The sequence below is a fragment of the Pleurodeles waltl genome, chromosome 7 (genome assembly GCF_031143425.1).
Source record: "Pleurodeles waltl isolate 20211129_DDA chromosome 7, aPleWal1.hap1.20221129, whole genome shotgun sequence".
NCBI lineage: Eukaryota > Metazoa > Chordata > Amphibia > Caudata > Salamandridae > Pleurodeles > Pleurodeles waltl.
In genome coordinates, this window is record NC_090446.1 from 333,845,208 (window position 1) to 334,133,565 (window position 288,358).

Consider the following 288,358-nt stretch of genomic DNA (forward strand, 5'->3'; position numbering starts at 1 on the left):
GGCAGGGAACTGTGGTTTACTTGGGCCACCTTGTAGGTGGAGGCCAAGTTCAGCCACTCCAACCCAAGATCCAGACTATTCTGGACTGGGTAGCTCCAAAAACCCAGACTCAAGTCAGGGCATTCCTTGGCTTGACTGGGTATTACAGGAGGTTTGTGAAGGGATATGGATCCATTGTGACAGCCCTCACTGAACTCACCTCCAAGAAAGTGAACTGGACTGTGGAATGCCAACAGGCCTTTGACACCCTGAAACAAGCAATGTGCTCAGCACCAGTTCTAAAAGCTCCAGATTATTCTAAGCAGTTCATTGTGCAGACTGATGCCTCTGAACATGGGATAGGGGCAGTTTTGTCCCAAACAAATGATGATGGCCTTGACCAGCCTGTTGCTTTCATTAGCAGGAGGTTACTCCCCAGGGAGCAGCGTTGGAGTGCCATTGAGAGGGAGGCCTTTGCTGTGGTTTGGTCCCTGAAGAAGCTGAGACCATACCTCTTTGGGACTCACTTCCTAGTTCAAACTGACCACAGACCTCTCAAATGGCTGATGCAAATGAAAGGTGAAAATCCTAAACTGTTGAGGTGGTCCATCTCCCTACAGGGAATGGACTTTATAGTGGAACACAGACCTGGGACTGCCCATGCCAATGCAGATGGCCTTTCCAGGTTCTTCCACTTAGAAAATGAAGACTCTCTTGGGAAAGGTTAGTCTCATCCTCTTTCGTTTGGGGGGGGGTTGTGTAAGGAAATGCCTCCTTGGCATGGTTGCCCCCTGACTTTTTGCCTTTGCTGATGCTATGTTTACAATTGAAAGTGTGCTGAGGCCTGCTAACCAGGCCCCAGCACCAGTGTTCTTTCCCTAACCTGTACTTTTGTATCCACAATTGGCAGACCCTGGCATCCAGATAAGTCCCTTGTAACTGGTACTTCTAGTACCAAGGGCCCTGATGCCAAGGAAGGTCTCTAAGGGCTGCAGCATGTCTTATGCCACCCTGGAGACCTCTCACTCAGCACAGACACACTGCTTGCCAGCTTGTGGGTGCTAGTGAGAACAAAACGAGTAAGTCGACATGGCACTCCCCTCAGGGTGCCATGCCAGCCTCTCACTGCCTATGCAGTATAGGTAAGACACCCCTCTAGCAGGCCTTACAGCCCTAAGGCAGGGTGCACTATACCATAGGTGAGGGTACCAGTGCATGAGCATGGTACCCCTACAGTGTCTAAACAAAACCTTAGACATTGTAAGTGCAGGGTAGCCATAAGAGTATATGGTCTGGGAGTCTGTCAAACACGAACTCCACAGCACCATAATGGCTACACTGAAAACTGGGAAGTTTGGTATCAAACTTCTCAGCACAATAAATGCACACTGATGCCAGTGTACATTTTATTGTAAAATACACCACAGAGGGCACCTTAGAGGTGCCCCCTGAAACCTATCCGACTATCTGTGTAGGCTGACTGGTTCCAGCAGCCTGCCACACTAGAGACATGTTGCTGGCCCCATGGGGAGAGTGCCTTTGTCACTCTGAGGCCAGTAACAAAGCCTGCACTGGGTGGAGATGCTAACACCTCCCCCAGACAGGAGCTGTAACACCTGGCGGTGAGCCTCAAAGGCTCACCCCTTTGTCACAGCCCAGCAGGGCACTCCAGCTTAGTGGAGTTGCCCGCCCCCTCCGGCCACGGCCCCCACTTTTGGCGGCAAGGCTGGAGGGAACAAAGAAAGCAACAAGGAGTCGTCACTGGCCAGTCAGGACAGCCCCTAAGGTGTCCTGAGCTGAAGTGACTCTAACTTTTAGAAATCCTCCATCTTGCAGATGGAGGATTCCCCCAATAGGGTTAGGATTGTGACCCCCTCCCCTTGGGAGGAGGCACAAAGAGGGTGTACCCACCCTCAGGGCTAGTAGCCATTGGCTACTAACCCCCCAGACCTAAACACGCCCTTAAATTTAGTATTTAAGGGCTACCCTGAACCCTAGAAAATTAGATTCCTGCAACTACAAGAAGGACTGCCTAGCTGAAAACCCCTGCAGAGGAAGACCAGAAGACGACAACTGCCTTGGCTCCAGAAACTCACCGGCCTGTCTCCTGCCTTCCAAAGATCCTGCTCCAGCGACGCCTTCCAAAGGGACCAGCGACCTCGACATCCTCTGAGGACTGCCCCTGCTTCGAAAAGACAAGAAACTCCCGAGGACAGCGGACCTGCTCCAAGAAAGGCTGCAACTTTGTTTCCAGCAGCTTTGAAAGAACCCTGCAAGCTCCCCGCAAGAAGCGTGAGACTTGCAACACTGCACCCGGCGACCCCGACTCGGCTGGTGGAGATCCAACACCTCAGGAGGGACCCCAGGACTACTCTAAGACTGTGAGTACAAAAACCTGTCCCCCCTGAGCCCCCACAGCGCCGCCTGCAGAGGGAATCCCGAGGCTTCCCCTGACCGCGACTCTTTGAATCCTAAGTCCCGACACCTGGGAGAGACCCTGCACCCGCAGCCCCCAGGACCTGAAGGACCGGACTTTCACTGGAGGAGTGACCCCCAGGAGTCCCTCTCCCTTGACCAAGTGGAGGTTTCCCCGAGGAACCCCCCCCTTGCCTGCCTGCAGCGCTGAAGAGATCCCTAGATCTCCCATTGACTTCCATTACAAACCCGACGCTTGTTTCTACACTGCACCCGGCCGCCCCCGCGCTGCTGAGGGTGAAATTTCTGTGTGGGCTTGTGTCCCCCCCGGTGCCCTACAAAACCCCCCTGGTCTGCCCTCCGAAGACGCGGGTACTTACCTGCAAGCAGACCGGAACCGGGGCACCCCCTTCTCTCCATTCTAGCCTATGTGTTTTGGGCACCACTTTGAACTCTGCACCTGACCGGCCCTGAGCTGCTGGTGTGGTGACTTTGGGGTTGCTCTGAACCCCCAACGGTGGGCTACCTTGGACCAAGAACTGAACCCTGTAAGTGTCTTACTTACCTGGTAAAACTAACAAAAACTTACCTCCCCCAGGAACTGTGAAAATTGCACTGTGTCCACTTTTAAAACAGCTATTTGTGAATAACTTGAAAAGTATACATGCAATTTTGATGATTTAAAGTTCCTAAAGTACTTACCTGCAATACCTTTCGAATGAGATATTACATGTAGAATTTGAACCTGTGGTTCTTAAAATAAACTAAGAAAAGATATTTTTCTATATAAAAACCTATTGGCTGGATTTGTCTCTGAGTGTGTGTACCTCATTTATTGTCTATGTGTATGTACAACAAATGCTTAACACTACTCCTTGGATAAGCCTACTGCTCGACCACACTACCACAAAATAGAGCATTAGTATTATCTATTTTTACCACTATTTTACCTCTAAGGGGAACCCTTGGACTCTGTGCATGCTATTCCTTACTTTGAAATAGCACATACAGAGCCAACTTCCTACAGTGTCGGTATAATCAGACACACTAGCAGTGTACTGGACTTGTCAGTTTCCGTGTGTGTCCTCTGTGCGTAAGCTGCATAGTCAATAATTTGCATATGCTCAAGGAGCTCAGCGGAAGTAATTCTTGCTTCTTGTAACTGAGCCGTATGCACTTTATCCTCAGCTGTGGACGCTCCAGGGGACCTAAGCTATTCTCAATGCTGATAAAGTCTTCTTACCATTTTTACTGGCCCTCACAACAGTATTGATGGATGCTCCTCTTATCACAACCTTGAATGCCTCCCATTCCACCAGGAGTGATGAGGCTGTATCAGTGTTTCTGGAAAAGTATGTATCGATGGTAGTGGCCAAGGTATCCCCAAACACTATGGCCCTCATTATGACCTAGGTGGTAAATGATGCCTACCGCCACGGGGACAGCCTCTAAAAGACCGTCGCCGTGGCTACCTACCGTCCACCATATCATGATCGTAGCCGGAATTTCGCCAGCCTTCTGGCCATGGTGGCGGATGGAGGTAAGGTGGTGCTGCTGCCAGCAGCAGCGCAACGGCAGTAGAACACCGCCGACCGTATTATGACACATAATACGGCCTGGTGGTGCTCCTCTGGTGGATTCTGCTACTGGCAGCAGCCCGCGTCCCATCTCCTGCCAGAGGACCACCTGCAAGCAGGTAAGTCGGGTTCTCCGACCGGGGAGGGCGTGGGGGTGTTGTGTGTGTGTGACTGTTTTGTGGGGGTATGCATGCAGGTGTGAGACATGTGGAATGCGTGTGTGCAGGCATGGGTGTGAGTGTGCGTATATGTTGTGTGGTGTGAATGCGTGTGTGCTTGTATGTATGTGAGTGTGTTTTGCTGTGTGTGTATGATTGTATGCATGCATAGGTGAATGTATGTATGCATGTGTACATCAGTGCGTGTAGGTGTGTGTATGTCAGGGGTCGGGAGGGGAAAGGGGGGGGTGAGGGAAGACTCTGGGGAGGGGGGGCGGGGGAGACCCCTATGAGTGCCAGGGAAGGGATTCCCTGGCACTGATAGTGCCTACCGCCATGGTTTTCATGGCCGTAAGCATGCCACAAAAACCATGGCGGTAGGCGGGGTCATAATCCCAATGTCATATTTTGGGGAAAGGTACCGCCAGCCTGTTGGCAGTACCTTTCTCCAAAATAACTCCATCCGCCAGGGTCATAATGAGGGCCTATGTCCTCTAGGAGTTGTGGATGCATACGCAAAGTGGAAAGGGGGGCTGGGACTAGGCCCCAGGATCTAGTGAGTTCAAGAGGATTATGTTGGCTAGCATGTTATCCAAATAAGTTGCATGAGTGACATGGGTTTAGAGGGATGTAGTGCACAATGTCCTATCATGACATGGGCGTGGAGGGATGTAGTGCAGAATGTCCTATCAAGGCTTGCATGTAGTTTATGTGGGAGTGAATAAAAGTAGTATTCACGCATACCCACGTTTCTACTATACCAAACATAGGACAGTGACCACCCTTGATCCAATGTTGTGAAGCCTTGGCTTGTCAGACAGAACATGCACAGGGGAGGGTCAGAGCGATCCAAGTTAATATCTAAGACAGCATTAAAATACTCCTCCCCCCACCCCCAATTATCCAGGGGAATTGTGCACAGTTGGTAAGAAAAGTGGATAAATGTACCAGAAATATATTCTGTTCTGGATTATGGACACACACACTACCAAGCACCGCTGGCCTTCCATTTAGTGTTATGTTGACAAAAACATAGCGACCCTCAAGATTCCAGTCTTTATGGGGCCATTAATTCCAGAATGCAAATAAAAATGTTGCTCTGGAGCTGTTACTCACACATGGAGCTGAGACAATTTGGGAGCACTGGAAACCTTTTAGTTAACTAAATGATCCTTACAAATTAAAGTGTTATATAATTTTGTGAGGTTGGTTAATCAGTAATTTCTTTCTTCCCTATCCCCAGTATTGGCAAATAGGCATCTCTGAAGGGGCACCCCAAACTTTTTGTCTTTTACCTCCCACTTTTTGATGAATTCGTTTTTGTTGGTCGCAGGACTCAGAGCACTTTACCACTGCTGACCAGTGCTAAAGTACATGTGCTTCTCCCCTAAACATGGTAACATTGGTGCCTATACAATTGGAATATTTCATTTACTTGTAAGTCCCTTGTAAAGTGGCATACCATATACCCAGAAGCTGTAAATTAAATGCTACTAGTGTGCCTGCAGCACTGCTTGTGCCACCCACACAAGTAGCCCTTTAAACACGTCTTGCGCCTGCCACTGAAGAGCCTGTGTGTACAGTTTTACTGCCACTTCAAACTGGCATTTAAAACCTTTTGCCAAGCCTTAAACTCCCATTTTATTACACATAAGTCACATCTAAGATAGGCCCTAGGTAGCCCAGACAGCAGGGTACTGTGTAAATAAAACGTAGGGCATGTACTTTTAGGTTTTGCATATCCTAGTAGTGAAAAACACCTACATTTGTTTTTCACTATGGCGAGGCCTACTCCTCTCATAGGTTAACATTGGGAATTCCTTATTATACTTTTATGCCGCAATTCCTGGTTGAAAAGGAGCAGCAATATCATATTTCATGTCAATGGAATGATAATGATACATCGTTTTTCCTGGTAAAGTTGGATTTAACCTATTTTAGAAATCCAACTTTCAGAAAGTGGGCATTTCTCTGTTCTCACTGCTCTGTGTGTCTGCAGGCTTCCTGCAATACATGTATGAGGTGGGTGACAGCTACACTTTGTGAATTCCATTTAGACATCCACATACACAGGAAGGGTAGGTGCGTCTGAGTGCTCGTCAGCATTCTGATGGCTCTTCCTGGGCATGACGGGTGGGAGGGGCTGACACACCCGACTAGGAAGTGCCTGTCCCCAAACAAAGGGGAATTACTCCGTACTGATAGTCTGGAGCCAGGGCTGAGGAAGAAAGGATACTTGTGCACTTCAAAGACCCTTCTTTGAAGTCACCCCCATTTCAAAGACATATTTGGGGATAAGTAATGGGTCTCTGACCCCACCAAATCAGACACTTCTGGACCTACAACTGGACTCTGTCAGAAGATCTGCTTTGCTGCACCAAGGACTGTTACTCTGCTGGACTGTTGACTTGGAGCAACTGTTTTTTTGCTGTACTTACTTCCCCTGACTAGAGGGGATGGTCTTTACTTGGATCTGGTGCATGCCTCAGCCAACTAGAGACCCCATTTCTAACACCAAGTGTTGAAACATTTTGAGAAAAGCAAATGTCTACAGGCAGCTTATTAAGGCCTTTCACCAGGAAACACTCAAGTTATGTGCTGTGTGAACATTTGAACTGACAGTCTACCTTCAAGAGCAACATTTACAACATAAAGCAATTTCAACACATTTGAATGGTGGGTAATGATTCCTGTAACAACTATAAGTTGTTGGTGTCCTAGTGTCAGTGCCCCTGTGCCATTTTTTGGTTCACCAGCCTCAGTTCTTTATCATAAGTGAGGGTTTCCCTGTGTCAATGTACTAGCCTTGATGTCACACATGCTGTTTTTGTTTGATTTACACTTCTTACACAATTATTACCCCCTAAGGTCCATTTTCAAACACTAATGGAATGAGGGTGATGAATGTATTAGGAAAGGTAATTTACAACAAGTTATAAAATAACATTTTTGTTAGACAGAATGGCTCACTTCAACAAAGGGAGATTTGACATGAGAAGCATGCATCTAACTAATACATACATTACCGCAAATCACACAGCATTATAATTATGCCACACATCATGCTAGATTTTATGGCTGACCATTCAGAAATAATGTCATTGATCTTTTGAAAATTTAAGGTATTGTTTAAAGTTTGTTTAACAAAGCAGAACTACTGAATGTTTTCTGAGGTTAAGAAAGTGTTAAATGAGTTACACGTTTGTTTTGTAATCAGTTTTTGGGCTGCTGCCAGTTGTATTTAAGGGGTTCCAAGCATTATTATGGGGATGCACAGCCTTACCAAGACCACCATCCCCGTAGCTACAGCCCTGCTCATTTGACTGATGGAACTATGGTGAGACTCCTCAGATGACACTGGTGGAGGCAGAGGAGATGGTTTCCATGAGATGGTGGTGGTGGAAGTGGTGGAGTTGGTGGGAGAGGTGGAATATATGGAAGAAGACTTGGGACCATGTCCCTGTGCTTCTTCAGTTCCGGCTCCAAAGTAGCATCTGAGTTAAGCCTTCTCTAGCAAGGAACTGTCTCTGAGGGCTTCTGAGGAGGTGGTTTCACTTAGGTCTTCCCAGTGACAGGGTGAATATAGAGAACACAGAGAATACACTTACTCATGGAGTCACTACAGTATTGGTGATTCGATTCCTCAAATCTCGCTCCCAGAAAAACTTTCGGCGTTGACTGGATCTTTGATATCAATGTTTTTGGTGTGAACAGAATCTTCAGTACCAGCTTTGTCACCTTTGGCATTGACTTTGGGTGTGGGCAGGAGTGCTTAACACCTTTGGATCTGGAGAGACTCAACAACTAGCGGTAGTTGCTGCCCTTCAGGGGAGCTTTGGTGGACTTCAAAGACTTCCCTTGGTGCCAACCAGAGCCCAAAGGTGGAGGCCGCAGTCTTATATCCATGGTCAGAGCTTGATGCCAGAGCCTTGTGGGTACTGTGTTTTACCTCAGCACCAGATAATTTTTTGCAACCCTGGCTTATTCGTGTGACTGCCTGGAGACAAGTGGAGTACTTACAACTTTGGGCATCTTCTTGGTTCAAGGGCCAGAGATCCTCAGCCACAGTTCAACTTCCTTCTCTTCTTCGTGCTCTTGCTCACTCAAGAATACCATCTCTGAGCTAGGTGTCAGCTGGGCTGCTGGGATTCTGGATGACAGCCATCATTATCTTCATTGGCGCTCAAGTTATGTTCTTCTCTGAAGATGTCTGGAGGATGCTTGTTGGTGCATCTTGCAGTCTACCAATTACCTCTCTCTATGGTACCTTAGGATTATCTTCGAGTGGAAGGCAGGGAAGGACTCACAGGAGGTGTCGAGGGAGAGACATAGACTACTGATATTGTGGTGATCTGGCCATGGATACTTCAAGTTGCATCAGTGGCAATGTCACAAGGGTGTCGGTTCTATCGCCCACTTATGGTCTGCATTCTCAAAGAAGGACACATAATCCATGAAAGACACAGGAACAGTCCTGCATTCCAGGGCACCAGGCAATAGTCTATGTCTGGGGAACCCTGGGAGTCCACAAAGCCTCCTCAGTGGGGCCGCGACTGCTTAGAAAATTAAATCATATTAACAGATTAGGTCCTCATCTTTCAGTAATGACTTAATAGAGGGTCCCTGGATTCCAATAATGATTCAGTGGGGTCTCTGGGTTCCAGTAATGATAATGATAAAGTGGGGTTCACATAAGTGAAAAGGGTTGGAACCCCTGGTGTAAGGTCATCTGAAGATGTCCTAAGAAGTAGTGCAACTGAAAGCCATCATAAAACAGGCTGTTCTTCTAAAATCTTGGTGTTGAAATTGAGCCATCTGAGCCAGGAAAAACCTGTAAGCAGCACAACAACCCCATAGCGTCTCAATCAAAGATGGAGTCAGTGGCTGTGCGTGTTGTGGACCAAAGAAGGTGTCACAGCATCCCTCGCAACTCGAAAGACTTTTCCAAAAAAACAAAAAACAAAACTCTCACGCCTCCTGTCAACTTCCCGTCCATTTGGTTCTAGTCCCACAGGATGCTGTGCCTTCTCCTTTCTCCCATCTTTTGACATCCCTCCCTGTGAGGTTAAAAGACAATATTGACACTATCCTAAAGATGTAGTCATGTCAAGACACACAAAATCAAGAATATCCTTTGAAAAGTACTTAACAGACCAGACGATGGAAATCCCAGGAAGCAGTCAAACTTCTCACCTTTACAGCTAACTGGACGAAAAAATGAAAGGAAAACATTACACAAGGATAAAAACCCAAACAACTCAGGTTCCCTCCGCTGGCCTAATATAATTGGAAGCCAACCCGAATCTTACTGATTTTGAAAGGTTGGCTGTAGGGGACACCTTTATACCTGTTTATAACAAAAGTCTCAAAAACACCTGGTCATACTCAGAAAACACAGCAATTATCCATACAGAACCAGGTTCAGTTATCAAACAAAAATGCTATTGTATTCCGGAGATGAGAAGAAAAGATATTGAGGAAGAAGTTGAGAAGATATTAAAAGTTATCGAGCCCTCCTCCAACAACTAGAGTTCGCTTATTGTCATGGTACCTGCAGGAAAGTACCCTCTTTTTGGCATAGTCTTGCCTGCTGTCAGTGTGTTTTAAATGTTTTCACTGGGATCCTGCTGCACAGGACCCCAGTGATTGTGCTCTCTCCCCCTAAATTTGGTTGCTTATGACTTTGCACACCTCACAATTAGCATACTGGTGCCTCCATGTAAGTCCCTAATATATGGTACTTGGGCCATTGGGACACCAGGGGTTCCCCATGGGCTGCAGCAAGTATTGCACCAGCCATGGGAACCCATGCAAAATGTGTCTGCTTGCCTGCCATTGCAGCCTGTGAGAAAAGGTGCATGCACTCTTTCACTACAGGTCACTGCACCAGGTCACTGCACCAGGTCACCGTAACTCACCATTATGGTAGGCCCTCCTAGCCCGGAGGGCAGGGTGCAGGTACCTGTGTGTGAGGGCACCCCCCTTCATGAGCAGAGGTGCACCTACAAACTCCAGCTCCATTACACTGAACTTGTTTAAGTGTGGGGAAGCCATTTTACCTTTGTAATGGAGACAGATGGACACTATCTGTGTCCAGTTAAACAATGGTAACTCCGAACCAGGATATGTTTGGTATCAAATATGTCGGAATCGTACCCCAATACTGTTCCCAGTATTGGTTGTAAAATTCCATGCACCCTGGGGGCTCCTTAGAGGACCCCCATTATTTCTCCTACTAGTCTTCTGGGGGTTTTCTGTGCAGCCTGGGCTGCTGCAACCCCTGAGACAGGTTTCTGCCCTCCTCCTGCTTGCCCAGCTCAGGCAAAGGAAGGCAGAACATAGGATTTCCTGTGGAAGAGGGGGTAACACCCTCTCCCTTGGAAATAGGTGTTACATGGCTTTGAATGGTTTGCCTCCCCAAGTCACGATATGCTTTGAAGGGCACATTTGGTGCCCTCCTTGGATACACTGGTTTGCACCAGTCCAGGGATCCCCGGTTCCTGGTCTGGTGCGAAACTGGACAATGGAAAGGGGAGTGGCCACTCCTCTGTCCATCACCACCTCAGGGGTGGTGTGCAGAGCTCCTCCAGGTGGCCACTTGATTCTGCCATCTTGAACCCAAGGTGGGCAGAGGCCCCTGGGAGCATCTGAGGGGCCAGGTCAGGCAGACGACATCACAGTCCCCTCCTAATAGGTGGTCATCCTGCTAGGAGACCAATTCCCCTTTCTGGGGTATTTAGGGTCTCCCTCTTGGGTGGGTCCTCAGATTCAACATGCAAGATTTTAGCAGGACTCCTCTGCATCGTTTACTTTATCTTCTGGCCACCGGGCCTACAACGGGATCCTCCAGGAAGTGACAATCTGCAACTCCAGCAACGACTCTGCTCTGCAACATTGTTTCTCCAGCTCCTTCCAGCAATTGCAACATTTCCCTGGATGTGCATCTTCTGAGGGTTATAAGTCTTCAGCCTGCACAAGAAGCTAGAAGAAATCTCCCTTGGAGTGAAGGAGTCACTCCCCTGCATCCGTAGGCACCAACTGCAATGATGACAGGCTGAGTGGTTCTTCTCTCTTCTGGAGCTGCATGGATCCTGCATCACAGGTGGTGGTCTGGAGTGGTCCTGTTGGTCCTCTCAACCAGTTGTCCAACTTGGGGGATGGTAAGCTCTTGCTTCTCCTTCCAGGACAGTACCCCTGTACACTGTGACGCTTGCAGCTACCAAGGCTTGTTTGTTCCTCCTCCAAGGGATCTCCAGGCTTGTGTAGCCCCGGCCCCAACACTTCTTCTTGCAAAGCACAGTCTCCTGCTTGCTGCTCCAGCGATGTGGGATTACTCTTCACGTGTGCTGCGTGGGCCTCACAGCGACTGCTGTGCCTGCTGCCCCTGGGTCGCCTTTGGGGTTGCCTCCTCTTTTGTGACTCTCCCAGCTGCTGAGGGTCACCTTAGACTCCCCCCTTGGGTCGAGTCCCCTTGACCTTGCTGGTCCTGTTCAGCCTTGCAAAACCTTCTTCTCGACTCTTGCATTTGCCAAGGCTTGGGGGGGGGGGTTTCAGCATCACTGACCGACTGCATCATGACCGCCAACGTGGGACAATACTTGCATCACTTCTGGAACTTCTCTTATGCTCTTATGCTCCTGTGCTGCACTGCTGACCTTCTTCGTCCTTCATCCACAGAATGGTGGGTAGTGGCTCCTGCCACAATCGGACACTCCATCTCGAACTGGACTTGGCCCCCTCCTTTGCAGGTCCTCTTCTGCCAGGATCCACCTTTGGTTCCTTTCAGCCTTGTCTGGGTATTGCAACGTCCTTTTCCAAAGTGCTCCTGTTGCTTTTTGGGGAAAACCAGGAACATGCCTCTGTTCTCCTGGCCGCTTGGGGTCACACTGGTACTCACCTCTTGGGGTTCCTAGCTCCCCTCTACTGATTCCACTTACTTGGGGAAGGATTGCATTTCACTTTCCATTTACTTAGTATATGGTTTGGTCGCCCCCAGGGCCTTCACTATTTACTATTGTCTTTACGGTTTGCTATTGCTTCTATTCTAATCACTGATTGCTAATGTGAACATAATAGTGTGTTTTCTTACCTTCCTGGAGAATTGCCTTTTGTGAGACTTATCATCCTTGCCATGGTCTCCCTTAACATTTTGCCTCTGTTTTCCAGGTTGTTGATGTGTGCTGGCGTCTGATTTTGCTGTTTTTGTTACTCTGGGCACTTTACCACTGCTAACCAGTACTAAAGTGCAAGTGCTCCTTTACAAAATGTGTATGTGATTGGCTTATCCATGATTGGCATATATGATTTACTAGTAGGTCCCTAGTACAGTGCACTAGAGGTGCCCAGGGCCTGTAAATCAAATGCTATTTGTGGGCCTGCAGTTGTGCCACCTACATAAGTAGCTCTGTAATCATGTCTCAGACCTGCCACTGCAGTGTCTGTGTGTGCAGTTTTAACTGTAAATTCGACTTGGCAAGTGTACCCACTTGCCCGGCCTAAACCTTTCCTTTTCTTACATGTCAGACACCCCTAAGGTGGGCTCTAGGTAGCCCCAAGGGCAGGGTGCAGTGTATGGTTAAGGTAGGACACATAGTAATGTGTTTTATATGTCCTAACAGTGAAATATTGCTAAATTTGTTTTTCACTCTTGCAAGGCCTGTCTCTCTCATAGGTTAGCATGCGGGCTACCTTTAAATCTGGTTAGAGTGTAGATTCCCTTTGGCAGAGGAAGGACATGTGGAGTTTGGGGTCTCTGAGCTCACAATTTAGAAATACATCTTTTAGTAAAGTTGATTATAAGATAGTGTATTTGAAAATGCCACTTTTAGAAAGTGAGCATTTTCTTGCTCATACCATTTCTGTGACTCTGCCTGTTTGTGGATTCCATGTCTGGGTCAGTTTGACAGTTGGGCTGGTTGCTCCTCACACTAGACAGTGACACAAAGGGAGCTGGGGTGTAGCCTGCATAGCCTGATGAGCTATCTGTGATAGGAGGGAGGGGATGAGTGGTCACTCACACCTGAAAGTGCTGTGCCTGCCTCACACAATGTAGTCTCCAACCCCCTGGTGAGTGTCTGCGGCCTGGCCTGGGCAAGGCAGGATTTCAGATTCAAAAGAGACTTTACTTTGAAGTAGGCCTACTTCAAAGGAGAAATTGGGTATAAGAAGGGCACCCAAAACCACAGACTTTAGAACACTTCTGGAAATCAAGAGGAACCTCGGCCTGGAGAAGAGCTAAAGAGCTGAGGAAGAAGAGCTGCCCTGCCTGTGACTGTGCTTTGTGGAGCTATCTTGCAGTTGCTGCTTCTGCCAGAGTAAGAGGGCAAAGACTGGACTTTGTGTGCATTTGATCTTAAGAAGGACTCTCCAAGGGCTTGATTTAGAGCTTACCTCCTGTTGTTTGAAGTCTCAGGGACAGCAAATACTTCTCTCTGCCAGCACCTGGAGTCTCTGGAGAGACTCCTACTCTGTCCTCAGTTCTTGGGACCCTGAAAGGAGAAGCTGGCAGCCTAAGAGGAGGAAATCTACGTACAGAGCGCTGTGCGGGGATAACATTGACGCAACTCCGATCTGCGGCTGAAGAAACAACGCACCGCCAGCTCCGTGGCTGAAAATCGACGCTCGCTGGAAACACGACCAAAGAATCGATGCACAGAGCTGGAGAAACGACGTGCAGCATCGCTGACAGAGGCTGGGAGATTGCAACCAGGGCTGCGTGGTTTTCGGATCATCGTGAGGCTGGCTTTCCGACGCAAGTACCGCTGGGTGTGTAAAAACAATGCAAGGCCTGCCCGGACCTGAGAGTGCTGACCGGATCGACGCATCGCTCTCCTGCAGAGAGAAGAAACGGCGCCCGACCCGTCGAAAGGAGAAACGACGCAAGGTCTTGCTTGTGAGGGAATCGACGCATCGCAAGCCCTTTTTGATGCACACTCGCCCATGCAGGGTTATTTCTGATGCACCCAAGGTACATTTTCACGCTAACAGTGTTAGTGTGAGTTTTTAAACTACAGAAAGACTCTTTTTGCTTTTTAACTGATAACTTGATTTGTGAATTGTGGATTTTTGTCGTTGTGTTCTTGTTTTGTTTAGATAAATATTTCCTATTTTTTAAACTGGTGTTGTGTCATTTTGCAGTGTTTTCATTAAGTTACTGTGTGTGTTGGTACAAATACTTTACACCTAGCACTCTGATGTTAAGCCTACTGCTCTGCCAAGCTACCAAGGGGGTAAGCAGGGGTTAGCTGAGGGTGATTCTCTTTTACCCTGACTAGAGTGAGGGTCCTTGCTTGAACAGGGGGTAACCTGACTGTCGACCAAAGATCCCATATCTAACATTGGTGATCAGTGGTTGGGATTTGGACCTGCATTTGTACTTGACATACAGTAATTAAGTGTACACTACGGTTTTGAGTGCAGACCACTACGTGACCACATACTACTTGTTTAGTGATCTTTGATTTTTCTCTTTTTGCTTTCATTTTTCCCTACATCCTTTTTTGTGGTAATCTTTGATTGACTTCTGAACTTCATTTGGGAACTTTTCTGCTTTGTGGTACTTTGCACTTTTGTTGACTTTTCATCATGTCCCAAATTTGCAGATGCGTCAGTTGGAGCTGCTTTTGAACTGGAGAAATTGGATAGCTATACCAAGGGTCAGCTAAAGCAGTTCTCTAAAAGTTTTGACTGTCCAATTAAGAGCTCATCCAAGAAGGAGGAGCTGCAAAAGGCGCTAAGGGCCTGGGTGACAGCCAAGAGCATTGAAGTGCACACAGAGGATGAGGAGGAGGAAGGGCAGTCCTTACACAATGGTATTGTGGGTGGGCCTGTTATGTCCAGGGAGAGGGTCTCCAGGGAAGGTAGCAATGTCTCATTTAAGGGTCTGACACCTGAAGAATTACAGGACAGACAGGCAGAGAAGGAGCACCAGAGGGAGTTTGAAAAAATGAGGATGGCCCTAGAAGAGAAAAAGATTTTGTTGGCTCATGAACGTAGCTTGAGAGAGCTGGATCAGAGGAGCCATTCTAGTAGGGATGGTGGCAGCCACATCACAGTACAGACTGAAAGTAGGGTGCACATTCCTAAAGATCTTGTGAAAGATTACAAGAGGGAGGATGACATATACTTGTGGTTCAAGGGGTACGAGTCTGCTCTTCACATGAATCTGGTCCCTGAAGCTCATTGGGGGGCGGGTCTGTGGAAGCACTTTGAGGAAGAGGGGAGGGATACACTGACAGCCTTAAAGGATGCACAGAATCTCACCTACTCTAACATGAAGGATACCTTGCTTACAAGGTATGGTCTTACCCCTGAGCAGTATAAGGATAGGTTTAGTTCCTACAAGAAGAACGAATCCCAAACATGGTTGGAATGTGTTGATTTTTATTGCAGGTCACTGGATGGTTGGGTGAAGGGCAGTAAGGTAACTATGTATGAGGGGATTTACAATCTGATTGCTTGGGAGCACTTGAACAGTTTATGTTTTCCAGAGCTGTGCCAGCACCTGATTGACAGCAAGCTGACTTACCCCAGGAAGCTTGCGCAGGAAGCGGACCGCTGGGAGAGCACCGGGGTCCAGAAGAAGTATGGGAGAGACCACTCCAAGGGTGGGCAGGGTCCCTCTCAGAAGAAAGTGGGGGTAAGGGTAAACAGGAGGAGTTCTCTAAAGGGCCCCAAACGGATTCCCAGGGTAAGGATTCCCAACCCGCCGAGTGAAAAGAAACCACGGTTGTCCAAAGGGAAGCCAGTGGCAGGTGGTCCCCTACGTAAGTGCTATGCATGTGACCAGGTGGGTCATGTGAGGGGGGGACCCCAAATGCCCCAAAAGTACACCGGCACCCACTGATGCGCCGTCCCAGGGTTTGGCCAGTGTAGCGCTTGCGGAGGAGTTGGTTTCAGGTGGGTGGGAACCAGCTGAGATGACCCTTCTCTCACTAAGGGACAGTGAGATGGTCCAGAGAACCCTAGTTCCTGAAAACACTAAGAAGTACAGGCAGTGGGTGACCATTAATCGACAGAGGATGGAGGCTCTGAGAGACACAGGAGCCAGCGTGACTACAGTGAGGAGTCAGCTGGTGTCTGAAGAGCAGATTGATCCCCGGGTACTTCACCAAGTAGTTGCAGTGGACAACTCAGAGCGCCTGTGCAGAGTGGCGCAGGTTCCCTTTGAATGGGGGGGGGTAATCAGGTTCCTTGAAGGTAGCTGTGAGTCCAACCATGCCTGTTGATTGTTTGCTAGGCAATGACCTGGAGGATTCGGCGTGAAAGGAGTTGGAACACTGGTCTCACTTGGAGATGTTGGGTCTGCCTGGGTGGGTATGCGTATCCACCAAGTCAATGGCAGCCCATCAGGGTAATCAAGATCTCCTGGAGCCTGAAACAGTGGCCCAGGGGACCGCCAAGAAGAGGAAGGGCAGGGAGCACGGGAAACTGGCCCCAGAAGTTCCCATGGTCCGGGAGGAGGCGGAGCCTGAGGGTGACGCCCTGGAGCCTACAGGGGAACAGGTGACTGAACTGGGGGAGGTCCCTGAACTGTCGCAGTGGCAGCAGGAAGAGGGGCCCACCAGGGAAGCACTCTGTGCAGCACAGAAGACATGCCCTACTTTGGAGGGTTTGTGGCAGCCGGTTGCAGACCAGGCAGCTGGCAAGGAGCCAGGATCACAGCTCATCTATTGGGAGGATGACCTCCTGTATAGGGAGCCTAAGGTTCCTGAGCCTTGGTCAGCCCGTGTGCTGGTGGTACCCCAGTGCTTCAGGGACTTCCTACTGGGGTTGGCTCATGTTGTGCCTTTAGCTGGACATTTGGGGCAGGACAAGACTTTTGAGAGACTTGTCACCCACTTTTACTGGCCCCTAATGTGCAGGCACTCAGACGCACATTGCAGGTCTTGTCAGACTTGCCAGGCAAGTGGCAAGAGTGGGAGAAAATGTAAGGCTCCCCTCCAACCTTTTCCTGTTGTCAGAACTCCCTTTGAGAGGGTAGGCATTGACATTGTGGGGCCTCTGGATCCCAAGACAGCCATGGGCAACAGGTTTATCCTGGTCTTGGTGGACCATGCCACCCGGTACCCAGAAGCCATTCCTTTGAGATCAATCACTTCCCCTGTGGTGGGTCGTGCTTTGATGGGTGGTTTTACCCATATGGGGTTCCCCAAGCAAGTGGTATCTGATAGGGGTGCCAGCTTCATATATACGTATATGAAGTCTCTGTGGAAGGAGTGTGGGATAACCTACAAGTTCACCACCCCTTACCACCCCCAAAGTAGTGGTCTGGTTGAGAGATTCAACTGCACCTTAAAAGGCATGATCATGGGCCTGTCAGAGCCCTTGAGGCGGAAGTGGGACATCCTCTTGCCATGCCTTCAGTTCGCCTACCGAGAGGTGCCTCAGAAGGGACTTGGGTTTCGTCCCTTTGAGCTGATTTATGGCCACCCTGTGAGGGGACCTTTGAGTCTGGTGAAGGAGGCTTTGGAAGAAGCTCCTAGTAACCCCCCCCCACCCCCAGGATGTATTCAGTTACATGCTGGCTTTGAGAAACCAGACTGCCCGCTTCAGGAGTCTCGCTCAAGAGAACCTAGAAGCAAGCCAGGAGGATATGAAACAGTGGTATGACCAGAATGCCACTCTGGTCGAGTTTCAACGTGGACAAAAAGTGCACTCCAGGATAAGTGGACTGGGCCATTTGAGGTGGTGGAGCGCAAGAGTGTAGTCACCTACCTGGTGGACTTGCGGTCTCCAAGAAACCCTTTAAGGGTCCTGCATGTCAACCGCTCAAACCTCACTTTGAGTGGACTGAACTGTCCATGCTCCTTGCGACAGATGATGGGGTAGAGGAGGAGAGTGAGCCTCTTCCTGACTCTCTCTCTGCAGGAGAAAAAGATGGGTCACTGGAGGGAGTGATCCTCTCCCCCTCCCTGACTGAGGAGCAGCAAGGTGACTGTCGCCACGTGTTGGGACAGTTTCCCTCACTGTTTTCCCTGATCCCAGGAGTCACACACTTGTGCACACATGATGTGGGCACTGGGGACAGTACACCCATTAAACAGAAGGTTTACAGGGTGACTGACAGGGTCAGGGCATGCATTAAGGATGAGGTATCCAAAATGCTTGCCCTGGGGGTTAAGGAGCATTCCAGCAGTCCTTGGGCCAGCCCAGTGGTATTGGTCCCAAAGGCCATTGCACCTGGTGCCAAGCCAGAACTCAGGTTCTATGTGGACTACTGGGGACTCAGTGCAGTCATCAAGCCTGACGCACACCCCATCCCCCGAGTTGATGAGCTCATTGACCGTTTGGGAGCTGCCAAGTACCTCAGTACGTTTGATTTAAAGTCTGGGTACTGGCAGATTGCCTTAACTGAGGGGGCCAAATGGAGGTCAGCATTCTGTACCCCAGATGGACACTTTCAATTTAAAGTGATGCCATTTGGGATGAAGAATGCCCCTGCCACCTTTCAGAGGTTGGTCAACCAGGTATTGGCAGGACTGGATGAGTTCAGTGCCACCTACCTGGATGACACTGCTGTGTTTAGTTCCACATGAGAGGAACGCCTGCAACACCTCTGGAGAGTGTTAGAGGCCCTGCAGAAGACAGGCCTCACTATTAAGGCAAGCACGTGCTAAATAGGGCAGGTTTCTGTGGTGTACTTAGGACACCAGGTGGGGAGTGGCCAGGTGGCACCCCTACAGCCTAAGATTGACACAATTCTGGCTTGGGAGCCCCCCAAGACCCAGACTAAAGAGCCTTTTTAGGTCTCACAGGATACTACATGAGGTTTGTTAAGGGGTATGGTACCATTGTTACCCCCTTAACTGAGTTGACTTCTAAGAAGCAACCCAGGAAAGTGATCTGGACAGAGGCTTGCAAGAACGCTTTTGATGCCCTGAAGGCTGCCATGTGTACAGCACCTGTGCTGAAGGCACCTGACTACTCCAAGGAGTTTGTTGTGCAAACCGACGCCTCAGAGCCTTGTATTGGAGCAGTACTCTCACAGCTTAATGAAGAGAGCCTATACGAACCCGTAGCCTTCATTAGCAGGAGGTTACTACCCAGGTAACGTAGGTGGAGTGCCATAGAACGTGAATCGTTTGCTGTGGTCTGGGCACTGAAGAAGCTAAGGCCCTACTTGTTTGGGGCTGGCTTCTGAGTTAAGACCGACCACAGGCCCCTCAGATGGTTAATGCAGATGAGGGGTGAGAATCCAAAACTGTTGAGATGGTCCATTTCCCTACAGGGGATGGACTTTACGGTGGAACACCGTCCTGGTAGAGAACACGCCAATGCTGATGGTCTGTCCAGGTTCTTCCGCCTTAGTGATGAGAACTGACTGTGCTTTGTGAAGCTATCCTGCAGTTGCTGCTTCTGCCAGAGTAAGAGGGCAAAGACTGGACTTTGTGTGCCTTCCATCTTAAGAAGAACTCTCCAAGAGCTTGATTTAGAGCTTGCCTCCTGTTGTTTGAAGTATCAGGGACTGCAAAGACTTCTCTCTGCCAGCACCTGGAGTCTCCGGAGAGACTCCTACTCTGCCCTGTGGTGCCCATCCAGTTCCTGGGACCCTGAAAGGAGAAGCTGGCAGCCTAAGAGGAGGAAATCCATGCACAGAGCGCCGTGCGGGGAAAAGATTGACGCAACTCCTATCTGCGGCTGAAGTAACAACGTGCTGCCGGCTCCATAGCTGAAAATCGACGCTCACCGGAAATGCGACTGAAGAATCGACGCAAGGAACTGGAGAAATGAGGCGCAGCATCGCTGACGGAGGCTGGGAGATCGCAACCCGCGCTGTGTGGTTTTCGGATCATCGTGACGCTGGATTTCCGACGCAAGTACCGCTGGGTGTGTAAAAACAACACAAGGCCTGCCCGGACCTGAGAGTGCTGACCAGATCGACACATCACTCTCCTGTGGAGAGAAGAAACGAGCGCCTGACCCGACGAAAGGAGAAACAACGCAAGATCTCGCTTGTGAGCGAAATCGACGCATCGCAAGCCCTTTTTGGTGCACACTCGCCCGTGCGGGGTTATTTTTGACGCACCCAAGGTACATTTTCATGCTAACAGTGTTAGTGTGAGATTTTAAACTACATAAAGAATCTTTTTGCTTTTTAATTGATAACTTGACTTGTGTATTGTGGATTTTTGTCGTTTTGGTCTTGTTTTGTTTAGATAAATATTTCCTATTTTTCTAAACTGGTATTGTGTCATTTTGTAATGTTTTCCTTAAGTTACAGCGTGTGATGGTACTAATACTTTACACCTAGCACTCTGAAATTAAGCCTACTGCTCTGCCAACCTACCAAGGGGGTAAGCAGGGGATAACTGAGGGTGATTCTCTTTTACCCTGACTAGAGCGAGGGTCCTTACTTGAACAGGGGGTAACTTGACTGTCAACCAAAGACCCCATTTCTAACACCTTTTCAGTATTTTAGTATTTGTGTTACTATTGTAAGGTACCTTTATTTTTGTAACACAGTGTGGTTCTTTCATGTGGGTAAGTGCTGTGTGACTATAGTAGTACTGCATAAGCTTTGCATGTCTCCTAGATAAGTCCTGGCTGCTCCTCCACAGATACGATACCTCCAGGGAGCCCTAGCTTCCCAGACACTGCTTACACTTCTTAATAGGGGATACCAGGACTTGGTATAAGGCAATAATACCATAGGTGCGTCCCACACACCAGGCCAGCTTCCTACAGTACCAAAGATGGAACGATCAATACATTTTTTAATAAAGTCTATCAAATCTCAAAATTTGACTTGATGCTTCTCTCGTCCCAAGATCTGATGAACTTATTGATAAGTTAGGGGAAGCTAAATCACTACCCTCAATTTGAGAAAGGGCTAGTGGCAAATTCTCTTTAGTGAGCCTGATAAAGAAACAACAGCTTTCTCCACTCAATAAGAGTTATATCAGTTCACAGGCATACCCTTTTGTTTGCATAGAGCCTCTGTGACGTTTCAACAATTAAGGAATCAACTGTAAACCTCAAGAATATAACTCAGCATATTTTTATGATGTTTTTATTTACAAAAAGACTTGGCAGGAACACCTAAAACATCTCCAAGCAATTTTTGTGGAAATGAAAGATGCAGGGCTCAACATTAAACCAGAACAGATACTCAGTCATCCCTAGATAATGCAAGATAATTTCCTCCAAAGATCAATAATGATCATTTACAAATTTAACAGTATTTAGACGATATTGTCATTCCTGACCACACATATGTAAGGCTGCAAAGGGTCGTAAATGAACTACAGATAAACAGGGATATCTTTGCTCATCAAACTGGAAAGTGACACTTGTCCCGCCCCGAAATGACATCACATATATTACCAGGAATTCCAGTCCCCCTGAGAGCCCACCCCAAAATTGAAGTAGGTGTAGGTGACTCACGTGGATTGTGACATCATGTGCTCACGTGGTAGTCATGTGCCAGGGTCCTACCACGTGGTCAGGGTTATGCATCAAGCCTCAGCAAATCAGAGCCACCAAGGAGAGCAGGTGTCCATGATGTGTTGTAGAGGAGTACACCCTTTTGAACCGTTGAATGCAAATAAGGAGCCTCCTAAGCGGCCTATGCCAAATCCGGAGCCCCTGCCTGAAATAGATGGCAAGTCATTATGAAGAGATATAGCTCCCTCACCAAAAAGTTGATCTCCTCGGGTGGGGGGCCTGAACACTATCAATAGATATTATCGTACCCTAACACCGGCAGTATTGGATGAGAACATGCAGCAGGACGCCCCTAAAGATGGTGGTCCCAACCTTACGGGATTTCGAGAGGACCTCTGCCATTGGCTTGAAAAGCTCAGCCTCAAAGATTTACCTCAGCTGATATCCCCAATTAAGGCTGACAGCAGCGACACCTCGAGCGGTGAATTAAATGCTGGAATCATCTTCATCGACACGTGAGATGATAAAGAATCTATGGAACGTCCAAACTCTCTGGTCTATGAAGATATGGGGTTTCGGGAGAAACCTGCTCTGAGGCTGTCGTCGTACAGACACCGAATGTAAACTCCGATGCCACTTGCACCAATGGAATTATTCGACTCTCAAGATTTCATAGCAGATGCTGAGTCCAACAAAATTGACGAGATATGTAAAGAAAACAACACTATAGACACTTAACGTATATACAACAATATTTTACTTTTAACTAATAGTTTGTCTTTATTTTTGTTTGAACCGTAGAAAGCCACCGCAAAAAGAGCTTGATATTCTTGTCACAATATTTTGTCAGAGCAATATTTTTAACTCCTTTTGTCCAAACACCTCGCTTGTGGCCATTGCCATTTAAGCAGGTGCCATTAAGAAATGATAATGCCCATAGTGTATCATTGATTTACCTCTCAAAGGCATTTGTTCTGAACTTGGTGAACATGCTGGAACTTTAAAATGGCAATACATGATGTACAATACCAATGCAAGACGGCTAACCGCTATTATGTTTTTAGTTTTGCTATTGCAAGCATTTGCCTGTCATGTTTAGGTGGAAGCATGGTTTCCTTTTCCTAATTGTATTCTTTTAATTTATCTTGTACACATATTTACCACCTGGAATTCTTTACTGACATGACCAGTATTTTCATATTCTGGCTGGAATAAAAATCAGGAAAATCACCTAAGGTAATTTGTTATGCCCTTATCAGTACATTCTTTAAAAAGTAATCATAAGATGAAATCACTTTAGCTGTATTCTACAGCTGCCTTACAGGGAGTGCAGAATTATTAGGCAAATGAGTATTTTGACCACATCATCCTCTTTATGCATGTTGTCTTACTCCTAGCTGTATAGGCTTGAAAGCCTACTACCAATTAAGCATATTAGGTGATGTGCATCTCTGTAATGAGAAGGGGTGTGGTCTAATGACATCAACACCCTATATCAGGTGTGCATAATTATTAGGCAACTTCCTTTCCTTTGGCAAAATGGGTCAAAAGAAGGACTTGACAGGCTCAGAAAAGTCAAAAATAGTGAGATATCTTGCAGAGGGATGCAGCACTCTTAAAATTGCAAAGCTTCTGAAGCGTGATCATTGAACAATCAAGCGTTTCATTCAAAATAGTCAACAGGGTCGCAAGAAGCATGTGGAAAAACCAAGGCGCACAATAACTGCCCATGAACTGAGAAAAGTCAAGCGTGCAGCTGCCACGATGCCACTTGCCACCAGTTTGGCCATATTTCAGAGCTGCAACATCACTGGAGTGCCCAAAAGCACAAGGTGTGCAATACTCAGAGACATGGCCAAGGTAAGAAAGGCTGAAAGACGACCACCACTGAACAAGACACACAAGCTGAAACGTCAAGACTGGGCCAAGAAATATCTCAAGACTGATTTTTCTAAGGTTTTATGGACTGATGAAATGAGAGTGAGTCTTGATGGGCCAGATGGATGGGCCCGTGGCTGGATTGGTAAAGGGCAGAGAGCTCCAGTCCGACTCAGACGCCAGCAAGGTGGAGGTGGAGTACTGGTTTGGGCTGGTATCATCAAAGATGAGCTTGTGGGGCCTTTTCGGGTTGAGGATGGAGTCAAGCTCAACTCCCAGTCCTACTGCCAGTTCCTGGAAGACACCTTCTTCAAGCAGTGGTACAGGAAGAAGTCTGCATCCTTCAAGAAAAACATGATTTTCATGCAGGACAATGCTCCATCACACGCGTCCAAGTACTCCACAGCGTGGCTGGCAAGAAAGGGTATAAAAGAAGGAAATCTAATGACATGGCCTCCTTGTTCACCTGATCTGAACCCCATTGAGAACCTGTGGGCCATCATCAAATGTGAGATTTACAAGGAGGGAAAACAGTACACCTCTCTGAACAGTGTCTGGGAGGCTGTGGTTGCTGCTGCATGCAATGTTGATGGTGAACAGATCAAAACACTGACAGAATCCATGGATGGCAGGCTTTTGACTGTCCTTGCAAAGAAAGGTGGCTATATTGGTCACTGATTTGTTTTTGTTTTGTTTTTGAATGTTAGAAATGTATATTTGTGAATGTTGAGATGTTATATTGGTTTCACTGGTAATAATAAATAATTGAAATGGGTATATATTTTTTTTTGTTAAGTTGCCTAATAATTATGCACAGTAATAGTCACCTGCACACACAGATATCCCCCTAACATAGCTAAAACTAAAAACAAACTAGAAACTACTTCCAAAAATATTCAGCTTTGATATTAATGAGCTTTGTGGGTTCATTGAGAACATGGTTGTTGTTCAATAATAAAATTAATCCTCAAAAATACAACTTGCCTAATAATTCTGCACTCCCTGTAATGATCTTGCCAATTAAAATAAAAAAAGACAGAAAAGGCATGTTAAGAATGATTACGGACAATTTTGTACAAAGTTCTATTCAAGTTCCTTGGCAGAATTTTAAAACATGAATAATTGGCCAGACTTCTTCACTGAGGAAGGCGACAAATCTACAGTTATATATATTGTTGAGCCTGTGTATATGTGTGTTTTATTGTGGTTGTGCAAGTGCGTGAATTAAGAACAAGTCAGAGGGTGGATAAATGGATACACGAGTTAAAAGATCTTTGACGGTGCATGTATGATAACTTCTGATTGCTTGACTGAAGAGGCAGCTTCATTTATAATTTTGGAATCTGTTTGTTTTGAATTGTAGTGTTTAACATGCAAGAAATCAAGCTTACACTAACTTAAGTCAATTTTTTGCTTTCTTCCATTTCCAATAGACATCATAACCTCACATGATCACTGTTGTTGTTATTCCCTGCTTCCGTAAAGGATTAGGAGCTTACAGTGACAAGACTGTGATTTTCTCTGTCACATTGAACGCAGTGTACCTACTCAAGAACAATTTGTCTCAGAACAAATCATATACTATGTAACGTCAGGTCAAATGAATAGAAGCCTGTAATGCTTGAGTCAAATGTGGTAGAATTGGGAGAGAATCTTAAAAGTATTCTGTAGTAAATTATGTCTTCTTGCTTGTTCCCCACTGGTTGCATACCCTGTGAACCATGCACTTGTGTAGTGAATGTATGAAATCCTTTGTCTAAGGTCCCATAAAAGGATGCAATTTATGTGTTGTAGTATTCACCTTTTCCCTTTCATAGAAGGCAAATCTATGCCTGATTTTTAACAGAACTTTATAACATGTGAGTATCAATGGAGATTTATGTGCATACAAACGATAAATGAGAAGTGAGGACTAAGCAGTGCATGTTGGGACCTGTAGTTTGGAACATTGCGGTGAAATGCAGTGGAGGGATTTTGAATTCAACTATTATGTGGCATTAGTTCTTAGACTTGCGTGTTCGGCAGTTACTGTGTTCTTGACTACGTTTTTCAACTTTTGAAGATGACAGTATGTGAATATTTTGAGCTAAAGACGTGTACGGCATAGAATTATAGAGAGGTACTTCAGTCAGATTTATCAAATGGTTAAAATTATCTGTTAAGGTGAGGTGTACTGAAAGGCGCTACCGGTCATACCAGGATAGGGATGTAACATTTCTGTTGAATGAATGTATTAACTCCTCGGGAGACTGGGACGTAATGGTTACTTCCTGGGCAGCGCAGCTCAGGTGCCCAGGATGTAATTGTTACATCCTGCACTCGGCCCTCGGGGAAATGGTAGCGCTCCCCCAGAGGGCCTCCCTCCCACCCCCCAGGAAAGGGCTGGAAGGGGAATCGCTTCCCCTTCCGTCACGCCCCCCGCCCTCATCTAATGACGTCAGCGCGGAAGTGAGTTTCTCCTCTGGCGGGGGGGAGAATACGGAGAAAGGGGCATCAGGGGAAAGGAAAGGGTTTTCCTTTCCCTCGATGTCTCTTTTAGGATTCCTGCTGCTCGATCGCACAAGAATGCCCACTAGGCACCAGGGATTTTGTTTGTGTGTGTGTTTTTTGTGTGTGGGGGTGGCCCCTTGGGCAACCGTCGCTCCCCTAAGGGGGCATAATGATTTACAAAGTTTCACATCGGCTCATTATATTTAAGCCGATCTGCCCCCGGGGGGGTAGAAGCCACAATGACGGCAGGGACGTTTTGCGATTTGTTTTTTTTTGTATGGGGAGACAGCCCCTTGGGCAAGGATCGCTTCCCCAGAGGGGAAAAAACACTGTTGGGCAGATCTGCCTATTGTTTTTAGGCCCATCAAAATCCACTAGGCACCAGGGATTTTTTTTGTGTGTGCGTTCGCGTTTTTTGTGGGGGGGGGACCTTGGGCAAGAGCCACTCCCCTAAGGGGGCATGATGTTTTACGCTGTTTCTGCCCCTCTTGGGGGCAGATCTGCTCATTATTTTCAAACTGATCTGCCCCCAGGGTGTGTAGAAGCCACAATGACGCCAGGGATGTTTTGCGATTGTTTTTTGTTTGTGGTGGGCCGTCCCCTTAGGCAAGGGTCGCCCCCCTAAGGGGGAAAAACACTTTTGGGCAGTTCTTCCCTCCTTGGGGACAGATCGTCCTGTTTGTTTTAGGCCCATCGGCCCCGAAGGGGGGCAGAATCCATTAGGCACCAGGGATTTTGTTTGTGTGTGTGTTTTTTTTTAGTACCAGGGATCTTGTGGGTGTGTGTGTGGGTGGGGGTGGCCCCTTGGGCAAGTGATTCAGCCCAGTACTGGTAGCCATTTCTGCCGCTTGGGGGCAGATCGGGCTAGTTTCTTTAGGCCCATCTGCCCCGTAGGGGCTAGAGACCACTAGACACCAGGGAAAACGTCTAAATGTTTGGTGGCGGGGTGTTTGCTAACTGGCGAAGTATCTGCATTTTTTATTAGAACAGTTTATTTCTCCTTTTTGTTCTAGTTCAAAGCTTTTGCTTCATTTTCTGTGGCTCGTTGTGGTTTTGGCAGTGGTTGACCTGCGGTTTGCATAGTTGCATGTTTTAGGTAAGTATATACATTTACTCCAAAGGAGTATTGTTGCCATGCATTAATGACATATTTATAGGTGGTGTACTAAATGCAGGACTGTGTGTGAAATCGTCCTTAGATTTGTGCAAAATGATATCTGTGTTATCTTATGTCTAATTTGCTTTTCTTTTTTCTTTTTAGTGGGATATCATTGGTGATTGTTGTGTCTTTGTAGAGTAGTTGCTGGCGAGTCTAGCTTTTTCCAGCAAGTGAGTGGTATAGTTTTTGAACACATAACTCATTGTGATAAAGCAACACTTTGTTTATTACTTATTTTAAGACAGTGCTGGTTGTTGTTGGTGCATTTGTCAAGTTAGTTTTCTAAGAAAGAACCATGGCTAGCCGCAGGGTGACCGCTCAGCAAGTTGTTAGTATGCTTTTTGAGTTGTATTCTGATTATGAGACTGACTCTGCATCTGAGGCAGAGGAGGAAGAGATAGATGCCCAAGAGGAGTCTTCTGATGAGAAAGCCACTCTCAGTGCAGATGAAGGGCCTGTTTAAGAGGAGGACACTGATGTGCCAATGGTGCAGCAGCCAGCGGCTGAAAGGCTTCCCATTGGAAGACCTGAACTCTTGGTTGCCCCAAACATGGAGCAGCCACAGTTGCCTGCCATTACTGGTCTTCTAGGGTGTAGAGTAAATACGGAAAACCTTTTGCCTGTCAATTTCTCCGAGTTGTTTATGGACAATGTATTTTTGGAAGAGATTGCTAAGCAGACTATTTTTTTGTGAAGCAGTATTTGAGGGACAACGCTGCTAGACTTAGGCCTCGGTTTAGAGCTACCCAGTGGATTGTCACAAATCTGGAAGAGATGAAAACGTTCTTGGGTTTGACTTTTATGATGGGGTTGATAAGAACGCCGTCACTGGCTTCTTATTGGTCTACTAGACCCTTGATGGCAAGGGCTATATTTCCTGCAACCATGACTCATAATCGGTATTTGCTTCTTCTTTGGATGCTGCATTTTGTTTACAATGCTTTAGCCTTGCCAAAAGATCAGCAAGATTGTGATCGTCTTTTTAAGATTAGGCCTGCCCTTGATCATTTTGTAGATCGGTTTTCAGAGGTCTATGTTCCAGGCAAAGAAATAAGTGTGGACGGGTCTTTGGTCCTGTTCAAGGTTTGCTTGGTTCTTAGGCAGTACATTCCAGTATGGAATTAAATTGTATATGCTGTCTGAAAGTAGTACAGTATATGTTTATAATTTATGGGTCTACTCTGGTAGGGATTCCAGTATTGACACCCTTGGTTGTCCGCCCACTTTTGCAGTTTGTGAGAAAATTGTGTGGGAACTTGGTAGACGACTGTTTAACAAAGGTCACAATTTGTATTTAGATAACTTCTACACTGGAGTTTAGTTGTTCAAGGAATTGTTCAGAGTGGACACTGTTGCTTGTGGCACAATCCGCTCTAACTGGAAAGGTTATCCAAGGAAGCCTGTCTATAAAAAACTTGAGAAGGGACAGAGCAGTGCCTTGCTGAAGTGCGCAAACCTGTGTGCATTTTAGACTACAATAAGCACATGGGTGGTGTTCACAGAGTAGATCAGAGGTTGGAACCCTAAGCTGCTGTTCGTAAGTCTTACATTTGGTATAAAAAGTTGCCGATTCATTTGTCTAATCTAGCAACTTTTAATGCTTTTTATTGTGCTTAAAGATTGTTCTCCTGAGTCAAGGATGAAATTTACCAATTTTCAGGGGTCAGTAATAGAGAGCCTTGTTGTGGTGGATCATGCAAGAGTTCCTAGAGTAGCAGTTGAAGAGGACGTGGTTAGATTGAAAGATCGCCACTTTCCTTATCAGATTACTCCCACTTCCAAAAGAAGACTTTCCTGCTAAGAAATGTAGAGTCTGTGTCCAGAGGTATCTGGAGGGAGAGCCGGATGTACCGCCTGGACTGTCCTCCAAAGCCTGGGCTGTGTGTAGCTGGCTGTTTCAGGAGTTACCACACACAGATGAATTACTGGGAACTACTGTGAGCTTAAACTGACGTTTTTATATTTTTATATGTTCAGTTTCACTGTTGGCTTTACTGTCATGTATTCAGTTAGAGCTTTTGTGTTTGTAGTTTTGTACTTGTTTATAATTAGCGGTTTCTTTGTTGTTTAAAAACAAAAAAAGTGATGGCGTTGTGCATGGAGTGGTGCTTGGCTGGTGGTGTGTGTGGAGTGGCGCTTTGCTGGCGGTGTGCGTGGAGTGAGTTTGGCTGGCTGTGTGCGTGGAGTGGCACTAGGGTAGCGGTGTGCATGGAATGGCGCTTGGCTGGCGGTGTGCATGGAGTGGCGCGTGGCTGGCGGTGGGCATGGAGTGGCGCTTGGCTGGCGGTGTGCGCGGGGTGGCGCTTGGCTGGCAGTGTGCGTGGGGTGGAACATGGCTGGCGGTGTGCCTGGAGTGGCGCTTGGCTGGCGGTGTTTGTGGAGTGGCGCTTGGCTGGAGGTGCCAGCCAACTGCCAATCCACACACTCCCATCAGCCCGTGTGATTGCTGTATCAGGCATGTGGGCGTATGAAAGTGATGGACCCTTGAATTGAGCTGTGTGTTGATGGGAGTGTTAAAAGTGCTGCGCCCGTGGCGTCAATAGTCTTGTGCATGTCTTGTATGAAAGGTGTGTGAATGGACTGTAAAGCGGAAATGTGCTGTGTCCACATTGTATTTTGGGGCATTTCCTCTTCGTGGGCACTAGGCCTACCCACACAAGTGAGGTCCCTTTTTTTATTGGGAGACTTGGGGAAATGCTGGGTAGAAGGAAATCTGTGGCTCCTCTTAGGTTCCAGAACTTTCCATCACCAAAATGTGAGAAAAAGGTGTTTTTGTTGCAAACTTTTGGGGTTTGCAAAGGATTCTGGGTAACAGAACCAGATGAGAGCCCCACAAGTCACCCCATTCTGAATTTCCCTAGGTGTCTAGTTTTTAGAAATATTCAGGTTTGGTAGGTATTCCTATGTGCCGGCTGAGCTAGAGGCCAAAATCCACAGCTAAGCACTTTGTAAAAAACGACTCAGTTTTCTCTAGGGAAATGTGCTGTGTCCATGTTGTGTTTTGGGGCATTTCCTGTGGCGGGCACTAGGCCTACCCACACAAGTGTGGTACCATTTTTATCGGGAGACTTGGGGGGACGCTCGTTGGAAGGAAATTTGTGGCTCCTCTTAGATTTCAGAACTTTCTGTCACTGAAATGTGAGGAAAATGTGTTTTTTGGCACATTTTGAGATTTTGCAAAGGATTCTGGATAACAGAACCTGGTGAAAGCCCCACAAGTCACCCCATTCTGAATTCCCCTAGGTGTCTAGTTTTTAGAAATGTCCAGGTCTGGTAGGTTTTCCAAGGTGCCGGCGGAGCTAGAGGCCAAAATCCACAGCTAGGCACTTTGCAAAAAACAGCTCAGTTTTCTCCGGGATAATGTGATGTGTCCATGTTGCGTTTCCTGTCGCAGGCATTAGGTCTACCCACACAAGTGAGGTACCATTTTTACTGGGGAACTGGGGGAACACAGAATAGAAGAACAAGTGTTATTGCCCCTTTTCTCTTTCTGCATTTTTTCCTTTCAAATGTAAGACAGTGCGTAAAAAAGAAGTCTGTTTGAGAAATGCCCTTCAATTCACGTTAGTATGGGGACCCTGGAATTCAGGGATATGCAAATACCCACTGCTTCTCAACACCTTATCTAGTGCCAATTTTGCAAATACAAAGGTTTCCTTGATATCTATGTTTGACTCTTTATATTTTACCAAATAATTCAGATTTTCCTAGCTTTGGTGAAGGAAAGTCTAGATTTTAGCAGCCAAGAAAAAAACGAGAACTCCATATCCCATGAACCATTGAAAGAAAGTGTCATATATGAAATCACAAAGGAACGACCAATAGAAAGATTGCGAGCAACAAGCCCTCTTTTCTTCCGAGAGCATGTCACGCGGAATGGAACAATGGAATAATAACCAACACAATAGAAACCACCAGTGTAAAAAAGTATTTCACAAAGTCCAGAACTGAAGGAGAAACCAAGTTCAGCTGTTCCAGATGACGACAGGAGGGCAGAGGACGGCATCCATGTAGAGGTAAAGATGCAGAGGCGTCTTGAGGAAAGAGCTTGGTGGTGGAACGGACTTACTTATGATGAATTACGTGGTGCAGGGGAAACCGGCACTGAAATAGAAAAAAGGGAGGGTTATGAAGAAGCGGTGGAATAATACTCACCTCTGTGTCTTTAATAAAATCTAGACTTTCCTTCACTAAAGTTAGGAATATTACAAGACTGGAGGCTCCTATTATGCTTGTTTAAAGCAGAATCAGCAACATTTAAAATTGGTTTACAATAAAAAGTTCTAAAAGTGGAAACATTACACCAGTCTGCCGATCTAAGAATGTCCTCCAAACAAGCACCCGCCCAGAAGGCCGTAGAAGCCAAAGCACCCCTGGCGGAATGTGCTCCAAAAGAACTGGTGTCAATCCCCGTGAGGGCCATAACCCACTTAACCCAACGAGCAAGGGTAGGAGAAGAAACAGGTTTAAAAGGTTTCAAAAAGGAAATCAACAACTGGGGAGAGGAGGACGTTCCTAAATCCGCAGTTTTTGCCATATAAACTTTCAAACAGTTTCCAACACAGAGGTTAGGATGTGAAGGAAAGTACGGATAATGAACAATGGACAGATTTGTTTTCGTTCTTCTACAAATTCTGAAAAACACACCAGTAGGAGAGAACTGCACTGAGGATACATCTAAAGCCTTAACATCAGATACACGTTTCAATGAAACTAAACATAGCAATGTTGTCAACTTTGCTGAAAGGCATTTAAGAGAAAGAAATTCATTATCTTGCAAATAATTAAACAAATTCAAAATTAAATCAACATCCCACAAATGATTATATTTAGAAACAGAAGGATTAGAAAATCTTACTCCCTTCAGAAGACGACATACCAAAGGATGTTCACCAACAGGTTTTCCATTCACTTGAATATGCTCGGCAGAAATAGCAGACCTATCAGTATTTACTGTTCTGTATGCCTTACCTTGGGAAGCCAGAGAAGCTAAAAACTTAATGACTAAAGTTACATCGGCTGAAAAGGGATTTGAGTTCCTGTCCAAACACCAGCTACACCAGACCAGCCAGGCGGATTTATAAGCTTTTGTTGTTCCCGGAGCCCAAGAGTGGCAGATGTACTGGGCAGCTTCTTCCGAAATTCCAGGGGTTCTCAAGGCTATCCCGAAATTTTCCATGATACTAAAGTTAGTGTATGATCGAGAATCATGTAGTGAGGACGATCCTCCGGGTTGAGAAGAAGAATGGGAAAAGTTGGAATTAAAGCTCGAAAATAGATTGACAACCCAGAACCCAAGGGAACCAAGGCTGAGTTTGCCAAAAGGGAAGCAGGGAAGCTCATTGACGAAGAACCTGGGCTAAGACCCTGGCTACCATCATGAAAGGAGGAAAAGCATAGTTGAGATGAAGAGACCAATCTTGGAGAAAAACGTCTGTTGCAAGAGCTTGAGGATCTGGTCTCCAGCTGTAAAACTTGGGAAGGTGAGAATTCAGTTGAGAGGCAAATAGATCCACTGTCATGACACTGAATTTCAAAGAAAGGTTGTTAAATATTGAAGGGTGAAGACGCCAGTCGCTGGAGTCCTTTAGATGTCGGGAGCACCAATCCTCTATGGTGTTCAATTTGCCTGGAAATATTATGCTCTGACCGACAGTTTCCAAAGAAGTCAAAACTACCAAAAACGTTTGGCTAAATCCGCTAGGGGTTTTGATTCCGTTCCTCCAAGATGACTGATTTATTTTACAGCGGAAATATTGTCCATCTTTAGAAGAATAGAACAGCTCACCTTGGGCCAGATGTAGCAACAAAGCAAATTGCGACTTGCAATTTGCGAGTCCCTGCGACTCGCAAATTGCAAGTCGCAATTTGCCATGCAGAAAGGTGTCTTAGACACCTTCTGCAACTCGCTATTGGGTCGCAATGACCCACCTCATGAATATTCATGAGGTGGGTCGCAAATTGCGGCCCCATAGCGAGTATAGGCACTCGCAAACATGGAGGCCTGCTGTAGTCAGCAGACCTCCATGTTCGTGACTGCTTTCAATAAAGCAGTTTTTTTTTTTTTTAAGTGTAGCCCGTTTTCCTTAAAGGAACCTTAAAAAAAAAAACGAAACCTTTAGTTTCGGGTTTTTTTCAGGGCAGGCAGTGGTCCCTTGGACCACTACCTGCCCTGAAAAAAATGTTTTGGGTCCATTCACAAACTGGAAGGGGTCCCGTGGGGACCCCTTCCAATTTGCGAGTGGGTTACCATCCACTTGAAGTGGATGGTAACTGCGATACCCTTTGCGACCGCATATGCGGTCGCAAATGGTATTGCATTCCATTCCGAATCGCAAATAGGAAGGGACACCCCTTCCTATTTGCGATTCTGAAATGCATATTGCGAGTCGGTACCGACTCGCAATATGCATTTCTGCATAGCAAAGAGGCATTTGCACCTCGCAAACTGCGATTTTCGCCGTTTGCGACGTGCAAATACTTTGCTACATCTGGCCCCTTGTCCCTTATGAAAGTCTGAAGTGCAAATGAGCCTGCAAGCATCTCTAAACAATTGATGTGAGACTCCTTCTCTGACCATATGCCCCCAGTCGAGATGTTGCCACATCTTGCGCCCCAACCTGCCCGACTTGCATCAGACTCTAGCTGGATTATGTCCAAATAAAGAAGACTTTTGCGAAGATGTTGAATCTTCAACCTCTGAAGGGCTATGTAATGTAATGGACCTGGAAATATGGCCTGGATAGAATAGGCCAGGAGACCAACGATTCTTGCACGGGAACGAAGCGAAAGAACGGAAAGATTGAGGACTTGCCTTTCATGTTTTATTCGATTCACTTTTTGCTGAGGGAGAAACAAAGACATCATTTTGGTATCTATAAGAAACCCCAGAAATTCTATTTGAGCTGAGGGAACAAGAGAAGACTTCTCCATATTGACTAGACAGCCTAGGGAATGCAAAAGATGAAGACAAATGTGCAAACTACACAATAGGGTATCCTTGTTCTGGGCCATAATGAGAAAATCGTCTAGCTAAATGATCAATCTTAATTCCTTGAGCTCTTAGATGAGCCACTACCGGTTTCATTACCTTTGTGAAGCGCCAAGGTGTGTAAGCGAGCCCGAATGGAAGAGCTGTAAATTGGAAGATTGAACCTTCCCATTTAAATTATAGGAATCTTCTGTAGAAAGGATGGACAGGAATAACGAAATAAGTGACCTGGAGATCTGAGCAAACAAACCAATCGCCTTCCAGCAGAATGTCTTTGAGATGGAGAATGGTTTCCATTTTGAAATGATTGTAAACTGAATAACTGTTGAACATTTTCAGATTGATCCCTGGACGAAACTTTTTGTTTTTCTTTTGCACAAGAAAAATGGTACTGAGAAAACCCGATGGATGAAAACGTGTTTTCTCTATCACATGCTTCGAAATCAAAGAAAAAATCCCCAGGTTGATTAAGCGGGCTTGTTCTTGGGAAAACCTCAAAGGGGGTGGAGGATGAGTTTGAAGAGGAATCCGATAATGGTCTATGCAATACCCCTGAACGGTTTGAAGGACTTATGGATCTGCAGTAATTTGGTACCAACTTGGGAGAAAATGCGTCAAACGCCCTCCCACAGGAGATTGTCTGAATCCTGGACATCATCCACACCATCAAACTCCATATCATCATCCATGTCCCTCAACTGAGTAATGTTAAATTGCAAGGGACCCTTTTCCACCATATTAACTTCCATACGGGGGGAAGGACCAGAAAGTTGGGAAGCACCTTCAGTGCCAGAAATAGATTTACCCTTAGAAAGGGTATGCTTCTTACCTTTATTTAAATCAGAAACATTAGAATTTTGGGAAGCCAATTTTTTAAAAGAAATTTCCACTTTTTTTGACACCCATAGCAAGGAAGCTGAAACAGCTTGTTGGACAGAATCCTGAATAAAAGTGTTCAGATTAGCACGAAAACCCTGAATATCCTCATCATTAATTGCCTCAGAGTCGTCCTTAGATATTCTTACAAATATTTAAAATAATCAAAAGGGCCGGAAAGCTCACAAATAAAAATCCCCAAAAATCAGCTTAATTATAATAAATCAACAAAAGGAAATACATAAATAATTAAAACTACACTAAAATCCAGACCCTAAGAAAGGGTTACAAATATAGGGTGGGCAAGGGGAGTGTACAAATCGCTCAGGCACTCCCAAATCACCAAAGAGGCTGAAACTGGGTGGGACCCCCCAGGCTGACTCCGCCCAGAGGAAGGACCAGATGAAAAAATGGGGAAAATGATCAAAGACGCGCTGCTGATAAGCGGCGTCAAAAACAAAGGCTCCAGGCGGTAAGCGGCAGGTGAGTGAGGTGCGTCACCTCAAACGATGAGGGAAAAGAGAGACAAACGTTCAGGAAGAACGTTCGCCTCCAGAAATGGCAGAAGAAGTGAAACGCTTGTGTGTCCAATGGACAACACGCTTTATATTAAAAGTTTTCACCAAACAAATAACCAAACGTCAACACACATACAACAACATAATTAATATAGAAATAAACGCATGTAAAATATATAACTTATCTTGACTGTGAGCAGCAAGAAAAGAGGGCTTGTTGCTCGCAGTTAAGACAGTTATGCATTCGATCTTTCTATTGGTCGTTCCTTTGTGACTTCATATATGACACTTTCTTTCAATGGTTCATAGGATATGTAGTTCTCGTTTTTTTCTTGGCTGCTATTGAAATTAAAGCAAGAAAAGGAAGCATAATAGGAGCGTCCGGTCTTGTAATAAAATGTACTGTATACCCAGTACACATTGAAAAACCATTGCAAGATGCACTTCATTTATTGGCTCTGGGTGCCTAGGGTTCTTGATGAACCTACAAGCCCAATATATCCCTTCAACAAGAAGAGTCCAGCAAACTTAACAGTATATTACGTTTGAAAATCTGACACAGCAGGTAAAAGTTACAGAGTAAAAAGTGGAGAGAAATGGCTGTTTTTTTCACCTCAATTTCAATATTTTTTCATTTTAGCTGGTATTTTCTGAAGGGAAACCTTGTATGATCTACACAAATACCCCCTTGCTGAATTCAGAATTTTGCCTACTTTTCAGAAATGTTTAGCTGTTGGGGATTCAGCATTAGTTTCACACCCATTTCTGTCACTAACTGGAAGGAGGCTAAAAGCACAAAAATTTGTAAAAATGGGGTATGTCCAAGGTAAATGCCAAAATTGTGTTTAAAAATGTGCTTTTGTGATTCAGATTTGCCTGTTCCTGAAAGCTGGGAAGATGGTGATTTTAGCACTGAAAACCAGTTGTTGGTGCCATTTTCAGGGAAGAAACCAGAAGCCTTCTTCTGCAGCCCTATAGTCCCATTTTTTTTTTTAAATTAACTTTTTGCTGTATCTTGGCTAATTTCTTGGTCTCCTCCAGAGGAACCCCCTAACTCTGGGTAACTCTAGTATCCCTAGGATGTTGGAAAAGGATGCAAATTTGACATGGGTAGCTTATGTGAACAAAACGTTATGAGGGCCTAAGCACAAACTGCCCCAAATATCCAAAAACAAGGCCTAGCACCTGAGGGGGAAAAGGCCTGGCAGCGAGGGGTTAAACAAGCTCAGTGGTTGTTCATTCCTCGGTGAACATGAGTACAGAAGACTCCCTCAGGTTGAGAGTCTACTACTGTATGAAGTGGATAGTATTTTCTGCATAGAAACAAATCACTGTTTAGAAGAAACAGAGAAGAGTTAAAAGTGAGAAAGGTGGGAAGAGTTCAGGATAAACCGACAGCAGTCCGGTGCATGTGGTATAGGGTACTGCACAGGGACTGGCTGACGAATGTTGAAGCCATGTAGTGATTGGCCACCAATTTGTGAACTCTGTAGAGTGGAGAGGTATGAGATTGGGACAAGGTGTACTTGAGAATATTGTCAGAATGGAAGCCCCTTTTAGAAAACTGAAAAAGATCCAAACAAGGAAGAGAAATATCAGTCTAAAGCAGTGGTCTTCAAACGTTTTAATGCCCCACCCCCCCTCCAGTTGAAAAATAAAAATCATTGGGCCCCCCTCAGAATTTTTCACAAATATTTTATAAAGATGGCAACGTTTAAATACGTTTACATGTATTTAAACATTGCAGTTGAGTACTGTTACCTTTTTTAAAAGGGCAATAACGTGTTTCTGCTTAAAACAAAACACTGTTATCTGTGTAATGCTTCTTTTGGCCACAGTATGGTGTCCGCCATGGGATCACTAGAGGTACCCCTAGGGGGGCCCACCCCCCCAGTTTGAAGACCCCTGTTCTAAAGACACATTAGCTGGGGAAATGGCAGGAAAGAGAGTGTTACACACATGCATGTGGCTAAGCCAAAGACACTATTACACAGCAAAGGATGAAGACTTATGGTTTTATTAAGTGGTACTTTCCACCATCCCAGAATAGAAAGCTTGAAAAGGAGAATGTACAATTTACAATCACAGCCTATATCCTGAATCTTTCGGAAGAGGTTGCAAACAAAAACAAGAGAAAGAATTTTGCATTAGAGGCCCACAATAAGACTTATTTGTGGATTAGCAAGCAGGACCAAGAGAGGTAGAAGAGATGGTTGGAGGTCATGGTTGAGAGGATAGGAGCTTACCTGTTGTTAGAGAGCAAGGGCACAGAGAGGAAAAGCCTATTGATAAAAAACCTAGACATGAGACAGAAGTAGAGTGATACGGAGGATACCTACAGAGACAAACTCCTCAGGATAAGACTACCCCCATATGATGCAGCACTGTCACCGGGTACTACAGCTCAGAGAGTTGCTGTGAAAGGAGCAGCCACTGAGACCCCTCCGGAAGCTAGCACACCTCCGAGCTACACTACAACTTCTGTCTCGCTCCCAGTCCAGATCTTGACACTTGTGATGGGTAAGTCAAATCATCGGATAACCCAAGTATCCCCCTATTACAACAATCACTAGCATGCTACAGAGTTATACAGTGTTTCTCGGAAGTCAGTGATATATCTGGTATATCAGATTAAAGCCCTCTGCACAGTGAAGCTTTAGGGACTCCTGTAGCAGTAGGTGTCATGACTATTTTGGCTCCACAAACTACCCTCCTCCCCCACAAAGAACAGACCTCTCAGAGACTCAATGATGCTCAAGTTTGAAAAGATAGTAAGGAGCAACGCAAGATTGTATTTCTTAGGAGATAATAAGAATAACTTTCTTTAGGTATGTAAAGAGGCTGCAATGGTGGGACAAGAGACGTATGTAAGAATGGGAAATGCGGCAGATGAATGTGGATTTGATTTGACGCAAAGAAAAAAATTACAAAGAATGTCAGGATGAGGATGGGTGACAAGGAATTGAGGTTGTTAAAACTGAAGGGACTGAAGTTGCGCATCAGGGAACTGATTGAGAGTATTAGGCAGTGGAGTGACTTAGGAGAAATTTAGGTAATTGTGATCTGACAAAGAAAAATCAAACGTGAACGGAAGAAAAACTCTGCAGGGATTGATGAGGGAGAAGTCACTGACGGAGTAGTAAAGGAATACTTGTTTAGGGAGATACAGGCAGGAGCACATGTACATGTCCCCTGGTGTTGGCTACATGTTTTCCATTTCACAAATTCTCTTACCAGATTGAGGGATAATCATGACAAGTGGTACACTCTGATACACCATATAGCGACTATTTCAAAGGTCTTGTGGGAGGATTTGGACGTGCTTTTCGAAGTAGTGGCCGCAAGGGATTAGTGGGCAGAATGCAAGAGAGTCATGAATCAGTCAAAACAAGAACTTCCTAGAGTAGCAAATGTAACTGCACTATCACCATTGGTCAAAACTATATATGACGCATTGTTCACCCTAAGACTAAGGTTTTATAAAAGGAAATAAATTGGCCCAAAATATTTGGAACATCCCAAAAGCCCAAAGAATCCATATTGGCATACTTTGAGAGAATAATGTAGGTGTACAAGGAGCATAGTGGTCTGAATTATCCACTTGGAGATAGCATGGGAACGTTTATTTCCTCCTTTGTGTAATGACTTCGACTCAAAATTAGCAATCAGATCACACAAGGTGTCCTCTGCTGGCAAAGCAAGCCCATTGATAATTTTTTCAGTATTCAAAATATTTCAGCAAAGTGCTAGATGCCACATGAAGAGGGATGAAGGATAAATTTAAGGTAGCCCAAATCCATTTAGCACAGGATGGAGATGGAAAACGGTTGAAAATGCCTAGTTCGGGGCTAGACCTTGAGCCCATTGTACAATTAAACATACAGGGAGTCTCCTAAGAAGTATACCCAGAACCAAAATAAGAGCTTTAAAGAACGTTGTCTCTTGTCACATTTGTAACACGGTCATCCACTGGCAGCGGGAATGTGATATAATCCTGATTGACCGATGACTGATGCCTAACCCTCTAATTTCTTGATAAAGGGAGACCTTTACCGGTACCCAGACCCCTGTATTTCAACCCAAAAAATCCCAAAACCAGATTTACCACAGAATCGCCTTGTGCTTCTACAGAAGCAAGGAGGGAATCTCCATTTACTACCTAACAACCGATTTCAGTACAGCCCATTTATACCGCAGATTGCCCCGATTCTCATAATGTTTGGAAGCTTTCTAGAACTTAAACAGGCCCAATGTTGGTGCCTGGTGGGCGGGGCAGAGTGCATATTTTGCACTGCCCTAGAGGTGGATCAGAGTGGCTCATATATGGATGGAGAGTTTAATGGTCATCCTGTATGCTTTCTGATAGATTCAGAAGCCACTTGTTCAACTTTCAGAATGGATGGCGTCCCAAACCTACCCCTCTCAGGAAAAGAAGTCCAAGTGGCTGGTATCACAAACCATCAGCATATGAACCAGGTTACAGGGCCAGTGCCAGGGAAAAGTGGAGACATCAAATAGCATCACCAGTTTGTTACAGGTGATTCGTAAATTTGTTGGGGAGGGACCTACTCTGTAAACTTAATTGTGTTATATATTGTACACAAGACAGAGTAGGGCTGGAAACTCAAGCAGTGGAAGCTGAGTTCAGATTTTAGGCACCGGAGTTTGTAGTCAGATTATAAAAGAGGACTGAAATTCAGATCTAAAAGAATACGGTAGAGAAGATCTGTGGGACTTCACAGGAAAGGAGATTGGGTTGATTAAGTGTCGAGTGCGTCGCATCCATGCCTTGGCCATGGTGCGGTCCCTTTAAGAGTGTGAAGCGCATAGCCTTTAAGGCTGCGTGCTGCACTAGGAGCAACTGCTCATCCTTCCCGAAGTTCCCTGCCTGTGGATTACTCACCTGTTTCCGACGTCCAGCTGCTGCTTGACGGTCCTTTTCTTCGTTGTCCTGCATGCTTTGTTTCCACGTCCTGCTGCTGTCTGGTTTCTTCCGTGTGCCGTCCTCCTACTGTGTGAGTGTCAGGTTTGTGCAGGTCATGTTGGTTCAGCTCTTTATTTTCCTCGCCTCCTCCTAAAGACATCAAAAGAAAAATGTTTAAAGCAGCAAAAACTGTTCTAAGCGGTAAAGAGCTTTTCACTTTTGAACAATTGCCAGTACTTATATATATGGGTTTCTTGACACTGCTGGGTGTTACGTTTTTTCTTACTTCTGCCACCTAAGAATCAGCAAAATTAAACAAAAAAGGGAAAAAGTCAGTATTTACAAAAACTGTTGACTATTTTGGGGTTCTATGGTTCATCAAACTGATAGGTATTGGAATTATGCTAAATGAACCAGGTGTATTATGCTTCATGACAGGAGTCTTTTAAGTGTGCATTACTTATTTTAAGATTCTTCTATGGAGTCTAAAAGAGGTATGTAAGAGGTATGTAAAATGTACACCAAATGATATATGTTTAATGAGCATGCATTTCAAGGTTTCATGCAAGGAACATTATTGGCATGCATTATTTATGTTATGGAGTTTTCGAATGAGATGTTTTTTGTTTAAGCATCATTAGGATTCCTAGGAAGCAGTGTTCCTTTTTCCTCCAGGTTCTGAACGTGTTTATGCATGTGTTATTAAGCAACATTAATTCTTAGTAGTATTCACTTTGTGCATGACTGCTATCAGATGAATTGACATTGTAAAGGTTTTCTTATAGACTCGTTAAACAGATCATAAATACTACATCACATCTTTCAAGAAAGGGAGAAGGGATATTAGGTAAATTAGATGCATTTGTGTTATAGTACTCTACATGCTACAGGACTACACTATACTAAATATTTGTTGTTACTTTGTAGAAGCTGAGAAATGGCAAGACAGCACATAAGGAGCAAATGGCAGTCTGTTGTCCATCAGTTTCGTCCCTTCAACCCGGTAAGCCAGGCAGATCCTTACTTTCTGGTCTGCTTGACCTGCAGAGAAGCTGGGAACCTTCTTTGTGCCCATTTCACTCATTTAACTGGTAAGGGCCTGACATTAAGGCTGCTAAACTCCTAAAGTTAACCTATTGATCCAACAAAGTATTTCCTCAAACAAGTCGTTACCAATTGACCACAGAAGCCAGTGCCGGAATAACGCCATCCTCGAAAGTATGCTTAAACAGGGCATTTTAAAGGAGTTCATTAGGAGGCCATATAACTTTCTGATTATGCCCTGGCAAAAAGCAAATAAGTGGAAGATAATTTAGGATTTAAGAAAAGTAAACCATGCTATTCCCTGATACCGAATCCTGCAGTAATCCTATTCAAAAGAAGCAGTGTGGTTGATGGTCACTGAATTATGTCGGGCATTCTTTTCTGTTCCCTTTCACGAAACAAGACAGTTTCTCCTTGGCTTTAGATTCCAAAAAAAACTTGTGTGGTGTTGTGCTCCTCAGGGTATACAGAGGGCACATCAGATTTCAATCAGATACTCCAGAAGAATTTAGAGACCTTGCAGATAACATGCTATTTGACCCCAATCAAATACAATGATGATAAAAGAAGCTTGTGGGAAAGACACCATCACCATACTCAACCATCTTGCTAAAAACAGGCATAAGGCTTAACCTGAAAACTTGAGTATTGTCAGAAAGAAGTTAAGTATCTGGGACATCAAATTGAGAAGGGAGTCAGAAGAGTGCCCCACAAGTGCATCAAGACCATTCTTATAACAAAGTTTCTGACCACACAGGCAGAAGTACAAGTGTTTTTGGAAATGGTTGGCTATGCTGCCAGCAGATCCCAAATGTTTCATTTGTGGTGAAGCATTTACTGAGGCACACTGATGTCAATGACTGGGTACCACGGGATGACAAGAGCATGTAAGCCTTTCAGGAGCTCAAACATTTACTTTGCAGTGCACCCACTCTTGGAATGCCAGACTACACCAAGGAGTTCATTCTCTTTTGCCTTGAGCGCGACAGGTGTGCTTTGTCTGTGTTGACTCAGATCCATAACGAGGCCAAACGACCAGTGGCCGACTTCTCGGCAATCTTTGATCCAGTAGCCATAGCATTATCTGGTTGTCTCAAAGCAGTTGCAGTGGTAAACCTCAGCATTCAGCAAACAGAAGGAATCAAGATAGGCACCCACCCATTGTGATGGTGCCTCATTCCATTCAAATTCTTCTGACTCACACTCGCACATAGAATTTGACTAACGGCCACCTTACCTGCTATATGAGAAGTATTTTGGCTGCAGAGATTGTTTCTTGAAGAAGGCATTTCTTTATTGCCCACTCCGATTGAAGATGAGGAAAGTGAATTTGATCATGACTGTAAAACTGATACTGAGTTGCGCACAAAGCCAAGACAGATGCAGCATATGCTGTATGGGCCCTAAGTGGGGTCATGGAGGCATCCTGCCTGTGCCATGTAACCTCTGCACAAAGTACCCTTAACAGATCCCGTTGCACCTTAGAAGGCTCACACATTACCATTTATACTGATAGCCAATATGGATTTGCTAGTGTGTATTTCTTTCTGCAACTGTGGTCGCATAGAGTATTTCTGATTTCTGTTGGGACTCCTATTAAGAATGGGTTATATATCTTGTAGATATTGGATGCCCTTCACTTGGCAAAAGAAATTGCTGTGGTAAAGTGGGCTGCATACAAGAAAGGTGATGACTTTGTCACTAGAGGCAACCACTATGTGGATGAGATTGCTAGAAATTGTGCTCTTGAGTTCAGCACCTTCCACATAGATGAGCCATGAAGTACTGAGGGAGAATCAGTTTCAAACACGCTATTAAACACTGCAAAAACTTTCAATGAGCTGAGGCAATTGCCGCATACAGCTCCAGAAATCGAAAAGGCCAGACAGGAAAGAATGGGTTTCAGGTAGAATGCTAGTGACATTTGGGTATCAGTTGAGGGAAAAACCCTACACTGGATTCAGTGTTGTCGGCTATGGTGAGAAACATGCATGGACCAACAAATGTGGGACAAGACGGAATGGTGATGACGTTTAAACTGTACTGGCTTTATCCACACATTTGTGCAATGGCAAAAAAACTGTGCCAGCAGTGTGTGATTTGCCAACAGGAAAATGTGGGCAAGAAGGTTTTAATGATCGTGAGTTACATAGGGAAGTCTGATGGTCTCTTCAACCGTCTCTAGATTGACTTCATGGAACTGGCCCAATGTAATCTGTTAAGGTATATCTTAAGTTATCGTATGCCTCTTCTCTTATAGGTTGGAGGCATATCCCACCACGAGATGTGACATGCTGACAGTTGCCAAACTACTATTGTGGATGTTGACCCAGCGTTTTGGGATGCCAATTCATCTTGAATGAGATCAAGAAAATCACTTTCAAAACGAAGTGATGCAGTTGTTATGTACAAAATTAGGAATTGATCAAGATACAGACCAGAAACTTCAGGCATAGTTGAAAGACTAAATGGGAAGATTAATGCAAAATTGGCCAAAACTTGTGCATCAGCATCTCTCTAATTGACCAATGCACTTCCCCTGGCACTGATGAGTATTTAAAACTCTTTGTGCAAGCAAAGGAAGACTAACTGCTCATGCGGTGTTGATGGTGAGAGCCACGAGAATTCTCTCTCTTCGAGCTGCTGCTCTAGTGAATATCACAGGTGATCTGGATCTCATTCTAACACTCATAAGGTAACTCCCCATACTCCAGTTGAACCAGAAACTCCATGTCATGACCTAAGCCCTGGCGACTGGGTTCACATGAAGAAGCATGTTCACAAGTCTTGCTTGGATGAACGTTGTAGAGGCCTGCACAAAGTGATCTTAGTTACAAACATGGCTTTGAAGTGTGCTGGATTTATAGACTGGATACCTGTTTCTCATACCAAGAGGGGAAATGAGCAGAGTCCTCTAAGGTGTGATGTTCCTGAGGCATCTGAAGAGAAAAACCAGTCTGAGAATTCTTAGTTTTCCACAACCGAACATCAGCAGCAACATGGGCAAGGCGAAGGCACTGTAACTGCAAAAGTTCGTTGTAACTGCCACTCCAGACTCTGGACTAAAGCTGTGCATTTGCAAAGACAGTGAGAACTCATAAAGAATTAACTCAAATCTGCCTGGGACAACTGAATCTGAATCAGAGAGAGGCGTTGACAGAGAAGGTTCAATTTTTCAAAATGAATCAGCTTCATCTGAGCCAGAAAACACACGTTCATATGAGAATCGGGAAATGACAGTAGAAGGTTGTCCAAAAATTGGGACTAATGAAAGAGACTGTTGAAAACTAATAGTAACCCAGAGACAATAAGATATTAGTGAGTTAGAGAAGCAGGAAGATCTAGAACTATAAGATACCGGAGATGAGTGTCTAAAATTGACAGTCCCTTAACTAACCAAACTGGAAGAGAAGGGTGCCACGGAAGGAATAGGCTCCCAATTTGGGTTTAGTGGGAAGAAATTTGCGAGTTAGGCACATGGTTAGGGACAGTAGGTGGATAAATACTAAAATTGCTTTTGACTCGTCCCTTGGTCATACTAATCAGCAATGACTGTGTGCTTTTCTTTTTGAAACTTTGCAAAGGAATTTCATCACACAATTGATTAATGTTTGGGATCAAGAAGCTGTTAGAAACGAGAGGGAGAAAGAGAGTCAATGTAAAAGTTGAAGAGATGCAGAGTGAAATGTATGATGCTATGAAGGAACTGGAAGGATCCAACAAAAAGAATTCTAAAATCATGACAACTGTACTGTAATAAATACGTAGACATGACAACTTAGAAACTATCAGAAGGGGGGTGGTGGGATCTGTTTTTTCTTGAATTCAAGTATTAAATGCACAAGAAATCAAGCTTATGCTAACTTAAGTTAATTTTGTGCATTCTTCCATTTTGGATGAGACACCGTCACCTATCATGAAATCAGTGTTGTTATTTTGTGCTGCAATAAAGAATTAGGAGCTTACTCTACAAAATCTCAGACTTTCCCAGTCACTCTGAATGCAATTTACCTACTCAAATACAATTTCAAAGTCTCAGAACAAATTATATACCAAGTCATGTCACCTAAATAGACTATAGGAATGCTTGAGTCTAATGTATTAAAATTGTGAGAGAATCTTCAAATGTTTTCTGTAGTAAATTGTTGCTTCTTGCTTGTTCCCCACTGGGGCATACCCTATGAACCATACATTTGTGTAGTGAATGTATGAAATCCTTTGCCTAAAAGTCCTACAATTGGATGTGATTTCTATTTATTGGGACGCTCACCCTCTCCTTTTCTTAGAAGGCGGATCTATCCTGGATTTTCAGCAGAACTTTATTAAGTTCTTCCATACTTTAAGACTTATATGCCTATATGCTAAATTGATGGCTCAGCTTATGTATTTCTGTACATATGTTCATTATACATGCCAATATTTTAGACAATGAATGTGGGATATTTTGAAAATACAGTCAGGGAAATGTATTTTCCCTATTTACTTATTTTGAAGCAGAGGCAATTTCAGGTGGGAGATAGCCAAAATAAAGCCATTTTCAGCTTCAAAAATAGAAAATCTCCCACATGAACAGAACACAAAATGTTCTAGCATTGCAACAATAATTTTAGATTATTTTAAGAACACAGAGGTGGGGATTACGCTTCTCAATCTATACTACTCATTAACAGTGGCCAATAAGAAAACAGTAAAAACAGTAAACACACTAAAACCATGTGGCTTTGAACCACATCTCTATATATTTACCCACCTATGGTAGTTCAGTATTGCATACAAAATAGATAGGCACCATCCTGACCTCCTCTTTCTTTGCAAAAGCAGTCCATCACACCAGTCCTCAAAAAGCAGGTGAAACATACAACCGGAACCCCCAGAATGGCTTCAAGTCCAACCAAACCAGAACAGAGAACAAACTCCAGCTTTCAAACTCAGGTCTCAGAAGACCCAGGAAGCTTCACATCTGTTTAGAATCCATTCCTGAAATGAAAGAAATAATGAATCCTATCTCAGCCGTTACAAACGTATCAAGATGGGGCAATATACAACGTAACAATCAGTACAATAACAGCATCAATCTATTCCAACAGTTGGAAATTGTTGTAGTCTATGTCAGGACTGCAGGACTGCAGGACTGCAGGTTTGATTATACAAACATGGACAATTTGTTTAAAATGAAACATTTTGAACATGGAATATTTCGACCAATCAGCCGCATGAAGGATATCCTCCAACCTAGAATCCAAAGTAAAAGCTTTGGAAGCCATGGCTCCCGTAGTGAAATGTGACGACACAGGGTGAAAAGGTTTATGAATCGCAAGAAGGAGAGGTCCTAGGGGATTTATGACTAGCCATACGCTCTTCATATCCTTTAAACACTTCATGACACATGGTTTATCATTGCGTGGAAATGCAGGATAATCAACACATGCATTTTGTTCTTTTGGAAATTATACAAAAACACCCATAGGTGAATACAACCTACCTGCAAGATCCAAAGCTCTCACATCAGATAACTCTGCAACATGATATTAAGCACAGTAACATGGTCAATTTCGCTGACAGTTGTTTCAAGGATAACAAATAATTTTCAGGCTAGGCATTCAAGAAAGATAATACCACATTCACGTCCCACAATTGGGAGTAATGTGGTTTGGGTGGGTTGGCCACACTAACACCTTTTCATAACTTACACAGCAACGGGACAGCGCCAACAGACTTAATATCTATCCACTCATGTCTAGCTGAAATAGCCGACCTGAAATTGTTTACCAACCTGTAACACAATCCAGATTCGGCGCACTCTGATAGAAAATTCAAAATGTCCTTTAGTTCGGATTCCACAGGATCCACCTCCCCTTGAAGGCACCAACACACCCATTTCCTCCATGCCAAAGAGTATCGTTTTCGGGTGGGTGGTGTCCGACTTTGGTGTATAAATGCGGCAGCTGATGATGAAATGCCTTCCGTTTGGTAGTGCCTCCCTATATTTTCCACAGCATAAGGGTCAATTGTCCCTGCAATAGCAGAGGGTGAGGGAAGCCCACTGGATCCAGGAGGAGAGGAAAGCCTGGAAGAAGAATTGGAAGAGCTATGGATAACTCCAGAAGGGAAGGAAACCATGGTTGACTCTTCCACACAGTAGTGATCAGAACCAATGGCACAGATTTACGCTTGGTCTGTGCCGCCACCCTCTGGATCATGGCGAAAGGGAGGAAAAGCGAAGTTTGTCTGACCCGACCAATCCTGAAGAAAAGCATCCATTGCTAGAGCCATTGAGTCTGGTCTCCAACTGTAAAATCTCAGAAGTTGGTAACTGAGCCTAGATGCAAAAATAGAATGTATGTCGGAACGACGCCTGCCGGAACAACGAATGCCTGAACAACGAGGTCGGAACAATGACCTTGTTGTTACCACTAATGCCTTTACCACGAATGCCTTAACAACGATTTTTCATTGTAAAGGCATTCCTGGTAAAGGCATTAGTGATAGGCATCCATTGTTCCTGCATGTGTCCCCCCCTGGCCCCCCACCCCCACCCCTAAAAATTACCACAACCCCCCCACCCCCCCTAAAACCACCCCCACCCCGTACCCTTGCCCCTAAAACTACCCCAACCCCCCACCTCCTCCCTAAAATTACCGCGACCCCCACCCTACCCCCAAAACCTAAAACTACCCCAACCCCCAGCCCATCCCTGAAACCTAAAGTACCCCAACCCACACCCCTAAAACTACCCCGAGCCCCCCACCCTGGCCCTAAACCTAAACCCCCAAACCCACACCCTGCCCCTAAAATTATCCGACCCCCCAACCCACCCCTAAAACTGACCCCCACCCTACCCCCAAAACCTGATACAACCCAACCCCCACCCCATCCCTGAAACCTAAAGTACCCCAACCCCCACCCCTAAAACTACTCCGAGCCCCCCACCCTGCCCCTAAACCTAAACCCGCCCAACCCCCCACCCCGCCCCTAAAATTACCCAACCCACCCCTAAAACCTAAAACCCCAACCCCCCACCCCCGCCCCTAAAACTGAAACTACCCCGACCCCCACCCCTGCCCCTGAAACTACTCCGAGCCCCCCACCCTGCCCCTAAACCTAAATCCCCCCTGCCCCTAAAACTACTTCGAGCCCCCACCCTGCCCCTAAACCTAAATCCACCCCAACCCCCACCGAGCCCATAAAAATTACCCGAACCCCCAACCACCCCTAAAACCTAAAACCTAAACCCTCCACCCCCACCCCCTAAAACTGTAAATACCCCGCCCTCCACCCCGCATCTAAAACTAAAACCCCAACCGCCAACCCCCGCCCCCCACCCCTAAAACAGAAAATACCCCGACCCCCCACCCCCGGCCCTAAAAATAAAACCCCGACCCCTCACCACCACCCGCCCCAAAAACTGAAAATACCCCGACCCCCAACTCCCGCCCCTAAAACTAAAACCCTGACCCCCGCCCCTAAAACTGAAAATACCCCGACCCCCACCCCGCCCCTAAAACTAAAACCTGACCCCCCACCCCACCCCTAAAACTGAAAATACCCCAACCCCCGCTAATAAAACTAAAACCCCGACCCCCCACCACCGCCCCTAAAACAGAAAATACCCCGACCCCCCACCCCCGGCCCTAAAACTAAAACCCCGACCCCGCCCCTAAAACAGAAAATACCCCGACCCCCCACCCCGGCCCTAAACCGAAAACCCCGACCCCCCCCCACCGTTGCCCCCACCCCTAAAACAGAAAATACCCCGACCCCCCCACCCCGCCCCTAAAACTAAAACCCCGACCCCCCACCCCCGCCCCACTTACCTGAGTCGCCGCCTCGTCGCGTCGTCCTCCTCAGCCGACTCCCTTGTTTGTGCCTTAACCACGCATGTGCGTTGTTCAGCACATGCTTGGTTAAGGCACAAAACAACAAAGTTGTGGTTAAGGAAAGCGTTGTTCCGCTTTCGTTAACCAGGACTTCGTTGTTCTGGAGTCGGCCTTAAGGGCGTTTCCCGCAAAAATATCCAGGTGACAAGTGCCTGGAAAAGGTATGATCTTCTGGAAGACAGGTAACCTTCCAATGGCTGGAATCTATCAGTTACAGAGAATTCCAGTCTGCCACCAGATTGTTCTTCCCCGGAAGAAATTCCGCCACCACCATGATCTTCTGCGAGAGGCAAAAGTGCCAGAGCTCTCTGGCAACGTTTGCCAACCGGTATGACTTGGTCCCTCCCAGGCGGTGGATGTAATGAACCGCGGACACATTGTCCATCTTCAGCAGGATGCAACGGTTGCTCTTGATGGGTGAGAGCGACTTGCTGGCAAAGGAGCCTGCCAACAGTTCCAGAAAGTTTACATGGAGATATAATTATTCGGATGACCACCGACCTCCTGTCCGGAACCCTCCACATCTCGCTCCCCAGCCCCAATGGCTAGCATCGGATTCTATTATCACTTCTGGAGTGGCTCCGAAGATGGCCCTGCCCTTTCAGGCTTCCATGTGCAGGAGCCACCAGTGAAGTTCCTCATGGGTTTCGACTAATAAGGGACTCAGATGATTGTAACAGAGGCCCCGTTGCAGATGGTGAATCTTCACTCTCTGTAGATGTCTGTAGTGGAACGGTCCCAGAAATACAGCCTGAATCGAGGAAGCAGGTAACCCCACAATCCGGGCCAGGGATCTCAAAGAAACCATCTTTTTAGACAATATTATCTTCAACTCTCGCTTTATTGTCTTCATTTTCTGTGATGGCAACAGTAGTTAGGCCTTGATGGAGTCCATCTGAAACCCCAAGATTTCCAGTTGCTGGGAACAGGTCATGGAGGATTTCTCATGATTGTTCACAAATCCCAGCTCTTGCAAAATAGAAACTGTCCAAGACAGATGGGATAGAAGTAGATAGTTGGTCTGGTCCCAATAGGATCATATTGTCTAAGTATATGATCATGCGAACTTCCCTCCTGCGTAGGTGTTTTATGACAGGTTTTAGAAGATGAGTGAACATCCAAGGGGCTGATGATCGGCCAAACGGGAGTGCCAGGTATTTGTACCAATTGTCCCTCCAACTGAATTGCAGATATTTCCTGTGAGAGGGAGAAATGGGAACGGAGAGATGAGTCCTTGAAATTGAGACATACATCCAGTCTCTCTCTTGCAGGAGGTCCCTCAGAAGATGGATACCTTCCATCTTGAAGTGGTGGGTTACCACAAAGGGATTTAAATTTCTGAGTTTGAGGTCCAACCGTTGACTGCCCCCTTTCTTCTAAACCAGAAATACATTTCTGCAAAAGCCTTGTGGGTGTTGGGAAGCGAGGGCAATAGCCCATTTTTCTAATGGCCCTTGAATTTTGCAATTGATAAAAGTAATGTCTTGTTTGGAAAAATGGATGGGATTTGGAAAACTTGGCTGAAAGGGTGAAGTTGACGACCCTATGGAATAACTCTGTACAGTGATTAACACCCATGCATCTGAGGAAATTCTGACCCAATTGTGAACAAAATGTCATAAAAGTTCCCCCAACGGGAGAGAAGGAACAGAAAGCTTTATTACCTGCAGGGTTGTTGTCAATGGCTCTATAACCCCTGTTGGAGCCTCTGCAGCTGCGTCCACATGCACTTCTTGCTCTGGTGGGGTAGAAGCTCGATTGTTCTGGATCTTGGGAGTATGCTCAGCGCCTTGGGTAGGAGGACCTTATTGGTAATGATGGCTGGTCGGCCGTCCTCGAAAGCGACCGGCCCTTCCAAAAATGGGGTTGAACGTTCTTTTGAGAGATGATTGTGAAGGTGCTTATGAATTTTACGATGTCTTTTGAAAAAGACGCCATCCAGGTTTTCTCTTCCAAAGGTTTATTTTCAGTAAGTAAGACTGTACCAACCCTGGCAGCTCCAGCAGCAACTGACACTGCTGTCACTGCTCACAATCTTTCCACTCCCTGCATTCTGTCCTGTTGCTTAGACACCGTTATATGTCCAACATTCCACCAAAACATTCCACCACATAACCCAACATATCTCCCTCCTTTAACAAAATAAACTTAATAACAAATAAGATACAATAACTATATACACTAAATATGATTTCCCAAAACAAAATGTCCCGCATGGACATAAATGTCAAAACTTCAGCAATAATATATGTGTTGCCTACACTGCCTATGCAATGTAGTCCCTCAAATAATCTGGTCTCTTGACCATTCTTTTTTTCTTTTCCTCCAACACCGTTTTCCTCCCCTCTTCACCCTGGTCGCCATGCTCGCATGCAACATTCTTCCACTTTCTCATTTCCATCTCATTACATTTCACCACATTACCCACATTCCATTTTCTTCCATCATCCACAACCACACTATATTTACTCACTTTCGTTATGCGCTTGGGTACGGACCACCTGGACAAGCCTTTTTTCGACTCCTCCCAGTTATTTGTTCTTACCCAATCACCAACCGCCAGATTTCGTTCCGCGACACCACCCATTTCTCCGCCATCATACCTCCCTTGCCCTTCAGCAACACAAATCCTCAATCTCCTCTCATTCACTCTCTTTCTACCAGCCTTCCCCATCCACCCTGGCACGGCCTTAGTACACGGTTTCCTCCCTTTCAATAACTTAAACGGATTTTCCATGGTAAGAGAATGCGGAGTGGTGCGGTAGTTCCATAACATATCCTTGATTTCCTTCTTCCAACTCAACCCATTTTGCACAGCCAACTGAATGTTCTCTCCCAACACCCTGTTAAATCTTTCCACTAGTCCATTTTCCCTGGGATGTGCAACAGCAGTTTTGATATGCTTAACCCCACAGTTCTCCGAATAGTTCTTAAATTCATTAGACGTAAATTGCGGACCATTATCAGTCACCAGCCCCTCGGGATAACCTTCTCACCTCCACACCTCTTCACAAAATTCAATTACCACGCCAGACTTGATCTCACGCACTAAACTGACCTCTGGCCATTTAGAATAGTAATCCATCATCACAATGGCATAGGTTTTACCACATCCATCCAATTCAAATGGACTGCACACATCCATGCCCACCTTCTGCCATGGCTCACGCGGAAACGGTATAGGGACCACAGGAGTGCTCTTTCCAAAGTGTGTTTTATCGCTGCACGCACAACACACGCTGTTAGAAATGGGGTCTTTGGTTGACAGTCTGGTTACCCCCTGTTCAAGCAAGGACCCTCACTCTAGTTAGGATAAAAGAGAATCACCCTCAGCTAACCCCTGCTTACCCCCTTGGTAGCTTGGCAGAGCAGTAGGCTTAACCTCAGAGTGCTGGGCGTAAAGTATTTGTACCAACACACACAGTAACTTAATGAAAACACTACAAAATGACACAACACCAGTTTAGAAAAATAGGAAATATTTATCTAGACAAAACAAGACCAGAACGACAAAAATCCAACATACACAAGTCAAGTTATGATTTTTTAAAGGTTTAAAATAAAAAGAGTCTTTAGGTAGTTGTAACACCACACTAGCGCTGCTAGCGTGAAAATGTACCTGGTTTGCGTCAAAAATAACCCCGCACGGGCGGTGGGCGTAGAAAGTAACCCTGCACGGCTGTGTGCGTCGAAAACAACTCGGCACGGCGGTGCGCGTTGAAAAAGCCAGCCACACGACGATCCGAAAAGTCCCGCGGCGCAGGGTGCGATCTCTCAGCCTCCGTCAGCGATGCTGCGCGTCGTTTCTCCTGCTTTTTCTCGGTTTTTCGGTCGCGTTTCCTGCGGCGTCGTTTCTCAGCTGCGGAACCGGCGTCGCGTCGTTTTCTCAGCCGCGATCGGATTCGCGTCGATCTTTTCTCCGCACGGTGCTCGGTGCGTGTATTTTTGTCCTTAGGCTGCCAGCCTCTCCTTTCAGGGTCCCAGGAACTGGAAGGGCACCACAGAGCAGAGTAGGGGTCTCTCCAGAGACTCCAGGTGCTGGCAGGAAGAAGTCTTTGCTATCCCTGAGACTTCAACAACAGGAGGCAAGCTCTACATCAAGCCCTTGGAGATTTCTTCTTCAAGATGGAAGGCACACAAAGTCCAGTCTTTGCCCTCTTACTCTGGCAGAAGCAGCACTGCAGGAAAGCTCCACAAAGCACAGTCACAGGCAGGGCAGCACTTCCTCCTCAGCTAACAGCTCTTCTCCAGGCAGAGGTTCCTCTTGATTCCAGAAGTGTTTCTAAAGTTTGTAAGTTTGGGTGCCCTTCTTATACCCATTTTAGTCTTTGAAGTCACCTTTCTTCAAAGGGGACTCACACCTTCTTGTGAAATCCTGCCTTGCCCAGGCAAGGCCTCAGACACACACCAGGGGGTTGGAGACAGCATTGTCAGAGGCAGGCACAGTCCTTTCAGATGAGAGTGACCACTCCACCCCTCCCTCCTAGCAGAGATGGCTAATCAGGAAATGCAGATTACACCCCAGCTCCCTTTGTGTCACTGTCTGGTGTGAGGTGAAAAACAACCCAACTGTCAAACTGACCCAGACAGGGAATCCACAAACAAGGCAGAGTCACAGAATGGTTTAAGCAAGAAAATGCTCACTTTCTAAAAGTGGCATTTCCAAACGCACAATCTCAAAATCAACTTTACTAAAAGATGTATTTTTAAATTGTGAGTTCAGGGATCTCAAACTCCACATGTCCATCTACTCTCTAGGGGAATCTACACTTTAATCATATTTAAAGGTAGCCCCCATATTATCCTATGAGAGAGAGACAGACCTTGCAACAGTGAAAACGAAATTGGCAGTATTTCACTGTCAGGACATATAAACCACATTACTATATGTCCTACCTTATCCATACACTGCACCCTGCCCTTGGGGCTACCTAGGGCCTACCTTAGGGGTGCCTTACATGTAAGGAAAGGGAAGGTTTAGGCCTGGCAAGTGGGTACACTTGCCAAGTCGAATTTACAGTGTAAAAATACACATACAGACACTGCAGGGGCAGGTCTGAGACATGATTACAGAGCTACTTATGTGGGTGGCACAACCAGTGCTGCAGGCCCACTAGTAGCATTTGATTTACAGGCCCTGGCACCTCTAGTGCACATTACTAGGGACTTACTAGTAATTCAAATATGCCAATCATGGATGAACCACTTACATACAATTTAAACAGGAGAGCATATGCACTTTAGCACTGGTTAGCAGTGGTAAAGTGCTCAGAGTTGAAAAGCCAACAGCAACATGTCAGAAAAAAATAGGAGGCAGGAGGCGAAAAAGACTGGGGATGACCCTGCATAAGCAAAAGTCCAACACGACCCCCTACCAGCCTAAAGCCAGGGGAGAACAATCAATACCTTGATGTACTTCCCTGATTGGGGCGATAGAACAGGGACCCAGGCCCACAACAGCAGGGGCATGTTCCAGTTCTACGCCTTCCTGACTCCAGTTGGATCCCTCTGTCCATACTCTCAGGGCCCACTAAGCTAACCCATGGGGAACCCTTCTCCACATCTACAGACACCATCTGTGCAACACCTAACTTTACTTTGCTCACAGATGTATTGCAATGGGCAGATAGTACCACCAGGGCCAACACAGTGGTGTTGCCCACTCCACCCCCGGGGTGTGACTCTCGTCCTCCCCCCCCCAGGGGCAACTCTGTCCACCAGGACAGCAAGCCACAGTGGCCCCAGACAACTGTCAGGGATGAGAGCCCGACCTCAGGCCTCTCTAACCACTGTGACTGTGGAGAGTGGGGGGTGGTAGCCCCAGGTGCCTGGCACCCTTTGACCACTCTCTCTTCCACCAGGTCAGGGATGACAACCTGACCCTGGTCCTCCCCTCTGGGGCTCTGTAACCTCCCTGCAGAAGCGGCACCCCCAGAGTCAAAAATTGTCAGGGGGCTTGTAGAAGCAGTCCTGCACAATTCTTCCACCAGTGCAGGGAGGTTAACCTGTAACTGATCCTCCAACCTGGGGTCTGTACCTTCAGGTTGGACCAGGGCCAGGGGTGAGGCTTCCCTCCCCCTGCCCTCTCTTCTGGGGTCCTGAACCACCCAACTAGGAGCGGCCCCCCCAGAAGACAACATGGTAGGGGCACTGTTAGCAGTAGCCCCTTCCTCCAGGTCAGGGGGGACACCCTTAACCTGGCCTCCCAATCCAGGGTCTGTACCCACAGACTGGATCACTGCCTGGCAAACCAGGACTTCCTGGGGGGCATACCTACCCCCTACCAGGTCAGAGTTTACCCTCTGAACCTGGTCATCCAACCCAGGGTCACCACCCTGCGGTTGAACCACTGCCTGGCACACCAGGACTTCCTTGGGAGCACACTTACCCCCCATCAGGTCCGAGTTTACCCTCTGAACCTGATCATTCAACCCAGAGTCACCACCCTGCGGTTGAACCATTGCCTGGCACACCAGGACTTCCAGGGGGGCACACTTACCCCCCTCAAGGGACACACTGTCCCGAAGGGCCACACAAGAGTCTGGCTGGCGCAGGTCTCCTGACCTCTGCCCATCTGACAGAGTCTGGATTCCCCCCAACCCAGAAATGGTCTCACCAAGGTCATTCATGGGGGGCTCTGCTCTCAGAGCTGACCCCTGACCCTCCAGGTTCTCCACTGGGGTCCGCAACCCCCTCTCAGCCCTCTGTCTGGACTTCTGCACCCCCTCACTAGGAGTGGTACTGCCAGACACCAGAACTGGTGGGACGCTGGCTACAGCCGCCCCCCCAAGTTCTCCTGACACTGTGGGGTCTCCCTCAACAGATGGCCCTATGGTACAGGCTAGGCTCCCCTCCTGGTGTTCCCGCAGGGAACCCTCCAGGACCTGGGACCGGATCTCGGGCACCTTGGGCCTCAACCCATCCCCATTCCCTCTCCTCTGAGACTGGACATGGGGTCCCTCACTCATCCCACTACACTGGGACCTACCTGGGACACTACAATCCTTCCCTACCTCACCTGGTTGGGAACTACCTAGACCACTCCTCTCAGGAGCACCCCCAAATGCCTCTTCAGACTCTCTGGTACTCACCCAGAAGTCTGCCTCCATTGTAAGCTCCCTGGGGTCAGAGAACTCACACTCCACCTGGTGTTGGCATAGCTCTGGAAAATAAGGACTAGACATATGCTCTCCAGCAATTACATCACTCAGCCCCTCACATGAATTAACCAAAGTACCCTTCACCCAACCATCCAGTGACTCTGCTTTGAAAAAGCACCCCACATCACCCTCCTGAGACTGGTGAGACAGTACCTGACTGTCCCTGACACTCAACCCACACTCTTCTGAGATGTTTTCACACTCCATAACCAGGACTTCTACCTGGGGGGAACCCCTCTCCCTGTCACTCTCACCTAGAGTCAGTAGAGTGTCCCTCCCACCAGTAGGAATATGACTCCCCATGCCAGTTCCCCAATCCACCTCAGGGACCCTGTGCATCACTGGAGCTACCTCATACCCCTGAACCTCCTGGCGTGTGTTAACTCCCTCCTTCAAGTAGGGCACCACCTCTCTGGGCGTGTGCACTTCTGCAGCGTCACTGGATATACAATTGTTGCTGCCACCATTCCAGCTGGACTCAGCCCTCATGACTTCCAGCTCTTTCAATTTAAGCTCGTAAGCATAAATCATTTTTTTAATCTCTAAGTTCCTCCTCCTTTCTTCCAACTCCCAATCGAGCTTTTTCAGCTCCCATTGGTACTCCCTCTCTGCCTGTCTGTCCTGTAACTCTTCAGGAGTCAGACCCTTGGGTGACACCCTGCCACCCCTCCTGGGGACCCTCCCCCCAGGCGTAACAGGTTCCTCCACTACACCACTGTGTATCCTCTGCACTTCCCCCCCCATATTCTCCTCCTCTGTGTGCCTTCCAGCCTTCTTGATTGTCACCCAGGCCCTCTGTGCCTGTTGCAGCTCCCCCTCCCTGGTGGAGCTCTCAGTGGGACAGTCAAGATCTTTAAGGAACTGTTTCAATTGAGCAACTGAGTACTCCTTCAGTTTCTCCACTTCAAACACAGCTCCAGCTGTTGCATCTCCAGATTGAGACATGATGGTCACAAGTGCAAAGTTCCAAAAGGCAGAAAAAAATAATTTCCCAATGAAGTAAAAAGAATCAGTCAAGGGATCAGCAAAATCATGGAAGTAGAATAAAAAGAGTCCTTAAGAGAAAAATCAAAAGATCACCAAACAAGTAGTATGTGGTCACGTAGTGGTCTGAGATCAAAACAGTAGTGTACACTCAATCACTGTATGTCAAGTACAAATACAAGTCCAAATCCCGACCGCTGGTCACCAATGTTAGAAATGGGGTCTTTGGTTGACAGTCTGGTTACCCCCTGTTCAAGCAAGGACCCTCACTCTAGTTAGGATAAAAGAGAATCACCCTCAGCTAACCCCTGCTTACCCCCTTGGTAGCTTGGCAGAGCAGTAGGCTTAACCTCAGAGTGCTGGGCGTAAAGTATTTGTACCAACACACACAGTAACTTAATGAAAACACTACAAAATGACACAACACCAGTTTAGAAAAATAGGAAATATTTATCTAGACAAAACAAGACCAGAACGACAAAAATCCAACATACACAAGTCAAGTTATGATTTTTTAAAGGTTTAAAATAAAAAGAGTCTTTAGGTAGTTGTAACACCACACTAGCGCTGCTAGCGTGAAAATGTACCTGGTTTGCGTCAAAAATAACCCCGCACGGGCGGTGGGCGTCGAAAGTAACCCTGCACGGCTGTGTGCGTCGAAAACAACTCGGCACGGCGGTGCGCGTTGAAAAAGCCAGCCACACGACGATCCGAAAGTCCCGCGGCGCAGGGTGCGATCTCTCAGCCTCCGTCAGCGATGCTGCGCGTCGTTTCTCCTGCTCCGGGCGTCGGTTTTTCGGTCGCGTTTCCTGCGGCGTCGTTTCTCAGCTGCGGAACCGGCGTTGCGTCGTTTTCTCAGCCGCGATCGGATTCGCGTCGATCTTTTCTCCGCACGGTGCTCGGTGCGTGTATTTTTGTCCTTAGGCTGCCAGCCTCTCCTTTCAGGGTCCCAGGAACTGGAAGGGCACCACAGAGCAGAGTAGGGGTCTCTCCAGAGACTCCAGGTGCTGGCAGGAAGAAGTCTTTGCTATCCCTGAGACTTCAACAACAGGAGGCAAGCTCTACATCAAGCCCTTGGAGATTTCTTCTTCAAGATGGAAGGCACACAAAGTCCAGTCTTTGCCCTCTTACTCTGGCAGAAGCAGCACTGCAGGAAAGCTCCACAAAGCACAGTCACAGGCAGGGCAGCACTTCCTCCTCAGCTAACAGCTCTTCTCCAGGCAGAGGTTCCTCTTGATTCCAGAAGTGTTTCTAAAGTTTGTAAGTTTGGGTGCCCTTCTTATACCCATTTTAGTCTTTGAAGTCACCTTTCTTCAAAGGGGACTCACACCTTCTTGTGAAATCCTGCCTTGCCCAGGCAAGGCCTCAGACACACACCAGGGGGTTGGAGACAGCATTGTCAGAGGCAGGCACAGTCCTTTCAGATGAGAGTGACCACTCCACCCCTCCCTCCTAGCAGAGATGGCTAATCAGGAAATGCAGATTACACCCCAGCTCCCTTTGTGTCACTGTCTGGTGTGAGGTGAAAAACAACCCAACTGTCAAACTGACCCAGACAGGGAATCCACAAACAAGACAGAGTCACAGAATGGTTTAAGCAAGAAAATGCTCACTTTCTAAAAGTGGCATTTCCAAACGCACAATCTCAAAATCAACTTTACTAAAAGATGTATTTTTAAATTGTGAGTTCAGGGATCTCAAACTCCACATGTCCATCTACTCTCTAGGGGAATCTACACTTTAATCATATTTAAAGGTAGCCCCCATATTATCCTATGAGAGAGAGACAGACCTTGCAACAGTGAAAACGAAATTGGCAGTATTTCACTGTCAGGACATATAAACCACATTACTATATGTCCTACCTTATCCATACACTGCACCCTGCCCTTGGGGCTACCTAGGGCCTACCTTAGGGGTGCCTTACATGTAAGGAAAGGGAAGGTTTAGGCCTGGCAAGTGGGTACACTTGCCAAGTCGAATTTACAGTGTAAAAATACACATACAGACACTGCAGGGGCAGGTCTGAGACATGATTACAGAGCTACTTATGTGGGTGGCACAACCAGTGCTGCAGGCCCACTAGTAGCATTTGATTTACAGGCCCTGGCACCTCTAGTGCACATTACTAGGGACTTACTAGTAATTCAAATATGCCAATCATGGATGAACCACTTACATACAATTTAAACAGGAGAGCATATGCACTTTAGCACTGGTTAGCAGTGGTAAAGTGCTCAGAGTTGAAAAGCCAACAGCAACATGTCAGAAAAAAATAGGAGGCAGGAGGCGAAAAAGACTGGGGATGACCCTGCATAAGCAAAAGTCCAACACACGCAATTTCTAACAAATCTCTCAACATCACGATCCATGCCTGGCCAGCAAAAATCCTCTCTAGCTTTCCTCTTCATACCTGACATTCCACCATGACCCTCATGCAAAATCCCCAATACATTATTTCTCAAATTGTGCGGTACTATTACTCTGTCACCTCTTCTCAAAACACCATTATGTTCCGATAATTCTGACCACACATTCTTGAAATCTGACAACACAACTGACACATCTTCTCTTAACTCCCGCCAATGTTTGTTCAAATTATCCTTTAACAATTTCAATTGCACATCCTCTTCCATCTCTCTCTTCCATACACTGTCTTCTAGCGCTTTTGTTTCCATAGCTTGTATGTCCGCCACCAACCATTCTTCATCTTCCTCACCCACGAATCCTTCAATTGGTAATCTAGATAGACAGTCAGCATTCACATTTGCTATCCCCGGCACATATTCAATTACAAAATCATACTCTTGCAATCTGTAGAGCCATTTAGCTATTCGAGGAGACGCCCGATTTGCACCCTTTGTTGTAAAGATGTCCACCAAGGGTTTATGGTCGGTTCGTAATAAAAACCTTCTACCCCAAACATAATTCCTGAAATGTTGAACCCCCCCACCAACATGCAAGAGCTTCTTTTTCAATTGCAGAATATGTGCTTTCTGCACCTTTAAGCGTTCTTGATGCAAACGCAATCACATGCTCTCTCCCTTTACTCACTTACATCAATACTGCACCCAAGCCATACATCTGTGGAAATAATTGTACGATTTTTCGTTACAAATGGTTTCAATTCGACAGCCTCGATGATGTTGCACTTTAATGTATCAAATGCTTGTTGGCATTTCTCAGACCACTCAAACTTTTGGTTTTTCTTCATCAACACTCTTAAAGGTTGGGCAGTATCAGCAAAATTCTTTACAAATTTTGCATAATATTCAGCCAAGCCCAAAAATGATCTCAACTGATCTTTATCTACAGGGTTGGGTGCCTTTTCAATAGCTTCCATTAGTCCAACTCTAAACTTAATCCCATCACCAGACACTGTATGACCCAGGTATTCTACTGTACTGCACTCAAACTTGCACTTATTCAACTCAACCGTCAGGCCCACTTCCTCCAGGATCGAACATACCCTTCTTAACACATCGTTATGTTCCTCCACATTCTCTGCCCACACTAAAACATCATCTTGAAAGAATTTCACATTCTTAACCGCTCCCAATAAACTCTGCATCACCCTCTGGAACACTGCTGAAGCAGATGCCAACCCAAATGGCATTCTCACAAATCTAAATGCCCCTTCAGGTGTAATAAAAGAGGTGAGATGCCTTGACTCAGGATGCAGTACAATTTGATGATCCGCATTGGATAAATCCAATGTGGAAAACACCTTACCACCTTGAATGCTGGTCAACAACTCATTTATGTTGGGGATAGGATGTCTATCAACCCATATCTCCTTGTGCAATGACAATCGCTTCCTCCAAAGACGGATCCTTCATGCTTAAGAGTTTTTCTTGAATCTTTAAACTTTTAGTGCGGTTTATTAGCTAGTCCCTTATTATTTCTTTGTGCAAATCCCTAAACTTGCACGTATTCGCCTATGTTCGTAAAGCACTTACAAATTGGTCAATTGATTCACTGGGTGCTTGTGCTCTAGAGAAAAATTTGTGACGTTCTACCACAATACTCACTTTCTTACTAAAATGATTTTCCAGTGCTATCATGGCCCTGGTATATACATCATCCTCCTCTGTCTCCTCATCAGAGCCTTCCCCATTTACAGCAAAGTTGTCACATGGTAAATTCTTCAGTACTTTCCTGCCTTCCATTCCCAGATTATGTTTTAATAAAACTAATTTTCACTTAACAGTAAAAATAGCACCACCCAAAGCCTCCAAGTAGGTCTCGAAGGCTTCTTGCCAATCTTCCCACGGCATATTCGGTTCACCAGGTACAGCCAAGAACGTGGGAGGAGGCGCAATTGACTGCATTGTGTTAATAGCAATGGAATAAAACAAATTTATGACAGTGCAAACCGTGCAGTAACGGCTTCCCTGCACGAGCCGTTGTTTTGACAACGTTCGTCCCTTTTTATAAAGGCGGTTGCCCTTGTTTCAGTAATGCGGAGCGTCTCTACGTTGGTTGCCGTAGTTACAGCAACGTCATCCTCTGTCGCTTGTCCCCCGATGCGCGCGGTGGAGCAGCCCGCGCGGTGACAGCTTCTCTGCACGAGCCCCTCTGCGGTAGGAGGATTCGTAACGGTTGTTCCTCGTGGTAGGTTTGAATACGCCGGCGCGCGTCCCACGCCGTTCCCGAAATACTGTTGGAAAACTTATATTGTACAAATAGTTTGCACAGTTCTTATCTGTCTTAGCGTTCACTCATACAGAAAGTACCAAAACACCCTACGGACTTCACTACACGGTACCTCAGCCTGTAGGACTGGATCCTTAAGTACGCTCCTCCTTGTTTTCTGCTTTACATTTAAACGTTCAGCCCTTCCCAGACTCGTCCGGTTTTTCCTAGGTTCTTTTCCACGGTACACTCCACACTTCTTGGTTTCCAGTTCACAATTTCTTTTTGGCACGATGCGCCCCAAATCTGCTTCTTCCCAGCACGGTTGACACTCTGCCAAGGTTGGCTACCCTTGGTATCCCATCCTCGTCGCCACTGAAAAAGACGCCATCCAGGTTTTCTCTTCCAAAGGTTTATTTTCAGTAAGTAAGACTGTACCAACCCTGGCAGCTCCAGCAGCAACTGACACTGCTGTCACTGCTCACAATCTTTCCACTCCCTGCATTCCGTCCTGTTGCTTAGACACCGTTACATGTCCAACATTCCACCAAAACATTCCACCACATAACCCACCATCTTTCACAAAGCGGTCTCCAAATAATTGCCCTTTGGCAAGGGATCCTGCCTTAGCTGAGGCTAGATCCACTATTTGAGGGTCTATTCTTAACAAAACTGATTTTCAGCATTCGGAGCTAGTGAACAGGTTGCATTGCCCAAGAAGCAGTTGGCTCATTGGGTTCTTCTTGCTAGGACTTCCGGGTGATTAGGAGCCCCTGTTTCTTTGGCGTGAAGGGTTAATTCCAAAATATTTGCTAAAGGACCAGACATGTCAAGGAATGTATCTTGAAACTCCCAGAGGGCTCTGTCTATACCTTTTTTTGGATCCTTGTTATATTTTTTGAATAATGTCAACATGGTTGCATCAATTTCGGGTGTGACAGCCGTCTTATGAGGTAGATCCAGCTAACTGCACTTAGATTTTAATCAGGATCTTACTGCTTTCTCAAAGCTCTTTCTAATATGCAACTGCATATACTCTGCGACCGCTGGGGAGGGAGACCAGTCAGAAGACCTGGAGTGAAAGATCTCTTAGGGTTCAAAGGTAAACAGGGTAGGGATGGACAGGAGAGGGGAACGTTTGCGCTTCTCCTTCAGGGTTAAAATTCAGAAACCCAGAGTTAATTATTGCAGACCTAGCCTTCAATAGGCCTTGCGCATCGGTGGAAGTCAAAGCTGGTAACAGACAGAAAACTGAGAAAGTTCCAAAAATTGTCAGCTGACAAACTTCACAATATGCCCGTAAGAGAAAGGAAGAAAGAATGCTCACTGCCACTAAATATAAATGCCTGAATATTCTTCCCCAATTATTGCAGCTCGGGGAGAGGCGTGTCCAGCGTGTTATTCGGAGATCAGCTGAGCGTGAGACAGCATCTCGGCTGGCACTCCAAATCTCGGCTGGCACTCCAAGAGACCAGCGCGCGCAGCCAAATTGGGCTATGCTGCGTGGCTTCACTGCCAGGCGGGGCTGGCCATAATGTAGCTGCGCAGCGTGCGCTGAAAAATGGAGCAGGACAGGCAAGGACAGGAACAAGGAGAGAGTGGAGCAGAACCCCTGGCGATGAATAGTACAGCTTTACTGGGATTAAGGTATCGTGAATAATTGGCATCAATAAAACCTGACAGAAATGAGAATAATAAACACAAATGCAATCAGAAAGGAAAGTAGGTGCAACATGCATCTTACAAGGAAGCATAAAACACGTAACGAAGAGGTCGTGTAGTATGATCATCGCGAAGCGCCTCGTTGAAACCTGTGGATTAAATAGTAGTATCAAGCATAAATTTACAGTAGATTTACTATATACCAATACAAAATAGAGAAGCACTTATCTTGACTGCAGAGCAGGAAGGAAAGAGGAAGTCAAGATGATGCTTCTGTATGTTGTATGGTATACTGGACTGCCATTGGTGGGTTAATATAGAGGTGTGGTTCAAAGCCTCATGGTTTATAGTGTGTTTACTGTTTTTTTATTGGCTGCTGGTAATGAGTAGTAAAGACTGAGAAGCATAATCGGACCTTCCGGTGCTGACATAGAATCTATTGGCATGTATGATTCACAGAGTAAACTTTTAAAATGTATGACACTTCAGCCCTTGTCTGTCATTCTTACTCAGAATGTTTATAGCCTCATCCTAATGTGTGAGGTTTAATTAAGTAGAGAGATTTAATTAAGTAGAGAGGGCTCCAGGGAGCACGGATGTCTGCTAGGGACTACACCGTTGCGTCCAAGCAGTACCTCGAATTGCAAAAGTAAATGGTATTTGCGTGCTTACAGACCCACCTAGTTTGGCCATGGCAATGCTTGTCAAGATTGCAAGGTGTTCGTGACATGAAAGAAAACAAAATTAGGAGCCACTTTGGAGTCACGTAAAACGTTTGTTACAGTTTGGATGCAAAAATAAACTGGCATAAAAAGCAATGGAAATATACAGACGGATGTCCATCACTTTAAGTTCTTGGAGAAGCTGCCCTCTGCTCCGCTATCTAGTTTTGAAACAGCGGCCTTACAAACAGCGAAAAAAACAAAGTAGACAGCCTGCATGCCACACAAGCGAATTCTTTATCACCCCACCGTGCGCTTCCGTTCTCAATATATCTTTGGTATAAACGGCAGGCCTGAAATTCGTTTTATCAGAAATACTAAACTGTTAGGCTGGGACTCTTTCTTTGTTCATTGCTAGAGTAGTTCAAACTGTCATTCGTGTGTCGTGTTCTATAGTCTGTCTTCTCTATACACGTATCCAAGGCTGTTGCTAGGAAGCTGCGCCTGCGCGCTTGAGGCTGAAGAACTGGTTCTCTTATACGCCGCGGTCAGCCTCGTTGTCCCGCTGCAAGATGGCGGAAATGCCTGCTAATGTTTTCTCTTTCAAAGATGCCCAATGTGTGCCAGACGTGGCGCTGGAGCCAGATCCCGCTGTGCGGAGTCCGCGACCTGTACCGTTGGTGCTGGATAATGGCTCATTCCAGTCGCGGGCGGGCTGGGCCTGTTCAGCCGAGCCTCGCTTGATCTTCCGAGCCTTGGCTGCCCGCAGCCGTGGTGCCTCCCGCTGCCAGACCCTGATTGGCAACGACATGGCTAGCCTGGAGCCCTATCGGTGGCTGCTGCGAAGCCCGTTTGAGAGAAACTTGGCGCTCAACTTGGAGTTGCAGGAGCTGTTGCTGGACCACACGTTCCAGAAGCTAGGAGTATGCGGACAGGTGCGCATGTGTGGAGACATCTAGGATGAGTTCTCTTGTTTTGGGGAGAGGGGTATGGAATATAAGGCCTGGGACTGCAAAAAATTCAGGACAAAAATTCAGGACAAAGGGTCAAAGTTCAGGACAAAAATTCAACAACAAACGTCAATTTTACGCAAGAGAGTCCATGCCTCACTATGTTGTCAGTATATTTATTCACTCTTTTTTAACATAGCACTATTTATTCACTGTGGTCTTTTTGTGATTGTCTCCTGGTATGCTACATTCAGGTGTCACATTACGTCCTTGTTCAGTAGTAAATTAGTTCCCTTCAGTACTGCGGCAAGGCCATCCCCCCTAACCAAATCTACCCATTCTTTCTTGAAGAGAAAGTAACAGCAATTTTTTGATTGTTTCTGAGCATTTTAAAACCACTGGCAAACAGTTTGGGAAACATTAGGGTAATTAACTTTATGCTAGTTTAAACAAATTGAACAAAAAAATCTGGCTTACCCCAACCGCCCATGGACTTTCAACCTAAAAAAAAAATTAAAGAGGCAGGGCAGATGGTTTGGGTGACAGTCTCACACCTAATGTCAGGATGTGAGGTACCCACAACTTGTCTGTAGTCTCACATCACTAGAGTGTATGTCAGGGACTCTACAATTATCTTACATGAGTCTACTTTGCACTATATGACACTGCACCACTCTGCATTACTGCACTCTATGCCACTCTATTGTATGCCACTCTACTCTATGCTACTCTGCTCCAGGCTACTCTACCCCATGCCACTCTATGCCACTGCACTGCGCGCCAATGCACCCTAAACAACTGCACTGTACGCCACTGCCCTCTACTCTGCACCACTGTACCCTACGTCACTGCTCTCTGTGCCACTCAACTCCACTCTACATCACTGCAGTGACACTCTACTCTGCAACATTGCACTCTCCGCCACTGTACTGTACACCAATCTACTATGTACTACTGCATTCTACGCCACTGCACTCTATGCCATTGCACTCTATGCCACTCTACTCTGCATCACTCCACTCTACGCGACTGCACTCTACAGCACTATACTCTACTCTGCACTGCACCACTTTACACTACGCCACTGCACTCTGCTACATGGGTCTACTCTGCCCTCTATGCCACTGCACCACTCTACACTGCTGCACTCTCTGCCACTCTATTGTATGCCACTCTACTCCATTGCACTCTGTGCCACTCTATTCTGTCCCACGCCACTCATGCCACTGCACTCTAAACCACTGCACTCTACGCCAGTGCACTCTAAACAACTGCACTGTACCCTGCACCACTGGGCTCTACGCCACTGCTCCTATGCCGCTCTACTCCACTCCTCACCACTATGCCACTAACTTTTAGCCATGAACAGCAGCCACTCTGGTGTATACCATGGCTAGAACACATTGGCAAAGCCAATAAGTCTTGTATAGACTAGACCTACCGGTTTTGCCAAAGTTTGTTAGTTCTATGATGTACCGAGGCCCCTGAAAGAATTGTGAATATACAAGTCCTTATTTTAAACATGCATTTGACGCCTCGTCAGGGATAGTAAGCGCTATATAAATACAATCACATCATATATAGGCTGCTACAAAATGCGCAAATACATTTTGGTTAAATAAAAAAAGTGCTTCTCAAATACAGATTTGAATAATATAGAGTTTATACCTAGTACTAACATTTTTTATAACACTCCATTAAAACCACACACTCCAAAACTCACCTTGGAGCACCATTGCAGCACCTCTCTAAAAGAAAATATATTTGCCATTAGAAAGCTTCAAGTGACTCCTTTGGTTAAAGTGGAGGTGGGTTTTCATGTCCCTTTACATTTGCAGATTTACCAGTTGCCCACATTTGCATTTCTTTAGGGAAGGAGACCCCCTGGCAAGAAGGCCTTATCTGCCTGCCCCTCCCTCCCTCAGAGCACAGGAGACCCCCTGTCGTTCACTGCAGCTGGGGAAACTAATCTGCCTGTAGTTTCGCCCTGCCGGCCTTTGTCCTTTTGGTGAAAGGCTAAAATTACGGACAAATGCCGTCCGTTAAGCCTTTCATCACGGACAACAGACCGCAGGGCGAAATTACGGGCAGTCCGTGAAATTTACGGACGGGTGGTCACCCTAGGCTGCAATAACACGCTGGACCAAGTTTCTCATAGGTTGGCTTTCCGAGTCTCGGTTAAATGAGTTCTTTGTGCAGTGCGATCCATTTTTGAAGCACTGTATTATTGGATGAGTGGACTGAATTGCTTTAAAACTGACAGCCACCAAAAGTAGGAAGAGAATTGTTCTAGAATCCCTAGTCGCTGTGCACCCAGTTAAAGTTTAGATCTTTAAAACTGAATGATCTTCTCCTCTCTAATGTACCTTTCGTTACAAATCGGGACCCCCTCCTACTAAAGTGAATTCCAGTGCATCATCGTTGCTCCCTATTTTCCTCAAAGAAATAATTACACTAAATCAACTTCCATCCCATGGAGTATAAGGGCCCTTACCTTGTGCTTCAGTTGTAAATAAAAACGTGCCCCTACCCAAAACTCTTACGCTGCTGCGGCAATTAAATGTGCAAGCACAGAATATTGAGGCAGCGTAATCCTGAAGTAGTCTCGGACCTCTTTAATCCATTCACAGCCACTTCCTGTCCCTTCAGTTCACCCTTGCAGCATTCTGCTTTCTCCCTTTGTGACGCTTTTTCGTATTTCTCTTCCCCTGTCTTTTCCATTTGTGTCTTTTATTCGCTGTGAATGCTTGAGACAGAAAAATAGGTACCAGCCCTCAAAAATAAGTCCCGGCGCCCCGCACCGAATCAAATTGAAACACTACCTTTACCAAAGTAATTGGTCTGATTTAAATAACGTGTACCTAGATGTGCAACTATGTTTTGTGTGCATTATTGTCTTAACTGACATATTTGTTTCTGACTTTTAAAAGCTTACTTTTCATTAAAACGTTGTGTAACCATCACAACTGATATTCTCTGCTGTTTGGTGCTGTGAATAACTCTCCCTACTTGAGGGGGTAAAACTATTTCTCAACAAACATAAAGGCTAAAAGAGCATTAAATCTATATTCGAGATTGCGAGGCAGCTGCGTTCCTAGTCATCTCATGTATTTACCACCTTAAAGTAATTACCCTTCTGTGATGTAGCTGAGGTAATTCATAGAAGTATGGAAAGGCTCCCTTTGGCATAGTAGGTGAGGTAAAATTATGTACCTTCAGATTAAACGCCATTGATTCAAGTATTTCCTGACCTATTAGATTACTTGTTGCAGAGATAAGTGGTGCTTGTATGGTGAGACACTGAGGGTGTGTAGGGAGAACTGGACTGGACTGAGAGGCATGAGCATTTGCTTTTGTGTTTAAAGATGCTTGGAATGCTTTGATACTCTGGCAAGACCTAAGGTTACTACCATGGAGCTAATATGAAAAGATGATTTTGGAATTGCACGAGGTACTTCCAGATCATGTTGTTGAGACAAAAGGAGTCAGTGGGTAGGATCAGAGTGGGACCACATTGTGGAAGAAAGACCGTTGTTGGTCTTCCATGATGGATCCTGGGATTAGTTGTTAAGGTGGGAGAGGAGCTTGGGCAAGACCATGTATGTTGCATGGTGAAGAAGACATAAGGATCTTTTCCAATTTGTGTTGGAGGTTATCGGACCCCGTTAGGTTTGAACGCTGGGTTTCTAGAGAGGAGTTCATGTGAAGGAGACCTAAAGCTGATTCTGGGTGGATCATTGGAATGACAATCCAACTGCAGTGGACAAAATGAGATCCAGGTTTAGAATGGTGGGCGGTTTGTCAGGGAACAAATAGGTTCAGCGCGTACTTGGCAATGGCAGAGCAGCAGCTACTTCATAAATGTGGGAAAAAGAGCTATGGAGAGGAAGTTATATGAGAAAAAATCCCAGGTGCTCCCTTACCAAGTCTTCCAGAAGGCCAACAAAGAGATCCTGTCAAGCAAGATAAATAGGTCTATGGAACAGCGAGTCATAAGATTAAGCTGAGTATGATAAGCCAGTGCATACAATAACATTGTAAAATCCGAAATTCTAATTAGACACTGAAAAGGCGAGATGTCAAGTCGATGGCTGAATACGTTTATATTTAGTCAGGTAGGCGAGTGACCACCAGTTCCCACACTCTGACATAAGATGCATTCAATTGGTATGCAAATATGAGGCTTAAAAAGTTATTTTTTTTTTTTCCCCCCAAGGTTCAAAATAAAAATGTTTTTTTTCAGGGTTCAAATTATCATCTATGTCTGAAGAGTTCTTTTTGGAAGGCACCATCATTTCCTTCGGAGATGCCGATTACATTTAAATAGGCTCAAACTTTTTCTTCACTTATGGTGGTTGACAAGAATCTGATGCCTTCCAGCGGTCAGCACTTAACTGATTAACCCAGCTTGCCGGCCTTTATGTGCATCAACCCAACTTGCTGGCCTTTATGTGCATGGCATTTACCAATGCTGTTATGACATTACAGCCTCTTATAATGGCTTTGACTGTGCTGGGGAAAAAGCAGGAAAAAAGATTGCTTTATGTACATAGTGCCTATAGGATACAAAGATTTGAATGTGACAGACAGCATGATGATTAAGCATACTTTTCGGATGTAAAGTAGTCCCTCAAGCACTACAATGAAGACACTTCTTGACAGGCAGAATAAATCCTACAAAGAGCCAATAAAATGAGGCAAGAGAGAAATGTACCTTTTAGCCATTTAAAATAAACAGAGTAGCTTTGGCTTTGTCCAGAGGATGTCTTGCAGACAGGTGTGCTGTTACCCAGGGCCTAATGAAGGGCTTTTATTTTAGATAGATTTATTGAACCTTTTAATGTAACATAACCCAATTTAGTGTAGGTACAAATTAGAAACATGCTTTCAAGTTAACCTAAGATGATTCTGCAAAAGAATTTACTTGTTTGTAGGTACCTTGAGATTCGACCCATCCCGATACAATAGTCACATCTGAGCAGAAGAAAGCCCTATTATTAATAGGTCAGTTAAAGTATTGAATTTACAGGCCTCAAGTCGGCATTTCTGTTCATGCACTCAACAAAAGCCAACCTAACATGCATCACTATGTAGTCTCTGGAAGTCTTACCAGACCCAACTCAGTAATTATTAGCTGTGACATTTTCTTTGGTAATGTGCTCATGAACAAGTGTGAGGATTGCGACCACATCCTGAATGTTATTTTGTTTTGGAAGAAGGTATCTTTTACTCATATCTGTTGAGACAGTAAATTACGGAGGGTATTTGGCACTGTTGAAGTCTGCAAACATGTTAATACTTAATACTCTTGATATCCATCACCGCAAACACATCTTTGCCTTTTATAAAGTCTAGTATGTTTTCTTGTGGCATGCAGAGTGTAGGAAGTTGGCTCTGTATATACTATTTCAAAGTAAGAAATATTGTGCACAGAGCCCAAGGGTTCCCCTTAGAGGTAAATTAGTGGCATAAGTAGATAATTCTAATGCTCTATTTTGTGGTAGTGTGGTCGAGCAGTAGGCTTATCAGAGGGTAGTGTTAAGCATTTGTTGTACACACACGGGCAATAAATGAGGAACACACACTCAAAGACTTACTCCAGGCCAATAAGTTTTTATATTGAAAAATATATTTTCTTAGTTTATCTTAAGAACCACAGGTTCAAGATTTACGTTAAACACTTTAAATGTAAGGTACTTCACTTAGATACTTTAGGAACTTTGAATGAAAACAATATCATGTACAGTCTTTGTAAAAATGGCAATAACCTATTTTCAAAGTGGACACTGTGCAAAAATCAACAGTTCCTGGGGGAGGTAAGTAAAGGTTAGATTAGGAGGTAAGTAAAACACTTACAAGCCTCAGTCCTGGGTCATAGGCAGCCCACCGTTGGGGGTTCAAGGCAACATCAAAGTTACCACACCAGCAGCTCAGGGCCGGTCAGGTGCAGAGGTCAAAGAGGTGCCCAAAACACATAGGCGCCTATGGAGAACTGGGGTACTCCGGTTCCAGTCTGCCAGCAGGTAAGTACCTGCGTCCCTCGGGGGGCAGACCAGGAGGGTTTTGGAGAGCACTGGGGGGGACACAGTAGGCACACAAAGCACACCCTCAGCGGCACAGAGGTGGCCGGGTGCAGTGTGCAAAGCAGGCGTCTGGTTTTGTATAGGTTTCAATGGAGGGACTCGGGGGTCACTCGAGCGGTGCAGGCAGGCACAGGGGGGGCTTCTCGGGACAGCCACCACCTGGGCAAGGCAGAGGGTCACCTGGGGGTCACTCCTGCGTCGAGGTTCAGTTCCTTCAGGTCCTGGGGGCTGCAGGTGCAGTGTTGGTTCCAGGCGTCAGTTCCCTTGTTACAGGCAGTCGCAGTCAGGGGAAGCCTCTGGATTCTCTCTGCAGCCATTGCTGTGGAGGTCCAGGGGGGTCGTCTCTGGTTACTCACGGGCTTGCAGTCGCCGGGGAGTCTTACCTGAGGTGTTGGTTTTCTGCAGGTCGAGCCGGGGGCGTCGGGTGCAGAGTGTAGAGTCTCACGCTTCCGGCGGGAAACGTGAAGTCCTTGGAAGTTGCTTCTTTGTTGCAAAGAAGTTGCTGATTTTGAACAGGGCCGCTGTTCACTGGAGTTTCTTTGTCCTGTAGTCCAGGGCAGTCCTCTGACGCTTCAGAGGTCGCTGGTCCCTGTCGGATGCGTCGCTGGAGCAGGTCTTTGAAGTTGGAGACAGGCCGGTAGGGCTGGGCCAAAGCAGTTGTTGTCTTCCTCCTTCTCTGCAGGCTTGTAGGTCAGCAGTCCTTCTTCTTCTTTCTTTAGGTTGCAGGAATCTGATTTCCTGGGATCTGGGAAGCCCCTAAATACTGAATCTAGGGGTGTGTTTAGGTCTCTGAGGGCAGTAGCCAATGGCTACTGTCCTTGGGGGTGGCTACACCCTCTTTGTGCCTCCTCCCTGTGGGTAGGGGGCACATCCGTAATCCTATTGGGGGAATCCTCCAAACTCAAGAGGGAAGATTTCTCAAGGCAGGGGTCACCTCAGCTCAGGACACCTTAGGGGCTGTCTTGACTGGTGGGTGACTCCTCCTTGTTTTTCTAATTATCTCCTCCAGCCTTGCCGCCAAAAGTGGGGGCAGTGACCGGAGGGGCCGGCATCTCCACTAGCTGGGATGCCCTGGGGCGCTGTAACAAAAGGGGTGAGCCTTTGAGGCTCACCGCCAGGTGTTGCAGTTCCTGCAGGGGGAGGTGAGAAGCACCTCCACCCAGTACAGGCTTTGTTCCTGGCCACAGAGTGACCAAGGCACTCTCTCTATGTGGCCAGCAACATGCCTGGTGTGTGACAGGCTGGCAGAAAATGGTCAGCCTACACTAGAAGCCGGGTAGGTAGTCAGGGGGCATCTCTAAGATGCCCTTTGGGTGTATGTTACAATAAATTGCACACTGGCATCAATGTGCATTTATTGTGCAGAGAAGTTTGATACCAAACTTCCCAGTTTTCAGTTTAGCCGTTATGGTACTGTGGAGTCCGTGTTTGACAAACTCCCAAACCATATACTCTTATGGCAACCCTGCACTTACAATGTCTAAGGTTTTGCTTAGACACTGTAGGGGCATAGTTCTCATGCACATATGCCCACACCTGTGGTATATTGCACCCTGCCTTAGGGCTGTAAGGCCTGCTAGTGGGGTGACTTACGTATGCCACAGGCAGTGTGAGGTTGGCATGGCACTCTGAGGGGAGTACCATGTCGACTTAGTCATTTTCTCCCCACCAGCACACACAAACTGTGAGGCAGTGTGCATGTGCTGAGTGAGGGGTCCCTAGGGTGGCATAAGACATGCTGCAGCCCTTAGAGACCTTCCCTGGCATCAGGGCCCTTGGTACCAGTTACAAGGGACTTACCTGAGTGCCAGGGTTGTGCCAATTGTGGAGACAAAGGTACAGTTAAGGGAAAAAACACTGGTGCTGGGGCCTGGTTAGCAGGGTCCCAGCACACTTTCAAATCATAACTAACAACAGCAAAGTCAAAAAGTTAGTGGGTAACCATGCCAAGGAGGCATTTCCTTACACAGAGTTTATCAGACTCTCAAGAAAGGAATGTTGAAACTTAAATAATTTTTTCTGCTCCCAAGTACAAGTGGCTGTAGAGAACACTGCTAGAATGAGTTGGGTACCTTCGGGCACAAAACATCTCCTAAAGTACTGCAAATATATATTTTAAACACTGTGGGGGTCATTACAACCCTGGCGGAAGGCGGAGAACCGGCGGTAAGACCGCCAACAGACTGGCGGTCTTACTCTGTGGAATTATGACCATGGCGGTTACAGCCATGGTCATCCGCCGGTTCTCCGTTCCGCCCGCCGGGCTGGAGACCTTGGTCTCCAGCCCGGCGGCTGTCACTATACCGGCGACGGTATTTGGACCCGGCTTACCGTCGTGGATTTCCAGCGGTTTGAACCGCCATGAAATCCATGGCGGTAAGCACTATCAGTGCCAGGGAATTCCTTCCCTGGCACTGATAGGGGTCTCCCCCATCCCTCACCCCCACCCCGACTCCCTCCCCTACCCCCTGCCACCTCCCAAAGGTGGCAGGGACCCCCTCCCCACTGCGACCCCCAACATCACTTCACCCATACCCACACCACCTACATACTTACACGCACACACGCCGACATACATGCCTACATTCACACACAGTCATACACGCGCACCCACATTCAAACATACACGCACACATCCATACAGACATACCCACAGACATACACGCACTCATTCCCATACACACAACACCCCCGCAGGCATACACGCATTCACACACCCCCTCTACATACACACACGCACACCCCCATGCACACACCCAAACCCCCCCCCACCCCACCCCCCCTCCCCTCACGGACGATCGACTTACCTGGTCCGACGATCCTCCGGGAGGGGACGGGAGCCATGGGGGCAGCTCCGCTGACACCACAACGCCAACAGAACACCGCCACGGCGAATCACAGGACGTGATTCGCTGGGTGGTGTTCTGTTGGCGTGGCGGTGGAGGTGGAGCAACCTCCACTTCCCCGCCTCCCGCCAGTATGGCTGTTGGCGGCTCTCCGTCCGTAAAAGGACGGAGAGCTGCAAACGGTCATAATAGGCCGAGCGGCAAACCGCCACCAATGGCGGTCTTACGCACGACGGTCTTTAAAAAAGACCGCCGAGGTCAAAATGACCCCCTGTGTTTTATTGGCAGTTTTTGCTTTTATTTTGCGATTGTTCCCATTGTTTGGGAACTTCCCCATTCTTTGTTGTGTGATGGGAACTTTATAACTAATCTGACATCTTCCTCCTAAGTGTGTTAGGGTTTTCCTCATTGAGATGAATTTTCTTGAGGAGGACCTTGATCTTTATGATAGGTTTATTATAACCTACACCCCAAGGGGGCCATCTATTGTAGTGAAAAATGTATCATCTACTTTTGCCTGGTCTTGTTTCTTCTTCTTTTTGTTTAAAAAAATATATATATATTCTCTATGCGAATGAATCAATACATGATGAAAATGTACAGACTGAATAAAGTTTGCATGTAACAGTAAGGGCCTGATTACGACTTTGACGGACAGGATCCTCAATCACAAACGTGACAGATATCCCGCCTGCTGTTCTACAAATTCCATTGAATATAATGGAACTTGTAATACGGCGGACGGGATGTCTGCCACATTTGTGATGGAATATCCCATCCGCTAAGGTCGTAATTAGGCCCCGAATGTCCAAAATGCAGCATCTACAAAATTCTGATGAAACATATATAAGCATCTCAGACAGTCCTGATAACGATCTGTAACACAAAAGAGGCTGTCATTTCTCGGTGCCCGTAAGGCGTGAAGAACCAATGCAGTGTATAGCCACTCAGTAAAAGATGCAGAGGGCTGGAGGAGTTGGGATGCGAGAAGAGAGAGTTTAAATCAAGTGTTTGCCAATAAATAAATCTTCCTAGGTAATCCACTTTACAAGAAAAGGTGGAACACGTTTTGAACGTTAGATTACTATAAGCATCCCTGTCACTTTGGCATTGGACTCATTGTTAGTGAAACAAAATGAGGTGTTGTAAGGAAATGCCTCCTTGGCATGGTTGCCCCCTGACTTTTTGCCTTTGCTGATGCTATGTTTACAATTGAAAGTGTGCTGAGGCCTGCTAACCAGGCCCCAGCACCAGTGTTCTTTCCCTAACCTGTACTTTTGTATCCACAATTGGCAGACCCTGGCATCCAGATAAGTCCCTTGTAACTGGTACTTCTAGTACCAAGGGCCCTGATGCCAAGGAAGGTCTCTAAGGGATGCAGCATGTCTTATGCCACCCTGGAGACCTCTCACTCAGCACAGACACACCGCTTGCCAGCTTGTGTGTGCTAGTGAGGACAAAACGAGTAAGTCGACATGGCACTCCCCTCAGGGTGCCATGCCAGCCTCTCACTGCCTATGCAGTATAGGTAAGACACCCCTCTAGCAGGCCTTACAGCCCTAAGGCAGGGTGCACTATACCATAGGTGAGGGTACCAGTGCATGAGCATGGTACCCCTACAGTGTCTAAACAAAACCTTAGACATTGTAAGTGCAGGGTAGCCATAAGAGTATATGGTCTGGGAGTCTGTCAAACACGAACTCCACAGCACCATAATGGCTACACTGAAAACTGGGAAGTTTGGTATCAAACTTCTCAGCACAATAAATGCACACTGATGCCAGTGTACATTTTATTGTAAAATACACCACAGAGGGCACCTTAGAGGTGCCCCCTGAAACTTAACCGACTATCTGTGTAGGCTGACTAGTTCTAGCAGCCTGCCACAAACCGAGACATGTTGCTGGCCCCATGGGGAGAGTGCCTTTGTCACTCTGAGGCCAGTAACAAAGCCTGCACTGGGTGGAGATGCTAACACCTCTCCCAGGCAGGAATTGTCACACCTGGCGGTGAGCCTCAAAGGCTCACCTCCTTTGTGCCAACCCAGCAGGACACTCCAGCTAGTGGAGTTGCCCGCCCCCTCCGGCCAGGCACCACTTTTGGCGGCAAGGCCGGAGAAAATAATGAGAATAACAAGGAGGAGTCACTGGCCAGTCAGGACAGCCCCTAAGGTGTCCTGAGCTGAGGTGACTCTAACTTTTAGAAATCCTCCATCTTGCAGATGGAGGATTCCCCCAATAGGGTTAGGATTGTGACCCCCTCCCCTTGGGAGGAGGCACAAGGAGGGTGTACCCACCCTCAGGGCTAGTAGCCATTGGCTACTAACCCCCCAGACCTAAACACGCCCTTAAATTTAGTATTTAAGGGCTACCCTGAACCCTAGAAAATTAGATTCCTGCAACTACAAGAAGAAGGACTGCCTAGCTGAAACCCCTGCAGCGGAAGACCAGAAGACGACAACTGCCTTGGCTCCAGAAACTCACCGGCCTGTCTCCTGCCTTCCAAAGATCCTGCTCCAGCGACGCCTTCCAAAGGGACCAGCGACCTCGACATCCTCTGAGGACTGCCCCTGCTTCGAAAAGACAAGAAACTCCAGAGGACAGCGGACCTGCTCCAAGAAAAGCTGCAACTTTGTTTCCAGCAGCTTTAAAGAACCCTGCAAGCTCCCCGCAAGAAGCGTGAGACTTGCAACACTGCACCCGGCGACCCCGACTCGACTGGTGGAGATCCGACACCTCAGGAGGGACCCCAGGACTACTCTGATACTGTGAGTACCAAAACCTGTCCCCCCTGAGCCCCCACAGCGCCGCCTGCAGAGGGAATCCCGAGGCTTCCCCTGACCGCGACTCTTTGAACCTAAAGTCCCGACGCCTGGGAGAGACCCTGCACCCGCAGCCCCCAGGACCTGAAGGACCGGACTTTCACTGGAGAAGTGACCTCCAGGAGTCCCTCTCCCTTGCCCAAGTGGAGGTTTCCCCGAGGAATCCCCCCCTTGCCTGCCTGCAGCGCTGAAGAGATCCCGAGATCTCTCATAGACTAACATTGAAAACCCGACGCTTGTTTCTACACTGCACCCGGCCGCCCCCGCGCTGCTGAGGGTGAAATTTCTGTGTGGACTTGTGTCCCCCCCGGTGCCCTACAAAACCCCCCTGGTCTGCCCTCCGAAGACGCGGGTACTCACCTGCAAGCAGACCGGAACCGGGGCACCCCCCTTCTCTCCATTCTAGCCTATGTGTTTTGGGCACCACTTTGAACTCTGCACCTGACCGGCCCTGAGCTGCTGGTGTGGTGACTTTGGGGTTGCTCTGAACCCCCAACGGTGGGCTACCTTGGACCAAGAACTGAACCCTGTAAGTGTCTTACTTACCTGGTGAAACTAACAAAAACTTACCTCCCCCAGGAACTGTGAAAATTGCACTAAGTGTCCACTTTTAAAACAGCTATTTGTCAATAACTTGAAAAGTATACATGCAATTTTGATGATTTGAAGTTCCTAAAGTACTTACCTGCAATACCTTTCGAATGAGCTATTACATGTAGAATTTGAACCTGTGGTTCTTAAAATAAACTAAGAAAAGATATTTTTCTATACAAAAACCTATTGGCTGGATTTGTCTCTGAGTGTGTGTACCTCATTTATTGTCTATGTGTATGTACAACAAATGCTTAACACTACTCCTTGGATAAGCCTACTGCTCGACCACACTACCACAAAATAGAGCATTAGTATTATCTATTTTTACCGCTATTTTACCTCTAAGGGGAACCCTTGGACTCTGTGCATGCTATTCCTTACTTTGAAATAGCACATACAGAGACAACTTCCTACATTGGTGGATCAGCGGTGGGGTACAAGACTTTGCATTTGCTGGACTACTCAGCCAATACCTGATCACACGACAAATTCCAAAATTGTCATTAGAAATTGATTTTTGCAATTTGAAAAGTTTTCTAAATTCTTAAAAGACCTGCTAGGGCCTTGTGTTAGATCCTGTTTAGCATTTCTTTTAGAGTTTAAAAGTTTGTTAAAAGTTTGAATTAGATTCTAGAATCAGTTTTAGTTTCTTAAAAAGTATTCCAACTTTTAGAAGCATAATGTCTAGCACAGATGTGAATGTGGTGGAACTCGACACCACACCTTACCTCCATCTACAGATGAGAGAGCTAAGGTCACTCTGTAAACTAAAGAAAATAACAATGGGCCCCAAACCTACCAAAATACAGCTCCAGGAGCTTTTGGCAGAGTTTGAAAAGGCCAACCCCTCTGAGGGTGGCAACTCAGAGGAAGAGGATAGTGACTTGGAGGACAATTCCCCCCTACCAGTCCTATCTAGGGAGAACAGGGTCCCTCAAACCCTGACTCCAAAAATAATAGTCAGAGATGCTGGTTCCCTCACAGGAGAGACCAACACCTCTGAAATCACTGAGGATAACCCCAGTGAAGAGGACATCCAGTTAGCCAGGATGGCCAAAAGATTGGCTTTGGAAAGACAGATCCTAGCCATAGAGAGGGAAAGACAAGAGATGGGCCTAGGACCCATCAATGGTGGCAGCAACTTAAATAGGGTCAGAGATTCTCCTGACATGTTGAAAATCCCTAAAGGGATTGTAACTAAATATGAAGATGGTGATGACATCACCAAATGGTTCACAGCTTTTGAGAGGGCTTGTGTAACCAGAAAAGTGAACAGATCTCACTGGGGTGCTCTCCTTTGGGAAATGTTCACAGGAAAGTGTAGGGATAGACTCCTCACACTCTCTGGACAAGATGCAGAATCTTATGACCTCATGAAGGGTACCCTGATTGAGGGCTTTGGATTCTCCACTGAGGAGTACAGGATTAGGTTCAGGGGGGCTCAAAAATCCTCGAGCCAGACCTGGGTTGACTTTGTTGACTACTCAGTGAAAACACTAGATGGTTGGATTCAAGGCAGTGGTGTAAGTAATTATGATGGGCTGTACAATTTATTTGTGAAAGAACACCTGTTAAGTAATTGTTTCAATGATAAACTGCATCAGCATCTGGTAGACCTAGGACCAATTTCTCCCCAAGAATTGGGAAAGAAGGCGGACCATTGGGTCAAGACAAGGGTGTCCAAGACTTCATCAGGGGGTGACCAAAAGAAAGGGGTCACAAAGACTCCCCAGCAGAAGGGTGATGAGACAACCAAAACTAAAAATAGTAAAGAGTCTTCTACAGGCCCCCAAAAACCTGCACAGGAGGGTGGGCCCAGAGCCTCTTCACAAAACAATGGGTACAAGGGTAAAAACTTTGATCCCAAAAAGGCCTGGTGTCATAGCTGTAAACAGCATGGACACCAAACTGGAGACAAGGCCTGTCCCAAGAAAGGTTCCACTCCAAACTCCCATCCAGGTAACACTGGTATGGCTAGTCTCCAAGTGGGATCAACAGTGTGCCCAGAGCAAATCAGGGTCCACACTGAAGCTACTCTAGTTTCTGAGGGTGGGGTGGATTTAGCCACACTAGCTGTCTGGCCGCCTAACATGCAAAAATACAGACAGCAACTCTTAATTAATGGGACTAGAATAGAGGGCCTGAGGGATACAGGTGCCAGTGTCACCATGGTGACAGAGAAACTGGTTTCCCCTGGCCAATACCTGACTGGAAAAACTTACACAGTCACCAACGCTGACAATCAGAGAAAAGTACATCCCATGGCAATGGTTACTTTAGAATGGGGAGGGGTCAATGGCCTGAAACAGGTGGTGGTCTCCTCAAATATCCCAGTGGACTGTCTGCTTGGAAATGACCTGGAGTCCTCAGCATGGGCTGAGGTAGAGCTAAAAACCCATGCAGCAATGCTGGGTATCCCTGAACTGGTGTGTGTGAAAACAAGAGCACAATGCAAGGCACAGGGTGAAAAAGTAGAGCTGGAGTCTGGAAAAATGGCCCAGCCTACCAAGAGAACAGGAAAGTCAGTTGGGAAACCAACTGCAACACAGCAAAAGAAAGGGAACCTCTCTTCTCAGGAAGAAGTTCTGCCCTCTGAGGGAACTGAGCCTTTGGAGCTTGAACCTTATCAGGTTGAGCTCTTAGGCCCAGGGGGACCCTCAAGGGAAGAGCTGTGTAAGGGACAAGAAACCTGTCCCTCTCTTGAAGGCCTTAGGCAGCAAGCTGCTGAAGAGTCCAAAGGCAAGAAGAATGGAACACATAGGGTCTATTGGGAAGATGGGCTCCTGTACACTGAGGCCAGAGACCCCAAACCTGGTGCCACTAGGAGAGTGGTAGTGCCTCAGCTGTTCAGAGAGTTCATCCTAACATTGGCCCATGACATTCCCCTTGCTGGACATTTGGGACAAACCAAGACGTGGGAGAGGTTAGTCAACCACTTCTACTGGCCCAATATGTCCAACATGGTTAAGGAGTTTTGCCTCTCCTGCCCCACCTGTCAAGCCAGTGGTAAGACAGGTGGGCATCCAAAGGCCCCCCTCATTCCACTTCCAGTGGTGGGGGTGCCCTTTGAAAGAGTGGGTGTGGACATAGTTGGTCCACTGGAACCTCCCACAGCCTCAGGAAATATGTATATCCTGGTAGTAGTGGATCATGCTACCAGGTATCCTGAAGCTATTCCCCTTAGGTCGACTACTGCCCCTGCAGTAGCCAAGGCCCTCATTGGTATCTTTACCAGAGTGGGTTTCCCTAAGGAGGTGGTGTCTGACAGAGGTACCAACTTCATGTCAGCATACCTAAAGCACATGTGGAATGAGTGTGGAGTGACTTATAAATTCACTACACCTTACCATCCACAAACTAATGGCTTAGTTGAGAGATTCAACAAGACATTAAAGGGCATGATCATGGGGCTCCCAGAAAAACTCAAAAGGAGATGGGATGTCCTCCTGCCATGTCTGCTTTTCGCTTACAGGGAGGTACCACAGAAGGGAGTAGGGTTCTCACCCTTTGAACTTCTGTTTGGTCATCCTGTAAGGGGACCACTTGCCCTTGTTAAAGAAGGCTGGGAGAGACCTCTCCATGAGCCTAAACAGGACATAGTGGACTATGTACTTGGCCTTCGCTCTAGAATGGCAGAGTACATGGAAAAGGCAACCAAAAACCTTGAGGCCAGCCAACAGCTCCAGAAGTTTTGGTATGACCAAAAGGCTGCACTGGTTGAGTTCCAACCAGGGCAGAAGGTCTGGGTTCTGGAGCCTGTGGCTCCCAGGGCACTCCAGGACAAATGGAGTGGCCCTTACCCAGTACTAGAGAGGAAGAGTCAGGTCACCTACTTGGTGGACCTGGGCACAAGCAGGAGCCCCAAAAGGGTGATCCATGTAAACCGCCTTAAGCTCTTCCACGACAGGGCTGATGTCAATCTGTTGATGGTAACAGATGAGGATCAGGAGGCAGAGAGTGAACCTCTCCCTGATCTTCTGTCATCAGACCCAAAAGATGGTACAGTAGATGGAGTGATCTACTCAGACACCCTCTCTGGCCAACAGCAAGCTGATTGTAGGAGAGTCCTACAACAGTTTCTTGAACTCTTCTCCTTAACCCCTGGTCAGACACACCTGTGTACCCATGATGTGGACACAGGAGACAGCATGCCTGTCAAGAACAAAATCTTTAGACAATCTGACCATGTTAAAGAAAGCATCAAGGTGGAAGTCCACAAGATGCTGGAATTGGGAGTCATTGAGCGCTCTGACAGCCCCTGGGCTAGCCCAGTGGTCTTAGTCCCCAAACCTCACACCAAAGATGGAAAGAAAGAGATGAGGTTTTGTGTGGACTACAGAGGGCTCAATTCTGTCACCAAGACAGATGCCCATCCAATTCCAAGAGCTGATGAGCTCATTGATAAATTAGGTGCTGCCAAATTTCTAAGTACCTTTGACTTGACAGCAGGGTACTGGCAAATAAAAATGGCACCTGGAGCAAAAGAAAAGACAGCATTCTCCACACCTGATGGGCATTATCAGTTTACTGTTATGCCCTTTGGTTTAAAGAATGCCCCTGCCACCTTCCAAAGGTTGGTGAATCAAGTCCTTGCTGGCTTGGAGTCCTTTAGCACAGCTTATCTTGATGATATTGCTGTCTTTAGCTCCACCTGGCAGGATCACCTGGTCCACCTGAGGAAGGTTTTGAAGGCTCTGCAATCTGCAGGCCTCTCTATCAAGGCATCCAAATGCCAGATAGGGCAGGGAACTGTGGTTTACTTGGGACACCTTGTAGGTGGAGGCCAAGTTCAGCCACTCCAACCCAAGATCCAGACTATTCTGGACTGGGTAGCTCCAAAAACCCAGACTCAAGTCAGGGCATTCCTTGGCTTGACTGGGTATTACAGGAGGTTTGTGAAGGGATATGGATCCATTGTGACAGCCCTCACTGAACTCACCTCCAAGAAAATGCCCAAGAAAGTAAACTGGACTGTGGACTGCCAACAGGCCTTTGACACCCTGAAACAGGCAATGTGCTCAGCACCAGTTCTCAAAGCTCCAGATTATTCTAAGCAGTTCATTGTGCAGACTGATGCCTCTGAACATGGGATAGGGGCAGTTTTGTCCCAAACAAATGATGATGGCCTTGACCAGCCTGTTGCTTTCATTAGCAGGAGGTTACTCCCCAGGGAGCAGCGTTGGAGTGCCATTGAGAGGGAGGCCTTTGCTGTGGTTTGGTCCCTGAAGAAGCTGAGACCATACCTCTTTGGGACTCACTTCCTAGTTCAAACCGACCACAGACCTCTCAAATGGCTGATGCAAATGAAAGGTGAAAATCCTAAACTGTTGAGGTGGTCCATCTCCCTACAGGGAATGGACTTTATAGTGGAACACAGACCTGGGACTGCCCATGCCAATGCAGATGGCCTTTCCAGGTTCTTCCACTTAGAAAATGAAGACTCTCTTGGGAAAGGTTAGTCTCATCCTCTTTCGTTTGGGGGGGGGTTGTGTAAGGAAATGCCTCCTTGGCATGGTTGCCCCCTGACTTTTTGCCTTTGCTGATGCTATGTTTACAATTGAAAGTGTGCTGAGGCCTGCTAACCAGGCCCCAGCACCAGTGTTCTTTCCCTAACCTGTACTTTTGTATCCACAATTGGCAGACCCTGGCATCCAGATAAGTCCCTTGTAACTGGTACTTCTAGTACCAAGGGCCCTGATGCCAAGGAAGGTCTCTAAGGGATGCAGCATGTCTTATGCCACCCTGGAGACCTCTCACTCAGCACAGACACACCGCTTGCCAGCTTGTGTGTGCTAGTGAGGACAAAACGAGTAAGTCGACATGGCACTCCCCTCAGGGTGCCATGCCAGCCTCTCACTGCCTATGCAGTATAGGTAAGACACCCCTCTAGCAGGCCTTACAGCCCTAAGGCAGGGTGCACTATACCATAGGTGAGGGTACCAGTGCATGAGCATGGTACCCCTACAGTGTCTAAACAAAACCTTAGACATTGTAAGTGCAGGGTAGCCATAAGAGTATATGGTCTGGGAGTCTGTCAAACACGAACTCCACAGCACCATAATGGCTACACTGAAAACTGGGAAGTTTGGTATCAAACTTCTCAGCACAATAAATGCACACTGATGCCAGTGTACATTTTATTGTAAAATACACCACAGAGGGCACCTTAGAGGTGCCCCCTGAAACTTAACCGACTATCTGTGTAGGCTGACTAGTTCTAGCAGCCTGCCACAAACCGAGACATGTTGCTGGCCCCATGGGGAGAGTGCCTTTGTCACTCTGAGGCCAGTAACAAAGCCTGCACTGGGTGGAGATGCTAACACCTCTCCCAGGCAGGAATTGTCACACCTGGCGGTGAGCCTCAAAGGCTCACCTCCTTTGTGCCAACCCAGCAGGACACTCCAGCTAGTGGAGTTGCCCGCCCCCTCCGGCCAGGCCCCACTTTTGGCGGCAAGGCCGGAGAAAATAATGAGAATAACAAGGAGGAGTCACTGGCCAGTCAGGACAGCCCCTAAGGTGTCCTGAGCTGAGGTGACTCTAACTTTTAGAAATCCTCCATCTTGCAGATGGAGGATTCCCCCAATAGGGTTAGGATTGTGACCCCCTCCCCTTGGGAGGAGGCACAAGGAGGGTGTACCCACCCTCAGGGCTAGTAGCCATTGGCTACTAACCCCCCAGACCTAAACACGCCCTTAAATTTAGTATTTAAGGGCTACCCTGAACCCTAGAAAATTAGATTCCTGCAACTACAAGAAGAAGGACTGCCTAGCTGAAACCCCTGCAGCGGAAGACCAGAAGACGACAACTGCCTTGGCTCCAGAAACTCACCGGCCTGTCTCCTGCCTTCCAAAGATCCTGCTCCAGCGACGCCTTCCAAAGGGACCAGCGACCTCGACATCCTCTGAGGACTGCCCCTGCTTCGAAAAGACAAGAAACTCCCGAGGACAGCGGACCTGCTCCAAGAAAAGCTGCAACTTTGTTTCCAGCAGCTTTAAAGAACCCTGCAAGCTCCCCGCAAGAAGCGTGAGACTTGCAACACTGCACCCGGCGACCCCGACTCGACTGGTGGAGATCCGACACCTCAGGAGGGACCCCAGGACTACTCTGATACTGTGAGTACCAAAACCTGTCCCCCCTGAGCCCCCACAGCGCCGCCTGCAGAGGGAATCCCGAGGCTTCCCCTGACCGCGACTCTTTGAACCTAAAGTCCCGACGCCTGGGAGAGACCCTGCACCCGCAGCCCCCAGGACCTGAAGGACCGGACTTTCACTGGAGAAGTGACCTCCAGGAGTCCCTCTCCCTTGCCCAAGTGGAGGTTTCCCCGAGGAATCCCCCCCTTGCCTGCCTGCAGCGCTGAAGAGATCCCGAGATCTCTCATAGACTAACATTGAAAACCCGACGCTTGTTTCTACACTGCACCCGGCCGCCCCCGCGCTGCTGAGGGTGAAATTTCTGTGTGGACTTGTGTCCCCCCCGGTGCCCTACAAAACCCCCCTGGTCTGCCCTCCGAAGACGCGGGTACTCACCTGCAAGCAGACCGGAACCGGGGCACCCCCCTTCTCTCCATTCTAGCCTATGTGTTTTGGGCACCACTTTGAACTCTGCACCTGACCGGCCCTGAGCTGCTGGTGTGGTGACTTTGGGGTTGCTCTGAACCCCCAACGGTGGGCTACCTTGGACCAAGAACTGAACCCTGTAAGTGTCTTACTTACCTGGTGAAACTAACAAAAACTTACCTCCCCCAGGAACTGTGAAAATTGCACTAAGTGTCCACTTTTAAAACAGCTATTTGTCAATAACTTGAAAAGTATACATGCAATTTTGATGATTTGAAGTTCCTAAAGTACTTACCTGCAATACCTTTCGAATGAGCTATTACATGTAGAATTTGAACCTGTGGTTCTTAAAATAAACTAAGAAAAGATATTTTTCTATACAAAAACCTATTGGCTGGATTTGTCTCTGAGTGTGTGTACCTCATTTATTGTCTATGTGTATGTACAACAAATGCTTAACACTACTCCTTGGATAAGCCTACTGCTCGACCACACTACCACAAAATAGAGCATTAGTATTATCTATTTTTACCGCTATTTTACCTCTAAGGGGAACCCTTGGACTCTGTGCATGCTATTCCTTACTTTGAAATAGCACATACAGAGACAACTTCCTACAGGTGTCAAAAAGGATAAGAAAAGTTATGACAGAAATATGAAAGCAATTTAAATAATGCCTCATAACCAGGTGGGTGAAATGTTAGACATTAGTGCCGTACATTTGGTTAAGAGATGTGGAGCAATCAGTAGTTGACTTCTGTGGGTAACCTAATCAATGTAATGGTGCAGAACAGTCTAGGGATCCTATGCTCTATCAAGCATCAGGACTTAGCCATGTAGTTTATAATGGTGCATTCATGAACCGCATTCATGAACTGCAAGGCAGAAGAGTCCAGCCATTCACTTGCATTGAGAAAGTGGGTGATGTCACTGTTGTAGGATGCATAGTTGTTTATTTCAATAGAGTGCTGGGGCCATCTAGTCTTAGCCAGGGGTCAGCATGTTATCGGAGTCTAGGACTCATGCTGTAGTGACCTAGTTGAGAACAGACCAAAGTATTCAGGGTGATCTGCATCCACATCAAAGATCCCCCTTGCTTTATTGTGGGTTGTCCAGTTTGGGGGGAGGAGGAGGGGTTAGTGCTAACTTTGAGGTATTTTGAAATAAGTGTAGGTGAAATCTTGCCTTGCTTAGGTCTTTGTCATTGGAAGTTAGCACTGTTGACCCGTCTTCACCTCTGTATCCTAGGCCAAGAATGAATTGTCATTGGATCCTAGTTTACATGCACACGTTAGCAGAGTATACTGACTGATCGTAATGTTATATATTCTGGGAACTGCTTCCTTGGAAGCAGTCCAGTGTGTTATATTTGGTAGTATGGCGAAAGTGTGAATGCACCATGGCTGATCTGGCTCGTTAGGTACTGTGTCTGTTAACAGTTTTTCCAGTCTTGGGATGGGGGTAATTTGAATTCAGTGTTGAAGTCATTAAATATCTTTATAGTATTGTCGCAGTTCAGATCACCCAGTGTAGAAACACCACAGATTATTAATTTCTGCCTGGTGAGGGTACAGCCCCACAGCAACAGACTTAAAATGTTCCAAATTTAGGCCCTGCTTTGCGTAGAATTATTCATCTTTTTTGGGGGAGCAAAGACCATGCTGACAGCAGTGTGTTGACCATTGGCGGCCTGATCTGATTGCACTGGAGTCATCCACAGTAAAAGCCTGTCAGCTGCCGGGTGGTGCCTCTCAACTCAATAAGGGCCCATCCCTGTAAGGTTTAGAACTCTTGTTGTGTGAGGTGATGTGCCAATTACAATAAAAAATATCTGGTATGTTAAGGCCTCCTGATGTAGAGATTCCATTAATTTTCGGTGGTTTAAGTCAACATTTTCTGCCTGCCCGCACAAAGTTCTTTATGTGACTGTTAGTGGTTATTAACATTGAGATGAGCCCCTGTGCTAATAGTATTCCTTTTATGTAGGGACATACTACCATTGTATGACTAGTATCCTGCCCCAGCAGGATAGTGTGTAGTCCAGACCATCAGTTGAAGTCTTAGTCGGTCTTGATCATTTAGGGACTGCACGCTGCCAGATACCATATTTATTAAGTCTCTGTTATTTCCATTGTAGTCAGGTTAGGGTGTAATTCACTCTGCTTTGAATAAGGTAGTAAGCTAGTACTTTTTTCATTCAAGGTTAGGGTGTAATTCACTCTGCTTTGAATAAGGTAGTAAGCTAGTACTTTTTTCATTCCAAAGTTTTTCTTCAGTCTATAAGCGATATAATTACAGATCAAGTGTTTGATTTAATCTGCAAGCTTGGCCTCATGATTTAAGCTTGGTTATATACAAACCCGAGCCTCTCATTGTACAGTTTCATAGTATTACCGTATCCACTTTCCTGAAGGTCTGCAAGGAGGATACCAAGACCTTAATGACATCCATGTAGTCACTAACTTGAGATCTCAGGGAAGCCTTATCCTCGGGCAGCTTATACCCAAAGACAGTCATCCTCCACCTCTTGGCACTGGAAGGACATGACCCAGGTGTAGACTGATACAAATTGGCAAGTGACAGTCCACAAGCCAATGTTGAACAATCAGACTGATACTGCAGCACTGAATGTGAGATGAGGAAATAATCTGTACAGAAACCCATGTCGTGGACACAGGACATAAAACTTATGTGGCTTTACCTCTGGCGTAACAAATTTCAAGGGTCAACTACTCCCTGGGCACTCGTCATGTTATGAAGTGCTACTCTATCGATGCCCTTATGACTATTGGTGGGCCAGTTTCTGTTCAGAACATGGTAAGGTACCTCATTCCAGTCAACTCCAATAGTTATCCTTGTGTATTTGAGTTGTGCGAGTATTTTAAAGATGGCAGTGAGGACAGTGGTCTTCGAGGAGCAAGGAGGATATTCAGCCCACTGCAGGATCCACATTGAGAGTGCGTAACTTGGTGTCTGGATTGAGGAAGCAAGATGGCGATTGTGTAGGACGCCCGGTGTGAGCCTCTCTCCCTCAGCTTGATCGGTTAAGCCTAAAACAAATTTTGATGGATGCAGTCTGGATCGGTGATGGAGGAAGGGTTTAGAAAGGTTAAAATGGTTTGAGGAATGGGCACACTGGTCTTTTGGAAGTGCACTCCCCTGCGCAGAACTTACTAATTGCCTTACAGAACAGTCTTTGACACTGGGGAACAGAGACTGAGGAGTGCTATAGAGGTTTTCTCCGGTTTCCATTTGGCATGTCCCGCTGCAGCTACCGCAGATGTTTTTAGCATCTTTAGAATAGAGTTTGGTCGGTGTTGGATCTTAAGGCTTGGGATGCCGCCAAAGGGCTCGAAGGGTCTGAATGCTGCCAAGTCGGTACTCAAAAAGAACACAGGGCGGACGAGCGCGTTGACTGTTGCCCCTCGTGTAAGAATGGTGCATTGGAGTACCGCAGCAAAGAAGGTCTGAGCCAGAGTGTGTCGGAATGGTGATATGGCTGTGAATCAGGTGAGTGGGAATGCTCCTCTCAACTCCACACCACCTCCAGTCTCAACACCCAGCAAACTATTATAGACTTTTTCCCACCTACAACATACGTTCTACATCCGTTGAGCGCATACTTGTTTGGGGGGGGGGGGTTGGGTTGAATATAAAGTTTGTGCATTGGACAGTGATGGTCTGAAGAACAGGCAGATTGACTCAATAGATACGAATAGCCCAGAGTATAGGAAAGAAGACACTTTCAAAGGCCCTTCTGACTCGCCTAGGGAGTGCCATCAGTCTCTCCCCCCCAACCCCCCCAAGTGGTCTTAGAGGAAACTTTTGTGACTAAAGCGGTAGCAGACCAGCAACTAGTGGGTGAGGTAGAAGACTTGCGGAATAAGGAGGGCAAAGTTGATCTGAATTTGGGTGCACCAAAGGCCGGATATCCAGGCGGGTGTTCCAATTTTAGAAGGGCCACCTCCTATTTAGAAAGTACAAAGTCAGCATAATCAATATACATCTGCGAGACCGCAAGTTGCTGCCAGGCTCTGTATCAACAAAGAATCGGCATTTGATCAGAACTCTCCCTTGCAGATAGAATTGTTTTTCTCTCTGACAGACTGTTCAGATTCCGCTGGGGTGAGTGTGTGTGTGTGTGTGTGTGTGTGGGGGGGGGGGGGGGAGGGGGGTAGAGCGATATTGACAGCACCTTCAGATGGTACCGGTGGGTCAGTTAGTTTCCATCTAGACTCTAGTAATAGATGGACCCAGCACTATAAAACAAAAGAAATATGGTGGTAGGAAGATGGCAGGTGCATTATTTAAGATTCTTGGCAAGTCCCAGGAGGGATCCTCTGTGGTCAGAGTTTTGCGATGGGATTATTTTACCACAACACAAGGGTACCCTGAAGAAGTGTTGCAATCTGGCACTTCAGCTCGGTATGGGGGATTGCAGTACTCTACTGATGGAGTTGAACTACCCTTATTTACAGTTTGATTCAACAATTGCGGGATGAGGTGTGCAGTGAAAGTCGAAGGGTCCGCATGGACAATGAAATACTTCAGGGTGCTATTAGACAGGTTAGTAAGTCTTGTGTGGAGATGGGCTCTCGGATTTCTGAAGTGGAGGGCTGTACAGTCAATTTGGAACACAAACTAGTGTCGCTGCAAAATCAATCCGATCAACACCAGTCTCAGATGTTGGATGTAGTGTGGAAGATGGAGGATTTGGAGAATCGGCAACGCAGGAATAACTTAAGGTTTTTAGGTTTGGCAGAAGGTATTGTGGGTAACAATTATAGAAGCGTCATGGTGTTTTTTTTTTTAAAGGGGCTCTACCAGAATTACTTATGTGGAATTGGGAAATCGGAGTGGAGTGAGCCCACTTGTTTCCTTTAAGGCAGAGGCAATCACAAAGTAATCAAACGAAGAAGCCTAGGACCTTTATTGGTCTACTTTGGGAACTACTTACGGCATCAAGCACTTTTTGAGCGCACACACCCTGATGCCAAGAGGTCACACAAAGGCCAAGCCTTCTTTGTCCACCCCGACCTCTGTCACACTACAGTAAAAAGAGATTAGCGCCTTAGACAGCTGATTAAACCTTTTCAGGACTTGGGTGGTGAGGCCCGCTTGTTAAATCTAGCCTGTCTAAAAGTAAATATGAAAGGCTTCACTCAGACATTTGTATCTGAGATTAAAGCTTCAGAATATCTGAAGGAGATATCTTCTAGGACTAGGAAAAATGGGTAGTTATACCTCAGACAAAGGTGCTGGCTTGCTCTTAGCGGGGGTGGTATTGTGATCACGGTATAAAGTATGGTTTGATACACAGAAGTATCGTACGCTGTGGGACAGCATGGTTAAGTGCTGATTGGCTTAGACATTTTGAGGGGGGTAATCACAGGAGGTGAATTTGTGGTTGAGTGGCTAGGTGAGAAAACTTGGGGGAAAACAGATTACAACTGACAAAGTGAACATTAGATTTTTTAGCTATCTGGATTTTCGACAGACTTTTGAGTTGTGCTTTGGCGGTTAGTGGTGGGGGAAAAGGAGTACTCCCTCTATTTGTGAGGGTGGGAAATGGACTATGGTGTTAAGCGGGTTGCTTGTAGTTGTGGCTACGGTCGTGTTAATAGTTCCTTAAGGTGAGAGCATGGGAGTGATGTCTTCTGGATGGCCATTGTACAGGTCCTGGGTGGTCTGACTGCCTCCAGTAGTTTGCTGTGGTGAGGAGGAGAAGTTCAGGGTGGGGTTGCCTGATGGTGGGGTTAGTGGAAATGAGAGCAGTGGGCTGTAAAGGGGTAGTCCGTACGGCTGGCTGTGGGATTTGGGTTAGGGCCAGAGTTGGAGTTGGGGATTATGGGGGGGATGGGTGGTGGGGCAGCTGGGAGCAGTACAAAGATGGAAAGTTTGTTAATCTAGCTGAATTAAGTCTAAGGACCAATACTTATATAAGTGCAGTAGTCGAATTTTCAAAGGTCCTTGTTGGACAGAATAGTGCAGATCGTGGTTGGTTTCAGTTTTGGTTCTGCGGGGATGGGTAAGATAAGATAATATAGGCGGCCTAAATGATTGTAATAAACGGAGCAGGTGGCTATAGATTTAAAGACATTGCATTCTAATATCCATTGATTGCAGGAGACACACATAGAGTCCGCTATATCTGTTAGAATATTTAGGGTACAAACTGATCAGGAACACAACTCAGGTGGTTCATACTTAGGGGTGTGGAGGGGAGCCCTTTTGGCTCGTTGAAATGAATACACATTTAGACATACCCAGGAGGATAAGGTTGGCAGACGGGTGATCACTGAATAATATTACAGGAATGGTCGTTTTACCCTCGAAACTGTTTGTGGGTCAGTGGCAGCTTATCCTACAGTTATAGATTGGCTTAATAATGAATTGACACGTTTGCCCACACCTAATATGTGTTGCGTTGATTTTTATTTTAATGGGACTGTGGGATGGTTTGAGAAAGGGGTACGGGCATAGAAAGAGAGAGCTAAGAGTTTTCCAGTGTTTGGTTCACTTAATGGAGAACCACTGGTTGTATGATGTCTGGAGAGAGTTAAAAGCTCTTGATCCAAGTTATACTTGTTTCTCCGCCCCCAACAGAATTAATTCGGCTTAAGTATATGTTCATGTCTGCCACCTTGATGCAGGGAGTGAATATCGAAAAATTCCCTAGGATAATATCCGTTCACAATTCTTTAGTGTTGGAAGTTGACGGAAAAGGTCTTAAATCTAAAGAAGTAAAGTGGACTTTTGACAGGCCACTCCTGATCATGAGGATTATATACAGCATATGAGGCAATGGATAACAGCTTTTTTTAGACCGTAACCAAGGGAGTATGGTAGAGGTGGTGGTCTGGGATGCCTTTAAGGTTGACATATGTGGAGAGACCCTGAGCTTCAGTTGGAGTTTACAAAAAAATGAAAAAGCTTGTCAGAAGGATTTTTCTATGGCTCTTAAGGTGGCAAAAACTCATTTAAAAGTCGCAGTAACATGTGGGGATGATTTAGGAGAAGTTCAAAATAGGATAGCTTCAGCAAGAGCGGCAATAATAGATATTTTCAACAGGACTGCGGCTGCAAAATTTATGGTCCGGAGAAGGGAGAGATATGAATATAGTGATATGGTAGGCCATCAGCTACCGGTTCGGGCAGACAGAAATCCGTACATACCAAAGTGTGGGTGGTTTATGATAGTGCTGGTCATTTGGTTATCGATCAGGATCATGTCCGCAAAGTGTTTAGAGCCTTTTGTCAGCAGCTATACACATAGGAAAGTAGGGTTGTTTCCTTTGAAAATTATGTACAACAATATCTAAATTCACTTCCTCTGTGGACTTTAAGTGGTGAGGACCAAGTGCGGATTGAGGCCACTACAAGTATGAATGAGGTGAAAACCGTAACTAAAGAATGCGGTCAGGAAAGGCAGTGGGTGGGGACAGCATCCAGCTGGAATTCTACAAGACCTTCCTCCATTATATTAAAAATGATTCATTGTTATTGTTCCATCACGTCCAGAAGGGCTTTCCATGTACGCCTTCATGGACAGCTGCCAGAGTCATTATTTTCCCAAAAAAGGGTAAGCCTTTGGAGGACCCATGGTTATATCGCCCTATAACACTTATTGATAGAGATGCTAAGATCTACTCAAAATTTTAGCCGCTAGATTGAAATCAGTAATTGCCAAGTTGGGAAAAGCACTGCCGATCCTGCCCGTAGAGTTATTGCACTATTAGATGCCTCAAAGGATTCTGGGTCCCCAGTGGGTCAGGTTCTGCCTGTTGCAGACCAAATATTCGGGTGTTTTGAGATTATCTATGGATAGTACTGGGTCTTTGTGGAATTGGGCAGGGATTTATAAAAGCTGTAAAGTCCTTGTATTATAAGCTGACTGCCACGGTGTATGCGCAGGGGCAAAGGGGGCAGTCACAGGAAATTGTAATACAATGGGGCACACAACAAGGGTGCCCCTAAACTCCATTATTATTCTTTGCATTATATATGAATCCACTCATTCTGAATTTGGAATTAACGCCCGCGATTACCCCCATATCTTTTCAAGGATGGGATACGAAAGTGCTTGCATAGGCAGATGATGTGACCATAGTGACATCGAACCTGGAGAGGGCACTGCCACATCTCGAAATAAAAGCAGAGGAATTCAGAAGTTTGACAGGATGTTTTCTTAACCATAGTAAGACCCAAATTATTACTACCTGCAATGTAAAGTTTCATGATATTCGGGTGGTAGAGACAGTGGTGTATTTGGAGGGTTCTATAACCTAGGAACTGGACCCCTTGGTGGAGTATAATTTATCTCCTGTTATCTCGAGAGTGGAAGTGGCTCTGTGTAGAATGGATAATATTATAGGTTGAAATATTGATTTTACCAAAAGTATTGTATCTTTTTAGAGCCACCCCCCTGGAATTTTATGTCATATGGTTTAAAATGCTGAACAATATGTTCTACCGATTTCGTTTGGGCATATTCAAAAGCCAGAAGAGCTCTTAAATTCTTGGTGTTGCCCGGAGAGAAAGGTGGTTGGGCGTTACCTGATTTTAAGTTTATATTATTGGGCAGCCACGCTTCAATATATGCAACCACTTTGTAATGATTAGTGATTGCAGACGGAAGTCATAGCAGTTCGGTGTCCATCTGTTTATGAAGTTTTACTGGGGCAAGAAGCCAGGAGTATTTTCTAGAGGCAAGTAGAACCTAGTTATTTTTAAAAGGTTTTGGTTTAAGACTGTTCATGGTGCTTATCAGGTTTGGATGGCGGTTTGTAAAAAGGTTGGTCTAGGTCACTATTTTCCTTATACTCTCATGCATAATAACCCATAACTCCCTGAGTTATTTAGGGGATGACCAATGTCAGAATGGGTATCCCTTGTGGCTACACGACTCGATGATTACTACACACAGGATCATATTTTGTCTTTTGAAGAGCTGCAGTTAAATTTGAAATACCATGTCAAGACTACGTTTCTGCTAATCAGAAACTTTTGAAGTCGGAAAGGTGGTGGCCCTCTGGGATTTAAAAAGATTGAATTGGTTGACAAACTGGTGGGCGGGGATGTATGTGTCCAGTCAGCCAGTTGTATCCCGCATCGAACGCCCTGTCCACGGATGATTTGGAAAAATGCTTTGACCAATGGCTTAAAATGGTGGGGCCCCATGCCAATGTGTTTTTTTAATCTTCAGCTGGCACGGTCTATATTGGTTTCGGCAAACGTGCAAGCGCAGCATTTTAACACTATATTTGACTTCCACTATACCCGGGGAAAATTGTAAGATGGGGAGGGCCACCAGGACATGTCCCCGGTATGATTTGTATAGCTACTGATATTATTCATATGTTCAGTAAATGTCCTGAGTTGGAGACAGTTCAGGTCGGGATTGAGAAGTTTATCTTTTAGGAATTGAAATGACTATCACCCCTCAACTCAAATTTTAGGTGTGCATAATGAAGTTATTGCAATTGCTGTCGCACGTCTTTGTATTACGTCTCTGTGGCCAGAGAGTTGGCCTCCAACCTTTCACCTTTGGCTCTCCCAGCTCATCTCGTGTTAGAATTCGAAAATGCCTTTATATGAAAAGAGAGATAAAAAATCCACGTGGAAGGGAAAGATGATTTGGGCTCATCTTTGGGAAGGGTGTAGAAGCTTATCAGAATAAGGGTGGGCGCAGGGTTTGCAATGTGATGAATATGGCAAAAGGTTGTGCCAGTGACGGGTTGACGAGGAGATAAGGAAAAGGGACGGATGACCACTCAGCTTTGATTTCAGTATCAGTTAAGATCAATGCCTAATTAAGGAAGGGTTTTCTGTTGGGTCTTATTTGTGGTTTCGTTTTGCATTGTTAACTTAGAGTTTTCTGAAGTGTGTTGGGCTTGGAATGGGTTTGGAGTGGAAATTGTTTCTTTTTTTTATGTTTGCTGCTTCTGCTTATAAAGTGCAAAACTTTCAATAAAAATACATTTTAAAACAATATTGCAAATCTTGCCAAATACAAATATCTTTAGGGCGTCACTCCAGGTCTTCAAGATCGTATTTGGCAATGATTTACAGAAGAGACTAGTAACCTCAGACCTTTCGAGGATGAGTAGAAGTTCAAAGTGGGGCTTTTGTTTGGTTGTACTGTTGCTCACCTCCTTCTCCACCTAATCCTTTTTCAGTTACTAATATTCAGCTTCCGTAGGTGGGTCTCCTTAAACAATGCTGTGTCTGGGACTTGGAGGCTAAGGCAGGTAACACCTTTATTCTTCTAATGTACTTTGACTTGCTATTTATTTCTGATGGATACAACTACCTGTGGATTCCTCACCTAAAGAATTTTCACCACGCGCCAGCTTTCAATGGAAATTTTCTTCTAGCTCTGCACGTCGACGATGACATCACAATTGCCCGACTCCCACGCAACGCCATATGATGTCATCCAGGCAATAAGAGGTCCTCGTCGACGTGCAGACGTCAGTTCCCTTTTTTCCCGTGCCTTTGAGTTACGTTTTATTTCTTCGAGGCTACCAGGGAGCTACAGTTTCACTTAGGTGTAACAACGTCGCAGCCAAGGAAGTCTGGTTTTAAACCCTTTAGGGAGTGCGGAGGTCGGATGTCGGATCTCGGTCATGGACCCACACGAAAATTGCTTGTGGTGTCTCAGTTCTGACCACGAAGTTGAAGCGTGTAGTTCATGTCAACACATGAATCCAGAGGCCCTGAAGGAGCGGGAGGCCAAGTTGTTCCTGGCAAGGTCCAAGAAGAAGGAGAAACATCATCACCGGGAATCTTCTTCTCAGTCCTCGAGATCTCATCGGCCTCATCGAGACTCTCGGCGCCGGCATGGATCACGGTGCCGGTCGAGCAAGGACTGCTCACGTTCGAGTTCGCCATCGGCTCGACCGACTTGGGAGGTCAGCTCAACTGTTACTCCTCCGCCTCCGACGACTCCAGCTTCACCGGCATCTCCACTGTCGGTCTTTGAGGATGATCCGCATCAGGAGCCAGGGGCTTCTCCGGCGCAGATGGAGATGTCTGAGCCGACGCCGGCTGCGCCTCAAGCACTGGCTCCACAAAGTTATCCGGCGTTCCCGGCGCCGGGCATGGACCCGGCTGCATTCCTCAACATCTTCGCCACCATGGCGCCGGGAGGTGTGCATGCGGGGCCACCAGGTCCATTGGCCTTCGACATGGGTGTTCCGGCTTCTTATAGACCGACGCCCTTTCTTCCTTCAGGAAGTGCTGGTTCGGCGCAGGTACCTATGGTGTCACCTAGAAGACCAGTGACACCGACGATGTCCACCGCCCCGGCGCCGATGAGTTCGCCACAGCTCCAATCGACCTTAAAGAAGCCTATGGCGCCGGTGGATCCGGCGTCGGATGACTCCGAGGATCGAACCGTCTGAGGTCTTCGGCGTCGGCTGACGCCTTATCGACACCGGCTATCGAATCCAGGCTCCGCTCAAGAAGGTTAACTCTGAGGCGGCTAGAGGAGCAGGATTATGAGAAGCAGCTCTTGGAGGAGGGAGAGATTGTGGAGGTGTCAGGGGACCTGCAGGGATTGGACAGGGCGAGTGGTTTAGACACTTTCCCGGAGTGGGACTTAGCTTCTCCGGGGGAGTATACAGAGGAGGCAAACTCTTTTCATGCCGTGGTGCGGAAGGCAGCGGACTTTTTGGACCTTTCTCTTCCAGCTGCGGATGTCGAGACCAACATCCTTACTGAGGTGTTACATACATCATCAGCTGTGGCGGAGCCGCTTCTTCCATTCAATGATGCGCTTATGGACCCTGTTAGGGAGGTGTGGAAGAAGCCTGTGACTTCAACTGCCGTGAACAGGTCGGTGTCAAGAAGGTATCGAGTGGCTCCGGGTGATCCGGCGTTTTTATCCAAGCACCCGACTCCGGAGAGTTTGGTTGTGCAGGCTTCATGTTCCTCTCGCTCTGCTCTGGGATCTTTTCCAGAGTTCCCGCAGACAGGGAGTCTAAGAGAATGGACCAGTCGGCTAAGAAGGCGTTCTCTTCATGTAGCATGGCTCTGAAATCTACGAATGCTACTTGTATTTTAGGACAATATATTTTTGCTCTTATGGACGAGGCCAAGGGGCATTCTGGATTGTCTCAAGAGGTGCATAACCTTTTGTCGGATGCTCAGGCAGGTGATTCAGTCTGGACTAGACACCTCGGACTCGGTGGCCAGGGCTATGGGCACGTCCATAGCAACAAGACGGCATCCTTGGCTACGATCGGCAGGGTTCTCTCCTGATGTACAGACGACACTGCATGACCTGCCATTTGATGGGGACAAACTATTTGGAGCAAAAGCCGACTCTGCCTTGGAGCGGTTTAAGGAGAGTAGGGCCACGGCAAGATCTTTGGGACTGCAAGCACCCACTTCCTCTTCTTAAGATCATTTAGGAGGTTTAGGGGGTTTGGGCGTGGCTCTTCCTTTCGAGGCAGGCTCCAGGCAGTGGGACAGCAATCTTCAGGAGCTCTCCCTTATAGATCTTTCAGGGGCAGGGGTAGGGTTTGCACTAGAGGGGCCGCCCAGCAGCACTCTGCCTCTTCCTCCGGAGGGGTGCAGCAGGGAAAGCATCCTTAGTTCTCCATCACTCCCTGTTCACACATCTCCTGTAGGGGGGAGACTGTCTCACTTTCTTTACATGTGAGAGTCAATAACAACGGACTCTTGGGTCACTGACATTGTGGGGAAAGGTTATACTCTTCCCTTTCTGGAGTTTCCGCCTCCCATCCCTCCCCGCCCATCCTTCTGTTCGGAAGACCATCTTCTGTTACTACAACAGGAAGTGTTAACCCTTTTGTCGAAAGGCGCAGTGGAATTGATTCTAGAGCAGGAGAGGGGTCAGGGCTGTTATTCGAGATACTTCCTGATCCCCAAAACGGATGGTCGGTTGAGGCCAATCCTGGACCTGAGGATTTTGAATTGGTTCCTCAAGCAGGAAAAGTTCAAGATGCTGACCCTGTCACAGGATCTTTTGGCATTGAACGAAGGAGATTGGATGGTGTCTGTCGACTTGCAGGATGCTTACTTCCATATCCCGATCCGCAAGTCGCACAGGAAGTATCTACGGTTTGTGGTAGGGTCGCAACCCTATCAATTTGCGGTCCTTCCGTTTGGTCTTACTTCGGCACCTCGAGTCTTCACAAAGGTGATGGCGGTGGTTGCAGCAGAGCTCAGAAGGGGGATAGTGGTATTTCCTTATCTGGATGATTGGTTGATCAAAGCCAAGTCTCCGGAGCTCTTGCGGCATCACTTGCAGTCGACAACTCAGTTGTTGTTCGATCTGGGCTTTTCGGTGAACGTGCCCAAATCTCACCTACAGCCCTCTCAGTGCCTCCTGTTCATAGGGGCAGTACTGGACACAACATTGAATTGGGCCTTTCCTCCGCCGCAGCGGATTCAGGGCATTCAGGCGTTGATTCCAATGTTTCAGAATGGAGCGGTTGTTCCAGTCCTCAAGGTCCTTCGTCTGCTCGGTCTGTTCGCTTCTTGCATTCTGCTGGTCACTCATGCACGCTGGCACATGAGGGCTCCTCAGTGGTTCGTCCGCAGACAGTGGTTTCAACACAAAGGAGATCTTGAAGAATCGATAAGGATCTCCAGAGACGCTGCAGTGGATCTTCGATGGTGGGCTGCGGTCGGCAACCTTTCTCAAGGAAGGCCGTTCTCGGTGCCTCCTCCAGTGGCCACAGTTATAACGGATGCCTCCACTCTAGGGTGGGGAGCTCATCTGGTGGACCTGGAGGTCAAAGGTCGTTGGTCTCCAATGGAACAGAGGTTTCACATCAATCTGTTGGAACTGCGGGTGATACGTCTGGCTTTCAAGGCCTTCCTCCTTTCCCTTCGTGGTCAGTCGGTTCAGGTCCTGACGGACAACACTACCGCGATGTGGTATATAAACAAGCAAGGAGGAGTGGGGTCGTACCTTCTCTGCAGAGAAGCTCTTCGGCTCTGGTCCTGGGTTCAGGACCATCGGATTTGCTTGGTAGCAAACCATTTGGCCAGAGTTCTGAACATGCGTGCGGACAATCTAAGTCGGCGCATCTCAACCGATCAAGAGTGGCGTCTTCATCCAGATCAGGTCCTTTACATCTTCCAGAGGTGGTGATATCCACAGATAGATCTGTTTGCCACTCGGGAGAACACGCACTGCCTTTCATTCTGCAGCCTCCAGTATCCGATGCAAGGAGCTTTAGGGGGCGCGTTTCAGATGTCCTGGAAGGGTCAGTTGCTTTACGCTTTTCCTCCCATACCCTTAATTCCTCGGGTTCTGAGGAAGATCCACCAAGACCGGGCCCAAGTCATCTTAATAGCCCCGGATTGGCCAAGAAGGGTGTGGTATTCAGATCTTCACCAACTCTCTCTGTGCCCTCCGCTCCATCTCCCTTTCAGAGCAGACCTCCTCTCGCAGTCGCAGGGGCAGGTTTTACACCCCCACCTCCAGAGCCTGCACCTTCATGCCTGGAGATTGAACGGGGCAATCTGAGTTCCTTTTCTCTCCCGCCTGAGGTGGTGGAAGTTATATTATCGGCCAAGCGACACTCCACCAAATCAATCTATGCAAGCAGGTGGGCTAGATTTGTGAGTTGGTGTGGAGAGAACCAAATTGATCCCTTGAGGGCCCACTTATCTGACATCCTGTTGTTTGCTTTATCCTTTGGGACAGAGGGGTTGTGCAGTTGCCACTGTTAAGGGTTATTTATCCGCGCTGTCGGCTTCTGTGCCTTCCAGACCAACCCTCTTTGTTTAAGTCGCCTATTGTGTTGAGGTTCATTAAGGGTCTCACTAATAAGTTTCCGCCCACTCCGTTTGTTATGCCACAGTGGGATCTTAATTTAGTATTGACCTTTTTTATGGGTTCACCGTTTCAACCAATGCACTCTTGTCCATTGAGGCTTTTGGTTTTGAAGACTGTTTTTCTGGTGGCTATAACATCAGCTAGAAGAGTGAGTGAGCTCCAGGCTCTTAGTGTAGAACCCCCATATACTTCCTTTTACAGGGACAAAGTGGTGTTAAGGACCAAGGCGTCTTTCCTTCCGAAGATTGTTACACCCTTTCATTTGGGACAGTCCATTACTCTCTCTTCCTTCTATCCTCCACCTCATCCATCCAAGGAGGAAGAGAGGCTTCACCAGCTTGATCCAAGAAGAGCGCTGAGCTTCGTCGACAGGACGAGGGAGTTCAGGCAAGACGATCAATCTTCATCAGTTACGCGGGGAAGAGGGGAGGCAAAGCTGTCCACAAGAGAACGCTTTCCAGGTGGGTCATTCTTAGCATCAAGTTATGTTATACTTTAGCAAAGAAAGAACCTCCTGTGGGACTCTGAGCCCATTCCACCAGGGCTAAGGCTGCTTCATCGGCCTTGGTTAGAGGTGTTCCTGTGGTTGACATCTGCAAAGCGGCAACTTGGGCATCCCTCCACACTTTTGCCAAGCATTATTGTTTGGGATGGCCATTTTGCACGCTCAGTGCTGCAGGATTTCTTGGTTTGACCATTCAGGCACCCACCACCGGAGGCGGTACTGCTTTGGGACTCTATTCTTTAGGTAAGGAATCCACAGGAAGTTGTATCCATCAGAAGAACAAGTTACTTACCTTCGGTAACGCCTTTTCTGGTGGATACACTAGCTACCTGTGGATTCCTCACGGTCCCACCCGCCTCCCCGTTGCCTGACTGGTCTTACCACGAATTCCTTGGGTGAGTGCCCGTATAGTGTACCTATGTATTTACTGGTGCAATGTTTTTTATATATGTGTATATAGTTGTGTCTATATATATATTTTAAAAAAAGAAAAAAAAAAGAAAACATGTGTATATGTGTATATATTAATGCACAGTTTTCGTATTGTTTAATTCTATTGCTTATGTTTCATATTAGTGAAATAAATGTTGGTGTATAAGTCTGATTGATGTGCTCATATCACATCTGTAATGTCAATGTTCTCTTGTTCGCCTCAAAGGCACGTAAAAAATGGTGATAACTGACGTCTGCGCGTCGACGAGGACCTCTTATTGCCTGGATGACATCATACGGCGTTGCGTGGGAGTCGGGCAATTGTGACGTCGACGTGCAGAGCTAGAAGAAAATTTCCATCTAAAGCTGGCGTGTGGGGAAAATTCTTTAGGTGAGGAATCCCCAGATAGCTAGTGTATCCACCAGAAAAGGCATTACCGAAGGTAAGTAACTTGTTCATTTGGGACAAAAAAGCAAGAGGTTTCCAGGGGTACATCTCAGCCCTGATCTGTAAAGCTCCCCTTGTATATTATAAAGATGTCTCAACCATAATTTATGGTGCCACCCAAATGGATGTTAAACAGTGACTAAAGATGAAGAAAGGGGGCGGTCAAAGTGGGATGATGTTATTGGGGGGGGGGTATGTGTGGCAGGGAGATGATCAAGGGTCATGTCTAATGAGCGATGGCAATAAAGGATTTACTACATAATATTGGCCTCCAGGTCTTGAAATAAAAGATATACAAACCTCAAAGCTTTGAACAGGTGAAACTAGCCACCATGGGCCACCACCTCATGCTCCAGTATCAGCAGTAAGGGATTAGTGGATGTTCCTTATACATAGAACAGGAATCAGAAAACAGATATTATATAACGTTACATGGGTAGGTAGACAATCCCTATTTTACAGAAGGTGAGGTGCCCATGGTAGATGCTTAAGTGACTTCCGTTGTTTCTCCGGGTTGTTTGCTAATGTGAACTCTGTTCTTGTCATCAGTGGTCTTGAGGATAGAGTAGCAGGCTGTTATGTTTCCAGGCTGCTGAGATGACCTGAGGAGCTTGTGTGTGGCGGAGGAAGAAGGTATGATTTGCCAAGGAGGACCATTCCTTCTTGGGGCAGATCTGATGAGTTCTACAAAATTCCAGATTGGGTATGGTTGGTTGTTTGATAAAGTCCAAAAGGAAGGGTGATAAGAATGTAGCGAGCAGGGCTCAAAAAAATCCACTGACCACTCCCACCAGTCTTATCTGATCAGGTCGAGCTATTTTTGGTGAGTTGACACCAAATAGGTGTTCTGTTCAGTTGAAATGTGGAAGGGCAATAAAAGATGTCTTTAAATCTTGTTCTTATGTCACATTTGCTCTGTGTTCACTGATAGAGGTCAAAAGTCGTTTTTCTCAAAGTTGATTTTCCTTCTGACTGCAAAGTTCCAGGACTTTGTAAGGTGAACTGAGTGATCTGCTGCTCAGAATGTAAAATAAAAGGATATAGGGTGTTGTGATGTTTTTCCTAACACACAACATTTAAATGACTAAGTCATCTGTGCCAAAATTTCAAAATATATTTCAGTAGTTGTGAAAGCCCTTTTTTATATTTCTGTGTGATGGAAAAATATTTTAATAGGATGAAAACAAATCAGAATACTTTACATGTTTATGTGCAAATGATATGTTTTCTGAAACCCAATTTTCACATATTGTTAATGCCCTATATAGTTTTATCAGTAAAGCTGCAAGTTAGTGGAGAGGTTTTTGGACATTTCTTGGAAAGTTACTGTGTAGATGACAATATGTTACCACATCATGGTTTAGTGATATATTTATTAAAATTGAGTGTTTAAACAAACAGAGAAACACTCCTGCCCTGATGGCAATGTTGTCAGTAAACTAAAAGAAGTCCTAGGTTATGTGGGCTAGACCTCATGGGTATGTGGGCTAGATTCTTGTGATGCATGCAGCAAACTCTAGTCTACTTAATCAAACTAAAGAGTTTTTTTTGTACTGCAGAAATGCTGAGCTCACATATTTGAAGGTGCAATCATGTGAGAATTAAGAAAAAAGCACACTCTGTAAACTATTAGCCTAGGATCACACAATTTGAGACCCCTTTACGGGTCAAGTACATTACAGTTAGGTCGAGTAGATTAATTAAGTTACTCGACCTGCAGGTCTTGTAACATTTTAATGATTTTTTTTTAACCCTGAGCAAGTAAGCAACCTTAGTGTCCTTCGAAATGCCCCTAAAGTAGAAAATGTTCCTGCGACTTGTCTTCCATGTCCAAAAATGTTCTTTGGCAGTTGCTAGAGTTCCTGTCCAAGTTTCAGCCTATTGATCAGGTGTTCTATTTGGTCCTTTAACACTGTCACCCTCCTGTCTGTTAGGCGTCTTTTTAGTTTGCTAGGTCCAGTCTGCTGTGATTTGACATCTGCAGCAGTGGATATGATATCCTCCTGCATTGGGGACATCATGAGTCATATTGTGTTGAGTCCTTTCATGAAGGTGTCTGGCATGATTTCTGCTGTCCTATCTTCAAGCTTGTTTTCCCCACTACCATCGCTGAGAACTGGAGCTCACTTGTGGCTTTAGGTTGTGACATAAGTTGGGGCACTGTAGGGGGTTGGACACTCTGCGTGGCTCCCATAAGCTCTGTCAAGTACTGTAAGACAGCAGGCCAGTAGAGCAGTTGACATGTGATTGGTGCCTCCTGTATGAATGCATCAGACTGCAACTGTCAACGGGGAAGGTAGGTCTGTATTCAATATGTTTATAAACTGGGTCGGCTTGGCGCAGGTGTCAGTGGGCATATCATCCTTGTTGGGAAGACAAGGATGGACTCTTAAGTCCTAACCTCGCTCATTCATGATAATAGACAGGGTTGCAGTAAGAGGAGGGACGATGGCCATGCAAAAGATCACTAGATAGTGAGAGTGCTAAGCTCTTTTGTCCCTGTGGTTGAAGCAGATTGTTTGGGACTTTTACAAGTAGACTTCATGCACAGGAAATGGCATTGAAAGGAAAACCTTGTGTTGACAGGTCAGCTCCCCTGAGAGAGTTTATCAGTGTTTAACTTTACAGTATTTCTGGTGCTAATGCAGTTTTTAGATGGCATCTGACCCATTAAGTCGAAAATGTGATAGCGGGTACCAGTGTTGCTGTTCTGTTCCTAATCTTATGAAACTTATTCCCAATTTGGGCTGCTCCAGACTGGGCCTCACACAACAGTGCCTTCTCACACCACCACATTCATTGTGGTGCTGCAAGGTGAGCAGGCCCCTCCCTACCACCCCAACCAGGATACAGTACTGGAAGTGGGCGAGTCTACAGTTATAGGTTGTAGAAGAGCACACCATATCTAAAGACCTCCATGCATATATTATGAGAGACACTTTCTTTAGTAAGGTCCAGTGGATCAGGCAGTTTCATGATTGTCACCTTCTTATGCCTTTGCAATCGGAGGCAATGCAAACCCGTTTTCCATGTTTACAGATGACCAGGGAGTCGCATTCAGGGGGTCTTTAAAAGGGTGCACTGTGGTCTTCTCTGAGCCATAGGCAAGTCATTACCATTTCAAGCACAGAATAGCTGCTGATTTCCATAGTAATTTGGCAGAACAGCAGGAGCTCTAGCAAATGCTGGTGAATGTGGGCTGAGCCAAGCCACTCTATGCCTTTCCAGTCCTGTATCTTTAACAGTCACTCTGCATCAGTGTACTAAAGACCAGAGTAGTAGGTTTTGACCCTCAGAAGAGCACTGATTCCATCACCAAAACCAAAGCACACCCAAGAACGTCTTTGGACTTAGGAAAACTTACCACACAGTTGGAGGAGCACTGTGGACACCTTCTGTCTCGCAGCACCCAGACTTCTGCTCACTATTGAAACGCTGACATGAGGCCTGCTGAACTGCAGCTCTAAGTGAGAGCTGGTAAGACTTGTTTCCAGTCCATCAAGCCTCTGGGAGAACTTCTGATTAAAAGCGCCAGGACACTCTGAACTAAGAAGCCATTGCAGAACTACCAAGGCTTGTGCTTCCTAGCGGGGCTTACATGAATGATCGGCTCATGTGAATGTTGAATGTCTACAGTTCTTATATAGGGTATGAGTACTTGGGGATTGTTCTCAGACAACGCTAGAATGCCGGCCTTACAGATATGTGTATTTGCTGTGTGCAGTATTTTACTTCCTGTTCGTATATATAAATACTGCTTTTTTTAGGTCAAAGCCTACCAGCACAGCTATCTGGTTTGCTAACAACATCTTGGGGACATTCAGAAAGCTTCCATGGGAATGCATTCCACCATTGCTTACTGTTGGTTTTATGGTTTATAACTCACACATGTTATGGTTTTCTGTTTGCTAGCTTTTATTGTCTTAGGCTGTCCAGCTTGGATTTGTCCCTCCAAGAGGCAAAGCCTTTTCATACTACATCTCCTTGAGTTCCTCCATAGGAGCTCATTTCTATAAACAGGCATATAAATCTTGTTTTTATCTTGTCACATTTACTGTGCATTCAAAAACAGAGGTCAAATGTCTGTTTCTGAGAGAGCTTGGAGTTTAACTGTCTTTCTCTGATGTCAAAGTGAGAGTATCTGACAATTTTGCTGGATACTAAGGGTAGGAAGGGGTGTTTTTTTTCTAGCACATGACAACCTTTAAATGAACTGTGCAAACATTTCTGAATATATCAGAATTAGAAAAGCAGAAATGAAGCATAATTTTTGTTAAGTGTGTTAGACGCAAATACTTTATTATGATCAAATCAGTACTCTTTGTGATGCCATTTCCACACTTTGTGTGCTGTATAGTTTTATTAGTAACATTGCATTTCTGATGGATACAACTACCTGTGGATTCCTCACCTAATGAATACTCCCATGGCGCCAGCATTCGACGGAAATCTTCTTACTAGTCTCTGCACGTCGACGAGGACGTCACTCTAGCCCACGCGACGCCGCCTGACGTCATACAGGCAATAAGAGGCCCTCGACGACGTGCCGACGTCAGTTCCCTTTTTTCCGTGCATTCAAAACGGTTATCTTCGAGGGAGCAACTGTTACTTTTGTGGTTACAGTGTATTTTTGCTGCGTAGTCTTTCGCTGTGGTAATAATGTCGCAGAGAAAGTCTGGATTCAAGCCTTGTCGTGAGTGTGGAGGCAAGATGTCGGTGACGGATCCTCATTCCGATTGCCTTTGGTGTTTGAGCTCCGACCACGACGTCTCGACTTGTGATTCATGCCAGCACATGAATCCAAAGGCCCTCAAGGAACGTGAGGCGAAGCTGTTTATGGCGAAATCGAAGGAGAAGCATCACAAGAAGTCTTCTTCACCAAGACATCGGCGTCATCGAGACTCCCGGCGCCGTAGAGAATCTCGGTGTCATTCGAAGGAGACTCGTTCCAGGTCTTCGGATCGGCGCCGAAGGACATGGGAGATCAGTCCCACGGTTACGCCGCATCCTTCGACGCCGTTGCCCTCTCCGACGTCTCCAACTTCACCTGGACAGGCGTCGGTGATTGAGGTATTGGAGCCTCAGGTGTTTTCTCCGGCGTTGCAGACGTCGAGGCCGGCGTCGGGGTCGCCTCCGAGACAGGCACCCCAGTATCCGGCTTTTCCCACCCCTGGAGCCGATAGTTCCGCATTCTTGAATGCGATGTATGCCATCTTCCAACAGATGGCTCCAGGGGGTGCTCCGGCTGGGCCTTTGGCCTTTTCATTGGGTGATCCTGCGCCTCTTCGGCCGGCACCCTTTATGCCCTTTCTCCCTTTTGGGAACGTGGGCTCGGCGCCAGTGTCGGCGCCGGTGGCCGCTCCAGTGGCTTCAGAGGGATTGGCCCCGGGGATTTCCATCCCGTCGACGTCGGGATTTCGGCCTGTGACTCCGGTGGGTCCATCTGCTTCGACTGCTCTTTCGTCGGCGCCAAAGTTACCTGTGGCGCCGGACGCGGCGTCGGTGGCTTCTGAAGATCGGCGCCGATCTTCGACTTCGGCGGAGGCATTGTCGACTCCACGTATTGAACAACGGCTTCATTCGAGGAGACGTGCTCTCCGTGTATTAGAGGAGCAGGAGTACCAACGAGCCCTGGAGGAAGGAGAGCTAGAGGACTCGGGTGATGGGCTGCGTGGTCTGGAGTCGGCCAGTGGGCTGGACACTTCCCCTGAGTGGGATCTTTCGTCCCCGGGAGAATATACTGAGGAGGCTGCTTCCTTTCACGCAGTGGTACGGAAGGCAGCTAGTTTTTTGGACCTGCCTTTGCCGGTGGTGGAGGCTAAACAAAACCTTCTAACCGAGGTGCTACATCCGGCCTCAGCTGCGGCGGAGCCTCTTTTGCCATTTAATGACGCTCTGCTGGATCCGGTGTTAGAGGTGTGGAAGAGGCCGGCATCTTCCCCAGCAGTTCACAGAGCCGTGGCCAGGAGGTATCGGGCGGCTCCGACTGACCCTGGTTTTCTGTCTAAGCACCCTACGCCGGAGAGCTTGGTGGTGCAGGCCTCCTGTTCATCCAAGTCAGCGCCTGGTTCTTTCCCGACGGTGCCTGGGGACAGAGATTCAAAGAAACTAGAGGCGCAGTCCAAGAAGATTTTTTCGTCCTGCAGTCTGGCGTTGAAGGCCACCAACGCAACCTGTATCCTGGGGAGGTATATTCATGCTCTGATGGATGACATTTCCTCATCATTTACAGAGCTTCCCCAGGGTCTTTTGGATGTTGTTTCAAATGCCCAGGCTGCTGCGACCCAGATTATCCAGACGGGACTGGATACGACCGACTCGGTAGCCAGAGCAATGGGCACAACTGTGGTGGCAAGGAGGCAGGCCTGGCTCCGTAACTCGGGCTTTTCTGCGGATGTACAGTCCACATTGTTGGATCTCCCGTTTGATGGGGACAAACTGTTTGGAGCCAAGGCTGATTCGGCCTTGGAACGTTTTAAGGAGAGCAGGGCCACGGCTAAGTCGTTAGGGCTCCAAGCTCCTTCTTCCACGGCCTCTTCCAGATTTTTCAGGAGGTTTCGTGGATTTGGGCGTGGCTCTTCCTCCTCTTCCTTTCGGGGAAGATATCAGCAACCTGCCTCTTCCCATCCCTATAGATCTTTTAGAGGGAGAGGTAGGGTCCGCACCAGAGGAGCCTCTCAGCAGCACTCTGCCTCTTCCTCATCCTCTGGCGGGGTGCAGCAGGGGAAGCAGCCTTAGGCTTCCACCATTTCCCACTCACTCCTCTCCTGTAGGGGGAAGATTACAGCATTTTCTCACCAAATGGAAGACTGTTACAACGGACACTTGGGTTCTCAGTATTGTGGGAAAAGGCTACACCCTTCCCTTTCGGGAGTTCCCGCCCCTCATCCCGCCCCGCCCTTCTTATTGTTCAGAAGAACACCTCCTGTTGCTAGAACAGGAGGTACAAGCCCTCCTTTCAAAGGGCGCAGTGGAGTTGGTCCCAGAGCAGGAAAGGGGTCGAGGATGTTACTCAAGGTATTTCCTGATTCCCAAGAAGGATGGTCGTTTGAGACCAATCCTGGACCTGAGGATCTTGAATTGGTTCCTCAAGCAGGAAAAGTTCAAGATGCTGACCCTAGCACAGGTGCTTTTGGCGTTGAACAAGGAAGACTGGATGGTGTCTGTCGACTTGCAGGATGCTTACTTTCATATCCCGATACTCAAGTCACACAGGAAGTATCTCCGGTTTGTGGTGGGATCGCAGCACTATCAGTTTGCGGTCCTTCCGTTTGGTCTTACTTCAGCACCTCGAGTCTTCACGAAGGTGATGTCGGTGGTTGCGGCAGAACTCAGAAGGAAGGGGATAGCAGTATTCCCTTACTTGGACGACTGGTTGATCAAAGCCAAGTCCCCGGAGCTTGTGTCGCATCATCTGCAGTCAACAACCCAGTTGTTGTTCGACCTGGGTTTTTCGGTGAACGAGCCCAAATCTCACCTAGAGCCCTCTCAGCGCCTCCTGTTCATAGGGGCAGTACTGGATACAACATTGGGTCGGGCCTTTCCTCCGCCTCAGCGGATTCAAGATATTCAGGATTTGGTTCCAATGTTTCGAAATGGAGCGGTAGTTCCAGTCCTCAAGGTCCTTCGTCTGCTCGGTCTGTTTGCCTCCTGCATTCTGTTGGTCACGCATGCTCGCTGGCACATGAGGGCTCTTCAGTGGTGCCTCCGAAGGCAGTGGTCTCAACACAAAGGGGATCTAGAGAGTACTGTCAAGATCTCCAGAGATGCTGCTGTGGATTTGAAGTGGTGGATTGCAAGCAACAATCTTTCACAAGGAAAGCCGTTCCAGCAGTCGCCACCAGTGGCCACAGTCATAACGGATGCTTCCACTCTAGGGTGGGGAGCTCATCTGGGGGATCTGGAGATCAAAGGTCTTTGGTCTCCAGAGGAACAGATGTTTCACATCAATCTGTTAGAGTTACGGTCTGTACGTCTGGCTCTCAAGGCCTTCCTCCCTTCCCTTCGTGGTCAGTCGGTACAGGTCCTAACGGACAATACTACCACGATGTGGTACATAAACAAGCAGGGAGGAGTGGGGTCGTACCTTCTCTGCAGAGAAGCTCTTCGACTGTGGTCCTGGGCAAAGGACCATCAGATTTGCTTGATAGCAAACCACCTGGCCGGAGTCTTGAACGTGCGTGCGGACAGTCTCAGTCGCCAATTCTCGGCAGACCACGAGTGGCGTCTCCATCCAGATCAAGTCCGTTTAATCTTCCAGAGGTGGGGGTTTCCTCGGGTAGATCTGTTTGCCACTCGAGAGAACGCGCATTGTCCGTTATTCTGCAGCCTCCAGTATCCGATGCAGGGAGCGTTGGGGAACACGTTTCAAATAACCTGGTGCGGCCAGTTGCTTTACGCGTTTCCTCCCATACCCTTGATTCCTCGAGTATTGAGGAAGATTCGCCAGGACCGGGCTCTAGTCATCCTAATAGCTCCGGATTGGCCAAGGAGGGTATGGTACTCCGACCTTCTCCAACTCTCAATGTGCCCTCCGCTCCGTCTCCCTTTCAGGGCAGACCTCCTCTCGCAGTCGCAGGGGCAGGTTCTACACCCCAACCTCCAGAGTCTGCACCTACATGCCTGGAGATTGAACGGGGCAACCTGAGTTCCTTCTCTCTCCCGCCTGAGGTAGTGGATGTTATATTAGCGGCCAGGCGACACTCCACTAAATCTATCTACGCTAATAGATGGTCTAAATTTGTTGCGTGGTGTGGAGAGAGGCAGATTGATCCTTTGCATGCTCATCTATCGGACGTTTTGTCTTTTGCTCTGTCTCTAGCGCAGAAAGGTTGTGCAGTGGCTACCATTAAAGGTTATTTATCGGCCTTGTCAGCCTTCATATGTCTTCCAGACCAACCATCTTTATTTAAATCCCCTATTGTTATCAGATTCTTGAAAGGTCTTCTAAATAAATATCCTCCAAAGCCATTCGTTATGCCGCAATGGGATTTGTCCTTGGTCCTGACTTTCCTTATGGGGTCCCCTTTTGAACCTATGCATTCTTGCCCCTTAAGGTATTTGGTTTTAAAAACAGTCTTCCTGATAGCTATAACATCAGCAAGGAGAGTGAGTGAGTTGCAGGCCTTATCAGTAAAGCCCCCTTATACAACTTTTTATGGGGATAAGGTGGGGTTGAGGACCAAGGCTGCTTTCCTCCCGAAGGTTGTTTCACCTTTCCATTCGGCTCAGGCAATTACTTTGTCCACGTTCTATCCTCCGCCTCATCCTTCTAAAGAGGAAGAAAGACTGCACCGTCTGGACCCAAAGAGGGCGTTGAGCTTCTTTATTGATAGAACAAAGGATTTCAGGCTGGAGGATCAGCTGTTTATTGGATACGTGGGCAAGGGGAGAGGAAAGGCAGTCCACAAGAGAACACTATCCAGGTGGGTTGTTCTTTGCATTAAAATCTGTTACTTTTTGGCAAAGAAGGATCCTCCTGAGGGCATTAGAGCTCATTCCACCAGAGCTAAGTCGGCCACTTCGGCCTTGGCCAGAGGTGTTCCTGTGGTCGACATCTGCAAGGCCGCAACTTGGTCGTCCCTTCACACTTTTGCAAAACATTACTGTTTGGATTCTGAGGTTAGAAGGAACGGCCATTTTGCACGGTCAGTGCTGCAGGATTTCTTGGTTTGACCATTTAGGCACCCACCGCCGGGCGTGGTACTGCTTTGGGACTCTATTCATTAGGTGAGGAATCCACAGGTAGTTGTATCCATCAGAAGAACGAGTTACTTACCTTCGGTAACGACTTTTCTGGTGGATACATTAGCTACCTGTGGATTCCTCACGGTCCCACCCGCCTCCCCGTTGCCTTTCTGGTCTTACCAAGTAATCCTTGAGTACGCTCCTCTTGGTCTTTGAGGGTGCAATAGATGTTGTATATATTATATTTATATATATGTATATATCTTTGTGTATATACTTGATGTGTATATATATATTTTTTAAAAAGAGAGAGTTATATATATATATATATATAAAAGATTTACAGTTATTCATGCAATGTTGTGTATTTTTACAATGTAATGGGATGTTGCCTTGCTCTTTCATTGCATTGCCTGGTTGTTCTCATGCACGTAAAAAATGATTGGTACTGACGTCGGCACGTCGTCGAGGACCTCTTATTGCCTGTATGACGTCAGACGGCGTCGCGTGGGCTAGAGTGACGTCCTCGTCGACGTGCAGAGACTAGTAAGAAGATTTCCGTCGAATGCTGGCGCCATGGGAGTATTCATTAGGTGAGGAATCCACAGGTAGCTAATGTATCCACCAGAAAAGTCGTTACCGAAGGTAAGTAACTCGTTCGTCTGTGCAAATGTAATGATCATTTCTATTGAAAATGTATTTTGTTATAGCAGGGTTCTACCACACCATGCATAGTCCACTCTACACCACTCCACTGTACTCTGCACCACTCCACACCATTTCACTCTACTCTACACCACTCTACACCACTCCACACCACTTCACTCTACATCACTCCACACCACTTCACTTTACTCTACATCACTCCACTTTACACCTCTTCGCACCACTGCACTGAACTCTGTGCTGAACCACTCCATTGTACGCTTGTGAACTCCACCTAACTTCACTGTACACCTCTCTACTCTCATCTGTCCCCCTCTACTCTTTGCCAGTACACTGTATGCCACACTACTCTACACCACTGCACTTTTCACCACTGCACTCTACACAACTCCGGTGTAGACCACTCCACTGTACTCTGCACCACACCACTCTGCAACACTGTGCTTTATGATACAGCACTCTACTCTGTACCACTCCAGCCCCTTTACTGGATGCCGGTCAACTGTAAGACACTCTAATCCACACTATGTCACTGCACTGTACACTACTTTACACTATGCCATTACTCTTTGACACTCTACTCTGTGCCACTGCTCTCTACCCTGCACCACTCCACTTCACTCTATTCTGAGGCAATCTGCTCTATTCCACGGCATGCTGACACTCTGCTCTACCGCCATGCACACCGTGCCATTGAACTCTCCCCCAATCTATCCTGCATTTCTGCATTCTATACCACTCTACTCTATATCACTGCACTCTGCACCACTGCACTCAGCAGAACTACAATCAACATCACTGTACTCAACTCCACTCCACCCTGGACAACTCTCACATGGCCGCTGGACTCTATGCTGCACCACTGTACTCTACGCCATTACACTCTACTACACACCACTGTAATCTATGTCACTGGCTTGGATGATGCTGAATTCTGTACCCCTACACCGTATGCCACTGTACTCTGCCACACTCTATGCCAATGCACTCTATGCCTCTCTGTGCTGCTGCACTCTACTCTGTACCACTGTACTCCACGCCATTGCATTCTATGCCACTTTACTCTACACCACTCTGCGCCAATGCCTACACAACTGCACTCTCACAGTCTGCTCTGGATCACTGCACTCCACACCTCTGAACTCTGTCACTTTACTCTGTGCTGTGGCATTCCATGCCAATGCAATCCAGGTTAAAGCACTCTGCGGCAATGCACCATACGGTACTGCATTCTGTTCCACTCTATTCTGCGCCATCGCCCGCAAACACCACTCCACTGCACTCTACTATACAACACTCTAATCTATGCCACTGCGTTCTACGACTCTGCAGTGTATTCCGCTGGATTCTATGCCGCTGCAATCTACACTGCTATACTCTGCACCAAATCACTCCACACCAATCCACTCCATGCCACTCCAGTGTATGACACTCTATACCACTCCAATACACGCCACTCTGTGCCACTCCAACCTTGGACGCTCTACTCCACTATTCCCCATTCCACTCTACGGCACACTATGCCACTCTCCTGTATGCCTCTAACTTTAGCCATGCTAAACAGCAGCCATGCTGGAGTACAATTGGCTAAAACACATTGGCAAAGCCAACAGCTGAAACCTGTTGGCTTTGCCAGTGCTTGTTCATTAAAGCAATTATCTGACTGAACTTTCATTTACTGGGGTTGCTGAGCATGTTTTTGAGTTGTGTGTCTGTACACCTTGCATCTGCCTCTCTTCAACAACCCGAGAAGCCTTGTACTGCTCGACCCTGGCTACAACTGAGAGTCAAGGGACGAAGGTTTAATACTTGGCCCAGTTACTCCGGAGTAAAAGACCACAACCAGCATGGTTGGGTTTCTCCTGCTGATCCTCTGAAAGGGGATCTGACAGTGAATTATAATTTTCTGTAAGTAGTTCTAAGTTAATGAAATTTAAATTTATTTTTAGTTTGTTAAATTAACTTTAGTCAATAAACTTTAATAAATGCCCCTATATTTTTCTCTTGGAAATTCTCAGTGATGGATATTTCGACAAGTAGGTAGAAAGTAATCAGTAGTAACTTTACGCTTTTAGATTCAGTCGTCTAAGCCTCTGATTTGAGAGGTGGAGAGTCTTGAGTATACCTCTAGGTATAAATCTCCACTTGAAAATACTCAATGACAAAAAATGTGGAGCATTACAAAATGGTCTTAGTGTAGAGCTACACTTGAGTAGATCCACACATGCAAGCTTACCTACCTTTGCAATTGGGGCCAAATAGCTTTTTCTGAGTGACAAATTACATTAGGGCATTTCTCTGAGGTATGCAAATAATGCACTGTTGTTTTCTTCTACAGCATTTGTTTGAACTTTGTAGGGTCTAGAAAGATTGCTAATTGATGTAAGCTGCCAGGAGGCTGGGAAAGAAGCTAGGGCTTTTTTATACCCCCATCTCAATGCTTTTCTTTGCCTGCCGCTCTAACGCAGTCAAAATCAGAAGACCTTTCAGCATATACAATTTAATAGATTATCTTTCAGTTTTCTGTGTTCACGGTGGCAAGATTTCATGTTGCTACCACCCCAGGTATTGTGCACTTATTTTAAATACATCTTTGTTCACGTACAAGCCTTTGGTAAGGAAGACGGGGCAGGAATGCTGTTTTCCGACCTTGCTTTGGGTAGCTTCATGACAAACTGTATTTTTCAAGTGCTTCATCTGTTTCACAGTTATTTGACCAGAGAGCAACTTAAAATGATCTGACCTGGAACTTGAGCAAGGAATGCATAATGAAGTCAATTGAATTGGAGCTAAGTCGTCTACTAGTGACGTTGTAATAATCTGTTATTTGTTGCCTTTAACTGTTGAGGCTATGAAGTGTGGATTGTTTTCTTCCCTTTGCTTCGACTCTCTAAATGCTTCATTATGTGTTTTTTTTTTTTTTTTTTTTTTTTTTTTTTTCTTTTTCTTTTTCCCTACTTATATCTAGGGCTCCATTGACCACCCCATTGTGATAACTGAGGCGCCCTGTAACTCCCTCTACGCCCGGCAGATGATGTCCGAGTTGCTTTTTGAATGTTATCAGGTTCCGAAGGTCTCATATGGAGTTGATAGTCTCTACAGCTTTCGCCACAATACCAAGGACAGAACCCCATCCAGCGGCCTGATCATCTCTTCAGGTTACCAGTGTACACATATATTACCGGTTTTAAAGGGCAGGTGAGGTATAGCCCAGCAACAACAGACAGTCTGGCACATATTTTGACTTAGCTTGGCTGAATAAGTCTCCATATCATCATAGTGCGTATTTTATTCCTGCTACCCCATAATTTTCTACTTTCCTGATGATTGACAGTGGTCTAATTCAGAAGTGTGATTTATTATCTTTACTTTGAGGTGACTACCTATCTATTTTGTACTGAAGTGTCAGTGTCCTTGCACCCTTTAAAATACAACATGTGAATTTTATAGGGTGGGGAATGCAGTTTTCCACCTATCTTTTCTCTTCGACTTGGACAATAATTTAATTTGCTGCAGTGTGTATGCACAGGGTATTTAAACATATAAAGCAAATTATAAAAACCAAAGAGAGGCAATATCTAGACTTGATGTGGACTATCCTAAAGAAGAAATCACAAAGATAATGCATCTAGGTTTCAAATATTCATCATTTTCATAGTAATTTGTTCATTGAATTAAATCCTGTGGGTTGAGGAGGACAGTGATGATGAAGCATATTCCTCTTTTATTACAGAGTGGCACTTGAAACTTTCCTGTAGATGAAGTGGCATTCAAATGGAAATCTGACTTGGTATCTAGACCTTTATCACCATAATGGCACAAGTCTCTTAGGTTCTTAGAACCAGTTCAGTGGGCCTTAATGTTTCCAATAGAAACAATACACAGTCTTGACACACTTGAAGGAGATTCTTTGGATTCCTTAGAATAATCTTCTTTGCTTAGCTATAATTCATCTCCAAAGCATGTGCAAGGAAGAGTACTGTGCGATCACGTGCTTTTTCAGTGTAGGTTCCAAATATATCCCTACAATCCCAAGAGATTAAGTTGAGAGATGACGTGTTGTACAAACTCCAATAACCTAAAATAATCTGCTGTGCATACTCTCAAAGTTCAAATAGGCCTAGAGGACAAAGTGTAGCACGACTAGGTTTTAAATGTTGTGGAGATCCTGGTGGGTTCACTGTTGGTATTTCTTGACTGGGCCGCTTGTTGTGGTGCCTTCTTTTTTTATCCAGATCCATGTTTATTCAGTTACAGGTAGAAATTGATTTTATGAGGATTGGCCGGGTTATCGTACACAATGTAATTGTGACATTCTTGATGGGAAATGGTAGGGATTGCTGAACACCCTAATCCAGTGGTGGCCTCATATCACAGCAACGATCCCTTTTGACTGTATAGCTTCATTACTTGTGGCATTTTATCATCACCAAGGTTGTTGTGGAATCCCTATACTACTAGCATACTTTCTCAAAATAAAGGTTTGACGTCCTTAATATGATTAATATCTATCTGTTTCATAGAAGAGTCTACTTTAATCCCTGAGTAATCAAAACAGGTCATTTGTTCCAGATGGTACAGTATGCGTTAACAGGTTTCACATAGCTGGTGATTGGTCTTTCCCAGATTCAAGGGCAATCAGGTGATCTGAAGCTGGAATGAAAGACAATATACTGTCTACTATTTTTGCTTTCCAAGTGAAGTATCCTTTCTCTTCAGTGGGAATTCCCAAAGTCTCTGCTTCTTTTTGTGTGGGAACTTAATTGATTTGGTGACACCATTCTGTGTGCACTTAAATTCAATTACCGCTAGCTTTGCCAAACCTTCCAGCCAAGTAAAATAAATTATCACATTTTCAGATGACTGTATGCAAATCGATATAGATATTGCTTCACCAGACAAACTACATTAGTGAGCCATCTTGTCATTGGTATGTCTAGCATTCTTGTACCATTTGAAGGACGAGCATTCTCAGTGTTCAAGTGCTGGCTGTGTGTTTTTGAAGATCCATGGAATAATCTTTGTGTGTAGCAGTTGGGCAGGTGAATTGTGATTGAGTTCCCCCAGAATTATGCCAACTTTATTGATGTCTACTTTATGAATGAATGATTATAGTCTTGGGAGGAGCTTGACAGGGCCACTAAATTGAGGGATCCTGCAATGTTCTGGAGGGTTGTCAATCAACCCTTGTTCGCAGGGTATGAGAAACCAGCATTATATACAGCCATCCTAGCAGAAGCTTGGGTAGACCACTATAATAGTATTCTTAACTTTGGAAACAGAGAGTATAATACTACAATCAGAGAGGTAGCTATTGGTAATCTGGAGTTGTACTCTAACTTGTCTGATTCCGTTGACGTTGAGGATACAATTGCTTCTATTATCCAGAGTCCTGCAGGAAAGCCCCTGGCCCAGATGGGGTCCCCCTAGACCTTTTTAAAGGTCCTATTGCATGCAGGGCCCCAATTTTGACTAATGTTTTTAAAGCTTTGATCAATGTTGAGCTTGTTACCTCTTGGATGGAGGCCGTAGATTAACCCATTTTTAAGAAAGGGGATAGACACTCCCCATCTTGTTACTGCCCGGTTTCCCTTCTAGATATCTCCATTAAAGTACTTGGCCGAATTAATTTAGCTAAACTCAAGGTTTGGCTGGAAGAATCCCATGCATTTTTAAGGGCTTAGTATGGGTTTCAGCCTGGGTGGGCGCAATTGAGCAGTGTCTGAACCTTCAACTCACTGTTGGAAAATATATCAAGGCAAGGAGGGGTTCCATTCACCTTGCAATTTATGAACCTCACCTGTGCCTTTGATCTGGTCAATAGAGGAAGCTCTGGGACATCCTGCCGAGGCTGAGATTCAACCGGGTTATAAATGGTCTGTTACAGAGGATGCACTGGGATTGTTTAGTCGGTGTCGGATTTGTAACCAAGCGCGACGTCCCCGCTGCTATTAAATCTACCTTGGGTGTCAGATAGGGTTGTGTGATGATTCCCCTACTGTTTCTTATATATATCAATGACTCAGTCTTATTTGAACAAAGCAGCGAAAGAAATGCCTAATATGAAATCCGGTGTTCTGCTGGTTTTACTGTGCGCAGACGATGCAGTTTTAATTTCTAGAACTGCAAATGGATTATGGTTTTATGGAAACTTATTAAATCCTTTGCGATGAGCATCGGACCCAAGAGTGTTAAAACCATAGCATTTAATCTGGGTGGGTTAGAGATTTGTAAGGTTAAGACCTTTAACTACCTTGGTATTCGTCTTCACCATAACTTAAATTGTCACAGCCTTTACTCTTACATGGTGACTCAATGTCAAAGAGCAGTGGAATCAGTTTTTACCTTTGCTCACTGGCTTAGTCACACGCTGGTGCGAGAAATGATTAATATTTATAGGTGCAAGTGGTTTGCCATAGCAATTTATGGAGCTGGTATCTCCCGGCTTAGGGGGATCGGACCATTACAGAGAGTCAAGAATAAATTCTTTCAAAGACTCCTGGCCGTTCCCTAAACTACCCCCTTTTAGGATCCAATCGAAGGTGGACCTAGCCCCCATAGCGGACAGGGTTAAGCTTGAACCCCTGTTACTTTGGCTCAGGATCTGGGGAAATGTGGATGATGACCTTTCTAAAAGTGTGCTGGAAAACTGCCTTTTCCAAGATAATGCTTTGCCAGTCCCTTGGATTAAATATATTTAAAAAATGCTTTAAAGATCTAGGTTTCCCAGAGCTATTCTCTAAACCTGAGGCCATAAGGGTAAATACTGTGTCGCATGTGAAAGTGGCCTGTAAGGAAAAACCTAGAAGTTTCCACCAGGAAAATGTTGACAAACTTTCAAAACTGATTACAATTTAATTAAAACATCGTTGGGCTGTGGATTATATTTATCAACTTTTAATACTAAGTACAGGCTTTATCGTATACAGTTTCGCTTTAACATCCACACTTTTAATACCTTTTGCTAAGGATGTTGATCGGAGTTCAACCTTGCCTAACTGTCCCTGTGACAATACATCCAAATAAAGCACTTTATTTTATTCTGTCACCTATAGTCTTACCCTAAGAAGTGCTTCCTGACCCCAATCATACACCAATCCAGGGCAAGATCCCATTTTAAGGCATTCATTTTCTCGCAAAAACTGAGCAAAACAGATCTTCGTGGCAAGTTTTGTTCAATGGTACTGAGAGTTAGAAGTAGGTATGTGGCAATGTAACGTACTATGCACATCGCATTTTGAGCGTTATATAAATAATCATTTTAAGAGTCCGTTTTTTAAGACTTTCTCTTTTTATATGTCTTATGTTTTTTTAACTGTGAATTGTTTTTATTGTGTGCTTTTATTAAGCCAAATAAAGAATATTTGACTGACTGATTCTGCTTGTGCTCGAGTAGCATGTGGCATGTGATGACTTCAAGAACCCAAGAAGAGTAGATCGGGGCTAGTGAAAGCAGAATGGAGATGATGGAATATGTTTTTTGAAGATTCATGCAAATTCCTACCCACCCACCCTCCAAACTGTATCTCTGTTAGATTTTTGTCATAAAGAGTCAAAAATGGTAAAAGTATTTCATAGAAGCATTTAGACCCTCATTTTGAGATATGCTTTATTATGATTCGACTGAGAACGTGAGGTGGTAGCCAAATCAAGATTTGAGGGTCTGCTGGAAAACCTCACTTCTAATGTTTCCCCTTTACATTTTACATACTAGAAACACTCAAAAAGTCTGCGGAATAAATGCCTGAAAGGATTAACGTGTAACCAGTGCGGAGAGTCGCATTTCTCTAGTTGTTCCCATTTCTCAGTGGCAACTTTGAAATCACTCCGTGTTTCAGCACTTTATAGTTACCAATCCCTGTAGATGCAGGAATATCGGGACATCTCAGCATGAGGGACCTTTAATTGGTGTAGCGCATGGCTGTAGCGTAAACGGTTAGTTAGAGAAAATCCATAGACACACCAGCCTTAGCATCACGAGTTTAACTCAACGAACGACCTGTCAAAAGACGACTCGGTGAGGGAAACAAACGTTTTCCTGCAGGTACAAGTTTGAATGATGGCATTCTAATCATATTAACATGGGAAACAGTACATCCAAGTGAGTTATTAATGAAAATGCAACTCGTTACTCGTCAGGGGTAGTAAGCACTATACAAATACTATTACAATTATTTTCTGGTTCTAATCAAGGACTTTCAAACTGATGCATTTGCCGAAAGAAACAGAGACCCGTTAATACATTTGTTGTCTTCTATTCTATATATTTAAATGTTTCTTTATATAAATCCCGTGCCGTTTCGACAAGGCGACATTACCAGGCTAGTGTCCCTACGTAACATTGCCCTTACTTCTTCTGTCTCTTTATTCAGCCAATTATTCGCCATGAACAACACATTTACACTCCACTGCCACCTGTTTATCGCATTGTGATAATTTAACACTGGGTTACTGCACTTGATTAGAGTTCTAAACTTTTAAATTTCTCTAATTTGAATGCCTATCAGTGGTCGCTAAGCTGTAACAATTACACTAAATGTTCATCCTCTGATATGCATACACCTACAGTGCCATTGTTGCTACCCATTTTAATGACGTAGGTGCTTTGTTTTTCTGTCAACGCTCGTTGCCTGAGTACATTCCAGCCATCGGCTCGCCTTCGAAGAAGGGCACTCATTGAACACTGTGTTGTTATAACCTAGTTTAACATGATTGTGCCTTGGGTGAGCCACTAATAATATAATGGGTGTATTTTAACATGATCATTAATTGGATTAGAATGGATTAGACACTAATACTATATAGTGGCGTAACACAACTTGGGGGGTGGGGGTAGAGGGCAGGGGTCCTTCCCCCGGACTCTGACAGGGCCTGCTGCCCGTCCACAGCATTCTGTGCTGAGGGGGGGCCCTAGAGCTCACCCCCACCCGCACCGCAGGTGTCTTTGATACGCCACTTATATTATAATCCATAGATCAAAGTAGCTTGAAAGCAAATGAAAAAATGTGAGCGAGAAACCAGCTGCTGCATCCTCTTAGTGATGCTGATACAACTGTTATTTGCCCCATTTTATACTAATTTAGGCAGAATGGAATGTTTTCTCAGGTCATAGTTCCACAGGGCTGTGTCCTGCCACATTACCTTAAGAAACCAGAAGTGAATTCAACAGATGTCGAATAACAGGGTATATTCCGGCAACTTTAGATCAAGCCTTGTGTTTCCTGGGACAGACAGATTTACTAGCTTCAGTTGATGTACAGTAACAAGTGCATGCATCTTGTCAAGCGCTAGATATCTTGGGACAGAAAGGTTGCCAAAGCTAACTTAATTTTTCTTTTGTGGCTAACAGGTTTGACGCAAAAAACTGTAAGCGCGTTAACTTGGGAGGTGGTCAGGCTGCCACCTACCTCCAGCGCCTGCTGCAGTTGAAATACCCTGGACACCTGGCAGCTATTACACTGAGCCGGGTGGAGGAAATCCTGCATGAGCATTGCTACATGGCCGAGGATTACTTTGAAGGTATGTGACTGGGCTATCACTGTAAGCTCCTCTGTTTCTCGCAGGCAGAACAAGACCCTCTTATCAGTTCAGCAATCTAGGAAAAAATGTGCTCCTTCTTTACAAAAATCTGGCAATTTGTAGATTGTGAGTAGGCCCAGTATGGGAAAAACTAAGCGCTGAAATTATTCTTTTAGACCTGCACTCGTCACTTCCCATCCGTGTTTCATGAAGAATGTAATGTAATGGTAACCGTGGAACTGCCTTCACGGCTGGATTGGGAACCCAAAGCAGCCCAGGCAACTTTTTCTGACCAGCTCAAAGGTACCTCGCACAATTTTAAGACCTCATAGGGTGAGTGCAAGCGTAAGCGTGCTGCTTTGGGACAGAGTTTGCAGCACTGCTGCAAAAGACGCCTCCAGTCACAAAACTGGCCCCACTGCTCCAAACCCCCCCCCCCCCCATCTCAGCCAACCGCAAAAACCCTGATTCCTACTACGGGCAGTCCAGCCCTGACTGCCTTCATTTTACTGCCTTCCCCTGAAATCCACCAATAAGCAAAGTAGAGTTCTAATGAAAAATGTTAAGCTAAACACATGGAATTTATACATTTTTGCACAAAAGAGATTGTCTTTATGCACTTAAGTAAAACAAAACACAGCGTTGTGAGTCCATACTAATGGCAAAACAACACCATACACATCTTTAACGTAATACAATTCCAAACTCCATTTACAAGCATCAGATGATGCTCTCCATTTATAACACTTAGAAAGCACTACTACATACCCTTATGCATCCAAGAAAACGTGTCATCTGGAAGCCAATTCCAGTGTTGGCTTCTTGGATGAAGAATCTTTCCCCCGAGGTGCTCTTCATTGGTGGCTCCCGCTAATGTCAAGGAGGGGGGCTAGGGTCCGGGGTGGGAACTAGGGGGGAAACATTTGGGTGCAGGGGAGTGTGTTGTGATGTGAACATAATCTAGAATATGAGCATTTCACTGTTCCAGAGGAGGCAGTTGGTCAGTAGCCTCTGGGATGGGTGGACGCCAGGTTGTGTTTCTCCCAAATAAACTTGAAATGGATATTGCTGTATTTATTTGGTCCTTATATCTTCCCTACATTTTGGCGACGAGTTACCTTGCTCAGGGGTACACACAACCTGGCTGTCAGCTCTGTTTTCTATTCACCGGCCGCATTGGAGTGTTGCTGCGGCGTTCCTGGAGAGCTGAAGGGGCCGTGTACGCTGCTCTTGTTGCTGTGCTTTCTGGAGGTGTTTGAGTGCTGCTTCCTATTCGGCACCGTGGTGGGGTGAGGGGAGCATGTGCGCTGCCTTTGGGAACTGTTGTGCGCAGCCGGACCGCTCTGGATTTAGATAGAGATTGGTTGCTCTGTGGCGGGTGCTCCTGCCCATGGCCTCAGTGGAAGACGAGTGCCTCCCAAGCAGGAAGCGCCAAACGTGTGTTGGGCAGTACCCCGGGAGGTGAAGGGGCCCTCCCGCAGTTTGCCTTGGCGCGTGCATGCGCTTGTGTGCTTCTCGCGTATGTGCTCGTGCGCACCAGCTGCCAGATCTTCTTTGGATTTTCCGAACATCGCGTCATAGTCAGCACTTTCTAGTTGAAAGAGTAAAAGACTAGACCGCTTGTTTTAAGGAGTAGCGGCCATCTTTGGACATCGTGTATTATCTGACACTTCCTGGTTGGGAGAGAAGGAGTCCAGACTGCTTGCTTTTGAGACTGGCGGCCATTTGTTTTTGGTCAATATTAACCCTTTGTGGTGGTTAACAAAAAGAAGAACTGATTTGTGGGTTTTTGCCTTCGTTTTTTTTTTTCTGGTTTGTGTGTTTGTCATGGCTGCATTGGGAAATATTATTTCACCACCCTGTTATTTTTTTTTACAACAGGCTGGTCAACCAGATATTTGTTGGGAGGATTGGATAGGAATATTAGAAAACTACATTATAGCTTTGGATGGGCAAAATTTCTCTTCAGCTATAAAAAAGGCTATTTTGCTAAGTGCTCTTGGGAATGAAGGCCAAAGAGTTGTTAAGTACTTACCAGCACTGATGGGGCCTAATGGTCAACCAATGGACAATGTCTACAAAGAAGCTTTGAAACGGTTGGAAAATAGATTTGCGAAGGAGGTTCATTTGGTTATGGCCAGGTACAAATTTTACACGCAACCTCAACATGTTACTCTGAGGTTGGTGTTAAAAAAAATTGGAGGAGTTTGGTCTTACACTAAATGAGGAGAAGTGTGTTTTTTCTAACTGAGAAAATTGAGTATTTGGGCTAAACAGTTGCTATGGGGTCTGTTAAGCCTAAAAGTTCCTTGTTGGATGCTATAAGGAAGGCTCCTGTTCCGAAGGCTACGGATCAATTGAGGTCCTTCTTGGGGCTTGTGGAGTATTATGCTAAGTTTGTGGAGAAATTTGCAGAAAAGCCAGAGAATTTTTAAAAATTGTTGCGTGAGGGTAGTAGATTTGAGTGGGAGGAGGAACAACAACTTTGTTTTAACAGCATTAAAAAGGAGATATGTCGAGCTGGAATTTTAACATTATTTGATAAGGATTTGAGATCTGCACTCACAGTAGATGCCAGTGCATCTGGTTTGGGCATAGTTCTTTCAAAGTATCATGATGGTGAAGAAAAGACGGTGGCATTTGCCTCTCGTACTCTGACACCGTCTGAGAGAGATTACTCAGTCATTGAGCGTGAAGCTTTAGCAGCGGCATAGGGTGTTGAATATTTCTTGGTGTATTTGTGGGGGTTGCCTTTTTGTCTTACGGACGGATCAAAAACCACTGGTGAAAATCCTGTCTGCAGGTGGAGCAGGAAGGGGATCGGCTAGATTGGCCAGACTAGCGGCTAGACTTCAGGAGTATAATTATACTGTTGAGTTTTTTCAGGGTTGGAAGAATGTTCAGGCTGACTGCTTGTCGAGGTTGTCATTGGATTGGGAAGAAGTTGATGGTGTTGGGGTGAGTGGTGCTGACAAGGAGGGTGCCGTTGCCACGGTTTGTGATGCAGTGGATAGTGGGACCAGTTCCTTCTTGCTGGTGCAAAGGAGGGATGCAATGGATGGGGATGTGGTCATGAGAGATGTGGTTAGATTAATACAGTATGGGAAGGTGAGAGAGAGAGCACTCTTCCATTACCAGTGAGACCTTATTTGAAGGTTCTTGATGGGTTGCCTGTTTGCAGTGATGGTGTGATTATGAGGGTTGATTGTTTTGTACCCCCCGTAGGGTTGAGGTTCCAGATTTTTCATTTGGCACATGAGGGATGTCTGGGGCAAGAAGTGGAAGACTAGTGCCTCCCAGTACCAGAAGAGTTAGGGAAAATTTCTGGTGGCCGGGGATGAATAATCAAATCAAAGAGTGGGTACAAAATTGTGAATTGTGTAAAGCAGGTGAGAAGAGGTTGGTTCTGGAGAAGAGTGTGGGGGACACTTAGAGCAGTGTTTTTCAACCACTGTTCCGCGGCACACTAGTGTGCCGCGAGATGTTGCCTGGTGTGCCGTAGGAAAAATTCGAAAGATTAAAAAAAAAAAAAAAAATGTCAAATTTCCGCCACTAGAGCGGCGGGCGCCGGACTGTAGGGCATTGTGAACGGGTCGTTACGACCACGTCCACGCCAGCGCCAACAAGCTTCTCGAAAGCCCGTTGCGCGTTCCCATGTCTCCATGGGAACGCTCCGGGCGTCGATGACGCGTTTCCCTGTTTCCAGGGAAACGCTTCAGGACTTCCGGGGGAGTGGTGAAAAGGGGGCCGGAGCCGAAAGAGAGGGAGAGCGCGACGAGGTCAGGACGAGACGAAGGAGTCTCGTCGAGGAGCGGGACGAGGAGGACGAGAGAGCAGCGGTAACGAGAGACAAGGAGAAGGGGGTCTACCACGGAGAAGGTAAGGTTACACATATCTGTGGTCTAGTTCTAAAACATGTGGTCTGAATGCAAAAAGTTAGAGAAAACCATAGCAAGGCTGCCAGGTCTAACAGTATTATTGTTGTAGTTACAGCTAATTTTAGTAAAATTGAGTGCTCAAAATTGAGGTGAGCTACAGCGAGTTAATAAGAATTAAGGATGTATCATACACCTCTTCCTCTCATACACACCAAAACACAAGTTGTTTCTCAAGTAGAGTACCTAGGATTCAAAACTAGAATGGCACACAGAAGGAGTTCACCGGGGGCATCATGGAAGTGTTCATAGGGGGCATCATTGAAGATTTCATTGGGGGCATCGTGGTGGAATTCATGGAGGAATTCATCATGGAGTTATGCATATATGTACTTTTATTCTGGTAACATTGAGCCCCATAGCAATGAAAGTTCCAGCACTTTAACTGTAGAAAGATGACACAAACCACAGGTGTTTCAGGTGATTAGAAAGATAAGTGGTTCAGTGCCCTAGAATAGTCACAGTGTGTGGCTTCCAGGGACCCCGATGCCGCATAAACTTGCTGCAGAGGTGCTGAACCAATTTGATGTCTACGTAACCAGATGCTTCTAAACCAGCGTCTCCGAGGTTTCAGATTGAACTCAGTCTCCAAAACCTGATACTTGACCCTTGAAACTGCGCCGTTAGTGTTAAAAACACCATGCTATCTTAATCCTTCTGGCGTGTGCAACGTTTTTGTTTGCCATTAAAGAAACAAATATTAAACCATGCTTGAATGTCGGAACTGGTTACTAAACTTTTTGAATCCCACCACTGATGTTAAGGACTATAAATAGCTCCGGTGTCACTGTTACACTAACAGGAGGAGGACAGGAGGAGACATCGCAGTAGATCGCCGATGAGCAGAAGAGCGCCAATGGATCTGGATTTGGAGGAAACATGAGCAGAAGAGCAGAAGAGCGCTGACTGATGGATCTGGATGGAGACATGCGCAGAAGAGTGCTGAGTGTGACGGACAGCGGCTATCTGGAGGAGACAAGCGCAGTAAGTACTGAGTGACCGTGAGATACTGCAGTGATGGACAAGTTTTTGAAAAGGAAAGAACTGGACTCTGAACAAAATTTGGAGCCAGATGAGAGCCCAAGTATGAGTGGGGATCAAAAGAAAGCAAAGATGGTTAGCTCAAGCAAATTCTCTGGCACAAGGCAATATAGCGAAAGCTATATTTCATTTGGATTTACTTTCACCGGAGATGCAAACAAACCAACTCCACTGTGCGTGGTGTGTGGTGAAAAGCTATCTAACAGTGCTATGGTCCCAAGCAAACTTAAACGCCATCTCCAAACGAAACACCCTTCGCTTCAAAACAAGAATGCGGACTATTTTGTTCGCCTGCGTGAAAACACGGAGAAAGAGGCAACTTTCATGAGAAAAACCACAAAGGTAAATGAAAGAGCTCTTAAAGCTAGCTATCAAGTTGCTGAACTTATAGCCAAGTCAAAAAAGTCGCACACTGTGGCAGAGACATTAATACTTCCCGCCTGCAAAGCTATTGTACAGGAGATGCTCGGACCTGAAGCAGCTAAGGAAATAGCCAAAGTCCCTCTCTCAGACAACACAATTTCCAGACGTATTAATGACATGTCTGCAGACATCGAAAGTGTGGTTTTGGAAAAGATCCGTATCAGTGAGAAATTTGCATTGCAACTTGACGAGTCTACTGATATCAGTGGACATGCTCAACTCTTGGCCAATGTGCGTTTTGTTGATGGTGATGCAATTAGAGAAAACTTCTTTTTTTGCAAGGCATTGCCAGAAAAAACAACAGGAGAAGAAATTTTTCGTGTCACATCAGAATACCTTGAACAAGGAGGACTTAAGTGGGAAAACTGCACAAGTGTCTGCACCTATGGAGCTGCAGCCATGGTCGGGCGCACCAAAGGCTTTGTAAGCAGAGTGAAGGAAAGAAATCCAGATGTTATTGTTACGCATTGTTTTTTACACCGTGAGGCCCTCGTAGCCAAGACTTTACCAGCAGACCTAGTTCATGTGTTGGATGATGTTGTGCGCATGGTAAACTTTGTAAAGTCACGACCCGTGAAAACTCGCATATTTGCAGCTTTGTGTGAGGAGATGGGAGCGAAGCATAAAACCTTGCTGTTTCATACGGAGGTCCGGTGGTTGTCGCGTGGCAAGGTCTTGGTTCGTGTGTATGAGCTGCGGGAGGAACTTAAAGTGTTTCTGACAAATGAGAGGTCAGATTACGCAAAGCTGCTTGCAAGTGATGAGTGGTGTGCAAGGCTGGCATACCTGGCAGATATATTTCATCATCTGAATGAACTGAACACACGAATGCAAGGCCGAAATGAAAACCTGCTTACAAGTACAGATAAAATAAATGGATTCCGTTCAAAGGTGCAACTCTGGCATCAACACGTGGAAAGTGGCAATCTTGAAATGTTCACACTCACCAAGCAATGGCAAGGTGTTCACACTGCTGCACTGTGTGAGATAATAGTTAAGCATTTAAAAACTCTCGAGGAGAAGTTGTCATTTTATTTCTCTTCAGTCTCCACTGAATGCCTTGACTGGGTTAGGGACCCTTATAGCTCAGCATCAGTTGGTGGAAAGGACATGACTTTACAGGAGCAGGAGGAACTAACTGAACTGAGACAAAATCGTGGTTTCAAGCTAAGATTTGCTGATCTACCTTTGGACAGTTTTTGGTTGGATACTGCCAAGGAGTTCCCCCTTCTGGCAAACAAAGCTATTTTGACATTGCTCCCATTTTCCACTACATATCTGTGTGAGATGAGCTTTTCAAGCATGATTGCTATAAAAACTAAATACAGAGAGAGACTGAGAGCTGTTGACGAAGAGCTACGTGTGTGTCTTTCTTCGATTCCAGACAGAATTTCAGCTTTGTGTTCAGCCAAACAGGCCCAGGTTGCGCACTGAATAAAGTATTTTATAATTTTTCATATTTCTGTTTACTTACTATTTCATAATAAAGTAATTATAAAATACTTTCTTTGTGTTTATTTGATTCCTATTCAAGAGAATTACTTTATATATAGTCAATATAGGCACAGAGTTAAATTTTTTAACATTTTCTAATGGTGGTGTGCCTCGTGATTTTTTTCATGAAACAAGTGTGCCTTTGCCCAAAAAAGGTTGAAAAACACTGACTTAGAGGACCCGGGAAGGCCTTGGCACATGGTTTGTCTGGATTTTGTTGGACCGTTGAATGAATTGTCGTCTGATTTGAGATTTGCCATGGTGGTGGATGTGCACTCCAAGTGGTTGGTAGTGCAGTTTTTGAGGGATATCACTACAAGAAGCATGATTGCAGTCTTGAAAGATATTTTCAAAAAAGAGAGGGCTCCAGTTGTGCTTATCACGGATAATGGAACGCAGCTTACATCGCATGAAATGGTAAGATTTTTGCAGGCATGGGGAGTTAAGCATTCTTGCACCTCACTGTATCATCCTAGGGGGAATGGGATGGCCGAGAGAGCTGTTAGGGGACGATTACCGGGTACTAAATTAGTTCCAGCTTGGTTGAAGGGTGTGTTGAACGCTCATGCGGACGTTCACAGACATGATGGTGTTCAGTCTCTTAATGAAAGAGGTGTTCATTTCAAGATGCGACTGGAAGTGGGGAACTGGGTCAAAGTGAAATCGGGAAGGATCCAAGGAGGTTTGGGCAAGTTCAGGGGCCCTTTTAGGGTTCAGTGGGTTGGTACATTTTTGTGATTTTGGAGAATGGGGAAAGATGGAATCTTCAGAATGTGGCCTTGTATCAAAAGGGAGATATGTCAGATGAGAGTGTTGATGACTGTTTCTCAGGATTGATGTTTATGAGTGATAATGAAGTGGTTAGTGGGATGTGTAGCAGTGCTTCACATAGAGATATGAGGATCAGAGTGATGTGAGTGGGAGTGAGTATGAGAACGGTCCCATTTCAGGAAAGAGAACTAGAAAGCCACCATCTTATTTGAGAGATTATGTTAGATAATGTACTTATTGTTTTTTTGAGAAGTTTATGTTGGATAATCTACTTGTAGTTACAGATTTTTATTTTATTGGTTAATATTGCTGATTTCAACTTTGTAATTTATTTCACTTTCGTTTTTCATAGTTGTTTTGTTGATGAGCGGGAGAGGATGTATTGTGATGTGAACATAATCTAGAATGTGAGGCGTTCACCGTTCCAGAGGAGGCAGTTGGTCAATAGCCTCTGAGATGGTTGGACGCCAGGTTGTGTTTCTCCCAAATAAATTTGAAACAGACATTGCTGTGTTTATTTGGACCTTATATCTTCACTACAAAAAGAAACCACTTACCCTGCGCTGCCCATCTCTTGTCGCCGTCTCCTGCCGCCTCACTCCTCTTCTGGTGTCCCAGCATTCGCTGGAACAGCAGCACAGGCTCCCCAGCAATTCTGGCACAGGCTACATGCTAAACATACCATTTAAGCAGTGTCACTGCCGCTCAGACATAAGCCTGGGGTCTTTGCTTTTTCTCCAGCATGGCTGTATATAAAGCCGGGTTGGAGAAACCTAAGTGCGCATGTGTGGTTGGCCGGCCTGAAACGGCTGGCCAAACATACTAGCGCACTTAGCGCACTCTCCCACCTGCCCTTCCCCGTGGTCCAGCCCTGCCTCACCCTGCACCTGCTTGTTGAGCCAGCAGATGAAACATAAACGATAGCAAGCTATCGTTTTATTTTTCATCTGCTGGCTCTTCCAGGGGGGCAATGCCCCTCTGCCCCTGTGGAGGAGCCACCCCTGATGCTCTAGATGTGAAACATGTAAGTACTTTTAAAAGTGTTATTTTTGTATCTTAAGTTTATCTTATACAGAATATTGCACTCCTTTCAGACTTATATAGCCCGTAAGCATTCAATACTGTAACAAACCTAATGTTGGAGGCTATATATTTTTTTTGTTAACTGAGATTCTCTTAAACAGTGCAAGGTACACAATTCTGCATACTACCAAAATGGCACTGGATATTTTAATTTTGTAGTAACCCACAGGTGCCCTGACGTTACGATAAATGTTTAAGTATTTAGGATTTTTTTCTTATTGGTGGTCATTGTTAATGGACCCTGTCACTTTTCTTCACAGTGAGAAATGCGCCTTTGAGGGGAGTGAGCATTTGCTTCCTTTCTGAGTGGTTCTTGACATCACAGCTAACTGGTTATAAAGAGTTAAACTTGACGCAATGATATATAGAAATCTAGATGGGTAATAGTGAATTACCGGGATCTGAGTAGTTTTGAGTAACATTAAAGAGCGCAAGGGACGCTCGAGTTACCGATGTCATTTGGAACCCCCAAGGTGAAAAATATCTCCGGAGTTCACTTTTTACCTATCTATAATTTTATCTTGTGTATGGCCCCCAAAACTAATATGCTCTTGCTTTTACTTGTTATTCAATGGCAGAGGAGACATGGGGGAACCGTACAGAATATGGCCTCTGTTATCCATTCCTGTCCTATAGAAACAAATAAATTACCTGCGTCCTTCGCCATCCCACATCACCTTCCCTGCCTTCCTTCTCTCTCCTGCAGCAGTACTCTTTGCTATCATTCAGAGCAGACAAGCAGAGCTGTAATGGCGAGCTCGAAGAGCCCTGTCATCCTGGCCTGGAAGGCCTTTATGACGTAGCAACAGTGGGTAACATGTTTTGTTATCAACTGCTGCGACCTCACAGCAGTGAGTTATGAGATCTAGAAATTGAAATAGATGATAGAGGTTCTCTATAAGAGGCATGCATAACAATTATATTTTAGATTGTTATGGAGTTTTAATTCCATACTCAATAGCGTATAGGCTTTCAGTAATACAATGGTATTATTTTGAGTCATTTTATAACAATTTATATAATGTTTTTGGGGTAATAAACCAAGAATTTTCATTCAACACTGCAGTCCGGGTTTTGTTAATCCTTTATTATTCTAAGTCAAATGTAGATTAAATAGATATTTGCTGGTTAACATTGCTGCTGGAAAGACTTCTTTGCTGCTATTGTCACGTTTTCTTGCCACTAGTTTTGTTTTTCAAAATCTTAGCCAGGATAGGTTACTTGTTACGTAGCTTATTTGGTTGCATATTTTATATAACATTGAATATAATAAATGAAGTAGTAAATAAACTACTTTGGGAATTTCTACATTTGACCCAGGTGAATTGATTTTTTTGTGATATTTGTTAACCTTGGACCTATTTTCTTAGAGACAGCCTTAGCTGTCTGGTTACATATATATATATATATATATATATATATATATACACACACACATATATATCGGGCCCTCCGTCTTACAATACGGTTGGATTTCATCTGACAGGATGGAGCACTGGGGTTTGTGGTGGAGGCAGCAACTCCAAGGTGGGAGAAGATAAGGTTACGTGTGCTACTTTGAATTTGCCTGCAACCTTTTCCCCTTCAAACCTCTCCTCTTAGTGGACCCTTCAAGGCCTCGGTTACGGTAGCAGGATGGAGAATTCAACCAAAAGGATGAATCATTCAGCTAACTAATTTAAATCTACTGATCCAGTCAGGCCTTTGAGGGAGGACAAAACGACCTTCCCACCCCTAACTACCTCAATAAGAAATCTTATCACAAAGCAATTTAACCTTATCTCCGATCCCCCACCAGATGAAAATTTGTGGATACAGCATATTACTGAAGCTGCTGTAGGTGATTCAGTTCAAGAGGAACACTGGGAGCATTCGTTAACTACTAACCTGGAGAAGGGCCCCAGACTGTCATCTTGCCCAAGCCTTAGCTTTCTAGCATCTCTAGAGGAAGTGGAGGTATTAGGAGGTGTGAGGCCCAGGTCAGATTATTTGGGAATCGATAGCTGCTCCTTGACACAGGAGGTATTGAGTCGTGTAACAATCTTTAATCTTGCTGTAGTGTCCTCATTGATTTATTTGCACCCTTGTGCATCCTCAACTTTACTGGATGTTCTTTTATCAAAGCAGAAAACTTTGCAATGAATCTTGGAGACTCTGTGGTTGTTAACACCAAACAAGTGCAGCAATCCAATTATCTGAAGGAAATCCATTTGGAACTTTGTAAGGTTAACAACTGTCTGCCATCTGTAATAGGGCCTGCGGAGTTCAGGTGTACTCCACAGAGCTCTTCTTGCCGGGATTAAAGAGAGACTCCTAACTCAGATAACATTCTAAATGCCCTTTGCTTGTTAGGAAAAGATTTTATGCTTCTACTTGTTTGAAATACTACTTCCTGTTTTAGGGTAGGAGGGCATGTAAAAGAGTTAGTAAGCCGGGTGGTGGGACTAGCCATAGGGATACACGGAAGACCGAAATGGAAGAGCTGAGCTTTGGGAGGCCTAATAGAGCTTATCCTCGGCTTCCTAGTTGTGGGGCTATGACAGATTAAAGGTCCAATGTGTCTCAAAAACAGAGAAAACAGGGCAACTTCATTGTCAGGGCCCAATGTGTCTCAGAAACAGTAAAAAAACAAATACGTAGTAAGGGACACGCTGTAAATAATCAGATACCTACACAAAAAAGAGCATCTGACCTAAAAACCTGAGAGTTGGCGTGGTCTCTAAGGGCACCAACTCGAGGGTTAGAGCAGGTACTAAGAGCACCAAGGCCTTATTGAAAATAAGGAGACAGTGAAGTTGCAGTTAGATCAACATCCAACTCTAGTGTCGGGGACGCAAACATTACTATTAGAAGTTGTACTCAAGGGTAAGAAAGCTAGGAAATTGAAACCATTGAATCGGCAACTCCTCAGAACACAGATAATTTTAAAATGTTATTCATGAATGACGAGGCCCTAGAGCAATCATGGCCATCCCAAAGAATTTCACTAAATAACCGGTTTGCCCCTTTGTTGCACTTTGAGGGTTTGCAAGATGGGGAAAGTTGAATAAATGATTTATAGAATGAGAAGTCCTCTTGTTATCTGAGAATCATGAGTTGGAATATTCATGGGTTAGACCAGCTTTTGAAAGCCACACAAGTTGGCAATTTGGAAAAGTAAGCCAGCACCATATAAGGTTCCTGCTGGAGTCCTGGTTACGAGAAGACAAAGCCATTGAGTACTTTGTTGCGGTTAATTGTATGGGTAATAAACAAGGGAGTAGTAGGGTCTCTTGTGGCGTGTTGACCCTAATCAAAAATATTTAGAATAATGTTGTTCTCAATCGCCCTCGTCAGTGGAGTTCAAATCATTGCAGCTGAGCTCTGGGTGAAGATGAATGTTTGTAGGCAGTTTGTTTTGACCAATGTATATATGCATAAAGAGGAGCAGCACAGAATAAGTGATTGAGTTGATACCCTTAACTCCTCTTTTAGGAAAGTGATGGGGACATTTCCAAAGTGTATGTTAATTCTGGCTGGGGATTTTAATGCTTATCTATACCCAAGCTACCCAGAGGAAGTATTTCAGGAGGTTAAAGGAGTTTTGTGTTTAAACGGACACTTTGAGAAGGATACACCTGCTGCCCAGACACCTTCTTTTGGTTCCCATGGCTGCCTGATCAATTATCTTTGTTCCAGCTTGGCAGATTGGGCATTAATTACATTTTAAAGTAATGAACTTCAAAGGAAGTGATCATTGAGCTCTCTCTGCTGCTTGATGCTTTGAGGAACTCACAGGGTTCGACAGGGCTTTACAGCTGGGCATGGGTTATCCTCTGAGGCTCTTGACACACTTGGACCAGCCCTATTTAAGCCATCAAGCTGCATGCCTAGTGTCAGACACTCTTGTTGCATTGAATGAGATGATTCAAGATTTATTAGTTTGGTATAATATGTTTTTCAAAAATGCGTAAACGTATCCAAATGAATTTGAACAATCATACAGGATGAGGGAAAGTCCATGATAGAGCTGTAGGTTGGTTTGATGCGTTCTGTCAGACTATGAAATCTCGCTTGAAAAAGGTTACTCAACAGCATAAATTGGGGTTTATAACTCTTTCCATGGAAGATTTGAAGCGATTTACCCTTTGTTGTACCTGGCTTTTTGACAGGGTCATCCCCAAACTTTTGCCTCCTTCCTCCTATTTTTTCTGACCTGTTGTTGTTGGCTTTTGACCTCTGGGCACTTTACCACTGCTAACCAGTGCTAAAGTGCATATGCTCTCTGTGTAAATTGTACTATTGATTGGTTTATCCATGATTGGCTATTTAATTTACTTATAAGTCCCTAGTAGAGTGCACTATCTGTGCCTAGGGCCTGTAGATTAAATGCTACTAGTGAGCCTGCAGCACTGATTGTGCCACCCACTTCAGTAGCCCCTTAACCTTGTCTCAGGCCTGCCATTGCAAGGCCTGTGTGTGCAGTTTCACTGCCACTTCGACTTGGCATTTTAAAGTACTTGCCAAGCTTAGAACTCCCCTTTTTCTACATATAAGTCACCCCTAATGTGCGCCCTAGGTCAGTGTTTTTCAACCACTGTTCCGCGGGACACTAGTGTGCCGCGAGATGTTGCCTGGTGTGCCGTAGGAAAAATTCGTAAGATTAAAAAAAAAAAAAAAAAATGTCAAATTTCCGCCCACTAGGGCGGCGGGCGCCGGACAGTAGGGCATTGTGAACGGGTCGTTACGACCACGTCCACGCCAGTGCCAACCAGCTTCTCAAAAGCCCGTTGCGCGTTCCCATGTCTCCATGGGAACTCTCCGGGCGTCGATGACGCGTTTCCCTGTTTCCAGGGAAACGCTTCAGGACTTCCGGGGGAGTGGTGAAAAGGGGGCCGGAGCCGAAAGAGAGGGAAAGCGCGACGAGGTCAGGACGAGACGAAGGAGTCTCGTCGAGGAGCGGGACGAGGAGGACGAGAGAGCGGCGGTAACGAGAGACAAGGAGAAGGGGGTCTACCACGGAGAAGGTAAGGTTACACATATCTGTGGTCTAGTTCTAAAACATGTGGTCTGAATGCAAAAAGTTAGAGAAAACCATAGCAAGGCTGCCAGGTCTTACAGTATTATTGTTGTAGTTACAGCTAATTTTAGTAAAATTGAGTGCTCAAAATTGAGGTGAGCTACAGCGAGTTAATAAGAATTAAGGATGTATCATACACCTCTTCCTCTCATACACACCAAAACACAAGTTGTTTCTCAGAGTACCTAGGATTCAAAACTAGAATGGCACTTACCTCACAGAAGGAGTTCACCGGGGGCATCATGGAAGTGTTCATCGGGGGCATCATTGAAGATTTCATTGGGGGCATCGTGGTGGAATTCATGGAGGAATTCATCATGGAGTTATGCATATATGTACTTTTATTCTGGTAACATTGAGCCCCATAGCAATGAAAGTTCCAGCACTTTAACTGTAGAAAGATGACACAAACCACAGGTGTTTCAGGTGATTAGAAAGATAAGTGGTTCAGTGCCCTAGAATAGTCACAGTGTGTGGCTTCCAGGGACCCCGATGCCGCATAAACTTGCTGCAGAGGTGCTGAACCAATTTGATGTCTACGTAACCAGATGCTTCTAAACCAGCGTCTCCGAGGTTTCAGATTGAACTCAGTCTCCAAAACCTGATACTTGACCCTTGAAACTGCGCCGTTAGTGTTAAAAACACCATGCTATCTTAATCCTTCTGGCGTGTGCAACGTTTTTGTTTGCCATTAAAGAAACAAATATTAAACCATGCTTGAATGTCGGAACTGGTTACTAAACTTTTTGAATCCCACCACTGATGTTAAGGACTATAAATAGCTCCGGTGTCACTGTTACACTAACAGGAGGAGGACAGGAGGAGACATCGCAGTAGATCGCCGATGAGCAGAAGAGCGCCAATGGATATGGATTTGGAGGAAACATGAGCAGAAGAGCAGAAGAGCGCTGACTGATGGATCTGGATGGAGACATGCGCAGAAGAGTGCTGAGTGTGACGGACAGCGGCTATCTGGAGGAGACAAGCACAGTAAGTACTGAGTGACAGTGAGATACTGCAGTGATGGACAAGTTTTTGAAAAGGAAAGAACTGGACTCTGAACAAAATTTGGAGCAAGATGAGAGCCGAAGTATGAGTGGGGATCAAAAGAAAGCAAAGATGGTTAGCTCAAGCAAATTGTCTGGCACAAGGCAATATAGCGAAAGCTATATTTCATTTGGATTTACTTTCACCGGAGATGCAAACAAACCAACTCCACTGTGCGTGGTGTGTGGTGAAAAGCTAGCTAACAGTGCTATGGTCCCAAGCAAACTTAAACGCCATCTCCAAACGAAACACCCTTCGCTTCAAAACAAGAATGCGGACTATTTTGTTCGCCTGCTTGAAAACACGGAGAAAGAGGCAACTTTCATGAGAAAAACCACAAAGGTAAATGAAAGAGCTCTTAAAGCTAGCTATCAAGTTGCTGAACTTATAGCCAAGTCAAAAAAGTCGCACACTGTGGTAGAGACATTAATACTTCCCGCCTGCAAAGCTATTGTACAGGAGATGCTCGGACCTGAAGCAGCTAAGGAAATAGCCAAAGTCCCTCTCTCAGACAACACAATTTCCAGACGTATTAATGACATGTCTGCAGACATCGAAAGTGTGGTTTTGGAAAAGATCCGTATCAGTGAGAAATTTGCATTGCAACTTGACGAGTCTACTGATATCAGTGGACATGCTCAACTCTTGGCCAATGTGCGTTTTGTTGATGGTGATGCAATTAGAGAAAACTTCTTTTTTTGCAAGGCATTGCCAGAAAAAACAACAGGAGAAGAAATTTTTCGGGTCACATCAGAATACCTTGAACAAGGAGGACTTAAGTGGGAAAACTGCACAAGTGTCTGCACCGATGGAGCTACAGCCATGGTCGGGCGCACCAAAGGCTTTGTAAGCAGAGTGAAGGAAAGAAATCCAGATGTTATTGTTACGCATTGTTTTTTACACCGTGAGGCCCTCGTAGCCAAGACTTTACCAGCAGACCTAGTTCATGTGTTGGATGATGTTGTGCGCATGGTAAACTTTGTAAAGTCACGACCCGTGAAAACTCGCATATTTGCAGCTTTGTGTGAGGAGATGGGAGCGAAGCATAAAACCTTGCTGTTTCATACGGAGGTCCGGTGGTTGTCGCGTGGCAAGGTCTTGGTTCGTGTGTATGAGCTGCGGGAGGAACTTAAAGTGTTTCTGACAAATGAGAGGTCAGATTACGCAAAGCTGCTTGCAAGTGATGAGTGGTGTGCAAGGCTGGCATACCTGGCAGATATATTTCATCATCTGAATGAACTGAACACACGAATGCAAGGCCGAAATGAAAACCTGCTTACAAGTACAGATAAAATAAATGGATTCCGTTCAAAGGTGCAACTCTGGCATCAACACGTGGAAAGTGGCAATCTTGAAATGTTCACACTCACCAAGCAATGGCAAGGTGTTCACACTGCTGCACTGTGTGAGATAATAGTTAAACATTTAAAAACTCTCGAGGAGAAGTTGTCATTTTATTTCTCTTCAGTCTCCACTGAATGCCTTGACTGGGTTAGGGACCCTTATAGCTCAGCATCAGTTGGTGGAAAGGACATGACTTTACAGGAGCAGGAGGAACTAACTGAACTGAGACAAAATCGTGGTTTCAAGCTAAGATTTGCTGATCTACCTTTGGACAGTTTTTGGTTGGATACTGCCAAGGAGTTCCCCCTTCTGGCAAACAAAGCTATTTTGACATTGCTCCCATTTTCCACTACATATCTGTGTGAGATGAGCTTTTCAAGCATGATTGCTATAAAAACTAAATACAGAGAGAGACTGAGAGCTGTTGACGAAGAGCTACGTGTGTGTCTTTCTTCGATTCCAGCCAGAATATCAGCTTTGTGTTCAGCCAAACAGGCCCAGGTTGCGCACTGAATAAAGTATTTTATAATTTTTCATATTTCTGTTTACTTACTATTTCATAATAAAGTAATTATAAAATACTTTCTTTGTGTTTATTTGATTCCTATTCAAGAGAATTACTTTATATATAGTCAATATAGGCACAGAGTTAAATTTTTTAACATTTTCTAATGGTGGTGTGCCTCGTGATTTTTTTCATGAAACAAGTGTGCCTTTGCCCAAAAAAGGTTGAAAAACACTGCTCTAGGTAACCCCTAGAGCAGGGTGCTGTGTGGGTAAAAGGCAGGACATGTACCTGTGTAGTTATATGTCCTGGTAGTGTAAAACTCCTAAATTCGTTTTTACACTACTGTGAGGCCTGCTCCCCTCATAGGCTAACATTGGGGCTGCCCTCATACAGTGTTGAAGTGGCAGCTGCTGATCTGAAAGGAGCAGGAAGGTCATATTTAATATGGCCAGAATGATAATATAAAATCCTGCTGACTGGTGAAGTCAGATTTAATATTACTATTCTAGAAATGCCACTTTTAGAAAGTGAGCATTTCTTTGCACTAAAATCTGCTATTTGGGGTTGTTAGCGCTTAAGCCCCCTTAACTTTTTGTCCACATAAGGGATCCATGTCAAATTTGCGTCCTTAATTCAAAACTCTGGGGAGTCTAAAAGTATCCAGGGTTTGTGGATTCCCCTGGAGGAGCCCAAGAAATTAGGAAATACAGCGATTTTTTTTTTTTTTTTTTCTCTTTCTTTTTTTGGGGGAAAATGTGGGGAAAAAGTCCTTCAGAAGAAAGCATCCGTTTTTTTCCCCTTGCAAATGGCATCAACGTAGGTTTGCAGTGCTAAAATCACAATCTTCCCACCTTTCAGGAACAGGCAGAGTTGAATCAGAAAACCAAAGTTTTCAACACAGTTTTGGCCTTTTACTGGAACGTAGCCCATTTTTCCTACTTTTTGTGCTGTCATCCTCTTTCCAGATAGTGGTAGAAATGGGTGTGAAACCAGTGGTGGATGCCGGAAATCTGAACATTTCTCAGAAGGAGACAAAATTCTAAATTCAGCAAGGGTTCATTTATGTAGATCCTTAAGGTTTTCCTATAAAAAAAATAACAGTTAAAATAAAAACAAATATTCAAATTGAGTTGAAAAAAACACAACCATTTTATGTTTACACTTTCAGCTCTGATTTCTTAGAAACATGGCAGATTGTCGAAAGCAATATACTGTTACGTCTGCTGAACCCTTCTGGTTGCGGTGGTATATGGTGCTTGTAGGTTCACCAAGAACCTTAGGTACCCAGAGCCAATAATTGAGCAGAACCTTGCACTGGTTTTTCATTGTGCATCAGGTATACAGTAATTTATTTGGTAAAATTTAAAGAGTGAAAAATTGGTATCAAGGAAACCCATACATTTCTGAAATGGGCACAAGATACGGAGTTTAGAAGCAGTGATTTTTTGCACATCTCTGACTTTGGGGCTACCTATATTGGCATGTGAATTAGAGGGCATTTCTCAAAATGATTTCTTTCTTATACACGGTCTTAGATTTGGATGGAGCAAATGCAGAGAAAGACAATTGATAATAACACTACTAACTCTACTATTCTGTGTCCAGCTAAGTCTCCTGAGAAAAATGGTACCTCACCTGTTTGGGTAGACCTAGTTCCCGCGACAGGAAATGGACAAAAACATCAGGTGGACACATCACATTTTTCCTCCCAAAACTGACCCATTTTGCACTGTGCCTGGCTGTACATTTTAGGTCCGATCTCGGCCGGCACCTAGGCAAACCTGTAAATTTTTGAAAGCTAGACACCTAGGGAATCCAGGATGGCGTGACTTGTGTGGCTCTCACCAGGTTCTGTTACCCAGAATCCTGTGCAAAGCTCAATCTGTCTAAAAACCCATTGACCCCACATTTCTATGATGGAAAGTTCTGAAATCTGAGGGGAGCCACAAATTTCCTACCACCCAGCATTCCCCCATGGCTCACGATAAACATGCTGCCTCACTTGTGTGGGTGGGCCAAATGCTCGCATCGGGGAAGGGCCCAAAAAGTATTGCGGTCATATCAAAGTTATCAAATACAAAACAACCAGATTTTGCAAGGGGCATCTGCGTTTTGGTCCTGGCGGCCATCTAGGGGAAACCTACCAAACCGGACATTTCTGAAAACCAGACACCAGGGGGAGTAGAGAGAGATGTCTTGCATGAATCCCCAGTGTTTTCTTATCCAGAATCTCCTGCAAACCTCAAATTTAGCTACAAATCACATTTTCCTGGTATTTCAGTGTGGGATCACCTCGCCGGCACAAATTTCCTACCACCCAGTGTGCCTCTTGGTCTCCTGTTAAAAATGATACCTCACTTGTGTAGGTGGGCCAAGTGCCTGCGACGAGGAAGGGCCAAAAACCTGTAGAAATTGAGAAGGAACCAACGCGGGTCCAAAAGGGCTGGTTTTTTTTTTCATATGTTTTTAGCATTGGTTTGGAATTCAATAAAATATCCACTTGTCCATGGGACAAGTTGCTTTCGAAATCTGCTTGTGCTGTAAATAAATCCACTTGTCCCTTTGGTGCCACGCAGTGCAGCAAAAACTTTTGGCAGCAATTTCATTATATAAGAGCTCTGATAATAGCCTCTCTGATTATGCTGGTGTTCATAATATAGTAGAGTTTGAGTACTATCAATTCCTTCATGTTGCCAAATTTCTGCACATCTACATACAGGGGCTGGAAGTAGGAGTTAGCATTAGTTCCAGGATTGGAATATACTTTTGAGTCTGAGCATAGTGAGAAAGGTTAGAAATTCACTTCTGAATAGGGCAGAGATAAAACGTCTTTCAGGGTTGGGAGGAGGAAGGAAGAGGATGGAGGGAAAGTGAACTTTTTCTTTTATAGACTTTCAGACTTTCGCACAGCCTTCTACACAGTTTGTAGAGGAGTACTGTGGGAAAAGTTCATTGCTTGGTAAGCACCAAGACAGCTTCTTTGTATTATCCAGGCAATGTATAATAATAATTGGGCACAATTTGAGCTGAATAGATCTGGGCATTTGTCTGGAGAATTCCTGTCGATAAGGGTCACCGGCAGTGGTGTGTTCTGGCCTCTATCTTATTTTGTCTATTCTTGGCGTATCTAGCCTCATTAAATATCATGTAGTTAGTTTTCTCCTGAAGTAGGCACCGTGCGTTTCCCTTACTTGCTGTATGCAGATGATTTATTTTTGCTGGACTATACACCACTGGGTGTACAAAGGACATTAGAGACTCGGGATGTGTATGGTAAAGAAAATTCCCTGAGAAAATATATATAGAAAACGAAGATAGTGGTGTTTGGTAAAAGGACCTCCAAGTTCACATGGGTCTTCAGTTCAATCCCCGTTGAAGTGGTGGATTTCCTGGTAATAGGAATGTTGTGTATATAATGCAGGCTTGATTTTATGTCATCATAAACACACTAATTCATTTAAGTTAAAAAGCTAAATAACTGTTTAAAAAGTAATGCTAACAGATGTGTTTTTGATCATCGTATTTAAAACTCCATTTTGACACTAGTTGCGTTAATAAAACAGAACTGAAATCTTTTCACTCACTGAAAGCTGCGGGGTTTTATGTATTAGTTAGTGCCATAAGGGCGTCTGCCTTGTACAGATCTTACTTGGAAAGAAAAGAAATAGCGAATTTGCTTGCCTTCTGTGCTCTTCTTGTCTGTGTTCTCAAGCCGCATAATTTGTGCTCGCAGCAGTTCCCCTCCCGTTTCCATAGTGAATCATTCATAACAGATGAAGGAATTAGAAATAACCATATGAAAGAATGCTAGAATAGGTGAAATCCCGTAAGTTGATGATGTATATATTAGAGACGATGACTTGCATGAACATTTACAGCATGTAGACAGTTTCATATTTGCCGAGGCAAATTTGAACTTCAGGAAAAGTAAAATCTGTTTAGTGAATTTCATCTTGCCAGCATGTGAGTTATCCCATAAAGGGAAATGACATGCACCTTGTTTTTTGGGGAAATTTGGGCTACTTTAGCTTTCCTGTTCTCTTAAAAAATTACAAGCAGTAATGGAATGAATTATTAATCTTTGGTAGCTCATCTCTACCACACCATCCAGTAAGGGAGATGGCCTTATATCGAATGATCACGTCTATATTTGCACAGATTCTTAAAGACCTAACGAAAGAGATGCTTGTAATAGCACATTTACTACAAGTGCATGATAATATATATGTTTTGATAAGAATACTTTGCAGTCGCTCAAGCCACACCCTTATTTTCTAGAGCGAGGGGTAAACACTACCTATTAGCCTTGAAATCGTATTCATACACTTGAGCAGAGGAGTGGTTTGCTCTGACTAAGTTCTCACTGCTTTGCAGACGATAATAAAGAACAATCAATTGCATAAGGCAAGAAATGAATCACAGTAACGCCAATACCTTATTTGGAAGCTGCAAGTAAAGCAAGCATTGTGAATGCCCATGCATTACCCGTGCGCTGTATGCAATGGGCCAAAGTCGGGCCAATTCAGTTGTGAAATTGGAATATGCTTCCACATTAAAATGCTATATTTATTGAGCTAACAACAAGTAGTACCAGAAACAGTGTCTATGAGACACTTGCATTAGGTGTGTGCAGCTGTACAATAATTCAAAATAAAGCATATGCCTGTGAAACCCTTGGGGGACTCGACCTCATAAATTGCAGAATTGAATGCACTCTTCTTAGCTTTGCAAAAAGCTTATAATTCAGTTCTTCATTGGTTTGTATCTGATCTCATTAATTTGGGCACAGTGGTACAATGTTGATTTTTAAATCACCGGGAAAACAGTAGTCACCAAGACTAAAGAGGAAAGTTAAGCAGCATTGTACTTTGATCTTTGCCCTCCAAATACTGCTTCTATTGGTGAAGGTCCAGGCACACTAGCACACAAGTGCAGCTATTCACACCATAAAGTATACTTCTGAGTAGTATGCAAAATGTGCCATGTAGGTGTGGAAAGTAGCAGTAGTCACTCAGTAGCAAACTTTGATCGACCAGTACATGCACTCGGCAGTTCGGTCATCACACAACGAACAAGCATTGGCAAAGTCAATAGGTCTTCTTTATGCGAGAGCTATTGGCTTTGCCAATATTTTTAAGTCATGGTGAACACGGGCATGGCTACTGTTGAGCATGGCTTAAAGATAGTGGGATGAAGGAGAGTGGAGTGGTGTACAGTAGAGTGTTATGGAGTGGAGTAGAGGCATAGAGTGGTGTAGAGCTGTGTTGTGGAGGAAGTGGAACGGAAGGGCAAAGAGTGGTGTAGAGTTGAGTGGCATACAGTGTCAGAGTGGGGTGGCATGACGGTCCTGGAGTGGTGAGGAACAGAGTGGAGTGGTGTAGAGTTTGTTGTATATCGTGGGGTAGGGTTTTGTAGAGAAGAGTAGATTGTTGAAGAGTGGAATGGCATAGAGCGATGTAGATTTGAATTGCGTAGGGTGGAGTAGCATAGTGGCATAGAATGGAATAGAGCAAAGTGGAGTAGCGTGTCGTAGAATGGAATGGTGTAAAGTGGCATGGAGAGAGTTCCATAAAGCATCATAGAGTGTAGTAGAATGTTGTGTAGTGGAGTAATAGAGCAGAGCATCATGAAGTGTAGTGTCGTAGAGTGTCCTAGAGTTAAGTGGCATTAAGTACAGTAGTGCAGGGTAAATTGGCATAGAGTGCATTATTTCAAAGAATGGTGAAGTGGACTGGTACAGGGTAGAGTACAGAGGTGTAAAGTAGAGCGCAGTGGCGTAGAGTGCAGTGATGCAGAGTCTAGTGTACTGATGTGTGCGTTAGCTTAGCATGCAGTGGAGAAGAGCTGAGTGGTGCAGAGTAGAGTGCAATGACATAGAGTGCAGTGTTGCAGAGTACAATGGCATTAAGTTAGAGTAGATTGGCGCAGAGTGCAATGATGTAGAGTGATGTAGCATGTGGAGGGTTGCAGAGTAGATTTGTGTAGAGTGCAGAGTAGTTGGCGTAGAGTCCATTATTGTTGAGTAAATGGTGTAGAGTTAAGTAATGTAGTGTGTAGTGGCACAGCATGGAGGGCAGTGGCGTAGAGTAGATTGTTTCAGAGTACAGTGAAGTGCCATACAGTGGAGTGGTGCAGCATAGAGTACAGTGGCATAGATTTGTGTCATAGAGTGCAATGGCATAGAATGCAGAGTAGCAAAGTGGAGTGGCATAGAGTGGAGTCGTGTAGAGTGGAGTAACCTAGACTGGAGTGGGGTAGAATGCAGTGCCATAGAGTGGTGCAGAGTGTGTCATAGATTGCAGTGGTGCACAGTATTTTATAGTGACAGAGTGGATTGGCATGGAGTGTAGTAGAGTGGTGCAGACTAGAGTGCAGTGTTGCAGAGTAAAGTGGTTGAGTATAATAGTGTAGAGTATAGTGGTGTCCAGTGGTGCAGAGTAGATTGGCATAGATTGCATTGGTTTTGAGTAAAGTGATGTGGAGTGCATTGATGTATAATAGCGCGCCTTAGTGTGCAGCAGCTTAGAATAGAGTGGAGGTGAATGGCGCAGGCTAAATTTCAGTGCGTACTGTAGAGTGGAATAGAGTGGCGTAGAGTGCAGTGGTACAGAGTAGATTTTAGTGGCGCAGAGAGAATTACCGTAGGATGCAGTGCCGTAAAATGGAACAGTTTAGTGGGTTTGAATACAAACGTTCTTCTGTGTTCTTCTGTGTTCTTCTGTGTTCTTCTGTGTTCTTCTGCTCTTCCTGTCTTCTGTTCTTCTGTCTTCTGCTCTTTCTGTCTTCTGTTCTTCTGTCCTCTGTTCTCCTGTCTTCGGCTCTTCTACCTCCTCCGTCTTCTTCCCCCGAGCCTGCCCTCCTGCTCCTTCCTCATCCCCCTCCCTCACTCGCCTCCCCCTCTCTCACCCCTAGCTAACCCGTTCGCTATCTACCTCCCTCACTCCTCCTATCTTCCTATCTCTCTAGCTCCCTATCTCACTATCTAACTCCCCCACTCTCCACCTCCTCCTACCTACCTATCTGTCTATCTATCTATTTCCCTATCTATCGACTTCTCTATCTATTTTCTCTATCTATTTCTCTATCTCTCCCCCCCTCCCGCCACCCCCTCTACTACCTATCTCCCTATCCTCTCACTCTACCTCTCTCCCTCACCCACCTCTACAACCCCCCCTCCCCTATCTTCACAACCCTACTCCTATCTCTCTCCCTAATCTCCAAACCTCCTAACACTCACCCTCCTCCACCCTAAACCCCCTCCCCCAGCTCCTCTCACTCTACCTGTCCCCCCCCCCCTCCCTCGCGCTTTCCCGCCGCGACCTCCTGCACGCCCCCGCCCCCCAGCTCCCATTCGCCCCCAGCTGACCCCTCCCCCCCCCTCCTACCTCTTATGGCGGCCGCTGCGCGACAGTGGTAGCGACCCTTGACCCAAGGGTAGGTCGCTCCCCCTGCCGCTGCAGCTCCTCCAAGTTCCCGAGTTCCTGTGTTCCTGAGACCCACCTAACTGTAAGTACCCCCCTCCTCCCAGCCCCTCGCCCTGCCCTGCGCCACTCACCTTCTCTCCTGCTCCTGCTTCTTTTCCTCCTCTCTGTCTCTTCCTCCTCGCTCCCCCTCTGCAATCTTCTTCTGTGTTCTTCTGTTCTTCTCTTCTGTTCTTCTGTTCTTCCCTTCTGTTCTTCTGTGTTCTTCCGGTCTTCTGTGTTCTTCTTCTCGTTTCTTCTGTGTTCTTCTGTGTTCTTCTGTGTTCTTCTGTGTTCTTCTGTGTTCTTCTGTGTTCTTCTGTGTTCTTCTCTGTTCTTCTCTGTTCTTCTCTGTTCTTCTCTGTTCTTCTGCTCTTCCTGTCCTCTGTTCTTCTGTTCTTCTGTCTTCTGCTCTTCCGGTCTTCTGTTCTTCTGTCTTCTGTTCTTCTGTCCTCTGTTCTCCTGTCTTCGGCTCTTCTACCTCCTCCGTCTTCTTCCCCCGAGCCTGCCCTCCTGCTCCTTCCTCATCCCCCTCCCTCACTCGCCTCCCCCTCTCTCACCCCTAGCTAACCCGTTCGCTATCTACCTCCCTCACTCCTCCTATCTTCCTATCTCTCTAGCTCCCTATCTCACTATCTAACTCCCCCACTCTCCACCTCCTCCTACCTACCTATCTGTCTATCTATCTATTTCCCTATCTATCGACTTCTCTATCTATTTTCTCTATCTATTTCTCTATCTCTCCCCCCCTCCCGCCACCCCCTCTACTACCTATCTCCCTATCCTCTCACTCTACCTCTCTCCCTCACCCACCTCTACAACCCCCCCTCCCCTATCTTCACAACCCTACTCCTATCTCTCTCCCTAATCTCCAAACCTCCTAACACTCACCCTCCTCCACCCTAAACCCCCTCCCCCAGCTCCTCTCACTCTACCTGTCCCCCCCCCTCGCGCTTTCCCGGCGCGACCTCCTGCACGCCCCCGCCCCCCAGCTCCCATTCGCCCCCAGCTGACCCCTCCCCCCCCCTCCTACCTCTTATGGCGGCCGCTGCGCGACAGTGGTAGCGACCCTTGACCCAAGGGTAGGTCGCTCCCCCTGCCGCTGCAGCTCCTCCAAGTTCCCGAGTTCCTGTGTTCCTGAGACCCACCTAACTGTAAGTACCCCCCTCCTCCCAGCCCCTCGCCCTGCCCTGCGCCACTCACCTTCTCTCCTGCTTCTTTTCCTCCTCTCTGTCTCTTCCTCCTTGCTCCCCCTCTGCAATCTTCTTCTGTGTTCTTCTGTTCTTCTCTTCTGTTCTTCTGTTCTTCCCTTCTGTTCTTCTGTGTTCTTCCGGTCTTCTGTTTTCTTCTTCTCGTTTCTTCTGTGTTCTTCTGTGTTCTTCTGTGTTCTTCTGTGTTCTTCTCTGTTCTTCTGCTCTTCCTGTCTTCTGTTCTTCTGTTCTTCTGTCTTCTGCTCTTCCGGTCTTCTGTTCTTCTGTCTTCTGTTCTTCTGTCCTCTGTTCTCCTGTCTTCGGCTCTTCTACCTCCTCCGTCTTCTTCCCCCGAGCCTGCCCTCCTGCTCCTTCCTCATCCCCCTCCCTCACTCGCCTCCCCCTCTCTCACCCCTAGCTAACCCGTTCGCTATCTACCTCCCTCACTCCTCCTATCTTCCTATCTCTCTAGCTCCCTATCTCACTATCTAACTCCCCCACTCTCCACCTCCTCCTACCTACCTATCTGTCTATCTATCTATTTCCCTATCTATCGACTTCTCTATCTATTTTCTCTATCTATTTCTCTATCTCTCCCCCCCTCCCGCCACCCCCTCTACTACCTATCTCCCTATCCTCTCACTCTACCTCTCTCCCTCACCCACCTCTACAACCCCCCCTCCCCTATCTTCACAACCCTACTCCTATCTCTCTCCCTAATCTCCAAACCTCCTAACACTCACCCTCCTCCACCCTAAACCCCCTCCCCCAGCTCCTCTCACTCTACCTGTCCCCCCCCCTCCCTCGCGCTTTCCCGCCGCGACCTCCTGCACGCCCCCGCCCCCCAGCTCCCATTCGCCCCCAGCTGACCCCTCCCCCCCCCTCCTACCTCTTATGGCAAGCCCGTCTGCGCCCGTCCGCGCCTGGCCCGCGCCCAGCGCCACGACCCCTGGTCCCCAGCTCCCCCAAGCCCCGCTGATCCGCTACGACCCCACCACCCTCCACGCCCTCAACCCAGGGCGCTCCAAAACCTGCTTCCTAGCTCACCCCAAACGCACCCATGGACCCTTCGCCTGCAACTCCTGCAAACGCATCTTCCACCACGCAACTACCACGACCACAAGCCCACGCGCCATCAACCACCTCAAGTGCATCCTGGTCAACGCTCGTTCCGTCCACAAGCACGCCGTTGAACTTTGGGACCTCCTGGACTCCACAGCCCCGGACGTCGCCTTCATCACGGAGACATGGATGAACGCCTCCTCTGCTCCAGACATCGCTACCCGCCATCCCCGAAGGCTACAAGATCTCCAGAAAAGACCGCACCAACCAAGTAGGAGGAGGCGTCGCCATCATCTTCAAAGACTCCATCAGCGTCACCACCTCCACCGAAGACCCCCCCCTCGCCGCTGAACACCTGCATTTTCAGATTCGCACCGACCCAAGGACCACCCTCAGAGGATCCCTCGTCTACCGTCCTCCCGGACCTCGCGCCTCTTTCAGCGACGCCATCGCCGACTTCATCTCCCCGCACGCCCTCGCCTCACCGGACTACATCCTCCTAGGCGACCTCAACTTCCATCTGGAACAAAACAACGACCCCAACACCACCACCCTGCTCGACAACCTCGGCCTCAAACAACTGGTGAACACCGCCACCCACATCGCCGGACACACGCTCGACCCTATCTTCTCCGCCAGCAAACACGTCTTCTTCAGCCACACCTCTGCCCTACACTGGACCGACCACAGCTGCGTCCACTTCACATTCCGACGCGAGACCTCCCACCTCCGCACTCAACCCATCCCTCGTCGACAGTGGAACAAGATCCCTGAAGAGCAACTCTTCTCCGCTCTCGCCGCCAACCAACCCACCCTCACCACCGACCCCAACGACGCAGCTCTCAACCTCACAAACTGGATCTCCAACTGCGCTGACAACCTTGCTCCCCTCAAACGCACGCATCGACAGACCAACACCAAAAAACCTCTCTGGTTCTCTGACACCCTCAAAGAATCAAAGAAAACTTGTCGTGCCCTTGAGAAGGCCTGGCACAAGGACCACACCGCTGACAACATGACCGCCCTCAAGAACGCTACACGCGAACACCACCACCTGATCCGCACTGCCAAAAGGAACTTTTTCACCGACAGACTAGACAAAAACAGCCACAACAGCAGAGAACTCTTCAGCATCGTCAAAGAGTTCTCCAACCCCAGCGCCAGCGCCAACGCCGTCACGCCCTCCCAGGATTTGTGCGAATCCCTCGCCACTTTCTTCCATCGCAAGATCAGCGACCTCCACGACAGCTTCGGACACCAGACCCAACCATACACCACTGAACCCGCTTCCCCGGACATCACCCTCAACAACTGGACCCACATCAACACGGAAGAAACCAAATCCATCATGAACTCTATCCACTCCGGCGCCCCTTCGGACCCCTGCCCGCACTTCATCTTTAACAAAGCCGACGACATCATCGCCCCGCACCTCCAGACCGTCATCAACTCTTCTTTTTCTTCTGCTACCTTCCCCGAATGCTGGAAGCACGCTGAAGTCAACGCCCTACTAAAGAAACCTACGGCTGACCCAAGCGACCTGAAAAACTTCCGCCCCATCTCTCTTCTACCTTTCCCAGCCAAGGTAATAGAAAAGACCGTCAACAAACAGCTGACCACCTTCCTGGAAGACAACAACCTGCTCGACCCTTCACAAACCGGATTCCGAACCAACCACAGCACGGAAACCGCCCTCATCTCAGTCACAGACGACATCAGAACCCTGATGGACAACGGTGAAACAGTCGCCCTCATTCTCCTCGACCTCTCGGCTGCCTTTGACACCGTCTGTCACCGCACCCTAATCACCCGCCTACGCTCCACCGGGATCCAAGGCCAGGCCCTGGACTGGATCGCCTCCTTCCTCGCTAACCGCTCCCAAAGAGTTTACCTCCCTCCGTTTCGCTCAGAACCCACCAAGATCATCTGCGGCGTACCTCAAGGCTCATCGCTCAGCCCGACACTCTTCAATGTCTACATGAGCCCCCTCGCCGACATCGTACGCAAGCACGACATCATCATCACCTCCTACGCCGACGACACCCAACTTGTACTCTCCCTCACCAAGGACCCCGCCAGCGCCAAGACCAACCTACAAGAGGGTATGAAGGACGTCGCAGATTGGATGAGGCTCAGCCGCCTAAAGCTGAACTCTGAAAAAACGGAAGTCCTCATCCTCGGCAACACCCCGTCCGCCTGGGACGACTCCTGGTGGCCCACGGCCCTCGGCACCGCACCGACCCCCGCAGACCACGCCCGCAACCTCGGCTTCATCTTGGACCCTCTTCTCACCATGACCAAGCAAGTCAACGCCGTGTCCTCCGCCTGCTTCCTCACTCTCCGCATGCTCCGCAAGATCTTCCGCTGGATCCCCGCCGACACCAGAAAAACCGTGACCCACGCCCTTGTCACGAGTCGCCTGGACTACGGCAACACCCTCTACGCCGGGACCACCGCCAAACTCCAAAACCGCCTGCAACGCATCCAAAACGCCTCGGCCCGCCTCATCCTCGACGTACCCCGCAACAGCCACATCTCCGCACACCTGAGACACCTGCATTGGCTCCCAGTCAGCAAAAGGATCACCTTCCGTCTTCTCACCCACGCACACAAAGCCCTCCACAACAAGGGACCGGAATACCTCAACAGACGCCTCAACTTCTACGTCCCCACCCGCCCCCTCCGCTCCGCTGGCCTCGCACTTGCGGCCGTCCCTCGCACCCGCCGCTCCACGGCGGGTGGGAGATCTTTCTCCTTCCTGGCGGCCAAGACCTGGAACTCCCTCCCCACCAGCCTCAGGACCACCCAGGACCACTCCGCTTTCCGGAGACTCCTAAAGACTTGGCTGTTCGAGCAGCGATAACCCCCCCTTTCCCCCCTAGCGCCTTGAGACCCGCACGGGTGAGTAGCGCGCTTTATAAATGTTAATGATTTGATTTGATTTGAAAGTTGCAGAATGGAGTGGCGCAAAGAGGAGCAGTGGTGCATAGTAGAATAGTGTGAGATAGAGTGCAGTGGTGTGGAGTGGCCCAAAGTGGAGGAGGGAAAAGTGGAATAAGCATAGTGTGGTAGCTTACTGGCATTACAGACAGCATATCTACAATTGACATTATTACTATTACATTTGCACAGACATACAGTTCTACTGATTAAAAAGTATATAATACAAACGACGTGTGGTAATGTCATCACTTAGTGTATTGATTTATTTTGAACCTAGTAAAATATTTGTTTCTACCACACTTCAGAATTACCAAAAGTGCTTCACTTGTGCTTTCCTAATTTTAATATATTTTGAAATATCTGCTCATTTCATTTACAGACATTTAAATAAATATTTTATTGTGTTATGCTAGAAAAAATAACAATCTACAGCCTTCCTCAAGCCAGCATGATTATCACATAAACCTCACTTCAAAGTCAGAGAAAGAAAAGTAAACTCCAAGCTCCCTGCAAGGCAACACCTGACATTTGACCTCTGTCTTTGAATGCACAGCAATGTCATTAGATAAGAACAAGATTCAAAAACCTGTTTACAGAAATCCAGTACTGGTGGGAGAATACAAAAATAGGGTTTGAGCCAGGGAAGGGACAAACTCAATCTGGAGAAGCCTAAAACAAATAAAGCCGGCAATTAGAAAACAAGCTGTGAGTTACAAACCATGTTCGCAATGAGTAGAGTACATTCCCAGGGAAGCTTTCCAAATGTCCCCAAGATCTTGTTAGCAAACCAGACATCTGCCTTGGCTGGTAGCCTTTGACCTAAAAAGGCCCACCACCTAGCTTCCCAGACAAGTACAACTTTTTAGTAGGACAATGTAGCACACTAGAGTCATTTTTCCTGGGGTTGGGATTGTACATACCAAACCAGTCTAATTGATTTAATCTATTTAAAGCCACTCATGAAGGAAATAGGCTCTGTGCATGCTGGAGTGTATGCTACGTTGCGCATTACGCAAGTGTTACTGGTCGCGTTTAATGTCTAAACAAACAAAATAGTATGTTTTGCAGTATAAAATGTGTGAACAAATTAAGTGTTCTACAATTGTGAGACAACCACAGACTCATCTAGAGAAAGCGGCTCATCCCCTCTAAATTGTGTACCTGGACCAAGTGCGTTTCCATCAGTAGATACTTTTGGGGATAGGTTTAATTCAAACTGGGTAGTCAAGAGAGGAAACCGTATGCTAAAACAAGCCTGGACTATGAGCCTTCTAGATAATGGTACATCGTGTTTATACAAACTGCATAGTGCACAGAGAGCTTTATATTATATGCCAAGATGTGTTTTGATGAACCATACTTCTTATCACATGTTATTTGGTGTTAGTAGGTACTGAACCACCCAATCTGGACAGATTCACATGATTAGTCATATCTTAATCTGTGTCAGGATTTGCAATTTATTGTGACAGTCTAAGTGAGATTGCAACCTCTGCAGTCTTGCTTGGTTTGGTCAACTAATAGTAGTGGGATCAAAAGCTTTTAGGAATATTGAGGCGATTCATTTATGATTTCCACAAGCTGCTCTGTCCCAACGTGCCCTGCAGCATATGGTTGCATCTGTTGGACACTTGACTGTTTTACTCCATAAATCAAAATAACCTAAACAGATCTCTGCCTTTTGAAGTTTACTTTCCTCTTTGATGGCAGCCACTGTATTTAACTGTTTTCCTGATTGATAGTTTATTTTCACCTCTACTTTCCAGAGTACTGTTTTTCCTCACTGCTTCTCTGTCTTTCAGAAGAGCTCTATTTGACAAGTGTGTTTCCTTTGTTAGTAAAATAGAATAAATGTCTGGTAAAGAAAATACAGTTGTTTGGTTTGTCTTCTGAACTCCGTTACCTTTGAGCATTACAGTATATGGTATTTCTGTGGTGCAAGCCTAGCCAAAAGGTAGCAGAGTACACGTCAGGAAAGGTTGTGTTGATATTGAAGGACAGGGGGAAGGAGCCTAAGGAGTATTCTGAACTTTCTACCAGGTTAGTGTGCCAGTGGAGGAGATACCTCTTTCATGGTAATTGGGGAACCCCTCTGATACTTGATGTGTCCCTCACAGGAACAGTGCCATCACCTACACACTGAAGACCTCAAAGAAAGTTTTCCATTTAGACTTTTGACATTGAAGTCTTTGCCCTGTGTATCCAGTTGAAGACATCTGTGAGTCAGGGTTATTCAATCTTGGACCTCATTGTGGAAGCTTTAGTCACAATCCTTTAAGACAGTTGACATTCAGCATCCAGTCCGAGCCTGTGCACCACAGACACGTTTCGGACAGCGGCCAAGTGGATGAAAGAAGGGAGACTATGCAAACATCACTACAGCAAGGCATTCCTCTTGGAGATGACCCATGTTGAGACTCTAATCTCTGCAAGAGAAAATACAGCAGTCTTCACATAAAGTAGTCTGAGTGCCAGAACCATCTGTGGTGCCACCAAATTGCCTTTGAGATTGATGGAAGTTCTATCAATTGTGAATTGTATTTTCCTTTGACGGTCTTGCACATTGCTTGTTAGTGCTTTGCAAGAACTAAAAACTGATAACTCAGCCCTCACCACCCCCATCTAGAGAAACAGGTCGACCTGCTAAAATGCCAGGAATTCATGGAATTACCTTACATTTTTTTTTGCAACATTTTGGACACTTTCCTGTATTACAAGTACATTTGGCTGCTGTCACGGTCAACCATAAACATAATTGGTCATTTTGTTTCACTTTTCTACTGACTAAAGAGTATCTGGACGGTCTTAAAATGTTTACTGTGCCAACTTGGAAACACTCCACTCATTGGAAGTTGAAAGTAGCATTGCCAAAATGATGGCCCTTCCCTTGCTCCTCATAATCAACCTTCCCCCATTCATAACGACTCATAAAGCTGATGTGTAGTATGTCACTGATGGTGGCCTTACCAGTTTGTATAAAAATCAGCTGGGAGTGAAAGCTAAATACAGGATCTACGAACAGTTTGCTATATTCGACACCATTTTTATCACTGGCAACCCATACAGCCTTATTGTAAAAATGAACTTCAGATTGCTGCATCGGTTGGTAGTTTTGTTAGGACCTTTCTCTCTAATACGGCCAGAAAACCGCTGTTTCTTCATCTGTTGTATGTTAATACAACATTTAGATATTTTGAAAATCAAAAGTGATGCACAATTCAAAAACATTGATTATAAATTAGAGATTTGTCTGCACTGACTTTCTCCCTTTGAAAAAATCTATTGCTTCGCTGATTCTTTCTTGATAATGGCATGCGTTAAGAAAGCTAAAAAAAATGTTCATAGAAACCCAACACTCATTTTATGTTGGGGAAACACAGCCACAGCTGTTGTCATGTGAAACACTTTCCTTCTTTTACCTGTACATGGCTACTACCTGGAGGTAATTCCCCAACATTGTTGTATTGTTTTATACACCAGGGTGGACACAGTAAGAGGCCCAGCCTTTTCACAGAATTTGTTTACTTGAGTCGATTCTGCTGCCTATATCTCCATTGTAGTCATTGATGGGATCCATTCCATTGCACTGTTTTTTAAATGTAAAAAAGTCCTAGAATTTAGATGGAACGGTTTTATTTTTAGTCAGTTTTAGTGGCATTTGAACACAAAATACAGTTGACAAATTAGTCTGTGGCATTAGCATCCATACCTATAGTACATATGGATAAGCTTGAAAGGTGCTAGTATGAGCTACGTTGAGGACTGCCATGGTTATGCAGACAAACTAAATTTGTTGCACAATTAAACCTAAGGCTTTCTATGTTTAAGCAGCTTTGCTCTTGATGGGTATGTGGGTACTTAATACAGTGAGCACTATCCACACAAACTCTCCCCTCCTCCCCCAGCATTTTGCTTTTTCCTGTTCCTGTTCCTGTTCCTGTTTAGATCTCAATTACCTAGCAAAAGGAAGGAGTCCGGTGTTATTGACTCGCTTTGTCCACGCGAAAAGTCTTTGTCCTCAAACAGGCCAAGGAGTAAGATCTTGCCGATGACCTTGAAGTTTTAGCAGACCTTTGACAAACCCTGGGCAACCTCTTCTCAAAAGTGTTGGAACACTCAGTGGCCCAAACTATGTGAAAAATCCTCCCTCCTATGTAAGGGAGTTTGTGGAGTTACTTTGTGGATCATATGGATTCTACCTGGAATGAAGGTAAACCCTGTAGTTAATTAAATTGGATCTGACAGAGCTTGGCAGAAATTACCATCTCCCTTTTGACTATTCTACATTTATTTACCCCTCCTTTGTCAATAACCCCACGTCATCCATCCTTTGGTCCTGCAGGTTGGTGAAAATCTGGACGTTAATGTTGAGGAGAGACTTGTACAACTGTGAGAGCTCTGTTTCTTCTGGTTTGCCTGATTGGGATGAGTTTGCGAGGGTTGCAAGATTGTGTGATATGTCCCAGGTACATGCCTGAATTGTAGATATTCATAGAATTCAAACTTATGAAGTTTAGAAGTTTAGAGTCAACACCATGACTGTGAATGATTTAATGCTACTCACCATTCAGGCAGCGAATCAAAATGCTGGTTACATGGTTGAAAAATAAAATGCTTACGGTCATTTTGTTTCTCACTTTTGGGCATTTTCTTTGAATTTAGAAACATTTTGCCCTCCTCTCTAGAAAACCAAAAGAAAAGATGGAGGATACCATGTTAGATCTCTTGAATAAACCAGTACTGACTAACCGACCATGCTGGGCATTCTAGGACAGGTCGGCTGCTTGAGTTATGCGTTATCTTTTTTCAACCTAATGTATTTTGTATTCTGTATTGCAAGTTAAAAAATTGAACATGTAAAAAAGGGCAGATAATTTTTTTCAAAAACATGATAATTCCATATTTTACAACAAGTTTCAGGATCTTGCACATGGGCAAAAATGTATGTTCAGCCATTTATCTCTCTTCCTTATCTAAAATAAGATTACAGGTAAGTAGCATTTCCTTCTGGAGGATCTAACCAGCCTGATGCATTTGAAACCAATACACCAGTACACCAGTAGTCTTCTTGTGCCTTCTTTAGTGTAAAGTAGCTCACACCTTGGTGAGACCCAGATCTACTTTGGTTTATGTACATAATTGGTAGAGTGTTGGTTTTTAAAGTGGCCAGTGTAAAAAGACTCGTGTGAGGGTTAGGAGGTTTGTCAATAATTGTGGAACAGTTGTGGCTGTGCTCAAGTATTTCACAAGTTTTTGCGGTTTTATTATTGCCATAAATCTGCCATAATTGTATGTTTTGAAAAGCCAGGTGCTATTGCAAGGCTTACGTATTTTTCAAATTGTTTTATCGTCACTGATTGCTTTCGTTCATTTCAGAGCTCCAGAAGTGGCGATCACCGGAGTATTATGAAATCAATGTGCACAAAATGCAGCTGCCCTTTTCCACAAAGCTTCTTGGCAGTGCGGTTACTGCGGAGGAGAAGCAAGAGCGGCGGCAACAGCAGCTCCGACGGCTGCAAGAGTTGAACGCCCGCCGCCGTGAGGAGAAGCTTCTGCTCGACCAGGAGCGTCTAGACCGTTTGCTGTTTGTGCAGGTAATTCAAAGACTGGACATTACCCTTAACACTTCCGCCTAACACCTACTCAGCCTGTTCCCAGCCTCCATTTTCATCTTAGGAAAAGAAGAGGTAACACAGGCTTCTGTTTCTGCTGCTTATCTGGGAAACTCCCTCCAGAATCAATGTTGGAAAAATGTAGGTTCCTTACTTTTTCCATTAGTGTTTTTTATTCTTGTGGGGTGAACCTTCTTCCGTAGCCAAGACATGTCAGGAAATTGTTCTGCATAATCGGCAGCCCCACAGTAGGACCTTTTTAACCTTTTCAGTCCCAATAGCCCTGATGTCTGGTTCCATGAATGTGCGATTATCGGGCATGTCTCCAGAAGTGAGTTGTAAGGTTGCCTGTAGGAGTAGTTACGGGGTACTCCAAACCCTCTCCTGAATCTCCGTGTAAGTGAGAGGATTCCGGGACAAATCAGCAGGTGTCATTAATTTAATTTGATGTAAAACCTCTCTCCAGAATGAATGAACGAGCACACAAGGATACTAGATATGCGCCATAGTTCCCTTTTTTCCGCCCAGTTCCTCCAGCAACTTCCTGGCGACCCAAAAAACATTGTGTGAATGCATTCTGAGCTTAGTGCCACCACATGATTATTTTTCAATTATTTACTTTGTGTTCAGTGCAAGTCACGGTTTTAACTAAACATGTCCACATGTTACTTCATGTATCCTTCTGTATTTGTGGATCAAATTCAGTTTACCAAGAGGCCACGCATGTTGGCTTTCCCTTCGATCAAGATAGCTTGGACGAAAGTCCAGATAATTCAAGATATGTGTCAGTGGGGAAGGAAATGTAATAACGTCTCAACGTCTCATGACTTTGTCGGTTTTCTCGTGGGTTTATTTGTGCTGTATAATAGCTGTGTTATATTGGCTGATGTATGTGAAAGACACGTAGGTATTTATCCAATCCAATATAAAATGGTCTCAATTATGTTCTTTGAATATTTCTAGATGAGGGATTGCTAGGCCTCTATCATGTATGGATTTTTACAAAGTTTTTTTTTTTTTTTTAGGGTCTTCATTTCCCCTGTTAAATACCAGTAGTTAATCCTGGATTTAATTTAGAGCAATAGGCAGGAATCTAAGTGGCAACATCTGAGAGACGTATAAGTGCTAGGGTAAAAAAATAATTGCTATTGTGACCACTTGTCCAAACCAAGAGGTATTCATTTTTCTCCCGTGATGCACTTGTTTAAAAAGAACCTCCAGTGAGGTGAGGCGCTAAAGGGGGGGTGGTGGGGCGATTGTAATCATATTGCTGCTTGGAAGAAGCTGATATATGAATCCCTGAGTATTATAAGGGGTTTGCTGAGATGCAGAAACTCTATCCCCATCCCATCCCTCCCAAGTTATCCATCACAGCAACATGTGTAGATGGTATTGTGGTATTGACTGTAGGCGTAGTATAATTGATCATGAAACCAGATGCTTTCATAGAGTCGTTAAGTTCTCTAACTAAATTAGGAATTGAGAAGTCTGGTTGTGTGACGAAACAAAGGGCATCATCAGCTAACAACACCACTTTGTAACAGGCAGTGTATGTAAGGGTTACTGAAGAAAATGTGCCCCTTCTGCTGGAACACCCCAGATTTTTTTCCTGCTTTAACTGAACCCGTTTTTGATGGCCGTAGGACTGGGCACACTTTACCCCTGCTCGCCAGAGGGAAAGTGCTTATTATGCTTCTTTATAAATGTAAGGTTGGTATACACCTAATTGGCACAATTAACAATTGGCAATTACCCTAGTATATGGTATCACATTTACCTAGGGCCTGTAAATTTAATGTTGTTTGCGAGCTGCAGCACTCCTAGTGCAACCCACTATAGTAGCACTGTAAAAGCATATCACCACGTCTTCCATTCCAGCCTTTATGTTCAGCTTTAAACTGCCCTTTTGACCTGGCAAAGAAACCTTTTTCCTAGGCGAAATCTTCCCCTTTAGTACAATTCACCTCTGTGTTAGGTCCTAAATGCCCATAGGGCACGTTGCAAGGTATACAACAATTAGGGTGTGTATATCTTATGTTTTACATGCCCTGCCAGTAAATAAAACATACAAAGTTGTTTTTCGTTGTTGCAAGGCTGACCCACCATAGAAAAACTACTCAATAACAGCTTAACTTCGGGTTGACTACTGCTAAAAAGATGATTCAAGGACATCATTTATTAGTGATTTTAAATCCAAGTTAATGGTAAAGTTGGACTTCTTTTATATTACTGTTTTGAGAACAACTATATAAAGTTCTCATTTTTCAGCCTACACCTGAAAAGGTTTACTGCCATTGTCATCTGACCCTTGATGGCTCCCCTGCAGTAATATATATATATTCCCCCGGTCAGTGGACCAAGGGTCCTGGAGTGGGAAGTGGGGCTCCATACCTGACCGGATGGCATAGGGGTCTGTGCCCAGCCCCTTTCTGAGCTTCCAAGGATACATCCCTTGTCACTGGCAGATGGAACTCACACTGGTGCCTGCCCCCCTTGTCTCTCTTACGTGAGGCTAGCTCAAACCCAGTAGAGAAAGGAACTGATCAGAACAGTTAGTGGAAAGTCTGGCACTGGCATAAAAGTGGACCACTTTTATACCCGGGACCCCTTTATCTGTGTGTCGCTCTCTCACTACCAGCTCCTCCTTCAAGGTGCCGCACTCCCGCAGCATGAGGCTCCTGATCGAGCCAGCTGTTTGGCCTGCCGATACCTGCTCAACCTTTTGGCATCCAGTTGTGTTCAGGCTAACTTTATAATTACTTATTTTGCTGGCCAGTCTTGTATTTACCATAGTTTTATTTAGTATTAGTTAGTTGCAATCTGGTGTGTTTTCTTCTATTTAGGGCTTTTCTCACTGCCCCCGTCACACTACTTTCCTCCTGTTTTCGACTCCCCATGGCATCCTGCCTTCAGCCCTCTTGCATCCCTGGCCTCCTCTCAGGACTACTTATGCAGGCTGCTTCGTGGCTTTATAGTGTATATCCCTGACCGCTCAGACTGTGTGCCGCTCTCTCGCTGCCAGCTGGTGCTGCACCACTGCAATGAGATCCTCCGGATCGGGACAGCCATCAGGCCCCCCAGTACCTGCTCAAACCTTTTGGCATCCAGTTGTGTTCAGGCTAAATGTATGATTACTTATTTGTGTTCAGGCTCATTGTAAAATTACTTATTTTGCTGGTCATTCTCATATTTAGCATAGTTTTATTTAGTATTACTTTTATTTAGTATTACTTTCCTGCAGGCTTGTGTGTTTTCTTCTGTTTTCAGTTTTTCTCACTGCCCCTGTGGCACTTCTTTTCTGCCAGTTCTGACTCCTCACGGCTTCCTGCTTTCAGCCTTCCCGCCTCCCTCACCGCCCCATTCACCTCCCAGGACTATTGATGCAGGCGTCTGCAAAGCAGAGCCGCATAGTGGGCGCACCACTGGTGCGCCAAAGACAAGCCCATCTGCTCCCATCCGCGCCTGGACCACACCTATCACCAGGAACCCTGGTTCTATGAACATCCTCCGCAACTCATGATCTGAACTCCTCACCCTCTACACCCACTCCTTCGGGGTCTGCTGCCATTCCTCACCTACAAACACTGCTGGTCCATTCTCCTGCCGCCGCCGCTGCTGCCACGCCAACCCACCTCCACCCAGCTGCGTGGCCACTCTTCTAAAATGTATCCGACTCAACGTATGATCCCTCTGCAAGCACTCAACTGAGGTAGGAGACACCATTCACTCCCTCAAGGGCTACATTGCCTTCTTCAGTGGAACGTGGCTCACCACCTCCTCTGCATCTGACTTTACCGCAGCCTCTTCTATGGGCCACAAGATCAAGCTCCTTGACCAACCCAACAAACCAGGAGAAGGCATTGCCATCATTTACAAAGAAACTCTCCAGTGCACCACCCTCACGGTCAACAACACACAGCTCATGGAACACCTCAACTTTCAGATAAGCATAGATTTCAACACCACTGTCATAGGTCTCCCAGTCCCAGCTTCTGAAATGCCATCCCTGTACTCGTCACCCCTAAAGCCATCAACAGCGAACACTACGTCTTTATTGGAGTCCTAAACTTCCACATCGAGGACCTCAACGATACAAACACCTCCTAAACAGTAGGAGCATGTTCAGACCGTGCCATTGTCCACTTCACCTACGCCAGCACTCCCACTCATCCCACCTGCATACAACCCAGCAGATCTGGCTCAAGATCACTGAAAACCAATGGACAGACACCCTCAGTCACCATTCCACAGATGCCACCTCAGACATCAACACTGCCATCAAAAACGTCAATGCCTGGATCACCTATTGCGCTGACAGACTAGGTCCTTCCAAATGATCATACACAAACCCACCAAACAAGCAAATTGGTACACCTCAGAGCTCCGTTTACAGAAGCGCAAATGCAAGCAATTTGAGAGACACTGTCGTTCCCCCAGAGCTCCCAGCAACAGAGACACTTCAAACACTTACTCAGCCAGTACCACAATGGTCTAAAAGAAGCTAAGACACTAGACTTACTAACCGGGATCCAATCCAGCACCAGTAGAAGCAAGGAGCTGCTTATGATCGTCAAGGAATTCTCCAAACTACCAGCAGCAGAAAACAACTCCTCACCGACACAAGAACTCTGCGATTCCCTCGCAGACTAATCCTACAACAGATATCCATAATATAAAGAAACTTTGCCCCCCAGCCAACAACTGCTGACACTCTCTGCCTATTCAACCACAACTACCCCCTTCATTCCCCAAACAGTCACCACCCTCCACAGCTGGAGCCCTCTCACCACGCTATCTACCACCAACATCATGAAATTTATCCACTCTGAGTCACCCACGGACCCGTGTCTCCACCATCTGTTCAACAAAGGCAATATCGCCATTGACATCAAACTCATGGACATCCTCAACTTCTCCATTATGACAGCCATCTACCCCGAAGAGTGGAAATACGCCGGAGTCCAGCCTCTCCTCAAACTCTCAAAAACTGCTGCCCAATCTCCCTGCTTCCCTTCCCAGCCAAGGGCATTGAGAAACCCATTGAATAGCAACTCACCACCTACTTAGGCCACGAACGTCTGAACACCTCCCAATACAGATTTTGAGCCAACCACAGCACTGAATCTGCTCTGATTGCCACCACAGATGACATCAGAACCCTGCTTGATCAGGGAGACTCAGTCGCACTTGTTCTCCTTGACCTCTCAGCAGCATTCAACACTGTCCCCCATGACACGCTACTCAGGATACTCCACCAGATAAGCATTAGAGGAAGCTCCCTACAGTAAATTGCCTTCTTCCTTTCCGGCAGACTACAAAGAGTCTTCCTCCTTTTCTTCATCTCTCAACTCAAGGACATCATATGTGGAGAACCACAAGGCTCTTCCCTCAGCCCCACCCTCGTCAACATCTACATGGCCCCCTGTCCAGCATAATCAGGAGGTACAGTGTGAAAATTATCTCCTACGCAGACGACGTTCAACTCATCCTCTCGTTATCCAAACACATGCCCACTACAAAAGCCAATTTCCACCTCTACATGAATCTTATCGCTGAATGGATGAAGGACAACTACCTCAAACATAACACTGACAAAACAGAAGCCCTCCTGATTGGAAACTCCACCTCACTGCGGGATATCTCCTGGTGGCCTGACAAGCTTGGACCTTGCACTTTTCCCCTTTGCCGGGAACCTGGGGGTCCATCCTTGATGATGATCTCTGCATGGAGAAACAGATAAAGTCAGACTCTGCCACCTTCTTCCTTGCCCTACGTATGCTGGATCCAGGTCACAACGAGAAGAACAATCACTCAGGCACTCATCACCAGCTGCCTTGACTACGGAAATCCCCTCTACTCAGGGATCTCAACTCATCTCACAAAACAACTCCAAGTCATCCAAAAATCTGCCGCCAGACTCATTCTGGACCTCCCTAGAAGAATCCTCTTCTCCCACCATCTAAGAAACCTCTACTGGCTGCCGATGCACAAATGCTGCCAATTCAAGATCCTGACCTACGCATACAAGGCCCGGGACGATTTTGGACCCACTTGTCTCAACCATCGACTGAACTTCTACCAATCCTTCAGACACTTAGCTCAGCATCACTCTGCCTCGCAGTCACCTCCCACATCCGTCGCAGCTCTCTCAGAGGCTGTGCTTTCTCCTTCACCGCAGCCAAACCCTGGAACAGCCTCCCATCCTTCCTGAGAATGACTCCATCTCTCCAGGAGTTCCAGAAGAGCCTCAAGACTTGGCTATTCAACTAGAGCTCTGCAGGACTCGGCACCTGGATACCCTCCTGGGTGACAAGGGTGCTATACAGATCCTCAGGTTACGTAGAAAGACCACACAGACCTCTCCTCAGAACACTGCTGGATCTGTAGTGAATCAGAAGAAGGGCGTCCCTCCTGTCTGGAAAAACTTGAAGGAAGACTGGGCCTGCTTGCCTTGAACCCAGCGCCCCAGAAGTGACTCCATTAATATTAACAGATTAATAAAGGGTGTAACTGAAAATTTTAAAAGGGACTGTAAATTTCAAGGAATTTTAAATTGGAGGCTATAAGTGTAATTATCATCTTCAGATTGATTTGTGGGAGCAGTGCAGGTGCATCAAACAGAATATAGTATGGACGAAGAGTGGCCTCTATTACATTTAGAAATGCTTCAACCTTTCATAAAAAATAAAAAATAAATATATATATATATATATATATATATAAAATGTGTTATCATGTGTATTTGTGTTTGATGGATGCTTATTTCTGTATTTGTTTATGTATTGTTTTGCGGTTCAACTCATCGAAAATGTTTAGGCCAGTGTCCCCGGCTTCTAGTAACGACTCAGTGGAGGGGTCCCTGGATTTCGGTAATGATTTAGTGGGGCCTGCAGGTTCCAGTAATGATAAAGTGGGGGTCCACAGAAGTCAAAAGGTTGGGAACCACTGGTGTAGCTTTTTCGTTTTCGAAGACTCGAGCAGCTGGAGATTTCTGGGGATTCAAGAGAAATAGTAGACACCTTCCCTCAGGATTAAAGGGGACTAGCAGTTTATGCTTTCCCTCAATGTGTAATGTTGCTGAGAGGTCTGCTGCAAATATGCATGCAGGGACACTGTAGTGGTTGTAACTCCAGTTTGGAGGTCACAAGCTTGGCTTCCGGTCATGATGGAAATGGCAATCGCTTTTACTGCCTAGATACTGAGATTCGGAGTAGTAAGTCTAGGGCCAGAAGGAGAGTTTCATAGTCTGGCAGAGCAAAGACTTAGAGATTTGTTGGCATGGAGGATTTCAAGAGACAGAGAGAAATGCCAGGACTTTCGGCAGAAGCTTTCAGACTCAGAGTCCTGGGCATCAGGGACCAGAAAATCTTATAGATTGGCTTAGCAGAAATGGGATTGTTGGTGTGTGCGACATGATTATGATCTTGTTTAAACAGATAGAGTTCATGTGGTTAATTATTTAACTGAAATATTTGGAATTGGCTTATCTCTCAGAATAGTGAATGTCTGTAGGTCCGCTATAGCGGCAGGGCTTTGCTTAATAAATTATGTATCTTTCGGTCAGATTTTACTGACTCAGAAAATAATGCTTAGTATGAGGGTGTTCAACCCATCTACAGTGAAATATACTCCATCATGGGATATTAGACTGTTGTTAGGTTATAGTAAGTTGGGGCGATAATTCAAATCGATTCCAAAACAAATCTCTTTGAAATTGACGCTTCTACTTTGCTTGGTGTCGTTTACAAGGATTTCAGATGTGAGGGCTCTGGATGTTGCAAGTAGGGCTTATCATCCAGAAGGTGTTTGTTTTCTACAGTAAGAGGAGAACGAAAACCTTATGAAAGACTATATTCTACCCTTACTTTGAGTCGAATGAAAGACTGTGCGTGGTTAAGTGTCTGAACATGAATGAACCAAGGGTTTGAGAAATAATGTTGCACAGTTACTACTTTCCTACTGGTGGCCTCATAGGGCAGTTTCATCACCAATTTGACCGAGATGGGTGAAAGAAGTGATGAGAGCTGCAGGTGTGGATGTCACTAGTTTTGGAGCTCATTCGCTTAAAAGTGCATCAGCATCAAAGGCTTTTGTAATGGGTGGTGGATTGCTGGATATCTTAAGCACTACAGATTGATTGAATAAGAACATGTTCAGAAGTTGCTACTTTAAACATGAATGCAATTGGCAATGTTCTAACTGCACTTTAATCTTGAATAATATTAGCCTCTGAGTCGTGACATAAAATGTAGATTTTCCACGGCCCAGTGGGAATAAAATCTGGATTTTATTGAAGACACGGAGCCCAACATTATCGCACCACAATAATAACCCACCCTGAGTGAATTCACTCTTTTCTGGTTTTCTTTGAGAGTTCAGAGAAGGAAAATCGTTATGACTGAGTTAAAGCTTTTATATTTGTACTTTTGATCTTCAGTTTTATCTTGTTTGCAGCTTTGAAGAATGAAGATGTCAGTGTGTTGCTGGACTTTATAGACTAAAAGAATGGTTTAAAGTTATAAATTCTTTCTCTGGTAATGATGTGAGGGGGGAATAAAAGGTGTATTTCGTAATCTTAGCCTGTGTCTTAAATATAATTGTCCTACAGAAGCTACTATGGACCTTGGAATGTAATGTTTCATTATTATTACTAGACGGACAGTCATGCAGACGAAATGTACTTCAATTAAACCCTAAATCGGGATAGGATTTAATTATTAATTCCTGGGTAATGTGATAAAGATGCTAGTTTTTCTTTTGGGACCCAGGCTAGAACAGGACCAGTCAAGAAGGCATATCTTTTTATTTGTTTAGTACATAAAAACTATCTGTAAAGGCTGGGTTTATTTGTATTTGGCTAATTTTATTTTGTATTTATTTTATTTTTGAAGTGCAAACCATGTTGTAAGAGTCTACTTGAAGGGTCTAACAAAAAAGTATACATTGACATAGAAACCATACAAACAACAGTATTTAGACAAATATACACTAGTTTCATAATTTACTAGCAATGATCAATTAAGAATTATCTTAAAAGGCTAAACTTAAGAGATGGATTAGTGGCTTTTCTTTGTTGCACAGGAGCTACTTGAAGATGGACACATGGACCAGTTCCACAAAGGCCTGGTGGACCTAAACATGGACTCTGCTGAAGAGCTTCACTCGTACATCCAGAAGCTGAGCCAAGCTATCGAGCAGACCAAGCAGAAGATATTGCAGGCTGAGGCCAGCGTGGAGGTGGTGGATAGCAAGCTCCAGGTAAATCCCTGTCATAGCTGCTCTCTCATCTCACAATGCTTCTTCACCGAACTAAAGATGCTCCTAGTATCATCACTCCCCAACTAACTTTTTCTCTTGACCACTGTGCCCTCATCTTTAGGGCTTTGGCTTACAAACCTTATTGATCTTTATTGTTAGTCTTCTTTCTGGTGTTTAACGTGCAGCTGCTTAACATACAGCCCCTTAAATTCAATAGATAAAGAAATAGGTAACAAATTTGATATTTCCTTCTAAAGACAGGAGGGACAGGGAGTTTTTTGGTCCAGTGTACTGTCTCCCTTAACTTGAAACTATAAACCAAATAAGTACACTGTTCCAGACTAAGTAAACACAGGGGACTAGAGAGGACTGCAGTGAAATCGTTGTAGGAGTGCCCTCAAGCATCACATTAGGATGTCAAGCATCATCATCGGGCTAACCCCTCGCCAGACTGGCACTGCAATGTCCGACGGGCCTCCAACCGAAGGATGGGGGCTCTTCAACCAAAAAGATGTTTAATCAAAGTCTGCAGCCCATATTGACAGGGGAAAGAAAGGAGAGACAAGAATCTAAAATTGGCTCTAAACCTCATAATAATTTTAATACTTTCAATAAGGGTTAGGCCAAGGTTAAAAACACAACTCAGAGTATTCAGGAGAACAATGTTCCCAATACTCCTTCAAAACTAGGGAGGAGGCAAATTGTTTGCTCCTAACATATGGTCGACATGTTTCGCGCCCTCACGGTCACACATGGATCCACTGGCGCTTCATCAGGACCGATACCATTTTACTTCTCCATGTAAAAACAAGACAATAAATGCTGGAAGGTCACTTACAGTCTGCCGATCTATTGTGTATGTCAGTCAAGTGATAAGTCGCCCATCCCATGTAGGTAACGGGCATCATAGGGACGCGTAAAACCTCTTACCCAAGGAGAGTACTTTCCACTTCTCCTCGAGGTCCGTCTTGAACCTGCCCGAGGTCGCGTTCCTGGAAAACAAATTTGATATGCCGTTGAATTTTACAGATGTGATTGCTTGGACAATGTTACGTATGTAGACAGTATTGAAGCTGCAGGTAGCAAGTTGTGAGAAGTGTTTAAGGTGGTAAAGTAGTTCATGGCATCCACTGCTTGTGTTAGAAGTCTGCCATTATCATTAGAATGGTGTGAAAAATTGGCTTACATTTTTTTTTTTGTTTTTTAAAAGGAGTCTTAAAATTCAGTCTAATCAGTCTAGATCTACTTTAGATGATTTGAGCCTACCCTCCCTAAGGAATTAATAGAGAATGTGGAATGATCCTGTTCTTCTTTTAACCCTATGACTTTGGAAAATAAAATTGCAAATAGTCAGTGCCTCAAATCCGGCTTGCCAATAGACTCCTGCCCAAGAGATCTACTAATTGTGGTGCCAGAAGTAATTAACCCCTTGGTGAACAAGTTGCTCAATGACTCCTTAGCCACAACAGTGGTCCCTTCTCTTTGGAGGCTGTCAAAAATGATCCCACTGCCGAAAAAACCTTCAGCAGACCCCAAAACGTTAACCAATTATAGGCCCTGTTTTTGCTGTCCGGCACAATCAAATCAAATCAAATCAAATCATTAACATTTATAAAGCGCGCTACTCACCCGTGCGGGTCTCAAGGCGCTAGGGGAAAAAGGGGGGGTTATCGCTGCTCGAACAGCCAGGTCTTTAGGAGTCTCCGGAAAGCGGAGTGGTCCTGAGGCTGGTGGGGAGGGAGTTCCAGGTCTTGGCCGCCAGGAAGGAGAAAGATCTCCCACCCGCCGTGGAGCGGCGGATGCGAGGGACAGCAGCGAGTGCGAGGCCAGAGGAGCGGAGGAGGCTGGTGGGGACGTAGAAGCTGAGGCGTCTGTTGAGGTATTCCGGTCCCTTGTCGTGGAGGGCTTTGTGTGCGTGGGTGAGAAGTCGGAAGGTGATCCTTTTGCTGACTGGGAGCCAATGCAGGTGTGTCAGGTGTGCGGAGATGTGGCTGCTGCGGTGTATGTCGAGGATGAGGCGGGCCGAGGCGTTTTGAATGCGTTGCAGGCGATTTTGGAGTTTGGCTGTGGTCCCGGCGTAGAGGGTGTTGCCGTAGTCCAGGCGGCTCGTGACGAGGGCGTGGGTCACGGTTTTTCTGGTGTCGGCAGGGATCCAGCGGAAGATCTTGCGGAGCATGCAGAGGGTGAGGAAGCAGGCGGAGGACACGGCGTTAACTTGCTTGGTCATGGTGAGAAGAGGGTCCAAGATGAAGCCGAGGTTGCGGGCGTGGTCTGTGGGGGTCGGTGCGGTGCCAAGGGCCGTGGGCCACCAGGAGTCGTCCCAGGCGGACGGGGTGTTGCCGAGGATGAGGACTTCCGTTTTTTCAGAGTTCAGCTTTAGGCGGCTGAGCCTCATCCAATCTGCGATGTCCTTCATACCCTCTTGTAGGTTGGTCTTGGCGCTGGCGGGGTCCTTGGTGAGGGAGAGTATAAGTTGGGTGTCGTCGGCGTAGGAGGTGATGATGATGTCGTGCTTGCGTACGATGTTGGTGAGGGGGCTCATGTAGACATTGAAGAGTGTCGGGCTGAGTGATGAGCCTTGGGGTACGCCGCAGATGATCTCGGTGGGTTCTGAGCGAAACGGAGGGAGGTAAACTCTTTGGGAACGGTTTGCGAGGAAGGAGGCGATCCAGTCCAGGGCCTGGCCTTGGATCCCGGTGGAGCGGAGGCGGGTGATTAGGGTGCGGTGACAGACGGTGTCAAAGGCAGCCGAGAGGTCGAGCAGAATGAGGGCGACTGTTTCACCGTTGTCCATCAGGGTTCTGATGTCGTCAGTGACTGAGATGAGGGCGGTTTCAGTGCTGTGGTTGGTTCGGAATCCGGTTTGTGAGGGGTCGAGCAGGTTGTTGTCTTCCAGGAAGGTGGTCAGCTGTTTGTCAGAGCTGCCAGAGAAAGTTGTTTACCATCGGCTTTCCGTCCGTTATGAGTCTAATGACATTCTGCATCCCATTCAACCTGGCTTCAGGCCTGCTTGAGCCCTGAAACTGCTCTTCTTGAGGCATCTGAGCACTTTAAGTGTACTTTAGATACAGGTGCCAAGGCTGTGCTGATGATGTTAGATCTGTCAGCGGCCTTTGAAAACAATTCCACACTCTATCCTTCTTTTTCGGACTATTGGATTGAAGGACTCCTCGTTGAGATGGATGGAGTGTTTAGGGAACCGAGGCCAAGAGGCTTGAACCTCTCCTCCATCAAGTTCTAAGGCCTTAAGAGTAGGGGTCCCACAAGGCTCTGCCCTAAGCCCCACTTTAACATCTATCTTCTCTTGTACATCTGGTGTAATCTTTTGGAGCTAAAATAATCTTGTATGTGAACAATACTCTGCTGCTCTTCTCCTTTAATAAAGGGAAAGATCTTGTCACAGATTTAATCAGGCCTTTTCTGGCTGCAGTTTTCTATTGGATGTGCCAGAACAAGTGGATGTGCAATGTTGTTAAGACGGAAGTACTTTTCTTTGGCACTGGCTCACTGGTTGGAGGAGGGATAACCACCACATGGATGCTTACTAACTTAGTAACACAAAGGAAACTATCACAGCGTTTGTAAGTATGGGTTCAAAATATCAGCATGCAAACTGCTTTTGGTTACAAAGCCCTGGAAAGCTGAAAGTGTCGCATCACAAAAAGTGCAAGTTCACTTAGCACATAAAACTCGTGTTGCTTCTGCTCTGCGCTCCTAGAAGAAAAAGGTTTCATGTTAATGTTCCTAGATGCTTGTGTAATGGACTTGGACTACGACCAAAAAAACACCTGATTACTACCGATTAGATGTCTAGTGATTAAAGGACTCCATCATAAATGTCTTCCTTATTTGATCCAATTATCTGAAATGATTATTTTCAAACGAAATTTAAATCCATTACAAGGTTAACTTATGTTGTAATGCTGCCCTCGTGTGGTAGACATATAGTATTACTATTTACTATTGTTGTTAGTTTTCATTGTAACAGAATGACTGACGTAATCCAAATGTGCGCCTGTTTTACGTTCATTGGATAAAATAAAGTTCGAACAAAGTTAAGGTTGGCCGGGGGCTGCCACCTCTTTATTGTGATGTGTTTTAATTTGCGAATCGCAAAACAATGAATATGTTGGATCGATTGATGTGCATTTGAGTATGGTAATTTTTAAACTCACAATAACTTTTAACCTGGAAGTGTATTTAGGAGATATGACCGAGTGACCCACCAGGATGAGTGCTTCTTCTACTGTGAGTTAGAGCGTACATACAGGGAGTGCAGAATTATTAGGCAAGTTGTATTTTTGAGGATTAATTTTATTATTGAACAACAACCATGTTCTCAATGAACCCAAAAAACTCATCAATATCAAAGCTGAATATTTTTGGAAGTAGTTTTCAGTTTGTTTTTAGTTTTAGCTATGTTAGGGGGATATCTGTGTGGCAGGTGACTATTACTGTGCATAATTATTAGGCAACTTAACAAAAAAAAATATATACCCATTTCAATTATTTATTATTACCAGTGAAACCAATATAACATCTCAACATTCACAAATATACATTTCTGACATTCAAAAACAAAACAAAAACAAATCAGTGACCAATATAGCCACCTTTCTTTGCAAGGACACTCAAAAGCCTGCCATCCATGGATTCTGTCAGTGTTTTGATCTGTTCACCATCAACATTGCGTGCAGCAGCAACCACAGCCTCCCAGACACTGTTCAGAGATGTGTACTGTTTTCCCTCCTTGTAAATCTCACATTTGATGATGGACCACAGGTTCTCAATGGGGTTCAGATCAGGTGAACAAGGAGGCCATGTCATTAGATTTCCTTCTTTTATACCCTTTCTTGCCAGCCACGCTGTGGAGTACTTGGACGCGTGTGATGGAGCATTGTCCTGCATGAAAATCATGTTTTTCTTGAAGGATGCAGACTTCTTCCTGTACCACTGCTTGAAGAAGGTGTCTTCCAGGAACTGGCAGTAGGACTGGGAGTTGAGCTTGACTCCATCCTCAACCCGAAAAGGCCCCACAAGCTCATCTTTGATGATACCAGCCCAAACCAGTACTCCACCTCCACCTTGCTGGCGTCTGAGTCGGACTGGAGCTCTCTGCCCTTTACCAATCCAGCCACGGGCCCATCCATCTGGCCCATCAAGACTCACTCTCATTTCATTAGTCCATAAAACCTTAGAAAAATCAGTCTTGAGATATTTCTTGGCCCAGTCTTGACGTTTCAGCTTGTGTGTCTTGTTCAGTGGTGGTCGTCTTTCAGCCTTTCTTACCTTGGCCATGTCTCTGAGTATTGCACACCTTGTGCTTTTGGGCACTCCAGTGATGTTGCAGCTCTGAAATATGGCCAAACTGGTGGCAAGTGGCATCGTGGCAGCTGCACGCTTGACTTTTCTCAGTTCATGGGCAGTTATTTTGCGCCTTGGTTTTTCCACACGCTTCTTGCGACCCTGTTGACTATTTTGAATAAAACGCTTGATTGTTCGATGATCACGCTTCAGAAGCTTTGCAAGTTTAAGAGTGCTGCATCCCTCTGCAAGATATCTCACTATTTTTGACTTTTCTGAGCCTGTCAAGTCCTTCTTTTGACCCATTTTGCCAAAGGAAAGGAAGTTGCCTAATAATTATGCACACCTGATATAGGGTGTTGATGTCATTAGACCACACCCCTTCTCATTACAGAGATGCACATCACCTAATATGCTTAATTGGTAGTAGGCTTTCGAGCCTATACAGCTTGGAGTAAGACAACATGCATAAAGGGGATGATGTGGTCAAAATACTCATTTGCCTAATAATTCTGCACTCCCTGTAGTACATGACGATTTTGTGGTAGTTTAGACAGTTGAACGCACTAAAGAATGGAAATTGACGATGCTGAGCTTGTTCCTCCATTTAGTAAGGTGTTGGTGAACATAGGCTTGTGTCAGAATTTGAACCAAACATAACTTAAGGCATGTGCTTGTGTAACGAAGGGGTGACACTTCAGTCCTTCGGGCAGAGTTTCAGGATGGTTTTGATTGTGATGTTCACTACCAGTAGTGTTCACGAAAATATGGATATATAAATATGTAAAGACACCTGTGTGCCAACTCCTCACACATTCAGTGGCTTGAGTTTCCACTGATTTGTGATAGACTGTATGTTGACCGCTAATAGGCAGCACTGCTGCAAGCGCAGTTGGCACTGTGCGTTTTGTTTTGTACAGAAATTACCCAAACCAAAAAAAGGCACAGAATGCAGAAAGTAATCCATGGTGATTCTTGTGTTATTTGGAAAACTCACTGGTTTTGTGCTAAGGACCTTGCCCATTCTCCACGCATTTGGCTCTGTCAAAGATGGAATTTTTAATGCGGATCTTTCAGGTTTGGTTCAGTTTGTGACGGGGAGGTTGCTAAGTCATTAGGGGTGAAATTAGATTTCCTATGGAGTAACGTATCATACCTCATTACAGTGCCACGATTTGCCTCTGTTATATGTTATGTTTGATGTTCCTGTTATGGCATTAGGCAAGAAATGCCTTGGATCTTCATAATGAAATTGTTGACATTATTTACATTTTTTCTTACAGATTTGAATTTTTGGAATTACTTTTAAACTGAAAATGGTCAAGGTGTGGTTTTGTTGTAGACCTTCCAATTTTTTTTTTTAGTTATTAGATGCAAACATTGTACGCTGGGAAACTTACACTTTTCGAAAATTGGAAAGGCTGGCAAAGTTCTGAATCTGAAATTTTGTGTCTGTTTCTCCCAGAAAACTAACCGAAGTTTCTGCTATGATTTCCCATCAATATTTCTTTCGTTAGCATGCTCTCCTAGCACTGTTGATCTTTTCTGTTCATAACAACTTCTAATATAGTAGCGTAATGGTATTATGAAGGTGTATGGGGTGTGGTGGCTAAAGACCAAAGGAAAGGGATTTAGGGTGGTAATGCATATTGCCATGAAAATCCGTATTGAATTCGCCTGGGCAATCTGCCGTATTGACCTGATCAAGAAGTGCTCCTTCTAAGGTTTACTTTTTTCCTCTTCCTAGTATTAAGTTCTTTAATGTGTTCAGTCTTTTTCTTTCCTATTTCTTTCGCTTTGTTTCTCTCTTCTCAGTCTCGCACACCGTCTCTATCCCCTGTCTTTATCCTTCCCACATTCTCTTTTTGTCGTCCCTTTATCCTCTCTGTCACTGCCTGCCCGCTTCGCTTTCTTTAAAAAATGCTGCCATGGGTCTTTTCCAATATCTACTTATTCTTTTTCAGGTACCAGACTTGGAACAGTTGGGCAATGACACCTCTCTGGAAGACATGGAAACCATGACTGACCTGGATCCTCTATTTCCAGAGGAGGCCCCAGAAACAGAGAGGCCAGTCACCACAGTGCAGGTATAGCAAAATTGCCGTTTATATGTCATCTCCTCCTAATACCGGATGCATTGTTCCTTTTCGTGTCATTCATTTGCTTGTTCATCTTTAAAGTTTAGCATTTGTAGCAGTTGACAGGCAGGCACTGATACACGGATGCTACACAGCTGCCATCCATTGGGCTCTCTCCACTGGGGCACACAGAGTGCAATTGTCTTTCTCGTCTTTGTGTTTGCCGTCCGGCAGCATTCTCATAGTTTAATTGTTATATTCTTGTTGGGACTTGGAAGAGGCGAGGTGTTGCTCAGAGCTCTTGGAAAGAGGGCTCAGAATTTCAAAGTGCCAAAATATTGTGCCCCCCCCCCCCCCCACTCTGCCCCCACCACCCTCCCCCCCCCCAACACCCCGGTTGCCTGCTGTATCTTGATGACTTTTCTACGGCCATGATCTGCATATTTCACAGATATATGAATGCGCAGAATCTTTTTCTTACCTTTTTGTTGAGTTTTGAAATGGACTACCTTTCCAATTGTTGGTGCTGAAGGAACATCTCAAATCTGCACAGGCTTACAAATCCCGGCGGTACCTTATATAGCAGTATTTTGACCTTGCCGTCCTTTACTAATCAACAGCACTATGACAGTTTTAGGGGCCAGGCACTCTAAACACTTTTAGCGTAACATAGTTTGTCAAGGAGTTTTCGTTGCTTTCTCCTGCTTTAATAGGCTTTCCTACTAGCAGTACTGGGAGTCTTTTCCAAGCATCCACTTCTTATTAATGATTAGTTGCCTGTCATTCTTGTAAGGGGCTGTCTGTTAATCCGTTGATCGACTGTAGCTTACTAGTTGGAGTAACTATGTTTTCATTTTGTTATGGTTTAACTGGAACCATTGTTTACTTTTGATGATGTTGAAACTGAACTGGCATGGTGTGATTTTTAATCCTCCATACTTCAGAAGATTTTGCCATTAATGGTCTGATTATTTTAGCAAGTTAGGACACTGAGTGATTATGAAATAAACTGAGTTTATTGTTTTCCCTGAATGTCCGAGTGAGGTGGCAGGCCCTAGATGTTTAGAGATGACAGGTTTAAAAGATCTTCTGTTTAGTTTGCTTTCTCTTTCCTTGGGGCTCTGCAAGTTTCATAAAGTTGGAGTTGTGGCTGTGTCCTGAGGGAGAGTTTTGCAACTGTATTGTCTGGTTGACTGGTGTGAAGCTTTGTGTATATCAGAGAAGGTGCGCTACAGACTGTTCCCCAGTCAGTCATATAACAGATGATCTTCCCTGCCCGTGTGTAAGAGGGAGTAACAAAAACAGTCTCGCTGCTTTCGTAGTCATTCATGCCTGTAGCAACTGCCGCAGAGTGCTGTCTGGCATCGAAAACACAGAGGCCATGAGATTAATCTGCTTAATAAGCTCAAGAGCTTGGGTGTAGTCTGTACAGTGGTGAGGCATATTTAGTTGCTCTCCTGGTCTGGCCTTCAATACTGTGTATTTGGAATATGGTTGATTTAAGCTGTTTTACTTGTGTTTTATGTTTTCACATATATACTTGAAGCATTGTCTCTGACTTTCAAATAAAGCCGACACTGACTGACAGACTGGCGGTCCAAGTCAGACATGGCTGAAAGGTGCAGTGAATCTGGTATTTCTGATTCCTGGTAAATTGTTGTTTTCACGCCCTAAGATACAAGGTTGGTGGGGAATTTCAGAGGCTGTGCTGCTGATTGCTGAACCATCGTTGCCGAGATTCCTGTCTTCATGGACAGGGCAGTTCAGAGGCGCTTTGGGGATATATATCTATAAAAGGGTATATAGTTATATTTGAAAGACACTTACTCTGAAGCTCCATTCTTGTCCATGGATTACTGGAGATTTAGTCATAACCTTACATTGTACTTTAGGAAGAGCACCATCAAGTAACTAACTTTGCTTATCTCATAGCCCTTGCAGTACTATACCATGAGCAGTGACCATGATGTGTACAAGATTGTTTTATTCATACATCGAAGGACAAATCTGGCAGGACTGCCATTACAATAGTACTGAGAGAATGGGATCTCATGTGCCAACTGGAACTACAGCAAATGAAATGCTAAATCAAAGTGAGGATGTGAAGTAGATACAACTAACCTGAAAACGTCATGTAAAGCATAAAATCTCTTCAGTTGTGTAGGATGATTCAAAACACACATCTCATCATAATGAAGGATGATTATATATCTGCTTTGAAAGGACTAGGCCGGTACAGCAGAAATGAGTTTCCAGAGCCTGGCTGAAACGTTTGAGAGTTTTGAGAAGAGGTCCCCTGTTAAAACGTTGTGCTTTTGGAAAGAGAGAATTGCATGTCAAGACGTTGATGCTTTCTTCCAGATTTGTATATCTGAATTGTCTGCCCCCTGTGAGTGCTCCCACCTCTGAACGCTGCAATGTTTGGATTGCTTCCACTGTGTTGCCTGCAAGGAAGCAAAATGTTGTTTTACCACTCCTTTGAAAAGCCTTCAGAAGACCATTCTTTGCTAAGTAGTATTCAGCCTATTTCTCTTCTTTGCTTCACTTTTAAGGTGCTTGAAAAAATGTTAAACTTCAAATTTCTGTTTTTTTGGGGGAGAGGGAGGTTTGCACTTTTCTTCCATTTGCTTAGCTAGAACCTCAGTCTGTTTAATGTCTGAATCAGCAGACATGGTCTTCGTTGAGGTGACCCAGGTGGTACTGCTGTCCTGATAAACTTAGTTGCAGCATTACAGTCTCTCGTGTAAAGCCCTCAAAATATGAGTGATTACTCCAGCTCTGCAGTTCCTCTGACCTTTCTAGTAGGTGCTGGGCCAGGAAACGACTGATGAATTAATAGTGTCCTTTACATTTTCTTTCATCCTCTTCATTAAGTGAACCGCGGGACCAAATAAAGTAATAGAACAGGGTGAACACTTGTGCAATGCACCTTTAACCTTCTCAGTTGCAAAACTTGTAGTTCTTACTCCCTTATTTATTTTGCCAAACACCAAGCGCCTCTGGTCAGGGAGTGGCATATTTAGTGTTTCGGTGGAATATGCGCCCTACATACATGTTGTGGGAATTATTTCCAGGGTTATACAATTGAGATAGATAAGTAGTTAGACTACTACCTGTCTCCCGATCACATGTATACCCAAATAAATCATTGATGAAACACTTCTTGACCCCTCAAAACATCAGTTATTCTCTTAAGGTAATTTGTTGCACTAAAATGCTATGTCCGTGTCTATTCAAATCCAAGAACATTTTAAAACAATTTATTGTATTTACTGCAAGATCTTGATGGAGTGCACATACAAGGATAGAGGATGCTGCCTTGGAATTAGGCGTATCTCAGCAGGGACCAAAGTCAAGTGTGATGCCTTTTTCAGTAAGCGGTATGTTCCAAATGCTATTGCAGGACGAAGGAAGATCTATATCAATAGAATATGCCAGTGAAGCTGGGGAAGTAACCAGTCATGGTGTAATTTGCAGTTCATTGCTAAAACATGAATCTCAGGTTTTGTAAGATGGCACATAGTTTTTCTCATTTGTTTTTTGTGTCCCACCTTCAAAGGCTTTCTAGGCAACCTGGGCCACTCCAGAACTGCGAGCTGTCAGCCTCCTGGCAAATGCTGGCATACCTCTGAATGTCATAACTGGAAGTAATGAATGTCATAGGAGAGAGAGAGTTGCAAAGCTGTGATGAATTCAGCAACTTTCTGATAATGCTTATCCAACTTCATCAAACTTTTTTTTTTACCTGCCCATTTACTTGATTTTTAGATATGTTTCTTAATTCCGCCCATCTTGCTGTCCTTTGGGCGTGTGTTCATCCGCAGAGTTGAGTACCACCCTCAGGGCTAATTATGCATATAGTGATTTGCTTTGGAAGACATCACTAGCATTAAAATCGGGGGTTTGATTTAAATGTATTGCTGCAGACAAGGACACTCACATTATAAAACTATTTGATGATATCCCATTCAGCTAATAATCTACCTTGGCCCTAGTCTTGGCAAGGTGAGATATAATTGCTTGCATTCATGGAATCGCGGATATCATCCTTTTTTTTATTTATGATATATTTAGACAACATCCTGCACTGCAAATATTTTTATTTGTAGGGTTGATCACTCTTCTCACCAAATATGAAGTTGTTAGTATAAACAATGAGCATGCAAGAATCTGAATTGATGGTAGTACACGCTAACCAATCTAGGGAAGGGGACTGGCAATTGGGTCCAACTATATTTGATAATTCTTTATAGTATAAAGTAGTAATATCGACAAAAGTCTTTCCACGTACCAGTACCAGGCAGGCTTTGTGGTGCTCAGTTGGCAAATCAAGATGAGGTTTGTCTGCAAACTTCCTGTATGCAAAAGTGCATGGGTGCCAATTAAAATGTTAAAAGCAGTAATGTCAATGATCTAGCATGCAGGGGCTAGGTGTCCCTTTTTGCATAGTCTAGTAATTATCCTGGTGACAAAAGAGGCACATCTTGGGAAATGCTCTATTGCATAGTTCCTCCGGCCTGCTTCCTTGTACTCTGGAGAAACCTGGAGACTTATCCCATTCCTTTGCCAAATGTTGTCCTGGAGAATCCTTCAGACATGCAGATGCTTGTATTTGGGACAAAGAGGGAAAAACATGAGCAGTTGGTATGAGATGTCTTGATATGATTCCACCAAACCTCAGAGGCTACATGAACTTATTTAACAAGACGCTCCCTTGCACTTCTTTGAGTGCCCAAAGCCCTCTCAAGTCTACCAGCATCCAATATGGCTATGCTATGATATTTAGATGTAGTCTTTTCAGAGTGCTTCCTCCTAGGTTCCAGCACTTGCCAATTCTCAGCTTGTTACCCTGCGATCTAGTGGTGCGATTTAAAACTCCTTCAAAACTGTTAATTCATAGCTTTTTGTGCGGGTACTGTACCTGCATGTGTGCATCCCTTGTGGCATCTTGTGCACCTACAATCCCTTGCCTTTTCCTCCTTTCCATTGAAAGTTGTGCTTAGGAGCCTGCTTCTATCACACTTGTCCTGGGATATAGCTTTTTAAACATCTTCATCATTTGTTTTGCTGTTTTCACACCCATTCTCCTCTTCTTTCTTCGAGATGTTAGTTAATGTCAGGATGATCCAGTCGTGTGCATTATGGCAATGACCACTTCAAGCAGCTTCCACACGTAATCTATTTGTACCAAAGCCATCTGGTGTATACCTGAGCTCTGTGTGCTAACATCAGTAGGTGGTAACTATGTTGCTTGCATGCAAAGTTAGGGTCCACCTGTTCCCATGGAGACTTCTGATTTGTCTTGTTGATTAAATCCAAAGGCCAGTGCATGGGCCTTGACAAAAACTCCTTGCTTTGAGTACTCTTTCTGCTGGTGTTGAATCATGGCACAATTCCAGAGGGCACATAGCTTGTGGTGATCACTTGCTGGCTCTTCACAAGTAACTTTGAAAAAGTGAACGCGCCAGATCGTACAACCATTTTCCCCTGACTGCAGCCAACCTGTTTTACTGGTGTGCTGTTATTAAGGTCATGGAAAGGCTTCAGGATTTCGAAGGAGCATAGCCTTCAGAGGCAACACCTTCTTCAGTCCCTGAGGGTCTGCTATTCCAGTAGGTTAATTACAGGCCCGCCTGAGTAGAGAGGCTGCTTTTGCACTGTGGAATTTGAGCCATTCTTTTCTTGTGGACATCGTTGTTTTCGTTGCAGTGCCAGGTCCGAACAGTTAGTTCCATTTTGTCCTCCCCTTCAGTTCAGTCCTGCCCCTCAAAGTGCACATGACTGTTTCGACAGGAAAAGGGCTTCCAATCCATTGAGCAAAGAGCCTTTTTGCTTGAAACGATAGATTGTAACTTCATCAGTGCTCCGGTACTCCATCTGCCTCCAACCTATTCCTAACTTCGTTTTCAAAGGCACAGATCGAAAAATAGAGACACTTCTACCCAGCCCAACTCTTGGCCAGCTACAGCAACCTTGATGGAATGGCATCCCTTAATCTTAGGTACAGCAGACACATTAGTATGTATTTCTGGTATCCTCCGCACCTCTCGGAGTTTCTCTTGAGCAGCACTTGGCACTGGGCTTTGCCGTAAAAACCAAGAAAAGATGCCTAAGAGTCCTCATCCATCTCTTCAAAAGTTGGCTTTTTCCTACTCTTCTAAACTGCTGATAACATATAGTGGCTACAGTGAAGTTCAGAGGAGTAGAGTCATACAATTGAATGTTGCTGAGCACAGTCTTAGAATTCTGAATGGGCCTGGGGCCGAGGAGGGTGCTGACATAAATTCCTTTATAATCTCTTTGCTCAGGGATGTAGTCCTAAAGAACAGACCAGATATTAATTTAGAACTAGAAATTCAGAGAGCACATACTGAATTTTCTATCCCATGCGGTAAAAGAGGCAACACTGGGTATCGCCTTGAGGAGTTTGTCTTTTAATAGGAAGGTGTTTTCCTTATCCATAAGATCCGGTGTGTGAAGGCAACAGATCAGCGGCAGTGTGAGCTTGACAGGATAAAGGAGGAGCTGCAGAAATTGGGGCCCAAGGGGCAGTTCAAATTTCCAACAATGCTCCTCATTATGTGGAATAACCAGATGATTAACTACCATGCTCTGGCAGATGTGGATGCATTAGTTGATTCTATTAAAGAAGGGGCAATGTATTGATCCTCCAGAGATTTTGAATGCCAGGTTTTGGTGGGGGTGGGCGGTGTGTGATAGAGGGAGTGGGGCGGTGTTTGAGGGGGTGCGTTGCAGTTACGTTTTTTCTTTGAGGGTGTCATGCCAGTATTTCCTGGGGAAGCTCTAAGGCATTTGATATGCCCACAAGCAGTGTAAGGGTTCCCCAGTATGGGGCATGGGGGTGGATGGGGAGAAGGGCACTGGGTAGGGAGTAGTGAGAAAAGATTAAAACAATGTCCTTGGTTTCACCAAGCTATAGTTTTCTCATGTGTAGACCCTAGACTAACCATTGGGGAGGGAGGTTATGTTTTGTTGGAAATAATGGGAGAGGTAAGGAGATAATTTTCTTGACCTGGAATGTTAGTGGTTTGTTAGTGGTTTAAGGAGTCGGGGCAGGCAAAGATTGGTGATGCAGTACCTTGAGGAAAGTGTGACACATATTATTACCTTACTAGAAACTCACCTTGCCGCAAATGAGACCAGAGCCCTTTTCTCTGTGGCTGGATGGCTGGAAGGGTATGTGGTTTTTGATCAAATAGAACATTGTAAGGGGGTTGCGATTTTAGTGATGGAGGGTGCTGGAGTGGAGGTCACATTCGTGAAAACAGACATCTCTGGTAGGTGTGCCTTGGTAGGTATGGGATGTGCTAGTTTGTATGTGTAGGATTGTATGGGCCAATCTCAGACAACCCTTTTTATATAGGCAACCTTGGGTGGAATCTGTTTGAGATGTAGACAACACCTTCGATAGATCTAGCCAGAGAGATCGTGCTCAGACACCAAGGACATAGCAGGCTCTTAGAAATATGCTGCAGGATTTAGGGTTGGTGAATTTTTGGAGACACTTAAAGTGCCTGACGAGAGGCTGTACTTTTCATAGCAAAAAACATGACCACTATTCCAGATTGAATTACTTTTTTGTCAACTGAAATCTTGCGGCTACAATAAAGGGGATTATTCATCTTCCTGGGCATATTTCGGATCATTGTGCAATCTCCATACTACTCCATTGTCCTGTAAGCAGGCAGAATTCAAGGTGGACTTTAAAGTGAACCCTTCTTTTTGATAGGGGTGTGACGTCCATCTTTAAAAAAGCCAGTGTAGATTTGTTTTCTTGATAATGCTAGTACAGCTCAGCTAGGGATAATTAGGGATACAGTTAAAGCCCTTATTCGGGGGTTCTGCGGAGTAAGACGCACTTAAAAAATAAGTTACAAAAGGAAGGATTGGCCAGACTGGAGCAAGAAGTGGAGGATTTGGAGGCTCCAATACCACCCCCTTGGAGCTTTATAAGCTTTTAAAGGAAGAAGTTGTACCAGTGTGGGAGGGTATGTTTAATTCAATACAACAGGGCAAGGTTCAGGTCCCCAGTTAATGGAAGGAAGCTACAATTACATTGTTTTTTAAAGCCCGAAGAAGATCCCTGGAAGGCTGATTCTTATCAGCCAATATCCTTATTAAACTCCGATGATAAGGTTTTTGCAAATATTTTGTCCGGAATGCTGGCCAAGATAGCTTCTCAATTAATACATCCAGATGATAAGGGCTTTGTGACAAAGTGACAGATCCTTGAGCCTACTCAGCGGCTGATTGGCTGTATCAACTTGGCCACCGCTCAAGTGCTCTATTTGTCAGTGGTCACAATACATGCTGCCAAGGCATTTGATTGCGTGTGCTGGGATGATATCTGGGAGGACCTGGTAGTACTAGGTTTTAGTCCCCCTTTCATTCAGACCCTTCAGAGCCTGCATGAGAATTATTTGGCCAAAATATTGCTTAATGGGTCACTGAATAGAAGTTGATATTTTCAGAGGCCTTCAGCAGGGGGGTGTTCCCTGTCTCCATTTCTCTTTGACATATACATTGAGCCTTTTGCCCAACAACTTAGAAGGGAAGCCCAGGTAATCCCTTTTCGTTGACTGTAATATAGCAATAAAATCACGCTACATGCAGATAATTTGGTTATCTGTACATCAGACCCTGACCGGATTATCCCTAGGGTGGAAAGGTTGGCAGAAGAATTTGGGGCTTTATCGGGGTACTCTGTAAACAACTCCAAGTCACAGGTGATGTGTTGCAATGTAGCAGACTGGACAGGAAGACAATGGTGGAGATTAAGTATCTGGGTATTGTTATCGTTAACCCCCCTGGAAGCAATCCTGCAGTATAATTTAGGGAGAGTGGGTAAGGAGGTGAATGTTTTACTCGCCAGATGGAAGAGTCTACCTTTAACTACCTATGTGCGAGTAAATCTTATCAACATATTTATTATCCCCAAACTGATATACCTTTTTTAATTGCATCCCGCTTACATTCCCAAGATCAGCTATATATAAGATTCAGGTGAAATTAACAAGCTTTATATGGGTTAAGGCGGGGCAAAAGCTGAAGTGCAGGCTTGTGAATGGGGGGGCCTTTCCGTGCCAGACCTGATTTTGTATTGGACTGTCTTCCAGTTAAAAAAAATGACTTGATGATTTTGGGCACCTCGGATAACTCAGTGAGGGGGTGGCAGGTACGGGGGTTCCTACCAGAGATGGTTAGGGAGCTGGGACCCGTTATACAAGTTTGGGGCCCTGATAGATATATTATATATATATAATATTTTTTTTTTTAAGTACAGCTAAAGGTCACACTGAGCTTATGATTCAGAGTTGGGAAGATTCTGGGTATCAGTTATTACTCAGATTTTGTACCTACCTGGACCCCAGAGTTCCTGCAGGATACGTTGAGCCTCCCATTAAGGAGGGAGGGTTGAGGGGGCGGAGCTGTCCTCAGTTCAGGGAGTATTACCCTGGAAAATATTAAAAATAAGACTGCGGGATCCTTATGGAGGTTAAAATATCCTAATTTGTCTTCCTAGCTCACAAGTGTTACTCAGGAGATGGGTGTGCCTGGGACGATGCATCATCTCTAAAGGGATGTGCGGCCTAAAAGTAAGGAGGTGAAATTGCCGTTTGGTATTAGAAGTTTTTGGAGGCTGATGATAGAAACATGGCGGTGCCACAGTCAGTTTGGAAAAGAATCAGAAAGAGGAAGGACTTAAACTTCATGTGGCAAACATCCTTGAAGTTGTTTTACTCTGTGGTCAAGCGATTCAATTTGAAGCAAAATCAGAGTTTGTACAGGACTCGACCCCCAGATTTCAAACGTGTGGACTTTTAAAAGCTAATGATGAACATCTATTTTTTTTTACCTGCCCTGGCACAAGATGTTTTGGGGAGGACTTTGAGAATGTTGCAAATGGCATCCTGAGGTTCAGTATCCAACTAACCTTCTGGTTGGTTCTGATGGGGTGAATATGGTCTCATGATTCCTATTAAGTAGAGTACAAAGGGGCTTGTTGTTTTATCTTGTACTTCTAGATAGGAGAGAGATCTGTAATCACTAGATGGATCCACCTCCCCCCACTGCAATAGACTGTCTCAAAGTGATGCAGGACAAATACGATATTGCGGGTAAGGCTGGCGGAACAAATAGGATATGGGCCAACTTGCTCAGGTGGAGTGGTGCGTTGGTACCAGAGCCTTCAGAATGAGTGGTGCTAAGATTACACCTGGTGCCGCTATGGGTGATGAGTCTTTTGGCTCAGTTGGTGTGGTGGGGCCAAGGCAGTTGCAGCAGATAATAATTGTGAGATAGCCTGAGTGTGCAGAAGCTATGAAGATATGAGGACAAAAAAAGTTTTTTAAAAGTGTGCAATCAGTCCAGTGTTAGTTTCTGCTAGATGTATATACATTTTATTACGATTGTTTATCAGCACTGTTACTTCAAATGAACTGTAGCTCTCCTGTCTTTTGTTGAAAGTAACCAATGGACAGAGATATCTCTGAACCTTTGTGTGATTTACTTATGGTATACTTAAGCTAACATCTGTACTACAGCACCTAATTTAAGAGCCTTTGCATAAAATGTGTGGAGATGTTTAATAATAGTTTCATATCGTGCTTGTGTTGATTACGTTTCCAATTATGGTTTCTTTTCAAAGCCCATGTTTAACCTGGCAGAGTACCACCAGATGTACCTGGGGACAGAAAGGATCCGCGCTCCAGAGATCATCTTCCAGCCTTCTCTGATGGGAGAGGAGCAGGCTGGCATAGCTGAGACCATGCAGTATGTGCTGGACAGGTGAGTCTGATGGAGGTGCATCCAGAAAGTGCGGACATTTTAGCACTGCAGTAAATGTGCGTGATGGGATAGCAAATGCTAGGATATGCAGAACGGGTAATTGTGTAAGACATGCATGCTGGGGTAGCAGAGAGAATCTAACGTATGCAATACAGGTTTGCGATAGAGAATACTGGGATTAGTGACAATGTATTATGTATGGCTAGAATGACTACTTTTGCACCCTCACCTCATACTTCCTAGCGAGCTGAGCTTATGGTTTGTACAGTAAGTTTTCTTCTGATAAATTGAAGTAAACAGTCTGTTCGATGATCCTGTCAACTGTGGTTTTTATCAAGTCAGAGACTTTCACGGTTAATCCGATTTTCTATCCAGAAGAAAAGTTAGCACTTTTCGAACATTCAGTGGGCCAATTTATTTGCATTGTTTGTCTGAGCTGTATGTATTTAGAAAGCTGTGTGTGGGGCTGTCAATAATTAAGTGATTACCAATTTACGACCCAAGGACCAATCCACAAGAGAAATTGTTGGTTAATGTGCTTGTTAAATGGAAGTTGCACACAAACATTTAAACATTGTCATTGCATTTATTCTGCAGTGTTAAATTGGGTGGTTGAGCACCCTCCCATGTGTCTCCTGTGTTTCACACTAAACATAGCGAATTAGGATGATACCGTTTTTGGGGGATTGTAGCTGCTAGGGTCATCTGATTACAAAATACCCAAACAGGGGAGAGTTATGCGTTGACATGACAGGAGCGTGAAGTGTGTATGCAGTAAAGTACTGCAAAATGAAATGTTTCTAGGTATTTTCCACAGCCTCAAACAAGGGAATATTTTACACCTTGCACTTTCACCAAATACATTTTCACTGTAACTTGACATTTAGAAGTTTTGTGTTTTTGTTTTTTGGCAGAATAGAGCAATCAGTACAGTTCTAAACAGTTTGTGCATTACGAACGCTAACCCAGCATTACTGTAAGTTATGCACCAGTGTGTTGAATCCTCTTTCTTTTCTTAGATTTAGAACCATTACATTCATTTATGATTATGCAAATACTTTAATACATTTTCAGATTTCTTTAGCAGGAACTCTCGGCCATGAGTACCACCCCACATCATTGTCCTCTCTCCAGCATTTTTCTGATGCCTTCTGGATTTAAGAACTGTAAACGATAGGGTATCCGACTTACACATGTCTCATTTAATTGAATAGGTAAAAATATGCCGTGTACCAATATTGCCTCCATTGTCTCGTGTGCGATAGTGGCCAGCCAACCCTGCGAGACCCATATCCGTGACAACTTTATTACAGGGATTTTGCTTAGTTGCATGAGCTTTCCAGAAAGAAATGCGTACTTCTTTTTCAGATTTTGTTTCTTCTTCTTCATTTCCGAATAAACCACAGAAAATACGACAATGAACATAAAGATCAGCACAGGCTTGATCCTCCGAATGGAGCTGCAACTTGTTTTGTGGTTCAAAGAAAGGCTGGTTCACTGCTCAGTATTCAAATACCACCCTTCAGAGCCTCCATCCCTTGCAGTTCTTATTTTCTTGAAGAAGCAATTTCCGTATCCCAGCTCGAACAGTACCAGATTTAAGGTGTCTGTCTTAGGGCGCTTACAGCAGGAACCTTGAACATTACATCACACTATACTATTTTATATTCTTCTTGCATATCTGTTCTCTATGTAAAATCTAAGTGAATTACATCTGCAAGATTTGAAAATGTACTTGCTGTGACGAATGTAAGGTTTTCATTGCATGAAGTAGTTCTAGTATTTTGGAGCACCTGGAAGAGTTGCGTACTGGACTAGCAGATGACTTGTATGTGCAGCCCACACGAATGAAGGGTGCATGCTGTACTAACAAACCACATTTCCTACAGAAATTGGATGCCTTAAGTGGATGATGTAATTCATCTATGTTTGACTACACAATTGACGCTGGTCATGTGTATAAGTTTATCCAAATTGGGGGGAAAAAAAAGGTTATAAGAACTGAGCAGAAACATGTCGTTTTTTGCCAGCTGCTGATTGGGTTTAATTTGGATGATGTGTGTCATAGACCATGCTGCATTTTATGGACGGGCGTGTGAGCGACAAGTATTCAGTGTAATACTAATTGCAGTGGGTTGGTATGGGAAACTCACACGATGGCCAGCTTATGTTTTGCATTATGTGGTGGACCGAAGGGTGAGAAAATCGCGGTACGACCAAATTATAGTTTGTGCTAAACATGGTAGTATTAAAGAAAAATCTGCTTTCACTGCACATGTGTTGGAGAATTATCTTGATGGTTTTGTGAATGAGTAGTATGCTTATCTACAAGAACAGAAGGAATTTTCTTGTGGACAGTTACAGGAGGTGGTAAATTAGGTGGTGCTCCATAGAGAGTGATGTGTCATGCCGTGCTAGCCGAGATAGTTCATCATGTCCCAGATGGGATATATTGAGTACATTGAATGTAAAGGGTAGGTAAAGCTGCAGTAATGGTGCATACTGGGTAGCAGAGACCATAGAAATTGGACCTCGTTGGTGGACTTTAAGATCCACATGAGAGAAAGCGACTGGTTGCTGTTTACGGTTCATGTTAGTATTGACCTTAAAATCTCACTCTGTGAGTCCATCACACTAGTCACTTTGCTAATCGCTGCTCTGAATTGGAGTAAATACAGATCTCGGTCTGAGCCTCAGATGCAAGGAAGAGTTATATAATAATGTTTTGTTCTACAGGTACCCAAAGGATGTCCAAGATGAGCTAGTGCAGAATGTTTTCCTGACTGGTGGCAATGTCATGTACCCGGGGCTGAAAGCTAGGATTCAGAAGGAGCTTCTTGAAATGAGACCTTTCCAGTCCACATTCCAGGTATGTACATTCTAGAAATCTATTAGGACACAAATCTCTACATTATACGTTTCTGATAGCTATTTCCACGTGCAGATTCCTCACCTGTTAAATATTCCCTAGAAAACACACAAAAGGTAATGGGAACCACTGGCAATCACTTGGGGTAGCATTCTGACCAATTTTACTTCTGACAACCTTGCCAACTCAGTTAGGGCCCAGCCATATGCAAATCAATCTAGACTCTTATCCAATAGGAACAGCCCACCCAGAAATCCCAGGCCAGGGCCTCCCTAAAATGGAACACAAGTAACCCAAGACCAATTTTGCCCTGATTGGAGGTTGTAAGTCGGGGGAAGCTTGGTTCCAGTTGTATATGAGCACCGGACCCATGTCTTGGCATACCCATGGCGACTTTGGGCGTTATAATGAAAACACACAATTGATGGGAGGAATACTTGCAATAAGTCTAATCACTGCCATTCGCTTGGGGTAGCATTCCAACCAGTTGTTCGCTTTTCCACCATGCCACCTCGGTTTGGAGTCAGCCATATTCAAATCAGGCTTGACTCTGTTCCAGTAGGAACAGTCTAGCCTGAACTGCCAAGCCAACTCCCAGGAATCTTCCCTGGCACCAGACTGGATGTTAAAACTTTTGACATAGCGCCCCTTATCTGTGCATGAGAGCTATCTCCATTTAGGCACAGAAAAGGAGACCAGCATTATGCCACGGAGCCACATAGTGCCTGCCCTGCTTCATTTATATCAATTGGCCTTTTTCCACACCCTTGTGGCATGGATCTAGAGCTCCCACTATTGTACTGTTAGTGTTTCACTTTTTTACAAATTTCTTTGTACAAGTGCAGTGCTAGGGAAAATGTCCCCTCTTAGGAAGTAACGCTTTAAGCCCTCCCTCAAGTGTGAAGGCCAGATATCTACTACCCACTCTCAGGAGGATGTCTTCAGTGCTTGGTTTTCAGACATGACACTAGATAATGAGCTCTGTGTCGGATCTTGAAGCCTAAGGTTATCAAAGAGTATGAGGTCAACTTGTTTATGGCCTGTGCCCTCAACAAGCAGGAGTCATGATCTTGATGCTGTTCATGTGCTGTGTCCTGCTGTCACTTGTGGTTATCACCCTCTTAAAAGTCCTTGAAAGAGAAGCAGAGGCGTATCAAGTAGAAGAGGAATGAGGACTCCTTCCTGAGACACTCCAATTGTAAGTCTTCCCAGAGCTCCTTGCCTCCATTAGGGTTATCTCTGGACCTGATACCTCCATCTGAGGCGCCACTTCTTTTGGCGCTACTGGCGCTAGCCCGAGAAACTTTTCCAGTACCCCTACCTCCAAGACAGTGTTTGCAGCTTAAGGTCTGTCCTGAATTTCGGACCCAGAGCCGTTCAGTTTATGTTCATGCACACCATGCTAGAAATTTTTCAGTGTGTTTTTGCCAATTCAGGATCATTGTGGTGACCCCATTGGACCACTTGGGACTCCAGTTGGTTTCCACCAGCAGGATTTACCTCTGTGTCAAAGTCAGACCTCAGTATCTTGAAAAACCTTTATTTGCAAGGAAAGGATGCTGTCCCTGGCTTAGGTTCTTCTGGTGCTAAAAGTAGAAGACTTGATTAGTGTCCTTGACCTGCAGGGCGAGTGTTTTCACATACTTCTCCTGCAGGTACACAAGTGAGATACCTGCAATTCATGGTAGAATTCACTCATTGCCAGCTCGTGCTTCCCCTATTTGGATTAACATTGACACCTGGAGTCCTCACAAAGTTGATGGCAAAGGTTACAGCTCATCTCGGAAGCTCTGTCATTTCAATATACATTTATTTTATTATATTGGGTGGTGCATCATCATTTGTAATAGCCTCTCTAGGTGGGTTTGTTAATTGGGAATATAGCCCGATTTTCAATTGCTTCATTCCGCTCACAGATCTAAAGGCAGAGAATAACTAAGTGCTGAACCAAGAGCACTTATAGAGCATCTGCCCTAGGCTTCAAATTTGTATTTTTGAGCTGTAAATTGTTTGTTGATCTGAGTTAGAGGAAAGGCAATACTGTGCCATTTTCTGTTAGAAGAGAACAGCAGTTGTTATACTAGTGTTTGTACACAATGCAGGCTACTGACAAATTGATGCGTTTTTGGATTTGGATCAGGGCAACTGCTTATTATAACTAGAGACATACTCCTTTTTATTCAGTGTACAGAACATTGCATTTTTTATGTATTGTAAGTGGATCTGGGTAAACGTAAGAATCTTGTTGATGTCCTTTGCAGCATCAGCAAAATTGTGGGGTAATTTAAATTCTCTTCCAGGGGATCCTCATCAATAGTCATAAACATTGAATATTCCCGCCCTTGTGCGGGGACCCCGGAGCATATATAAAATATATACACATTATACATGTGTAACAAACAGTCATGCAGGCTATCATGTTAAAAACAGGCTAAAATGCTTTATTTCTATGAAGTTTTTTTTTTTTTTTTTTTTAAATACTACAATAGAGCATAAATAAGTACCCAAGCTCCTAAAACTAGGCTTGGGGAAGTAAGCAGTAGCAAACTCTAGTGAAAAAATAGAGAAAACTGCATTGAAAAACAATGAAGCATTCTTAGCCATGTAGGTTAACACAGGAGAACCATAAAAACTTTGGCACTGTGCCTTTAAGACCCTGAGCACCTCCAGTATCCCACCATGCCTCAGGGGTGAAGGAAAGGTGACAGTTGGTTCACAGTTAGGTCAGTTCTTTTTTCCGGCTTCTTCTGAGAGGATCCTGGAGCATTGAGCTCTCAGTTTTTCTGAGTTTTCCTCAGAAAAATTCTTTAAAAAAGCGTTTTTTCACTTTTCACTCGACAAGTAACATCTTTGTCTGAGCTAGGAAGGTTTTTTCTGACAGAAAAATGCCTTCTCTTTTTGTCAAATGCCCTGCTTGTGGGAAGAAGAAGGCCCAGTCAGATCCCCACTCTCTGTGCATAGTGTGCCTGCCTCAGAGTCACTGCCCTGACACTTGTAAGTACTGTAAGAACATGTCTAGGAGGACTCTGAAAGACAGAGAGAAGATCCGACTTCATGGGCTTCAGGAGAGGAAAAGAACATCGTCCTCCTCACTCCCCAGGCATCCAGAAGGCCATTCTCAGGAGAGAATGGCCCGGTCGACGTCGACAGGTAGGAAAATACCTGTTTGTTCACCGTCGACGTCGTCGCTACCACCGTCCCACCGGCATAGATCGCCGTCGACGGCGACGCACCCGACGTCGAAGGGAACGGCGTCGAGGGAACATCGGAGCAGGGGCAGGTCTCCGTCGACGGCAGCCCGCCGATCGACGTCGAGCCACCGCCGGCATGCCCGGTCGCCGCCAAAGGCTGTGCGCCCCCCGACGTCAGGACACACGACGTCGAGATCTCCACGACGGCACGGGAAACATCCGCCGTCAACCTCCCATCGCTCCACGTCGAGGCACACGACGGCGAGCAGGTCGAGGTCCAAGGAACGCCGTTCGACGTCAAGGCACTCAATGTCGAGGCAATCAACGTCGAGGCAGGACCAACCGACTGGGCGTCCTTCGACGTCGAAACAGCCATCGACGTCAACGCAGGTTTTACCTGTCCAACAGGGAGCAGAACATCGCCCCTCGCCAGACAAGGCTCAGTCTCCAGTGGTCTCCATACCGAGCGACTCTTCTCGGTCAAGAGCATCTCCTGGGCATGTCTCGCCCATCAACCTATCTCCGAGATGGCTGGAGAGCCTCAACAGACCAGCGGCCTCCCCAGATTCGCAATATTCGCGAATGTATTCACCCACTGCCTCCCCGCCAAGAACACCATCGCCGACAGCCGGGGCAGAACGGGCTCGTTCAGCTCCTCGACAGCCGACCGCGAGGCCTAGGCGCTCGGCTACAGCGTCCCGCAGCAGATCTCGCTCTCAACGGAGATCCAGGTCGCGCTCAAGAAGATCACCCTCTTGGTCTTCATCAGGTTCTTCTGTCGGGCGTTACTCACCTACTCTTACAGATTCACCACCTGCTAGAGTCTCACCAGTGGATGACATAACCACTTTCAACGAGGTGTTGCTAAGAGGAGCACAGAAACTCAATATAGAGGTTCCAGAACCATCTACCTCCTCATCAATCATCTTTGAGACACTACAACAGAGATCAGCGTCGAAAAAGTTGCTGCCTCTAGTGCCTGGTTTGTTGCAGCCGACCATGGACACTTTTCTGGCCCCAGCCTCGCTTAAGTCTGCCCCGGCTCGGATTCTTAAAAAGTACAAGGCTCCAGAGCAAGACCCTTTATTCCTTAGGAAGGATCCGCCACCAGACTCAGTGATCATAGCAGCCGCCCGAAAGACCCACTCGGTGGCATCTTCATCCACGGTACCCCCGGATAAAGAGAGCAGGCATTTAGACTCTCTGGGAAGAAAGATGTGCGGGACAGCGGCTTCAGCAATGAAGGTCTCTAGTGCGTCTGCGCTCCTGGGCAGGTACGATCGTTCTCTGTGGGATTCCCTCAGTAGATTTACAGAAAAACTGCCCAGAGAAGACAGGCAAGATTTCCAAGAGATTCTACAGGAAGGATGCCTGGTATCTAACCAAGTTATCAGCGCGGCAGCGGATGGGGCGGATTTGGCGGCTAATGGGTACGCACATGGTATCTGTGCGAGGAGATCTTCCTGGCTGAGGCTCACTGGCTTGAAACAGGAGGCACAACAACGTATCCTGAATCTCCCATTTGCCGGGAATTCTCTATTCGGTGCCCATGCAGACGAAGAGATGGCCCGCATGAAGACCGAGGTGGATACCATGAAGGCGGTAGGCCTCGAAAGAAGGAAAGATTTCAGGCGGAGGTACAGACCGTACGATAGACGCCCTTTCCAACAGAGGGTTCAAACCCCTCATTGGTCGCAAAGGTCTCAGCAACGACAGGGACGCCCTCTGTTTCAGCGAAGAAACACAAGGGAGCGAGGGTCAAGTAGACCTCAACAGTCCACTCCAAAAGCACCCACTAAGCAATGAAGTCTCGCTTCCCTCGACACTGTACACCACTCCGGTGGGGGGAAGTATTATTGCTCATCTTCACGAGTGGCACTCTATCACAAGAGACAAATGGGTGCTCAATATTGTCGAACATGGCTATTCTCTCCTTTTCAAGCAGCCTCCACCACACTTGCCACCAACCAAACACAATCCGGCTCATCTCACCTTGCTACGCAAGGAGGCTCTCGCCCTCCTAAGAAAGAATGCCATAGAAAGGGTTCCACCTGCCCACAGAGGAAAGGGGGTCTACTCCCGTTACTTTCTAGTAGCAAAGAAGGGTCAAGAGGGCGTTTTCAGGCCAATCCTGGATCTAAGACTGCTGAACAAATACATAAGAAAGCAGAAGTTCAGAATGCTAGCGCTTCACCAAATTTTCCCTCAACTGCATCAGGGAGACTGGATGTGCTCCATCGACCTGCAGGATGCGTATTTCCACATCCCAATAGCTCCAAAGCATCGAAAATTCCTGCGCTTTCGAGTAGCGTTACAGCATTACCAGTTCAGGGTTCTACCCTTTGGCCTGAAATCTGCTCCAAGAGTTTTCTCGAAATGTATGGCAGTGGTGGCGGCGCATCTACGAAGACAAAGGATATACATATATCCATACCTAGACGACTGGCTACTAAAGGCTTCTTCTCCGGAGCAGGCGAGAAGCCATCGGGACATTGTACTAGGAGTTTGCGAAGCTCTAGGTCTTCAGGTCAATTACCAGAAGTCAACCTTGACTCCAACGCAGAGTCTTCACTACCTAGGAGCTATCATAAACACAGAACTACAAAAAGTGTATCCTTCGGAGGAACGACTGTCCTCAATAAACATGAAGTGCCAGGACCTGTTGAGAGCCAGCGCACCTACGGCACGTCAGGTGACATCACTTCTGGGCTCCATGGCATCGTGCATCTTTATTGTCCCAAATGCCAGACTCCACATGAGACCCCTCCAAGAGGCATTGGAGGCCAATTGGAGCCAAAGAACAGGTCGCTGGGAAGACACAATGCGGCTACCGGAGGTAGCACTGCAGTCATTGAGATGGTGGATGCACAGACCTCACCTGTCAGTGGGCGCTCCGTTTCACCAGGTACTTCCATCCGACACTCTGGTAACGGATGCGTCTCTTCAGGGATGGGGGGCTCATCTGGGTCCTTTTCAAGCGCAGGGTCTGTGGTCAGACAAGGAGAAGCAGTACCACATCAATCTGCTAGAACTCAGAGCGGTCCATCTGGCTCTCAAGTCTTTCACACCGCTAATTCAGGGGAAAACTCTATTGATACAGACGGACAATACAACCACGATGTATTACTTGAACAAACAAGGGGGAACGAGATCCCTACCCCTTTCACGAGAGTCCCAAGCGATATGGCATTGGCTCCTGGCCAGAGGAATGTCAATCACAGCAGTTCACCTGCCAGGTCAGCAGAACGTAGAAGCAGACTTTCTAAGCAGACACCTGGAGGACGTTCACGATTGGGTCCTGCACGACGAAGTCGCAGAATACATCTTCGCGCAATGGGGTCGGCCTCAACTGGACCTCTTCGCAGACGATGTAAACAGGAAATGCCCAGACTTCGCATCCAGGTTCTACCGTCCAGGATCTCGAGGGAATGCCCTGTTGATCGACTGGTCAGGGACATTTCTTTACGCTTTTCCTCCGATTCCCCTCATTCCGGCAGTGATCAGCAAACTTTACGGATCCAGGACCAGAATGATTCTTATAGCGCCACAATGGCCTCGACAATTCTGGTACACGGATCTCCTCAACCTGTCGGAAAAACCTCACAGGAGGCTGCCGTGCAGACCGGATCTTCTGAGCAGAATGGAGGGCAGGATTCTGCATCCCAACCTACCCTCTCTGAGCTTAACAGCATGGCTCCTGAATTCCTGCAGTATGGGCACCTAGGACTCTCGCAGGAGTGCATGAACATCTTGAAAGAGTCCAAACGGCCTTCCACGCGGCGTTCCTACGCTTTTAAGTGGAAGAGATTCTACATATGGTGCTGTCAGCAAGGCCATAATCCCATACGGGCGCAGGAGGACGTCATACTGTCCTATTTGCTTCACCTAGCGAAATCCGGTCTGCAGGTATCATCTATTAAGGTACATTTGTCTGCTATTACTGCCTATCGCAAGTCACCTTCTCAGGAATCCTTCTTTACGAAACCTGTAGTCAAGGATTTCTTAGAAGGTTTGAAGAAAGTTTTTCCGCCAATTCGGAGGCCTTCTCCTCCGTGGGAACTGAACATAGTCCTAGCAAATCTTATGGGCCCTCCTTTCGAGCCTATCCATAAGGCCTCCTTACAACACCTTACGTGGAAAACGGCTTTTCTGGTGGCCATTACTTCGGCGAGGAGGGTCAGTGAGATCCAGGCCTTGTCTGCAAAAGAACCGTACATGGTTTTTCATGACAATAGAGTAGTTCTGCGAACTCACCCATCTTTCCTTCCGAAGGTGGTGTCAGAATTCCATATTAATCAGACCATAACTTTACCGACGTTCTTTCCCAATCCGGAAACTCCGACTGAGAAAGCATTGCACTCATTAGACTTGAAAAGAGTGCTGAAATTTTATCTGGACAAGACAAAATCGATTAGACACTCTAACAGCTTGTTTGTGAACTATGGTCATTTAAGGACAGGAGAAGCAGCATCTAAGCGAACAATATCAAGATGGATAGTCTCTTGTATTGTTAATACTTACCAGCTAGCTAATAGACAATTGCTAGCGCGGCCTAGAGCGCATTCCACAAGGGGAAAAGCGGCTACAGCTGCTCTCCTTAACAATGTTCCTATATCTGAGATTTGTAAGGCTGCTACATGGAAGTCTGTCCATACTTTTACAAGGCATTATTGTTTAGACTCAGATGCAAGAGCGGATGCCCAAGTGGGGCAGGCCTCTCTAAGGAATTTATTTGCGTAAGACATGTCTATTCCTGCACTTCTATCGGACAGTCCGCTGGGTTTAGGGATGGGCTTGCTAATCTATTCAATGTTTATGACTATTGATGAGGATCCCCTGGAAGAGAAGGATAAGTTACTTACCTGTAAATCCTAGTTCTCTTCCAGGGGTATCCTCATCAAAGTCATAAACAACCCACCCTCCTCCCCGGACACACGTCTACTGGAAGTGCAGGACAGACAGTATTTTGATTCAATTATACAAATTGTCACCGTAAAAAGAACTGACCTAACTGTGAACCAACTGTCACCTTTCCTTCACCCCTGAGGCATGGTGGGATACTGGAGGTGCTCAGGGTCTTAAAGGCACAGTGCCAAAGTTTTTATGGTTCTCCTGTGTTAACCTACATGCAGCCTATTGGCTAAGAATGCTTCATTGTTTTTCAATGCAGTTTTCTCTATTTTTTCACTAGAGTTTGCTACTGCTTACTTCCCCAAGCCTAGTTTTAGGAGCTTGGGTACTTATTTATGCTCTATTGTAGTATTTAAAAAAAAAAAAAAAAAAAAACTTCATAGAAATAAAGCATTTTAGCCTGTTTTTAACATGATAGCCTGCATGACTGTTTGTTACACATGTATAATGTGTATATATTTTATATATGCTCCGGGGTCCCCGCACAAGGGCGGGAATATTCAATGTTTATGACTTTGATGAGGATACCCCTGGAAGAGAATTAGGATTTACAGGTAAGTAACTTATCCTACAAGCTGCGTTTAATAAGCATTGTTAGACGTGGCATCCTTGGCGTGGCCTTCCCTAAATTTTTGCCTCTGCTTCCCAGGTTGTTGCTGTGTGCTAGACTCTTTTTGCTATTTTTGTTGCTCTGGGCTCTTTACTACTTCTGACCAGTGTTAAAGTGCAAGTGCTCCCTATGTGTAAATTGTATGTGTAATTGGCTTTTCCATGGTAGGCATATTTGATTTACTAGTAAGTCCCTTGTACAGTGCAGTAGAGGTGTCCAGAGTCGGTAAATCAAATGCTACTGATGGGCCTGCAGCACTGGTTGTGCCGCCCACGAGTAGCCCTGTAAACATGGCTTACACCTGCCACTGCAGTGTCTGTGGGCAGTTTTAAACTGCCAACTCGAGCTGGCAAGTGTACCCACTTGCCAGGCCCAAACCTTCCTTTTTTTTATATATGTAACTCCCCCCTAAGGCAGGCCTCGGGTAGCCCCATGGGCATGGTGCAGTGTATGTTAAAGGTGGGACATGTACTGATGTGTTTTACATGTCCTAACAGTGAAATACTGCCAAGTTCTTTTTTCACTGTTGCATGGTCTAACACAGGGGCTGCCGTTATAAAACCTTTAAGTGCAGTTTCCCTTTGAGAGCAGATAGAGATGTGGAGTTTGGGGTTTCTGAACTTTCAATTTAAAAAATACGTCTTTTGATAAAGTTTTTTTTTAATTGTCTGTTTGAAAATGCCACTTCTAGAATGTGAAAACAACAGATGATGGACAGAATGCAGAACAAATCAAACATTCACCCCCAGTCACAGATCTGGGTTTAATCCACAAATTATTTTGCTTGCCATGCCATTCCAGTTTGGACCCAGCCATATGCAAATCAGTCTTGATCCTGTTCTCCATAGGAACTGTCCAGCCGTAACTGCCTGGCCAGGTCTGCCCTGGATCAGAAACCAGCATCATGGGCTCGGTTTCAGGGTATCACCCTTCATCAGCCAGACTAGCTTGAATCTGGTGGCATAGAAAGCACAGGACCCACGCCTAGGCATACCCTTCTCACTTGGGGCGACAAATGCAAAAACAGCAGATGATGGACATAATGCAGAACAAATCAAACATCCACCTCCAGTCACAGATCTGGGTTTTATCCATCAATTGTTTTGCTTGCCATGCCATTCAAGTTTGGACCCACACATATGCAAATCAGTCTTGACCCTGTTCCACATGGGAACAGTCAAGCCCGCCTTGCCAGGCCAGGTCTACCCTGGATCAGAAATAAGCATCCTGGGACCGGTTTAAGGGTATCACCATTCATCAGCCAGGCTAGCTTGAATCCAGTGACACAGTTAGCCCTGGACCCATGTCTGGGCCTACCCGGCGAGTGAAGTAAGTCTTTTGCCTGTAATTTTAACCGGTCACAGGTCTCCTTCCTGCATACCTCGGCTCCCAGCCCCAGTACTTTCCCTTTGTGCACTGCTATTCTATACAGCGGTTGGGTCAGCGTGCTTGTTCCGGACACCTACCTGCCGTCTGCACTGCTGCTGCTCTAACAGTTCCAGGAGTCGCCAAGGCCTGCCAGGCCTGTGAAATGGCAGCCACACAGGTTCATTGATCTCCATGTAAATCGGCTGCCTTTCCCATCTCTAAACCCCAAGCACCTTTGTCTCTAACAGTTTTAGACTGCTGTTTATGGTTATGCACTGTATGTTGGTGGTATTGGTGTGTGCGACACCGCTCAGCTGCCCCAGGGCCTTGCGCAGCACCTGCGTCCTTGTGGTGTTTGGGGGCACATTAATACTGATCCCCGAACTCAGACAGGCTGATGGGATTCTGGAGGCTCTGTCATGCACAGGAAATCAGAGCTGTCTTCGGCACCTTGCTCAATTGCAATGCATTTCATGCCTTGCTCTCAACTTTTTCTGTGACATTCATTGGGATGAGCTAGAGCATGTGTTGCAAAATTAGGCTTGAAACACAAAATCAGTGTAGCTATGGAAGCCATAGAGACAATGCCACATTCGTATCGATTATGGGGTAGGTAGTAAACTCTGCCATGCTGCAAATGGTAGCATTTTTGTCAAAATCTGCCCCTCCAGGAGGAGTGCAAAGCTGGCAAAACTCTACACACTCGCCCGCAGAGCAGAGTTTACCACCCACCCCTAGTATTCATACAGGTGTCCCAGCAGAGAGCTGTATGGCAGATACCATAGTGATCGTCTAGGAGGCTGCAGACGACCTGACTTGGTGGTCCGTGGCAGAAGATGTCACAGGGATTGTTTTCCGCCCTCCACTGACGGTGGATTTAGTTGTGACAGACACCTCAACTGTTAGGTAGGGTGCCCTTCTGGAGGAGATGGAGATCGGAGGTCTGTGGTCTGCAGGAGGAGCCTCTTCAGACTGAGGTCAATCTGAATGACTCAAGGCCATCATCCTCTCCCTTTGCAGTCAGTCTGTCCAGATCATGACGGACAGTGTGTCTGTGTAGTATGTCCACAGGGCGAAGTGGGTCTTTGCCTTCTCTGCTAGGAAGTGCTGTGATTTCTGGCCATGGGAGAAGCATCTGGCCTTTGTCTAGTTGCCAGCCATGTATCCGGCTCTCTGAACACCAGACCTGTTTGAGTCTGTTTTATCTTAACACCCAAAAGTGGTAGATTCACCCAGTGGTGGTACAAAACATTTGCCCAATGTGGAATGCCTAAAGTGGATCTTTTCGCCACTTACAGCAACACAACTTACCAGACTTTATGTGCCCTCCAGTATCCCCTGCAGGAAGCCATGGGAGATACTATTTGGTTGAACTGGAAGTTTTGTGTTTCCCCTCATACCTTTGATTACTTGGGTTCTAAAGAAGATAAACCAAGATTTGGCCTGAGTTATCTGTGTTGCCCCAAAGTGGCCAAAATTGGTATGTTATGCAGAGCCCCTGCACCTTTTCCTCTATCTGCGCTCTGTCCTTATGTAGGGGTGGACAATGAATTCCAGTCTGCCAGCGGAGTTGGGAGCTTTGTCTACTCCATACGGAGCACAGAGCTTTTCCTCTCTCGTGGGTGGCCAACATTAGGTTGGCGAACAAGAAAAATCACACGCTAGACCACATCCCGGGGAGATTTCTCAACGAGGGCAGGTCGCTACCGCTCAAATTGTGAAATCTGCTGCTCGATTAGAAAATCTACAGCAGAATGTAGCAGCGCCCTCTTGCGCTGTGCATTGTGCCATTCACTCTGATTTTACAGTGCAGGACAAACTCCTGGTGCTAAAAAATCAGCACGAGCAGTGTGACTTACCTCACTCGGATGGTCACAAAACTCTGTGGACCACGGTAGAGGATTTTTGCCACTTCGCCGCGTTCCGTGTAGCAGCACTCTGCAAACTTCACCCAGGCCTAATCTTAGGGTGGCAAATGGAAAAACAACATGGTGATGCATGAATTAACCTCAGCCACTGGCAGTTGCTCAGGGCCACGTCCCAATCCATTGTTCTTTTGCCTACCATGGCACTTCAGTTTTGACCCAGCCATATGCCAATCAGCCTTGACCCTGCTCCTTACGGGTACAGCCCGGCCTGAACTGCCAGACCAAATCCTCCCTGAACTGGAACACAGGCAACATAAGTCCGGTTTCTCCCTAGTTAGGGTTCTTCAGCCAGGCATAGCTTGGTTCCAGTATCACAGTGAGCTCAGGACCCACGTCTGGCCATACCCGGTGCAGTTAGGGCTGCAAACACCAAACACGGCAACATGATGGATGGAATGCTTGAACTGATCTCAGCCACTGGCGATCACGCAGGGCCACATCCCAATCCATAATTTTTTTTTTAGTGCTATGACTCCAGTGATCTTGTGCTTGCGTTTTTCCTGGCACCCAGGTGGAGCCAGAGCCTGCTAGTGACACTGGAGAGCTATGAAAGGTTTCCCGATCAAGTCTGAGCCCTAGGGACATTAAACAGGAGACATATCTGTAAGTAGCTAGAGTATCCACCAGGACAATCATTACTGAGGGTAATATTTTTATTTATTTATTTATCAATAAGACTATCATCAGTAAGAGACTTCCCTGCAATGAAGCTGCTTTTCAACTGAGAATGGGGGGTGTCTGTGGGTGGGTGGGTGTGGGTGTGTCTGCATCATCTTCGAGTACAACCAGCCACAGTGTCCATGTCTGAGTTTTCCTTTTGATTTGCCAAGCTCATTAGCACACCAGTCTGGTACCTGCAACTGTTAATTGTCATTACGTAATGAGAACTGTTAAGAAATTGTGTGCTTCTTGCCCCTTTTCCTTGCTGGTGTGTGCATTACAAAATACAAAGAAGTGGTGGATGGACTGCTTGAATTAATCTCAGCAGCTGGTAATTACTCTGGACCACATCCCAGTCATCTCTATTTTTATCTTCAGTCCACCTCTGTTTGGACCCATCCATGTGCAGATCAGTTTTGATCTTTCTCCAGTAGGTCAGTCTAACCCAAACTCCCAGGACAGATTCCGCCTGAACTGGAAGACAAGCATCCTAGGACTGCTTTGGCCCTTATTAGTGTTCATCAGTCGGGTACAGCTGGGTTCCGGTGGCCCAGTGTGCTTGGGATCCATCCTTTACCTGGAAGGCTTATATCTGAGGCGTCCTCAATGAAAGAGAAACTTAAGCCCTTTGGAACACAAGTCCAAACTTCTTAATTCTATGAGGGTGAAGACTTTTATATTGGGTAGCCTCACCTTAAGTATGACCAATGCAACGTTCTTGGGTAGTCTTATCCAAACCATTAGAATGATAGCTTAATCCACCACTGTTAGTCACCCGAATCACAGTAAGGACCCTTTCTCTGAACTCATCCTAGATGGTCTTGACACTTCAAAACTAACACTGAAATGCAGACTGAAATAGAAAGATATGACCAAGACAATATCCAAGCCCATCTTGTCACTCATGTAGATCACCAAAATGCATGTTACATAAGTTCACAGCAAGTACAACACTCATGCAACCAACCATTCCCCATTCTGTGTAGTATCAGTTCAGTAGCGCACTTCACACCAAAGAATGGAGTCTGAAACTCTATATAAAGGAAACCGCACTATACTATAAACCACAACAAAGCGAAATGCTCTATAATTCAGTAATATATAGCGGTGTAACAACTATTACACAATATATTTATTGTGAAGTACTGTACAGTGCAACAATGTTATTCAGCTCAATTCCGTTTAATGCAAATCACAGTACAATGCAACAATATCATGCAGTACAGCAGTACCATAGAATACACCAATCTAAGCAGTGCACTACAGTATAATGTAATGTGGTATAGTACACCAACCTTGCATTTTTTGCTTTGGCTATTATTTTTCTTAAATCATTACCTGTCAGGTATCAGCATACAGGATTGGTGTAATCGGTTTTCTTCCACCCATCTGTTCACATCAGCACCTATTATTTCAGCCATATATCTGTCCATTTACTCATCCATCCAGTCATTGATACGGTCTCACATTGACCCATTCCCTAAACACACATACAGACTTACCAACCAATGAAGTTCTTTCGCTCATAAAATATTCAGGCCTGTTCCTTTTGCCAATGTTTGTTTATATGGAAAGATGACCTCACTAAAGTAAAGTTCATTTTAGGTCAGCCTATACTTATCATTGACTATATTCTGAACTAACATTAATTATCGTGGAAGAGTAACAGAATATGAGTTCAAGAGATCTGTGATTCTCAAATGTTTCACAGACGTCTTCAGTTTCATTGGAAAGATTATTTATCTGGCAAACTCTTTAGAAGAAAATTCTTCAGTTCATGCTCCTAATTGCTTCAAAAGTTTTCTCCATGGAATACCAGTAACCCACACTTTCATCAAGAGGGTATACTGATACATTGGCACAGGAGATTCATTAGAGACTGCAACATGTTTGCTGGTGCTCATGTCCATTTAGAAGTCTGCATTTCTCTGGTGCTCATGCGCAGCAAAGTGTCACTTGCAGCTCAGTCAGTGTCTGTATCTCCATGGCAGGTCAGAGGGTTGTTCCATGGTCTGTTTGAGAGCCAACCAGAAAGGGTGGAGGGCAGACTGCAGGAGAAAGTAGAAGAGGGAGGATGTCGATTTAAGATCTGCTTGTGTCTGAAAGACACTTTTCTCCTGAAAGCGATTTGACTAAACTTAAATCTATTCTTATCCTAGACCTTTGCCCGTAGAGCATATATGGGATGTGAAGGGCGTGTTTTTTTTTCAGTTGTATGCAATACCATACTTTTGCTATGGCCCCGAAATCTTTACGCCAACTTTGTAAAGGGGGGTGGTGTTGAGGTCCCGCAGCTTCCTTATTTCTCATAAATGATTGCACATGAGCTCTATTCAGCAGTGAATAAGGATCAATGGTGTCCCTTATTTGGGAACATTAAAGACGGGGTTACTTGATCTCGGACTGTGATCCAGCTCCCTCATTGGTCCCAGAATCTGCTCAAAGGAATTCCTTTCGACCAAGAAATCCTGTCACACAAAGGTGTGACAGACACACTTCTCTTGAGATTCAGCACACACATCGCCACCTTCAAGTGCAACATAATCACCTCCAAGAGCGCAGGACTTAGTCTAAAAAACATATGTCGTATCTCATCGGTCTTTGTAATTCTCAGCAGTCCACCTGATTCAAAGTAATTTCTTGCAGCATTCGGAACAAACTGCTTTCTGTCTCGTTCCTACAGACAATAGGGCAACAATGTACTATTTGAATAAGCAGGGAAGAGCACATCCCTGACCTCTATCTCTTGAAGTGCAATCAATTTCGAAATAGTGCAGTGCAGGACGTTTACAGATCACAACAGTTTGCTTTTCAGGTGTACAGAATGCAGAATCAGACTTGCTTAGCAAAATGCTCCAGGAAAATTAAAACTGGGTTTTGCTCAGTGAAGTCTGCAAGACTTCCTCTGTGATTTAGGTTTTCTTCAAATAGACATTTTTGCAGATGCAGAAAACTATTTAAAAAAAAAAAAAAAAAGTCCCTGTCCTCACCTCAAGATACTATCAGCCAAGGATAAAGGGGAATGCCCATTCAAAAGACTGATCAGAAATGATTCTATATGCCTTTCCTCTGATACCACCTGATCCTGCCAGTCGCAATTAAGCTGATCTACAGCAGAATCTGGTTGATCTGAATAACTCCAAAATGGCTATGTTATTGGTGGTTCACTGGGCTGCCTCTGTCAGAACAACCATACAGGAAAGGTCTGTGTAAATTAAATCACCACGTCAAGTTGATGGTCTAGATCCTGTATCCTAAATATCAGTTGCTGAACTTAGCGGCTGAGCATCCCTCAACTCTAGCATAGTACACTTTTAGGTTAAGGAGATTCTTCATCTGGTATATTCAGAACAACTTTGATGCCTCACAGTGTCACGACGAGGAGGTAATCCTTTACCTTCTGCACTTACTGAGATCTGGGTTGCACGTCTCCTCAAATAAGATACATTTTGGAGCTATTACTGCTTACAGAAATTGTCCTTTACTTCATGCACTGTAGGCACTAAAGAGCGCTTGTGGTGCAAGATGGCATTCTGAATGTCGTTCCACATGAGAAGCCATGTTCTACCTAATGAACTTGAGATAGTCTTTTCTGAACTAAAAGGGCCTTGGTTTGTCATCTTTACAGCATCTAATTTGGAAGGATGCTTTTTCTAGCAGATATGACTCACAGAGAGATTCTGGCTCTTTGCTGCTATGAAACCTACATTTTGTTCCATACAAATAAGGTGCTGATGAGAACTTATCCAATTTTTCTTTCCAAAATAGTGTCAGACTTTCATGTCAATCAGACTATTTTGTCACCAGCATTTTTTCAAAATGCATCTTAGTGGAGACTTTCATTCAGACACTGGATGTAAAGAAAGCGTTAAGATTGTCCTGACAAAACTAAAAATCTCATACAGTCGGATCATTTGTGCTTTTATGAACCTGTTAGCACATGTCTATAATTAATGGGTGTATGACTTAAATGATGATTTCCTTTTTAGAAGAACATGGATTACTTGTAAGTAACCTTTCCTTCCTGCATCTGTCCCTTATAACATTTACCTCTCAAGACCACCCCAAGCAATTATGCAGAAATAAGCTCACAATCTTCCATTTCAACCCCAGTTGTTCGAATCTAATGGCCTATATCCTGAGTTCAGTCACAGAATGCATGATTTTATTCGCACATTAAAGAACTAGTTCTAGAAATACAACATGCTACAGAAAGCGGACAAGACATTCCAGAACTCGGTTACCTCTGAACTCCTTCATGCTCTGTCAGATCTGCTACATCTGGCAACCAAAAGGCTGCAACACAATTTATTTTATTGCACCTAGCAACATTGTCACAACACTTTTAATTAATTTAACTTGGAAATGGCAATAGTAAAGGATTTTGTGCATATTTCACTCTAGAAATGCTTGCTAAGTGTTCCTGCTATCCTGGCCTGTAAAATTATTGTACTAATGAGCTGGATTTTATTTCATTTTAAAAAGCCCTTGATTACCCAGAAACTGGCTAAGTACTAAAGGTCTCAGAGGCTTAAACTGTTTGAAACAGATAAATTTTGGGTTTTCAAAATGGAAGGATTGCAGTGGTGATTCAGTGAGCGGGTGCAAGTGGTCCAGACTTTGAATTTTATATAGGAAAAAACCTCAGCTCCTGAGCCGAGCCCACTAAATAATAGGGAAACTGGAAGAGGCAGGGTCTTTTGAAGTAAAGCTTTTGATGGTCTATAGTTCATGACAGAAATTGAATATAAAAATGCGCAAACTGATGTATAAAAAAGCAATGTTATGGTAAGATTATGCACATGAATTCTTTATAGTAGAATTTCCTGGTCTGACAACAAGAAATATTCAGAGTAACAGGTGATTCTATCCTTTTACTGATCCAAACCGTTTTGCTTTTTCTGTTACAACTGTTTAACAGCTCTTTGTCACTTGGTGAGGTACAACCAATTTGGAAAACAGCTATTATGAATCCATTTTTCCATTTGATCTAACAACTTTCTCACTACTGTTACAACCCTTTATAGAAATCAACCAAGCCTTGTACTTTTCCAGGTAGTCTTCCAGCCGCTTCACAGTTTAGAGCTTGTGGTACCTACCATTCTGCATGTTTGTATGGAGAATTATTGGTGAAGGTGATGTTGAGGAGGTGGTTCTTTTAAATCTTTTTATTGCCTTCAGTACCATCGATCACTCCATTTTCATTGCCATACTTCAGGAAATAAGGCCTTATTCGTAAAAGTGAATGTACTTATGTAGATTTAAAACTAACATTAAAAGAAAAAATATTTTTCTTTTCTTGTTCTGGTTGGTGTGTGTTTAACTAGAGGCTGACGCTTTACCTCTTAATGTGTTAGGTATGGGATATTATTTGTGGCGCAAGTTTGACTAGGGAGAGTGTACCCCATTCCTTCTGATTTGAAAACGTCATTCTTCCCTTTTGGATAGAGGATTCCTTTTTTGAAGACCACCATTTGGTGTTTTGTTTGATAGATTTAAAACTATACTCTTATATATTTGAGTAACTTCACTACTTTTGGCTACTTTCCATTGACAAATGTGAAATTTTGCAAAAGTGTATGTCTGCCCTCACTAATTTAGAAGTGTAAAACTACTACTTGTATCTTTTCGCATGTCATTGGAGGTCTCTGCCACCAGGCGGAGATCTCCCTATGGTAAAGTATAGGAAAACGTTTATTACATTTAAAAAAATATATATACTAAACCTAAACTAATTTAAAATATGTTTAGAAGTCTGGAAGTGGTGGCCATGTGAGACGGCCCTAAGCTGCTCTGTATCCGACACTAGAGCCATAACCGCATGGCTAAAGGAATATGCTCCCGGGGCTGCTCTTAGCACCTGGAGTGCCCTTGGCAAGCTGGGAGTGCTTGGCCAAAGCAAACGCAATTGAGCAGAAGCAGGGAGACAGCAGCAGCTGCTGTGGCTATTATGCGACTTAGAGCCCTTTATTGTTTTGCTCAGCGGTCAGAGGGTCTGCTACCGAGGAACAGTAGTGGTTGCGATGGGGCCGAAAACATTTGGTCCAAGTGTGGGCAGTTCAAGAATCAGGGAAGCTGGTAACCATAAGAATGCCACAATGACGACCCCAGACGGTGCCAATGGGGCAGTGGAGCCGGAAGACAGAGCGTCCGCTGGGGGGCTTCAAGTGGGAGACTCTATGAGAAGTGGGACCGGACACATCCTTTCCCCTGGTTTCCGGTCCTACTATTGCAGCACTGTTTTGGAAACCAGGAGGGGAAGTGAGGCAGGTGAGCAAAGAGAAGCCTGCTGTTTGATCTTAGAAGTGGGATCAGCCAGAGCCATCGGCTAGTGAAGAACACCAACGGACTGGAAGTGCTGCAGAAAGATGTCCTCTGGCACAGCCTACACCATTGCTGGAGGTAAATTATTCTATTTTTCCCCTGGCTTTAAACATTGCTCAGCAGGACACTGACAAGGACAAGGACTCCTGCTCTTCAGAAAATTACTCAGAACATAGTTGTTCGAACAGTGACCCTCCTACCCCCCCCCCCCCCTCCACCCCCTAAGCGCCTTGAGACTTGAGACCCTCACAGGTGAGTAGCGCGCTTTATAAATTCTTTGATTGATTGATTGACTGACATTGGTGCTGATATAAGCATAGTTGGTGGCTTGCAAAAGGTGAGCCAAGATGCCCAGATGCAAGAGGAGGTGGTTTGGGGTGTGTCCAACATGCAGCATGGAAAAGAAAAATGTGTTCTACAGTGCGTGGGATTCCCCCCTGGCCAAAGAGGTGAACAAAACGCATAAGCCCCATAAGATCCACAAGCCTCAAAAGCAACCACCAACCTTTGAGGCCATCTATCAATGCAATATGGCACACAGGGCCAAGATCTGGTCTGATACCTGCAGAGCCTGTGCGGCGACTAGAAAATTGCAATGAAAGGTTCAAAAGGTGGCCAAAACATGCTCCGTTATAGCAGTTAGGATATCTAATCTGGAAATTAGGGCCACTGCCTTGGAGATGGATGTCGCTGTGACCCATGGCAGACAGAGGCTCCCAAAGCTCACCTAATCAATATTCATTGGTAATTGGAAGACTATGGAAATCAATAGACTTTAAACAATCTTCGAGTTCTGGGGGTGGTAGAGGAAAAAGAAGGAGACGGTGCAAGACTGTTTCTGAACAACTTGTTCTCAAAGGCTTTTCTGGAGCTGGAGAGGTGTAGCTGTGGTCAAGAGATCCAAAGAGCACACATCTTCCCCCTAACCAGGAAGCAGGCTAACCAGGACACAGACAAATCTAGGGCTATACAGGTCTATATTGGGAAATGTGTCCAAAGACAATCAATATTTAAAAAAGCACTGCCAGATTTGAAACGCAAGGTAGCCAGATGTTCTTTCTTTGTGAGGCCAGACTATTGTCACGGAGCAGTTGAAAGACTCTGGAGACCTAAACAGCTGATCAATCCTTTCACGGATAAGGGGGTGCAAGTATTTTCGGTGAATACAGCCAAGCTCAAAATCATCTGGGATAATAAGGCACAGGTGTTCACATGCCTTAGTGAATCAGAATTGATGTGCCTAGACTGGTCTGATCTAGTGAGACCTGTAACTTGGACCATTGAGTGATATGACAGTGACTCATGCTTTCTTTTCAAGGTGTACTTTTCTTTTCTTCTGGGGGGAGAGTGGAGATTTGTGGGGTGGTCATTGGGTACAGTTGGGGTATGCAGAGTTGGGAATGGTGGGTTGTGGGCTTTGGAGGGGGGCGGCCAGGGAAGGGGGGGTCTCTTAGAAAAAAGGGGGAGCAAAGGCAGGAAGGGCGGATGAGTGGTCTGGCTCAGGCTTTCAGCAATCACTTTGACATTTAGGGAAAAATAAGATGGTGCAATATGTGGTGGCAAAGGGCAAGGGGTGGAGTTTATTCTTATGCGGGGACCTATTGTGACGCTAAATGATGCAGACTAGTAAAAATGCTTATGTTTTGTGAATGTGTGTGTGCTTAACAACAAACTCAAGATGCCAGATATTATTTGTGAACAGTAAACTCATGTTCCTTGGGGGGAAAAGGGACCTGCTGCAGGCCAAGGGATATTCTCTCTTTGCTTGTGCACCACAAAGTTCTAGCTAGGAGTAATATTGGCTTGGTGAAGCATACGTTTGTGGATAAATCTGGTATATGGGTGATAGCTGAATGTCAGGTTGTGGGGACTAACTTTACCCTATGTTCCATCTACGCCTCCAATTTAGACAATGCAGAGGTTCTGGGGAAGAGCTGATGGTGGAAAATGGCCTTGTGGCCAATCCCCTTGTTGTGTGAGGTGATTTCAATCTTCATTTGCAAGTGGGCATCAATAATAGACTAAGGCCCTCATTGCAACCCTGGCGGTCCGAGACCGCCAGGGATGTTTTGGCTGAAGCACCGCCAACAGGCTGGCGGTGCATCAGAGGGGATTACGACCACGGGGTAGCACTGCGGTCGCGCCAGCGGTTTCCCGCCACATTTGCCCCGGCGGTGATAATCCGCCAGGGCAGCGCTGCTTGCAGCGCTGCCCAGGGGATTACGAGTCCCCCTACCGCCAGCCTTTTCCTGGCGGTTTGAACCGCCAGGAAAAGGCTGGCGGTAAGGGGAGTCGCGGGGCCCCTGGGGACCCCTGCACTGCCCATGCCACTGGCATGCGCAGTGCAGGGGCCCCCTGACAAGGCCCCGTGCAGCTTTTCACTGTCTGCATAGCAGACAGTGAAAAGCCCGACGGGTGCTACTGCACCCGTCGCACGGCCGCAACACCGCCAGCTCCATTTGGAGCCGGCTCCCATGTTGCGGCCCACATCCCCGCCGGGCGGTTGCGACTTGGCGGGCGGCAATGTTGTACTAACCCCCTAGATGTGAAATATCTAGGGAGGAAACCACTGCTAGAATTTTATCAAGTATTTTTTCCTTAGTTGGCTACAGACCTGTTAGAAACGTTTCTTGGGGATCGAAGAGAGAGGACTCCATCAGCCTCTTAGTGGGGCACCAACATTGTGGTTTTCAGAAAGAATTAGTAGAAACGAAGCAAACATGGGTCATATAGGCTGATATCCTTAATGCTTGCGCTACAGTGTACTCAAAGATGTTCGTGACACATATGGGTAGGGCCATGGCCAAAATGGCCTCATCCTGGCAACATGGATTCATACTTGGGCGTGTGACCACGGAACATATCATACAGGCTATTGCACTTTTTCACATTGCGGCGGTGGGCAAGAACCTTTTGGCCATGATCCTCCTCAAACGTAGAAAAGGCATTTGACTAGGTTTCCTGGGGCAGATGTTAGATGTAAAGGGTTTGGACCTGGTCTTTTCAAAGCTGTAAGGGTTCTGTATCACAGTGCTACTGCCCAACTTCAAATTATGGGAACAGAATAGGTAAGAATTGAAATAACTAGAGGGACCAGGCAGGTCCACAGAATACTCAACTGCTAGAGAACCCATCCATCAAACCAGTAAGGGTGAACGTTTTTTAGCATATGCAGACATCGCATTGCTAACAGCTGAGCCCTGAAAGGCACTGACTGGAGTGGAAAGAGTGGCTGAGAGGTTCGGGGCAATCTCAGGTTACCATTTTAATAAATATTCCCACTAATTTTGACTTGGGAGGCAGTCACAGGATGGAAAGTGCAAAGTATCTAGGAGTCCAAATTCGGCCTGTGTGGGTACTATTCCTAAGATAAAGTATGACCCTATCCTGGGGAAAGCCAGTCAAGATTTAAGGCAGATTAATGGCTTACATCTCCCCATAGCTGGTAGATGTAATGTGCTGAAAATGATTATTCTACCAAAGTTGTTATAGCTGTTTAGAGCCATAACTTTGGAATTGGAATCAGTTTGGCTCAAGAAACTAGTTGCCATTTGGGCAACCTTTATATGCCAATATAGGAAGATGCAGCGACATTTGAGTTATCTAGTCCTTCCTAGAGACAGAGGGGCTGGGCAGTCCCCAACTTTGTTATACTATTGGGCCTCACTCCAGCAACATAAGGGAGGCTTCATCAGGGTTGGAGGACACTAGTCCTTCAAGGTCAAAGCTTGTAACTATCTATGAACTGTCTCTGGAGAAAGATGCAAGGGATTGCTTCCTAAAGCATATTGTATATGGTTATTATAAAAAGGGGAGATGATTTAAATCAGCCTTTAAGATTAACAGCTAAAGAGTAAATAGGAGTCACAAAGTACAACAGCTATACTCCTCGGGGCAATCTCCTATCTTTCCTTCATTCTTCCATGACCGGGTTTGTCATTCATGGGAGCAATCTTGGTTGATCGGCTGGATGATCTATATACAAGTGATCTAGACCAGGGCTTCAGATTGGGAGGGAAAACCTTCTTTAAATACCTGCAGATCAGGTACTTTTATATCAGATCTCTGGAGTGACCTATTGTCTTTTGAAAGAATTCCCCCCTCCTGGTAATAATCATGCAGCGGAAAACCAAATCGGGCACGTTTATAGAATGTTGAATGATTTGGCACTTTATGATTTAGACATTCAAGGGTGGGGGCCGGTTGGGGATGCGGGGTGTAGCTATCTAGGCCTCCGGCAAGGTTGGTATGAAGGTTTTGCTCACTGCAAGGTTGAAGCCAGCACCAAACAACTATATTTAACCTCTGTTATACTTCTGCTAAGCTGTTTAGCTGGAGGGAAAGAGCTGACGGTGAACGCCCCCGCTGTGGGGAGGCCCCGCAGATATGGCCCATATGATATATGAGTGTGGAAAGCTGCAAGTGTTGAAAGAAGGTATCGAGGCCTTCCTGCAGGAGGCACTTAAAGAAAACGTCGATATTACCCCCTCATTGATGCTGTTTGGCCTTGATTATCGTTTATCAGGGGACATGGGGAAGATTTACTTCATGTTTTTTATTCATGGCCTTAGCACGACAGCTCATAGCAGCAGCATGGGAAAATGTTGAGCCCCCAACATTACAGCAATGTTTTTCTCGCTTACTGAGCATGTATAATCTGGATAAAACACTTTACAATTGTAGAGGAAAGGCAGTTAGGAAACCGGGGCTCTGAACTGGACGCTGATGTCAAACTGATAGAAGACAGACTCGGATTTCGAGACGGGCTGGCACCAGAAGGATAAGGGCCTCGGCCAGATCGATCCAAATGTGTATTTGAATAACGGGAATCATCATGGGATAAACTGTCTTCTCTTGAACCGACTGGTAGGGTCCTGCCAGTGGAGCTGCGATTACCGCGCAATCTATTAACCGTCGGTTCATGAGATTAACCATCGGTTGTTAAGTATCAATAGGTGGAGCCACTTTCTCTGCAATGAGTTGAATGTTACACGTGACGCAGATAGGAGAGCAATACCACTGCTACGAATAAGCTCACAACTAGCGTTGCTTTACCTGGGCTGAAGGGGCTCCTCAGCCCCAAAAGGTGTGATGGATGTTGTTTGGATGGAGATTAATTTTGCCAGCGTTCACTGCCTTATTGAGGCAGAATTAACAATGTAAGGTATTCTCTCTCCTCTTCCTTATCTATTATTTATTCATTTATGTCTCATCCCTGTGATCATGATTTAGAATGTGAATTGGTAGAGCTTTGAACGGATGTGATTACAGGCATAATATTTAATTGTGGGGAAAGCGTTGTATTGCCGACATGAAATGTATAGGTCCTAACTGCGAGGATTGTTTTTTCTCTTTTTCATTACTTAGATTAATTGTTCTGTGATTTACTCCTCTCTAAATAATTATTTAAAAAAAGATTAAATGTAGAACAAAATAAAATGTTACAACATTAGCGACTTAATTTGGATTAAGTATTTCATTATTTTGAACAAATTAAATGAAACATATTTTTGATAAAATTATCAACCCACCGAAAGCATAACATTTCTACTTCTTATGTAGTAAATATTATTTGTGTAGAATAACCTCAAATATTAATTGCATTCATTTTTAAGTTAAAAAAAAAGCTTATTAACAATTTAGCCATGTGTGTTGCTGGAGTGCAAATACTACAGTTTTGGGTGTGTTTCGCTGTAATAACTAATGAAGTGCGATTTCTGAATAGCAATGAGTTTTGTCGGTGGGTGCATGCCCTTCCCTAAATCCCTCTTTAACCCTCCCTAAACTTCTCCTTAACCCTCCCTAATCCCCTCTTTACTTCTTCCTTAACCCCTGAAGTTAGTAGTTAGTATTCCCCATTTTTCAGTCATTCCCCTGTCCTTCCAATATTTATCATAAGAACGTGTACCTTTGTGTGCCAGGGTCTCCACATTAGGAGCAGAGATCTCTGCACATAAAAGATAGCAGATGCTGTGGCATTGGCCTCTGTGTGCAGGTTAGTCAGCAGCGTTTTGTAGTTACTAATACAATTGTAGTACTAATAAACATACTACAAAATGTAGTCTGTGAAAAACCACCGTAGTACTTAGTGAGTAAAGTCTTCTCCGACATAGAGGAATACATTGTTATCCTTCCTTCTTTAAAAATCAGACCCTAGAAATCTCATCTGTTCGTTTAGCATTGTGTACGTTTGACTCTATGCATGCTGGCGACACCCAGCTGCTCTTCACACTTACCCCCATAAGCCTCCTGAGGCATTAGCTCCATCACACCAGACTGATCCTACAATTTACTGGACCGTCATCTGGTGATGGATGTCCTCTACCTTTCTAAAGCTTAATCCATCAAACATTCTGATCACCTGGAATAACCAGGACAAATGGAATACATGGTCCCCGTGCTGAGGCAATCAAAAGTCACCTACAAGCTTGGTATTCTTAATGAGACGGACATAGCCGTGGAGGCTCAAGTAAGTGTCTGGCATCTTCCTTTGGCAGATTCAACAGCTAAAAAAGATTTGGACTTTTGTTGACTTGATCGTCTCTCTGGAGCCAGTGCCATGATACTCTCTGGTCTTAACAATGGTAATCTATTCAAGACAGGTCATACTGATAAGGCTACACATGGTTTTGTATGTGTCAGCAAGATGTGCTACCAGTACCAGGAAAGGGGAGTCTATCCCCCGAATGTTTGATTTATTTGCATTGACTACCTATCAGACTGTATCGCTTGTTATTGTCCCATGGGCAGTCCATCAATATGTCATATGACAGACGAATTTGCACTTAATAGGTCACAGCAACTTATGATTTACCAACCTAATGTTTCGGCGGATTCTTAGCACCAAGAAGAGTAAAGTTCGGTGATAATGTTTTTCTGTGGCTGCATCAAAAATGTACCTTACCTTGGATCTATTTGCTCTTTCATCTTCACCACCAGCTTTTTCACAGAAAATTCAAGATCCTGGATTTTAACTGGTAATTGGGCCCTGGCTGCTTTGCTTGTTTTTCCCATTCGCTATGCTTATAATTTTACCTACCAGGAAATTACTGTAAATGTTAAGCTATTTAAAAAAAAAAAAAAAAGGTAACCCGCTGTAGAATGGGGTTACTATAGGCAATCTTTGCAAAGGTTACCAGTAATTGTTCCGGTATTCCATATCTTCCCCATGATTCAGCCAATGGCTGACAGTTGAGAAGTATTAGTATACAGATTCACATTTCAACACTTACAAAGCTAAGAACACTTTAAAGTGGTGTGATAATTGTACACACTTTTTTTTTTTTTTTTTACAGCCCAAGTGGTTGTTTGTCATTCTGGTACTCCATGATATGATGTCTATATTGGGCAGATTTTTCTCTTTGGAATAAATACATTTCCAAAAGTGTCGAATTCTAAACTATTACTGATGACAGTTTGGCACACATTATACATGAAACATGTATTTCTGATGGATACAACTATCTGTGGATTCCTCACCTAATGAATACTCCCATGGCGCCAGCATTCGATGGAAATCTTCTTACTAGTCTCTGCACGTCGACGAGGACGTCACTCTAGCCCACGCGACGCCGTCTGACGTCATACAGGCAATAAGAGGTCCTCGACGACGTGCGGACGTCAGTTCCCTTTTTTCCGTGCATTCGAAACGGTTATCTTCGAGGGAGCAACTGTTACTTTTTTGGGTTACAGTGTATTTTTGCTGCGTAGTCTTTCGCTGTGGTAATAATGTCGCAGAGAAAGTCTGGATTTAAGCCTTGTCGTGAGTGTGGAGGCAAGATGTCGGTGACGGATCCTCATTCCGATTGCCTTTGGTGTTTGAGCTCCGACCACGACGTCTCGACTTGTGATTCATGCCAGCACATGAATCCAAAGGCCCTCAAGGAACGTGAGGCGAAGCTGTTTATGGCTAAATCGAAGGAGAAGCATCACAAGAAGTCTTCTTCTCCAAGACATCGGCGTCATCGAGACTCCCGGCGCCGTAGAGAATCTCGGCGTCATTCGAAGGAGACTCGTTCCAGGTCTTCGGATCGGCGCCGAAGGACATGGGAGATCAGTCCCACGGTTACGCCGCATCCTTCGACGCCGTTGCCCTCTCCGGCGTCTCCGACTTCACCTGGACAGGCGTCGGTGATTGAGGTATTGGAGCCTCAGGTGTTTTCTCCGGCGCAGACGCCGAGGCCGGCGTCGGGGTCGCCTCCGAGACAGGCACCTCAGTATCCGGCTTTTCCCACACCTGGAGCCGATAGTTCCGCATTCTTGAATGCGATGTATGCCATCTTCCAACAGATGGCTCCAGGGGGTGCTCCGGCTGGGCCTTTGGCCTTTTCTTTGGGTGATCCTGCGCCTCTTCGGCCGGCACCCTTTATGCCCTTTCTCCCTTTTGGGAACGTGGGCTCGGCGCCAGTGTCGGTGCCGGTGGCCGCTCCGGTGGCTTCAGAAGGATTGGCCCCGGGGATTTCCATCCCGTCGACGTCGAAGTCGGGATTTCGGCCTGTGCCCTGGTGGGTCCATCTGCTTCAGCTGCTCTTTTGTCGGCGCCGAAGTTACCTGTGGCGCCGGACGCGGCGTCGGTGGCTTCTGAAGATCGGCGCCGATCTTCGACTTCGGCGGAGGCATTGTCGACTCCGCGTATTGAACAGCGACTTCATTCCAGGAGACGTGCTCTCCGTGTATTAGAAGAGCAGGAGTACCAACGAGCCCTGGAGGAAGGAGAGCTAGAGGACTCGGGTGATGGGCTGCGTGGACTGGAGTCGGCCAGTGGGCTGGACACTTCCCCTGAGTGGGATCTTTCGTCCCCGGGGGAGTATACTGAGGAGGCTGCTTCCTTTCATGCAGTGGTACGGAAGGCAGCTAGTTTTTTGGACCTGCCTTTGCCGGTGGTGGAGGCTAAACAAAACCTTTTAACAGAGGTGCTACATCCGGCCTCAGCTGCGGCGGAGCCTCTGTTGCCATTTAATGACGCTCTGCTGGATCCGGTGATAGAGGTGTGGAAGAGGCCGGCATCTTCCCCAGCAGTTCACAGAGCCGTGGCCAGGAGGTATCGGGTGGCTCCGACGGACCCTGGGTTTCTATCTAGGCACCCTACGCCGGAGAGCTTGGTGGTGCAGGCCTCCTGTTCAGCCAAGTCAGCGCCTGGTTCTTTCCCGACGGTGCCTGGGGACAGAGATTCAAAGAAGCTAGAGGCACAGTCGAAGAAATTTTTTTCGTCCTGCAGTCTGGCGTTAAAAGCCACCAATGCAACCTGTATCCTGGGGAGGTATATTCATGCTCTGATGGATGACATTTCCTCATCGTTTACAGAGCTTCCCCAGGGTCTTTTGGATCTTGTCTCAAATGCCCAGGCTGCTGCGACCCAGATTATCCAGACGGGACTGGATACCACCGACTCGGTAGCCAGAGCAATGGGCACAACTGTGGTGGCAAGGAGACAGGCCTGGCTCCGTAACTCAGGCTTTTCTGCAGATGTACAGTCCACATTGTTGGATCTCCCGTTTGATGGGGACAAACTGTTTGGAGCCAAGGCTGATTCGGCCTTGGAACGTTTTAAGGAAAGCAGGGCCACGGCTAAGTCGTTAGGGCTCCAAGCTCCTTCTTCCACGGCCTCTACCAGATTTTTCAGGAGGTTTCGTGGATTTGGGCGTGGCTCTTCCTCCTCTTCCTTTCGGGGAAGATATCAGCAACCTGCCTCTTCCCATCCCTATAGATCTTTCAGGGGGAGAGGTAGGGTCCGCACCAGAGGAGCCTCTCAGCAGCACTCTGCCTCTTCCTCATCCTCTGGCGGGGTGCAGCAGGGGAAGCAGCCTTAGGCTTCCACCATTTCCCACTCACTCCTCTCCTGTAGGGGGAAGATTACAGCATTTTCTCACCAAATGGAAGACTGTTACAACATAACTTGGGTTCTCAGTATTGTGGGAAAAGGCTACACCCTTCCCTTTCGGGAGTTCCCGCCCCTCATCCCGCCCCGCCCTTCTTATTGTTCAGAAGAACACCTCCTGTTGCTAGAACAGGAGGTACAAGCCCTCCTTTCCAAGGGCGCGGTGGAGTTGGTTCCAGAGCAGGAAAGGGGTCGAGGATGTTACTCAAGGTATTTCCTGATTCCCAAGAAGGATGGTCGTTTGAGACCAATTCTGGACCTGAGGATCTTGAATTGGTTCCTCAAGCAGGAAAAATTCAAGATGCTGACCCTAGCACAGGTGCTTTTGGCGTTGAACAAGGAAGACTGGATGGTGTCTGTCGACTTGCAGGATGCTTACTTTCATATCCCGATACTCAAGTCACACAGGAAGTATCTCCGGTTTGTGGTGGGATCGCAACACTATCAGTTTGCGGTCCTTCCGTTTGGTCTTACTTCAGCACCTCGAGTCTTCACGAAGGTGATGTCGGTGGTTGCGGCAGAACTCAGAAGGAAGGGGATAGCAGTATTCCCTTACTTAGACGACTGGTTGATCAAAGCCAAGTCCCCGGAGCTTGTGTCGCATCATCTGCAGTCAACAACCCAGTTGTTGTTCGACCTGGGTTTTTCAGTGAACGAGCCCAAATCTCACCTAGAGCCCTCTCAGCGCCTCCTGTTCATAGGGGCAGTACTGGATACAACATTGGGTCGGGCCTTTCCTCCGCCTCAGCGGATTCAAGATATTCAGGATTTGGTTCCAATGTTTCGAAATGGAGCGGTAGTTCCAGTCCTCAAGGTCCTTCGTCTGCTCGGTCTGTTTGCCTCCTGCATTCTGTTGGTCACGCATGCTCGCTGGCACATGAGTGCTCTTCAGTGGTGCCTCCGAAGGCAGTGGTCTCAACACAAAGGGGATCTAGAGAGTACTGTCAAGATCTCCAGAGATGCTGCTGTGGATTTGAAGTGGTGGATTGCAAGCAACAATCTTTCACAAGGAAAGCCGTTCCAGCAGTCACCACCAGTGGCCACAGTCATAACGGATGCTTCCACTCTAGGGTGGGGAGCTCATCTGGGGGATCTGGAGATCAAAGGTCTTTGGTCTCCAGAGGAACAGATGTTTCACATCAATCTGTTAGAGTTACGGGCTGTACGTCTGGCTCTCAAGGCCTTCCTCCCTTCCCTTCGTGGTCAGTCGGTACAGGTCCTAACGGACAATACTACCACGATGTGGTACATAAACAAGCAGGGAGGAGTGGGGTCGTACCTTCTCTGCAGAGAAGCTCTTCGACTATGGTCCTGGGCAAAGGACCATCAGATTTGCTTGATAGCAAACCATCTGGCCGGAGTCTTGAACGTGCGTGCGGACAGTCTCAGTCGCCAATTCTCGGCAGACCACGAGTGGCGTCTCCATCCAGATCAAGTCCGTTTAATCTTCCAGAGATGGGGGTTTCCTCGGGTAGATCTGTTTGCCACTCGAGAGAACGCGCATTGTCCGTTATTCTGCAGCCTCCAGTATCCGATGCAGGGAGCGTTGGGGGACGCGTTTCAAATAACCTGGTGCGGCCAGTTGCTTTACGCGTTTCCTCCCATACCCTTGATTCCTCGAGTATTGAGGAAGATTCGCCAGGACCGGGCTCTAGTCATCCTAATAGCTCCGGATTGGCCAAGGAGGATATGGTACTCCGACCTTCTCCAACTCTCAATGTGCCCTCCGCTCCATCTCCCTTTCAGGGCAGACCTCCTCTCGCAGTCGCAGGGGCAGGTTCTACACCCCAACCTCCAGAGTCTGCACCTACATGCCTGGAGATTGAACGGGGCAACCTGAGTTCCTTCTCTCTCCCGCCTGAGGTAGTGGATGTTATATTAGCGGCCAGGCGACACTCCACTAAATCTATCTACGCTAATAGATGGTCTAAATTTGTTGCGTGGTGTGGAGAGAGGCAGATTGATCCTTTGCATGCTCATCTATCGGACGTTTTGTCTTTTGCTCTGTCTCTAGCGCAGAAAGGTTGTGCAGTGGCTACCATTAAGGGTTATTTATCGGCCTTGTCAGCCTTCATATGTCTTCCAGACCAACCATCTTTATTTAAGTCCCCTATTGTTATCAGATTCCTGAAAGGTCTTCTAAATAAATATCCTCCAAAGCCATTCGTTATGCCGCAATGGGATTTGTCCTTGGTCCTGACTTTCCTTATGGGGTCCCCTTTTGAACCTATGCATTCTTGCCCCTTAAGGTATTTGTTTTTAAAAACAGTCTTCCTGATAGCTACAACATCAGCAAGGAGAGTGAGTGAGTTGCAGGCCTTATCAGTAAAGCCCCCTTATACAACTTTTTATGGGGATAAGGTGGTGTTGAGGACCAAGGCTGCTTTCCTCCCGAAGGTTGTTTCCCCCTTCCATTTGGCTCAGGCAATTACTTTGTCCACGTTCTATCCTCCGCCTCATCCTTCCAAAGAGGAAGAAAGACTGCACCGTCTGGACCCAAAGAGAGCGTTGAGCTTCTTTATTGATAGAACAAAGGATTTCAGGCTGGAGGATCAGCTGTTTATTGGATACGTGGGCAAGAGGAGAGGAAAGGCAGTCCACAAGAGAACACTATCCAGGTGGGTTGTTCTTTGCATTAAAATCTGTTACTCCTTGGCAAAGAAGGATCCTCCTGAGGGCATTAGAGCTCATTCCAAAGAGCTAAGTCGGCCACTTCGGCCTTGGCCAGGGGTGTTCCTGTGGTTGACATCTGCAAGGCCGCAACTTGGTCGTCCCTTCACACTTTTGCAAAACATTACTGTTTGGATTCTGAGGTTAGAAGGGACGGCCATTTTGCACGGTCAGTGCTGCAGGATTTCTTGGTTTGACCATTTAGGCACCCACCGCCGGGCGTGGTACTGCTTTGGGACTCTATTCATTAGGTGAGGAATCCACAGGTAGTTGTATCCATCAGAAGAACGAGTTACTTACCTTCGGTAACGACTTTTCTGGTGGATACATTAGCTACCTGTGGATTCCTCACGGTCCCACCCGCCTCCCCGTTGCCTTTCTGGTCTTTCCAAGTAATCCTTGAGTGCGCTCCTCTTGGTCTTTGAGGGTGCAATAGATGTTGTATATAATATATTTATATATATGTATATATCTTTGTGTATATACTTGATGTGTGTATATATTTAAAAAAAAAAAAAAAAAGAGTTATATATATATATATATATAAAAGATTTACAGTTATTCATGCAATGTTGTGTATTTTTACAATATAATGGGATGTTGCCTTGCTCTTTCATTGCATTGCCTGGTTGTTCTCATGCACGTAAAAAATGATTGGTACTGACGTCCGCACGTCGTCGAGGACCTCTTATTGCCTGTATGACGTCAGACGGCGTCGCGTGGGCTAGAGTGACGTCCTCGTCGACGTGCAGAGACTAGTAAGAAGATTTCCGTCGAATGCTGGTGCCATGGGAGTATTCATTAGGTGAGGAATCCACAGGTAGCTAATGTATCCGCCAGAAAAGTCGTTACCGAAGGTAAGTAACTCGTTCTTATGTACTGAGACGATAATAATGATTCTTGTGTTATGGATTTGTTTCAGAAAATGTATAATTAATAAATGACTATAGAGTGATATGAATGAATTGCATATAAAACTAAGTCTGCACTTAGTAGAACTACGTACCTGAAATTGTCCAGATTAGGTCATAACTCCATCTAGAAGTTCAAAACGTTGACAGCGTTGACGTGTTTTTTTTTCCTTACTGTATCCACATGCAGAAGGATGTGCATTGAAACATTATTGAATGTAATATGTATTGTAATTCTGTCATAATAAGTTGCTGGTTTCTTTTAACACGAGAAAACTTTCCTCTTACTGTTGATGGTTCCCCCATTCTTTCTCCCTGAAACTCAGTAAGCCTATTCGTTTCATAAGTGTCGTTGTTTCATGTGTGCTGAGATTTGTACTGTCACATGCAATGCCATTAGGGCAAATGGGAAGTATTATTCATTTAGGGGATGGTATTAGGTATTGTTGCATTTTATTCTGTACTGTAATTTGTGAACCTCTGCATCTTTTAGCTCTCCTGTGAACTTTGTGTATTTGTGTGTTTTGCTACAAATGAGGGCTCATTTTGGAGGTGAGCTAGAGTAGGCTACCTGAATCTTAAGAGAGCACACCTATGCTAGTCTGCCGTATGCGTGAGACTTGAATAATATTGACATTTCTCTTGAGGCAAAACTTTTTGTCGGAGCTCTTGCTGCATTTAGCTATTGATTTTTTTCATTTAACCGAGCTACATCCTAATTACGTATGCATGAGATTATTTAACTGATTAACCACATTTTTGCCACTGGTTATGACCTTAAATGTTAAGACTTTCTGGCTTTTAAATTGTATATGACTTAAGACGGTTAATTTGATTGAATATGTGACTTGATTTATTGTCACTCCAAATCTATTCAGGGGCACACTTTTTCATATATTCTTGAGGACAGCCTCCCCCTCCTCCCCCGATTTTAGATGACCTGATTAATCTTTAGATTATCTGATACAATTGCTTCATCAGTTTTATTTTGAAAGTTTAGTTCTAAATATAATGTTTAACTTATTCCAATTTCTGTTTTTATATTGTAGGTTAACATGGCATCCAATCCTATCCTAGATACTTGGTATGGGGCCAGAGACTGGGCACTGGAACACATAGAGAATGAGGAGGGCTGGATAACAAGACAGGACTACGAAGAAAAAGGAGGCCAGTACCTTAAAGAACACAGTGCTTCCAATGTCTATGTCCCAATCACCATCCCGAAACCAGTACTGCGGCCAGCATCCGTGGCATCGGGGGAAGCTTCTGCTGTCAATAAAGCAGCAGTGTCTTCTGCTAGCAATATCTCTGAACAAACGTAGCAAACATTCAGACATCTAAAAGCAATCATGACTTCTACGAGCAACGCGTCCAAGCCAGTGTACAAGATGCAGGAGAGTGCACTGCACACACTAATCGGACTGCCTTCTGTGGTAGAATGGTAGAAATGGAAGTAGAATGCACTGTGCTCTGGACAAGGAACCCTTCTGCTCCAAACTGGTGGAGGCAGAAGCTGTTGTAGGGTCCTGCAGTTTAAGAGCTTCCTAATTTCTCTTACTGGAAAATGTAAATACCAGTTATGTTGGATTGTTAAAATTAGAAGTATCCTGTGAGAAACAAGGGTTGTGACCAGATAGTACCTATGTTCAAGGCACATTCCGATTGTCAGTTACAATCCGCTTAAAACTGTATTTGGTAAGCCTGTGTAAAAACTGGCCATGCCGCTTGCAGGATATTGTTCCAAGTTTGTCTCTATATGATTGAAATGCCCATTTCATGAATAGCAGTCATAGACATTGTTAGTGACTCCTCAATCACACACCCTCGCTTTGAGGTAATCTTTGTCGTGAGAAGTAGCTGTGCGCTCTATAAATGGCATTATTATTATTAAATACATTTGTCATGTGTGGTTGACTACGTACAACATGCATTTTCAATGCAGTGGGTTTCACGTTTGCTTGAGTTAGAGCAATTAGCGTTGTAAATTCGTAACTGGACTTTTCTTGCCACATAAATTGAAAACGAAAAGTAAAACAGTTGACATAACCGAGCCGATTCAAAGCCGTGAGAGTTATTGGCTCCCTGCGTGAATGTCTATAAAGTATTGTGGCTGGGGTGAAAGGCAAACCGAAACCAGAGGAGGGGCATTTGCACGCTGTAACAGGAGGAAGTGTGACATAGTGTGATGGCCAACAAAAATGTTCAGTTGGTGAAATCGACTGGGAAGGAACTCAGCACACAAAGGAGGGACATTTCACAAAATGTACCAATAAATATGAAGCTCTTAAGCCAAGCACAACAAAGAATGAATAGCAAGAGTGGGTGTGGTCAAAAGCCCACAGACCGATTACAACAGGCCAAAGCACTTGCACGCTCAACCCTAAAAACTTTGAGGGACTCTTGAAACACTATCTAAGCTCATTAACCCAGTAAATAAATACATTACCCCAATGTATTGTTTTTATGGATGAGTCTCTTATAGACTTGGGTTCCTCTGATGAATCCTCTTATAAACCTGGCCTCGAATTTTCCAGAGCTACCTGGAAATCAGCTGACTGGTCTCACTCCGCATCTGCTAACTCAAATGACTTTGGTCACATTCTATAGATTCAAAAGTCAAACTGTCTTCATCATTACATTTTTGGGGGGTTGGGTTCAGAGGCAATATTGCTTGAGTGTAATGCCAACATGACAATTTCCTTCAAGGCGAAAGGAGTATTCAATTTTTTTTTTTTATATATAAAGTTATGTTCGGTGGCATGTGTAGCTGCAGATACACATGCTGTGCATAGTCCGCCGTCTGGTGTTGGGTCGGAGTGTTACAAGTTGTTTTTCTTCGAAGAAGTCTTTTCGAGTCACGAGACCGAGGGACTCCTCCCACTTCGGTTCCATTGCGCATGGGCGTCGACTCCATCTTAGATTGTTTTTTTTCCGCCATCGGGTTCGGACGTGTTCCTTTTCGCTCCGTGTTTCGGGTTGGAAAGTTAGTCAGAATCAACGGAAAATTTGCCGGTATTGTTTCGTTCGGTATCGGGATAGTTAGGGCAAATCGACACCGAGCCTTAAAGAGCTCCGGTAACCCTTCGGGGTATTTTCGATCCCCCGTCGGGGCCTGGTCGGCCCGACCGCGTGCAACATCGAGACTGATGGAACGGACCCCGTTCCGATTCTGTCCTAAATGCCACAGTAAATATCCTTATACAGACCAACATTTGGTCTGTAACTTGTGCCTGTCCCCCGAGCACAAGGAAGAGTCGTGTGAGGCCTGTCGCGCGTTTCGGTCGAGAAAAACGCTCAGGGACCGAAGAGCCAGGAGGTTGCAGATGGCTTCCACGCCGACAGGACAACAAGGGTTCGATGAGGAGGAAGAAGAAGAAACTTTCTCCATCCGTGAATCGGATTCCGAAGAATTCGACGTCGACGAGCAACCAACCGTGAGTAAGACGTCGAAAGAAAGATCACACGAAAAAACAGACAAAGCCCAGGGGACGCCACTGCCAACAGGCCATGGCATAACCCATAAAGTAGGTGACCGTCCATCGGCACCGAAAAAGGGCGAGCTGGTGCCGAAGTCGTCCGACTCAGGTCGAGACACTGGCACGCAACACTCTCGGGACCGAGAGAGTGGTGCAGAAAGGGCTCGACACCGAGATAGCGGCACCGAAGCTGCTCGGCACAGAGACAGCGGCACCGAAGCTGCTCGGCACAGAGACAGCGGCACCGAAGCTGCTCGGCACAGAGACAGCGGCACCGAAGATGGTCGGCACAGAGACAGCGGCACCGAAGATGGTCGGCACCGAGAGGCCAAGACACCGAAAAAGAGAAAGATCTCGTTGGAGCCGAAAACAACTAAAGACACGGTTTCGGTGCCAAAACACCCGGCAACCGAACCAAAAACCAGTTCCTACTCAGAGGAACAATCACTGTCCTCCCAACTAAAAAGACACAGATTTGAGGAGGAATTACAAACTACAGAGGTAGATCACACGCAAAAGCGGATCTTTATCCAAAGGGGTACAGGGAAAATCAGCACTCTTTCCCCCAATCAGAAGGACAAGGAAACTTGACTTCCAGCAACAAGAAAAGCCACCACAAGCAAAGGTGGTAAAGAGGGTAACTCCACCACCCTCTCCACCACAGTCAACTCATGTATCACCGGCACAGACTCCACCACAATCACCAGCTCATACCACTATGAGCCAGGATGATCAGGCAGCATGGGACCTCTATGATGCTCCAGTATCGGACAATAGTCCAGAGTCGTACCCAACTAAACCCTCACCACCTGAGGACAGTACAGCATATGCACAGGTGGTAGCTAGGGCAGCCGAATTTCATAATGTATCTCTACATTCGTAGCCTATTGAGGATGACTTCCTCTTTAACACCCTGTCCTCCACCCACAGCCATTATCAAAGCCTTCCCATGCTCCTGGGAATGCTAAGGCACGCTAAACAGATTTTCAAGGAGCCTGTTAAAAGCAAAGCAATAACTCCAAGGGTGGAGAAAAAATACAAGGCACCGCCCACAGACCCTGCTTTTATTACATCACAACCGACACCAGATTCAGTAGTCGTAGGAGCAGCTCGTAAAAGAGCCAACTCGCAGACATCAGGCGACGCACCACCTCCGGACAAGGAGAGCCGCAAGTTTGATGCAGCTGGGAAAAGGGTTGCAGCACAAGCTGCTAATCAGTGGCGCATCACCAACTCTCAAGCACTCCTAGCGCGATACGACAGGGCCCATTGGGACGAGATGCAGCATCTCATCGAGCACCTCCCCAAAGAATTCCAGAAACGAGCGAAGCAAGTGGTTGAAGAGGGGCAAAATATCTCCAACAACCAAATACGTTCTTCTATGGATGCAGCAGATACAGCTGCAAGAACAATAAATACTGCTGTGACAATAAGGAGGCACGCATGGCTGCGCACATCTGGCTTCAAACCTGAGATACAACAGGCAGTGCTCAATATGCCGTTCAATGAACAGCAATTGTTTGGCCCAGAAGTGGACACTGCAATTGAAAAATTAAAGAAGGACACTGACACAGCCAAAGCCATGGGCGCACCCTATTCCCCGCAGGGCAGAGGCACATTTGGCACATTTCGCAAAACAACTTTCAGAGGAGGGTTTCGAGGTCAAGCCACAGAAGCCAGCACCTCACAAACAAGACCACCTACCTACCAGGGACAATATCAAAGGGGTGGCTTTCGAGGCCAATACAGAGGGGGCCAATTCCCAAGAAACCGGGGAAAGTTTCAGGGTCCCAAAACCCCTCAAAATAAACAGTGACTCACAGGTCACACAACCCCTTCACACAACACCAGTGGGGTGAAGACTAAGCCAGTTCCACAAATCATGGGAGGAAATAACAACAGACACTTGGGTCTTAGCAATTATCCAACATGGTTATTGCATAGAATTTCTCCAACTCCCTCCAAACGTCCCACCGAAAACACACAATATGTCAAAACAGCATATAGACCTTCTAGGACTAGAAGTTCAAGCATTACTGCAAAAAGACGCAATAGAATTAGTACCAAAAACACAAAAGAACACAGGAGTTTACTCACTGTACTTTCTAATACCGAAAAAGGACAAAAGTCTGAGACCAATATTAGATCTCAGAACACTAAACACCTACATCAAATCAGACCACTTTCACATGGTCACGTTACAAGACGTAATACCACTACTGAAACAGCAAGACTACATGACAACGTTAGATCTAAAAGACGCGTATTTCCATATACCGATACATCCCTCGCACAGGAAATACCTAAGGTTCGTATTCAAAGGCAGACATTACCAATTCAAAGTGTTGCCATTCGGAATAACAACAGCACCAAGAGTCTTTACAAAATGTCTAGCAGTAGTAGCTGCACATATCAGGATGCAGCAAATACACGTGTTCCCGTACCTAGACGATTGGTTAATCAAAACCAACTCGCTAACGAAGTGTTCACACCATCACAGATTATGTTATACAAACCCTTTACAAACTGGGTTTCTCCATCAACTATGCAAAGTCACACCTTTTGCCGTGTCAAACACAGCAATACTTAGGAGCGACAATCAACACAACAAAAGGGATAGCCACTCCAAGTCCACAAAGGGTTCAACATTTTCACAAGGTGATACAAGCTATGTATCCAACACAAAAGATACATGCAAAGATGGTATTAAAACTCCTAGGCATGATGTCTTCATGCATAGCCATTGTCCCAAACGCAAGATTGCACATGCGGCCCTTACAACAGTGCCTAGCATCACAATGGTCACATGCACAGGGTCAACTTCTAGATCTGTTGATAGACCGCCAAACATACATCTCGCTTCTTGGTGGAACGGTACAAATTTAAACAAAGGGCGGCCTTTCCAAGACCCAGTGCCACAATACGTGATAACAACAGATGCTTCCATGACAGGGTGGGGAGCACACCTCAATCAACAGAGCATCCAAGGACAATGGGACGTACATCAAAGAAAGTTTCATATAAATCACCTAGAATTGTTAGCAGTATTTCTAGCGTTGAAAGCATTCCAACCAATGATGACCCACAAATACATTCTTGTCAAAACAGACAACATGACGACAATGTATTATTTAAACAAACAGGGGGGAACACACTCGACACAGTTGTGTCTCCTAACACAAAAAATATGGCATTGGGCAATTCACAACCACATTCGCCTAATAGCACAGTTTATTCCAGGGATCCAGAACCAGCTAGCAGACAATCTCTCTCGGGATCACCAACAGGTCCACAAATGGGAAATTCACCCCCAAATCCTGAACACTTACTTCCAAATTTGGGGAACACCTCAAATAGATCTATTTGCAACAGAAGAAAACGCAAAATGCCAAAACTTCGCATCCAGGTACCCACACCGGCAATCTCAAGGCAATGCTCTATGGATGAATTGGTCAGGGATATTTGCGTACGCTTTTCCTCCTCTCCCTCTCCTTCCATATCTAGTAAACAGATTGAGTCAAAACAAACTCAAACTCATACTAATAGCACCAACATGGGCAAGACAACCTTGGTATACCACACTACTAGACCTGTCAGTAGTACCTCATGTCAAACTACCCAACAGGCCAGATCTGTTAACACAACACATACAACAGATCAGGCATCCAACCCCAGCATCGCTGAATCTAGCAATTTGGCTCCTGAAATCCTAGAATTTGGACACTTAAACCTCACACAAGAGTGTATGGAAGTCATAAAACAAGCTAGAAGACCATCCACTAGACACTGCTATGCAAGTAAATGGAAAAGATTTGTTTGTTACTGCCATAATAATCAAGTCCAACCATTGCATGCATCTCCAAAAGATGTAGTAGGATATTTACTACATTTACAAAAATCAAATCTAGCTTTCTCTTCCTTAAAAATACATCTCGCAGCAATATCTGCTTACCTGCAGATTACTCATTCAACTTCCCTATTTAGAATACCTGTCATTAAAGCGTTTATGGAGGGCCTAAAGAGAATTATACCACCAAGGACACCACCTGTTCCTTCATGGAACCTCAACATTGTCTTGACAAGGCTCATGGGTCCACCTTTCGAACCCATGCATTCTTGTGAAATGCAATACTTAACGTGGAAAGTTGCATTTCTCATTGCCATCACATCTCTACGAAGAGTAAGTGAAATACAGGCGTTTACCATACAAGAACCATTTATTCAAATACACAAAAATAAGGTCGTTCTAAGAACAAATCCAAAATTCTTACCAAAGGTTATCTCACCGTTCCACTTAAACCAAACAGTGGAATTACCAGTGTTCTTCCCACAGCCAGATTCAATAGCTGAAAGAGCACTACATACATTAGACATCAAGAGAGCACTAATGTACTACATTGACAGGACAAAAGACATTAGGAAGACAAAACAACTATTTATTGCCTTCCAAAAACCTCATACAGGAAATCCAATTTCAAAACAAGGCATCGCCAGATGGATAGTAAAGTGCATCCAAACCTGCTATCTTAAAGCAAAGAGAGAACTGCCTATTACACCAAAGGCACACTCAACCAGAAAGAAAGGTGCTACTATGGCCTTTCTAGGAAATATTCCAATGACCGAAATATGTAAGGCAGCAACATGGTCTACGCCTCATACATTTACTAGACACTACTGTGTAGATGTGTTATCTGCACAACAGGCCACAGTAGGTCAAGCCGTACTAAGAACTTTATTTCAAACTACTTCCACTCCTACAGGCTGAACCACCGCTTTTGGGGAGATAACTGCTTACTAGTCTATGCACTGCATGTGTATCTGCAGCTACACATGCCACCGAACGGAAAATGTCACTTACCCAGTGTACATCTGTTCGTGGCATTAGTCGCTGCAGATTCACATGCGCCCACCCTCCTCCCCGGGAGCCTGTAGCCGTTTAGAAGTAGATCTTGAACATTTGTACATTTGTAAATATATTACATTAAACCTTCATTTTGTACATACATATTTATTCCATTGCATGGGCACTATTATTAGCATACACAACTCCTACCTCACCCTCTGCGGGGAAAACAATCTAAGATGGAGTCGACGCCCATGCGCAATGGAACCGAAGTGGGAGGAGTCCCTCGGTCTCGTGACTCGAAAAGACTTCTTCGAAGAAAAACAACTTGTAACACTCCGACCCAACACCAGACGGCGGACTATGCACAGCATGTGAATCTGCAGCGACTAATGCCACGAACAGATGTACACTGGGTAAGTGACATTTTCCTTATTGAATTTCCCCATTAGAACAGCAGCTAGCTAAGTACACATACAGCATACATCTCAACAAGGACAGATAAGTAAAACTAGGGAGACCCACATAAAATAATATACCCATTGAGAGAGATAACCGTTGCAGATGGTCACTCAGAGTTCTAGGGGCAGAACAAAGGTATTTGGGAATGCTGCATTGGAAATTATGAATCTTCAACACTATTACGATATCCCCGACAGGGGCCCAAATGTCCTTTTGAGTGGGCAGTAGGATGTATAGAATCAGCATATTTCTCTGACATTTCCTGGCGGTAGATTGCATCATGAAGCCATTGTTTGCTCGTCGGTACGCTCCTCAGCATCCAAGGAGAAAAAGTATTTTGCTCAAGATGAACTCTGAGCTGGTCATATTTGCAGTTTTGAAAAAGGTCCAAACTCCAGTGGCATGTTTTTGGGGATTAATTTAGTAAGGAAATATCTAATCCCTTTGGCATGTTATCAAGCTTCTACATGGTGTACAGCAGGGATGGGGAATTCAGATCACCCGACACCTGAGATGTTGATTTGTGTCAGGAGCAAGAAGATTTAATGTCTATTTTGTCCAACGGACAACTAGACATTACATCCAAGTGAACAAGCGCAAAGCTGAAACACTTGAAGGCTTGGCATGGGAAATGTGCAAATTGAAGATCCGTTCATTCAATTCTCCAAGGCCCTTGCTCTCACTTTGTCACCACTGCATGAGTTTGATCTGAACAGGCATGCGCGTGGCCGCCGATGACAGCGGGGGGGAGGGGCGGGGTGCCCACGTGAGTGACTGGGGCTCGGTGCAGGCCAGGCTCCCACTGCTGCAGCCCATGCCGACTGGGGCTGGCGACAGAGGGTGGTGAACCCACGACTAGCGGCAGCGCTTAGGGCAGAACGAGGCCAGTCTAGTGGTGAATTGGGTGCAGGGGTGCCTGTTGAGCCTCTCTTTGGTACCTGATGTGCCACTCTCCGCTCTCTGAAATACCCGCTGGCCCGGATTCTGCGTCCCCCCGCCCCCACCTTGAGGCCATGTCAGAGGCCGCTGCTACCGTGGCCCTTCTGGGGGAGAGCCTAGTGTCTGGAGGGGAGGCGCCGACGGAGTTGGACATGTGCTCGCTTGCCTCAGCCCCCAGTGCCCTGCTCAGGCTCTTCTTCGGCTGCAGCCTGAGCGGGCCATGCTGCCAGTTCAGCGCCAGCCTGGCTGACTTCTACGAGTACTTCCGCTGCAGCTGAGGCCCCAGGCGCCTTGCGATCGTCTTCGGAGCAGGACCACGAGCAGTGGAGAGAAATTACCAGGGACATGCCCTGGGTATGCCTTCCACACAAGGAGTGGCACCGCAAGCTGAAACTTTGGAACAAATTCAGGATTTCGAACATTCCATCACTTATATTTATAGATGCCTCCACAGGAAAATGGTCTGTTAGTAATCCAAGATCATCCAGAAGGTTTCCTTGTGGTCCCAAACCATTCAGCGAAGTTATTTTGGGACCTCTTCTTAAAAACAACAGCCAATCACAAGATAGTACTGGCTTAGAAGGATGTTATGCTGATGTTTATTTTTTTGCTCATTGGTGCCCACCTTGGGTCTTGGTGGAACCATATAGAGAAATAAAAGAATCGGGTAAGAAGTTTGAAATTGTCTTCATCAGTGCAGACAGATCTGAAGACTCCTTTATGCAGTACTTCAATGAAATGCCCTGGTTAGCCATGCCATACAGTGATGAAACTAGAAGTTCACGCTTGAACCATCTTTATGGAATACAAGGTATACCAACGCTCCTAGTAGTTGATCCCAAAGGAGATATTGTCAGACGACAGGGACGAGTTGAAGTTTTGAATGTCTATTTAAGAGTTTCCATGGCATCTAAAGCCTATCCTGGAACTAACAGACTCCAATGCTGTGCAACTGAATTAAGGACCTTGCCTGGTTCTTTTGTGGATTCTGAAGATGATGGAGAATCAGAGGCAGCTAAAGAGCTAATCCGACCAATAGCCAAAAAAATAAGGGATATGCAGTAGTCTTCCCTGAGCAGGGTTTTCTCCCCTTGGGCAGGGACTCCGGTGGGCCATGACCCTAGCTCTCAAGCTTGACTCTGTCTGCTCCTCCAGAGTTTGAACCACCATGGTGGTAGTTCGAAGTTCTTCTCTAGAAAGCTTGTGGTCCCAATGGTTCTTATGGTATCTTCTTGATTCACAGCAAGTAGATCTCCCTGTAGATCTTTTGTCTACTTTCTTCAAGATAAGCCGAAGACTTTCCCTATTTATGTTCAGATGGGAACTTTTTACTCAAGACTTCTGCGGTCAGGCTAAAGTTACTGTATAGCACTCCTCCAGCTTTCTTCCCTCCTAATTTTGGTGTCTGGTTTGGTCCTCCTGGTTGGCTGGAATTGGCTTGGGTAGGTTCAATGTGCACTCTGCTCATAGTATGATGGCTCCTAAAGTCTTCAGTTTAGAAAGCATTTTGCAAGATATTTTTTGAGGTCGCTCGCTGGCCCTTTATGCCATTTTAAGCCTGTTGAAATCAGTGCTGCAACTATTGTTCCAATGCATTTTCTTTAATATTTGTTTGTGTGCCTTGAGTTACAATGTAGATTTCCCAGTTTCCAGGGTGGAAATCAAAAGTGTGCAGAAGACAGGAAAGCTAAAACTACTCCTCCTGCGAGAGGCTGTTCCTAATGTTTATTTTTATTCTTGTCATACCTCCTCCATACTAACCCCAAAATGTGCCTTCACTCTCCTAGAGCCTTCCATTTGGTTTTTATCCTCCTGTAAACCTTCTCATCTGACCTTCTGTTCAAACTGGACTTTACTGCTCCTATTTGAAGTGCTGCTGCAGTTTCTGCTTGCTTAAAAACAGTCAAGAATCCGAATACTTTTTTGGGTACCTGCTTTTATACTGCTGTTCTATTTATGATGATGTTGTTATAAGGATTTGTTTGCTATTAACTGCTGCTAACTTGGAGTAAGTAAAGAAATTATCATAATATTAGCCTTCATGTCTATGTAAAAATGATGTTTCAAGTCAGTGGGTGGGAACTAGTTGGGAGGATCAGAATGAACTGCGCAAATTTAGTCCTAGCCCTGTTGCATCAAGCTTTCATCTGAATAAAAGCCTTCCCTATCGATATGGAAGAGTGACCGCAGAGCTATTGTACTAAAATGATGAGCTGCACAAGGAGACGGGTTAAGCAGTTTATTGGTACTCTCTCACTAGGAGACGGTGTAACTGTCAACAGAATTGAAGATAGTATCTGCTTCAACCATTAACAAGTTGTGTGTGTGTGTGTGTGTGTGTGTGTATATGTATATATATATATATATATATATGTTTGGTGGCATGTGTAGCTGCAGATACACATGCTGTGCATTACTTCTGCCAACTAGTGTTTGGCTCAGTGTTACAAGTAGTTTTTATTCGAAGAAGTGTTTTCGAGTTACGAGATCGAGTGACTCCTTCTCTTTGGTTCCATTGTGCATGGGCATCAACTCCATTTTTAGATTGTTTTCTTTCCGCCGTCGGTTTCAGACCTGTTTCCTCTTGCTCCGAGATTTAGATTTGGAAAACTTTGAAAACGCTTTCTTTTCGTCGGTATTGTAACGATCGGGTTTACATCTTCCATCGACACTTCGGTACAGTCGGAGAAGTCAACTCTACTCGCCCTTCGGGGTGCGGGTGCCCAACTCAGGCCTAGTCGGGCTGACCGTGTGGAAGCCTCATGGATCAGACTCCATTCCGGTTCTGTCCTCTGTGCCATGCGAAATATCCTTTAACAGACCAACATCTCGTCTGTAATCTTTGCCTTTCCCCAGATCATCGGGAAGAAAATTGTGAGGCCTGTTGATCCTTCTGTTTTAAAAAGACTCTTCGAGACAGGAGGGCACGAAGACTCGAGATGGCGTCAAGAAGCACCGAACATCTCGACATGGAGGAGGAAGCAATCATGCAAACTGCAGTCTCCGTTTGAGGTTCTGACTCCGAACAGGAATACGAGGAAGACAGACCCGTCACGGCGGGACAACATGTGAAGTACGCCTGCCCCTGTACCCTCACAAAAGCAAAAACATAAGGCCTTGGGGACGCCACTGCCGGAAGGCCATTGCTCGGCCCGAAAAAAGACCACCGGTGACCAAACAACCAGTTTGGCACCGAAAAAGGCCACTCCTCCCAAAACATCGAAGGCAACTAAAGGCTCCAGACTCTCCAGCAAACACCATTTTTCGGAGTCGAAAATTCGAAAATCACTTTCAGAGCCGAGAGCATCAACCGCCTTATCTTTTTCGATCCCGAAAAAAGCCTGCTTCGGAACCAAAAAGGCCAGCATATACAGAGGAGCATGGACTTTCAAAGAGACTGAAAGAAAGCCACAAAACCTCTGAGGAGGAGTATCAAGTACAACCAATACTTGAAGTCATGGACAAAAGGCAAGCCAGGATTCACATCCATAAAGCTACGTGCAGGTTCCTAACAGCACCTCCTCTAAAACCAAAGAGAAAACTAGCTTTTCAGGAGGAATTGGACACTATGCAGCCTCCAGCAAAAGTGCCAAGGCGGAAGGAGAAGCAACCACCTCCTCAGTCTTCTCCTCCTCACGCTCCACACCTGCCTACCTCTCCTCCTAATAGTCCTACACCAGTGCAGTCACCCACTCACTCTTTCGACTCATAACAGAACATTGTAGATCCATGAGATCTTTATGATCCAGATCCCATTCCTAGCAATGACCCAGACAGCTATCCCTCCAAACCTTCACCACCTGAGGATAGCACTGTGTACAATTAGGTTCTAGCTAGGGCTGCAGCATACTATGGGGTCACCATGCATACCGAACCACTGGAAGAGGATTTTTTGTTTAATACCCTATCCTCAATGCACTCAAAATACCAATGCCTTCCCATGCTCCCAGGCATGTTAAAACACACCGATCAAATATTCAGTGAGCCGGTTAAGGCACGTATAATAATGGCCAGGATAGGAAAAAAGTTAAAACCTCCACCCTCTGATCCTGATTACATAACACATGAAGTACCTCCAGATTCCATTTAGTTCTGCCAGAAAAAGAGCAAACTCCCAGTCATCAGGATATGCTCCCCCACCTGACAAAGAGAGCAGAAACTTTGATGCTGCAGGGAAGAGAGTTGCATCTCAGGCAGCGAATCAGTGGAGGATAGCTAACTCACAAGCACTGTTAGCTCAATATGACAGGGCTCATTGGGACGAGATGCAAGACATAATCCAGCATCTCCCCCAAGAACACCAGAAGAGGGCACAACAAGTAGTGAAAGAAGGGCAAGCCATTACAAATAATCAAATTCAATCTACCCTAGATGCAGCAGACACTGCTGCTAGAAGTGTCAATACTGCAGTGACAATACGTAGACATGCATGGCTCAGGTCTTCAGGTTTTAAACCCGAGATACAGCAGGCTGTGTTAAAAATGCCATTCAATAAACTTTTTGGCCCAGACGTTGATACAGCCATAGAAAAATTACGCAAAGATTCAGACACAGCAAGGCAATGGGTGCACTATACTCGGGAACCTGAGTTTCGAGGTGGATTTAGACCACAGACAACAGAGGCATCCACATCTCAGGTGAAACCAACCTACCAACCACAATTCCAACAAGGTGGTTTTAGGGGCACGTATATAGGGCAGTACCCCAGAACTAGAGGGAAATTTCAGACCTCTAAGCAACCTCCAAAGCACCCTAAGCAGTGACTTGTCTCACCCTTTTCCACTCCACACCTCTCCTGTGGGGGGAAGACTACAACAGTTCCACACCAATCGGCAAAACATTACCACAGACAATTGGGTACTATCAATTATCCGCAATGGCGATTGCCTAGAATTGATACACTCTCCTCCAAACATACCACCAAGGTCACACAAACTATCCACAGAACACATCAGTCTGTTACAGGAAGAAGTCCAATCTCTATTACTCAAACAAGCAATAGAATTGGTACCACAATCTCAAATAGGGACAGGAGTTTACTCACTATATTTCCTGATTCCCCAAAAAAAGGCACCCTCAGACCAATATTAGATCTCATAACCCTCAATCTTTACATCATGTCAGAAAATTTTCACATGGTAACTCTACAAGATGTTATCCCACTACTCCAAAAACACGATTTCATGGCAACATTAGACCTCAAAGATGTGTATTTTCATATACCCATCCATCCTGCGCACAGAAAATATCTCAGGTTTGTCATTCAAGGAAAGCACGATCAGTTCAAAGTGTTACCCTTTGGAATAACAACAGCTCCAAGGGTATTCACAGGGTGCCTAGCAGTGGTCGCAGCCTACGTACGAAGACAACATATACATGTCTTTCATATCGAGACGATTGACTAATAAAATAAAACAGTCATACACAGTGCCAAAACCATACGGATTACGTAATACAATCCTTGCACACACTATGGTTCTCAATAAATTAGCAAAAGTCACATCTACAACCGGCACAAATACAACAGTATTTGGGTGCAATACTACATACTCAAAAGGCGCTAGCATGTCCAAATATGCAAAGAATACAAGCATTCTAAAATATAGTCACACAAATTCAGACAAATCAACAATACACTGTCAGATTTGTCATGAAGATTTTAGGAATGATGGCATCATGTATTGCAATTGTTCCACACGCAAAACTAAACATGCTGCCCTTACAACAGTGTCTTGCACAACAATGGTCACAGGCACACGGTCAACTTCAAGATCTAGTGTTGATAGACTGCCAAACATGCATGTCCCTTCAGTGGTGAAATTCCACAAATCTAAGCAAAGGGCGGCCATTTCAAGACCATGTGCCTCAAACCATAATTACAACAGATGTATCAATGATTGGCTGGGGAGCTCACCTAAACAATCACAACATTCAAGGACAGAGGGATGCCAAACACAAACAGCTACACATAAATCACTTAGAGTTGTTATCTGTCTTCCTAGCACTCAAAGCTTTTCAGCCTCTTCTCACACAGAATATTGTCCTTATCAAAACAGACAACATGACAACCATGTATTACCTAAACAAACAAGGAGGGACACATTCGTTCCAACTCTCCCTTCTAGCCCCAAAAATATTTGGAAATGGGAAATCCACAACCAAATTCACCTTTTAGCACAATACATTCCAGGGATACACAACCAATTGGCTGATATCTTCAGCAAAAATCACCAACAAACACACAAATGGGAGATTCACCCTCAACTACTTCAAAAATACTTTCAACAGTGGGGAACACCAAACATAGATCTGTTCGCCACAAGCGAAAACGCCAAATGCCAAACCTTTGCATCCAGGCACCTACATCCCCTATCCAAGGCCAATACTCTATGGATCAATTAGTCAGGGACATTTGCTTATGCTTTTCCCCCTCTCCTTCCATTTCTAGTGAACAAGTTGCGTCAAACCTCATTCAACATGATACTCATAGCACCAACATGGGCTTGTCAACCGTGGTACAAAACATTGTTTGACCTGTCAGTAGTACTACACTCCAAACTCCCAGACCAACCAGATCTGTTGACACAAAACAAAGGCCAAATCAGGCACCTGAATCCCAAAACACTCAATCTAGCAATTTGACTCCTGAGGTCATAGAGTTTGGATATATACAACTCCCATCTGAATGTATGGAGGTTATTAAGCAATCAAGAAAACAAACTACTAGACAATGCTATGCAAACAAATGGAAAATATTTAGGTATTACTGTCAATCTAAACATGTTGACCCTCTTGCAGCATCAATACAAGATACTGTATGCTATTTACTTCATGTACAAAAATCTAATTTAGCATTCTTTTCCATTAAAATTCATCTTACTGCCATTTCAGCATATTTATGAAATTAACAGCACAGCTCCTTATTTAGAGTTCCTGTTATTAAAGCTTTCATGAAAGGTTTAAAACTCATCATTCCACCCAGAACACCTCCAGTCCCCTCTTGGAATTTAAACATAGTGCCTACACGACTTCTGGGCCCACCATTTGAACCCATGCACTCCTATCAAATGCAATTTCTAACATGGAAGTTTCCCTTCCTAGTGGCGATTACGTCTTTAAGAAGAGTAAGTGAAATTCAAGCCTTCACTATTGAAAGACCGTTCTTCCAGTTACACAAGCATAAAGTTGTACTAAGAACAAACCCCAAATTTCTTCCAAAAGTCGTATTGCCTTTTCATATAAATCAAACAGTGGAACTACCAGTCTTGTTCCCACAGCCAGATTCTGTGGCAGAAAGAGCCCTACATACATTAGACATTAAAAGAGCTTTAATTTACTATATAGACAGAACTAAACCATCCAGAAAGACTAAATAACTGTTTGTCGCCTTCCAGAAACCTCATACAGGGAACCCCATATCAAAACAAGGGTTAGCAAGATGGATTGTAAGATGCATCCAAACATGCTATGTTAAAGCCAAAAGACAACTCTTAATTAATCCTAAAGCAAATTTTACAAGGAAAAAAAGTGCTACAATGTTTTTTTTTAGGTAATGTACCAATGCTGAAATATGCAAAGCAGCTACTTGGTCAACACCACATACATTCACTAAACACTACTGTGGAGATGCTTTATCAAGACAACAAACCACAGTAGACCAAGCTGTACTCAGAACATTCTTTCAAACAACTTCAACTCCTACATGCTAACCACCGCTATTTTTTATGGGAGGACAAACTGCTTTGTAGTGTATGCACAGCATGTGTATCTGCAGCTACACATGCCACCGAACGGAAAATGGCACTTACCCAGTGTCCATCTGTTCGTGACATGTTCTACTGCAGATTCACATGCACCCTCCCACCTCCCCGGGAGCCTGTAGTTGTTTAAGTTAAAAACATTTGTACATATGTTTTTATATTTCCTTTTACCTATATACTCTATCACTCCTACCTTACCCTTTGCGGTAAAACAGTCTAACAATGGAGTCGATGCCCATGCGCAATGGAACCGAAGAGGATGAGTCACTCAATCTCGTGATTTAAAAACACTTAGAGGAAAAACAACTTGTAACACTCCGAGCCCAACACTAGATGGCAGAAGTAATGCACAGCATGTGAATCTGCAGTGGAACATGCCACGAACAGATGTACACTGGGTAAGTGACATTTTCCATATATATATATATATATATATATATATATATATATTGAATGGCATGTGTAGCTGCAGATACACATGCTGTGCGTTATCCTGCCATCTAGTGTTGGGCTAGGAGTGTTACAAGTTGTTTTTCTTCGAAGAAGTATTTTCGTGTCCCGAGACCGAGGGACTCCTCCCTTTCGGCTCCATTGGGCATGGGCGTCGACTCCATCTTAGATTGATTTCTTTCCGCCATCGGGTTCAGACGTGTTCCTCTTTGCTCCGTATTTCAAATCGGGAAAGTTAGCTAAGTATCGAAACATTTGACGGTATTGTTTGCGCTCGGTACCGGTTTAGTTTTAGTACATCGACACCGATTGTAGAAGCGCTCCGGCAGCCCTTCGGGACTTCCACTCTTTAGCGGGGCCTGGTCGGCCCGACTGCGTCCATCGTCGAAACTCATGGACCGGACCCCCTTCCACTTCTGCCCAAATTGCCATGCCAAGTATCCTTACACAGACCAACACTTGGTCTGTAATCTGTGCCTATCACCGGAACACAGGGAGGATACTTGCGAGGCCTGTCGGGTATTTCGATCGAAGAAGACCCTACGCGATCGAAGAGCCAGAAGACTTCAGATGGCATCGACACCGGCCGAACAGATTGACGTCGAAGAAGAGGAGAGAATCTCCATTCAAGAATCGGATTCGGACGACTCCGAAAGTGAGCAACCGAAGGCACAGCAAAAAACTGTGAGTAAACCTGCCCCGGCCAAGCCTCACTCCGAGATTATAAAGGCCAAGGGGATGCCACCGCCAACAGGCCATGGCTAAACCCGAAAACACGGTGACCAACCATCGGCACCGAAAAAGGCTTCCCAACATACATCCGACTACGGTCGAAATACCGGCTCTGAACCATCTCGGCACCGAGAGGGCGACACACCCAAGATAAAAAAGGTTTCCTCAAAGCCGAAAAAGACTGGTCCAAAACCTTTGGTGCCAGAAAAGGCAGCCTCGGAGCCGAAAATAGGTTCCTACACAGAAGAACACGGACTTTCCAGCCAAATGCAAGGGCACAGATTTGAGCAGGAATTAAGTATGGGAGACCCAGACCATACTCAAAGGAGGCTGCACATTCAGAAAGACACTGGTAAAATTCAAACTCTTCCTCCAATAAAAATAAAGAGAAAGCTAGCATTCCAAGAGTCGGAAATGCAGCCAAAGCCAAAGGTGGCTAGAGACAGAACACCACCACCAAGGTTTTTGCCACAGCCTTCTCCACTGCACTCACCACAGCTGTCCCCGGTAACAACACTCCCAATGCAGTCACCAACACACACGGGGATGACACAGGATGACCCGGATGCATGGGACTTATATGATGCACCGGTCTCCGACAACAGTCCCGATTATTACCCGGCAAGGCCGTCACCACCAGAGGATAGCACTGCATATATGCAGGTGTTAACAAGAGCAGCTACATTCCATAATGGAGCAATGCATGGGGAGCCAATAGAAGATGACTTCTTATTTAATACCTTGGCATCCACTCACTCGCTCTTATCAAAGTTTGCCAATGCTCCAAGGCATTCAAGGTGTTCCAGGACCCAGTGAAAGGCAGAGCTTTCACGCCTAGGGTAGAGAAGAAATATAAACCTCCCCCAACGGACCCTGTGTTCATAACACAGCAACTGACACCAGACTCGGTAGTAGTGGTAGCGGCCAGAAAGAGGTCAAACTCCCAATCATCAGGAGACGCACCACCGCCCGACAAGGAAAGTCGGAAGTTTGATGCTGCAGGCAAACGAGTGGCAGCACAGGCAGCCAATCAATGGCGGATTGCCAATTCACAGGCTCTACTGGCACGCTACGACCGGGCACACTGGGACGAGATGCAACATATAATACAGCACTTGCCCAAGGAACACCAAAAACGGGCCCAACAGGTTGTTGAGGAAGGACAAGCGATTTCCAACAACCAGATAAGGTCTGCTCTGGACTCGGCAGACACAGCAGCACGGACAGTGAACACTGCGGCAACCATTCGCAGGCATGCATGGTTACGCAGCTTGGGTTTTAAACCGGAAATCCAGCAGCCTGTGCTAAATATGCCATTTAACCAAGAACAATTGTTTGGGCCGGAGGTGGACATGGCAATCGAAAAGCTAAAAAAGGACACAGGCGCACTGTACCCCCCACAAAGCAGAAGCACTTTTCGAAGACCACAGTTTAGAGGGGGGTTTCGTTCCCAAACCGCAGAGCCTTCCACCTCCCAAGCCAGACCCACGTATCGGGGGCAGTACCAAAGAGGAGGGTTTCGAGGGTCATACAGGGGCGGACAATTCCCAAAAGCAAGGGGGAAATTCCAAAGCCCTAAAACACCCCAAGCTAAACAGTGTCTTCAATGTCACAAACCCCTAACACTCAACACCAGTGGGGGGGGGACTTACCGCATACTACCAAAACTGGACAAACATAACTACAGACGCATGGGTCCTAGCCATTATCCACCATGGTTATTGCATAAAAATTCATAAATTTCCCACCAGATGTGCCCCCAAGAGCACACAATATGTCCAAACAACACTTAGACCTGTTACAGCTAGAAGTCCAAGCATTGTTACAAAAACAAGCAATAGAACTAGTACCCAACCATCAAAAAGGAACAGGTGTCTACTCCCTGTACTTCCTAATTCCAAAGAAAGACAAAACGTTGAGACCCATATTAGACCTCAGAACACTGAATCTCTACATCAAATCAGATCACTTCCACATGGTAACACTTCAAGACGTGATTCCCTTGTTCAAAAAACAAGACTACATGTCAACGTTAGATCTCAAGGATGCATATTTCCACACACCCATACATCCCTCTCACTGAAAATACTTAAGGTTTGTAATACAGGGTGTGCATTACCAATTCAAGGTGTTACCATTCGGGATAACAACATCCCTAAGGGTATTCACAAAATGCCTTGCAGTAGTAGCCGCTCATATAAGGAGACAGCACATGCACGTATTCCCATACTTAGACAATTGGTTAATAAAAACCAGCACTCAACAACAGTGTCTTCTTCACACACAATACATTATAGAAACTCTACACAAACTAGTGTTCTCTATAAATTACCAAAAATCACATCTACAACCATCCCAAATACAACAATACTTGGGAGCAACACTAGACACACAAAAGGCGATTGCGACTCCAAGTCCACAAAGAGTACAAGCCTTCCAGAATATAATATTAAACATGCAGCCAAACCAACACTACCAGGTGAGGTTTGTAATTAAACTTCTAGGCATGATGTCTTCATGCATAGCCATTGTCCCAAACTCAAGACTACACATGTGGCCCTTACAACAGTGCCTAGCAACACAATGGACTCTAGCGGAGGGTCAACTCCAAGATCTAGTGTTGATAGACCGCCAAACACACTTCTCGCTTCAATGGTGGAACCTATAAATTTAAACCAAGGGCGGCCATTCCAAGACCCAGTGCCTCAATACGTGATCACAACAGATGCGTCCATGATAGGGTGGGGAGCACACCTCAACCAGCACAGTATACAGGGACAATGGGACGTTCAACAAAAACTGCACATAAATCATTTAGAACTGTTGGCAGTGTTTCTAGCATTGAAAGCATTTCAACCACTGATAGCCCACAAACACATTCTTGTCAAAACAGACAACATGACGAGAATGTATTACCTCAACAAGCAAGAAGGGACACACTCGTCACAACTGTGTCTCTTAGCACAAAATATTTGGCATTTGGCAATTCACAATCACATTCGCCTAATAGCACAATACATCCCAGGGATTCAAAACCAGTTAGCCGACAATCTCAGTCGAGATCATCAACAAACACATGAATGGGAGGTTCATCCCCAGATCCTAAAAGATTACTTTCTACGCTGGGGAACACCAAAAATAGACCTATTCGCAACAAAAGAAAACGCAAAATGCCAAAACTTTGTGTCCAGGTACCCACACCCTCTGTCCAAGGGCAATGCGTTATGGATGAGTTGGTCAGGGTTATTTGCTTATGCTTTTCCCCCTCTCCCACTCATTCCTTATCTGGTAAACAAACTGAGGCAAAACAGACTCAAACTAATACTCATAGCACCAACCTGAGCTCGCCAACCGTGGTACACAACACTGCTGGATCTATCAGTGGTACCTCATGTCAAATTACCAAACAGCCCAGATCTGTTAACCCAACACAAACAGATCAGACACCCAAATCCAGTATCGCTCAATCTAGCAATCTGGCTCCTGAAGTCTTAGAATTTGGACACTTAAACCTTTCACAAGAATGTATGGAGGTCTTTAAACAAGCTAGGAAACCTACTACAAGACATTGTTATGCAAACAAATGGAAAAGATTTGTTTACTACTGCCACAATAATAAAATTCAACCACTACATGCTTCCGCAAAAAAATAGTAAGTTACTTATTACACTTACAAAAATCTAACCTAGCATTCTCTTCTATTAAAATACATCTCATAGCAATATCTGCCTATCTGCAGATTAAACATTCAACATCGCTCTTTCGAATCCCAGTCATCAAAGCATTTATGGAAGGATTAAAAAGAATCATACCCCCGAAAACACCACCAGTCCCTTCGTGGAACCTCAATGTTGTATTAAAACGACTCATGGGACCACCATTTGAACCCATGCACTCTTGTGAAATGCAATAATTAACTTGGAAGGTAGCCTTCCTGATAGCTATCACATCTCTTAGAAGAGTAAGCGAAATACAAGCATTACCTATACAAGAACCCTTTATACAAATACATAAACATAAAGTGGTTCTCCGTACAAATCCAACATTTTTACCAAACGTTATATCTCCATTCCACCTAAACCAAACAGTGGAACTCCCAGTCTTTTTTCCACAACCAGACTCAGTAGCAGAAAGAGCCTTACATACGTTAGACATCAAAAGAGCACTAATGTATTACATTGACAGATCAAAACTGTTTCGCAAAACAAAACAATTATTTGTACCCTTCCAAAAGCCTCATGCAGGCAATCCTATATCCAAGCAAGGCATTGCCAGATGGATAGTGAAATGTATTCAAACCTGCTATATTAAAGCAAAAAGGGATCTACCTATTACACCAAAGGCGCATTCCACTAGGAAAAAAGGTGCCACAATGGCTTTTTTAGGGAATATACCTATGACAGTAATTTGTAAGGCAGCCACATGGTCTACGCCTCATACATTCACAAAACATTACTGTATAGATGTGTTAACAACACAACAAGCCAAAGTAGGACAGGCTGTATTACGAACATTATTTCAGACAACTTCAACGCCTACAGGCTAAGCCACTGCTTTTGGGGAGATTACTGCTTACTAGTCTATGCACAGCATGTGTATCTGTAGCTACACATGCCATCGAACGGAAAATGTCACTTACCCAGTGTACATCTGTTCGTGGCATGGGACGCTGCGGATTCACATGCGCCCTCCCACCTCCCGGGAGCCTGTAGCCGTTATAAGTGGAATGAAAATTTGTAAATAAATACTATTCTTATATACATTATGTACATACATACTTACTCCATTGCATGGGCACATTTAATATATTCACAACTCCTACCTCACCCTCTGCAGGGAAAACAATCTAAAATGGAGTCGACTCCCATGCACAATGGAGCCGATAGGGAGGAGTCCCTCGGTCTCGTGACTCGAAAAGACTTCTTAGAAGAAAAACAACTTGTAACACTCCGAGCCCAACACTAGATGGCAGGATAATGCACAGCATGTGAATCTGCAGCGTCCCATGCCACGAACAGATGTACACTGGGTAAGTGACATTTTCCATATATATAGATATATCTATATATATATGGAAAATTTATATATATACATACAGAATTCTTTTGAAAATACACAGCCAACTGTAGCACCTTTGAAAAGCCTACTTCGTCTCATTTTATTTTTTTATTACTTTGGTGCGATTTGGTGAATCTGCACCATGGCTGGTTTTGTGCAGTTCCGTCACATAGGGGTGTAAGTTTTGTGCTGATCCGTCATGTAAGGAATCCAAATACAAATCCTATTTTAACTTCTGCTGGATACTTTACTCCTTGAGACAGAAATAACTACTGAATGGAAATACACCAAATTTGTCATAAAACATTATTCAAAGACATGCCTTTACTTAGTTTGGTGTAAAACCATTCATTAATTTTTGAGTAGTTAGTGTTTAACCAGTATTTCAGTCTGGAATTGAAGAGGTTAAATTACAGAGGCCAATTAATCCGAAATTGTATGCAAAACCAAGTTTGTGTACCCCAGTAAGTCCAAAGTAAAAAAAAAATGAAAAATGCAAACCTGATCGGGCTTAGAAGCTTTTTCTCCCTACAAATATTTTGGATTTGTAGTTTTCCAAAGAGCTGTGCACGACCAGAAGCGCTCTCATTCGTTGGCTGGAAAGAGAAAAATCCTTTCCTTCCACCTTACAGAGAGCAATGCTTCACCCCCAGGTGTCCTGAAAAATAGATTGAAATGAGCCAAAAGGGGGGCTGTGGTACCATCCTCTGGCCCCTCCATGACTTAGGTACGAGGGTGACAAAAAGTCTATCCAAAGAACAAAAGATAAAAAAAAGTAGGCTGGCACACCTGTATAGGGTTAGATATTTTGGGGCCTGGCTAACCCCTGTTTTGGCAGTCCACAATTGAAAGTCACCAGGTACAGTTAGATAAACAAACAATAACTTGTGTTTTTGACCTCAAGTGTGACATCTATCCTGACGGCATTTATGATATCACTGATGCCATCTCAAATTATTGTGTTGCTCACTTTTGACTATCTAATGGTTATTCTATTAGTAACAGTGTAGGGTTTTTAATGATACAAATGAAGAATTTAGATTTTTACAATAAATTAGTGAGAAGTCTTTTTTTTTTTTTTTGCAATGAATTGATTTGAATCTACTGTTTTTATGTCCTTATTTAAAAAAGATAGGTTTTTATATTGGTTGTGAATGTTGTAGTGCATTGTACATAGGTATAAGCTGACTTGTGTGTGATCACATATTGCAACTGGGATATTGGATTTAGATTACATTTTTTGGGTGCTGATGTACATGTTATTCCATGTTAATTGCCAACCAAGTGTACAATGTTATATCTGTTGATGTGTGCAGTAGTCAAACTGTCGATGTTCTTCTTTGTGTTTTAATCATCAGTGCATGAATGGGGTATTCTCAACATAATGAAATGATTTTTGCATTGTGAAATTGAAAGTTTTACTTGTTACTTCTGATTTGTAGAGTGTTATGTTTGTTTCATATCATGGTGCATGTGTCGCAGTGAGACAGTGGGTGTGTGTCTATGTTAGCACTTTTATAGTGGTTTGGTGGTCTCTTTACTGCAATTGTTTTTAAACATGTTTTTGCATGATTTTGTGTAGTGATTACTGTATTATTGAATGGCATATTGCTATGCAAATTACATGGATTAACAGTTAGACAGTTTTGGGTATCATTAGTTGTAACACTATTTTAGGTGAGACACTTGGTGAAAATGAATCCACTTAAAGTAACTTTCTTAAAGGAACATGAGCGGAGTTTTAGTACCATCAGATGTTTTCATCAGTGATCTTACTGATTTGATCAATAATGTTATTTTCAGTGTCACCAGTTATGTCATTACTGATGACAGATGTGAGGTTATTATCAGTACATAACTGGAATACAAGTTTACATTAGTTTCCCTACTTATAACTGCCAAAATGTAAAGGTTTTATGATTTTGCCTTGTAACCATAACTTTACCTCAGCGTTGTATTCTGTGAATGGTAATGTATAAACATTGATGACCACACACAGCATTAACATTCCTACACACAAAGTTAACATTCCAGTTTGCAAGCTGTAGCTGATGACTGGTGTCTGGTGTGAGAACACTTCTGTTTCCAGTGTGAGCAAAGGAAGAGTGAGCCAAGGGCAGAAGTTGAAAGAAAAGAAATCAAATGGGAAATGCCATGAGTGAAACAGTATATTGACTAATAATGGCCTCATTTTATTACAGTGTCTTCTGGTTTAGCAGGAAAATGTTCATGCCTACAACTGTGTGTACCTCAGAGTTGTTTAACGCCATCTTTTGCCAATGCATTGTCAAAATTGGAATTATCTGCTGCTCAGTATGGACTACTCATCCCACATTTTGTTTATGATGAAGGGTTTTTGTTGGGGTGTGTACCAAATCCTGCTGAGTATCCCGCAAACCAATAACAAGTATACCTACATACTTATACAGATCTTGAGATACCTGACTTATAGTTATGTGAGTATTATATCATCTTCAATGGATTGAGGAATTTATGATGTGAAATTGTAAAATGCATTTGCTGTAAAGATGTTGTTTTAATTGATTCATCTGAAATGTACATTCCAGAACTTAAAGTATGTATAAAGCAAACAGAATACACCAGTAAAGGAGCATGTATTGTATATCACTGCTGACATGTTTCACCCCCTTTGTAGTATTCCTGGAGATTTTTGTATGTCTTAATATAAGTGTGTTCAAACCACCTCAATGCCAAGAACCAGACTCCATGTGCTTTTTTAGAATTAAAAAGTCCCCACTTCACAAAGCTCAAAATATTTTTGATGTAAATCCTCAGGTACATACTGGGACAAATTACTAAGATCTCTCAAAGTCAATCCTTGCATCAAAACTTCCTTTGAGAAAGATATCTTAATCTGAAATTTTGTACCTTTGATATTCAACCTTAGAACCTAAATATTGTTTATTTATCGTGAAGGTTGAACATTTCTTCTCTGATTCTGTTGTGGAACAGTGATTTCACACAAATATCTGAATGTTGTCCTTAAGTGTCCCTGCACCATCAATATTTCTGAACAATATATATATTGTTTTCTTATATATTGCATATGTCAGTCCATATAATATTATGATGTATCTAAAATCCCAGTTTTGAGTAATGAAGGTGGCTATATGGCAAGAATTGTCTGTAAGTTCAAAATCCAATTTGAGATCAATGATGTGATGAAATTTGTGCACCTTCATTTATGTATGATAGAGGATGACCAGCCACAATTTGCTTATTGGCAGATTTTACGTGCACACAAGCTCGAATGTCATGATTTTCATGCAGTTAAGTGGGAGACACCCATTTTGCAGCATCCACCAGTTCAATTGATGCCTCCATACAAAGCATTTGAATCATTTTGACATTCACCTTTCTTCCATTAGTGGGCACACTACTTAGTTTATGATTAATGGGAAAGACAGTATTACATTATATCGTGTGGAAAAACTACTACTTTACCAAGTTCATTACTGAAGACAGGAAATCTACCTGGGATTGTCTCCACAAGAAGTGGAGTTTTTAACTGCACATACCAAAGCCCTAGGAGTTAATACGTAGCCTATCTCTTTGGAGAAAAGGAGAATGTTCATGGGTCTCATTCCTCAATGCAATGATGTATGCTTATATAGATTGGGTCGTACAACTCTGTCAGGATAACTCATCTTCACGGGGTAGTATAGTATATAGATATGGATTGCCATCGTGGCCCACTAGAAACAGTAGACATGCACACATTTCTTTTAACTTTGTGTGTCTATGACACAGTCATGATATAAAACAAAGTGACTATCACAAATATCACAAACATTTTGTATGGCACATTCCTACTGTTCATTAAATTAGTCCTATCTATCTGTAGTATCTACATCAGTCTTGCAGTTATTGGATTGGCCCAATGATTATTAGAATTAACTATATTCCATGCAATCTAAATATAATACATACCTCTGAAAGCCATCTTGCCTGGTGTCAGATAGCAGTACTTTGGCATGTATAAAAATCAGTCCTCATGTCTTCCCCACTCAAATCCTCTACACCTCCTCCATTAATTTTCTAAGGAGGTACTCCTGTGCAGCTTACCATAGCACTCAAGTACACTAACAGTGCTTCTGTAACAAAAGGCAACAAAAGATAGGCAAATAGTGCCATTATATTTCCTTACAAGCCTGATTTGTGTAAGGTCAGATGTCTTTAAGCGCTAACATTACATTGTATGTGGTCCAGAAGCTTTTCAAGTAATGAAATATTTTGACCATTTATTTTGTTACCGCAATGAATGGCAATGTACAGCTCTTAAAATAAAATGCCAATCTCAGATATGCTGTTAACGTTACTGTTCAAAATATTAGTTTTCCAGGCTCTAAGCATGACACACACTCAGAGTAAGTGTTCTCAGTTGGCATACAATCAGGGTCAGACTTGTATGAAACATGTATTACCTGGCAAGACCTGCTATACTTGACATAACGTATTCAGCAGTCTTTCCAAGTGATCATCTTCCATAATCATATATTAAGTGGGTGTTTACACGCCTATGCAAAGCATATTTTTGGGGTTTTGGGATTAGGTGATATACCCATCATGATGATGCCAACGCAGCATATAGACCACTGATGGCAACATACACTTTCAGGAAGATGAATCTTCTCTGAAAAGAGATGGAACAAAAAAATTAACCCATAGTGTTAAACTTTGTTTGCCGTAAGCAAAAGCACTTACTTCATTTGGTTTCAAATCTTATTTTCCCAATGGCAAGGTGAGCAGACATCTGACAAAATGGTGAAATAGGACCTAATTCTGCTGTAAATTCTACTTCATTTAGAACTATTTCAAGCTTACTGTTAAGTGGTTTAAATGGTTCCCCCCAGTATGGGGTATGCTTAAATTGCACCCTTCATGCTTTCCACAGCCATGCCAAGATTGAAAGCTGAATTCATAAGTGTAAGTGTGGGTTTAGGTTCACTGCAAACAGTGTCTGAATCTGCAGTCGTGAAACCGAATGAGACTGCGGACTACTATTAACAATGGGCATTTGCAGATGAATACACTTTTCATGAGACAATACATCAACTCACAAATTGGCTTTCTCATCGCCAGATTCATCAAATAAGAACAGCACCCTTGATTTTTTTGTTTTTGAAATCATTTGAATCCTCCTTGCGTAGTAATATGGCTCTCATTGTCCCAGATTTCAGGAAAACATTTGAGAAATGCCCATGTTGCCAGATTTAAAGCATTCTCTATCTAGAGCTGGATAAGACTTAAATGAAGATGCAGGATTCCTAGAATTCTGAGGGCCAGATGTACAAAGCTATTTAGCTGCAAATGCCAAAATGTGCCTTTTGTTACTGCTAAATTGCCTTGCCCCATGTACCAATACTATTTAGCTAGTTGGTAACCTATTACCTATTCACAAAGTAGGGTTTGCGACTCGCTATTAGGAAGGAGTGTGCCAAGGACATCTCTTCCTAAAAGCCAGTCGCAGGGGGATGCATGATTGTTTTGCGACTGGGAATGCAGTCCCAAAACAATTGCAGTTACCACCAATTTCAAATTAGTGGTAACTCATTTGCAAACAGGAAGGAGTCCCTAAGTGCCCCCTTCCCTTTGTGAAAAAGGATACCAAAATTTTTTCAGAGTAGGCAGTGGGCCTATGGACCACTTCCTACTCTGTAAAAATGACAAGGAAACTTCATTTTATTTTTTTGTGTGTAATGCATCCTGTTTTCCTTTCTTTAAAAAGCAAGCACAGGCATTGTGGTCTGCTGACCCCAGCATGCCACTATCCCTGTGTGTGCCTGCCTTTCCCAAATGGGTTGTCAATTGTGACCTGCATCATGAATATTAATGAGGCAGGGCCCTTGCAACACATTTGCGAATCGCAAACACTATCTGAGACTGTTAAAAATCGCAATATGCGAGTTGCAAAGGCTGTCTGTCGAACATCTGGCCAGAGTTTCCAAATTGCATCTTCCAATTCAGAGATGCACCCCTCCAATCTTCCAGACGGGCGTTGGAGTTGAAAATGGGGGATGTGGGGGTGGTTATTACTCTCCACCACCATGTTCTATAAAATATAGTGGCTGAGTGCCAGAGGCGAACCGTAATGTGTCTGATCTTAAATAAGCAATTCCAAAATGCAGATCCAAAGAGAAACGGTTTGGGGTGATCTCTGCACATCTAACAACATGGGTAGAGGATGTGGAAGGACTCCTCATAATAACCTTTGAATTGTGGACTTCCCTGAGGGGTGGAGGGCTTGACTCTTGAAGGGTTTCTCAGGTCATGGCTGAAGAGCTTCTTACCAAACCGCAATATTTTCCACCTGTTTCCTTAAGGAATAAGCTCATCTTTTTCTCAGACAGATAACGCCCTTCCCCCACCTCAGTCCATCCCCCCCCCTCCCCCCCCCCCCCCCGGAGACCTCTCATTGCTCGATTTCTGAAATATAGAGAACAGGACTTGATTCTTAAAACACAATGCATTATGGTGTTTCCTGACTACACCAGGACTGTCCAGAAGCAGTTAAATTATTTCAAAGTTGTCAAACAGAAACTTAGGGCAAGGGTCTCAGATATATGCTGATTTAAAATGACAGATTGAAAGTCATCTTTCAAAAAAAAATAAAAAAGGAGCTGTTTCTTTGATGCTCCAGAGCAAGCCTGGATTTGGATAGGGAAAAGGTGCTTTGAAATAAATGGCGGCAAGTCACGATCAGCAAGAGGTGGTCTCCCCCCCCCTCCCCCCCACACACACAAAGCTGAGCACCGTAAGGAGCAACTACCAATGATGGTGATAGACTCACCAGCACAGTAGTGCAAAGGAGAAACCACAGAAGGAATTTAGAGATATGGCCCATCTGCATTTAGGAATGTTGGCCTCTGAACTAGATGCTGATGAAAAGAAGCCAATATTCGGATGGTGAGGAAACAAAACCTGAAAGAGAGGTCATCTCTGGATATATTTCACATGAGGAAATGGATCACCATAACTATAAAAATGAGGGCTATGGTCCTGCTGAATTGGCAGTATGCCCCCTCTATCTTATAATGAGTGGCCTTTTGTGTGCTATGCATTCATCCCTATAGCATGGGGCCTACGTGTCTCACCCAAGAAATGGTGGGAGGATACACTAAGGCCCATATTTATACTTTTTGATGCAAAACTGCGCTGGCGCAGTTTTGCGTCAAAAATATTACCGCCGGCTAACGCCATTTTGGTGCGCCGTGCGGGCGTCAGATTTATACTTTGACGCACGGCGGCGCAAACAACAGGTGGGAGTCATTATTTTTGAAGCACACTGCGGCGTCAAGTCGTAAAGGAAAACGACGTTAACGCGTCGGGAATTACTGTTTGTCGATTTACGACACCACAAACCGGATATGCGCCGTTTTTTTTGATGCAATAGTGTCAAAAAACACGGCGAACACAGCCATTTCACCAGAGGAGAGCCAAAATGGATCCCAGCTGCCACTACAGATCACAGGAAGATGACAGCAGACGAGGAACCAGCCAGGAAGACCCACACACGAACCAGGACACTTTTAAGAAGAAAAGAAAGTGTCGCTTCAGTGCAGAGGAGCAGGAAATTCTGGTTAAAGAGGTGACGGAACACCAACACCAACTGTTTGTCACATCAAAGTTGCCAATCAGTAGGAGAGAGGCTATATGGCAACAAATTGTCGACAAGAAACGCTGGCATGACTGCAAACGCAGGACCAAGGAAAAGATGGCCAGGAACAGGAAGGCAGCACTGCAGACTGGAGGTGGGAGTCCAGCACACCAGGAGGCCCTGGACCACATGGAGGAGATGGTCGCAGCCGTCATCTCTGAGGAGATCGTCACAGGGATTCAAGGACAGGACAGCGCAGACTACCAGGAGACAACACACATGCAGGGTAAGTCGCATGGGGAATAGAAATGCACTAATGTCAACTGCAACCGGGGGGGGGATACCTACTACACATTGCATGTAAGTCATCATATACATGGAGGGGCATGGGTAAAGGGGCATGGCATTGGGGTATGGCCCATTCTGAGAAGACCTGGGGCACACCATTACACAACACCAACAACAGTCCCATGGGGGCATGCTGTCATGCCAATGATGGAGCAAAGGGAAAGCCACGACAGGAGGGAAGGCCACTACGTCAAACTTATATCCTGGCACTCGTCAGCCAACATACCTCCTACATTAACTAGGGCCCTAATAGCAATCCTCTAGCCAAACCGACAACTGCAACAACAGTTGCCACTACCACCTCTAATCTGTGTGCAGCTCAAGTAGCCAATGGCAGTAACCTCCCCATGGAACATACATACCTAAATTAGGGGGTGAGGATGACATCTGCAACAATCCCCTGAAACAAGACAAAGGCCCCAGTACACTCAAATGCCAATGCCCATAGTTGTCACAAACATCAGCCAAAGTAAACAACAATAGGAGCGACACAACACTAAGGACACACCCATGCTGCATATGTCAGGGTCCATCCTGTGCCTGGGTAACAAGCCAACATCACAAATGTCATACTGCTCAGACAACAGCATTGAGGAGGGGACACATGTAACTGGTCACTGAAATACACCTGCACAGTCAGAGGACGAAATAGGACACTTATACGACTATCAGGGCAATCCAAAGTAACACACATTACCCAAAATCAGCAGGGCACATTAACAATGTCAACATCCATATCAGATCATAACATTACCATGCATAGGACATGCAACATGTCAATTACATTTAAGTCGATGTGAACGATCAGGGATTGGGGCAGGTCCTGATAGTTAAGTGTGCTGCCAGGGCCATCAGAACACCCACAGCCAGTGAAAGGTCTCACCATGAGAATGGATATACACGGAGGGTCGAGTAGGACAAAAAGGTGGCAATTCTCTATTTGGCATAAAGCAACACCTAGAGGCAATGTGGCTGACAAGTCTGATAACTCAATAACATACATGTGACACACAGGTGGGCCATAGGCCTGAAACAATGCCCATCCGAAGGACTGAAGATATTAATACAAAACAAGATCACAAAGTGAATTCATCAAAAGGCAGGCACGTCATGTCAAAATTGTCACTACACAGACACACTAATTGTACCCTGTTTCATTGCAGAGGAAGATGGATCTCCTGCCGATATGCCTGTCCCAGATTTCCCTGATGACATGGATGACGAGCCGATAAACATTCCCCAGGAGACCATCCAAAAGGTCCTTGAAACCCTCCAGACCCCACCTTCAGTCACAAGGAGGAGCACAGAACAAGCAGCCATCGCAGAGGATCCACCCACCACCCCAATTGTAAGACCTGCCATCTCCAATACAGCTGAGGACTCAGACAACACTGGCATAAGCTTTGAGAGAACTGTAGTTGGAGTACAGCGGGAGCTGGCCAAGGAGGTGCGGGGTGGGGATGCAAAATATGGCAGCCAGCCTTGAGGGGATGCGTTTGTGCACGATGTCATCTGCAGATCAGGCAGCAGCTATGCAAGCCCTAACATCTAACTTGCAGTAACTGCAGAAAACCCAGAAGGAAATCAGCACAGCTGTAATACAGTTGACCCAACACCTACAACAGCAATCCTGTCAACGCGTGCACGAATGCAACATTGAACCCCTCAGGGCCGACCTGGCTGCCTACCATCGTGATGTGGCTGCTATTCTCAAGAACCAGCAGGCCCTCCTTGCAGCAGTACTGCCCTTAAGACCTCCACAGGGAGCAGCCACCGGGATGTCTGACTCCACGTCTTCTAACACTGAGGTGTGTGTTGCCCCTTCACAACCAACAACAACAAGGACAAAGCAGGAAACACACACATCAGAAGAAGAAGACATGGAACAGATCACATTCACAAGGAAAAGTACCCGGAAGCACTAGTCCCTGCCACATGGCCAACAAGTACCAAGGTCCTGCGCTTTGTAACTTGCCAGTCTTGCAACAACTGTACTCCAGCACTGTTGTGCAAACCACTTTATATCTTGTCACCCAGCCCAGTGATTGTCTCTCTCCTACTCATTGCCAAATCCTGTCCCTCTGCACTGTCTGAAACAGCAACCCCAGCATGGCAAAAGCATTTTGGTAAACCCTTGTGTTGGATCACAATGGAAGATATCACTATAATAGACTCACAATCATGGACAATGTACATATAGCACTACAGCACTTTTCAATAAATAGCACTTACACAACAAATCTGTCTCTGGGTAATGTGACATATCAACTGTGCAGTAGATAATTGAAATGTCCCTACTGTCAAATAACGTAGCTTGTCAATACAACTGTCCAGATATTATGTAGTTAGAGAAATCTGCACAGTGACCATGATTGCATCATACTCTGCCCATCCTGAGGGAATAAACTGATGAAGTGAGAAACAATACACCACCATGCTGTGTTGGACAGAAGAATGCTTCCTCAGGGGATAACTAAGTCATCAAATAGTGCCCGCTAAATGTTGTCAACATGCAAAAATAACACCATAAACATGCCACACTAATCTAAGTAAACACTAAAAAAACTGCACAAATGAAGGTGTCTGAGTTAACATACAAATAGGTAATCATGCTGAACTGTGTCACAAATGATGTATGAGGGTCATGAAGACAAGAATACAAGATTGCCAATGAGAACTCATCTTATAAGGGTGTGCATGATCATCACACTAAAGTCAGACCTAAATATCCCCAATATCAAGTCTGGAAGCACTGTTAGTGACTTTGAAAACACACTTATCAACAGAAACAGATTGTCATCCATATTAACTGTGATTGGTGGTTGCAACAAAGGGTAGACACTTTGCAAGGTAGCTCTGGGTTAGCTGCCAATCGTACAGCTCAGTTGGGATTTGTTTGTAGCATTGGACACAGATGTTATAGTACAAAAGAGATGTACACGGAATCCAAACCCACGATTAAGTACCATTCAACACATACTATTAAGAGGTAACCAAATAATTATTAAAAGCTAACCATAGATGAGGAAACTGAGGGAAAAATCTTACCTACCCTAATCTACCCTGACTACTCATTACCCACAACTGTCCCTAACTAACCTAAGCTACACTTACTTATCACATGTAACGAAACGTTCTAAACATCCACCCCCCACCCTGCCTTATGAGATGGGACACATGGAGGACAACACATACTAACCTAAACACATACTATACTATCCTATACAAATATATATTTTTTTGGTAAATGGTTTTTTTTAATGTTTTTTTTTTTTAACACACAAGAACCCCAACATAGCCCCCACCCACCCACACATGTAATAAGTCAAAAAAGAAACAAGCAGGACCCCCTACCCCCCACCCACTAACACTGACTAAACTAACAGGCTATACTAACCTAACACTAAGCCCCTTAAGCTCACTAAGTATAAGAACAAGGAAAGAGGAGGGAGGGGAGGGTATCATGTCCATCTATTCAACTGTCTAGAGGTTGGCCCTCCGGAGGGTCCTCTTTATATCCTTGACCCGCCATTTAATGTGCCGCACGTCCCGGCTCAGGTGGCTCACCTTGCGCAGCACTTTGTCCATCTTGTTTTCAAGTCTATTGAAGGCTGTAGGGTCAACAGCTGGAGCAGTGGCAGTCTGGGTACCGGTGGAGGAGGTCTGTGTGGGCTGTCCTGCACCGGTGGCAATGCTGGGGCCAGGAAGTCCAGCAGATGTAGATTGAACAGAGGCAGCTGTAGGTGGGGCCACCTGGCTCAGATTGGTGGTTGTTTCTGTGGTGGCTGTGGTGGGAACAGTAGGCCCACCCTGTGGGAAGGCTCGCCATGCCCCGGAGGCACGTTCATGGCGATATCGCCGGGCCATCCTCCGGAACCCCAACTCCACCAGCAGGATGTGCTGGTATCGCATGGCCCGACGCTGAAATTCACAGACCTGGTCTGGAGTCATGTTAGCTGCTGTGAAGACAAATGCAGATATGCCACATTAGTAACTGCATTGTGTGAAACAGCACAGCAAGTTAATCAGACAATACATCTACTGTACTTCTAACAGCTCATATCACGGTACAGAGCATCGAATGTCCCTGAGGAAGTACATGGCAGGCCAGACAACAAAGGTCACATCACACAAAGCACATTCATAACCCACAAGATGGGTAACAACTGGCCTTGACTTGCAATCTGAGTTCTGACAGTTAACATCTAAGAATCATGCTACAAATCCTCCACCAAGAGCTGGGCTACAAATGTCAGTGTACGGAAAGCAAAACTAAAGCCACATGGTCTGCAAGTTGTAACTGGACTGTCCAGTATGGTACCAAGTGCCAAACCTGAGTGTGTATACTACTATGCAACCAAACCGTCACTTATTCACAGGTATGTGTAACATTCTGGTAGCATCAATACTAGGTACCCCATGCACAAACCCATGGCCGTGTTTGAGGGGGGGCGGTGGATACACAACTATATTTTGCCAACAACATGTTCACCGAGGAGTGTATAGGCTAATCCACACATGTTTGTCTCTACAGACACACCACAGGTAAGGTCTATCTACATTTTGGAGTCAGCAAACCCTAGAGCACTCATAGGGTCAGATATGTCAGGAAAATCAGAACTTAGTACACAACATATACTTCCAGTGAGGCCTGACTTACATCAGAAACAGAGTTGCTAGAACACCCATGATCATGAATTGCATGCACACCTAGGCCATTACACTCAGGTTCCACAGACTTTATGCACTACATGTGGAAGTACATGATGCTAGGAGGTTCTACCTACTGTTTCAAAATTACGTAGGTAAATAGTGAAGCAGATGTCTATTGGGAAGCTATTAGCTCCACCAATCTTAGAGAATGTGGGTCTGACAGGCTGACTTAATAGGGGCTGACTTCCATTGCAACTCTTGGTGATACAAGTGTCAGAGACATGACTATCCCCTGTACTCACAGTGGGGCCTACAGGGATGTCCTACAATCCCTACATGATACCATTGGATACGCATTGGCTAACTCAAAACATGTGAAAACTGCATTCCCACTCATGGAACAAGTGAAAAATTTGCCCACAGCATCACACCTTGCTATGCGTCCAACTCACACTAGTCCATAACCAGCAAACACAACACATAACAGACATATCAACACTTACTGTAGTGGTCGGGGTCCTCAAATGTCGCCACCTCTCCCACAGTGTAGGGCGCTGGTCCACCTGTAAGGTATGGAAGGAAGAAATGTGCTCAAAATCTGTGCACAGTGCAACATTTTCAGTATCATTTACAATGTGTAGACTGAATAAGGAAATGGCAGCCATTCAGACATGATGGTACTGCATCTGATATATCACGGCCAACTTGTATATAGCATGGGTCTCCAATGACAGTTACACACATATCTGCACACAAACATTGGCCCTAACTATCATGTGGTTGCAAACTTGCCCCATAATTGGTGAGTACTAAAAAATATGGAGTGTAATCGTCTTATCATGTGATCCAAGAGAAACATCCAACGCCTGGTTACTTGAGGACTGCATTACCAGTCAAACATGCCTTGTGGCCATGACACATTTAGTGCACATAGGCCCAATGTACAGAGGGAGGGGCATGGACTCCTGTAAGCCATCCTGTTGTTACAGTATAGTCAATTGATGTGGCCCAGCTATGGTGATTTGCACCAACCATGGAGATGTAAAGCCATGTGCATACACTTGGACTGCCATCCGTATTTGGATTGTGGCTCAATCTTACGATGTTAGCTGAGGGCACCTTACACCTTTACACGTATTCAATTCATGAACTGACATTTATCCTAAAAGATTAAGAAACACAATAATCCCACACATTCATAGTACTTCTGTGAACGCTTTCCTTCCACACTCACCAGACCAATGTTTGAGCCACTTTGCTATTATAAATTGTCGTGAAGGCAGCACTCATTTTCAGCATCATGTAGTGATTCTAAAGTCAGTCTAGCAATTGCGTCAACATAGTTGGCTTAAATGTTGGCACATCTGTACTTCTCTGTCAATAATACCCTATATAGACATGATTGGCTCCTATTTTGTTAGCTGTGCTGACAGAAAGGCCGCACCAATTTCCTTCATGGTAAAGATACCTGTAAGTTTGCTGAGCACGTGCTACCTGACAGCTAGCAATTGTGATCCTTGCCATAGTGCATCAATGATCCCCTTATATGTCCCCAAAATTACACACAGTCATCAAGTTAGCTGGCAGACATTGCACTAATCCACTGATGTCACTACAGAGCTTTCATTTGTGCACAATAACAATAGTCGTACTCACCAACAGTGCCACCAATCATGATTCCCAGGTGGTCCAAGAAATCCTGCTCGCTGGTGATGAGGTCAGCCCACCGGTGCATCAGCTGGTGGTCACTCCTCTGGCTGGCATACACACGCTGCAGGTGATGCAGCACCTTTCCCCACCGGATTCTGCGCGCCTCTGTCGGGTAGCCCTGTATGACCCTGCCCCGTGCCTGGATCATGAGTGGCAAGAAATGTGTCACCAGCCAGATGAAGCCCCCCAACTCCTCTTCCCCCATCCTGCCAAGACGTGGCCTACCAGACATACTTATAATTGAAGATAAGGAATAGGGGTAAAAGAAATAGAAAGGGGAAATGGGTGAAAGTAGGGGTAAAAAGACAGAAAAAAAGTAAACCTAAACACTAAAAGAGCCCAACTATCCCCAAACTAACACTACACACAACAGACTCCCACAAACAAGAAATACACAAGATAAATGGACAAATGTAGACAAAACACAGTACTACAGTATACACAAACAAAATTTATTTCACAAAAGGACTTTACAGATAGCACACAGGACAAAAACAGCACAAAATCTCTGGAGAACACTCTCTACACAGCCACACAGTCTAGAAGGATCATAGACTGAAAAGTGAAAGTGAAAGTACACCCACTGTACATGATCTGTAAACAGGATATCCTATTACATCACTTCCTGTATGAAAAGTCCCGCCTTTTTCGCGTTATGCGTCATTTTGTGTTGCACAAAACTGGATTTGCAATTATTTTTTTGACGCACAGATGTGAATATTAACCCGCATCCACATAATGATACATGGACTGTACAAATATCTAGATCGGGGCTATATTTCACTCCTGTGCGTCAAAAAAAATGACGCAAATACAGTTTTGGTAAACAAAAAATGACGCACACCGCTAGGGATGTCAAAATTACAGTGCATTAACTGGTTTGGGGCATTTTTACTTGTTTTTTGGTTATTTTACATTTGGAACACATCAGAGATTGGCTAATTGAAGACAGTATGGTGCTGATGGTGTATGTTCACATGTGTGACATCATACTGCAGCGGAACATCATCCACTACACCCTTCACAGTATGTTTACAGTTGGCTGACGTCATAGATGGTCATAAGTGTGGCCTACATATATGTGTGGCACAAATTGTGCATTTTTGCAATAAGGAGAGGATAGCAATGTGACGCACATATGTACAATACCTATTTGCCTTTGGCTCAAAGTGTGTGCTTTGACAACTAATTTGTTGGTTGACCAGGTGTGTGTACATCACATGAAGCATTATTGTACATTTGGTTTTATGAATGTGACGTCCATGTGTCCAACCCTAAGATGCAAGTAAACATTGGAATGAGCAAGGGCATGTGTTAGTCATACATGTAACAAAACCCGCAAAGTATACTTCCAAGTTTTAGGGTCACGTAGACACCACATGTGACATAGCATGCACCAGATGGATGGCAGACACATGTTCATGTCAAAGGTCCACAATTTCTACATCCTATGTCCTAGAGTATTGGTAAGAGCTTCCTAGGCACTAGTTGATGAATCCCACAGTGAGTCATACACATGCATTGAGGAAGTGGGTACCATGTTGTTTGCACAGACAGACAAGGGTCAATCTCATATGTATGATGACACCACAGTTGAGGCCATAGAAGTGAGCCCCAACTATCAAGTGGCTGTGGTGGACGAGCATACAAGACAGCACGTGTCCACATATTTCCAGTGATCAATTGCACATAGGTGTCTTGTTCATGTGTGTGGTCCAATGATGATCCTGTAGATTTTTTGAGATGTAATTTGTCACAGTTCGGACCAGGACTCATCATGAGTCATTGGCAGCTATTCCTGTAACTACTGAGTATCCTTTGTTGATCAATGTGAGTAAAGTAGATGTGGACATGTGAACAAACATGTGGATGGTCCCACCCTGTCACTAAAGACGTGTAATGAGACAGTCAACAGGGCAACCTTGGTGTGCTGAGTGAGATAATTTCTCAATTGTCATGTTCCAGCAGGTGTCATTACAACATTTGTACACAGGTTGGCCTCTGCACTTCCCACTGCATCTGGGAACATCATAGCCTCTGTGCTGTTTATTCTCGCAGCCATTCACCACACACGGCCCATCACTATGTTGTGCGCACTGTGATGCTGTGTGTGAACTGTCATGGTTCTGACATTTGTGTATTAGTCATGTACATTATCAGAGGTTGCTGGTTGTGCTGAAAGCCCTGTACCCAATCCCTGCCTATGAACCTGGGACACTGTCACACTTTGTCATTCATGCATAAATGCAACCCAGAAAAGGGGTGGGCTAAGATTTTTGCATTTCCAAGAGGATTTAACTCAAATGGTACAGTTAAAAGGCAGATGATGCTATACAATGTATTTGTGTATGCATGGTAGAAGCCCATGCCCAATGCCCCCTGATGAATGAGAGGTTTGCTAACGCAAGTGTGGTACATATGTAGACACAGGGATACTTTAGTGTGACGCACAGACAGCTGCCAGTCAGGCTGACAGAATGCAAGATGATTCAGGAGCCAGCTACTGGACAAGTTACATAATCAGTGGTCTGACTGAGACTGTTTGGAGGACAAACTAGACAGTTGACATGTCAATCTGTGTATGTCCTGTGTTTTTGAAGGTGACAAATGAACCCAAGGGCTATGTTACACGGCTTAATTACTATCAATGGTTGATGATGTGTTTGACATAATGGCAACTCCTATGCTGTTCCAGGCATCATCAGGGGCAGTGCTTTTTGTAATGGGTGGTGTGCATGGAGGTGATCACAGGTGTGGGCTGCATCTGTTTCTCACCAGTCCTGTAGGTGAGACTTGCGTTCTAAGGGCCAACAGACATTTTCACAAGGGGAAGCAATCTACATGTGCTAACAGGGCTTTGAAACTAGAAGACAGTGTATAAATTGACCTGACGTCCATGCAGTCAGATGTTCTTTGACAATGGCATACCATAGGAAAGAGTGTAGCACACTGGTTTGCTAATGTTGGTCTGTGTTTGTAGAGGAGGTATTATCAGGGTACACATCTTAGTATTCCAGGGACCTCTTCCGACAGGAGGGTTGTGACCAGGTGCATGGGTGTGTCAGGAGTTAGGAAATGGGCTGACATGTACATGGAATGTCATGTGCGCAATGCATGTGATATGTGTGGCACTTGTGCTGTCTATGTTCTGCTTCTATGGAACTCTAGTCACAGATATTCCTTGCAAATATTGGATGCAGTTGTACTAACTGCTGTCAAGGGTCTTGTCAGACATTCCTGTTAGTGATGCCAAAGCACATTGACTGCCTCATGTATGAGGCTTGTTTTCCCCTTATTGAGTGATGGTGTCATAGTTGTGTGCCATATGCTGCGTTGGACCTTGCTTTCAACATGTATGTGTGAAATAGTTGTGGTCCTCTGCTATAGGCCTTCAAAGGAGATATGTACATGATATATGTCATTAAGAGTGTGTGTGTATGTGACCATTGTATGTTAGGCATCACATAAGCTCTGGGATGTTCTGTGTCCTACTCAGTATCTCAGCAATGCTCCATGAGGCAACACTCTTATTCTGATAAGTAGAGATGAAGGTGTGTAAAAAGGAATAGCCAGACCATGATATGGTGATTATAATAGGTGTTTATTTAAATTGGTTAACTAAAGTGGTGAAGGTGATCATATTCAGAAGAAATTATTTACAATCTGTTGCCGCCTGCGTATACCAGCAGCTGTGTTCTGTAGTTCCCCCTCCTGTTGCAGGCCATCGTCCTCCTCTTCCTCCTCTTCAGGCATGTGTGGCTCTGGTTCCAGGAGGGGAATGTTTCTTCTGATACAAATGTTGTGCAATATTGCACATGTGAGGATGATCCTACGGACCATCTCGGGGGAATATAGGAGGCTACCACCAGTGATGTCGAGGCAGCGGAACCTTGACTTGAGGATGCCGAAGATCCGCTCGACAATGCTGCGTGTCCTCCTATGGGCCTCGTTGTATGCACGCTCTGCAGCTGTACTTGGGTTGCCAAATGGTGTCATAATCCATGGCTGGATGCCATACCCCTGATCAGCTGCAAGAGAAAATGAATGGGATCATGTTGATGTAGCTGGCACTACTAAAAAGACCTTTAATGGCAGTAGTTGTCTTGTGTTGTCTGTGACTCTTTTGTGTACTAATGTGACATCCTATGCTTGTAGGCTATACCATCTGCATTGTGTTGTTTCCTTGGCTGAACAAGTGTTTGTCTGCTAACCGTTTGTCAGCAGTATGTTTTGGGATTTTCAGTACAGTGTGCCCTCCCTAGCATTGTGACTTGTGATACAGGTGTCCGTGTGTCTTCACTGGGGGTGAGATAATAGTTCCATGCACAGTTAAAATTGAAAGTGTTGTTAACACGTTCATATCAAAGTACCCTGGACATCCCATACCTTGACACTTATGCAATGTATTAATGTAAAGGTCATTGGGACACTTACAATTTGCAAGGTGACATTTAGGCAACCACACTCATTGACGTCTTCACATTAGGCTGTACAGTAAATTCCGATGTGTGACAGGTTCAATGGTGACCTAAGAAACATGGCTAGCGATGTCAGGACCTCAGTGTGTTCCTGTTGACATGTTGCTGTTGTGGTGTATGTGTTGTGTGTCCTAGAGGGTTGCTGTGCAGTGTGTATATAAGTAGGTTTTTGTACTTACCAACAAGTAGTTCATTGCCATACCGTCCATCCTGGAAGTGTTGATTGATGGTGCAGTGACGGAAGATGTATGAGTCATGTACACTCCCAGGATATTAAGCCACGATGTTGGTGATTGACTATGGCCTGCACGTTGATGGAATGTGTGTGCTTTCTGTTGCGGTAGAGGTGTTTAGTTGCAGCAGGTGGCACAAGGTGTACATGTGTGCAGTCGATTGCACCAAGGACGTGTGGGAAGCCACTGATTGCGTAGAACCCCTGTTTAGTTTCCTGCTGCTTCTGCAGTGTGTTAGGGAAGCAGATGTGGCGGGGTGTCAGTCGAATGATGGCATCCAGTACTTTGGGCAAAAAGGCAGAGAATGATGGTTGTGATATTCCGCCAACCAGGGCACCAGTTGTTTGAAAAGAGCCACTTGCCAGCATGTGAAGTACGGCAAGCAGCTTTGTTTCTGTTGGGATGGTGCGGGTGTCACCAAAGTGGGGGCCAACTGCTGTTCAATGTTTCGCAGCAGCTGGTGAATGGCCTGCCAGTTCAACCGGTACCTCTGTATGATGTCGTGTTCCCTGAGGCCCTGAAGGGTTGTTCTTGGACGGAATATCCTCTCCTGCCTTCTGCGCTGCTTTTGGGGTCCCTGCTGGTGTTGTTGTAGCTGGTGTTGTTGCTGCTGGGCTCTGCGACCGCATGCATGCTGGATTAGAATCACCTCCATGGCTCCCTGTTGCTGCTCTGCTGCTCTGCTGTTTGTTCTGTGTGTTCTGAATAAATACAGGTGTGTTTGCCCCATTTTAACGCCTGCCCTGACCCAGCCGTTAATTTTTTACGCAAATCGGGCTGTGCGTCATTTTCTGGCTGCGCCTCCCGGCCGTGCGTCATTTTTTTCCCGAAAGCATAAATACGACGCACGGCCCTTTAAGCCATTTTTTGGACGGGAACGCCTACCTTGCGTATGATTAACGCAAGGCAGGTTGCTGCATCCAAAAAATGACGCACACAGTGGAATTTTGTCATCCGCGGGCGTCAAATTTTAAATACGGGGCAACTTTTGCGCTGATTGTGTGTCAAACATTTTGACGCACAATCGGCGCAGACGGAGTATAAATATGCCCCTAAGTGCTTCTATGTAGGAGTAAATGGGGTAGGTCTTTATCCAACCTGAGGTTGAATAACAACAGATTTCTAAGCTTGTTGGTTCTTCACACATTCCTCTTTTGTTCTTTGGTTATATTTTAATTGGGAGGATCTCCTGTGTGCCAGTTTGGGAGCCATTTAGGTAATTCATTAGAGGCAAAATCATAAGTTATATAACAGGGCAGGATGGGTGATAATGGAAAAAAATATTATCTGATTGGAGGCATTCTTGCTGGAGTTGGAAACATCATGACTAAATCACACCCCAGATCCTCATAAATCTTATCTTTCACAGGTTCAACTGTCTTAAAAATACAGTTGAATGAGTTTAGAATGGCAATCCTTGCCACACAAAGCCATATCTACCACTGAAGAAATAATTCTGATACATTGCTGCTTAGATTGCTAGAAACAGAACACATGGGAACACATGGTCATGGGCAGCTGAACCACAGTCCATGCATTTGCAGTGTTCTATCAGCTATTCCATAGTGAACGCCCCCCACCAAGTCCTCTCAGAATTGTAGGATTTGTTATCAGACCTACCCAAGCGTTGTATTTCCATGATGTAATGAAATGCCAAGATTGGGTAGGTAGAGCAGTCATCAGCCTACAGCAACTTCTTGTCGAAAAAAGCCCAATTTTAATGGGTTGCCAACAGAACTATTTAAATAGCTATCACAGGCGGTCATACATCACCTTAATGTGATGCTGAATGAGGTGCTGAAGAAGGAAGAGCACCCGCTGACCGTGTGTTTTACTATAATAGTAGTCATGCCTATACTGAACAAACCTCCAGGTTCCTGTGCCTCATATCGCCCACACTTTTTGATAAACATCAAGGCTAGGAAGATTAGCAAGGTATAGGCCATGCGAGCGAATAGGGCAATAGTGTAAATTTATATACCCAAATCAGTGCAGATTCATGCCCCCTGTGCTGCCAGACATAACATCAGATGTCTTCACAGACTTTTGGTGATGCCTCACCATCTAAAAGGCCCATTAACCCTTCTGATGGTAGACATTGAGTATGCCTTTGGTTAAGTAAGTTGAAAATATATGTTTTCATTGTTAGAAGTGATAATTTTTGCCCCACGTTCATTGCAATCGTCTACTCTACACAAACCTGACAACTGGGTGGTGGCGACATCTCAGATATTCCCTATCCTTGGCCACATTTGAAAGGGCTTCCCATTTTCCCCTGCTCTTCAGCACTGGGATGTAGACTTTAGTGTAGTGGATCTGAAGGAATGCACTGGTAAAGGGGGCTGAGAGGTTACCCACACTCTCAGAATCTTTTGTATGTAGACAACCGCCTCATACACCTTAAGGAGCCATCCTGAACGCACTCTGGATTTTAAGTAGATATGATCAATTTGAGCAAGTGTTTGGTGTTCCCCTTAAAACTAAGGTTTAGCAGCCTAATCTGGTCCCCCAGATAGACAAATTATAAAATGAACAAATCCAACTTGCAATGGCTGCAAGGTTGGAGCACTTTCACTTTGGCTTCTGGTATATGGTTTAAATGAAGGGGCTGACCAAACTAAGGTTTAGCAGCCTAATCTGGTCCCCCAGCTAGACAATTAATGTGCAGGTCTGAATTTGTCTCCACGGTATCTGTCTTTTATTGACATGGCAGGCCTTTTTACAAATATATCCTTGTAGCGTATCTTGTACCAGGTGCAAAAGTACCCACGACATCCCTCATGAATATTTGTCTCTTGTGATCGCCAAAGTGTGGGGCTTGCTATGACAGAATAGAATCCCTACTAATTCCAGGGCTGATTTCTCCTTATAATGGTGAGATTGAGCCTAAATCATATTATTGAGCATCCCATCTCTTAGCAATAGCAATGCGGCCTGTTAACGAGCACTGAGCCGCCAATGAGCGGAATGACAAGCATTAAATTACATGCAGATTATATAGCTCTATTTCTAAAGCCAGATGTAGTAAGTATAAAGAGGGTTTTTAAAGTATTTTTAAGAGTTTCAAGAACTGGGCGGGTACAAGATTAACAAATTGAAAATGGAGATCGTATTATACAATAGTGCACTCAACACTTCACCCCTTAGTCAATCAAAGGCCTAAAAGACATGTAGGGGTATATGTCACAGAAAATGTTAATGACCTATTTGTATTTAATTATTCCCTTCTGGCGTTTTTATGATGTATGAACTCTTTCAATAGAAATATATATTTTTTAATGAAAAAAAAAAAAAAACATCGATGCATTCCATAATCCTGCCTTGTGGGAGCCGTAACCGCTTAATTATTTAAATGACGGGAAACTGGACTTTAGCCTGCCGTATTGCAGTGGTTACAGGGTTGTTACTGGTTTCGGGACACCCTGAGGGACATGGGTTGGGATCATAGACTCACACATGTAAGCACACTGTTGCTGGCAACTTTGCTGGTCAGTTACATTCATTGTAGGGGGTTCAAGATCTGATACCTTATTGGTGTGTCAAAATTTGGTGGTGATATAGTTGGAACTAATATGTCCTCATTAGAAGACCTACAGGTGAACTACGATATGAGTAGAAGTGAGGTTTTTTTCAGGTGTTTGCAGTTGTGACTCGCCCTTCTCTTCCAATGTAGAGATGTTTTGGACATATCTGAGTTCAGTACGCTATAGGGGAAACTGGTAATAAAGAATATGGGAAAACACAAGATTTCTAACCTACATCTGCCCCTTGTGTCACCTACACCCACCACTGCCTCAAAGTTGCGGAAGGCTTGGCAGAGGGATGTGGGTGCCCTGGAAGATGAGGAGTGGAAGGAAGCCGGGATGGCTCCTAGGAAGTGTGCTGTGGCCACTCATTCTACACATCATTTACCTTTGATATCTTCACCCAAATTATAGACATCTAGGACAATATCTCCCCTACCCTTTTAATGCTATGGTGGGCAAAAAGCGACCCCTATTCATATATTCTGGGCGTGCCCACATTTCAGAATTTCCAGATTAAAATCTGCAACATTTAGAGAAAGATATGGCTTCATTTATTGACCACAGAACCAATTTGTCACTACCACACAAAACAACAGAGTTCGACACCATGGAAGGTATAAAATGTTGATTCTTCTCGCCTTAGTGATGCAAAGCAAAAAGAGACAGTGTCAAACATTAAGTGGACTAGCGACCCACCTAGTTGAAGAATGGGTAAAGGGGATGAATCGCTGCAAGAACCTAGAAATCCCATCTACAAAGCCAGAGATTCCTTATACATATGTTAAGGTATTTGAGGGGTGGGGTTCTGAATGTACTGTCGCTGTCTCCCATTTGAGAGATGATGATAATGGACATGTGCATTATACAATGTGTTGGCCCTTGGCATGATACTATGGTTTGTTTTTGATTTCCAAATATTTTCCTTATTTCACTGAACAGTGTGCCATGAAAAATTATTGAAAAAATTGGCAAATTGTTTCATAAAAAGGTATTGCACCTCTGCTGAAAAGTGCTGGTCTTCTCCCATTAAAAGAATTGCAACTTTTCCTGAGAAGTGCTTGTCTGTTGTCTGCCATTAAAAGGTATTGCAACCTGGTGAGACGTTCTGGTATTCTCTTTTTCAAAGCTAAGAAGTACAGGGGCTCCCTGCTTCAGGGTACCTGCCAGTTTCGGCCAGTAGTTTTAGGGGGTGGGCAGATAGGACATACACATACACTCATTCATTCATTAATTAACACCTGCAATCACACATCCATTCAGAACACTCATTCCCAAATATTGAAACATACACGCATGCAGCGAACATTCACTAAAAAAAAAATTCACCTGCAGGCCAGCATGGGAGGCCCAAGGAGGGTTCGTACTGCTGCCTTCCCTCATTACCTTAGGTCAGCCATTGAGGGAAAGCAGCCGTCCCAAGCTTTGTCACAGAGTGTTACGGGGTCATTGAGACATCTGACCCCCCCAGCCACACTCTGATGATGTGTCACTGATTTAAACTCGGCCCTGGGCCCTTCAGTGCTTAAAGCTGCAGCACCCAGGTCCTAGGCAATGATTGATGCTACTCCTCATCACTGGGGGTGGAGGCTTGAGGACCTTTGCTGAGCTGTGTCGGTCATGCCCACAGGAGCTGTGGCCTCCTCAGCTCAGCAATGTTCAGCTCAGGCAGCCAGGAGCCTGCACAAATAGCGCATGTCTAGCTCCTGGCCGTCTGACCTGTAAATGAAGAGTGTCAGGCTGACCTTTGCTCAGACTGACAGATACTCTTCTAGAGAAGCAAAAGGTGAGAGGAGTGGCCTCTAAGCCATAAATGAAGGGCCGCGGCTGGTACTTACCCTTTCAAAGGGAGGGCCGACATTTGTTGATTTAAGTGAGCAATAGAAAGTTTTCTATCAATTGTGACAAGAATTTTTGAATCTATTAAGGACACAAAGGTGAGGATTATGATTTCTCTGTTTTTACTACTCCAAAACAGCAGCCAATCAAAAAAACAGTAAAAACATAAAAATGACATTTACCATGGGGCTTTAAACCACGCCTCCTTCACAGTCCACTAATAGTATATAGACATAAACTTTAAACAGTGAAGCACAATCTTGACTGCCTCATTCTTTGCAATAAGAACAGTCCAACTTGTATACGGAACCAAAGTCTATAACCATAATGAACAACTGGACCAGGAATCCATTCAACATAGATTTAGAGAATTCCAGAAGAGAACTGAGACCTAAAGGGAACTGGAGTTCTAATACGCTTCAGCCTCGCTTGTGATCGGAGCCTGAACACAAAGAGGGAATATATTAACTCAGAACAACAACCTTGTGGTAATCACAAGGGCAGGCAAAAGAGAAAAGTCACAATCATGATATACATATCAGATATCAAACCAATGTTATCACAGCATCTTACCTGTTCCAATGGGTAGGATAATCCTTACTTCTGTGTCCTTTTAGAGTCCAAAATTCTTGCCGCAATTGCTAGAAATGGTCTATTCTATGGCAGTATACAAGACTGATTATGCTGGTTCAAAGCTGACAAACAACAAGAGCAGAAGCATGCCCAATAGGCTTGTACTAAGGTGGCCAATCAGTGGCACATAGAATATCCACCAATCTGGAGCCAAGCACAAACACATTGGACGCCAGAGCCCCCTGAGCAGTATGAGCCTGATAAACAGACTTATCAATGCTAGCCTCTGCCGTGACCCAACGAACCAAGGTTGCAGCAGATACTGGTTTAAAGGGTTTCTGAAGTGCTAACAATAGCAGGCCTAAGGGATCTGCCCTACAATTCAATGTGTTCCTCATATACATTTAAACATTTCACTACACATAGTTTCGCATTATGAGTAATCAGTGGCCTTAGACGTAGTCTTCGTCCTTTTTGAATTAATAAAAGAAACATCATGATGTGAAAACAACCTACCTGCTCAGTCAAGGGCCCTGATATCCAACACCGTTCGACCCGAAACCAAACATAGAAGCATGGTCAGTTTAGCAGACATCTGTTTCATGGACAAATCAGATTTATCTGGCCAAGAATCTAAAAGGGGAGAGCACACTATTGAATGCCCACAATTGGGAATATCTAAGCTTCGGAGGGTTTGCCACTTTGATACCATTAAGCAATTTACACACCAAAGGGTGCATAAATATCCGTTTACCATCAATGAGGTTGTGTCCCGCAGATCAAGCTGACCTGAAATTATTTACTGACCTGTAACATAACCCAGACTCAGCACACTCAGGTTGATAATTGAGAACATCTTTCAACTAGATCCCATGGGATACACATCCCGTTGAAGGCACCAACCCACCAAGCCACCCATCCCTTCCATTCAGAAGAATATTGGTTGTGAATGGAAGGAGCCCAAGCTTACTGTATAAAAGCAGCAGCAGCTGCCATTGAAATGGCCTCGACCTGAACAAGTATCCTAATATTTTCCAAACCATAAGGACTAACTGGCCTTGAAGGAGAAGAGGCTGGGGAGAGCCCACTGGATCTAAGAGAAGATGAGGAAATGCATGAGGAAAAATGGGAAGAGACACTGACATCTCCAGAAGAGCCGAAAACCAAAGTTGTGTCTTCCAGACCGGAGTTATCAGCATTAATGAAGCTGACTGCTGTCGGACTTGATTTGCGACCCTCGAATCATGGCAAAAAGACAGATCGCATAGTTCACCTAACATGGCCAATGATGAAGAAACGTGTCCATGGCTAGGGCCATCGGGTCCGGTCTCCAACTGTAAAAGTCTTTTAGTTGACCATTAAGTCAAGATGTGAATAGATCCATTGGCACAGGCCCAGGGAACGTACACCTTGTGGAAAATTATCGGATGGAGCTTCAATTCTCTATAGTCCACCAAAAACCTGGATTTCCAATCCACAACCTTGTTGTCTTTGCTGGGAAGGTATTCTGCTAGTACCGTAAACTTCTGACTGGGACCTAAATGCCAAAACCGGCTGGCTAAGTTCGCAAGAAGGCGAGACCTGGTGCCCCCCAATTGATTGATGTATCGAACCGCTGACAAATTGTCCATCCGAAGCTCTTCTTGAGATAGAGAGACTTTATGGTGAAGGACCCCACCAACAGTTCTAGGCAATTTATAAAACTTATTCTGATTACCAGAGCCTGCCGGTGGAAAAATTCCTGCCCCTTTTCCCAGCCCCAATGGCTGGTGTCGGATTTGATGATTACATCCGGCACTGCCCTGAAAATGATCCTGCCATTCTAAGCTTCCAAGTGAAGAAGCCACCACTGGAGTTCTTCCTGAGCATTGGGAGATAAGGGAACCTTAGCATCGTATTTCAGAGCTTTTTCAAGGTAATTGATTTTCAAGCCTTGAAGGGCTCTGTAGAGTAACGGACCTGGAAAGATCGCTTGAATAGAAGAACCTAACAGACCCACAATCCAGTCTGTGGATCTCAAAGATACCATATGATTGGACAGAGTCATCTTGAACTCCCATTTGATAGACTTCACTTTTGGAGGAGGAAGGAGTTGGGTTTTGACTGAGCTCACTTGAAACCCGAAGAACTCTATCTGTTGCAAAGGTATCATCATAGATTTTTGGGAATTGATTACAAACCCCAGAGGGACACCGCCCAAGACAGATGTTAGGAGTTGAGCTTTATCTTGAGCCATCAGAATCATGTTGTCTAGATAGACCATTGTGTGAACTTCTATCTCCCCATCAAATGCTCTACCACTGGTTTCATGAGTTTTGTGAATGCCCAAGGAGCTGAAGAGAGCCCAAAAGAAAAGCGCAAGGTACTCGTACCACTGACTTCAACATTGGAATTGTAGATAACGCCTGTGTGGAGGAAAAATAGGAATGGAGAGGTAGACATCTTTGAGATCAAAACGCATAATCAAATCCTTCTCCTGAAGCAGATCTTGCAGAAAGTGAATAACTTCCATCTTGAAATGGCAGTTAACAAACCAGGGTTGAATTCTCTGAGATTGAGAACCAGCCTCCGACCTCCACCTTTTTTTCTGAACCAGAAACACATTGCTGCAAAAACCCCATTGATGAAGAAACGTTGGCGAAATAGCCTGTTTCAGCAAAAATTCTTGAATCTCAGAGCCTATGAAATTCATGACTAGTTGGGTAAAAAAAGAGAGGGGCGGGGACATTTGAGCAGGCAACTGAGAAAGTTCTGTACAGTAACCTTGAACCATGTCCAACACCCAACAGTCAGGCTAGATCTTGGCCCAGTTGTGTGTAAAGTGACGTAGTCTACTCCCCATGGAAGATTAAAAAGTAGAGTAATCATTACCTGCGGATTGATTGCTGGAGGCCTGGTTACCCCTGTTGGTGCCTCTATTATAACGCTCTCTGAAGCTTCTGACAAGAAGGGGAAGAAGCCCACTTGTGCGGGGTCTTGCCAGAAGCCTCTGTGTCTGTAAATGAAACATTGTTAAGAACCTTGCTGGTTGAAGTGGCCGGTCAGACATCCCTTGCCACAGCCAGCCCAGCCAAAAAGAGAGTTGAATACCTTCTTCAGTGAAGATTGGACTTTGTCAAGAGAAGCAAAGATGTTTACAAATTAGCCAATATATTCAACAAAACAATCTCCAAAAAGTTGGCCCCAGCTCGGGGACCAGGTTCAGCAGTGGCCAGTTCCACCAACTGGGGATCAATCCTCTGAAGTACTGATTTTTGTCTTTCAGAGGCCAGGGCTCAGTTGGCATTTCCCAACAGACAGATCACACACTTAGCCCACCCCACTAGCATTTTGGGATTAATGGTGACGCCCATGTCTTGAGCGTGGGGGAATACATTTTGAAACTTTTTGCCAGGGGCCAGAAATGTCAAGTAATTTATCCTGACAAGCTCTGAGAACTCTGTCTATTACCTTCTTAGGGGGTTTGGTGAATTTATTTAGAAAGGTAAGCATATTGGAGTCAATGTCAGGAGTTTGAGCTGTCTTATGGGCAATGTTAGGCCTAGGGCACTCCGCTCTGAGTCTGTCTTGGATCTCCTTTTCAAAGCTCTTACGAAGGTGGTGTTGCATATAGTGCCCGACCACATGGGCTGGGACCCGTCAGAGGATGTTGAATGAAGGAAGTTGGAGGGTTCAAAAGAGAAGGGGTTGGATGGTAGGGAGCTGGGGAAGGAAGAGAACGAACGAGGGCTGGCTTTAGGGGGGTGTGACTGCTGCGGCTTCACTGGACGCTGACCTGGAGGGGAGGGCGCTGATCTCAGGGAGGTGGTGCTGGGTTTAGCAATAACGTACAATTTAAAAGCACCCAAAGCAAAGTTCCATGTGCACCAGCTGTCTGGCAACAATAAAAATGTCAAGATAACTCTTGTGATTAATGTTCCTGACAGAGAGAGGGCAAACTTTTGTTCTGTTGCAGTTTTGAGTCACCACATAGTAGTGCAGAAGGTTAACATATCTGCTGCAAAGAACAGATCCATATTTTATGTGGATAGCTGAGTGGATTAGTAAAGCTAGACTTTACCGGAGCTTTAAAACAAATGAAATGCATGTGAGGGAGGGGCTATGGAGAGATGAAGGGCACTTTTGCTGAGTGGTAGTGCAGGAATCCGAAGAGAAGGTCATGGGGTGCCAAAAAATATTGCCCCACAGGATGCCACGAGTGCTAAACCCGGCCCTGGGAAGAACGCTTGTGTTTCTTGAAACGTTTAATGGCTTTAGACTGGTGAGCGGAAGAAGTATCAATATTTGTATCAGTGCCAGGGGAAGTCAGAGGGGTCGGAGACTTTGAGATTTTCTTGGCACTATAGGTGTATTCATCTAAAACCCCTTGGGATAACTTGTTATAGGCAGCTGAATGTGGCCAGGAGAAATCTGTTGCATAGTCAGGGGGTTGGGAGGAGCCCTATGGAGGGGTGAGAGAGGAAGCAGCAGAACGTATAGGGATCTCTTCAATCCATTTTGAAATGGGCTGAAATAAGGGCTTTTTATATTAAATCGCCCCAAATGCTCTCATCTGCCTGCAGAACTTCATCCTGTTATTGCAGCCCGGGTGAGGCGCCACCAGCGCGATGTATCCTGTGAAGTTGCTGAACCCAAGAGAAAGATGCATTGTCAAACTTCTCAAAGGTGCGCGTGTGTAGCCCAATTGTGCTACACATGGGTCCATGCTCCCAGGAGGGACTGCCCCCCAATCTCCCATTGCGTAGAAAGCACAAAAGGGATTTATTTTTACACTAAGGGAAAGCAATGACAAAAACGGGGAAAACTACTGGCGCAGTAAGCACTGAAGGAGGAGAAGGAAAAACAGACTGAACAGCGGTCGTGTGGAAAACAGAAAGTGCGGAATGCTCACAGAATCTGTGGAAACATTGCACATTTACCAGTCATACTGTGCTGGTAGATATGCGGTACAAATGCACATATAACTAATCACCACAGTATAAAATATCACATAAAGTACAAAATGGAGAAGCACTTATCTTGACTGTGGAACAGCAAAGAAAGAGGCAATCAAGATGGTGCTTCACTGTTTTTAGGGTTGAGCGCGTTCAAGTGCTCTCCCCCCGTTGTAATCTCTCTGTGGGCTTTTAACCACGCCCATCGCACACCCAGGAGTTTGGTTGGTTTGTGGGCTTGCCTTTTAAGATTCACTTGATTTTATTAGTGGAAGGCATGCGTACGTCATGCCTTTTCTGGTGTTTAACCCTCCTCGACAGCACCAGTAAACTACTGAAAACATACGAGGTTCCATGTTTTCCGTATGGTTTCTGGACTACTTTTTACTATTTAGTTCCTGCTCAGCGCAATCTCACTGTGCAGTAGTCGAGCGCTTTAAATGACATCCACCCTGTTACACGGATAGTTGCATTTTTGCCGCTACGTTTGACTGCAAGCAAACTTCTGTTTTACTTTTATTTTCAATTTATGTGGCAAGAAAAGTCCAGTAAGGAATTTACAACACAAACAGCTATCACGCGAGATCCATTACGTAGCAAATGCTTGTTTAGGTTATGTCTGTATACTATTGGTGGACTGTGAAGGGGGCATGGTTCAAAGCCTCATGGAAAATGTGTTTTTTTTATGTGCTTTCTGATTGGCTGCTATTGTGGAGTAGTTAAGACCGAGAAAGCATATAATGGAGCCTCCTGTTGCCTTAGAATGAAGCCTGCTGTCAATGCGAAATCCGGCACTGATAATAAAGCGTGGTTAAGCACAGCCGTCGCAGAGCGACTTTTAACAAAGGGCGACATGAAATTTACTTCATCACAGCAGCACACTAAGCCTAATGAATTAACATTAATTGGGCGGGAAGGATGTCGCTCACGCGGCCTTACACGGTATGTCCCTTAATTGGCCTCTTGTAAGTACTGAACGAAGACATCCCCGTCGTGCCCTGAAGATGGCGCAGTCCCTTGGTTGATTATCTGCGCCTTGTTTCTCCATTGCCAAACTGTGTCTTGGATTATCTATGCCAACACTCTTCGGTCCTGTGTAACCCCCAGTGCCCTCCAGGATTCTTCTCTGCATAGCTGGCATTCCTTTCTGCGCTGCGGGCCAATGCATGGGGCGCTTGCACAGAAATCTTGGTGACTAATGAAAGGTTTAATCCGCAGCAACAAAAAACACTGTATTTTACCATGTTTCTAAACACAATCTGTTGATAGGTTTGTCTGCTAGTTTCTTAGTGCAAAAAACTACATTTGCAAACGTCAGGCCGTCATTAACTTGACAATATATCGGTAATTTTAAAACGGAGAAACTGAAATGTAAATGAAAGTTTCAGAGCTACGTTATGGTCCAAGTTTATTAGTTTCTTCGTGTCATTTTCATAACGGGAACTAGGTTTCTTGGTGCTTCGTGGCGTGAATTACCACATACCGGAGTTTAGTTTACTGGCATATAGATCATAATAATAGGTGTAGGCTGTAGTCAGAACCTATTATTCCGTGTCTACTGGCATATTGGTGTAGTGAGGCTATACTTTGCTTCACAGATTAAACCTCTTGTTGTCCAGTTTTACTATTTAATGACCACCACACAGCTCTGTACGACCATTTAACAGAATAGTGTTGTTAGTTAATTCCGATGTGTAATGCAGCCCTGTCTATATTATTATGAATAGGAAAGAGTCAATAGTTCGCCAATAAACCCAGGAGTTATGTTTAATACAAGTGATTGACACTATACCTCACCGAGGCCTTTCTCCAGTTTTGAGTGGTACAGTGGATTAGTTCGAATTTTCAGACGAACTCTATTGGCCACTGGAGAACCCGTAAGTTTTCTCGAATGACTGGGGGCAAATGCTTGTACTCGGAGAAGGATTAGTCCTTAGATTACTTGTGCTCCTAATAGTCTGAGTAATCCCTGGGATTTCCCATCCCCCAAACTCACCAGGGTGATGAGGTTACATTTATGCTTGTTATGCCTCACCTGTGACAGCGCATGCTCTTTCGCTTGCGAGAGATATTGAATACAAGGAGGTGGCTTGCAGGCCACTCACTGCTTAACGTTTGTTGTTTCATTGTCACTCTTATTTGCTGCCTTCTAATTGTCCAGTGTGTGACGACTTCACGTCCTCTTTTTCGGATGGGGTATGGACCAAGAAGCGATTGCTTCAGCTTTATTTCTGGCCTTCCTCTAAATGAACTTCAATAAAAGTACTACATTTTTTTTTTCCTCACTGCTCCCTTGTTGAACTACTTGCATTTGTAGCTGTGTTTTCTATGCCATACACACACTTCAAATAAACCCTATTGTCCTTCGAATTGGATGCTTATTGTGACAACAGATGTTATCTGCTTTTATTGTGACAACAGAAGTTATCTGCTTCCAAATGGATTTTAACTACAACATGGACAGGGTGCAATTGCTTTCTTTATGTGATAAGATTTCTTGGCAAATGTCCTATTTTTTTTTCTTTTTCACGCATGGGGAGATTTGCTCCTTTGCTCAGAATCATAGGGGTGGTGTGCCGAGATCTAACAAGTACTACAAATCCAATAGGCCTTGCATATGAGACTACTGGCTCTGCTATTACCTTTTGTTAATGCCTACACCTTGGACATTGCCCACTTTGGTAATGATTTGTAGCAATGCTGTATAACATATGGCTTCTGTGTAGCATGGCTAAAAAAATAATAATAATATACAAGCATTGGAAAAGCCAATACGACTCACCTACACAAGAGCTACTGACTTTGTCAATTTGTTTGAGCCATTTTGTACACCAGTGTGGCTGCTGCTCAGCATAGCTAAAGGTTAGTGGTGTAGAGGAGAGTTACGTGGAGTGTCTTAGAGTGGAATGGCAAAGAGGGGAGTAGAGTGCTGTGGAGTGGCAGAGAGTGTTGTGTATTGGTGTAGCATTGGTTGGAGTCACATTTAGGGGCATAAACTGGAGTGGCATAGAGTAGAGTGGGCTGGTGTAGAGTGCATTAGCATAGTGTTGCAGGGTAAAGTGGTGTAGAGTGCAGTGCCATTATGTGCAGTGCATTGAATTCAGCAGCATACAATGCAGCGTTGTAAAATGTAATGGCGCAGATTAGACTGGTACACAGTAGATAGTGGTGCAGAGTGGAGTGGCACAGACTAAGTGGTGCAGAGGTGAGTGGCGCAGAGTAGAGTGGCACAGAGTGCAGTGGTGAAGAGTGGAGTGACGTAGAAATGAGTGATGCAGAGCTCAGCGGTGCAGAGTAGAGTCAAGTGGCATAAACTGCAGTGGCATATAGTGCAGAGTAGAGTAGAGTGGCATAGAGTGCAGTAGCATAGAGTGGTGCAAAGTAGAGTAGCATACAGTGGTGCAGAGTAGAATATAGTGCAGTAGAGTTCAGTGGCATTGAGTGCAGTGACGTAGAGTGGAGTAGCGTAGAATGGAGTATTGCAGAGTAGAGTGGTGTAGAGTTCAGTGGCAGAGAGTGCAGTGTTGCGAGCAGAGTGTCAGAGTGCAGTGGTGTAAATTGGAGTAGAGTGGCATAAAGTACAGTGATGTAGAGTGCAGTGGTATAGAGTAGAGTGCATTGGCATAGAGCGGAGTGGCACAGAGTGGAGTGGAGTTGCATAGAGTACAGTGGCATAGAGTAGATTATTTCAGAGTAGAGTGAAGTGGCGTAGAGAGGAGTGGTGCAGGGTAGAATGCAGTTGCATAGAGTGTTATTGTATAGGAATAGCATAGAGTGCAGTGGTGCAAAGTGGGTCAGAGTGGCGTACACTGGATTGGTGTAGAGTGCGGGACATTGATTTGAGTTTTACAGAGTAAAATTAATTGGCATAGAGTTTATTGGCAGAGTAGAGTGGTGTGGCCTAAATAGGAGTGGTGTACATTGCAGTGGCTAGAGCAGAGTGACAAAGAGTGCAGTGCCTTAGAGTAGAGTGGTACAGGGTAGAGTAGAGGCATAGGGTGAACTGGCATAGAATGCAGTGGCTTAGGATGGAGTGGTGCAGAATGCAGTGGCATAGAGTTATACAGAGTAGAGTACAGTGTTGTGGAGTGGTGCAGAGTAGACTGGAATGGCATAGAGCACAGTATGCATGGTATGGTATCACAGTGCCACTACGGACAAAACATTTACAATTGAAATTACCATTACATTTGCACAGACGTACAGTTTTACTAACAAAACTATACAGTGCACAAATGCAAATGTGTGGAAACTGCACCACCTAGTGTAATGCTTTGTTTTGATCATATTAAAGTATTTGTTACCAACACACTTCAGAAATAACAAAAAAATGTGCTTCATTTGTGCTTCTAATTCTGCTAAATTCTGAAACACTTTTAAATGTGTGTTAGAAACATCCTCTTTCCTACCTCCAGTATCTAGCAAGATTGTCACATAAATCCTCTCCCTTTGTAGTCAGAGAAAGAAAAGTAAAAAGTGCCCTCAAAGGACTGCCAATATTCAATGGGGCCATCTGCTCTGGGTGTTGGGAAACACATTATTACCCTCCTCTATTATCCTTGAGGGTTAGCTCAAAGAATTGATCTTAATCACCGCTACTCACGCAATAAGTTAAACTAACTGGACTGTCCCTGGCCAGTGCTAGACATCAACCACCTTCCTGTGCATAAGTGCTTCTTCCAAGTAAGCAGGACTTATGTCTCTAAGCAGCATGAGCGTGTGTCACCGGGTTGCCTCAACACTCCCACCACCTGCAGGGCACCTTCTTTAGGCCTCCACAGCCCCTTACTGGGGCGAGAAGACAGCATAAAAGCCTGCACATTGACACTCTTACCAACAGCAGCCAATATCCACCACCTGATATCTACCTGGACCCCCCCGCCCCCGAAACACTGCGCTGTCTTTTGTGCATGAAGGGTATGGGTTCTTGCAGACCACCTGGACCCTCCTTTATGCCCTTCCAGAGATCTGGTCATGCTTTTGACCCCTCCAGACATTTCTCGAATCCCTGGAGGAGGAAGTGCCCGGTGCCTCTTAATATGGGTAGACACCGATCTGCCACTCCTGGCACACCCTTGACTGGTGTGGCACTCCTGCCTACCATCCCAGAAATAGCAGTGGTGGGACCCACTGAGGTAATGCCCACCTCCAAAAAGTTGGACCAAGTTTTGGTAGTAATAGAACCATCCTCTGTCTCAATTGTGACTCTGCTTGGTACCCTGACCACCCAGCTTAGCTTTCTCTGTAAAGATCATCGCAAGCTTTCATACAAAAACATAGAAGGCAAGAAGAATATAATGACCCTGCAACGTCTCGTGGAGGACAACAAATGTGCAATTCGGGGTCAGCGAAAATACGTTCTCTACTTGTAAGAAGGAGCATGGACATCGAAGATCGTTCCAGAAGAAGCAACGTTCCCATATTGGTATTGGCGGAGGGAGTGGAGAGCCAGGATTCCATTGCATACCTGGAAAACTGGTTCAGGTCCTTCACCCCAAGTTCTGATCTCACTCCTTTCTTTACTGTGGAAGGAGCACACTGCCCGCCGCCCCGCTCCCCTCCACGTCCGATGTTGGCAAAATGATTCCATTTCAGAGACCATCACCCACGTGGCTCGCCGTGCAGGCCTTCTCTGAGTTGAAGAAAAAGTGATCATGTTATTTCCAGATTACACGAGGACAGTTCAGCAAGAATGAGCCTCCTTTCCGGAAGTCAATCAACAGTTATGGCAACATGGAATGCACCTCAAGATCATGTTTGAATGTGCCTCCCACTTATTTATTGATCTCAAGGATGCCTGGGATTGGACATACCAGCATTGTGGCTTAATCTCCCTACACCGTCCATCCCAGACTTCAGCTGCCCCCAAATCCTGTTGGAAACATTGGAGTAAGTCCCAAATCACTTCTGCATCAAGATCCTTGCCGATGATGCCTCCAAATTCGTTTCTGATCATAGAAACCAAACATCGGACCTGCAGGCAGCCGATACAGAGGGCACCACTACTGTCGACATAGAGGAGGATAAAGCTCCCCACCTTTTCACCATGGACAACGATACTCTTCCTTCAGATAGCTTGGAGCAAGTGAAGAAATCCTCACCGCGACTGGGGTAATCCTCTGGCAGATAGGACCCATTCCTTCTCTCTGTACGCAGACGATTTGTTGATATCCGTCTGAGACCTTTCCCCAATCAGACACACCCTGACAGAGTTTGCCACAGCCGCAGGGCTGCAAGTGAACTGGGAGAAGTCAGATATATACCCCCCTCAACCTAGCACAATCCACAAGACCCTTATGCCTCGGAGACACTCCCCTTCAGGGGCGTGGACTGGTGCTCCACTACTTAGGGATCCATTTATACCCTACACCCCACTCAATTTTTACAAGGGTGATATTCACACAGAATTACCCGGTATAGGGCACAAATCCTTTTCTGATAGTTTCTCCCACTTGCCCCCATAGGTCGGATTGCCCTAACTAAAATGGTTATTCTATATTGGGAGAAAAAAATGAAATATATACATAAATATATATTTAAAAAAAAACAATATATATATATATATATTTTTTTTCCATTGTACTTGTACAAAACCTTAGTAAGTCAGCAGTAATAGAGTTATTTTAAGTAACTATAACTCGGCCCCTAAGGTAACTATAACTCACGCCCTCGCCATGCACTGATAATTACCCCAAATATTACAGACTCCACTGAGTGTGACCCCACAGACAGCGGACACACTTATATAGAGCCACCCTGCATGTTGTTGTCAATCATAATGTGACTTGCAAGTATTCATTGTTTTGTTGTAATAGGAGGCTGCAGTGTGCAATCGCATACCCCAATACAATAGCTCTGGGCACAAAAACATCCACCGGCTGATTCAAAATGTCACCTGCCTATCCTCCACCGGTGCTTTCCGACCTCCCGTGAACAGACATTACATGATTTTTCCCTGGTGCCCCCCCAGTCCACCATATTCACTTTGTGCCTTATCTTCCTCTCCTGGGCGCCACAACAGGAGACTCCCCGATGCCTGAAGGAGGGAGACCCTCTGCCCGACCATTCCTTATACATCCATGGGCCCGTCAGTGACAATCTTTCTCACTTAAGTCTGGTCACCCTTCATTTTACCTTAGGTCAGGATACAAGCAATTTGTTTGGGTATACTGCTAGTTGCAGTAGACTCCCCTGGTTCAACCCCCAATTGTCCTGCATTGGTTCTCTATCGTCAAGTATCCTTCATTACCCAGTATACTGCAGCAGGGCAAGAACACACGGACCTCCTGCTATGGACAGGATACACAGATGGGATGTTACCCCAGTGACAGGACCCACCCCCCAGACTTCCCAAGACATCTCACAACATGTTCAACCTGCAAACACTGATTTCCACCTCCTCACACACAATGTACGCGGAATGCACACAGCGCACAAACATATACATAGTCTACACTTATATAAAACGTCATAAAGCTCAGATTGTTTTATTGCAGGAGACACACAGCACAAAAAAATAAATTGAATGCCTCTGCAATTACTGGAAAGGCATAATACATGGCAATACCTACTCAGCATACACGCAAGGCTTTCTAGTCTGGATCCGGCCTTGTGTCCCTTTCCAAGTGCTGGACACTATTGTAGATATGAGTGATGATACTGCTACTGGAATGCCGCGTAGACGGTTGACCACTACTCCTCTGAAGAACTTACGCCCCAAACTCTGATCAGGGACATTTCTGAGATACCCTTTCTTTGACCCTCACCCACAAGACCACACTACCCTGGATTTTTTGAGGGAACTACAATATGTTTTAGTCTTGGCCTCGTCAGGTCCCATCATTCTTTGCCACGCTCCTCCTACCACACACAAGCTGCGCGAATCAGGAACTGGGTGCACCACTTGTCCCTTTTAAATGCATAGTGCTCCCATAACTTCACCAGTAAGATGTACTCCTTTTACTCAGCAACCCACAAATTGCACGTACGCCTTGACCTCTTCCTTTGCTCAGCTTCCCTAATCCCTCAGATATACCATTCTGATTACCTGGAATGCGTAGTTTCAGTTCTTGATGCACACTTCATTGACTTATGATGGATGGCTCCTAGACCGCTGACTCTCGTCTGGTGTCTCCCACGTGACTGCCACCCAAACCCATCACTATTTCAATGGAAATAACAACACTGCATCCAAAAGAATGGTTGATTGGCATGCTTTCAAAGTAGTACTCGGAGGTAAGTGTAATCAGCAGAAAGTGGGCGTCCGTCGAATTTTAGACAGGGGAATCAAGAACGCTGAATGCCAAATCACCTAACTAGGGAAGGCTTTGGACCATGACCGCTGTCCGCACAACTTGCGACAGCCAAATCATCCTATGCGGAGCTATTGGAGCACTTTCGTTGCTTCAGCTTCTCTGCCCATGCTAGCATATACCGAACTGCTTTACACTAACCCGACTGGTCTCTGCCTCCTTCTCAGTGCATCAAGAGTCCAGGCAGGTGTGTCCTCTGTTGCCTATGCTTTTCACTCTTCCGATAGAGCCCCTAGCTATACAACGGTGAGTGAAAGGCTGCGACTGGGGTAATCAATCCCGGCAGATCGGACCCCTTCCCTCTCTCTGTACGCACGTGACTTGTTGATATACGTCTGAGATCTTAACCCAATAACACACACTCTGACATAGTTTGCCACAGCCGCAGGACTGCAAGTGAACTGGGAGAAGTCACATATATACCCCTCTACACCTAGCACAATCCATGAGACCCCTGTGCTTAGGAGACACTCCCCTTCAGTGGTGTGGACACGCGCCATTACTTAGGGATCCATTTATACCTTTGACCATTTGATCTTTACCAGGGTAATCTTCTCACAACATTACCTGGTATTAGGGCACAATTCTTTTTCTGGCAGTCACTCCTACTAGCCCCATAGATCTGATTACCCTGGTTGAAATGGTTGTTCTATATTGGCTGAAAAAAACAATATATGTATGTATATATATATATATATATATATATATATATATCAAAACAAGGCCCTTTCAGGGTTAGAGTGACGCATAAATTATGCAAAAAACAAAGGAGAACTCTGGGAAGTTCCCAATTTTAGAATGAGAGCAGCTCTAGTAAAGAGCACACTGCAACACCAGCGACACTCTAGATTTTCTCACCTCAAATATCTGTTTATCTAGCAAAGTTTTTAAGCATAGGATCAGCACAGTGCTATCTACGCTGAGCTAGATAGTGACAAAGTCTTTTGCCTTTTGTACAGCAAAACCTTTAAGCATAGGATTAACACAGTGTCATCCTCACCGAGCTGTAAAATGATAAAAGCCATTTACCACTCCAGGTACAGTATTACAGCTTTGGACTGGTCAAATACCATCCAAACTAACCTGGAATGAGTAAAGCAACCCCTGACAAGTGTTTCGCTCTCATTAGAGCTCTTCAGAGGGGTTTAGCTTTGTCCAGACACAAGGGAGCACCCAGTATCAGTCAAAACAAGGCCCTTTCAGGGTTAGAGTGACGCATAAATTATGCAAAAAACAAAGGAGAACTCTGGGAAGTTCCAAATTTTAGGTGGAGAGCAGCTCTAGTAAAGAGCACCCTGCAACACCAGTGACACTCTAGATTTGCTCACCTCAAATGTCTGTTTATCTAGCAAAGTTTTTAAGCATAGGATCAGCACAGTGCTATCCACACTGAGCTAGATAGTGACAAAGTCTTTTGCCATTTGTACAGCAAAATCTATAAGCATAGGATTAACACAGTGTCATCCTCGCCGAGCTGTAAAATGACAAAAGCCATTTACCACTCCAGGTACAGCATTACAGCTTTGAACTGGTCAAATACCGTCCAAGCTAACCTGGAATGAGTAAAGTAACCCCTGACACGTGTTTCACTCTCATTAGAGCTCTTCAGAGGGGTTTAGCTTTGTCCAGACACAAGGGAGCACCCAGTATAAGTCAAAACAAGGCCCTTTCAGGGTTAGAGTGATGCATAAATTATGCAAAAAACAAAGGAGAACTCTGGGAAGTTCCCAATTTTAGGTGGAGAGCAGCTCTAGTAAAGAGCACCCTGCAACACCAGCGACACTCTAGATTTGCTCACCTCAAATGTCTGTTTATCTAGCAAAGTTTTTAAGCATAGGATCAGCACAGTGATATCCAAGCCGAGCTAGATAGTGACAAAGTCTTTTGCCATTTGTACAGCAAAATCTTTAAGCATAGGATTAACACAGTGTCAAAAGAATGGTTGATTGGTATGCTTTCAAAGTAGTACTTAGAGGTAAGTGTAATCAGCAGATAGTGGGCGTCTGACGAATTTTAGACAGGGAAATCAAGAACGCTGAATGCCAAATCACCTAACTAGGGAAGGCTTTGGACCATGACCGCTGTCTGTACAACTTGCGACAGCCAAATCATCCTATGCGGAGCTATTGGAGCACTTTCGTTGCTTCAGCTTCTCTGCCCATGCTAGCATATACCGAACTGCTTTACGCTAACCCGACTGGTCTCTGCCTCCTTCTCAGTGCATCAAGAGTCCAGACAGGTGTGTCCTCTGTTACCTATGCTTTTCACTCTTCCGATAGAGCCCCTAGCTATACAACTGTGAGTGGAAGGCTGCGACTGGGGTAATCCTCTGGCAGATAGGACCCCTTCCCTCTCTCTGTACGCATGTGACTTGTTGATATACGTCTGAGATCTTAACCCAATAACACACATCTGACAGAGTTTGCCGCAGGACTGCAAGTGAAGTGGGAGAAGTCAGATATATACCCCCCTACACCTAGCACAATCCATGAGACCCCTGTGCTTGGGAGACACTCCACTTCAGTGGTGTGGACATGCGCCATTACTTAGGGATCCATTTATACCTGTGACCATTTGATCTTTACCAGGGTAATCTTCTCACAGCATTACCTGGTATTAGGGCACAAATCCTTTTCTGGCAGTCACTCCTACTAGCCCCATAGGTCTGATTACCCTGGCTGAAATGGTTGTTCTATATTGGCTGAAAAAACAATGGGGCATATTTATACTCCCTCTGCGCCGATTGTGCGTCAAAAATGTTGACGCACAATCAGCGCAAACGTTGCCCCGTATTTAAACTTTGACGCCCGAGCCGGCGGACGCCAAAATTTCGCTGTGTGCGTCATTTTTGGGATGCGGCAACCCGCCTTGCGTTAATTATATGCAAGGTAGTCCAAAAAATGGCTTAAACGGCCGTGAGTCGTAGTTATGCTTTCGGGAGGCGGAGCCAGAAAATGACGCACAGCCCGGTTTGCGTCAAAATTTAACGCCTGGGTCAGGGCAGGCGTTAAAATGGGACAAACACACCTGTATTTAATCAGAACACACAGAACAAACAGCAGAGCAGCAGAGCAGCAACAGGGAGCCATGGAGGTGATTCTAATCCAGCGTGCACGCAGACGCAGAGCCCAGCAGCAACAACAGCAGCTACAACAACACCAGCAGGGACCCCAAAGGCAGCGCAGAAGGCAGTAGAGGATATTCCGCCCAAGAACAACCCTTCAGGGCCTCAGGGAACACAACATCATACAGAGGTACCGGTTGAACTGGCAGGCCATTCAGCAGCTGCTGCGAAACATTGAACAGCAGTTGGCCCCCACTTTGGTGACACCTGCACCATCCCAACAGAAACAAAGCTGCTTGCCGTACTTCATATGCTGGCAAGTGGCTCTTTTCAAACCACTGGTGCCCTGGTTGGCAGAATATCACAACCATCATTCTCCGCCTTTTTGCCCAAAGTACTGGACGCCATCATTTGACTGACACCCCACCACATCTGCTTCCCTAACACACTGCAGAAGCAGCAGGAAACAAAACAGGGGTTCTACGCAATCAGTGGCTTCCCACATGTCCTTGGTGCAATCGACTGCACACATGTACGCCTTGTGCCACCTGCTGCACCTGAACACCTCTACCGCAACAGGAAGCACACACATTCCATCAACGTGCAGGCCATTGTCGATCACCGGGGATTGATCACCAACATCGTGGCTAAATATCCTGGGAGTGTACATGACTCATACATCTTCCGTCACTGCACCATCAATGAACACTTCCAGGATGGACGGTATGGCAATGGACTACTTGTTGGTAAGTACAAATCCTACATATATATATATACACTGCCAGCAACCCTCTAGGACACACAACACATACACCACAACAGCAACATGTCAACAGGAACACACTGAGGGCGTGACATCGCTAACCATGTTTCTTAAGTCACCATTGAACCTGTCACACATCGGAATTTACTGTACAGCCTAATGTGAAGACGTCAATGAGTGTGGTTGCCTAAATGTCACCTTGCAAATTGTAAGTGTCCCAATGACCTTTACATTAATACATTGCCTAAGTCTAAAGGTATGGGATGTCAAGGGTACTTTGATATGAACGTGTTAACAACACTTTCAATTTTAACTGTGCATGGAACTATCATCTCACCCCCAGTGAAGACACACGGACACCTGTATCACAAGTCACAATGCTAGGGAGGGCACACTGTACTGCAAATCCCAAAACATACTGCTGACAAACAGTTAGCAGACAAACACTTGTTCAGCCAAGGAAATAACACAATGCAGATGGTATAGCCTACAAGCATAGGATGTCACATTAGTACACAAAAGAGTCACAGACAACACAAGACAACTACTGCCATTTAAGGTCTTTTCAATAGTGCCATCTACATCAACATGATCCCATTCATTTTCTCTTGCAGCTGATCACTGGTATGGCATCTAGCCATGGATTATGACACCATTTGGCAGCCCGAGTAGAGCTGCAGAGCGTGCATACCACGAGGCCCATAGGAGGGCACGCAGCATTGTCGAGCGGACCTTCGGCATCCTCAAGTCGAGGTTCCTCTGCCTCGACATCACTGGTGGTAGCCTCCTATATTCCCCCGAGATGGTCTGTAGGATTATCCTCACATGTGCAATATTGCACAACATTTGCATCAGAAGAAACATTCCCCTCCTGGAACCAGAGCCACACATGCCTGAAGAGGAGGAAGAGGAGGATGCTGGCCTGCAACAGGAGGGGGAACTACAGAACACAGCTGCTAGTATACGCAGGCGGCAACAGATTGTAAATAATTTCTTCTGAATATGATCACCTTCACCACTTTAGTTAACTAATTTAAATAAACACCTATTATAATCACCATATCATGGTCTGGCTATTCCTTTTTACACACCTTCATCTCTACTTATCAGAATAAGAGTGTTGCCTCATGGAGCATTGCTGAGATACTAAGTAGGACACGGAACATCCCAGAGCTTATGTGATGCCTAACATACAATGGTCACATACACACACACTCTTAATGACATATATCATGTACATATCTCCTTTGAAGGCCAATAGCAGACAGTAGGCACATTTCAGTTATCTACTGCACAGTTGATATGTCACATGACCCAGAGACAGATTAGTTGTGTAAGTGCTATTTATTGAAAAGTGCTGTAGTGCTATATGTACATTGTCCATGATTGTAAGTCCATTATAGTGATATCTTCCAGTGTGATCCAACACAAGGGTTTACCAAAATGCTTTTGTCATGCTGGGGTTGCTGTTTCAGATAGTGCAGAGGGACAGACTTAGCCAATGAGTAGGAGAGAGACAATCACTGGGCTGGGTGACAAGTTATACAGTGGTTAGCAGAACAGTGCTTGAGTACAGTTGTTGTAAGACTGTCATGTTTCAAAATGCAGGACTTTGGTAATAGTTGGCCATGTGGCAGGGACTAGTGCTGCCGGGTCATTTTCCTTGTGAATGTGATCTGTTCCATGTCTTCTTCTTCTGATGTGTGTGTTGCCTGCTTTGTCCTTGTTGTTATTGGTTGTGAAGGGGCAACACACACCTCAGTGTTAGAAGACGTGGAGTCAGACATCCCGGTGGCTGCTCCCTGTGAAGGTCTTAAGGGCAGTACTGCTGCAAGGAGAGCCTGCTGGTTCTTGAGAATAGCAGCCACATCACGATGGTAGGCTGCCAGGTCGGCCCTGAGGGGTTCAATGTTGCATTCGTGCACGCGTTGACAGGATTGCTGTTGTAGGTGTTGGGTCAACTGTATTACAGCTGTGCTGATTTCCTTCTGGGTTTTCTGCAGTTACTGCAAGATAGATGTTAGGGCTTGCATAGCTGCTGCCTGATCTGCAGATGACATCATGCACAAACACACCCCGTCAAGGCTGGCTGCCATATTTTGCATCCCAACCCGCACCTCCTTGGCCAGCTCCCGCTGTACTCCAACTACAGTTCTCTCAAAGCTGGTGCCAGTGTCGTCTGAGTCCTCAGCTGTATTGGATCTGGCAGGTCTTACAATTGGGGTGGTGGGTGGTTCCTCTGCGATGGCTGCTTGTTCTGTGCTCCTCCTTGTGACTGAAGGTGGGGTCTGGAGGGTTTCAAGGACCTTTTGGATAGTCTCCTGGGGAATGTTTATCGGCTCGTCATCCATGTCATCAGGGAAATCTGGGACAGGCATATCGGCAGGAGATCCATCTTCCTCTGCAATGAAACAGGGTACAATTAGTGTCTGTGTTGTGACAATTTTGACGTGACGTGCCTGCCTTTTGATGAATTCCCTTTGTGATCTTGTTTTGTATTAATATCTGCAGTCCTTCAGATGGGCATTGTTTCAGGCCTATGGCCCACCTGTGTGTCACATGTATGTTATTGAGTTATCAGACTTGTCAGCCTCATCGCCTCTAGGTGTTGGGTTATGCCAAATAGAGAATTGCCACCTTCTTGTCCTACTCGACCCTCCGTGTATATCCATTCTCATGGTGAGACCTTTCACTGGCTGTGGGTGTTCTGATGGCCCTGGCAGCACACTTAACTATCAGGACCTGCCCCAATCCCTGATTTTCACATCGACTTAAATATAATTGACATGTTGCATATCCTATGCATGGCAATATTATGATCCGATATGGATGTTGACATTGTTAATGGGTCCTGCTGATGTTGGGTAAAGTGTGTTACATTGGATTGCCCTGATAGTCGTATCAGTGTCCTATTTCGTCCTCTGACTGTGCAGGTGTATTTCAGTGATCAGTTACATGTGTCCCCTCCTCAATGCTGTTGTCTGAGCAGTATGACATTTGTGATGTTGCCTTGTTACCCAGGCACAGGAAGGACCCTGACATATGCAGCATGAATGTGTCCTTATTGCTGTGTCGCTCCTATTGTTGTTTACTTTGGCTGATGTTTGTGACAACTATGGGCATTGACATTTGAGTGTACTGGGGCCTTTGTCTTGTTTCAGGGGATTGTTGCAGATGTCATCCTCACCCCCTAATTTAGGTGTGTATGTTCCATGGGGAGGTTACTGCCATTGGCTAATTGAGCTGCACACAGATCAGAGGTGGTAGTGGCAACTGTTGTCGCAGTTACATTGCAGTTGTCGGTTTGGCTAGAGGATTGCTAATAGGGCCCTAGTTAATGTAGGAGGTATGTTGGCTGACGAGTGGCAGGATGCCAGTTTGACGTAGTGGCCTTCCCTCCTGTCGTGGCTTTCCCTTTGCTCCATCGTTGGCATGACAGCATGCCCCCATGGGACTGTTGGTGTTGTGTAATGGTGTGCCCCAGGTCTTCTCAGAACGGGCCATACTCCCATGCCGTGCCCCTTTACCCATGCCACTCCATGTATTAGAT

General features: G+C 45.3%; 1 protein-coding gene and 1 pseudogene across 1 annotated transcript; both read left to right on the plus strand.

Annotated features, from left to right (window-relative positions):
• The first annotated feature begins 64,879 nt into the window (after positions 1–64,879).
• ACTR5 (actin related protein 5) lies at positions 64,880–221,089 on the plus strand. Its single transcript, XM_069243778.1, has 9 exons — positions 64,880–65,309; positions 114,749–114,978; positions 121,130–121,299; positions 156,036–156,253; positions 165,353–165,529; positions 172,798–172,920; positions 183,581–183,720; positions 186,457–186,589; positions 220,089–221,089. Exons 1-9 carry the CDS (start codon positions 64,947–64,949, stop codon positions 220,359–220,361), a joined length of 1,827 nt encoding a protein of 608 aa, XP_069099879.1. The 5' UTR covers positions 64,880–64,946; the 3' UTR covers positions 220,362–221,089.
• A 6,699-nt stretch (positions 221,090–227,788) lies between these two features.
• On the plus strand, positions 227,789–230,832 carry LOC138304066 (nucleoredoxin pseudogene; annotated as a pseudogene).
• Positions 230,833–288,358: the final 57,526 nt, after the last annotated feature.

What these genes read in the sequence shown, in the direction of transcription:
- ACTR5 (XM_069243778.1), top strand. Translation starts at nt 64,947, where the DNA reads ATGGCGGAAATGCCTGCTAATGTTTTCTCTTTCAAAGATGCCCAATGT. An exon ending in TGGTGGATAGCAAGCTCCAG is followed by an intron (nt 165,530 to 172,797) that starts GTAAATCCCTGT and finishes ATTCTTTTTCAG; the next exon opens with GTACCAGACTTGGAACAGTT. An exon ending in CTTTCCAGTCCACATTCCAG is followed by an intron (nt 186,590 to 220,088) that starts GTATGTACATTC and finishes TTTATATTGTAG; the next exon opens with GTTAACATGGCATCCAATCC.